At 44.0% G+C, this 288,358-nt stretch overlaps 1 pseudogene; it reads right to left on the bottom strand.

The window, feature by feature from the left end:
- Nucleotides 1–139,941: 139,941 nt before the first annotated feature.
- Nucleotides 139,942–148,488, bottom strand: LOC115099584 (annotated as a pseudogene).
- Nucleotides 148,489–288,358: the final 139,870 nt, after the last annotated feature.

The following is a 288,358-nucleotide window of genomic DNA, read 5'->3' as shown; positions in this document are numbered from 1 at the left end:
GTTGATTCAACCTACAGGGAGGGTCCTGTAGGACCTCACTGACAGCTGGTGGACCTAGATGAAGGCGAGACAGGTCACGAGCTTCACTTATACCAGTCCCTTTCCACTTGGGTTGAGCCCTTGGGTTCCTTGGGTCAACAGGTCTTAGGTGAGACTCTTGGGGAAAGGCTAAAGTGAAGGTCCGGAGTCAGGCTTGGGTCAGAGGCAGGCAGCAGGCAACAGTGGTCGATGTTCAGAATGAGGTTGGAGGTAGGTGGAAGGCAAGAATGGTCAAAGTCCAGGTTGAAGTCAGAGGGAGGTAGAACGCAAGAGTTGTCAGAGTCCAAGCTGAGATCAAGTCCAGAAGTCAGTCTGAGGGTAGGCAAAAAGGATGAGGAGAAAGACTGACAGGGACTGGAGGATGGGCTGGAGAGATGAGGTGGGCAAGGCTGGAGAGACAAGGCAGGCAAGGCTGGTGGGACAAAGCAAGCAAGGCTGGAAAAATGCAGGAGCAGCAACTCATACTATAAGAATGCAGGAAATCCATTGCTGAGGTAAAGAGCAGAGGTCCTGAAGGGCTCTTTATAGGGCTTTCGAGGTGACATCATGAGAGGGCACTGCGAGTGGTTTCCTGCCATGGGCCCTTTATGTTGCATGCGGTCTGGCATGCGTGTGCCTAGGGGGGGCTTCCAGGAGGAATGGGAATGGCGGCATTCCATCACGACGAGAGAGGCTGGAGTCAGGAAAGTGGCATGGCTCGCGGGGCCTACCTGCGAGCCATGAAATGTAACAGTATATAAAGTATCTACAAGGAACACTTAGATGAACTCTGGTTAGGGTCTGTTGGGTGTTAATAACTCTGGGGCCACTGCTGGAAACAGGATGCTGGGCTACATGGACCACTGGTCTGACTGGTGTGGTGCCACTCTTTTCCTTTACTATTCTCCTTCTGGGCATTGGATAGATGTTCAATCCTGCTTCCAAACCTTATATAGGTGACTGAATTTCTCAGAAGGAAAGGTTCAAATGGAAACACTAAAATAAGACCTATCCTCTAACTTGAAAAGAGAAAGAAAGTCAAGATGAAAATGTCCTTCAACTGGATCCCAAAAATGGAAAATAAATCCCTCAGAATCAGAAGGTCAAGAAACAGGAACTAAAAAGAAATGGTCTTTCTCTTTCCAGAACCAAACCAAAAGTTGTTCATATGTTTTTATATAAAACCTGTGTGGCTTGTTTTATTAGAAGATATTTTTTTAAGTGTAAAGTCTAAGAGCTTTGAAGCATGTCTTCCCTCTGCCAGAGAGACTCATGGGGTGCATGCCCAAAATCTGCCACATTGATGGTCTCTACCACCTCCACTACCAGGCCACTCCAAGTCTGGCCATCTCCAACCCTGCCTCCCATGAGGCCAATAACTAGGCCAATGCCCTGGCTCCCTTCCATATCCTATTATTGTAATTCTCTTTATTAATTTCAAAATAATACATTCAAGATAACCTTGATTTAGGAAAATACACAACTGTTCTGACAATAAATGAAAACAATAGGATGCAACCAGGAAAATAACAACCAGCAGTAACCTACTTTTCAAATAAGTCCACATTAAGAGAAGAGATTACAAGACATATGCATAATATCAAAAGAAACCAAGCTGTTAATTACTTGAGGGCAAAAGAATAGAAAAGCTTACGTGACAGCATTTGAATTAGCAAGAGCAGTGTGAGAATCCATTGCAGAGTCCTCCTCTAACCTGCAGGTGGTGCTGTAAGCCACTGGAACTGTCTGTCTAGTCTTCCCATCTTCGTTCTCACCTCCCTCTCGACAGCTCTCTTGTTTCCTGTATAGGCCTGTACTTATACTGAGGCAGTCTCAGCAGTCAGTTGCCAGAGCTTGGTCCTATCTTCCAGTTCTCATACTCTGGCTCTGCTTCTGTGTGCCGAAGATTTCAATGTGCTCAGCTTCTACATTCAGATTCCTCACTCAGCACTCCTGTTGTGCTCCTTTCTGGCCTCCTGGATGTCCAGTTAGTTCCTGCTCCTTATCCTCTGTGCAGCCTCTTCCTTCTTGACTGTAATGGAGGTACCCCCATTTCTCATGCCTTGATGGCCACCAGCACTGGATGGCTCAGCCCAAAGGGAAAGTGGCTGGTCTAGTTGGAAGTCCATCTACCGATGGTGGCTAGGATTCGACTTTCCTGGGACTAGGCTGCTCACTTCTGGGGCAACCCACAGACTACAAATGCTACAGTCAGACTTATTTTGTAGGAAACTTTCCAATTGGATGGGATCAAAAAAATGTAGGTAGTACCTTGAAATCTGATAACTTATTTGCAAGGAAATCATAGCACCAAGAGCCAAAACCCTCTGCTTTTTAACCAAAAACAATTTCCTGTGAATCTCCTTAACTAAATCTGGAAAAAAAAGGGAGATTCTCTAAAACAAAAAAAGGTCTTAATGTCTATTGTTTATCAGATTCCCAAGCATAATTAACATGAATTAGATTTTTGAAGAAATGCAGAAAGATCAAAAGAAACATCTTTAACATCTGCCTCTGGCAACTTAGAAGGAGCTGACTTAGCATCTGGTAAATAATTCAGTATATCTTAGTGACATCTGGAATAACCTCCTTAGAGACTTTAAGAAAGCCTAAATACAATTTTCTATACTTCTCCATAGGAGACACCAGATCACACCAAGAAAAAATATTTTAAAAAGTAAATTAAATCTTTCAACATGATTGCCCAAGTTTTCTACCTTCCTATATAACAAGGCAAAATTAGTTTCAGAATTATTGCAGCCTTGCCCTTTACAACCATCAGTTGTTTAGACTGCTTAGAAATTTATAAAGAATACTCACAAACCCCAAACAGAATCTGTTTTACAAGATAAAGCCAGCTCTAGGTTAGTTACAGCTGTCCATAAAGACTCCATAGTAATTATGGCGGATTTAATTATTGGAAAAACACTTAGGCCTGCATTCTCCATTCTCACAAAGTGTCAGCTCAATACTGTAAAGTGCGGCCGCGGTTACCCTGCTCCTAACCTGCTTTCTACTCACTTTCCGGCCGCGTTAGCCCTTCCTGCGATACACTATCCCCTTTAACCCATCCTTACCGCCTCTTTAAATCCCCGGGTAACCCCTTCCGCACGCGGCATGTATATCAGATGTAAACGAGCGAATTAGCTATTCCCTCCCATACAGTAACGCGCGCCCCGACTATCGCTATTTTACCCTGCCATTTTGCCCCGCGTTTAACCTGCTAAATTACCGCCTACCCCTACCCCTGCGTAAGAGGCAAGGGTTAAGGGTAGATGGCAAACTTTCCCACAAAAGAAAACCTAAAAATGGGTATAAATACCTTGGATGTCACTTTCCGAATCCCCCATCTCCACGCGGGCGGGCGGGTGTGCGGTCATCGAGGCGGGAGCAGGCGGGCGGGCATGCTGTCATCGAGCCGGCGGGCGCGCATTCATCCGGCGGGCTGCCATCGAGGCAGGAGCCGGCGGGCGGGTGGGCACGCGTTCATCCAGGTGGCGGCGGGAGCCGGCGGGCGCGCGTTTATCCAGGCGGCGGCGGTGGGAGCCGGCGGCAGCGCGTTTGTCCAGGCGGTGGCGGTGGGAGCAGACGGGCGCGCGTTTGTCCAGGCGGCGGCGGTGGGAGCTGGCGGGCGCGTGTTTGTCCAGGCCGCGGCGGTGGGAGCCGGTGGGCGCGCGTTCATCCAGGCGGCAGCGGCAGCGGGAGCCGGTGGGTGGGTGGGCGCGCATTCATCCAGGCTGCGGCGGCGGGAGCCGGCGGGCGGGCAGGCGCGCGTTCATCCAGGCTGCAGCAGCGGGAGCCGGCGGGCGGGCGTGCGTTCATCCAGGTGTAGGGAGCCGGCGGCGAAAGCGGCCTCCAGCAACCCCCGCCGGCAGTGAATGAATGCATGCCTGTGTACGCGCGTGCAATTTTGGCGCTCAAGGCAGGGCATTAGAGGATGCCAACGTCACATGCTGTGACGTCAAACGTCGTGACGTCACACCTTGAGCGCCGAAATTGCACGGGCGTACACCAGGCGAGCATTCATTCACTGCCGGCGGGGGTTGCTGGAGGCCGCATTCGCCGCCGGCTCCCTCCGCCTGGATGAACGCACGCCCGCCCGCCGGCTCCCGCTGCTGCAGCTTGGATGAACGCGCGCCTGCCCGCCCGCCGGCTCCCGCCGCCGTCTGGATGAACGCGTGCCCGCCGGTTCCCACCGCCGCCGCCTGGACAAACGCGCGCCCGCCGGCTCCCACTGCCGCCGCCTGGATAAACGCGCGCCCGCCGGCTCCCGCCGCCGCCTGGATGAACGCGCGCCCGCCGGTTCCCGCTGCACCTGGATGAACGCACGCCCACCCGCCCGCCGGCTCCTGCCTCGATGAACTCGCTCCCGCCTCGAACGCGCACCCGCCGGCTCCCGCCAGTAAGTTTACTTTTTTTACACTTTTGTTTTAATTTTCGCCTGCGCCTTGCTTCGGGAGGGGGGAACCATCCACTTCCTGGTACCTGTCATTTCAAATGTCAGTTGAAATGACATTTGAAATGACAGGTACCAGCGCACCCAGGATACTGTATAGGCGCTGTATTAAGCGCCTATACAGTAAAATGGGTTGCACGGGCCTAACCCTTCGCAGACGCGGCTTGCATTTGCAAGCAATTTAGAGTATCGAGTGGTATGTGAGCAGGACTGTGCGTGCGGGGAACGAGGGTGCGCCCGGCACTGCCGAACTCTTTCTAACGCGGCCTTACTGTATCGACCTGACAGAATGGTGAATCCAGTGGTAATGGGGGGCGGGGGCGGGCCTGCGAAAGCCAGCAGCCATCGCACCACCGTGGTGTTATTGCTGCCGACTTTTGCACCCAATAGCGCCACCGTGAAAGGTGGCGCTATTGGGCATGCTACTGGCAGCGATAACGTGGCTTCACTGTCAGTGAAGACAGCGCCGCGTCCGCCTCCTCGCCGCCCCGACTCCTCCCCTTGCCGCCCCGAATCCGCTCCCCCCGCTTGCTATCGCACGCTACAAGCCTTACAAAATAACCCCCTTAGTGGGATAAGATGTTATTACTGCATCCACTTCTCAAGCTCTCCCATCTGGGGGGAGAAGGAAAGGAAATACCTGCAGTTCAATTTACCTCACTGCTGACTTGACTGAACTAAATTTGAAGCCAGCGCAGCCAGTGGTGTTGGAACTTCGGGGCTGAAAGCCTCTTGTGGACTGGAGCTCAACGCTGCTTGTTTCAGCAGAGCCCAAAACTTGCCTTGAAAAACAAAAAGAATCCAAAGTCAATTGTGAAGAAACAGGGGGTACCTGAGGAATGGAAGGGAACATCTTTAAGCTTCCTTTCCTTTTCTTCCCCCATCTTGAACTTCAGATCCCTAAGAACCAAGAAGGGATCCCTGCAAGTTGGACAAAGGGCCATGCAGCTTTGGTATGCTGGCTGCGGTGTGCCACAGGCTGACCCTGATTTAAACCCTTCTTGCTCCAGATAATGGTGTCAGGAGGTGGCGTCTGCCACACTACAGGTACCCGGATGTAACGGTAGGACCAATAAGCAGGGCTTTCCATTCAACCTCTCCTTCCTTTATATCCTATTACATTTTGAACGAATCTGTACAGTCACTAAGTCACTAAGATGCTGATCCCGCTTAGCTGGATCCAGACAAAACATTTGCCAACCTGAATGAGTGCTTAGGAAAGACCTCTGATTGGCTGTGCCAAAATAAACTGAGGCTAGAAACAAAAAAGCAGAAATACTGTGGATTGGTAAAAAAAATAACAAAAAACTCAAAAGTGATTCTTCCAGGGATAGCTTCAGCTGCCAAGTCCACAGCCTAGGACTCATATTGAACTCTAAGCTCACAGCTAAAGCTCAAGTTCTAGCAGTTGCTAAATCAAAACTTTTCATTTATGCCTTTTAAAATGCACAACAAGAAATACATGTTTGAAAAGTAATAAGAAAACAGAAATCCCAAACACAAAAAATTACAGAAAAATATAATCCAAAACTTCCATTACTAAAGTCCACCACCTGAGGGGAAAGAGAGAACGCAGAGAAAAAAAAAATGCCAATAAAATATGCAAGTAATAAAGAGCTGGTGCTAGAAGAGACTTGATACAATATCAGAAGGAGAGTAAAACCAAAGGGAATTTAGACCACAGGAACTTCATCTCCTACAGGCATGGAGCTTATAGCTGGTCCAACAGAATGCTTGTCACTCAGAAAGAAGGAAAGTTGTCAAGGCTCAAAAAAACACATATCTCGGACTAAATTTGATCACACATCTGCACAGAAACTTCAATAGAAACGCTGCTGCAATCTGAGTCACTCTCACTTGCAATAACAAAAAACTGCTTCCTCTTCTTTTGTGTGCTTCTAGCCACATCAGGAAACATTCAGACTTTCAATTTCTCATAAACATAAGAAGCTGCCATACTGGGTCAGACCGAGGGTCCATCCAGCCCAGCATCCTGTTTCCCACAGTGGCCAATCCAGGTTACGAGTTACCTGGCAAGTACCCAAACATTAAATAGATCCCATGCTGGTAATAAGCAGTGGCTATTCCCTAAGTCAGCTTGATTAATAGCAGTTTGTGGACTTCTCTTCCAGGAACGTGTCCAAACCTTTTTGGAATCCAGCTACACTAACTGCCTTAATCCCCAAAGTTGCTTCTGGAGCTGCAGTAACTATGTCTACCTGATGAGAAAACGCAAAGAAGAGTTAGGTGCACGCATTTCCTCCTCCCAACACACGGTTCAGGGTTGATCGTTAAAGTGCTTTAAGTGCATAAAACCCTCTAAATCATACAGTGAAAATCAACCCAGGGGCACTGTGTGTAAAAACACACATGGAAACCCAATTTAGCGCAAAATGCTTTCACCCACAGCTGAAGTAGGCATTCTGGGGGAGTTGGGGGCGAGGAAAGGATTTATGTGCATATTTATGTGCATATTTTTTGAAAGTATGCGCGAGAATCCACACGCACCAAGTTGCACCTGTTCGGTAGCCGGCGTAAGCTGGTGCGTGCAGATCCATGGGCGCTCCTGGTGAACCTGCACATTTTCTATGTGGACTTATGTTCACAAAAATCACTAGTGAAGGAGAAGCCATGTTAGCGCGAGGCTGCTGAAGAACAAATTCCTGAGCTCTTTCGCACCTCTTTCCACTGTGCTGTTATGTTGCCTCTTCCTTTGTTCAACATGGACGTCGTGGTTTCATAGAATTAAGATCTCTGTTTGTGCTCTGTTTTAAGAAATAAAATTAGTAATGCAAATCACTCTAATTAGGCTCCTTCAGACGCTCTATGTTTTTAAAAGCTCCTTACCATGAAAGCCAGGAAATGGCTTTCAGGAAAGAGACAAAAAAAAATAAAAGAGAGCGAGAATGAGAGAGAGGTTAAATATCATAGCAAGAAAATCTCTTACCTCTTGGAAAGGGTGCCAAGTGGGACACCAAGGTTTGATTGCTGACTGAGGTTCCCATTTGAGTAATTCAGGATTGCATCATAGCATTCACAGCATATATTTCAAGGCTCTAATATCTTGCTGGAACCTCCAGCATTTTTATCCCATACACGGGTCTCCTGCAAATTCAACCAATCTCCAGTAAAATTCCTGTAAAATCTCCAGCACAGCTGCGAAAATGATATATTATAAAAAGTCATTTAATATGGCAGCATCTCCAACAAAATCTGGAGACCTAAAGCAAGAAAAATCTCCAGCATTATGATGAAGATGGCTACTGATTATGTGATAGACCAATGGTGCTGAAGTCAGTCCTCAGCTGCCGTCCTCCCCTTAGCCAATTGGGTTTTTAAGGTATCCCTACTGAATATGCATGAGATATATTTATAGATATTTATAGATATATTTATATCTCATGCTTATATTAGGAGCTACCACTCAGGAAAAAGATCTAGGTATCATAGTGGATAATACATTGAAATTGTCAACTCAGTGTGCTGCAGCAGTCAAAAAAGAAAACAGAATGTTAGGAATTATTAGGAAGGGAATGGTTAATAAAACGGAAAATGTCATAATGCCTCTGTATCGCTCCATGGTGAGACTGCATCTTGAGTACTGTGTACAATTCTGATCCCTGCATCTCAAAAATAGTTGCACTGGAGAAGGTATAGAGAAGGGCGACCAAAATGATAAAGGGGCTGGAACAGCTCCCCTATGAGGAAAGGCTGAAGAGGTTAGGGCTGTTCAGCTTGGAGAAGAGACGACTGAGGGGGGGGGGGGGGGGGGGGGATATGATAGAGGTCTTTAAAATCATGAGAAATGTAGAATGGGTAGATGTGAATATTTACTCTTTTGGATAATAGAAGGACTAGGGGGCACGCCATGAAGTTAGCATGTGGCACATTTAAAACTAATCAGAGAAAATTCTTTTTCACTCAATGCACAATTAAACTCTGGAATTTGTTGCCAGAGGATGTGGTTAGTGGTTACTGTTAGTGCAGGTAGTGTAGATGGGTTTATAAAAGGTTTGGATAGGTTCTTGGAGGAGAGGTCCATTGACTGCTATTGATCAGGTTACTTGGGGAATAGCCATTGCTATTACTGGCATCAGTAGCATGGAATAGACTTACTTTTTGGGTCCTTGCCAGGTTCTTCTGGCCTGGATTGTCCACTGTTGGAAACAGGATGCTGGGCTTGATGGACCATTGGATTGACTCAGTATGGCAATTTCTTATTTGTAGTCGCTGCCTCCAACTTATGCAAATATATCTCATGTGTATTCTTTATGGATATCCTGAAAACTGATTGCTGCACCGAGAAAGGGAAAGTGTGAGCACCACTGTGAGACAGAGAAAAGGAAAGTAGATGCTGTTCTTATTGGACTGACCTGCCCAATAGAAGCACTCAGTGAACAAAGAGCAATACAGAATGTGGGCCTCTTCTACTTGCCTTGCATCCTGATTTTTTTTTGCTACAGAGCCTGGCTTTTATATGGCAAGGAGCTGATGCAGGAAGCCAAAGAAGTACTGTGAATGGTGCAAATGATGGCATCCTCGAGCTGAATGAATGGTAATGGACTAAGGAGACTGTGGTAGAAGAAAGGAAACTAAACGAACAGCTGGGGTATAACAGACCATGAGGTCATTCCAGGTTACAGAGTTGGGTGCAAAATTGATTGCAGGTATTCAAATAACTGTTTCCCAACACAGTGTTTGGAGGCGTGGATAGAGTTATTAGATAGCTGCAGGTATTTAGGAACAGGCTAAACCAGTGCTGGTTCTGTCCAGTTGCATTTATGGATTTGTAGCTCTTCAAGAAAAGAGGTATTCTTCAGGAGTGGACAATCCTGCCAAAACAAATCTCTGGGCAAGTTGTAGGGGGGTAAATATTTTTTTTACCCCCATCTTATACTGTGTAGTAGCAAATCTGCAGCAGAGCTGTGGTAATGAGTCTGAACCACGGACTGTACAGATGACCTGTACATCTCCTGTGACAGCACAGAATACACAGTATTTGTTGTAACTCTTAGCATGCAGTCTGGCTCGCTATGAAGCCACACCTCAAACACTGACTCTGAGTACTAATGATATTATAGCAGCCCTACCAAGCAGCAAAAAAGAATATCAGAAGTGCTATTCTTTAGATTCTTAGCAGTAGATGGGAAGATGTAATCTGTGAGTAGGGTCCTTCGTTTCAGTTTAAACCTATTTTCACCCATAAATTCCTGGATTTTTCCAAAGGTGACAATTGGTTTAAACCAATATTCCCCCTAATTTACGCTGATTAAAAAGCTGCTCCACAGCTGTAGATGCACTGTTTCAAGGCCTCCAGTCACTGCTGAAAGCCAGTGTGGGCCAAAGCACATGCTGTGTTTCAAGTTCCACCCTCCACCAGTGAAAGCACTCACTCTCCAGTGCCACCAATGCTGTCTTTCAAGCCCTGCCTTCTCACCCCCCAAGCAGCCAAAGTTTCTGGTGTCTGGTGTCGTGAATGTATTTCAAGCAGGTCCTGTCCACCAAAGCATTTCCCAGCAGGTGTTGCGTCCGTCGCTGCTCGACGCCCTCACGCCGCCCTCTTTTCCCTCTGTGGCGACTCCCTCCGGGTCTGATGGACGGTTAGCTGCCGCGGCGTCTTCTTGCCATCTCCCTCCGGTTTCCCCGGACCGGCATGATGCTGCGGATCCGCCATGTTTCTGATGATGTAGGGCGCGCGCGCGCGCGCTCCGATTCCTATACCAGCAAGGGCGCGAACCTCGGTGGTGTCCCCCTGAGATGACGTCATCCGCTTCCAATATAAAAAGTCTCAGTATTCGCTAACGAATCGAGTTAGCAAGGGGATTGCTTCGGCTTTTCTCCCAAGCTTCTCTGCCTCCTCGGACTTACCAGGGGTACCCACTCCTCGGGGGCCTCGCTCTCTTTTCTCTATTTCAGATTGCCGATAGGCACCGGTACTTGCTCCTCGAGGGCCCATGTTCCTGAACACTCTGAAGATTCTCTACTGCCTGGAAGCTATCGCAGATACAGACGTTGTGAGTTACCATTGCTCTCTCAGAGCTTTCCCTGGAACCAGGTACTTGCTCCTCGAGGGCCTAACCCTTTCCAGCTACTGAGCTTCTTTAAGACCTTATCTGAGATCTGTTATCCAGTTCTGGCTATGAACACAGCATACCCTGTCTACTCACTATCTATAGTTTCTCTACAGCTCAGCAACCCTGGGATCACTGTTCCAGTACCTGAGGGACTTCAGCCCTGCCGGGCATATCAGCTCACTACTGCCACCTCTGGTGGCTCTACTAACCTGTCTAATAAAAGAATTATCTGTGTCTGTCTCCGTTCTCAAGCCTAGCCGGTGATCCCTCTCAGGATATCCTCCTGGGGGTGCAGTCATCTGCCATTGGCCCAAGGATCCACCTATCTACATTTCTCTACAGCTGAGTGCCCTCCAAGCACTCCACTGGTAACAGATTGCTACTCCTTCTCCATCAGGAGACTTCAGCAACAGATTCATAACAGATTGCTACTCCGCAGTCTAAACCCTAACAGATTGTTTACTACTCCCTCTACAGGAGCTGAGCATATCAGATTGCTAACTCCTCCTTCCACAGGAGCAGATTCATTACAGATTGCTAACTCCTCCCTTCTTGAGGAGTAGGTCATAACAGTTTGCTAACTCCTCCCTCCACAGGAGCCAACGCATTACAGATTGCTAACTGCTCCCTTCCTCAGGAGCCGATTCATAACAGCAGGCTCCCTGGCCCTGCACAAAAGCAGGTGCAGTTTTGCAGAGCGAGTGAGCCTCAGTAAGTATGCTGCCAAGCGAGAGAGAAGAAACCTGAATGTTGTTGTAGTGTGTGTGGAAGGGAAATGGGGTGGGGGGAAGGGAGGGTGGGAGATTCTCAATGGGGTAGGAGCAGGGGCAGTTCTGTAATGAGGCAGGGTGAGGCAGCCACTTCAGGCAGCAGAATTTTGAAGGGGCCAAAGATGCCTCTTCAAAATTCTGCCCAATGCCCGCCTCACCCTGCCTCCTGTTGCGCCACCGTCTTGACCTCCCCTAAGACTCACAAAAACCCCTGGTGGTCCAGCAGGGGGCCTGGGCTATCGGCTGCCACTAACCAAAATGGTGCCGTGGCCTTTAGTCCCTATCATGTGACAGGGGCTACCGATGCCATTGGCTGGCCCCTGTCACATGGTAGGAGTAATGGGTGGACCTGCCATTTTTTAAATTTTAAAATTGCCCCTATCATGTGATAGGGGCCGACCAATGGCATCGGTAGCCTCTGTCACATGGTAGGGGCTAAAGGCCAGCGGCACCATTTTGTCCGGGAATGGCAGCACGCTCCCAGCCCCCCTCCCCCGCTGGACCACCAGAGGTTTTCGTGAGTCTTTGGGCGGGTGGTAGCATGTGGTCCCTGCCTCAGGCAGCATATTGCCTTGAGCCGCCCCTGGATAGGAGGAGAGAGAGAGAGGGGGGGCATGTTAGGCAGAGGATGAGGGTAGAGATGGGGATGCTGCTGTGTGGGTGGGTGGGAGAATCTGATAATGGCTTCTGTCCACCAAAATAAACTCTTGACATTTACCCAGAAAAATAATGAGCCTATTTTTTTCAACTGATTTTCTCTTGCTTTTGTTCTTATCATAATAAATCCTGATAAATTCCTGAGGAAAGCAAAGAACAACAAAATCCGAAAATGAAGGTCCCTGTCTGTGTGTGTTATTTTCCTTCCCTGAAGCAGAGATGAGGATGAGGAATCTTAAAAGGTGAAAGAGGAAGAATGAAGGTGGAGATGGAGAAAGAGAGGAAGACAGAGGGCTAGAAGCTGGAAGGGAAATGAAAAAGTGTAGAAAGAGATATGGGACGGGAGTGGAAGAATGACAGAGGAGGAGGGGAGAAAAGACTGGGGTGGGGGTCAGAAAGAGAGAAGAATGCCAGAGGACTGAGGAAGGTGCCCATAAAGGAGATTTTTATTTTATATTTTTTAGTCTAATCAAGTTGGAAGTATCATGCCATGTTTGTTATTCTCAGGATGGGGGTGGCGGGAGGGGGGGGGGGGGGGCATGAAAGAAAAGGTTGAAAAAAATCACTGCTCTGTGTTTTTTACACATTACACCAATTGTTTCTTTAGCGGGGGGGGGGGGGGGAGGGGGGGGCCTTAGACATTCTTTATTAATCAAATTTAAAAGAAAAAGATTAATAACCAAACTCATCCTAATGAAAACAAGCTGTATAAAAAGGACACTTCTAGTTTAAGGCAATCAGTAACTTTTCTTTTAACTTGGCAATTTGCATATTGATACATTACATATCATTTGCTTTGCATATCTACTAATTTGCATGCATTAATTACTACCCCCTCCCTCCTCTTTTGAATTCCATCTCATTATAATGCTGCCGGGACTGAGAGTCCAGGACTCTAGAGGGCATATTAATTTATCCAACACATGCTGAGGAGGTTTTATCACTTGCTACACATTGGTCCTGGTACCTTTGAAGTACGTAAAGCCTCCAAGGACATCCTGCTTGTGATTTTGATGAACACAAAATAAAAGCCCTGCAGTACCACAGAGAAGGAGGATGGGCACAAAATGTAAAACCTGCAGTGAAAAAAAGGCAAAACAACAAGAGAAGTCGAGAATAAAATGAAAATAAAGGCTGCACAGTAAATAGAAGGGCCTGAAAAAAAAAAAAGAGGAAAGGAAACATTTGTATCGATAACATCATTCAGGAAAATATTTCTGCATCACTCTACAAAGCCAGGAAAATGAATACAGAAAAAGAAGCCAAGTCTGAAGTCAAATTAAGCCTGTGGTTATTTATGCTCTGGCATGCTGTGGCTAGGTACCACCTAAAAGAAAAATAGTACAGGGAAAGCATCTTGAACTGCTGTACAGTCTTCCTGTAAATCCCTGTCTTTGGATGGACTGTTCAGGTTCATTGCCTTATAGGATAATATCAAATAAAATCTCCAGCCTTTGAGTAGGAGTAAAAAAATGTTTCTGATTATTAGAAAGAAACCGCTGGTATGCCATCTGGTTTCATTCATGGACTGTGTCTTAGCTTGCAAGAGAGACAGGGCAAAATAGCCAGAAAACCCATTAAACAGAAGGAATCAGTGGACAAGCAATTCGAATATTAAACAAACACCAATAAAGACATTAAAAAACAGCACAAATCAAAAAAGAAGCAAAAAAAAATCAAAACCCCCCAAAACAAAACTAACGTCTTAGCAGACACTCATAAATGCCAGTGCTGGGGAGAAGCCGGCTGTCATGGTACCTGTGGCACCAATGACAGAGGAAAGTGTGGGAGGGAGGTTCTGGAAACCAAATTTAGGCTCTTAGGTAGAAAGCTGAAATCCAGAACCTCCAGGGTAGCATTCTCTGAAATGCTCCTTGTTCTACGCGCAGGTCCCCTAGAGCAGAGCTTTCCAAAGTGTGTGTCGCGACACTTTAGTGTGTCGCCTGCACTGTGCCAGTGTGTCGCGCAAGCCCGGTGCACGTGGCATGGTATACCGAGGAGAGGTCAGAGGGAGCCAATGCGGCTGCCGGTGGACCTCATCCCACTGGCGGCTGAGTAGTTACGTATTGCTGTGCTGTGCCGGAGACACACAGCAGGAAGATCGGCAGGGCCATGGTGGAGCTCACGTCACCACGGCCCGAAGAAAAAGGTCATGTCTAAACGTATAGGTGCTCCTCCTCCTTCCTGCCCACGCGGCCCCGGAAGAAAAATGTTGCCGGAGCCGCACGGGCAGGAAGGAGGAGGAGCATCAGCCGCGTGCAGAAGAGGAGCAGCTTTGTTGCAGCGGCTTGAGAAGAGGAGGAGGCCTGGTAGCAGGGCCCCTACCGTGGATCGGCCCGAGAAGATCAGGGCTGCCACCGCAGATCAGCCCGAGAAGATCAGGGTCGCTGCAGAGCCCATCCTGCAGCGACCCGTGAAGAGGAGGCCCAGAGGTAAGAGAGAGGCTGAGGGCCTATAGAGTGTGTGTATGAGATGAGTTGAGAGATTGTGTGCGTGTATGAGATGAGTTGAGAGATTGTGTGTGGGAGTGAGGACCTGAATGTTTGCAGAGACAGCATGTGAAAGCCTGTGTGTATGAGAGAGAGAGACAGCATGTGTCTCTCTCTCTCATAAAGTTCTTATAAAGTTCTCATAAAGTTCTCTCATAAAGTTCCTATTATTTTTTCTCGCTCCTAGTTTTACGCCTCCCTGTTTTATTGTAACTGTAACTTTATTATTGTGTTAGCACCGTTCACTGTTTTCCGTTTATCACCTCACTGTTTATTGTAAACCGGCATGATGTGATACCCTCACGAATGCCGGTATAGAAAAAATTAAAATAAATAAATAAAATAAATGTGACAGTGAGAGTCTCTGTGTATGAATGAATGTATGAGAGAGAGCATGTAAGAGTAAGAGCCTGTGTGTGTGTGTGTGAGAGAGAGAAAGCATGTGAGAATTAGAACCTGACTGTGTGTTTGAGGGAAGAAGATAGATGGAGAGAAAAGAAATAGAAAAAAAGACAATATGAAAGAAATTGGCAAAAAAATAAGAAAGGGGAGGTGGAACAAAAAAGCCTGTGACCAACCTATTAGAAAACTAAGATCAGACAGCAAAGGTAAAAAAAAAAAAAATACTTTCTACTGATTGGCACATTTAATCTTTTGTAATGTGCAAGAGTAGCACTTTCTTTATGCAGATCTCACAAGATGTACGAGATCAACATGGAGGAAGTGGAAACCCACGGGGCCTGCACAGAGAAGGCAGCAGAATGGGCTTCAGTGCCAGTAGCAGCAATCGGCACCTTCCCAATAGCCATGCGGCAGCAGTGACAGTGGCAGCAGAGGAATGAGAGAGGTTCCGAGGTTACTGGCAAAAGAAAGAGAGCGGGTTCTGCCTGTAGTGTGTGCATGTGTATGAATGGGACTCTGCATGGGGGTGTATGTGTGTGAATGCATGGGTGCCTTCCTGGGGGTTTGTATGTGTGAGAATAGGTGCCTGCCTGTGTGTGGTGTATGTGTGTGTGAGAGAATGAATTGGTGCCTGCCTGGGGGTCTGTGTGTGTGAGAATGAATGTGTGCATGCCTGGGGGATGGTGAGGGAGTGGTGTGAAAATGAATGGGAGCCTGCCTGGGGGTCAGTTTCAGTGTATGAGAATGACTGGGAGCTTGCCTGAGTGTGTGTGTGTTTGTGTGAGAATGATTGGGAACTTTCCTGGGTGTGTGTGTTTGTGTGTATGTGAGGGAGCCAGAGAGAGTGAGAGCATGAGTGTGTATGAGAAAATCCAGGGAGTAAGAGTTTATGTGGGGGGTGTGTGTGGAGGGGGAGAGAGTGTCTTAGAGCCTGAGAGTGTGTCAGTGTCTGTGAGAGCGAGAGGTTATGGTGGGTATAAGAGCATGAATGTGTATGTATGTGACAGTGTATGTGTGAGAGTGAATGGACATGTGAGTATGTGTGAGAGAGAGAGGTCCATCCTATTAGTATAAATCTCCCTGCTCTAAACAAAGACCTCTCCATATGTAATTCCCTCCATACCCAGCCTGGAGACTGGGTCCTGACACCTAGACCTTGGCCAAGGGTCGAGCCCAGGCCTTGAAGCGCTCTTCTTCTGTCTACTTTCTTCAGTTCTTGAAGCCAACTGATGCCGTACATCAAAATGTTGCCTTCCACTGGGGTGAATCCTCCAGAGTTAATTAACTCCGGCACAATCCCTGACGATGGCATCAGTTGACTTCAAGAGACAAAGAAAAAAGAATGGAAAAGGAGTGCTCCAATATCTAGGCCTAACCCTGGAGTGAGGCCCAGGTGTCAGGACCCAGCCCCCGGGCCAAGGCCCAGACTTTGGGACTGGCCTCTGGGCTTGGACTGGGCCCGAAGTTCCAAGGTCGGGACCTGGTCTTTGAACTGGGACATGGTGTCAGGCCTAAGTCTTGGCCCTGGCCTAGGCCGAGGTCCCAGCATCAGGACTCGGTTGGACCAGGCTCCAGTTTTAGGACTAGGCCTAGGCCTAGGCCAAGGCACCGTTATCAAGCACAGGCATAGCCATGGCCCCTGCTTTGAGCCTTGGCCTATACCCTAGTCGAGACACTGGCTTCTGGTCTCGGCCTAGGCCCGATGCATTATTTTAAAATTAATATTACAAATAGGGTTTGTTTCATTCAGGGGTGCCCCCCAATTCATTTTGGGGGCCCCTGAATGAAACAAATTGGCCCTATTCATCATGTTTTGCACATTTGTTTTAAATGAATGGACATTCTTAGTCCACAATAGGACATTGGTTCCCATCTCATGACTTTTTAAATTTCCTCAGAAGTCTCTCATGAGCAATAATAAGCTTGAGAACCTGGAAAATAATGCTAGGTATCTGAACTTATGTTATTTGAACTTTTCTGTAACATTACCAATATATCTTTATAAGAATTATTTTTAGAAGATTCTAAAGATACCTACCAGTCAACAAGGATTTTTTTCTTGCCCATGAGAAAGAGATCTGAGACCCAAGTGGATGCCAATCTGTTTCTAAGCAGCTTAGACCTAACCAGACTGAAGGCTCCTCTGCTGAGGAGATGAATGGGACTTCACTTTTAGTGACATTTGTACATTTGTTTTCCCCTAAGACTAAGACAGTATCCAGTGCGTATACTTTCATAATCATCAGGTTCCTTTTTTAGGCAAAAGATTTTTTTTTTCTCAACCTGTGTCAAATTACAGAGGAGTGGTGGAAAACATTTATGGCAAGGTGTCAAGCAGTAGTATCTCTTGGTGCCACCTTCATACTCTGATTTTCTTGCAAATGAATGGTTAAATTATCTGAGGTCTTGTATATATTTTTTGAGCCCTCACAATTGAGGTATTCCTTAGAAGCTAAAAAGAAAATAGTTGTTCAGGGAAAAGTGGGATTCTTGATAGAGTAGTTTCCAATGGTATGTTGATAGATATTAGTTCTGTTGAGTGTTAAATCTGATGAGTTTCCTGTTAGAAAATAGGTTGTGTTTTTTTTCTCCTGAATGTAAATTTGTCTTTTTGCTTTTTTCCCCTATTTCTCCTAACTCAGGGCTTCTTTTCTTGGATCCAGTTAATTGTGGACTTAAGTACCATTATATATATCGGTTGGAATTTCTGGCGCTAGATATTTTCCAATGCGTGTTTGTTTTCTTTATAAAGTGTATTCTTGTGTGTAAAACTGAAATGTAAATTTAAAAGAAAATGAAAAAAAAAAACCAAACCCTGGCTGCTAATGAGCATTAATGACTGGTTTTAATACGGGTATTTTCTCCTGCAAATCACGGATGTTCATTTTTGTAGCAGATAACGTGATGCATTGGTGTTACCCTACCAGTAACAGAAGGCTTGATTTGAGCCGCAATGTTACTTCATCCATCCTGGACTGAAAAAAAAATAAGGTCCCTTTGGGCTGATTCCCCTCATCCTCTACTCCACAGACTGATAAGGAAGGACCCTCCAGGCTACCTAAATCCCTTTCTTTTACTCTCAAAGGACAAAGGACCATGTGAAGTCGGCTGGCACCATATTCTATGCTGGAGCTGGTTGAGCAGGGGGCAGAAGTGCTCTTTTGCCCCTTGAACTATTGCTTAGTTGTAGACTTGGGTAGGCTGAGTTGGTCCTAGCCTTGGGAGGAGGGGTGGGATACAAAGTGGATTTGGACAGCCTGTAGGGGCTTTCCTTTTCAGTATAGTGAAGGGGGAAATGGAAGGAGGAAATTGGTCTGGAGTAGCCTTCTGTTTTGGTCATGGGGAGGCGGTTTAGGGCTATTGCGGCCCACATCTAGCAATGCATAAGCTTAACTACATCTTGGGAAGTTAAAGCTATTTTTGTATAACCAGAGGGTTAACACATTTATATTGCTTAAAACAGGTTGCTTTTTCTCCATTTTTTAATATAAATGAGTTGCTATGCATCCATTTGCATGCAGCACAATATTTTTACCATTACATTTGCATGCAGCACAATATTTTTGTCATTAATACTTTCATCACATTAGTCCCCATAAATGCAGATTATGATTTTATGAAGATCTATCAATTTATTTCTCACCTTATAGCCATAGCACTCCAGATGAGTTATAATAAAATAAACAACATAACATCACATAACGATACAACTTACAATAAATGTAAAAAAATCAAACATTGAATATTCAGTGTAGCCTTAATCCCCTCTGCTAACTTCCATATCACATTGGATTGTTTTATAAATGAACATTTAAGAATGTCTCTATCTGTGTTTACCAAAAACATTATTTTAAATCTTCTTGAACAATAAGACGGTACCTTTCGAATCTACGCGTGGGCGCACATTTCTGCACGTGCGTCAGCCCGTGCCCAGGGACGAGGCTATTTTATTACTTGTGCATGTATATGTGAGAATGTTACAAATAGCCAGGCCACGTGCACGTGTGTACCAAATATTAAGTGGTTGTGCGCATAAGCATGCAAATGCCATTTCTACCGCATAAATCGAAGTGGGGGGCCTCGGCGTGACCCGGGTCACGTAAGAATTTGCGTGCACATCTCTTGTTCACTTCCTGAAATGCTCATGCCCCCGTCCAGACCTCGCCCATGCCCCGCCCCCTTTTTTGAAAACTTCCGCGATGTGCATGCTCCGGGAGATAAGCCTACATCTCGTCAGCTTTTAAAATCCACTCGACGCACGCGAGCCCAACATATTTGCGCATTCCCTAATTAATGCGTGCGTCGGGCTTTTAAAATTCACCTTTAAGTCTGAAGGCTTTTAACGGTATCCAGGCCACCCTCTATGCAATAAACCTCAATGTCTATATGAGGAAAGGAAAGGTACTTTTCAAAAGAAGAGTGCCATGATCTTCTGCAGGGAAAACAGTGCTGTGTTTTTTTAAAAGCAGAAAAAAAGGTCTGCTGAAATGTATCGCTGGAATCTCTCTCCGGACACTTTCATATTTCATGAGAAGGTTCAGAGTCCTAGAGCAGTGGCTCAACCTTTTTTTCTGCCGGGACACACCTGACAGATGATTCTCACATGCGTGACACACTGAACATATGACTGTCATGGGGCTAAATGTAAACATGTACTCTGCATCCACGGGAAACCCTTGCCCAGCTATTCCCCCCCCCCCCCTCCCAACAATGGGTTGAGGGCAGAACTGGGACATTTCCCCGTCCAACTCACCATATAGAAAAGATGTTCAGATTCTGGTGTCATCTCAGTAACAGCAACTTAAATTTCCTCTTCTACCAGGGACACAGTAAAATAATGCAAAACCTGAAAAAAACAAACCTCTCTGCACATGTGTATTAAACCTGCCATACCATAGCAGCACTAATTCCAAGGACTCAAAAAAAGCAATCGCCCTCCCTATGAAAAGGCAGCAGTGTACCAGCAATGAATAACCTGTTGAGAAAACGCAGCCAATAAGAGTGATACAAATCCCTACATGCTAGTAGAATACTTCTCCTTGGTTATAAATACAGAACACAGAGAGATTAACCTTCACCAAATACAGAATAAAAGACCAGAAATTACAAATGTGGAGACAAACTGTAATGGAAACTCCAAGGTGCCCCTCCGCATGCAGTGCAAAACTGGAGAGCTAGAAATAAAATGCATTTCCTCCTACACTAAGCAAAGTTAAAGAGTGAAGAAATGCGCATTCACAAAAATGATATATTGTGGTTTTTGCATGCTGTCACTCCCCCTCCATGCCCCCATCATCCCTCACTTTTTCCAACTACTCACTTTCAGGCATCCCCTCTCATGCTCATATCCCTGCCCAGCAGTCCCGACTCCCATTCTCTGCATCCTTTTCCTCTTGCTCCCTCTCTCCCCTGCTCAACTCTCTTTGCCCCTTCCTCCCTATCTGTTCCTCACTTCTCTCCAATAGCTCCCATAGCCCCTCTATCCCCTCACACCTCCATGCCCAGCAGCCTGCTCAGACCCCCTTTCCACACCTCACTCAAAAATCTCTTGATCCTCCTTCTCTCTCCCACATTTCCCTGCCTAGCAGCACTCGCACCTCTCTCTCCTCCACTCCTCCCTGTCTATCAGTACCCACATTTCCCCCTCCTCCTGACTCCCAGCCAATAGAAAAGCCTTCAGTCCTGTCCAGAGTCTCTCTCCCTCCCTTCCTCCCTCCCTCTTTACTGGTAGTAGATAAGGGCAAGAAACATTGGGGAGAGAAAGAGGAGGCAGCAGCAGCAGCAGCAAAAGTCAGCAGTGGATCAATATGCGTAGAGTACACACCGCTCTCCCTTGTGCTGCTACTGTCACTTCCAGGCCCCGCAGGCGTATAAATCATTAGCAGCCTCAATGCCAGATCTGGCTGGGGAAGAGAAAATTGGCATCCTGCCAGGACCAGAAGAGCAGGAGTTGGCAATATCTCACTCTGATTGGGGTGAAGAAGGAGAGAGCAGCCTCCCACTGAGCCAGGAAGAGGAGAAGGAAGCATGTCCAATAAAGGAGAAGTTGGACAAGTCCACCCTGGGCTACTTCGACAGCGGCTTCCTGCTGACCCCACACGACACACTTCCCAGGGACTCGCAACACACAGCATGTCCCAATAAACCTGCTGAGAACCACTGATCTGGAGACCCTGACCCACTTCCAACTTTTGAGATTTTTAGCTAGAGTAAAAATAAAATAAAATGATCTCATATGATGACATAAAAATTAACAAATGTACATGTGAGGCTTCCTTTGAGGCCCAGGCCAAATGGCCCTCCAGGCCCTTCCTCTGATTGGCCGGAGCCATCCCCTAAAAGGGATGCCCTGAAAGACTCTGCATACATCTTTACAAGAAACTGCTTCTTTAAGACACTATCCAAACAGACTAAGGAAAGTTAAGTTACAGAGAATATGCAGGGAAAGGAAAAGACAGTAGATTTCCCTTGGTTGATAGCAAGCAACCTGTTTGGATTGAAGTTCAGCGGTCAGTAGGAAAGCCGTTCTGCTCTACTGAGTCCAATTACAGTGTTCTGAAATCTGCAAGAGATCTTTCTCTCCTTTGGCTAGGATTAGGAACAAAATGGATGACACAGAGGCTGATGTAGTAAAACAGGAGAAAGATGTACACCATATCTCAGTGCACATTTTCTTAATGTGCTTGCTGAAAAATAGTTAGCTCCCGATGAGCTAAACTGATATTATGAAAGTGCATCAGGACTTTAAAAAAGCACCGGAACCTTAAAAAGTGTGTAAAACTTAAATATCGCATATCAATCATGTTTAATGTGCACAAACCATGGTTTATATTTATAAAGCATGACTTATGTGCACAAACCATGATTTAGAGGCACAAAACATAGTTTCTCCACACAAAGCATATTTTGCATGCATAAATCATGGATAATGAACATAAAACTTGTTTCAGGCGCATTACGATGGTTTATGTTCATCGGGTGCAGAAAACACGATTGCGTGTAAATGTTATACTCCTAAAACCTGTGTATACAAAACATGAGATAAGTTAGGGGCACATGTAGCTCTATCCCAAATGTAGAGACTGCAGGCATCCTTTAATTTCACTGTTCCTTTACTGCTTAACCTCAACTGTTATTCTTTACAATACAGCACAGGATAACACAAGACAGCATTATATTTTGTATTCCTTTAAGTAGGGTGCGTGGAGAGGAATAACATCCAGAGGGAAAAGGGGAACAAGAAAGAGAATCCTGGGTTGAAGCAGGACCCAGCACTGATAACCCTTAAGGCCTTCTGTTTTCTCCACTGAAGAAGGACATCTTCTTTTGCGACGGAGGCTGGTATGACAAAGGACTGCTTCTAGAAGGCACTATGAAGCCTCCTATTAAGAACCCTAGGAGGAAGAGCGAACACATTTAGCTGCTAGGAATAATCATCTGCTGATGGACTCAAAGTTCGATGAGTGAGTACTACCAGGTTTATCAGGGGTTGTAAACCAGAGGTATTTTTGTTGATGTTTATCTAGAGCGGCTGGAGCTCCAAGTATAATGCTCCTATCAAAATTTGGGATCTGTGTACTCAGTGCACTGGAGAGCTGAGCCACGAGCTACAGTACCATGAGATATGCCATGCTGGACCAGATCAAAATCTATCTTCAACTGTGGCCATTTTGGGTCACAAGTTTCCAGAAGATCCCAAAAATTAGTTATATTTCTTGTTACTCACTCTCAGGAACAGAACTGGTTTTCCTTAGTCTACCTATCTAATAATGTTCTATGGATGTTTCCTCCAGGAACTTGTTCAAATTTCTTTTAAACCTTGCTGTGCCAGTCACATGTAACCCCCTCTCTGTTGTGAGACTGAATAAAGGGCTACTGTTTCCCAGGGCTGTAACACAAATATCCCAAATCTCTCTCTCTTCTCTTCCCTTCTTACAGTATGAACCAACAACCCTCTGGGTGGCTGAGGTTCCACTGGCAAGGAGGAGGTATAACCTCCAGGGTCCTCAGTGCAGGAGGGGAATAATACAACATAATCTCCCTCACCAAGATCCTTTCATATAAGTCACTGAATACTCATGGCAGAAGGATAGTAGATAACATCAATGAGGCCAAGAAAAATACTACCAGAGTCTTTTGATGGTTTCAACTTAAACTGGTTTACTGCAGTTTGAAAAATAAAATCCAGGCCAAGAAGAAACTGAAATTGACAACTAGAAGAGCAGCAGTAGTATATTTATCCATAATAACCTTTCTTCCTGCCTTCCTTCTTTCTGCTGAATCAGCCGTTGACCAAATGTGAAGGGTGGGAAGCTCTGATGCTGTTTGGATCATAAGTCACCAAAAATAGATTGAAGAAAAACAACCTCTCTCTCAATATGTCTGGTCTCTACTGATAACTGAGTGAAGAGAATCAAAAGGTCTGGAATGCAGACCCTCCTAGAAGGGGGTGATGTATCAGATTTCAAAAACTTCCAAAACTCTCTCAATGCCCAAGATTACTCCCTTAATTGGCAGATCTTAAGGCCTACCAAATCCAATGATTGTCAAGGTCTGATTCCTACACCTACAAAATCTCCTGATCCCTCTGAAACAACATTACCAACCCCTTTCATAGGAAAGCTAAAACCTATCCCAATTAAGAGTGGACCCAGACTAGGAAAAGGCCCAAAATATGCAAAATCTTCCATAATCTAGAAATCTTGGATGGGAAAGAGGAACAGAGGTGAAGCTGCTGTTATACACATCTTCTGGCAATAGATTCCCCAGCTTGAATGGAGTTGACTAGGCATCATTGGTTTGGCAGTTTGGAGTGTGCACAAACAAGATATCAAGAAGATAAGTATAAATGACAAGTTATTGTTTTATCTGCATAAAAAAATTAAAAAAGAGTTTTATACAAAGGATCAATTGACATTTAAGGTTTGATCTATTATTATGCCTAAGGTGTGTGGTAATATAAGGCGTAAGCCAATCCGATGACGCCTAGTATGATGGTCAATTATATTAACCTAGAAGCATTAGTGGTTAAGATTTTTTGAAAAAAAAAAGATGAATTAAAGTGGGATATATGTTGAATACTGTGTACAATTCTGGTTGCCGCATCTCAAAAAAGATATAATTGCGATGGAGAAGGTACAGAGAAGGGCTACCAAAATGATAAGGGGAATGGAACAGCTCCCCTATGAGGAAAGACTAAAGAGGTTAGGACTTTTCAGCTTGGAGAAGAGACGGCTGAGGGGGGATATGATAGAGATGTTTAAAATCATGAGAGGTCTAGAACGGGTAGATGTGAATCGGTTATTTACTCTTTCAGATAACAGAAAGACTAGGGGGCACTCCATGAAGTTAGCATGTGGCACATTTAAAACTAATCGGAGAAAGTTCTTTTTTACTCAACGCACAATTAAACTCTGGAATTTGTTTCCAGAGGATGTGGTTAGTGCAGTTAATATAGCTGTGTTTAAAAAAGGATTGGATAAGTTCTTGGAGGAGAAGTCCACTACCTGCTATTAATTAAGTTGACTTAGAAAATAGCCACTGCTATTACTAGCAACGGTAACATGGAATAGACTTAGTTTTTGGGTACTTGCCAGGTTCTTATGGCCTGGATTGGCCACTGTTGGAAACAGGATGCTGGGCTTGATGGACCCTTGGTCTGACCCAGTATGGCATGTTCTTATGTTCTTATAATCATATTCATTGCACTGCTGCAGTGACTACCAGAAAGCCCTGCAAAAATGTAAGATAGACATGTTGGATGTGGGCTTGGTCCTCAGAAATCCATGAGTAATCTAAATTACATATCATAACACTATTAACTACTAGCACCCAAACAACAACCCTACCTATGAAAAGGTAACACTTCAAAAATTACACCAAGCCCTAAAACATCACTATAGCTCCTATTAGAGAAACAGAACAAGCTAACCTACTATAGATTAGAGATGTGCATTTGTTTTTGCCGAATTGGACAATTTCAACAAAATTTGGGAAAAATTCATATTTTGGGTTAGTGTGGGGGGAGAGGCACATTTATTAAAAAAAAACCCCCAACCCAGCTCTTCAAATTTACTTAATTACAACCCCCCTATCATCCTGATCCCCCCCAAGATGTACTGAAAGCCCTGGTGGTCCAGCGTGGGTACCGGGAGTGATCTTCCACTCTTGGGCCGTCGAGCCTACCATGAATCAAAATGGCACCAGTGGCTCTTTGCCCTTACCATGTGACAGGGGCTACTGGTGCCATTGGTTGGCCCCTGTCACATGGAAGGAGTAATGGATGGCCCGTAGAAAATGGCGTGGGCTATCCATTACTCCTTCCATGCGACAGGGGACGACCAATGGCACCGGTAGCCCCTGTCACATGGTAAGGGCAAAGGGCTACGGCACCATTTTGATTAGTGGCAGCCAATGGCCCGAGAGGGAGAGATCGCTCCCGGGACCCCACTGGACCACCAGGGCTTTTAGTAAGTCTTGGGGGGGGGGGGGGATCTGGATGGTGGGGGGTTGTAATTAAGTAAATTTGAAGGGTTGGGTTGGGGTTTTTTTTTTCGGTCCATTTTGCTGAAAAAAAAAATTCAATGTAGGAAAATGAAGTTTTCCATGAAGCATCCGACCTGATAGCTAAAAACGAAGCACATCCCTACTATATTCAGCAGTGTGACCACATCGCTGAATATATCTGGCTATCTTACCCCTTGATTCATCAAAATGCTATAAATTTCACATGAATAATGCCTGATAAAAAAGGGGTGGGGTAATTTCTGAAATGATATTTTAGTGCTTTATAGATTTTTTACTGCAATGTGTGTTAAATTTATGAGAGAGAGAGAGAGAGAGAGAGAGAGAGAGAGAGAGAGAGAGAGAGAGAGAGAGAGAGAGAGAGAGAGCACCTCTGTAGAAAACAATATGTCAATTTACTATTTATAGGACTGTAAAAGGGGGCACTTTTAACTTGGTGTGGTGTTTGGGGTAGGTTTGGGGGTGGTTTTGCATACACAGTAGGAGATATGAACAGCATACTGTTTGAATCGATGAAAGGTTCAAGAGAAGTTGATTTGTACAATGCACTCTCTATCTAGCTTGTTTGAAGCTTGGTAGAGATTGCATTATACCTTTCATCGATTCAACAGCAGAAAATGTTCAATGATGTCAACTTTGCTGTCCATACCTCTGACTGTGTATGTTAAAAACGCCCCCCCCCAAACCGAATTAAAAGTGCCCCTCTTAAATTGGTATAAATAGGAAAGTGACATATTGTTCTCTACAGAGTCTCTCTCTCAAAACCTTTTCGATTCCTCTACATTTTTATCGCACTAATGGATGTACACAGCATTGTACAATGGTGAAAATTATTCCTGTACAATAAGTCTCAGCTCTAATCTAAAGGGGTGCCTGAGGCAATGGGAGGTAAAATAACTCGCCCAGGGTGTGCTAATGGGGGGGAGCAGGATTTGAACACTGGTTTCCCTAAGTCTTAATCCACTGAGCTAACCACCAGGCCACTCATCCTTCCATAGTTAACTTGCCAATACTTATCGTCTTACCTGTTTTGTTCATTTTAGTTTGCTTTTCATTTTTGAAAGATACCCTTTTGGCTTTAACTTCCTCTTTCACTTCACCATTAAACCATGCTGGCAGTTATTTGGTCTTCCTTCAACCTTTTTTATTACATGGAATACATTTTATCAGGGCTAATAAGACGGTATTTTCAAACTATGTCCATGCCTCATGCAAACATTTAACCTTTGCAACTGCTCCTTGTAGTTTTTTTTTCTACTTTCCTCATTTTATCATAGTCTCCTATTTTAAAGTAACATGCTTCTGCACCAGGCCTACTTAATCTGATCTCTGCAGAAACCCCAAACTCCAGTACACAGTACTGTTTGCTTGGCAGGCAGAAAGTTAATGAGATGTCTTGTTCTACAGCTCCATGACCTGCTATGAAAAGAACCCATATGCCCTTGTTTATACTAAATCTGGGCTCCTTTTAGGAAATTATTCAAACAGTACAGGCCTTGTATCCACTCAATTTTATGATATTCTTTTGCAATCTATGACTTTTTCAAAGGGAGAATGTAACTGAAAGCAATACAATATTTGACTTGTTTTTCAACCCCTGTGCTGTGTCCTCCTTCCTTTATATGACCTCTGAGCAAGTGAACAATACCTCCCTTTCCATCCAAGAATAATTTATTAGATTATCCATTTCATATTTCTCTTCCCAAACCAAAAACACGGGAAATGTACATTTCCTCTAGCACATAGCAGTGACTCGTTTGTCACATAACGTATTAATTATCCTTGCACACAGACACAAAGAGAAAGGGAGATGGAGAAGCATTTTTGGAACAAGTGCCAATTTCATATTCCAAACTAAACAGTAATGAATCTTGACTCAAACATCTTTTCTCAGAATAAAATGGGTAATTAATTCATCAGTAAAGTTGCTTCTAATTGCTTTTTTTTTCTCTGTCTCTCATTATCTGTTTACAATAAACATTAGCATGTGTGTGAGGACTGGAATGTGTTTGACAATTTATTATATAATTATGTCTTTTTTTTCTTTTCGATTTTTTTTTTTTGTTTGTCCATTTTTCTAATTTTTTCCATTTCGTTCTTTGCTTTTCTTTTCCTCTCCCCATTGCCTTTTCTTGTCATTTTCACATTCCTCTTCTCTTTTTAACACTTCTGATTCCACAATTTTTTCCTTTGTTTGCTTTCTTCACATGTTCTTTTATTTCTCATATTGCCTTTAAGTTCACGTGATCTTTCCCTTTTATTCTTCACAGTTCCTGCCCTTTTTTCTATCGTCTTCTTCTCCCTTTTATTTCCTTGTTTAACAATTTCTGCCTTGTCTTGTTCGTTTGTCACTATGACCTTTGGGTTTCAGACAGCTTCCTACTCTTCTTCTCCCCTTCCCTTTCAAATTGAACCTCACCCACTGCAGGGAGGACTATCTCTTGCTTTGAATCTGCAAGCTGCTTGACTGCAAACGTCCCGCCGGACTTTCATTCTGTCATGGGAATCCCACCGGGAGGGAAGAAACACAAGGTTTAAAAGCCATAGCCACAGAACCTGCATCACAGGCCTAAAAAAAGGGACGCAGCCTGTGCTTAGGGAGATGCCTGATTGATTTCCATGTGGCAGGAGTGCAGATGAAGCAAGAAATATAGTCTTTCCTGACTCTTGTGGCACCTGAAAGGAAAGAGGTTCATAAAAACAAAAGGTCCCAAAGCTGCTGGTCTCTTCCAGAGCTTCTGCTGCACCAGATGGAATGAGGGAATTGGAAAGCAGATACAACATTCACCATTCAAACCAAGTTTATGAAAATAACTCTCTTTATTGTTGAATATTCATTCTGTCAGCTTGACAGTTTCTCTGGTCTACTGGTTCCCCTTTCAGTCTTTCCCCCATATCTTTTTTCCTTTCTGAGCTGCTAGACGTATTTTACTGCACATCTCTCTCTGTATATTGTGTCACCTTTGTGTGCTGGTCACTCTGACAGTCATGTTCCAAAAAACGTATGCACTGACTTTTCGGGACATTTACCGATTGATTTTTTTTTTCCCCTTATGGTTTTTTTCTGTCAGCGTCCCACCAAACATTATCTCTTAATAATCTTAAGTGAATGAGAAATATAATAAAAAATGATTTTCTTTATGGAACACACAAAGATGACAATTTCCTGTACATCTCACACAGGGAACAATGTGTTTCTGCACTTAAAACAGACTTTTGAGCATTGCCTAGCCTCAGGGTGTGTAAAAGGATGTGCACCGTGCAACAGTGTGCGCACTTTTATCTACTGAGTGAAGTGCATGCACTGCCTCACAGCACGTGCATGGCTATCTGCTGGGAAAAATGTACACGTGCACTTTCAATTGCTGAGAAAGTGGAGTTCCCTGAGCAGGGAGAGGTCAAGGAGTGAATGTACATGTTAAGGTATTTTTTCATAGAATTCCATCTGGCCTTTATACTAATGTTAGTACTAAAAGGTTTGCACCTTGTTATCAAGGCCAGACTCCTTGAGGTAGGTATTCAAACCCTGGTTGGCTAAGTTACAAGGATATTCAGCGGCATGGCTATGCCTCTGAATATCTGTAGCCAAGGCACTACTAAGTAGGATAAGTTACCGGTAAATCTTGCTAAGTTAAGGCAGTGCAGGCTTGTCCTACACTGCCGATGTTAATGAGGGTAAAGCATGCAAGGGGTTAAGTCGCCGGGGGGGGGGGGGGGGGGGGGGGGGAGGTGCAGAGGAGAGCAGTCAACGGCCGGGGACGGCAGCGATTTGAATCGCTCCTTTGTCATTGGCTGTTGCAACACGGCGGGAGAGGTGCTGCTGAGTTCCCTGCCAGACGGACCCGGGCAGCAGCGGAGCGGACAAGCATGCACTGGTTTCCCCCTCTCCCTCCCTCCCTCCCAGTTGTGGTACAGGAGACGGGCAAGGGCTATTCGGTTTATTGTTTTTTTAATCATTGTCGCAGTAGGAGGCGGAAACCCGAGCCCAAGTTATTTGTCAGTACTGCATTGTTGAAGGGGCATTGGGGGGGGGGGGGGGGGAGGGGGATCTCGTGTAATTGGGGGGGGGGGGGCTGCTACACGAGATGCCCAACGAGCAGGGGGCTGATGCTCAAGGCTGCGGATTACCCTCGCTGGGATGAGGTGGGGTAAGAGATAAGGGGGAGGGATCACTTAGCTTTACCACTGGGGCGTGGTGGTAGAGGCTATGGATGCAGGGGGGGGAGGTGTGTGTGTGTGTAATGTTACAGTTGTAAACTCAAGTTGTCCGGGATCGGGTTCTATAATAGAATAAACTGCGGCTTTATGTAAAGCCATAAATGGTCTGGAGTTTTATTGAGCGAGGGAGAACATGGAAAGTGAAGCGCAGGTTTTGCCTCCCTACGTTAGTTAGATCCGATTAACTTAACTGGATAGGAATGAGTATCGCTACTTCTCTGGTTAGGTTAACTGGATATGTAGCGCCACCCAGATCCGTCCACTGCCCGTCCACAAATTGGCCAGCTAAAAAAATAACTGGATAAGTGACTTAGTCCTACTCATTTGGCTGTCGAGCGTTGGTTGCACTTTGAATCTTGACCTCCTTGTTCTTTTTAACTCCTGCCTTAAGGCCGCTCTACAGGCGTTCATGTTGTATTTGTGCTTTTCTTGTATCAGGCACGGCTTGCCCGACATTCTGACGGTCAGCACAATATTGCACATTTACTTAAATGACAGGTATGGCAAAGTAGGAGGACCTCTTGAGACCAGTATTTCTACCAGAATTAAGTAAGAATGAGAAAGGGGATCCTAATATGTTTCAACAGTAAAATGAATTATTTTTTTTAAAAATTTGTTCACTAGTTCTACTGCAAATGTGTCCCTTTGGTGAGGAAAAATCTTAAGAAATGACATGTTTGGGTTGTGTATGTGTTTTTGTTCCATAGCTACAAGGTCACATTTGCATAGATGGTTTGAAATCAGAATAATTTTTACTTGTACATTTCACAGGAAAACGTCAGACGATGCATAGCTAAAGGTGTTTTTTTTTTTCAGAATCTTTGCTAAAGATCTGATGCATCTTTTTTATGAAGACTTAATTATATTAGATGGTTTCTCAGATGCTATAAATGGTGAGGTGCTCACATGGGATTTATTTACTAATAGGCAGAGTATTCAAGTGCCTATGGGCGGCAGCCACCCTGTTGTGTTTTACATCATCAGCTGTGGCCCTGTGCCATCTTGTGGGAGGTGGGTAGCTGACTGTCCACATGCCTAAAAGCAGCCAGGGGTAGAAAATTCTTCCTTGGGTGTGCAGCAAAAAATATAATCCAAACTCACAGATTCTAAAAATAATTTAAAAAAATGTGCAGGAGACTTGACAGATGGGTGTGTGTGTGTGTGTGTGTGTGTGTGTGTGTGTGTTGGGGGAGGGGCAGCTCTGTGTGCAGGGAGTCAGGACTGAGTGTATAAACTGAGCAGATACCATGCATTTCATGAACTATAAAAGCATCTGACCAATCAGTAGTTTGTGTTTTTACAAAATTTTATCACCATAAGATCACTTAAAGGAGAGATAAAATAGGCTCCAGATATCAGTTTGATGTTATGGGTGATTTGAATGTCAGTTATGTTTTATTGAAGTATAAAAGTACCCTAGGTGAAACGTTTTGCTGTGGAAGAAAGAGTCCCAGTTATGGCAACATCTAATGGCAGGATTTACGACCCGAGATTAAAGGGCCCTGCAAGGATTCCTAGTGCATGGATCCCAGTCATATTCTTTTGCTGCAACCTCTGAGCTAGGTGATTTGGAGAAGTGAATGAAAACAGGGTAAAATTATCCCTGGGATATTTGCAAATGAAGGGTCCTCACCCTAAGTTATGATTGAATGAGAAACCCAAGCAGCAGGAGAAAACTGCTGATCCCACCCTCCCCCCAGAACGCAAGAATATAAAAATTCCAAGAATAACAAAGGCAGGATTGCGGTGCTTCTGCTTCCCTTTCAATTACCACAGAATGGCCATGTAACTGGTTTTACTGCTGCCTTTCCCCTGGAAGAAATTCACCTGCGGCTGGGCATTTATCTCTTTCAGCACTCAGCTGATTCCTTGGTTCTTTTTTTAAACATGACCACAGACTCCACAGTTTCAAAAGATTTCTATTCATTGCTATAAATTGAAAATGAACTAGTAAAGGAAATAACAACTGAGTTGGTCTGATGACTTTCTCTCCTCTACAGCAGCATGTAGACAGCACACAGGATGAAGTTTGTTTTTTTTTTCCCCGGTAATCTCATATTTTTGTAAAGCCAGCTAGGCTTTGCTATTCCTTAGCAATGCAATGTTCCAGTAATGGGAGGTCCTCAGGTTCAGTGTGGTCACTCAACAATTTACAATGCAGTTCCATTCCCTAAAGCGGGTCATCAGGCTACCATTTGAACGGTGACTCAGTGAGTCACTGGAAGAAGTTGAAAGCTGAGAAAGAGAAAAGTTGGAAACATAGTAGGGAAATAGTAGCCAAGTCCCAACTTCAGACTGGCAGCCCTGGTGCTGCCTTGGAGGAAGAAGGTCTCATGATTAGAGAGCATCAACCTGGTGGAGCAGGAAAGGATCCTGTAGCAAAGACCTGCTCTCCAGGAGGTGCATTGTCCTCTCGCACCGAAGATATGTCTCCCAGGGCTATTGCCCAGGACAGAAGGGTTAGGTCGGCTGTCATAATTATTAGAAATGTAGACAGATGGGTGGCTGGGTGGCTGGTGGGCAAGAGGATCGCCTGGTAACATGCCTACCTGGTGCGAAGGTAGCGGACCTCATGATGGTGGCGGACCTCAGTTAGGATTTTAGATGGTGCTGGGGAGGAGCCGGCTGTCGTGGTACATGTGGGCACCAACTACATAAGGTAATGTGGGAGGGAGGTTCTGGAAGCCAAATTTAGGCAGATAGGAAGCTGAAACCCAGATCCTCCAGGGTAACATTCTCTGAAATGCTCCCTGTTCCACGTGCAGGTCCACAGAGGCAGGCAGAGCTCCTGAATCTCAATGGGTGGATGAGATGATGGTGCAAGGAAGAGGGATTTAGTTTTGTAAGGAACTGGGGAACCTTTTGGGGAAGAGGGAGTCTTTTCTGAAGGGATGGGCTCCATCTTAACCAGAGTGGAACCAGGCTGCTGGCGCTAACCTTTTAAAAGGAGATAGAGAAGCTTTTAAACTAAAACAAAGGGGAAAGCCAACAGTCACTCAGCAGTGCATGGTTGGAGGGAGGTATCTTCAAAGGATACTAATGATGCATTAGAATTAGGGCATCCCGACAGGTTCCAATAATAAGAAAAGTAGTTCAAGTGCCTGTAATTAAAAACTCACCTGAGCTAAAAGATTCCAATTTATCCCTATAAATTAAAAAGCAGAATGAAAATACAAACAAAAAACAGACTTTGAAATGTTTGCATGCTAATGCTAGAAGTCTAAGAAGTAAGATGGGTGAGCTAGAATGTATAGCAGTGAATGATGACATGAACTTAATTGCCATTTCAGAGAGATGGTGGAAGGAGGATAACCAATGGGACAGTGCTATACCGGGGTACAAATTATATCGCAATGACAGAGAGGAGTATCTGGGATAGCATAGAGTCCAACAGGATAAAGATCCTGCATGAGACTAAATGCACAATCAAATCTTTATGGGTAGAAATCCCATGTGTGTTGGGGAAGAGTATAGTGATAGGAGTGTACTATCATCCACCTGGCCAAGATGGTGGGATGGACAGTTAAATGCTAAGAGAAATTAGGGAAGCTAACCAAATTGTTAGTGCAGTGTTATGATTCTGCCCTGTCCGGGCAGTCTTTGCACCTTCCTTTTATTTCTTTAGCAGCCCGGGGGCTGTCGCTGTTCTCAATTTGCAGCTGGAGCTGCGCTGCCATCTCCCAAGCGGCCCGGAGGCTGCTGACATGTTTTTTATTTTTAGCGGCAGGAGCCATGTCGTCCCGCTTTGGCGGCAGGAGCCGCGCTATTTTTATCTTCAGCGGCTGGGGGCCACCGGTGTTGTCACAGCACAGTAGGAGCCGTGCTGCAATACCCAGCGTGGTCCGGAGCCGTGTCGCAGCATTCTTATGTGGCCTGAAGGCCACCATCTTACCTGGGGCCTTCCAGGGAAAGAGGGCCTGAAGCCCCGGACTCTCCTGCAGCGGGCAGCCGCCCTTTCTCCATCTTCAGCAGCAAGGGAGCCGCTTCTGGCATCAAGGCCTGCCCTGAGGCCTTTCTTCAGTTGTGTTCAGTGCTCAGGTGTAGCAGGGCCACTGTCCAGGGTCCTGCACAGCTTCCTGCTTCCTCCTAGGGGGCGAAGCCATCTTCTCTCTCCCTATTTAAAGGAACAGCATAGGAGTGGTGCACCGCTGATGTCATCAATGGATCCGCCTCTTCTGCAGTATAAAAGGCTTCAAGTTTCATTCTTTCCTTGCCTTCGCAAGGAGCTAGTCCTCTTTAGGATTCTCATCTTCCAGCTTATCATCGTGGATGAGTTTGTGTATTAGGCACAGTGCTTTGAACTGTATTCTTTGTTCAATGGGAAGCCAATGTAGGGTGGCTAGCGTATCTGTTATGTGATCTCTTTTGTTTTTTCCAGTGAGGATTCTTGCAGCAGCATTTTGTAAAATCTGTAGAGGTCTTACTGTAGTGTTAGGTAGGCCTAGTAACAGGGCATTACAATAGTCTGTGCTGGTGAAAATCAGCGATTGAAGCACAGTACGGAAATGTGGTAATGATAGTAATGGTTTGAGTTTTCTGAGTATCATGAGTTTAGCAAATCCTTCCTTAACCTTTATTGATATGTGTTGTTTGAGGCTTAGTTCGTTGTCAATTATTACTCCGAGATTGCGAACTTTCTTTGCTAAGTCAATTTGTTGGTTGTTATTGAGAAATATTGGGGTTTGTGAAATGTTCATGCTTTTCCTTTCTAAGTGTATAAATTCGGTTTTATCAATGTTGATTATTAGCTCCATTTGGTTTAGAAGTTGTTTTATTATTTCGAGATACATCATGGCTAGACCTAATGTTTTTTCAATAGTTTCGATTGGTAAGATTAACTGGATGTCATCAGCGTAGATGTAGTGTATGATTCCAAGCCCAGCGAGGAGATGGCATAGTGGCAGAAGATATATGTTAAACAGCGTAGCAGATAGTGCTGACCCTTGTGGGACTCCAGTTTTCAAGGTAATCTTGTCGGATAGTGTGTTTTTAATTTGAACTTGAAATGTTCTGTTATTTAGATATGATTTAAACCATTTGATTGTTTTGTCTTGCAGACCTATTTCTTCGATTAGTATTGTGTGATTCACTGTGTCAAAAGCAGCAGATAAATCTAATAAAATCAAAATATAATGTTTACCGTTGTCGAACCCTCTTAGTATATTATCTGTTAGGGCGAGTAGGAGTGTTTCTGTACTATAGTGCTTACGGAAACCGTGCTGGGATGGGTAAAGGATATTGTTATTATCTAAGTGCTCAGATAACTGCGTTTGTACTGTTTTTTCGATTAATTTAGCCATTAGAGGTAAGTTTGACACTGGTCTGTAGTTTACTAGTATTTGGGGGTCCATGTCTTTCTTTTTGATTGTTGGTTTGATGATTGCTCCTTTCAGTGTGTCTGGCACGTGTCCTTCTTCTAGGGAGTAGTAATCTTTTTGATTTCTACATTTTCTGACTAATCTTAAATTCTCAGCATGTCATAGAATGGAGAAGGCTGCTGTTCACAGAAAACTTCAGAAGTTATAGTTATAAAAAATAATAGAATATTTTGCCAAAAAAGATTGAATATGACACACTTCCATAGGCAGAGCATAAGAGAGGCACCAGCTTGTGAACATTTTGGGCAGAAATCGGATGCCGCTATCTTGGCTTTAAATGCCTTAGATGGCCAAAATGTTATTCTATTAAGTTCTTTAAAATGTATTCCTTTCAGTGCTACATTGGTAGCAGCCCTCTAAATCAGAACAAGTCAAGCATATATATCTTTGTCAGTAAATCTCACACTGCAAATCTCTTGACCATATGTCAGCTAGAACCTGGAATAGTTTATTTTGAGAGTTATCATGTATAAATGTATACGTTGTTGTCACTGGTGCATGGGTTTTTTTTGCTAGTAGCCCTAATAAATGTTGAAATGGACCATTAGTATAAGTGCCCTTACTCGTGGTGCACTCAGCTGATATATAACTTCATAGATGTAGATATGCAAATCTATCCTTTTCTGGAAAATGTTCAACACAATGTTCCATTGGATGTACTTCTCTTGTACTTTTATTAATAAAAGATTGTGTCTTTAAAGTTTGGAAAATTTTGTACATATCCCCTGGCTCATATTTAGCATTTCCTACCAGAGGAAGACAGTATGACTTTTCCCACGGCAAATTCAAAGAGGTTCATATATGTCTCCACCCTTTCCTGTCTGGCAAGTCATAGACTTTGAAAAATGTATTGGGAGACTATCAGTGCTGGAATGTAAAATATATGGCAAAACTCTCCTCAGCTGTATATGCAAAACTGTTGAAATACCCCATCAACCATTCTTTCAAAATTCCAAAGGCACATGCAATATTGTTCAGTCTAATATTAGAAAATCACAGTCCACCCTCTGACTTGGGAACCATTAGTCTAGTAATTGGCAACCGTGCTTTGCGTGTTTTCCAAAAGACATTAGACCATAACTTATTGATTACTCTGATGTCTTTTTTAAGCAAGAGGAATGGGACCATTTGCAGAATATATAGAAGTTTTAGAATAAGTATCATTTTCACAAGTGCTGTTTGACCTGATATAGATACAGGGAACGACATCCAACTATTCAACTTCTTCCTAAACTCCATTATTAAAGAAAGAATATTACATTAATATCATTCTTTAGGATTGCTATGAACTTTTATTCCTAAATATCTGATAGTCCCCTCCTCCCATTGCAATGGGAAGCCATCCCAAGTTCCTTTTAATTGTCCTCCTATATCTGATGCTTTTGATTTGCTGAAATTTATCTTCAAACTTGAGAAGCTACCATATTTTATAATATTAGCCAATATAACTGGCAGAGTTGTCTTTGCTTGTGTAATTACCATCAGAATATCATCATTGAACAAGATTAATTTAAACTCCTGGCAAGGGATGGATTTAGGATTTTTTCCGCTCCAAGGCATTTTTGGTGTGTTTAACCCCCCACCTCCAGTAAGGGTCTGTTACAGGGTAGCAGAGGGCTATTATCTGTTGAATGAGATCCAGCAGAGCTGGAAGGCAGCAAACCTTAGCCTGCCTGGTATAACCTAAACGTTTGCTGCCCTAGGCACAGGTATAATGGGTGCCTATTGACAAATCCAGGGCTGCTCCTGACTCCTTTAATTACTTGTTCTTGTTTTAGTTTAATAATTAAGGGCTCCAATGTAAGGATAAAAAGCAACAGAGAGAGCAGGCAGCACTCTCTAGTATCTCAGCTGAAAAATATCTGAATAAGAGCCAGTCGTGCAGATGTAGGCTTTTGGATGCATATAAAGTAGTTTAATTGCATCAGCAATAGATCCTGAGAAGCCAAATTTCTCCAATGAAGAAAGTCCCATGACACTCTATCAAAGGCTTTCTTATTTATTTATTTATTTATTTATTTATTTATTTATTTATTTAAAAGTAGTTATAACCTGCCCCTCCTATGTTCGGGGCAGGGTACAGTGAGAACATACACAAAATCAATTATAACAAATCAAATTATGAGACAAAACAAAATCAATACTGAGGCTGAGCAAAATAGAAAATGGGAGTGAAATTATTGGACAGCATCTCTGCATCAAAACTTACTGCCAACGGGTCCTTAGGATCAAGTCTCCCACATGAATCCAAAGCCGTTAGCGGCCCTCTTATATTTGCTGATAATTTTCTTCCAAATACAAAGCCTGTCTGTTCTGGTGAGATTAAAGTGGGCATTATGAATTTAAGTCTGTTTGCAATAAGCTTGGCATATATTTTGCATCCTGATTCAGCAAGGAAATTGGTCTATAAGAGGCAGCCATTGTAAGATCTTTACCTGGTTTCGGCAGCACTATTATTGCAACCACTTTCATAGTTTCTAGCAGCCCTTTTTTATTATTATTGATCCACAGCCCTATATATAATGTATTTATAATGTATTTATAGTTATACTCCATACTGTACATAGTTCATCACAGTTTACTGTCCGCTTCCTTGCCTTTATCTCCTCTGCAGCCTATGCTATGCCCCCTCCCAATACCCCTGTTCATTGTATTTCCTTTCCTCCTTTTTAGTTCCAATGTAAACCGGCATGATGTTTGCATACTAATGCCGGTATATAAAAACCTTAAATAAATAAATAAATAAATAAATATTAATCATCTATTTGAAAAGCTCTCTTAAGGGGGTCTGCTCTGTTCAATCGAATATTTATAGTAAGTGGCTGGAAGTCCATCCAGGCCTGGTGATTTACAATTTAGTAATTTCCAGATAATTTGCACAATTTATTGGATAGTTATTTGCTTATTTACATTCTCTAAAGTCTTTTCAGGTATTTTGGCACTGTAATATCTGAAAAAAAATTGTTCTTTATATTCTATATTACTAGTCTCTGCTGTATATAGTTTATCATAGACACATTTAAAGACTTCCCCAATACCCTCCACAGATGTTACCCAATCGCTTTGCTCGTTTTTAACACCACCTATCAATTTGGATGTTAATTTTTCCTTTGCCAGATTGGCCAACATCTTGCCAGATTTGTTACCAAGCTGAAATAATTTATGCTTGAATGAAAAAAATGTGTGAATCACTCTTTGATGCAACAAATCATTTAATAATTTTTCTGATGCCCAGTATTTCATTCCTCTGTGTAAAAGGTGTTCATTTGTCTTTCATAATGTTCTTGTTGTTTTTCTAAATCTAATATGTTCCGATGCAATTTCTTTTACTTAGTCACTACATAGCTAATATCTCCTTGGAGAACTGCCTTAGAGGTTTCCCAAAACAAAATTGGATCACCTCTATGCTGCTCATTTTCATCTACGGATTGGTTCCATTTCTCTTCCAAGAACAGCTTAAATTGCGGATCATCCTTTAACCATATTGGCATCTTCCAATTACTAAAGTTAGATTTCCCCATCCTTTTTGCAAAAGCCTATAATACAGGACAATGATCTGAGATTACAAGTGTGCCAATAGAGGGGCTTTCAATTTGTGAGAATTAAGAAGTTCTTGCAAATTAAGACATAATCTATTCTTGATTTGGAAGGATATGCTCTTGTATAATGGGTATAATCTCTTTCAGATGGGTGAAGCACTCTTCATATAGCTATTAAACCCAATGTGTTGCAAAAAAAAAGTCACTCCTTTATCTTTTCCCAGTTTCCATATTTTAGCTTCTGTTTTCGTCTAATGTTGAGTCTGCTACACAGTTTAAGTCTCCATCCATGATAGGAGCAGAAGATGGCACCGATGGCCATGTGACAGGGGCTGACCAATGGCACTGGTAGCCCCGGCAGCCGAGGGTGTGAGTGCAGGGGATGGATCCTGGACCCCCCACTGGACCACCAGGGACTTTTGGTAAGTTTTGGGGGGGGGGGGTCATGAGGGTGGGGGTTTGTTTAAATTGGCTCCTTTAGGCGGCCAAATAATTCGGCAAAGATTCGTTGTATTCGTGGGGAATCGCGATACATTTCACTTCCCCAACGAATACAATGCATAGGGCTCTATACGTTGCGGATTCCCAATTCGTAGGGAACGAATGCACACCCCTAACACACATAGCCCATTGATCCCTGTCCCATCTCTCACTTAGAAACCTCAATTTCCACCCCTTACTCCTTCCCTTTCCCCCAACATTCCCACTAATAAATAACTTCCCTCTTCCTAGAGTTCAAGGCACATTAAGATGTGCATGCGTGCTATCCCCCAGATTCCCACCTTAGCATCCATCATCCTAAGCAAATGTATAGCCTCTTATTTTTCAATAATCCACAGCTTTCTGAAAGTTAGGCATATAACACTTTTTTTTTGTTTTCTTCTTTCCCCTCTCCAGTTCCTGCTTTGCAAACCACAGTTTATTTATCTCTTTACAGGTCTACCTTGCTATGTGTTCATCTACTGGAGAAAGAAACAAAGCTTCCATTTTATAATAATCACCAGAACCCAAAGTTCCTGCAGTAGACTTCATTGAATGGTACCCATGTTTCTGCAGGACTACAGGAGAGTCAAGCTTGCTATTAGCATTTCAATATCACTTAAAAATTTCAGTTATTTAGACACTCAATTGTCCAATAGAGTCTATGAGCAAGTTTTTCTTGCAAAATTACAGCTGATAATTCAGAGGTATAAATACAGGAAAACCTCCTGGCAGAATGACTCTTTTGCACTGTCTAGATCTGAAGGTAGATTTTAAAAGAAATGCACGGGTGTCCATGTGCGTGCAGTTCCCGGCACACGCACATGGCCGTGATGATTTTATAACATATGCAACACGTTATAAAATTGGTTACCTACGCACACATGCACGCCCAATTTTATATTGGCGCATGCATGTCCGCGTGAATGCCAGAGATGTTAGCACAAGCACGCTGCGACGGACTGGGCCTTTCCCCAGTTCCCTCCCAGTCCGCTCCAATAAAGGAGTGGACCGGGAGGGAACTTCATAAAACACCTACCTACCCTGCCTGCCTTTCCCCCTATCCTCTCCGACCCTTAAAACCCTTCTAGCTAATTTATTTTGTTTTTATACTAATCTGCTCTCCTGAGCAGTGGTAAGTTGAGCATGCTGGCTGGCTGCCGGCGTGCGCTTCACTGGGACAGTACCACTGCCTACTGGCACTGTTCCGGCCGGCCCCCACCCCACCCCTGCCCTGCCCACGGGCCACACCTTTTTTTTTTTTCCAGCTCTTTGGCGCGTACCTTTAAAAATTCTTGCGGTGCGCGTGCAGCCTAGCCACATGCGTATCTCAATTTTTTGATGTGTGACAGCATTTTTAAATTTACCTCCTAAGGGATTAACACCAGCGCCAAGCGATTCCCCATTGCTACCACAGTATTGACACTGTGGTAGCAATCTGCCCATACGTTTTATGTAACTGTGAAGTAAAATATTTCTAGCATTTTCCTCAATCTTATTTCCAACTCGAAAACAAATTGTCTCTGTCAATTTGAGAATCCATTCAAATCAAATTTTAAAATTTAAATTTTCCCGGGTGTCATCATTCAACCCCTTATAGGTTTGTAAACAGAAACATTCTGACAATGCTGTGATTAATACTCTATGTCTTCTAGGTGACACCATTTTGTTTAGAACAAACTTTAACAAACAGTGATAACATTTCAACTCCTTTCATTTCCTAGATAGTTCTGAAGTTTTCATTGTTGAATGTAAACATTTGTGCTTTGAATTAAACAGGTTCACAACCCCGAAACATTATGGAAGCAAGCCAATGGCCCAATAAATTTCTTAGCCGCCTCTGCTTTGTTGAAAACCTGCATTGCTTCTGCGTGCCAGATTAGCAGACATGCTAGAAATTGCAGAGTAAATTTTACTTGCTTTTCTACCAAAGTGGTACAATTAGGATTAAATTCTTTGCGTTTTGCAGATACTTTAGAAGAGCAATCCTGGAATAGGTGAATCAGCTTCTCCTGATAGTGCACACTTCTCTGTTTGTGATACATCTGCATGATTAACTGCTTATGGGCAAAATTCAAAACTTTGGCGATGACTATACAAGGCAGAGCATCTCTTTCCTTTTTATTACTCAGGCAATGTGCTCTTTCCATCACCAAACTGCCCTGCAGATCTGCCATATTTAAAGCTTCCAGCAATGATGTTTCTAAAAAATTCGCAAAATTTCAGTCTTTTATACTTTCTGGAGGCCATACAAAATGCACGTTACTTCTATGTGACCAATTTTCCAGGTCATCTATTTTAACATCTTGTATTGTGACCCATTTTTCCAGAGCTGCAATCTGCCCTGTAAATGCTGAGGACTCATCTTCCACTGCAGAGAGTCTCCCTTCGACATTATCCAAATGTCGAAGGGAGACTCTCCCTTCAACATTTGGATAATGGGGGTCCAAATTCAGAATAATTTGGACATTTGGATAATTTGGGGGTCCAAATTCAGAAACTGAATATTTGAAGTCTGTTATTTGCTCAGAAATTGAGTTTAATTTATCATCCAAAGCAATGACTACTGCTTCCATTAGTTCAGCTACAGACTCATTGGTTAAAGCAGGCCCAGGCCCATTTTCTTTCACAGAAGCCATCTTGTCTTCTGCTGCCTGCAATTTTTCTTTTTCTTTTTCCTCCACTTTTAAGGGGGTGCTACCCAGTGATTTATTAATATATATGTCGATTGACATATATTCTGCTCACCAGTATAATTTTCAGATGATTTCTGCAAAGAATGGTGGTCATTTTAGAAGAATTGCTGGGAGATGACACCTGGAGCACTGAGACACACATCTGCTTGGGATCACCACATCATGTAACCTTCTAGTAACTTTTTTATTTATAAAATTACAACTCCATAAAAAAATAGGTAACAGTTCTGAGTTCAACATATTGAAATAGATACTTCTGAATATCTCCGTATTCAGTGCCACTTAGCTGGATAAGTTATATCTAGCTAAGTTAGACCTGCTTTATGGTAGGTCTAACTTATTCAATTAACTTAACTGGATAATCCCAAATATTGGCAGTTATCTAGCTAAGGCCTAGAGTCATCAAAATGCTATAAATATAGCAGAAATAGTGTCCGCAATAAAAAAAAATGGTTGTGGTTAGGCAAATTGTAGAGTTACTGCCTTGATAAATATCACAACACATTCTATTTATTTATTTATTTATTTATTTATCTATCTATCGAGTTTTATATACCGTCATTCGGTTTTTGCCATCACAACGGTTTACAAAGTTTCGATGTTTACAGGGTGTTCAAAAGATTCATGCGATTGTCAACATAGTTACTGTAGGCGTTATAAACGTATAGTTATTGTAGGCGTTATAAACATAGTCCGGATGTCAAACTACAGGTTATATTACATGCTTGCATTGGTTTCACATGTTTACATAGGGCCGGTAGGGAGGGAAGTAATAACAGAGAGTCATTGGGTGTTTTGGTAGGCTTTGGTAAACATCCAAGTTTTTAGTTCTTTTTTAAAGGTTTTTAAATTTTGCTGTGTTCTAAGTTCGGTTGGGAGGGAGTTCCAGAGTTTGGGACTTCCTAGGATATGGCTCTCTTCCAAGTTGAGGTAAGTTGTTTGGAACGAGCAGGTGGAATTTTTAATAGACCTTTGTTAGTTGAGCGGAGGTTTTGGTTTGGTGAGTGGAGTTTTATAGATGTTCTTAGCCAGTTTGTTTGTTTTTCGTATATTATTTTGTGTAATATGGATAGTATTTTGTAGTCTATCCTGAATTTTATTGGGAGCCAGTGCAGTGATATAAGTGTTGGAGTAATGTGATCGTGATTTTTAGTTCCTGTGAGTATTCTGGCGGCTGTATTTTGAAGGATTTGGAGTGGTTGGATGGTGGTGAGAGGTAAGTTGAATAGCAGGGAGTTGCAGTAGTCCAGGTTGGAGAAGATGAGTAGTTGAAGGACTGTTCTGAAGTCATTGGGGGAAAGGAGTTAGGAGTTTGTGATATCCGTCCTTGATTTTAGCCGTGATATGGTTCTTGAAGGAGAGTTCATTGTCAATTATGATTCCTAGGTTGCGGGCATGAGTGACAGGGGAGATTGCCGCCTTTTGGTTTATTATGTTGAATGGTGGTAGGTGAGGAGAGTTGTTCTTTCTATCCAGCATGATTATTTCTGTTTTATCAATGTTTAGGATGAGTTTCATGTTGGTTAGTAGTTGCTTTATTATTTGGCACATTATTTGTTTTTAATGTTCATAGGGGTAGATTTTCAAAGGGTTACACATGTAATATAAGCGCGTAACCCTTTAAAAACCCTCCTGCGCCCTTTAAAAACCATCCTGCACGCGCCATGCCTATTTTGCATAGCCTCGGCGGCACGCGCAAGCCCCGGGATGCGCGTATGTCCCGGGGCGGTGGGAAAGGGGTGGGGGCATGGGCATAGCGCACGTCTGGGGTGGTCTGGGGGCGGTCTGGGGGCGGGACCGAGGCCTCCAGCACAGCGGCTGAGCTGGGGGATGGCGCACTGGCAGCTGGCCGGTGCATGCAAGAAACGCCTGCCAAGAGCAGGCGTAAACATTTGAAATAAGGTGGGGATGGGATTTAGGTAGGGCTAGGGGGTGGGTTAGATAAAGGAAGGGAGGGGAAGGTGGGGGGAGCAGAACAAAAGTTCCCTCCGATTTCGGAGTGGCCATGGAGGGAATGGGGAAAGCCATTGGGGCTCCCCTAGGGCTCGGCGTGCACAAGGTGCACAAGTGTGCACCCCCTTCCCTGCGCCGACCCACGGTTTTTAGAACATCTGTGCGGCAGCACGCGCATGTTATAAAATCGTGTGTACATTTGTGCATGCCAGGTAGCGAGCACAAATGTACCCCGCACGCGCTGGTTTAAAAATCTGCCCCATAGTATATTATTGCAGGTCATATTTCAGAGGCAGAGGGAGGGAGGGAGAGAGGGGGAGAGAGAGGGAGGGAGAGAGAGAGAGAGACAGAGAGAGAGACTCAATGTGACATGCTATATATATATACACACCACTGTTAGAGGGTACACTTTTAACTCGGGGTGGTTTTGGGAGAGGGTGCTTTTACATAGTTGCTTACACAATCAGAGGAATTAACTGCAACTTAGATATGACTGATGAATTTCTATCATTTGAATCAATGAAAGGTACCTACAACAGGAGTTGATTTGTACAATGCAGCAGAGACTGCAGAAACAATGCCTACATTTAAAGTAATATGTGAAAAGATATTAGCTGTAGCAGCAAGATCTGCTGTAAAAGTAGAAGGTAAAGGGGCATCAAAATGATCTGTGGGGGATTCCAAGGGGAAGAAAAGTAAGCAGCTAAAGCAGGGCAGCCACTGCTTGGGGCCTAAAATGCCAGTCCCCCTAAAATGCCAATCTTTCAAAAGAAAGAGCTGGGGTTGTCTTGCAAAAACTAAGTACAGCAGAGCAAAGCCACACTGATGGTGCATTCTAAGTGGGTAGCACTGCCAAAATGATCTATGGTGGTGACAAACCATGGTAACACTGGTTTGGAGTGTTCACTGTGGGGTTCAGTGGATCATACATCAAAAAATGAAAGGGTGACTGGTACTCATTTTTTCACCAATACAAATTCAAGAACCTTGTGAACAAAACAAACTGTTTTGTATATCTATATGTAGGACCTCTCAACTTAATGAGTCTATGGAGCATACAGGCTCATACTGGGTGAGTGGGTCCAATTGCTTTATTATTCAAACAATCGATTTAAAATTTTTTGTATTTGTTTTGTTTTTTTAGTTTTTAGACCCGCGTAACTAATGGCCAATAAAATGTTCAAATTGGTGTCTCCCTATATTAAACGACACCAGAGACAATGAGCGCAAAACACTCTGCAAACTTTTGTTAAGCAAACATTAATGGACTCCTTCAATTTGAAAGTACTGTCACAAAAAATACTCATCTATTGTAAATGTCCCGTCTGTTGTGAAAGTCCCGACACGATCGTGTTTCGGACCACACCGGGTCCTGCTTCAGGGGCAACGGCGCATCTGAAGGAAGGGTCTCCAAAACAATTCTTTCACAGTTCCATTTGATTAAGATTCCTTTTTCCAGCGGTCAGCATTCTTGGCCGCAATTTAATGAACAACATGACGGAATCCCCGGTTTAAATACATACATGCTGGAAGTAGAACTGCGGTGGAACAAGTCCTCCATTAGGTCGTCAGCTGATGTGCAGGAACCGCAAGCCTAAGTCCCCCATCAGGTCGTATATTGAAAGGGGGCGGAGAATAATCTCACTACAATTATTGAAGACAACCAAATCAATAAGTATCTATCCCATAGCACAGATAAGATTTGTCAGAACCAATAGTGATCAAACCGAGACTCAAATAAGCAAGTACCAATTTATCTTCTCATTGAGACCCGATGGGTCAACAGAGTTTAGATGGTGAATCCAGTAATGTTCACGTCGATTGAGATGAATCTGAATGTCACCACCACGTGTACCCTTGTGTGCCTGTTCTAAAACCGACCAGCGCAAGTCTGTAAAATTGTGGCCCAATTGTGTGCAATGTTGGACTAATGATGCAGAGAGTTTGCCAGTCTTAATGCAACTTCTGTGCTTGATGAGACGTGTTCTGATCTTCCTTTTTGTGCGACCAATGTACACTTTGTCACAAGGACATTGAATCACATATATCACACACTCTGAGTCGCAGTTGGTCAGCACCGATTGACGTATCACGATCTTCGAATTGGGCAAACTCAATTGTGTCCCCATCATTGCCAAACTACACATGTCACAATGTCCACATTCTTGATGCCCCCCTGTGATGGGGGCAATGCGTGTAGATTGGAAAGAGGAATGTACTACAATGTTCCGAATATTGGATGCTCTAGAAAATGCAAATCTCGGAGTGGAATCAAAAACATTATGGAAAGCAAGTACTTGCCAGTGCGATTTAATGATCCTCACTATCTCTTGACTAAAGGAGGAAAATCTTAATACACATGTGAGGTCCTGGCTAAAAGGTCTTTGCTGATATTGTAATAGCAGATCACGGTTCGCAAACAAAGCGCGTTTAAATGCTTTTTTAATTATAGCATTAGGGTATCCTTTTTGGATAAAACGTTCTTTTAGCTCACCAGCCTGTTTAATGAATTCTTCTTTGTCCGAGCATATTCGACGTAATCTTAGAAATTGGGAAATAGGGAGACCATCTTTTAGTTTTCTAGGGTGATAACTAGAATATTGTAAAAGATGGTTGCAATCCGTTTTTTTTACGGAACAGTGTAGTAATTAGCTTCTGCCCATCTCACTGAATCAATATATCTAAGAATGACACAGTGTTTTGATGGTAGTGGGCAACAAACTGTAAGTGGGGATTACATTGATTCAACCACTGTAAAAAATCCAGCAGATCCTCTTTTGACACCTGCCAAATACACAGGACATCGTCAATATATCGTCTCCATAACAAAATCTTAGAGTTCCATCTTGAAGGATATAAGTTTTGAGTCTCAAAGTGGGTCACATAGAGATTAGCGATATCAGGAGCTACAGTGGCCCCCATCGCTACTCCTTGGATTTGAAGATAGAATGTTTCATCAAACTTAAAAAAGTTCTTAAACAGAACCAATTTCAACAATTCCAGGAGGAAACTGGTGGGAATCCTGTGAGGGTGGGGGCGTGAATGTATAATCCCTTCAACCAGAATCAGGGATTCATCCTGAGGTTGAAGTTATGTCTAAGGTGACCAACCAGCAATTTTCTGGTAATGGTGGTAATTCTGACAATAGACGTAACATATGTGAGATATCCTGCAGGAAGGAAGCAGCCTCCCTTACAAACGGTTTGAGAAAAAAGTCCAGCATATTTGAAAGGGGCTCTAAAATTGAGCCTCTGCCCGACACTATAGGGTGCCCAGGGACGGTAAAGAGTAGATACCGAGCCCCTTAGCCTGAGAGATATCTTTGAGCCCGGGCGCTCCAACGATTCCGGACCCTCCACTGGTGGTAGAAGTTGGAAGCCCTCCTTTCCAAAGGGCAAAAACGGACACATACCAGAAACTCTCTGACTTCCAGAGAGGAGCGGAAGGATTAACCGCTGCCTCGGAGAGCCTGGAGGAATCAGGTTCCAGGAGTCAGGGCAAGGTGGCACGACAATGCCCGGATCAGCGAGGAGAAGGCCTTGATGAGGTAGGAACGGAGAATGGTGATTTCTCAGTTGTATGTTCCACTCCCATCGGTGCACCATCGCTTCAGGAAATAAATATTCTGATCTCTGTGCAAGAGGCTTTAATGAAGGCACAGAAAGTTGAAGAAAAAACGGACAATATGGAGAAGCATTTAAGTATTATGGAAGGAAAAATAAATGGCTTTGAGAAGGTTCAAATAAATTTATTAAAATCTGAAGGAATACATGAAAATAAACTGGAGATAATGGAAAATCAAATGAAGAAGGCAAACCTTAGAATTTTGAACTTTCCAAAAATAAAAATGTCATCTGCTATTGATTTTGTTTAGAAATTACTTGTTGAATGTCTTGAAGTATCCAGAGAAAGTTATACCAGCCATCTCAAAAATATATTATTTACCTCAGCAGATTACTTCAGAACAACTTGTTTCAGAACAAGAAGGTCAGCTGGATACAAACTTGAATTTAACAGACTTTCTAGAGAAATCTCAGGAACTAGATATTAGTTTAAGATCCACTTTGCTTGTCCAGTTTGTGTTTCAGTCAGAGAGAGATACCATTTTAAGATCCTATTTCAGATATCAAAAAGTGAAATATTATGGTTATCCGGTTCAAATATTTCCTGATATAGTTAGAATTACCCAGATAAAATGGAAAAAATTCATAGCAATGAGGGAGGAGGTAACAGCAAGGGGGGCAAAATTCATACTGCGATATCCATGTAAATGCTTTTTCATAATGATTATAGGTATGTTTTTAATGCCTCAGAACAATTACATCTATATTTAGATACGCATTCACCGTTCTAAATATCACATTAAGGAAGTTGGACATGATAATGTCAGATAAACCCAGCATGGCTAGAGTTGTGTATTGTGTTTATTTCTTTAGTTATACTGCTTGATATTTTATTGGTCTCCCCTGATTTCTTAAAAAATAATCAATGTGGAATAGACCAAAATTTAGAAGTATTTTCCTGTTAGTCAAAATAGGAATTATGTGGGAATTTTCCTTGTTTAATTGGTTGTATGATTTTTCTTTCCTGTATAAATCCACATTGTATGATTTTTATTTAATTTTGTTATAAATACAATAAAAATAAAATTAAAAAAAAAGGAAATCAATGGGGTGTGAAGAGCATACCACAATATTTACTGTGGGCCCAGTAAAGCCTCATTTAAACACAAGGCTTGCTAATTTTAGTGCGACCTTGCTGTCATCTTCAGGAGCAACCTTATTCCATAGCATGATAGTAAGGTAGATGTTTAGCAGGCCATTGAGCAGGTAAATTTCCTGGGTAATGTTACGCAGATATTCAAAGGCACTTTATCTGGATAGTTCTGCCTCTAAATTTACCCAGGTAATTTTAGGACAGGTAGTCACTGTGACCAGACTTAGGGCCTCATTTTCCAATATCGCATTGGTAACACATTAGGGGGCGTTTCCAATGCAAATGAGGCTTCTTTCGTGCAGCGGGGAAACATCGCGTGCGGTGATGTTTTCGAAAACATTAGTGCCATTCACGATGTTTTCCTGGTGCGCGAGAAAACACCTGAAGAATGAGAGAGAGAGAGAGAGAGAGAGAGAGAGAGAGAGAGAGAGAGAGAGAGAGAGAGAGAGAGAGAGAACCTTACTATAGTGCCTATGCCCTAGACAGGTATTTGTAACCCTATGGGAGGGCCACCTACTAACTCGGGGTGGGGATTAGGTATGAGCGTCGGGGGTTGGGGACCACTTTCGCATTCCACATGAGACGTACGGAAAGAACAGTGGTCCCTAGTGAAGATTTGCTGGCCGTCGGAGTGAGGACGCTCACTCCAAGAAGAGGTTTGTAACCCTATGGGAGGGCCACCTACTAACTCGGGGTGGGGATTAGGTATGAGCGTCGGGGGTTGGGGGCCACTTTCGCATTCCACATGAGACGTACGGAAAGAACAGTGGTCCCTAGTGAAGATTTGCTGGCTGTCGGAGTGAGGATGCTCACTCCAAGAAGAGGTTGATCTATATAGTATGAATATAACTTTTGTAGACCTTTGTGATCTTCATTTGGAATGATGGTATATAAAATGTCTAAATAAATAAATAAATAAATAAATAAGATTGCAAGGAGACACACATTGCTACCTGTTCTTGTGGCCAGTTATGCTGAAACATTTTAAGTTAACCATATTATAGATTGCTTTCTTGGTGATATTCTTCTGAATTTCTGTTTTGCATGCTTTGAAATCTCTCTCTATTTTTCCAAGTTTTGATATTGTTAGTAGCTGTGTTTATTAATTTAAAAAAGGATGGTATCTACAAGAGAGGTCACACAGAGTTTTGCATTTCAAAAATAGGGACTTTGAGGGGCGTACCTGGAGATAGAACTAGAAGACTGGGAGAAAATGAGAGAGGTGCAACCCAATCATTGATCTCTGCTTCAATGGCAGTGGGAAAAGGGGTAATGGATTCAGACAACAACCAATGAGAGCCCTGACTTATACGGTTTGTGGAACAAATAAACATAGGGGTTAACTTGCCAAGGCAGCTTTTACTATCCTTAATCATTAAGCCTGATTCTTTTCATGCAGCTCCATCGTTGCTCTCTGCTTCCATGGCAGGGGTTAGGGAAAATTGGATTTGGACAGCATCCGAGGGCTCTGACTTTTATGGTCTGGGAAACTGATAAGCATGAGGGTAACCTGCACAGTGCAGCAGATACTGGCATAAGTTTGCTGGGCAGACTGGGTGGATCATTTGGTCCGTCATTTCTATGTTTCTATGTTTCAAGATGTACCCCCTCAGCAGGAGGATATTTTTAAACCTAAAGTTAACCAGACAAGTCTTTAAATATGGACCTCAGTGAGTAAAAAGGCCGTTATTGTGTACAATAAATTTTATTGCATAGGACCCAAAAATAATTATTTCACATTTTTTGTTTCATTAGAGCAATGGATCTGACTGTGATGTTTTGGTTTCCTCCTTTAGAGATATGGATTTGCTTCCAGAGGGCCCAGTCTACTAATTTGCATTAGGCGTAGTATTGCTGATTACTTTCTGTTAAGCACTGAATTACCTCTGATGTGAAAAGGATTTTAGTGCAAAATATATGTGATACATGTGAAATAAAGGAGTGAGTTAATTTTAGCATACTTGGCCAATGATCTGCTTACGGAATTGCTTCCGATGCAGGAAAGTGCATTTGAAATTAGTGCACTTGTTTTACTTCCTGTTTAGCACTGAAACTTTATTTCGACCCCTGAGGTAGAATTTTAACTTTATATTGATCTCATTGGAAGTCAGTGTAAAGTAAATAACTTTTATAAAAAGGAGCAGGTCAGAGCAGGAAATTAAAAAAATATATAGCTAATCAGAGGAGCTAGTCCCTCTCCCTTTCACCCCCCACAGATGTTCAGAAAAATAGCCAGGCTGAGCTAGCAATACCTGCCCCCCCCCCTCCCCCACTCAAATTAAAAAATATAGCAATGGACAGCTCTCAATCTCTCCACCTTTGTAATTCTCTTAATTCCCTCCTACCCCCAAAGCTCCTAAAAGGCTGCAGGAAATTCCAGCTGGAGGCAGAAAGGACCATAGCTCCTCCTATGGGGTTGCTATGAATGCTGGGACAGCTGTCAGGGGTACTGAAGTGGTACCCTGCAGAGATTTTATGATAAATACCTATGAAAGGTATATCCCTAAGTAGTAAAGCACAGAGGAATAATATACATTAAACCACAGTTATCAGTCATTATTCTTAAGTAATGTATTGCATTTTGCATAGTATTACATATAGTATTTGCAAGGCAAAGACAATATGAACAAACATTTTCTAGAAATGGCTAGTAATAAACTAAGCAGCAGGGATGGGGTGGTCTGCAACCAGCTTTGCTTTAAGCTCATTTTACATATTTACATATTAAAGATAAGAACATTTCCATTAGTTACTTGTAGAAATATTATTCATTATCAACCACTTAAAACATGTTTTGCTTATTAAGTAGCTAGTTCATTGGTGTATGAATTAGAGGTGTCAAACTATTTAACCTTATGTATCAGCAAGCGATTCCTGAGAGACTGCTCCTGTTCATCTTGCATGGCAAACTTGTAGCAACTCTCCATAAGATCGTATTTGCTTTTGAATAAAAAAGACTTCTCTTCTAGCTGTTCAGTATTAAGAATTTCTTAGTTTTTTAATAGCCCATATCAGTGTCAGTATTTAATATTAACTTATTCACTTCACTCATCACTGTTTGTTCCCTTCACTTACAGCTGTCAGTGAAAGGACCAATCCCTGTTCAGGAGAATTGGGAATTAAGAGCATTACAAAGTGTAGCTTTTCAATGTGGGGAAATACAGGGCTAACCACTGCATTTTTTTTTAACTTGGATGAGAGGGATCATCAGCTTAGCCTTTTTAGCCAGGCTATTTTTTTGAACTCGATTAGAGGATGGAAAGGAGAGGAATCATCCATTCCAAACATCTATACATTTTCTTTCTTAATGCCAGTTGGGGATGAGAGAGAGAGAGAGAGAGAGAGAGAGAGAGAGAGAGATCAAGCCCCACTACTTTATTTTGCCTGCATATGTGAATTTGTGCTCATAAATCATGTTTCATGCATATAAAACATATTTATGAATGTGAACCTTTTTCCCTATTAAAATGTGTGCTCAGTCTGTGCGTAAGACTATTACACATTTTAATTTGGGTTTCTGTATATACACTTTCTAAACTCTAGATACGTTAGCATTATGTTAGCATACCGCATCAGGAGCTAAAATTCTTTTAGCATATGTGTTAAGAAACTGCACTAAATTTCAGGTCACAAACAAACATATAGCTTTTTATTTTGGCCTCAGAGAAATCATCTCTCTTGAACAGACAGTTCAGTCTTATTTTTACAAATCTCATCCTGTTGCTTATGTAATTGTAAAGTTTGCCATTTATCCATAGACCAACTAAAGAATAGACAATAGCCATGCAAACTTCAATTTCCCATATTTTAGAGTACAGTAATAATAATATTTGTTATTTAAGGAACAACTCCTTTAATGCATCTGTTTGAAAGGTAAGAAGGTATGTCAGACTCCTTTGTGAAAGAATGTCCTGGAGCTACTCCAGCCTCTACCTGTCATTGCAATTACTTTAATATTATGTGGCTTTCTGCTTTGGGTTCATTTATTTTATATGACTCACTAATCTTGATTTTAAAGTCTGTGCAAGTGGCAGACAGATAAACAACTCCTTCTGTGTGTTCATTCTTGCAGAACATTGTTTTCGGTTGGTGCAGCTGTGAAGGTCTTTGCAGTATAGAAAGAAACAGAATCTTGAACTAGATTTCAAAGTCCACCTGGAATGAAGTGTAGATAATAGAATCTGTAAAGAGGAGAATGTGAACTGGAGTCTTTATCAAAGGCAACCATCTTTTAAATATACATTGCATTTTGCCACTGGTCTGGAGTACCTTTGGTATAAAGGAGTGGTTCCTAAACCTGGGTTCTTGGGGACCCCTAGCCACTTGGGGGATTCAGAATATACAAAATAAATATGTATTTATTTATTTATTTAACATTTTTCTATACCGACCTTCATGGTTAAATACCATATCAGGACGGTTTACATCGAACAGGGATAAAAATAATTAGGTAAAGGAAGAGACAAAGTTACATTAAACGAGGACCATGAACTTGGAAGCTTAGGTAGCTGGAAGAAAAGAGATAAAGAGATAAAGTTAAGTAAAGAAAAGAGAAATAACAAATTCCGGACTAGAGATGTACTCAGTATATTTGTATTTATGGCTCATGCAGATCCATTGTGCCTGTTTTGAATATCCAACTGGGTGGGGATTCCTGAGGACAGATTTGGGAAATCCTGCTGTTAAATATGTAGGGCCGGATTTTATAAATTAGCGCGAGCGCGTACTTTTGTTTGCGCACCAGGCGCGAACAAGAGTATGGGGGATTTTAATAGATACGCACGTAGCCACGCGTATCCATTAAAATCCGGGGTCGGCGCGCAAGGCTGCCCAAAATTGGCAGCCTGCGCGCGCCGAGCCGCGCAGCCTGCCTCCGTTCCCTTCCCTTCCCCTACCTAACCCACCCCCCTGGCCCTATCTAAACCCCCCCCTACCTTGTCGGCAAAGTTACGCCTGCTGGAAGCAGGCGAAACTTTGCACGCGCCGGCCGGCTGCCCCGCTCCATGTTCCGGTCCCGGGGGCTGGTCCGGAGGCCACGGCCACACCCCTGGAACGCCCCCGGGCCGAAACCACGCCACGGCGCCGCCCCCAAAACGCCGCGTCACTCCGGGCACGCCCCCGACATGCCCCTCCATGTAAGCCCCGGGACTTACGCGCATCCCGGGCTTGCACACACCGCCGAGTCTATGCAAAATAGGCTCAGCGCGCGCAGGGGGGGTTTGGGGTAGGTTTTCGGGGGTACGCGTGTATCCTACGCGCATACCCCTTTGAAAATCTACCCGACAGTATAGAAACTTATCAACTTTTATTTTTCCATCTTAAATACAAGGCAACCTTCAGTATGGTATAGGGTTGCTCACAGCAACAATTTTTGTTTTGGTTTGTTCATCCATTTCATAGGGCACCTCCAGTTGGTTAATTAGTTTTAATGAACTTTTTACATTTGTTTTATTTATTTATTCATTTACCATTAAATTCTATGTGGGATGCACTGCAGCCTATTCTGTCTCCAAAAGTGGTGTTTTCTTATCAGTTCTAATAAAACTGGTAGGTGGACATCATCAGAAGTGTAAGGGCATATTTAACTCATCAAGACAATATCAAAAGGGCACGGATAGCCTAAAGTACCGTAAACAGGCAAAAAGGGTCCAGCAGTGGTGTCAGGATTTCTCCAAGGCACTGTTGGAGCAGCAAAGAAGCAGCAAGACTGACCAGATCATCCCAAGGCTTCAAAAGAGGGCACCGATAACACTGGCATAACCCTCAAAAGTAGCACGAGAGGCCATGTGGCATCAAAATCCTAAGGCACCATGAAGCAAAAAAAGGGTGCAGGAAAATCTCCAAGGTACTGATAAAGGGACAATGTAGCAGAAAGAGATGCATCAAGACACCATTAGAGATGTAAAGAAGGCAGACCCCCCCCACAGTGGCAAGAATACCACACAGTGTAAAGACTGGGTTATGGCTGCAAGACAGAGTGGTAGAAAGAACCGCAAGGTATAACAGCAAGACAGAGTAGTATGGAAGATGTCTGTCTTCCTGTTGAAGCACTTGCCACTTGTCAGATTTAGGGCAAGAGAATGATCTGTTTCAGTAACATAAACTACTATTATGTTCTCTATGTGAAATTGATCTTGTTGCTAGGGAAATGTTGGGTTTCTTTATTTAATATTCTGCTTTTCTACTCCCAGAGACAACCTCCAGGTTGTCTCTTACCTCCTCCAAGTGCCGGCCTGAGCCCTCCGACGCCGCTGTACCTCGCTCCTTGCGGTCAGGAGACCGCCCTCTGCTGCCCCTTCATGGCGGTCCTTGCCGCTGTGCTTCCCGCAGTAGGATGCCACTGGTCGGGCCCTCTTCACGGCTTGGGAGCCGCCGACGCCGCCATCTGGTTCTGCGGCCCAGAGGCCGGATCCCCAGACTTGCCTACAGTGGGAAGCCGCCTTTAGTTTCTCCTTCGGCAGCAGGAGAGCCGCCTCATGCATCGGGGCCTGTTTCCTCGGCCCAGCCCTGCTCCATCTTCACAGCAGCAGCATGGCCGCTGTCCAGGGTCCTGCCCCTTCCTTCCTAAGGGGCGGGCCTGCGGCTTCTTCACAGATTTAAAGGGCCAGTAGGGAGCGGTCCATCTGGCTCCACCTTGGACTCCTTCCTGGGCATCTTCATTCTTCTGCATATAAATAGGCTGCCTGGCCAGTCAGTCCTTGCTTCGGCAAGGGGCTAGTCCTCCCAAGGACTCCTCGTCTCCAGCTCTTGCCTGGCATCCTTGATCTTCATCCTTGGTTCCAGTCCTGATGTTCTGTTCCAGTCCTAATGTTCCGTTCCAGTCTTGATGTCTGATGTCTCATCCCGGTCCTGATGCTCCAGGTCTTGATCAACCCGTGCCTCCGGAGATTCCTTGTTTTTAATACGAGTTCCAAGTTCCATGTTTTATCTGTTCCTGAATCCAGTCCTGACTCCGGAGGATCCGAGGGGTTGCTTGACTCCTGTGCTATGAGACCTCCAGAGCCTGTCCCGCTCCTCACATGGTCCGCAACCAGCCATCGGGCTGAGTAGGGCGCGTGAAGGATAGTGTGGTCCACGACCAGCCTCTGGGTTGTGTAGGGCACCTGAGGGTCTTGCTCATCCCCTCTGTGTCTATACCCAAGTCTTCAAGGACTTTCCTCGTCTATATCTTCTCCAAGTCTTCACGTCTGCTCCAAGTCGTCACACCTGTTCCAAGTCTTCCTGGACTTTCCTCGCCTGTTCCTGACTTCTAGACTTGGACTGTTCTAACCTCAAGGGCACACACACTCCTTGTCCCATGCTGGAGAACTCCCAGTTGCACTCTATTCCATCGTTGGCACAACAGAATTGCCAAGCCTTGAGCATCCCGAGCTCGAGGCCTACGCAAACTCCAACAGTATCTGAGGCAATGAAGACTAAAGTGACATGCTCAAGATCACAAAGAGTAGCAGTGGGATTTGAACTATGGCTTCCCTTGTTTGCAGGCTTCTTCTCTACTCCCCTTTGTGCAAATTTGCTTTCCAATTGAAACCTTTGTCACAATTAGAACATGATAATGGTTTTTCATTAGTGTGGCTTTCTTGGTAATATGTAAGGTTTGCTTTCTTAAGAAAGTATTTTCCATATTCTGTAGCTCAATACAGTCTTTTCCCTTTGTTGATTTCTCATGTTGCATTAGTTTTCTCTTCCTACTGAAACCTTTAGCACATTCAGAAGATGTAAAAGGTTTCTCCTGTGCTTTTCTCTTATGCTTGCATTTTTTCCTTCTGAGGGCTTTTTGGGGAGAACAGAACCCAGTATAACCAAGAAGAAGAAGGGTGAGAGAACTAGATTGGGATCCTAGAGATGAACAAAAAATAGTAAGGTAGAGAACCAGAAAATAGATGGGTAGGAAGAGAAATTTTCATTTTTTTTCTTTTTCAAATTTGTTTTTACTGAGGACAAAACATCTCAGTATAACCAACAAAGAAACATGGTGAAAGAACTAGGCTGCAATTGTAGAGGGGTACAACAAACCAAAGAATCAGAAAAGAGATGGAGTGGGAGGAGAAACGTGTATTTCTTTTCATTTATCAAGTTTGTTTTTCTGGGGACAAAACTTCCCAGTATAATCAACAAACAAACAGGGTGGAAGAACTAGGCTCAGATCCAAACAGCAAACAATACTGAGACACCAAAACTCCCATGCAGGTTCATAATAGATATGAAAAGAAGGCATATTAACTGCATGACCACCAAAGTGGTACATCAAGGGCAAAGAAGGTAGGCAGAATGGTAGAAGCAAGACCTTTAAGGTAGTACATCTGGGGCATGGCAGGTAGGCAGAGTAGTTGGAAGGCCTCTAAGATAACATACAAGATGAATGGTAGGTAGGAAGAGCAGTAGCACCAAGACCCCTAAGATTGTACAGCTTGGACATGGCAGGAGGGCAGAGTGGCAGCAAGGCCTTCATGGTGCTTTCAGTCCTCTTGCTACTCACATGGAAAATCTGGAAACCAAAGCAAAGACAGATGTCCCCTGTCATTTAGAAGACACAGTCACTGGACATGCTGATTGGTGGTCAGGAAAGATAATGTGGAACCACTTTGGCTAGGTCTGGCTAGACTGCTGACTTGTATGCCCAATATACCAGTGCATCTGTGTCCATGTCCTCAATAAGCTGTGCAAAATAGTATGTCACAGAAATTTGTGCTAAGGTCTTCTTTGGTGGGGTAGGGTGAGGGTCTCTCTTGCCAGCTACTTTAGCTGTGGCCTCTGAATCAATTGATGCAAATACTGCCTTCACTGCCTCAGAAGCAGGAACTACATTGCATTTCTGCTATACCTGCCCTGCGAATTCCAGTCTTGGATAACTTTCCCACCTTTTCTTTCTGTTGCAAAACAGGAATAAGAGGATCAGGCAGTGGTGGCATATGCTCTCTAAATTTCAATTTCTTCTGTGTTGAGCTGCTTTCCTCTACTGCTATTCTGGACCTAAAAAAGTACCTCTTCAATTTAGGTGTATGGCCTATTTTCTTGTTGCCCCTGTCAAAACTGACAACTCTGTCAATCCTGCCAACATTCCCTCCAATCTCTTTTCCTAACATGATAGAATTTTTTGACATATACTGCCTTCTGGGGGTTTTGATATTAAAAATGAATTTATTGATACTGTAACTGTACTCCTAATCATACTACCACAGAGCTGTGTCTCTCTTGCACACACACAGACTCATACACATACATATACTGTGTATGTGTGCTGTTCTCTGTGCACTAGTGCTGACTGACTCTATACACAAAAAAACTGAACATTAACAGTCAGAAAAGACTGGCAGCCTAAGGCTTTTCTATTCAGACTCTGTGCATGCAGGGCCGCCATCAGGAATTTTGAGGCCCCATACAGCCAAAATGTCTGGGCCACAAGCATTCAGTGGATAAAGTATATGCAACAATGTTTATACCTATGTGTAAACTCCACCATAGGTGTAAAAAAATAAAAACAAGTCAACAAACTCAAATCACTTAGATAAATGCACAGTATCTGAGAAATCCAGTGGGTTCTATCCAATAAAGCAGTTCAGTGTGAGTACTGAATTGTGTCCATCTCGACTCATAGTGGAAATAACAGCAAATTCAGGTTTATGAAGCAATCAGTCTTCTTACTTTCTGATTTGCAAAATCTTTAATTAAGTCTTTGTAACTGAGTTGTCTGGCAAGCTCATGCTCAATAGAGAGAATTGCCAGGCCATTTAGACGTTGTTCACTCATTGTAGAACGCAGATAGTTCTTGATTGATGAAAGTTTGCTAAATGCCCTCTCTCCTTCCGCCACTGAAAGTGGGAGGGTGGTGAAAATCCGAAGAGCAATACACACCTCTCCGAATATTCCTTGAAGCTCTAGTTTGTAGATTGAGTTAAGCAAATCTAAGGGACCCATGTCTTCTGGAAATGTAGCTTCGTACACTTTCCGAAGATGTTGCAGCTCACTGAGTAAAGATGATGTAAAATCTTCAGGGTATGCTGAGATCAATTCCTCAGTCGATGCCATCAGATCTTCTTCACTCATTGTTCTCACTTTTAAGATTGGAGAAAATAGCTTGCAGACTTCCTCCATAGACTGGAAGCGTTGATGAAGGTAAAAAATTATTGTGTCCATTGCCACAAGGAAGACATTAGCTTTAAAATGATCTTCAGGATCTATTGCATCATGATGCCTTGACTTTATTTGCCGCAATTGTTGAGGGTTCAGTAGTTCCTTGGGAATCTCCATGCAATCTGCCACAGCTTTAGCTTCAGAAAGTAAAACAGGCCACTTTTCTCGAAGCAGTTTCATCTCTTCAGAGAGAGCTTTAATGTTAGCGACACCAATTTCCATAGAAATAGACCTTGATTGAAGTATTTTGTTTCTCTCCTCGAAGCTGGTAAGCACTTTTACCCAGAATGTTGCTAAAACCACTGCCCGAAAGGATAAAAAATAGTCATATAGACCTTGGGCATCTGAATGCGCATCATTTGTGAGTTTTCTGGATGCAAGAACTTTTTCCAGAGCCTTTAAAATGCTTGGCAGATTCTGCGCAATTGGACGTACAGCCTCTATTCTTGAACTCCACCGAGTGTCACTTAAACCATGCAGGGACCTTCCAACTTCTTCAATCAATGTGTTCCATCTTGCAGGGCTGCTACTGAACAGAACATATAACCTGTGCATGCACTTCCAAAAAAGGTCTTCATTTCAGGGCAGCTTGCGGCTGCATGCACTCCCACAAGGTTTAAAGAATGTGCAGCACAGGGACAAAAAATAGCTGTTGGGTATGTCTCCTGGATTTTGGCTCTTACACCTTTAATTCTGCCAGACATGTTGGCACCATTGTCATATCCCTGTCCTCTGCAGTCTTTAAGGTCAATGGCATGTTCATTCAACCTAAACATGATCATGTCTGCAATTTCTTTTCCAGTCTTCTGAAAAAAATCAAAAAATTCAATGAATCTTTCCCGAATGTTCCATTTTCCGTCTTGGGGCTTTCTGTAAACGTATCGTAAAACGATTGCATTCTGTTCCGTATGTGAAGAATCAGGTGTAGAATCACATATTATTGAAAAGTATATTGCTTCTTTCCTTTCTGACAATATAGAATTCAGGACATGTTTTCCACAAATATTAATGAATTCGTTTTGTGTGGCCCAAGACAGATAATGAGCTGAAAGTTTCTTTCCCTTTTCCTGACTAGCTTTGACTTTTTCCATATGCTCTCTCAGTAAATTATCATATCTTGCCAAGATTTCCAAAGTTCCCAAAAAATTGCCATTATGGATTTCGCCAATTCTTTGAGAACTTCCTCTGAACGCCATGTTTCTTGAAGCCAGATGCAATGTGACATCCAGAAGTCTTTCTAAAAGAGCTATAAACTTATCGGCTTCCTTCGACAAATTTCTTTGAATCTCATAGTCAACACCATGACCACCTATAGAATTTTGAAGTGTTCTCCACCTCCAGTAGTTCCTTCTGTGCTGTGAAGAGTGTTCATGCTCTGGCAACTTTATGTACAACCGATGCCACTTGTGCTTCGATGGATCAAAACCATCCTTCCTACTAAGCATGCTTCCTGTTTTACATATAGAGTCATTAGTAAATGCCATGCAAGTTACACAATACAGTACTTTATTGCTTGGACTCCATCTCAGCCAATCTCTTAAAATCTTCTCACGTCCATTTGATGACTTGGCATATAGAAGAAAATCACTGAAAGAACGAGTGTCAGCATCTTTAGGTAGTGATTGTGCCATATTCTTTAATTGCTCGACATTGAAAAGTCCAGAAAGGACAATCTTCTCTCTTTCTTTGTCTTTGAGGACATCTGGCCATAGTGCTGGGTCTTTCCAGTCAATTTCTTCCTCGTGTGACTGTTCTATTGAAGTTGTGTTTAGGGCAACATCGTCATTCTCAGGGTAGGAACTTGCATTTGTGCAGGAAGGTGTTTCTTCTTCCACCTCTGTACAAACACGGGATGTCACAATTTGGTCTGAAGACGAATCTTCATCTATAATGACAGGTCTTTTCGGTGACGAGGTGCAGGACCGTGTGTCTGCATCGTCTTCTGATACTGCACATGGTGGCATACTACACAATGTTTCAGCCTCTTCTTCTATCACTGAAGAAATGCTCACAGGTGCAGCTACCTGACAGGATGAAGTAGTCGGCTCAACTGTTTCATGAGAGGCTTCTGTTTGCATTTCCTGAACTTCATCTCCCCTGTCACTTTGTGGCTTTTGAAAGTACTGTTGTATGAGTTTTTTTTTCTTCAACTTTTCCTCTTCTTCTTTACGCTCTCTTTTCTGCTTCCGTTTTTGAGAGCCAGATTTGTGATGGTACATTCTTTGGGGTTATCAGAATTTACTAGAGACAAATAATGAACATTTGCTAGTAATCAAGGTCTATGATAAACTGCTTACTATGTATAAGGCCGTGTTCCAACTGTGTTCTATATAACAAAGAAAGTCTGTTGCAAAATCATTTTAGTAGCTGCTGCTTATAATAAAAAAATGCATTTAATCAAGAAAAGAGAAAAAAAGTGCTTCTCGCACATAAAAAACTGTCTTACTATGCTTTGGGCCTTCCCGATCATACACATTATGTGCTTGATTACGGAAGCCGAAAATTCAATGTAAACCCTCCCTCATGTGGCCATTCATTCAGCGGTTGACTTGTTAGGCCTAGTTCACACTAATAAATAGATAATGCACCAGCCCCCCAGTAATAAATAGATAATACACCAGACGTCCCCCCAGTAATAAATAGATAATGCACCAGCTCCCCCCAGTAATAAATAGATAATGCACCAGACGTCCCCCCAGTAATAAATAGATAATGCACCGGCAAAACAAACTTGTTACTTACCCTTTGCGCTCCGGGGACTCCGCGGCTCCTCGGCCTCCAGCTAGCAAGCAGACAGCGACAGTGAACGCTGGCAGGACAGAGCGCGCGGACGAGTCTCTGTCTGCGGTGCTCTGTAAATCAATGCTATGCGTGTCTAAAAGACACGCATAGCATTGATTCTCTCCCTTCTCTGGGGCCCGCACCCAGGGCCGGCTCCAGGTTTCAGTAGGCCCCTGGGCGACAGACTGTCGGAGAGAGCCTCAGTGGGCCTCTTTGCCATGAACTAATACATCCCCCAAGCGCACCTGCCGCCTGGCGGCTGCGGCGGGCCCCCATATGTGGCAGTAGATCCTGGGGCCCCATACTGCAGGCCCAAGAATACTGCCCTGATGGCGGCCCTGTGTGCATGCACTGCTTACCTCACTGGTGTCCAGACAGACAGAGACAAAAAAATCATTAGCCCTGCCATAACTGCAATCTCCACACTGTTTCCTACTCTGACCCTCTCCCAGTAAAGAGAAAAATCAAAATCAACAGCAGTGCACTGACTCTCTTTCTCGCAGAGTAAGTGTGTGAAATTATTGCAGTTCAGAAAACAGGAGAAGCAGCCCTTTATTAGTGTCAAATCCCAAAGTTTGTAAGCTTTTTAAAAATTCTGTGAGAGCTTCTATTAGCCTGTCCTTTGTAAAGAGGAACTACAGAGCTTCATGGACATGCTCAGACTTTACAGTGGTAGTGGGTCACTTGATCCAGAAAGCCAATATAGACTAAATAAAAAGATGCTGCTAATCTTGCTAATCTATTTGGCTGCTTGTCCTCCCTTGATTTTTGACAAGACAATGAAGTCATACAGGCGAAAGCCAGGTGCTAGTTGCCAGTTGTTTTTTCCTCCACAGTAAATAGCCATAGACTTCAATGGCCATTGACATGAATGGGAAATATAAATTAATGGGGCAAAGAATATTTATTTCATTTGTGGGAACCCTCCATTTGTTTTGTGGGGGTCCATGAATGAAATCAATATTGGCACTGTTGTGCACCCCGTCCGTGCTCGGCCCGCGCACAGGCCTGCTCACCTCTTCAACTCGTCTGCAGGTCCTGGGTCGGTCTCTCCAGCAGCAGCCACAAGCTTCTGCAGGCCTCGGCGTCCCGCGGCGGTGGTCACCAGGCCTTCCTCAGCGCACCAGGCCTCACAATGGGGCTCCTCCCGGGTCCTAGCTCCATGGCGTGCCCTGATTGAATGCAGTATTAAAGGAAGTGCCTGCCTGCACTTCCTTGCCTTGGCAATCGGGTCGACACCGTGAGTGTACTAGTTTGCCTTCGGGTCTCATCGCCTATTCCAGTCTTGTTCCAGTCTCGTTCCAGTCTTGCTCCAGTCCTGTTCCAGCGTCCTTCCATTCCAGTGTCCTCCTGTTTCAGCATCCTTCTGTTCCTGCATCCATCTGTTCCTACATTCCCCCAGGTAGTACCTATTGGACTGACTCTCTTGTACTGACCTCTGCCTGTTCTTGACTACGCTGATCGCTGCCTGGATACTGACCTCTGCCTTTTTGTGACTACGCTGCCCGCTGCCCAGATACTGACCTCTGCCTGTCTTCTCGACCACGTCTGACTTCTGGAACCTGACATCTGCTTTGGCTGACTACTCTTGGACTGACCTTTGGAACTTGACCTCTGCTTTGGCTGACCACTCTCAGACTGACCTCTACTATTACTGACCCTGCCTCCTTGATTCTGGCCCTACTCCTAGCCTTGTCTCAGATACTGTTCTGGCCTTCTCTGGTCCTCCAGACCTCCTGCCTTGATGTCGACCGCACACCCTTGATCCTGGTGGGCACACCATTGAACTTCCTTTCTGGAAGACCCTGTGAGGCCCACTTAGGTCCAAGTGGCCTGGGTCCCCAAGGGCTCCATCCGGGGGGACCGCGGGCTTCCAGTGGAGCACCTCCTGTGCTCCGTCTCCTGGTGGCAGGTGTTCCCTTGGTCCGACCAGGGAGCCTATCAGCACTGCTCCAGAACACTCCTCCAGGTGCAACAGACACATTTGTTATGTTTTGTCTATTCATTTCAAACAAACGCACATCTCTAGTATGGGGTATAGAAATAGAAGTAACAGGATTCTGGATTTTCACTAATATAGTAATGTGCAATGCCCTAGTTATTCTTATATAATGCATCAGCAATAAGGAACCTTTTCTAGAAGCTATCTGTATTCAATTCATTTTAATGAGAATTTTACATTGTTTAATTGGAGTTATTATTTACTTGCATTTTGCTTACAAAAGATGGGATGCCCCAAGGCAATACGTAATCAACTTTGAAACTATAAGACTTTAGAGAAATTACTAGAGATTGAATTCAGAATTAACTCCATGGAAAACAATTGATATGCTCATGTGTATGGGGTGGGAAGAAAGGTGATGTGAGATAGGTTAAAAATAAAATGGATTAAATTCCAGGCAGACTTCCACCAGAGAAATGAGATGGGAACATTTTCTTGTGTATGACTCAGAGCCATAAAGACTAGATCCTGTGCAAGGATGCTATCAGTCTGGAAGCCTAAATCAGTGAAAGCAACAATTCCTTGAAATTGTACCATGAAAAATGGGACAAAATCTATTTTGCAAACAGGTTTCCTGTTTTACAAAAAAATAGTGTTTTTTCCCCCCTTCCATTACCGGAACTGAGTGCAGTGATGTGACAGTTTGATTGGTGAGCTGATATTGCAGGCAGTGATAGGGCTAGTTGGTAGTAGTCAGCATTTCAAGGATTGCGATAGCCATTTGGTAGTCTACTTCTTAGAGAGTGCTAGGATCAGTGTAGGGGTCAGGTTTTCAGCATAGAGCAAATGTCAGTGAGTTCAGTATCTTAGAGAACCACAGGGCAGGCGGAAGTAGTGGCAAGACAATAACAATGATCAAGAAAAAAAGAGGCCAGAAATGAACTATGGAAGGCAAGGGCACAAACTGTAGTACCCTAAACATTATACCTAAGAACAGAAATGGTAAAAGGGACAGTTATATAATTTTCATGGGTATAATACCATTTATGAATACCCTGAGTTTAATTTATAGGTAGTAAAATATAAAGTTTTACACATTTTTTTAATTACAAAAAACCCACAAAGTATTCAAAAACAGTTTCATATGATTAAAAAATTATATACTTCATGAAAGCTTCAAAAATTCCAAAATTACTCCTGTTTTTCACTGAAAATTGGAACATCAGAAAAGGGAACATACATGGCCTCAACACATAAGAACTTAAGAATTTGCCACACTGGGTCAGACCGAGGGTCCATCAAGCCCAGTAGCGGCCAATCCAGGTCACAAGTACCTGGCAAGATCCCAAACAGTAAATAGATCCTATGCTGCTATGGCGCAGTGATAAGTAGTGGCTCTTCCTTAAGGAGAAGGTTTTTAAAGGTGTGCACACTCGTCCATGTGTGTGCGCTTCCCGGTGCACACACATGGACGCGCCGATTTTTTAACATGAATATAACATGTGAGCGCTGGTGTGTGGATATTATAAAATCCGTGGGCTGTGCACACATGTGCTCGTGTGTGGGCAGCTCGTGCAAGGGGAGTGACATGCAATTTCTGCATGGCGACACATCCCGGCCTTCCCCAGTTCCCTTCCAGGCCACTCCAATTAAGGAGCGGACTGTGAGGGAACTTTCCTACCCCCAACCTCCCTTCCCCTTCTCCTCCCTACCCCCTAAACCCTTTTTCCTATCTTTTCTTTTTTTTTTTTTGCTTACTGTTCTGTTGGAGTAGAAGCAACTTGCGTGTGCCGGCCAACTGCTGGCGTGTGTATCTCCGGAACAGTGGCGAATGGCCGCGGACCTGGCACTTCTGCATGTAACGGGGGTTATGCACGTGGCTGGGCCCCTTTGAAAATGAGCGCAGTGAGCACAAGGCCCAGCCACATATGTTACACCCATTTTTTACGCATGTGGCCCATTTAAAATTCACGTATCAAAAAGAACAAGGACAATTTCCACAACACCAAATTAAATTCAAAAAGGAAATGTCACATCAGAAAAATTTTATATTGAATCACCGATTCCCAAAATATATCAAAATGTTTTTATTATTTAATTTTGTTTTAGCCGCATCATCAAGCCTGACAGCGTGTTCTCTGTAAAATTCAAAGCGAGAGCCGCCTGGACCTCTAATCATTTGCGGCAATATGCTTTGAATTTACAGAGACATGTGACATTTCCTTTTTGAATTCCATTTAAAATTCAGCCATAAGTCTACTTTGTTAATAACTGACTATAGACTTCTCCTCCAGGAACTTGTCCAAATCTTTTTTAAACCAGTTATGCTAACTTATTTAATCACATCCTCTGGCAATGAATTTCAGAGCTTAATTGTGCCTTGAGTGCAAAAAGAATTTTCTCTAATTTGTTTTATATGTGCTACTTTACTAACTTCATGGAGTGTCCCTTAGTCTTTGTATTATTTAAAGAATAAATAACTGATTTACATTTACCTGTTCCATTCCAGTTATGATTTTATAGACCTCATATCCACCCTCATAGATTTCATATCCCCCCCCTCCGCCATCTCTTCTGCAAGCTGAGAGGGGATTTTGAAGTTCTTCTATTCTATCTGTCACTGTTTGCCTTTTAAAGAGAAGGCACACACAAACAAGAAAAAGGAGGTCCCAGAAATTTCTCCTCAAAGATGTTTTATTAAAAATTTCCACTTTTCCTTTTTCCTGACCCCTGATTAGCCAGCAGATTAGTTCAAACCACTAGCTGATACTGATGCATCTGGCATTATGGATCAAATAAATATCTTATTGACATCCTGATGGGGATTTGATTAGGAAGGCTACATATGTAATATTCTTCTCTTCACCCTTCTTTTTTAGGCTAGAAAGGTGGATAAGCAGGTTGATCCATCACCTCTTGCTTTATTCCAATAAGAGTGTTTGTAATCTGTGATGATCTGAGGAAAGTTGGCATGGACAGTTTCAAGGTTGATCCATCACCTCTTGCTTTTTTCCAATAAGAGGGTTTGTACTCTGTGGTGATCTGAGGAAAGTTGGCATGGACAGTTTCAAGGTGCAGTTTCGGAGTTACCTATGTATATTAGTTTATATGTACTAGGGGTGTGCATTCATTTTGAACTTAAATGGAAAACGCAACTTATTTTTTTTTTTTGACTTAAAAAAAAGATGAGGCGTAAACGATCGGATTTCCAACTTATTCAACATAGCTATGTTGAATACGTTGGAAATCGCGATTGTTGATCTAAATACAAATTTAAACCCCTCACCCTCCTTAATCCCCCCCCCCAAGACTTACCAAAGCTGGCCAAAAGTTCCGTGAGGGTCCGGGAGCGACGCGTGGGGAATCACGTGACGCCGCGTCACTCTGACGTGGCGCCGACGTCACGTGATTCCCCTCGGGTTCGCTCCCGGAACCCTCGTTGGGCTCAAAAGAAACTTTTGGCCAGCTTGGGGGGGCCTCCTGACCCCCCCAAGCTGGCCAAAACTGCCTTTTGGGCCCAACGAGGGTTCCAGGAGCGAACCCGAGGGGAATCACGTGACGCCGCGTCACTCTGACGTGGCGCCGACGTCACGTGATTCCCCTCGGGTTCGCTCCCGGAACCCTCGTTGGGTTCAAAAGAAACTTTTGGCCAGCTTGGGGGGGCCTCCTGACCCCCCCAAGCTGGCCAAAAGTGCCTTTTGGGCCCAACGAGGGTTCTGGGAGCGAACCCGAGGGGAATCACGTGACGCCGCGTCACTCTGACGTGACGCCGACGTCACGTGCTCCTTGCAAAGGAGTTCAGGAATGGCGTCCTGACCCCGCTGGACCACCAGGGAGTTTTGGTAAGTCTTTGGGGGGGGGGGGGATTAATGCGGGTGAGGGGTTTAAATTTTTATTTGCACATATGGACATAGACTCAACTTATGGAATTCTCCATAAGTCCATATTGACCGCAAATGGGACCCCCATTCGACTTATGGACTTATGAACTTAAACTTTTGGTCTGCACATCCCTAATATGTACTATAGCTTTCCATTAATCAGAATCATACAAACATATTAATAAAAGCAAAGCAAAAGCAAAATAGCACATCACAGCATTTTCAGATCATCATTCACCTACTGCCATTATGCACTGATCCAGGGGATTTAAGAGTCCAAAGGGGAAGTGAATGCAGGCCATAATGCTAAGCTACAACAGTCCTCAGTCAAATTCCTCAGGGAATACAGAAGTTATTCATTATTACCAAGAAGGGCTGCGGATTTCTTCAGTAATTTACACACACACACACACACACACACACGCACATCTGTCTATATATCTCCTTATACCTATATCTATATCTAACTATCTATCTATATAACACATATCTCTGTTTGGGTCACTTCCAGCCTGCTCTTCATTGCCATCTTACATCAAAGATGTTGAAGAGGGCAGAGGAGTGAAATGTGCACTAATCTGGTCATGGTCTACTAGAGAAAGGGAGAGCCAGATTGATGGACTGAACGACAGGCTGACAGAGTGAAACAGAGCAAAAGATACAGAGGCAGAATAAGAATGATGTGAAAAGAAAGAAAAGAAAAATTGCAGTAAAATACTTTACTTTCAAAATATCCATGTTCTTGTCTATGTTATAGTGCCTAATGGTATAATTATACAATTCCATTTTCATCTAAAAATAATGCAACACCATTGCATCCCAGCCAACAACAATGGAATAAATGCCACAAAGCAGATGATATATTGTATGTATCAAAACCTATGCTGAAAAATAAGCTACATAATGTCTTCAGCGAGGAGGTAGTTAATTCCATTATAAGGGCTATATTATTAGTATATATATTATATATAGTTTCAGATTGATTGGAATCTGCCTCACCACTATTTCTGCCACAATAACAAGGTAAGTCCAAAACTGAGATATAACTGTATTCATTGTAGATGACTGTTTTTACCCATTAGTTCCAATATTATTTAATATATAGTTAAAGCATCAGCATGACAGTCATCTGTCTCACAGACATAGACTACACTCACATTTTGATCCCAGTTCAAGGGCACAGTAACTATACAGTTTCTTCCTGCCTTCTCAGGGGGCTGTCCAATGTTGCTGTTAACCCTTTGCACTGGTGTGTGGGAAACTGTGTTTAGTTCCTGGCCCTTCTGCTTACTCCTATTCCTGGCTAACCCACACAGCAGGCAGCAGAGCCAGGAACTGAACTCAGGCTTCATTTTAAATAAAAAATGCAGGATAAATCCATAGAGATTAACCTTATGAGGGCAATTTTCAAAAGCCAGTTTTCTGTAAATGGCTATTTATCCAGGTTAAAATGGGCTCTCTGAAAATTTTCCATCTTATATGTGGGTAAAAGTGTACATGGTGATCAATAAAGCCCATACTTTCACCTTAAGAAAAAGGTGGGATCAGACGTGGGCTTAAATTGGGAGAGACAACAAGAAGCATAGTTTTAAGGTCTTGGTAAAGGCCCAAATTACATAGGGAAGAAAGCAGGTGCTGTTTACCTGTAAGGACCCTTAGGTCTAATCAGGCAGCAATATTAATGGATCCTACAATGAGGGAAGTGTGACAGGAACAAGGTAGGGCAAAAACATATTCTATTGCTTCTCCTATACTTTGGAATTCTTTGCCCCTAGCGCTTTGACAGGAAATGAATTATCTTTGTTTCCAAAGGTATGGTTCTTTCCAAATCCATAACTGGCCTTTGCACCAGTGGGATCTTTGTATCTGAGCTTATACATTTTTTGACAGAATTTTAAGGTTTGTTAATGTATAACTTAAACAATAAAAACAAATAAATACATCTTTGAATACGGTTTAACTAATTATAGAGATGGGTAGTGATGGGATTATATGTCTTAAAGAAATGCATGATCATTACTTTTGATTTCAAAGCTGATAAACTTTGGGTAATTTTAATATCTACCTGATGTATTTTTTATTTTACTATATTTGTTGATTGTTAGATAAAATACTTGTTTGTTTTTATGTGCTTGTATTATTTGTTTTAATTTGTACACTGCTTTGAGATGTTCTTCTCAGAATTGAGGAAATAGTATGCAAATGTTTTTAAATAAAGAAAATAAATAGTATTACTTGTTCATTTTCAAGGAATAAGTATCCTCAGAAATAGGAGGTGCAAATCTCTGCGGGTACTTTTTCTATAGGCAATTTCATTTTGAGAATTGGTCAAATTACAACAGGAAAAGTACCAATGAACAAGGGTATCACTAGCCATGGATCTCAAACAGGATACTGGCTTGATGAACCTTTGATCTGACCCAGTATGGCAATCTTATATTCTTATATTGTAATGCAATGCAGGGGTTGTTCGGGGGGGGGGGGGGGTGTTAGTGACAATAGCTATGTTTTATTTTCCATTGGTGGTGGATCAATTTTGGGATGATGAAAGATTTTTATTTTCTGTTCTCTTCTAAAACTGTCTTGAAGTGGTGTATGAGGAACTCCATACTGGGAATTGAATACCTATTAAACCTGGAGAGATTTTCTCTGGGAAATTTCTATTTTGGTTACTGCAGTTTTTGGATAAAAATCAAGGCACAGTCTTTTACGAGACTGCTATTCACCTTGAGGAGTTATTTTATCAGTTGTGTTTCATTGAGAAGCAGCCTAAGATCTGGAGGTTTTTTTTTTTATTCCAATTGGTTGCATGATATGTATTTCTTCCAGTACATTATTTGTTTGCAGCATTATGAGTTTATGAATTTATTATACAGCATTGTGACCTGGTTTGGCCACTGTTGAAAACAGGATACTGGGCTTGATGGACCCTCATGTCCATCAAGCCTTAGGTTCTTAGGAGTTCTAAGTTTAGGAATATCTCTTTAAATATGAGGCCTATCTATTCGGACAAAAAGAACTAGAACTTTGCAATTTTGTAAATGACAAAATGCATGCATAGTATTTCTGCAGGAAAATCACTTGATTAGAGAGAACAATTAACCAATGGGGGGGGTTTGCATCTTATTGCACATAACTCTTGTCTTTGTTGTTGTGCAGTCACATCTTGATCCTGAGGAGTGCTTTGAGGTAGTAGAAGCTACAATATATAGCAAAACCCTGACATCAACATGTACGGCCACAACGGTGAGGAATTTTTCCATTCTGTTCAATATTCTTGGCACTTTTTCAGCTACTAAATTGTTAATGGATGGAGACTGGAATGTTGATTTAAATCCCTCATTAGACAGATCTCATGACACATAGTCACATAGTCACATGCTCATGTACCTGACAATCTTCTCACTGGGATGCATTATTATATTCTCAAGGATGTTTCGAGGGAGAGATTTCCAGCTAGCAGAGACCGTTTTCCCCCCTTTGTCAAAACTCTTTAAGCCGGTGCTAATATCATGAGTTTACGACTGTGACATTATGGCAAACGCTTGGTGAGATCATCACCCTATTTTTATCACTGGATCTTTTTTGGACAAGAAAGGTAGCAGAGTTGCTGCCAATGCCTGTGTTATGGTCCCGGGCTGGGCCCCGGAACCTTCACTTACCTCGCGGCCAGGCAGGGCTGCGGGAACCCGGCTCCGGCCATCCAGGCCTGAAACGTGGCCTCCTCTGGCATTCCCTCTGTGAGGGAGACGCCGTTGACCTTCCGCCGCTGGCCCTGTTCCCTAGGTACGCGCGCATGCACCGGGGCACTAGATTTAAAGGGGCCAGCGCGGTAGATGGAGGACAGCCCCGTCGATGAAGTCAGATGCTGCCGGGTTATTTAAACCCGGCAGCCACAGCTAGACCTCTCCTTGCAACGAGGTTCACTCTTCTGAGTTGATAGTTGCTGCGTTGGATTCCTGTTTGTCTTCGGCTCCTGACGTCTGACCCTGCTTTGTTCACTAACTCTGACTCCGGCTTCTGCTTCCGTTGCTGGTTTCGGCTTCTGACTTCTGACTTCTGGCTCCTGACCTTGCTTCGTTCTCTGACTCTGGCTTTAGCTTCCGTTCCTGACTTTGGATTCTGACTTCTGGCTCCTGACCCTGCTTCGTTCTCTGACTCCGGCTTTAGCTTCCGTTACTGACTTTGGATTCTGACTTCTGGCTCCTGACCCTGCTTCGTTCTCTGACTCCGGCTTCAGCTTCCGTTCCTGGTTTTGGCTTCTGACTTCTGACTTCTGGCTCCGACCCGGCTTCTTCCATTGACTTCAGCTTCAGTCTTCATCTCTTCTGCAGGTAAATGGTTCTTCGTGCCCGGAAGCCTCTCCTAAGTCCCAGCAGCCTGGGTCCTCAAGGGCTCCTCCCGGGGGGACCGCGGGCTTCCAAGAGTGAAGTCTCTTCTTGCCTCCTGGGCTCTTCTGCTCCCGTCAACTACCTCTTCAGCTGCTTCTCTGGTCCTTGGTCACATTGGATCACACCTAAGTCCAAGAGGCCTGGGTCCCTACAGGCTTCTCCTGGGGGGGACCTCGGGTTTCCAGTGGTGAAGTTCTCTTTGGAACACCTCTTCAGCGCCGCCTCCTAGCTGCAACGCCCACTGTGGGACCCCACAGTGCAACTCCATCAGTCTCAGCCGGCCCAAGGGTCCACTCCCCGCAACAGTTTGCAAGGCCATGGACCCGGCTGAAGCCACGGGCATGAAAGTCATTCCCGGTATTGCACAGAGCCTGCAACAGCAACAGATCTGCATTGACTCCCTGATGACGACGGTGCAGAGACTAGCAAATTGAATTGACGGAGCTGCCACACTCAGCCCTCCGGTACCCGTAGCTGCAGCAGACGTTGGACTATCCACGCCCACACAACTACCGGGTCCCACACGGTACTCTGGGGATGCCAAGTTCTGCTGAGGATTTCTCACCAGTGTTTCATATGGTTCAATCTGCTGCCTGCTCAGTTTCCCACAGATCAGATCAAAACCAATTACATCATCACATTGTTGGACGGGAAACCCCTGGCATGGGCCTCATCCCTGTGGGAGCGCCAGGACTCCCGCTAGCTAACCTGGAACAATTTGTCGCAGCCTTCCAGCAGGTTTTTGATGAGCCCTCTCGCAGGCCCACCGCCGCCTCAGAGCTATTTCAGCTCCGTCAGGGCAACCGACCCCTGTTCGAATTCCAGACACTAGCAGCCGAGCTGAATTGGGGAAATGACAGCCTTCATGACATTTTCTTGGAGGGTCTTTTCCCAAGACCCCAAGGCGAGCTGGCGGGCAGGGACATCCCGAATGACCTGAACAACCTCATTGACCTGGCGGGTCTCGTGGACCGACGCATCTAACGCCGCTTCCAGGAGGGGAGGTCGGCTCAGAGGTTCGGGAACTCTGGAACCCCATTTTCCCGGCCAGTACCCTCTTCTTCGGCCCCTCCAGGAAATCCAGACTCTGAACCTATGCAGTTGGGCTGAAGTCCGATCTCTCAGGAAGAGAGAAGAAGATGATGTTGGGCTCAAGGTCTGTGCCTGTATTGTGGAGGCAAGGGTCACTTCCTTGCTCAGTGTGGTGAGTGGCCTGGAAATGCCCGGACCTAGGTAACACCACTTCAGCCTCCCCATGTACTGTTCCAGTGACCATACGTCTTCACGAGGGAGACTTCGAGACCCTAGCCTTGATCGACTCTGGAGCTGGGGGCAATTTCATCCTCAGGGACTTAGACCAACAGCTCCAGATTGGGGTTCAACCCCCAAAGACCCCCCATCCAAGTGTCTTCCATTCATGGAACCCCTCTTCCAGGGACTATCGCTACTTGTACTAAACCCCTCACGCTACGCACGGGCCTCCTGCATGTGGAGGAAATCTTGTTCCTCATCTTAGAAAAATCCATGCACCCAGTCATCTTGGGGCTCCCCTGGTTGCGGAAGCACTCACTGGTAATCTGTTGGGATACTCTCCAGGTAGCGTCCTGGGGGTCCTCGTGCTTCGACTCATGTCAGACTGCTGTTCCACGACCTTCGATACCTCTTCTGCCTGCTCCTTTAGCACTGCCACCTCATTATCAAGACTACCAGGATGTCTTCTCGAAGGAGAAACCTGAGCTCCTGCCAGAGCACCGGCCCTTCAACTGTGCTATCAATCTGATCCTGAGTACCACACCGCCTCGAGGATGGATATACCCGTTGTCACTCCCGGAGAAATGAGCTATGTCCGCCTATATCCAGGAGAACCTGGACCGAGGGTTCATCCGACCGTCCAACTCTCCGGCTGGAGCCAGGTTCTTCTTCATAGCGAAGAAGGATGGGTCCCTCCGACCCTACATAGTGTCACGGTGCACCTCCGCTGTCCTTATTGAAGGGGGTATTCCAGCTGCAAACCTCCTTCGAACGCAGCCCGCCCTGTGCTGGCAGTCTCTGATACGATCCTGGTAGCCTTTAACTGCTAGACTTTGTCCTCTTTTAAGGTTCCTCGAATGTCTCAGTGCTCTGGCCTTACCCAGAAGAACTGGGTGGCTAAATGTACCAGCAAGTTCCCACAGGTATAAACATAGAACAGTTCAATGATATTTCAGGTCAGTCTATAAATTAAAATTCTCAATTATAGTCTCTAGTAGGTTTGAAAAACTCCCCTTCATACAACAGTACTTGACCAGGCCTTAACAGCCCATATAACCACACTGTTTGGGGAGTTTGCAAAACCCTCCCCTACTCCCCTCCGGTTGTGCAACAGGAAGTGGTCTTCCCTTACCAAACCAATCAAAAACAAATTGTAACAATGCTAGAAAAACATTCTTTCTTAACTTTAAATTTTCCCTTCTCTTATCAAAGTCACTCACTCTGTTTCCATGCTTGATAGGGAAGATTCCTCTGTTAGCAGCTCCATGTCCATCCCCTCCTCTGTCTCAGAAGAGCAGCTCTTTTTATTCTCTTTCCCCCACTTGGGCACGCCCTCTTCCTCCACCAGCATTGACTCAGCTGAATCTGATTCATTATCATTCGATTCAGCTGCTGACTCCACTTCCTTCTGGGCCCTGGCTTCCCTTAGCTGCTCAAGGATCCTGGGAGTTGTAGTCTTTATTTTGTACTTGGACACTCCCTGTTGTTCAATCCTGAGGTTACTTTTCTTCTTCTTTGTATATGTCTGCTTTTTATACCTCCGGTCAGGTTGTACCTCCTTATTTTCATTACAATAGATTATCGTGGGCTGAACAGTATTACCCGATGCGACCGCTACCCATTGCCCTTGATTCCGGAACTACTGGACCGTCTACAAGGAGCCAAGGTATTCACAAAGTTGGATCTCCGTTGGGCATATAATCTGGTCAGGATTTGGCCAGGCGATGAGTGGAAGACGGCGTTCAACACAAGGGTTGGCCACTATGAATACCTGGTCATGCCCTTCGGCCTCTGCATCGCCCCTGCGGTTTTTCAGAACCTCATGAACGAGGTGCTAAGAGACATGTTACATACGTCGGTCATTGTCTACTTGGATGAAGTACTGATATTCTCTAAAGATTTGGACACACACTGCCGAGAGGTCCGCAGGGTTCTACAGAAACTTCGGGAAAACTGGCTCTTCGTGAAAATGGAGAAGTGTCAATTTGAGCAAGAGTCCTTACCCTTCCTTGGGTATATCGTGTCCTCCACAGGTTTCCATATGGATCCCAAGAAAGTGTCGGCCATCAAGGATTGGCCTCAACCTGTGGGGGTCAAGGCGCTTCAGCGTTTCCTTGGCTTCGCCAATTTCCTCCGGCAATTTATACCACACTACTCCACGATGATAGCACCGCTTACGGCCCTTACCAAGAAGGGGGCTTACGCCTGGATCTGGCCTGCAACGGCGGTATGGGCGTTCCAAGACCTGAAGATGGCCTTCCTTCAGGACATATGTCTCCACCACCCAGATCCCCAACACCAGTTCATTATGGAAGTGGACACCTCCAACATGGCGGTCGGAGCTGTCCTGAGTCAAATATCCAGTAATGGCAAGTCCCTGCCGTGTTCCTACTTTTCCCAGAAATTCTCACTGGCAGAAAGAAATTATGGCATAGGGGACAAGGAACATCTGGCCATCAAAATGGCTTTCGAAGAATCGCGCCAGTGGCTGGAGGGAGCCCAGCATCCAGTGATCATGCACACAGACCATAAGAATCTAGAATGTTTATGTCGCGCCCAACGACTCAACCTCTAACAGGCTCAGTGGTCCCTCTTCTTTAGCCGCTTCAACTTTCTTCTCCGTTACAGACCAACAGCTAAGAACATCCGGGCGGACGCCCTATCCCATACGGCGGAGACGGAGGACACTCCCAATTCACCACAATACATACTTGACCCAGCCAAGGTGCTTCTCACAGCATCTGACGTGGTTCCTATGGGAAAGACGGTAGTACCAGTCCGTCTCCGGAAAAAGGTACTCTCTTGGGCCCATGACTCCCTGACTGCAGGTCATCTGGGGTAGCTAGAACCCAGCAATTACTCTCGGAGTTCTATTGGTGGCCCCAGTTTAATAAGGACGTACGGCTCTGTCAGCTCCTGCCCGACCTATGCCCAACAGAAGACTCCCACCGGCCGCCCCTGGGGCCTTCTTCAGCCACTGCCTATTCCTACTGAACTGTGGACCCACTTGTCCACGGACTTCATCGTTGACCTACCCGCTTCAGAAGGGAAGACGGTGATCTGGGTTACGATTGACAGGTTCTCCAAGATGGCCCACTTTGTTTCCCTCGCTAAGCTGCCCACAGCACCTGAACTTGCGAACCTGTTCACTCACCACATCTTTCGCCTTCATGGACTTCCCTGACACATTGCCTCGGATAGGGGCTCTCAATTCGCGGCGACATATTGGAGGGTGCTCTGTAAAAGGTTTGGGGTCCAGTTAGACTTCACGATTGCCTTCCACCCCCAAGCTAATGGCCAGGTGGAACATACAAACCAGACATTGAAGACGTTCCTCCGGTCCTTCGTGGAAGATTTGCAGAATGATTGGGTGGCCCTACTCCCATGGACGGAGTTCTCATACAACCACCACAAACACTGCCACTGGCAGTTCTCCCTTCTATACGGTATATAGGAGACACCTTCGACCTCCCTTGCCCTTGCCATTGGAAGTGCCATCCCTAGCCGTACAACTCACGACCCAACAGTTGCGCCAGCTCTGGAGGTCCACCCGGGAGAAACTTCTGCGCACTGCGGTGATTGCGAACAGGTTTGCAGACTGCCTACGACATCCAGCCCTGTCATTCCTCTCCGGGGACAAGATGTGGCTAAGCACCAAACACCTCCGCTTACGGCTTCCTTCAATGCGACTGGCCCCAAGGTACATTGGTCCGTTCTCCATCATGAAGCGGGTAGGGGCAGTTTCCTACCACCTCCGTCTCTCGCCTACGCTCAGGGTACACAATGTCTTCCACATTTCCCTGCTGAAGCCACTGGTCCTCTCCCTCTTCCATAGGAAGACGCCTCTACCGGCCACTCCTGAGGCACACGAGGATATGGTCTATCAAGTCAAGGAAGTACTAGACGTGCGGTTCCGCCTCAGATGCTGGGAGTACCTCTTCTCTTGGGAGGGCTACGGTCCCGAGGAGAATTCCTGGGAGCCAGCCTCCAATATCTTGGACAAAGCCCTCCTCCACCAGTTCCATGTGGATCATCCGACTAAACCCAGGCCTCTAGGAAGGGGGCATAGGAGGGGGGATACTGTTATGGTCCAGGGCTGGGCCCTGGGACCTTCACTTACCTCGCGGCCAGGCGGGCCGCGGGAACTCTGCTCCGGCCGTCCAGGCCTGAAATGTTGCCTCCTGCGGCATTCCCTCTGCGAAGGAACGCCGTCGACCTTCCGTTGCTGGGCCCACCCCCTAAGCGTGCGCGCACGCCGGGGCACTAGATTTAAAGGGGCCAGCGCGGGAGATGGAGGACAGCCCCGTCGATGATGTCAGATGCTGCCAGGTTATTTAAACCCGGCAGCCACAGCTAGACCTCGCCTTGCAATGAGGTTCACTCTTCTGAGTTGATAGTTGCTGCATTGGATTCCTGTTTGTCTTCGGCTCCTGACGTCTGACCCTGTTTTGTTCACCGACTCCAACTTCGGCTTCTGCTACCATTCCTGGTTTTGGCTTCTGACTTCTGGCTCCTGACCCTGCTTCGTTCTCTGACTCCGGCTTCAGCTTCCGTTCCTGGCTTTGGCTTCTGACTTCTGGCTCCTGACCCTGCTTCGTTCTCTGACTCCGGCTTCAGCTTCCATTCCTGGCTTTGGCTTCTGACTACTGACTTCTGGCTCCGACCTGGCTTCGTCCATTGACTTCGGCTTCAGTCTTCATCTCTTCTGCAGGTAAATGGTTCTTCGTGCCTGGAGGCCTCTCCTAAGTCCCAGCGGCCCAGGTCCTCAAGGGCTCCTCCCGGGGGGACCGTGGGCTTCCAAGGGTGAAGTCTCTTCTTGCCTCCTGGGCTCTTCTGCTCCCATTGACTACCTCTTCAGCTGCTTCTCTGGTCCTTGGTCGCATAGGATCACACCTAAGTCCAAGAGGCCTGGGTCCCTACAGGCTTCTCATGGGGGGACCTCGGGTTTCCAGTGGTAAAGTCCTCTTCGGAACACCTCTTCAGCACTGCCTCCCAGCTGCGATGTCTACTGTGGGACCCCACAGTGCAACTACGTCAGTCTCAGCTGGCCCAAGGGTCCACTCCCTGCAACAGCCTTCCTCAGCCAAGTCCCATTATTGTGCTGTCAGGGAGAGAGAAGAGTGCAGAAGGTTTGTACTAGTCCAGATTTTGCTGATATAATGCATGCTATTCCCCTTTGCTTAAGTCAGCTGTCCTTGCATGCAACTACAGCACTAGTTTTACAGGTTTTGGATACCTTCCTACTACATGTAGCCCTAGAGAGCACTTTGTAATTGAGGGATAACATATGCAGCATATGCTTAAAGCCCATATTCTGCTATACCTGCAGGGTCTGGTCATCAATCATTTTCCTGATGCTCCTCATTACTATTTTAGATGCTGCCTGCCTCTTGCTCCTGGTCATTGCTACAGAATTCCACCCCATTTCTTCTATGGTGGGTTGCTGCTTCAGATGCATGGCTAGGATATGCTAGCTTCCCAACTGATGCTGGAAGGAGCCATGGGATTAGCTTGGGGAAAAGTTTTTCCCTTTTCAATTCCTTTCCTCTGGCTTTTACTTGGAGTGGTAGAAGGGGTCCCCAGGCTAGTACTGTAATTATTCTCTGATGCCATTGCTAGTGGGTTCCACTTCTGCAGGTGATGCTGCATACCAGCATTTGTCAGATGCCCAACTTGCTTCTCTTGACTGATATGTTTCCTGCAGTGAATACACTGGGCATAACATGGGTCCTCTCTCACTTTAAAGTGCCTCCAAATTAGGGATTTCTTCCATGATCCCTTCTCTACATCCTTGGAGTCTGATGCTGGCATTGGTGTTGAGATAGATGGTGAACCCTGAGGAAAAATGTCAGAAACATTGCTCGTGACCTCTACCTGCACTGTCTGCCTTATTAGGGGGTGATTCCAACATTGTCAGTATCATCTCTCTTCCCATCATTATATTGGAGGCTAAGACACTACTGACTAAACTTCCCAAATTCAAAGAATCACTGACAAGGTTCTTTCTCAGTCAGTTGGTGCAAATACTGACTTCACTGCCTCAGAAGCAGAAATGAAAGCGGAGTGCACTGCTGGTTTTGGGCATCGCATTTAGGCTACCACTAGATTTTGCTCCCATCTTTTCTCTCTGCTCCAAATCAAGAGGGAGAGGAATGGGCACTGGTGGCACATGCTCTTCATTGAGCTGCTTTCCTCTTCTGCCATTCTGAACCTAAAAAAGGCCTTCTTTAATTTAGGTGCTGGACTGCCTTCTTCATTGTTGACTCTGCCAAAGCTGACAACCTTGCCAAGAACCTCTCCTCTCTTTTTTCCTGACATGCTAGAATTTTCTGAAGTGTATTGCCTACTGAAGGGTTTAGATATAACAAATGAATTGTTGATTCTGTAACTGAACCCCAACAATACCAAAACGCACAGTGTATGTGTGCTGTGCTGTGTGTAGTTGTACTGACTGACTCCACATACAAAAAACTGTTAAACACTAACAGACAAAAAAAGATTGGCAGCCTGACAAAAGGCTTCTCTTCAGTCTCTGAATATTAGGGGTGTGCATTCGTTTTGAACGCATATGTAAAACGCAACTTATATTTTTAAGAGAAAAAAAAGGTTTGAGGAGAAACGCATCGCGAGTTCCAACGTATTCAACATAGCTATGTTGAATACGTTGAACCTAAATAAACACTTAAACCCCCCCACCCTCCTGACCTCCCCAAGACTTACCAAAACTCCCTGGTGGTCCAGCGGGGAGTCAGGAAGTCATCCCTGTATTCCTTTGCGAGGAGCACGTGACATCGGCGTCACGTCCTCCTCCGCGCCTCCGCTCCCGGACCCCCGCTGGACCCAACTGGAACTTTGGCCAGCTTGGGGGGGCCTCCTGACCCCCCCAAGCTGGCCAAAAGTTCCGGTTGGGTCCAGCGGGGGTCCGGGAGCGGAGGTGCGGAGGAGCATGTGACGTCGGCATCATGTCGGAGTCGGAGTCACGTCAGGAGGCCCCCCCAAGCTGGCCAAAAGTTCCGGTTGGGTCCAATGGGGGTCCCGGAGCGACCTCCTGCCACATGACCTACCTGTCACGTGGTAGGAGTACAAGATGGCGCTGGTGACCATGTGACAGGGGCTGACCAATGGCACGGCAGCCCCTGTGACACAGGCTATCGGCACCATGAGGAAATCGCAGACGAGTGCAGGGATGGCTTCCTAACTCCCCGCTGGACCACCAGGGAGTTTTGGTAAGTCTTGGGGGGGATTAAGGAGGGTGAGGGGTTTAAATTTTTATTTAGGGAACCGGTGAACGTATGGACAGACCCTCAACTTATGGAATTCTCCATATGTCCATATTGAACGAAATCGACCCTCAACTTCAACTTATCAACTTATCAATGCAAACGTTTTGTCTGCACATCCCTACTGAATATGCTGTACTCAGCTCACTGTCCAGAGATAAAAAATTGCTAACACTAACACAACTCTAATCTCCATACTGTCTCCAAACCTGACCCTTCCCTAGTGAAGAAACAAATCAAAATCAGCAGCAGTGCACTGGCTTTCTTCCTGGTAGAGTGAGACAATTGCAGCAGTTACTACCCTTAACAGTAGCATGGGGGTAACCTGCATGGAGTGGCAGTTACTACCATAAGAAGCTTGCTGGAAGACTGGATGGACCATTTGATTCTTTGCTGCCATCATTATTACTATGTTACTATGTATGTAGAGGGAAGATTAGAAGCAGCCCTTTACCAGAGCCAAATTCAAAAGTTAAGTATTTTTAAAACTTCCAGAGAGCTTCTCCTAGCATGTCTTTCTCTGAAAACAGCTATAGAGGAAATAAAGACTGCTTCTTGTGCATATTCAAACTTTATAGTGATAGGACATCAGCGTTACTTGATCCAGATAGCAGCTATAGGCTAGTTAAAAAGATGTTGCACTGTGATTTATCCTTTGCCTACTATCCTTGCCAACTTGTCCTGCCTTGGCTCTGTCAAGCAGTGAGATCACACAGGAAAAGAGATGGTTGCTATAGTTAGTTGTTTTTTTTTCTCAGCAATACACAGCCATAGACTTCAATGGGCTACTGAAATGAATGGGAAACAAACGAATGGGATGAAGAATATTTGTTTTACTTGTGGGACCCCTCCATTTGTTTTGGGAGGGCCAGAAATGAAAAAAAAATAGGCACATTTGTTATGTTTTACCCATTTGTTTCAAACAAATGCATATCCCTACTAAATATATATACCTTAGATGAGAGGCAATACAGGGGAAATGTTATAGGGACAATCATATACCTGAGCAGTATTAATAGTGCCCAGGAAGCAAACCTTTTTTAATGGAAATGAAGTTATAGAACAAAGGGATAATGATATCAGGCTCTGAAGAGGTGGACTCAAGAGCAATGTCAGGAAATAATGTTTTCACAGAAACTGTGGTGGATGCTCTCCTGAAAAGGGTTATGGAAACAAAAAAGGTAATAGACTTCAAGAAGGTATGCAATAGGCATAGAGGATAATTAATTGCAAAGAAAATGAAGAGATAAATTAATTAGCAGTTTTGTCTATCTGGCAGGCTGCAAATACAGTAATTACCAAAATGAGAAATCCTAGTGAAATGAAGGCACTTATATAGTTGGGTCTGTCAGTCAAGTTGTGATAACAGAATTTATTAGCAGTTGGGTCTGCATGGCAGGCTGCTAATGCAGTAATAACTAGTGTAGCTCTCCTTTTCCTGTTTCTTTAGGAAGGGGAGTGGTAGTGGTGGTGTTTTGAAGGATCTTTCCCTTTGGGAGGAACATAAATTTCAGGACCCTACTGGTGCATTCTTGGGAAACAAAGATAGTTAGTGTTCAACTGTTATTTATTTTATTTCTACTTATATTTCACCAATGATTTCTTTACTTATCTAAATTTAGTAAAATTTAGCTAAACCTGGGTACCATGTATTCATTTGGGCCTGGATTTATCAAAATGTGGTAAGTATTGCAAGCGATAGCAAAAGGGGCATGGTTTATGCAATTATTACCTATGCAAAGAGCTAAGTTAGTGCAGAGAGAGAGAGAGAGAGAGAGAGAGAGAGAGAGAGAGAGAGAGAGAGAGAGAGAGAGAGAGAGAGAGAGAGAGAGAGAGAGACTAGCTATAATGCTCTCATACTAGGTAGGTATTTATACCTCTGTATGAGGCCCACCTAGTTACTTGAGGTGAGGTTTAGGTAGGACTGTAGGGGTTAGGGGCCACCTTGACTTTCAGGGTGAGACATACAAACAGAACAGTGCTCTCTTGTGAAGTTTTGATGACCTTCGGAGTGAGAAAACTCACCCAAAGATGAAATTTGTGCAGTGTTCTCTCAACCTAGCTTGATGGACTCTCTATCTGGGTAGCATCAAGCTAGGTTGAGAGAACATTGCACAAATCTCATCTTTGGGTGAGTTTCCCCTCTCTCTCTCTCTCTCTCTCTCTCCCTCTCCCCCCCCCCCCCCCCAGTGGTTGTAGGTAGGAATTACAACAATTCTGGCACTTAGTGCAAAAATGTTACTGCAATTTGAGGTAACACCTCTGTGAAGCGCTAAGATAGTGCACTTTGCGATAAACAGCCTATTACCATAAAACACGCCCCTTTTCCTATCACATGTGATATTTAGTGCATTTTGATAAATCCAGGCCTAAGTTAGGTAGCTAATGCTGAAAATGAGTGCTAAGTGCTTTATTTTTTCCCCCACTCTAAATCCACCCCTTCAGTCACCCACTTTTAAAGTGAAAATAGGCCCTTAAATATAACCACTTAGTCCTAGTCAATTTTCAGAGGGCTAATTTAAGTTCCTAATTCCAAAGAGGCACTAACCTATGGGGAATTGCATGGGTTCGTGGAATGTTTAGTATATGCTTGCTATGCTTAATAATGAGCTGGGTAGCAAAATAATAAGTGAAATTTAGGTCCTGGACTGTTCAAAGAAAGAACTATACCTCAATAAGTTGCAGTTAAACCAGCATGTGGAAAAATATTTTTGCATGCTGGTTTTTGCATAATTAAATTGGTTTGTTTTTATTCTTTTTTTAATGGAATAAACCAATAAATACAAACAAAATAAAAGTAAACAAAATAAAAGTAAACAAAATAAAAGCATTTCTTGCATACCCTATTTAGTACACTATTGACTGTTTCTTTGGACTTTCAGAAAACCCCTAAAGACCCTTTACTGAACACCTATGCCAACCTGAGAGGGTTCCTACTGTTCCTCCTCTGGAATCAGGAATTTCTCTCTTGGGGGAGAATAGCTACTGCTTCTGCTCCTCCCTGATTGATACCTCCTCTTCTCTCTTGAAGAATGTTCCACTCAATGCTCATCCAGAATTGGGGGGGGGGGGGGGGGACAGGTGGCTTCTAAAATGGAATGTTTAAATGCAATCCCTACACTAGAAATAGAAACTTTAATGGAGAGCTTATAATATTCCTTCACTAGCTAGAGAAGTCCTAGAGGAAATGCTGGTACTCACATATCCAAATCTGTCTGATAGGCTGTGAAGATAGAATTAATTAGCAGCTGGGTCTACCTGCAGGCTGCTAGTTCCGTAATAGCTAGAAGTTCTACTGCATATACAGGCACACATATAGTCAGGTTTGTCTGGCAGGCTATGTGCTCCTCGTATTGACAGATCAGTGCAGTGAGTTGTTGTTGGTGGGGTGCCGTTGACAAAAGCCATGGGAACCTGGGAGCATGGCTCTTTGGTAGCTGTGCTGATGTTGGTGGCTGTTTGGATTATTGTGGGACCCCTGTGGTTGAACATTGGAAGGGAGGGGTACTGAGGGTTGTTGATAACAAAAGGCCAATCCAAAACCAGACAGTAAAGGGTTATTATTTCCTGGCTGTCTCACCCAATCCCGCATGGAATAGGGAGGGACCGTATTAATTTTAGTCTGCCCTTCCTCCCTGCTTTTGTGCCAGGTCACAAGCACAAGAATCAGGTATAGTTTTCAAAGGCATTTCCTCAGGTAAAGTATTGCTTTATCTGTAGAAATGATCTGCTGTAAAGTTGCTTGCCTGATATGCAGGTAAATTTATGCATGTATATCCTGTTTATACATACGTTTATCCTGAATGAGCAGTGGTGCTCCCAGGGTACAGAGTTAGGGAGGGATTTATACTTATACATATATTGGTGTATTTTCAAAAATATGTATGTAAATATTCTCAAACATTTCCTGGCACACAATTGCAGACGTAATTGTGTGTGGGTAAATTTGGTGGGATAATTTTCTAAGCAAACTTGCACACACAAGCTTGCTTTGAAAACTGGCATAATTTGCCATAACTTGGATTTGCTTGTGAATTTATGTGGGCTGTTTCAAAATTACCTTCATAATATGTATTATTTTCCTTCCCAGTTTCCCAAGTAAAGTTATCTGTGCATGCAATCATAAGAGACTGCTGAGTCTTCACAATGTTTTTCCTGGAGGTATGGGGTCTGCGCTGTACACACTGGTTCCGACCCTGTTTGGATTGGACCACAAGAGAGTGCTACTCTGACAACAAGGGTGAACTAAAAAAAAACGGGATCTTCCATGCTCAGCTATCCCAGAGGGTGAGGTACAATAAAAGAACAAGCTAAAGGATGGTCTTGGATAAAGAATGATATCCTACAGGTGGTCGTGCTTTATGGCTGGCAGCTGACATATCCTTGATATTGTGAGCAGGAATAAATGGGCGGACAGGGATAGTGGGCTGGTTGCTTTCTGCTGCCATCTACTATGCTCCTATGTTCCTATGATATTTTAACATTTTCTAGGTTGTTTTATAGTCTCCAAACATTGAGCCTATTAATCAATCATATTAGTTTTATGCCATTCCCTGAACTGCATTTCAAGAAAATGAAAATGAAATGGAATGGGAACCTAATCGAGTTATCTTGCTCTTTAAGTATCTAATCACTGTAACTAGCAACATTTCTTCTAGAGAAACTAGTAAGTAATAAGATAATGAATTGTTCTTATTAGGTTATTTATGCATCACTGCTAATTATTAAAGTGCCTTCTACTGATCAGCTTGAGCCCATCTTCAAATACTTTTGAAAAATTCCAATTTGAAGAAGATGAAGGAATGAATGACTAGTTCATTATTTGCTTCCCATACATGTTTGTGTGTGTGTGTGTGTGTGTGTAGTTATTAGGAGGGGCCTGGGGCAGTTATTCTTATGCTATTGATTTGTCTGTGTTTACTGAGTTTTCTTGTTTCTCTCCCAAGATGTTTTATTGACTTTGGAGCTTGTAAGCCGCAGAATCAGCAGGAAAATGGTACACTAGTGAATGTTGATTAGGACTTAGGTACATTTGGGAATATGTCTTAACAGGACAAAGCCTGTTTTGTCCACATTTCATGGGTGACCTATTTGTAACCTGAGCTGAGCTGCATTGCTACTTCACAACCGTTAAAGGAGTAATTGAGGGAAAGAAGATGACAGTGTCAGTAGGCCTATCAAATGTCACTAATATTTGAGCAGAGGTCAATCCAGTTTGGATTTTGCCACCTTCAATTATGGACTTGCAGTTTTTTATTCCTTAACCAATAGATTTCTCCTTCTTAACAAACCCATATATTGTGAGGCAGGTTGGCTTACCATGACTGCAGAACCAATGTGGTGAGAAAGCAAGTTTGTTTATTTGTAAATAAGTGTTCCCCATAGACAGTAGGATGAATCAGTCATAACATGTGGGTGACATCATCCAGTGGAATAAATATGGCCCCATCTTTCAGATCTCAGTAAAAGTCTTACTGAGCATGCACGGGACTTCCTGCACATGCGTGCCTCTTTGTGAGCCTCTCGGTCTCTTCCAGAGCTTAAGCTCTGGACTCTCAAGGGAGGCATAATAATATGCTGATTCATCCTGCTGTCTACTGAGATCCCTGTTTATAGGCAAAAAAAAAATTGCTTTCTTTAATGTCAATCAGTCATGAATTAGTCATAATGCCTAGGGAATCCCAAGCTGAGGGTTGCATTGCAGATTAAGTACTGAAAACAGATAACCTGGCCCCCACCAATGGAGATTGGACTACTGGGTGAACAGGCTGTGCAGAATTGTTTTTGCAAAGTAACTGTCTCTTCAAGGCATGTTGTCTAGACACTAGTGGGATATAAAGGTGTGAACTGATGTCCAAATAGTAGCAACTTTGCATAAGTCTTCAATGGAATTGGTACTGAGATGAACCACTGAAATCGCCATGGTTCTTACTTGTTGAGCCTTGACAGAATCCGTAATCTGAAAGCCATTCAGTGTAAAGCAGAGCGTGATAAAGTTTGCTAGCTAATTAGATATTTTGTTTGGTAACTGCCCTTCCCAATCTATTGGGATCAAAGGACATGGATAGCAGAGAAGCTTGATGGTCAGGATGAATCTTCTTTAGTTAGTGTGCCAGGGCCCTTTTACAGTTCAAAGAGTTAAAAGCTATTTCTCCTTCGTGTGCATGCAGTCTCAGAAAGAAAATAGGTAACACAATAGCTGAGTAGATGTGAAAAGTGTATACTGCCTTTTAGGGATGTGAATCGTTTTTTGACGATTTAAAATATCGTCCGATATATTTTAAATCGTCAAAAATCGTTAGGGCTACGATACAAGACCAATTCCCCCGATTTATCGTCAAAAAATCGTAAATCGGGGGAAGAGGGAGGGCAGGAAAACCGGCACACTAAAACACCCTAAAACCCACCCCCGACCCTTTAAATTAAATCCCCCACCCAAATGCCTTAAATTACCTGGGGGTCCAGCGGCGGTCCGGAACGGCCTCCTGCAATTGAATCGTGTTGTCTTCAGCCGGCGCCATTCTGCGCCGCCATTTTGCAAGATGGCGGCGCAAAATGGCGGCGGCCATAGACCAACATGATTCGACTGCAGGAGGTCGTTCCGGACCCCCGCTGGACTTTTGGCAAGTCTTGTGGGGGTCAGAAGGCCCCCCCAAGCTGGCCAAAAGTCCCTGGGGGTCCAGGGGGGGACCGGGAGCGAATTCCTGCCGCGAATCGTTTTCCATACGGAAAATGGCGCCGGCAGGAGATCGACTGCAGGAGGTCATTCAGCGGGGGTTCCGGACCCCGGCTTTAGTGGAAGAGGTGCCAAGGCTGGAAGATGATAGAAATAATAGATATTGATGAAGTCCCTTGGGCCACAGAAGAAAGGATCCAACTATCTGGTCCCATGCATATTTTAAATCTTTTTCATTTGAAATGATAGGATCTTCTGGTTAAAGGCTTCATAGCTTAAATCAGTATGTCCCCCACTAGCATTAGTAAGGAGGAGACTACTATGCATTCAAAATCTATGCTGTGTGGGTCAAAGACAGCAGTTTTGGATGGCAGAACTTGCCATTCTCCTGTGAGATATGAAACAGAACTATCACCAATGGAATTGGAGACTGAACTGATAGATGAATGAAATATAGATACTACCCTATGATCAGGCTGGTGCTATAAGGATTACCTTTGCCTGGTCCTGAAGGACCTTCTGGACAATCCTGTCTAGGAGAGGAATGTAGGCATGCATAGAGTAAACCTGCATTCCAGTCTAGCACAAAAGCATCAGGAGCTGATCTGTAGCTGCTTGAATGTATGAAACGGAGCTCCTTGACTTTCCTGTTGTCCTCTGAGACAAACGGGTCAGTGGCTGTCTAAATGGCTTTTGCATATTGAGCTCATCATGTTTAACTTGTGTAGTATGAGAGATGTTATTATGTATAGGGACTTTCATGATCCTTCAGCTAATTCAGTTACATAATCCAGCTCCTGAGGGAGAGATTTTCCTTATTTTCAGGCCGAAGCAATATCATGCATGTAAAAAACTTGCATCCAAAGTGGACACACTTTTTTTGAACATGCACATTTCCACCTTTCCTGGGCACTCAATGCAATACTCAAATGAGCTGCCGTGCTAAAAAGGGCATGGAATGGATAATTTGTGCATCCCAAGTGCTCTGCATCGGGCACCCAGGAGAAGTGGCTGTGCGTCCACAACAGCCTGTCCAGAGCTCCCTCCCAATCCCCTAGCAATGCTGTACCCGATTGGTTCTTTTCACTGATGTCAGTGAAAGGATCAATCCCCTTTCAGAACAGCCTTCTGAAAGGGGATTGATCCTTTCACTAATATGTGACAATGTATGGACCAATCGGCAGTAAGTGAAGCAGTGAATAAATTATTATTAAGTGCCCTGTGTGTCCAGGTTTCCAAAAGGGAAGCTCAATTTATGATCCTCCGTTTTATCCCGCAGCAGCTAATTTACTAGCACAATACGCACACAGAATATACACAGCTCTGAGCGTATATATTGTGGGTGTATCTTGTGTGCCCCAAAATTTTTGTTTTTATGTCAAGACATTTTTGCATGGTGCTGCTTTCTATGGGTTTTCCTACTTAGTATCGCGATGATACTAAGTAGGAGGAACCACAGAAAAGCAGTATTTTTGTTTTTAAGTTGAGACCTTGACATGCAGGAAGACTTTATGCCTGTTCTGGGCAGGCGTAAAATTTGACAGGTTAAAAAGTGTGCCTCGAGCGCACAGTGATTACATCATGGGGTAATAGCTAATAGCCACATCTACATGCAATTTACATGTGATGAGCGCTATTAGCTATAGGCGGGATTGGATGCGCTGCTCCCCTTATAGCATCGGGGGTTATGGATACACGTCCAAAACGCGCATCCAATCACTCGTTAACCTGTGCGCTGGGCTCACACACAATATTCCATTGGCCTGTATGTAAGATAGAAGCTCTAGGGGGAACTGCAACATGTTGTAAAAAGACATTTTAGAGGGAGACAGTGGAATTTCTGGCCTTCTATTTGGATGTGTTCTACTTCTCACTGTTTCTAGTGGGAAGGTCATTTGTCCTTCCATACATAATGGGCCTCTTCCTTTCTGCTTTCTACTAAAACTATGAGAGTTTCCCTTTTTAGCTAAACAGAAGAAAGTTCAACCCTCTCAGTGTTTGTCTCAAGGAGAGAAAGCTCTTGGACAGATCTTTATTTGTGATCAACGATATCTAGTAGCTTACTAGAAATCCATAGCTAGCTATTTAGCTGCATCCCATTTTTGTGGAGGAAAAGCATTTACTATCTGCACTGAAAGATTTCCAAACCAGGAAACTGAGAGGAGAGTCATCTTTAGAGGCTACAGAGTTTGCAGGTATCAATTTGTGATAGTAACAGAGGAAAATCTTAGAGGCAAGGGAGGTCAAAGAGACTTTTGGAACATTCACTATTTCTGCTGGACTGTATTCCTGAGTTGACTTTAAATTCTGAAAGAAGATTTTGTAATGTAATACCATTGCACCACCAGCTTCAGCAAATTTTTTATTTTATTGGAACAACTCTTTAAGGCATGAAAACCCTTATGAGTGACCGTGATACTGATCCATGGGCCTAGAAGCAGTTGTTATCCCTTTATCTGGAAGAATTACCACAACTGTAGGGAGTTTGATTGTCTCAGTTCCAGAATGTATTCCCCTTCCAGAGTATGTCTAGAAAAAGGATCTACATATACAGGAAGGAAGCCTCTGAATGGAAGGGTGGAATTCCAAGATGGCTCAATAGCAGTTAAAAAAATGTCCTTTACTGGCTCTATGGATGCCTATTACTGGTTGATTCCACCCTAAGAATGCTTTATTCCCTAATTATATATGTATGAGAGCTTTTGGTTTACAGTTAAACCATTTTCAAGGAAGAAAGATACAAAATAAATTTAATTTAATTCCAGCTAGATGCTGTTAATCCCCTTTTGAATCAGTCCAGATGTTCTGTGGCCAGAATTGTAAAATTCAGCCTCATTCCATATCCTTTCAGCACATCCACTCAAATGAGAAAATCTAATCCACAGAACAAAGCAGCCAATCCAGGAGTGCAAGCAAGCGCCTCAGAGCAGTACTGGGGAGGGGATTGTGTTCAGTGAAGTCTCCCCCTGTTCTTCATGAGCTTGATTTGAAAACCTTTTTCTCCTAATGATGCCATGGCTAGGAATCAAAGGCATGAATTTTGCCTGCCAGATAACACAGGGAGAGATCACTGAACATCTGTGTCCTTAACGCACCATTAAACATTTTTTCTCTCTCCTGAATTGTCAGGCAATGGGAAGAGGATGATGTAACTTTGACCTTTTCCCTCCCAAACCCTGAACTGGGCACCTCCCCTGAGTTTCAGGCTTGGAATGTGCACACTGCGAGCAAGACGGCAGATTAAAGGAAACTGTCAATTTGAATGCAAATTAACAGAACGGATGTAATTGCGTTGGCCTTTTACCACTTTTAAACAGAAATGTTAAAAATGGATTTGTGAAATCAAGTGATCTGACTGGTAGATGGTGAGTCATCATGAAAATATGCTAACAATAATTAAATGAGAATGACATCATCACCTGCCTCAACAATTGCAGCCATTGCATGGAAAGGTACTACTTTAGGCACATGTGCTGTTAAAAACATTATTTTGTTAACACGAGCTTCATTTTATAATGAAGGATCTGCTAATAACAGCAATAATAATTTGGGTTGGCGTTGCTACTTTCATCCCAGCAGCATCCCGATACATAATGAATTTCTAGCACTTTAGAAAACACGTGGCTGCATTTGGAGCAGGGTCAGTTTTAAAGGAAGGAAGGAAGGCAGGCAGGCAGGGCAACTGCCTGGGGCCAGATGCACAAAGCCCCCCCCCTTGGCAGAGCTGAGTGATGTCACGGAAACAGAACCTCAGAATGCCTGGCACTAGTTGGGCCCTATCCTTAATTTCTTTCCTGGGCCCCAGTGTTTCTAGCCCTGATTAGGGGGGGTGAACAGTTTGGCTGTTGCGATCCCGGTCGGGGGAACCGCGACCGGGTTCTTACCTTCTCCAAAGACCCCGATGCTCAGCTGGCCTCCCCGACACTGGTACGGGCCTGCACAAGCCTTTCCGCGCTGAGGCGTCTCCATGAGGGAGACGCCGTCGTGTCCTCCGGCTTGGCCCTGCCCATTAGCTACGCACACGCACAAGGAGGCAGCTCTTAAAGCTGCAGGCGCGGGAAACCTTGGCCGGCCCCCGGAGTGACGTCAGATGCCGGCATGGTATTTAAATCCGGGTCCGGCTCCAGAAGATTGCCTTGCAACGAGGTTCACTCCGGCGTGACTATCTAGTTGCTTTTCCGTTCCTGCTCCAGCCTTGATCCTGCTTCCATTCCTGCTCCAGCCTTGAACCAGCTTCCGTTTCTGCTCCAGCCTTGATCCTGCTTCCGTTACTGCTCCAGCCTTGCTCCTGATCCTGTTCCCGCTCCGGTTCCAGTCTCGACTCCTGATCCATTGGCCTGTCTTCCTGGTACTGATCTGGCTCGTCTCCTGGTTATTCTGTCTGTCTCCAGCCCTGACCCTCGGATTGTTCCACCGACGTGCACCATCTTCTCTGCGACATTGGGACTCATCTCCGGGAGACTTCACCTAAGTCCCAGTGGCTTTGGTTCTCACGGGCTTCTCCCGGGGGAGCTTTGAGTCTCCAAGGGTGAAGCTCACTATTGGTCTCCAGGCATCCTCCGCCTCCCGGCCACTCCTCTACTGTGGAGATCTTCCATCCTTCTCTCTCCGCTGGCTGGCCCAAGGGTCCACAGTTCTTAACAGTTTCTAACATTGGCTGCATGTTTCTGCTATCTGAATTAAAAAGTAAGATATGTAAAAATTGTCTGCATTTTCCAGGAAAATTCTTAGAAATATTTTAAGTTTCATGAAACACTTCTGGGTTTTGTAAACATTTATAAAAGATTTATTGTTATTTCAAATGGTAGTGTACAGTACAGAAAGTCAAACTAAGTGATGGAAGTATGGACAAAATAAATAAATAATAAAGAGACTATCAGCTTGCCCTTCTTATCATTTATCATTCCATCTCCTTTGGTCATAGGGGTATTATTCAGTCACTGTGGGATTGCAAAGTTAGGCCTAGATACATTAAGCCATGATTTTTTTTTTTCACAGAGGGGATCCACTATCATAGGGGGATGTATCTACAATAGTAGCCACTCCCCCCATTCCATGAGGCAAAACAATGCCATCTTGCCCTTTACTGTGTGATGGTGGCCCCCAATGCAAGGGACCACCATCACCTTAAATGGCCCAACACCACAAACAAATTGCACCAAAAGTTGTAAAAAGTGTCCAGGGGTCAAACATGACCCCACTCCTCACTCCCATGGCCACCATTCGAGGCAGCCCCGACAAGAAAAGTTTAATAATAGCAGCAGATGATTGCATGATGACGGCCCCCAACCCATTCAACATATATTCAATAAATCGGACAGGTTCCCACACCCCCTATTTCCAGTCATTTTACCCCAAATTATTAAAAAAATGTTGGGTATAGTGGCACCCCCTCTCCCTAGACCCTACAAGTTCATAAAACAATCAATGGGATCTAGTGGGGGCAACCCAGACCTGCTCACCCCATGAACTCCCTCCTATCCCCCATTACCTAAACATCTAAAAATTCTCCAGTGGAAGGGCCCAGGGTACACTCTAGTCCCAGGCCTGGTTGGGGCCATTTTCCAAAATTTCAAACATCCAGGCACCAGACCTCGGCCATGTGGCTGTGGTGATGAAGTGCTTGCAGTGTATTTTAAATGACATGTAGCTAGCTATCTTTCCCACTACATCAATTCTAGCTATTGAGGTATTATGAGATTGATCATGCACATTTGGTTCCTGTGGAGAACATGTGGCATATATTTATTTATTTATTTAATTTATTTTGAATTCTTATATACCGACATTCCTGTTTAGTATATAGATCACACCGGTTTACAGTACAACAGAACCATTGCATGAAGGCGATACAATAAACATTTGAACATTAGAAAAAACAAGGAACAATTACAAACCACAGGGTGCTTCAATACAGGATAAATATAAGACTTCAATACAGATTAAATAGCATATAAATAACATACTGCTTAGATCAGATGGGTCTAAGATGAATAATGACGGGAAACTGAAAGGGGAGAGGCAGGGCATGGGAGGGGGGGCAGGAGAAATAGGAGGGAAAGATTGGAAGCAATTACTAAGGAAGAGAAGCCCAGATAAGGCCTGGGAGGACTGGGTTGAGAGTGCAGCATGCCCATTGTCTGTGAGCCCTAGTCCATGTCCTTGGAACGGCGTCAGTGTGTGTTTGAGTCTCCGGGGAAAGCTTGACTGAAAAGCCAAGTTTTAAGATGTTTCTTGAAAGTCTGAGGGCAGAGTTCTTGACGGAGATCCAGGGGAAGTGTGTTCCATAGAGTGGGCCCTGCTGTTGATAACGCTCGCTTTCTTAGGGAGGTTTTAGCAGGGGAGGCATACAGAGAGCCTTTGTATGCTCTTCTGACCGGTTTGTCTGAAGTGTGCGGACGGAATTGGCTGCTTAGCTTGAGAGGGGAGATATTATGGATGTCCTTGTGGATCATCATGAGAACTTTGAAAGAGATCCTAAATTTGATGGGTAACCAGTGGAGTGAATGAAGGATGGGAGTGATGTGATCTCTTTTATTTGAGTTGGTGAGTATCCTAGCGGCGGCATTCTGGACCATCTGCAGAGGTTTGATAGTGATCGCGGGGAGACCGAGAAGGAGGGAGTTACAATAGTCAATTTTAGAGAGGATGATGGATTGCAGCACCAGGTGGAAGTCTCGGAAATGCAGGAGAGGTTTCAGTTTTTTTAAGTACTTGCAATTTGAAGAAGCATTCTTTAGTGGTATTTTGGACAAATGTTTTAAGATTAAATTGGTTGTCAAGCAGAACCCCTAAATCTCTGATGGAAGGTGAGTGATTGATAGCTGTTTTTGCGAATTGTGAGGAGCTTGGGGAGTTGAGGAGGACGTTGTTTTCGTCCGGCGATATGATGAGGATCTCGGTCTTATTTGTAATGAGGATCAGGTTTAGGCTGGTGAGAAGGCTGTTGATTGATTGCAGACAACTATTCCAGTGGGACCAGGTTTTTTGAAGAGAGTCTGTGATTGGGAGAAGAATCTGGACATCATCTGCGTAGAGGTAATATGTTAATTTTAAGTTAGTGAGTAAATGGCAGAGAGGGAGCAGGTAAATGTTGAAGAGGGTGGGTGAGAGGGATGATCCTTGGGGACACACACATAGCCGTGCGTATCTTATAAAATCTGGGGTCAGCGTGCGCAAGGCTGTGCAAAATTGGCAGCCTGTGCACGCCAAGCCGCACAGTCTGCCTCCGTTCCCACCGAGGCCGCTCCGAAATCTGAGCAGCCTCGGAGGGAACTTTCCTTCCGCGTCCCACAACCTTCCCCTCCCTTCCCCTATTTAACCCACCCCCCAGCCCTACCTAAATCCCCCCCTACCTTTGTTGTGCAAGTTACACCTGCTTGAGACAGGCGTAACTTGCGTGTGCCGCCTCGGCATCCCCCGGCACAGGCCGCAGTGCCGAGGGACTCGGGACCGCCCTCCCGGCCCACCCCGAACCATCGCCACACCCCCGGACCCGCCCTGGACCGCCCCCTGACCCCAAACACGCCCCCGGCCTGCCAACACGCCCCCCGGACACGCCCCTCCTGCCCCTTTTACGAAGCCCCGGGACTTACGCGCGTCCCGGGGCTTTGCACGCACCGGCGGCCTATGCAAAATAGGCGCACCAGTGCGCAAGTGCCCTGCGTACGTAAATCCAGCAGGATTCACGTGCGCAGGGCTTTTAAAATCTACCCCAATACTTTTATTATAATCTTCAATGAAGTGAGAGATAATCTTTAAGGGATCTTAGTAGTGACACCATTTGGTAGTAAAATCTGCAGACAAGGAGGAATGGAGTTCTTATTCAGAATCATTACCAATATTTCTCTGAAGTACTGAGGTAGTTGAATAACACACATTACTATAAGAAGTTTGGTACAGATAGCACAGATAATCTACAGATTATGATTAAAGAGTTAGTTTTTTGACATCGAGGGATTCAAAATTTTTGGTTGTGGAATTTCCTCAGCGCACACCCCTTATAAAATTCCCCCCACTTATGTGACAGATGCAGCATTTGCATGCACGTGCACCCAGATATATGAAATTGAGCATACATGTATGTGCGTAAAGCTGATTTTATAACATACATGCATATGTGCGCGTATTTTATAAAATGGTCGTGTCAATTGTCGCAAGCCAAATATGCGCACATATGTGCATCTACGCGGGTCTTAAAATTCACCTACTGGAGTTTAAATACTGACCATGTGTCTCTCACTTCTTTCTAGTGAATATCCAAAATGGAGAGCAAAACAAATGGATGCTCCAAATTAACTAAAGTAGATTAATGCAGCAAGTTTATGGATCACCGAATGATAGCATTTCCTCTGATACAGATATATTATTAACATCAAAACACAGACCGTGTTGGGAAAAATTATCAGGAAGTCTTTCTGAGTTACTGGTTATAATTTCTTCTTCAAGCAAGATATCCATGATAAGTAGTTGAGCCTTTCATTTTGTTTGACAGTTGACATTATAATTTGCAGCTTCTCTAAGATGTGAGGCATGACATAAGTGATTTTTAAGTGTATAATAATTGTAAAAATTAGTTTTGTAAAAAAGTGGACTTTTGGACTGCTGATTATGACTCTTGTGACCAGTGCAAATTGTGAGTCATATGTTCCTGATGGTCCATAAATAGCAGCAACTATCAGAGTTAGCAATCTCAGTGAATTTAAATAACGTATTCAGAGAGGATTGAGATTTTGTGATACATATGAAGGGGGTGACACTCCCTATTGCTCCCCTCTACTACGACTTTGCAGAGTCACCCTCAATGGCTTGCTGGCCTGAAGGCTCCCCTCCTTCTTTAAGATAGCCAGCTATATTCAAAAGGATTGCTGCACTATTGAATATACCTGCAAAGTTAGCCCCCTTCCATCCTTCCTCCCTCCCTCCCTCCCTCCATCTTTTTATGAACAGGTTATCACCTGGCGGAAATAGTATATACCCAGATGGTTCTTTCTGTTTTTAGGCAGCAGGGGCATAAAAAAAGAGAACAGCCAGGGTACTCTTTTCCTGATAGGGGATGAGAGAGGAAAGGAGAATCCAGTTGAGGGAGGGATTTTTTTTGCAACATTAACAGAATCAGAAAAGAGGGAGTAAAAAGGCATTCGACACCGAAGAGCATATTTTTATTGTTGACTTGGCAGCTGGCTTGGGGAGAGATGAAGAGGGCATCATCCCCCAGAGTGTGTATATTTTACTTTTATATTGTCAGTTGGGTGGAATGGAGGGAGGAAGCGGGCATTGGCTTCTAGAACACATATAGGTTATTTTTGTGTCTGTGGCTAGGCAGTAGGGAGGAAGGAAGAGGTCATTTCTTTCTGTAAAGAAATTGGCTGGTAAGGTTGCTTGGTTAGCTTTAGGCCTTTTGAACAGAACTAACCAGGTAAGTCTGACCAATTTGTCAAGATTTAACCCATTCCCCAGAATACCCCCTCTTGCTACTCTTTTTTTTTTTGACAAATTTTTATGTAACTATGATTTGTCCTCTCAAAATGTAATTGGTTAGGGGAGGAGGCTTATCAATACAGACAGACAAACTTTTTGAATATTGACCTCATTGGGACTTGCTTAAGGTGGCAGAAGAAGGACTTGAACCCAAGTGTGTCCTAGTTACCTGCCCATTACTCTAACCGAAGGATGCACATCTGTGGTTCTTTAGGGCATACATAGATTTTTTTATTTAGGCTAAACTAAATATATAAATGAATCAAAATGATTGCAAGTATATCTTTCATGAATATTCAGTCTAGATATCCTGAAACCCAGACTTGTTTTTTGCCCTTGCAGAGGTGTGCATCCCCTTCTCTGACTACCAGGTCACCAGTATTTTTTCAGTTTTAAGTTATTCTTTCATAACCCTAGTCTTTCTAAAATTATATATTTAACTAAAACACTCTCATTTATTTATCTGTATTTATTCTAAAAGTGTCAATGTTATGGTCAATATATTGTCCTGATGAAGGGACCTTAGCTCTTGAATGCTGCTGACACATGTATTAAGTTAGTTCAATAAAGAAGTATCACCTACTTATTTCTAGCTGGTCTGGTTTGGTTTACTTTTAAATCCAAATCCTAAGTGACAGAATTCTATAATGTGAACCATGCTAAACTACATACCTCATAGATATAGAAATACATATTGTAGTCTGAAAGGTTATGCTAAGCTAATTTAAATTTCAAATCAAAAAGTAAGCAAGCAAGCAAACAAGGTGACAAACAAGGATTCTGAGTATGGCGATGAAAATTAGGTTCCACAGGTAGTTGCATGACAACTGAAGAAGAAAAGATGTAGGTCGTTATCATTTCTTTCAATAGATACCAGAAGCTCCTAACAGCTGAAAGATGGCTGAGAAACATCATATAATGAAAGTTGTCACCACTGTTGCTACTTCTACTGCTGTCCATTTGGATTTCCTGATTCATAAAGAGGAACTGGTTTAGTGTGAAAGATGTCTACAGGTCAACTCCTTCACAAATTTGTAAACTGGAAAGGCTTGTACCAAACTTCGGTATATAAAAACACACAAATAAATAAATAAAAAACAAATAGATGGAGGAACTCAAAGAGGAGGTGGCAATACTGAGCAGCATCCAAAAGAAGGAGTACTACAATGATGGAATGTTTAATGAGGCTTCAAAGATGGAAAACTCAATTAGAGGAGAAGGTGAAACTGGATTACAAGATGACAACTGGTCCCAGGGTAATACAGTCACTAGACTCTACACCCTGACTCTGATTTCCTTTGAGCTGAAGAACTAATATACAACCCTGGAAATAGAAGAGGAGAAACCACCCCAGGATGAGGAGGAACCAAAACTTGCAAATCACTAAGCTATGGGTTCAACAAGTATTCAAGAGGTAGAGGGTAGTGGTGGTTGGTGACTCACTTCGGAAGGGCATAGAGCTAGCCATCTGTTGACCAGATATATTGTTATGGAAAATGCACTCTCTGCTGGCAGAGTAGAGTGACTGATGAAAAATCTGAGACATAGTAGAGTGACTGCTGAAAATCCTCAAGCTTACTATTAGCCAGTGCTGATCATCCATGTTGGCATGAATGATAAGAACATAAGAACATAAGATACTGCTGGGTCCCACACAGAACGTATTAAAAGTGACTTCATGTCAAGGGTAAATCAGATAAATGCACATGTGGTATTCTCCTCTGTCCTCCCAACCAAAGAAAAAGGCCAGGGTAGGGAAGTTTACAATCTGGAGATGAATGAATGGCTGTGTAATTGATGTTGGCGAGAATGATTTGGCTTCCTGAACCAAAGGATGATGTTTCAAGGGCTGTTAAGCAGAGATAGAGTCCACCTGTCAAAAAAAGGGGTGCAATATCTTCCAGAACAGACTTGTAAAACTAGTGAGCAGAGCTTTAACCTAGGATAAGAACAGAAGAACAGAAGAACAGGGATGGATGAACAAAGTCCTAAGATAAGTAAAAAAACTAAAGTAAGTGAATCTTTAAACACTTATAGAGAAATGGGAAAGAAGGGCAACATCTGGAAAGCAATGAACACTAATGCTTATAATATGGGAATAAAGTCCTGGATGCAATCATGGAAGAGGCTGAATTGGATGTAGTAGTGGCTGTCTAAGAGATGTAGTACATGGAAAAACATGATTGGAATATAGTTATACTGGGCTATAATCTGTTCAGGAAGGACAGGATAAGAAGAAAGGGAGGAGGAGTGACAGTATCTATAAAAAAAATGTTAAAGTAACATAACTGCATGACTTTTGAGGTGAGGAGGATGTACTGTGGGTTAATCTGGAAAGAGGAAATGGAACATCTATTTATATAAGAACATAAGAAAATGCCATACTGGGTCAGACCAAGGGTCCATCAAGCCCAGCATCCTGTTTCCAACAGTGGCCAATCCAGGCCATAAGAACCTGGCAAGTACCCAAAAACTAAGTCTATTCCATGTTACCAACATTGCTAATGGCAGTGGCTATTCTCTAAGTGAACTTAATAGCAGGTAATGCACTTCTCCTCCAAGAACTTATCCAATCCTTTTTTAAACACAGCTATACTAACTGCACTAACCACATCCTCCGGCAACAAATTCCAGAGTTTAATTGTGCGTTGAGTAAAAAAGAACTTTCTCTGATTAGTTTTAAATGTGCCACATGCTAATTTCATGGGGTGCCCCCTAGTCTTTCTACTATCCGAAAGAGTAAATAACCGATTCACATCTACCAGTTCTAGACCTCTCATGATTTTAAACACCTCTATCATATCCCCCCTCAGTTGTCTCTTCTCCAAGCTGAAAAGTCCTAACCTCTTTAGTCTTTCCTCATAGGGGAGCTGTTCCATTCCCCTTATCATTTTGGTAGCCCTTCTCTGTACCTTCTCCATCGCAATTATATCTTTTTTGAGATGCGGCGACCAGAATTGTACACAGTTTTCAAGGTGCGGTCTCACCATGGAGCGATACAGAGGCATTATGACATTTTCCGTTTTATTCACCATTCCCTTTCTAATAATTCCCAACATTCTGTTTGCTTTTTTGACTGCCGCAGCACACTGTACCGATGATTTCAATGTGTTATCCACTATGACACCTAGATCTCTTTCTTGGGTTGTAGCACCTAATATGGAACCCAACATTGTGTAATTATAGTATGGGTTATTTTTCCCTATATGCATCACCTTGCACTTATCCACATTAAATTTCATCTGCCATTTGGATGCCCAGTTTTCCAGTCTCACAAGGTCTTCCTGCAATTTATCACAATCTGCTTGTGATTTAACTACTCTGAACAATTTTGTGTCATCTGCAAATTTGATTATCTCACTCATCGTATTTCTTTCCAGATCATTTATAAATATATTGAAAAGTAAGGGTCCCAATACAGATCCCTGAGGCACTCCACTGTCCACTCCCTTCCACTGAGAAAATTGCCCATTTAATCCTACTCTCTGTTTCCTGTCTTTTAGCCTGTCTTTTAGCCTTCCATTGCAGACAGAAGACGTGGATAGAGATTTAATGAAAGATATTCACAAAATTGCTATGAAAGATAAAAGGCTATTGCTAGGAGATTTCAATGAAAGGTGAGAGGCTATTGCTAGGATATTTCAATCTGTCAGATGTTGTCTGGAACATCCTGGCTGCAGTGTCATATAGAAGCAGGGACATCCTGGATTCTCTGCAGGGAGAACTGTTTCATTAACTGGTAATGGAACCCACATGGAAGGGAACAATACTGGACCTGATGCTTACCAATAGAGTGTTTCTGATGTTGTAGTGGACGATTATCTGGGATTCAGTGATTACTGAATGGAGTGGTTCAGTATTAGAACATAGGTGGTGAAGGTTCTTTCGAAGGTGAGGGTCCTAGATTTTAGGACAACTAACTTTGTTTAAATTAGGAAGTACCTCAAAGAGTGAATTGGAAAATCTAAAACTAAAAGGCAATTTTGAAAGGTCAACTAACCTTTTAATTAGGAAAGTAAAGATGAGATAAAAAAGAGGCTGCTATGGTTTTCTACAGAAATAGTTGAAAAGGTAAGGAAACAAGGTTAACATACAAGAGATTGCAGAAAAAGAAAGACAGTCAACAATATCTGAAAAAGCTAAGAGAAGCTGGGAAAGTAGTCAGGAGAGCAAGGATGTAAATGGAAAACAAATTGCAAATACTGCCATTTTTTTTAGATATATTAGTGATAGGAGACAGTACAAAAGTAGCATTTTGAGACTCAGAGAATAGGTGGAATATGTAGAGGCAGACAAAGAGAAATATGTCTGTTCAGCATTCATTGAAGAAGGGCCAAAAGTAGGACCACAGAAAATGAACACAAATAGGATATGAAGTGACATCAACCTCAAACAATTTTCAGAAGACTGTGTTTGTGAGGAACTAGCTAAACTAAAAATAGATAAAGCAAAGGGGCTGGAGAGAATACATCCAAGAGATTTAAGTAAATTTAGAGAGGTTCTGGCATCTTTGATGGCTTTCCTTTACAATATTTCTTTAGAGCCGAGAATAGTTCCATAGGACTGGAGACAGGCATATGTGGTTCTTCTTCATGAAAGTGGAAATAAAGAGGAGGTTAGGAATTACACGCCAATTATTCTGACTTCTGTGATAAGTAAATTAATAGAATTGCTTCTACAGTTTCTTGAATGTACAGTTGTATTCAAAAGTTTAGGTACCCCTGGTCAAATTGTATATTTCAATGAATTTCTAAGAAGTAAAATTTAAGAGCCGCTTGCATGCGCACATGGACATGACAATTTTATAACATATGCGCTAGTGATGTGCAATCTTTTTTGCCGAATTGGAATATTTAAAAGAAATAGTCCAATTCGGCATGGGTCGGAGGATCCAAATCCCGAGACGGATTTTCCCCGAACTTTGGGGAAAATTCATTGTTCGGGTTAGCACGGGGAAGAGGGGCACATTTATTTAAAAAAAAAAAAAAACCCAAACCCACCCCAACCCTTAAAATTTAGTTAATTACAACCCCCCTACCCTTCTGACCCCCTCAAAACTTGCCTAAAGTCCCTCGTGGTCCAGCGGGGGTCTCGGGAGCGATTTCCCGCTCTCAGGCCATCGACTGCCAGTAAACAAAATGGCGCCGGTGGCCCTTTGCCCTTACCATGTGACAGGGGCTACTGGTGCCATTGGTCGGCCCCTGTCATATGGTAGGAGCAATGGATGGCCGGCACCATCTTAGAAAATGCCGCGGGCCATCCATTGCTCCTTCCATGTGACGGAATGACCAATGGCACCATTAGCCCCTGTCACATGGTAAGGGCAAAGGGCCACCGGCGCCATTTTGTTTACTGGCTGCTGACGGCCCGAGAGGGGGAGATCACTCCTGGGACCCCCGTTGGACCACCACAGATTTTAGGCAAGTTTTGGGGGGGGGGTCCAGAGGGTGGGAGGCTTGTAAATAACTACATTTTAAGGGTTGGATGGTTTGGGGTTTTTTTGAGCAAAAATTGCTAAGAAAAAAAAAATGACCCAATGGAAAACGAAGTTTTCTACGGGTTAGCCGACCCATAGCCCGACCCGGGATAAAAAAAACGAAGCACATCTCTATAATACACGCATATATGCACATACATATGTGTGTGCTATAAAATCAGCTATCTGCGTGTACATGCACGCACGATGCTATATTGACGCATGAGAATGCCATCTTGAACATATAAATGGGGGAAATTTTAGTAGGTACACGCTGATGTAAATCTGCTGTTAGACTGCGGAGTTAGCAATCTGATGTATTCTGCTATCTGATGGGAAGAGCAATCAGATAAGAGTTAGCAATCGGTTAGGAAAGCTCTGAGTTAGAGCTGGGAGTAGCAATCTGTAATGAATCTCCGTAAGGAGTTATAATCTGATATAGTTGTGGGTGGATCCTTGGGCTGGTGGCAGATGACCACGCCCCCCGGGAGGATATCCCGAGAGGGACCACCGGCTAGGCTTGAGTATGGAGACAGACACACATTAGTTCTTTTATTAAACAGGTTTTTGAAACCACCAGAGGTGGCAGTAGTGAGCTGATATGCTCAGCAGGGCTGTAGACCCTCAGGTACTGGAACAGCGATCCAGAATGGCTGAGCTGTTGAGAAACTATAGAAAGTGAGTAGGCAAAGTAGGCAGCGTTCATGAACAGAACTAGATGACAAAACTCACATAAGGTCTCACGGAAGCTCAGGTGTTGGAAAGGTTTATGCCCTCGAGGAGCGAGTACCTGGTTCCAGGGAAAGCTCTGAAAGAGCGATGGTAACTCACAATTGTTTGTAGCAGCGATAGCTTCCAAGCAGTAGAGAATCTTCAGAGTGATCAGGAACATGGGCCCTCGAAGAGCGGGTACCGTTTCCTATCTGTAATCTGAAAGTAAAGAAAAGAGCGAGGCCCCCGAGGAGCGGGTACCCCTGGTAAGTCCAAGGAGGCAGAGTAGCTTGGGAGGTGTAGCCGAAGCAAACCCATTCCCTTGCTAACTCAATTAGATAGCGAAATAGAGATCTTTAAATATTGGAAGCGGATGATGTCATCTCAGGGGGACGCCCCTGAGGTTCACGCTCTTGCTGGTACTTCAATCAGAGCGCACGCGCGCGCGTGCCCTAGGTCTTCAGGCAACATGGCAACCTATGACATACTTACTACAATTATCTATATGCATTATACTTTAAGTAACTTTTATCCTTGATTGGTTTTCCTGTCTTTCCTTGCTAAGTCTTACTGTTCCTCTAAATCCCTTGTTAGCCCTCCCCTGTTCAATGTAATTTCCTACTGCTGTTATAATGTAAACCGATATGATGTTGCTATGAATATTGGTATAGAAAGGTTTATAAATAAATAGATAAATAAATAAATAAATAAATCTGCAACGTCGAGCCGGTCCGGGGATGCCGGAAAGAGACGGCATGGAGACGCCGCGGCAGCCAGCCGTCCATCAGACTGGCGGGAGTCGCCACAGAGGTAAAGAGGGCGGAGTGAGGACATCGAGCAGTGACGGTCGCAACACAGGCGGTGATGCAATAGGCCTTTTCCCCAGTTAGTTCCAAGTTCACCCCAGTAAAGGAGAAGACTTCCTAAACCCCTTAGCTAATTTGCCTCCCTTTACCCTATTACTCTCGACCCTTAAAGCTCCGCTAACTAGCGGTTTTTTTTTGTTACGTGACTTACATGCTGTCCATAGCAAAAGTAATGTTTTGCAGTAGGGGACCCTGTTGTACCCTTGTGCATGTAAATATTTACACGCTGGATTCATGCTACAGACCGAGCCTGCCCACATCCCAGCAATGCTCCACCCAGACCAATCCACATCCCTCCCCTTTTGTTGAGAACAATTTTTATGCGCGTACCTATGCTAGTTTTAAAAGCCGCGTGGCACACACCAGACCGAGTCATGTGCATATCTCCTAGCTTTGGAACGTGTAGGGCTTTTAAAATCAACCAGTATGTGAACATAAACTGACAAAGTTAAACATGACATCCTTTTGCAATTTTTAGTGGAAGCATTTGAAGATTTATTTTATAGTCTTCTCCTGCTTTATAAGAGTGAATTAGCTTCATTTCAAAAGCTCAGACAGCTTAGACAGCTGCTGAAAGGTTAGAAGAGTCAGCATATTTGTTCAAGCATGGAATTGTCTTCACCTGGCTAATGGAAGGCCTAACGAGTTAATCACCTTTTAAAAAAAAAGAAGTAATGAATTCACAGAAAGGTTGTCCAAACTCTTGATATATCATAATTATTTTTTAAAATTAGCCAATAAATAATTATTTTGCATTTACAATTGCAGAAAGCAATGTTTAACTTTTAACAATGTAGAGGCTGTGTCATTTTCTGTTCACATAGGAGCCAATATAATAAAACCCATGACAAAAAATGGCACCAAATTTTAGTGCCAGTTATTAATAAGGCCCATTAAAAATTTGTGGCCGTGTACAATACTGTAAATAAACTAATAGTATACAAATCAATAGGGATGTGCATTCGTTTGCAATGAAATAGGAAACAGAGGCGATATTTCCTATTTTGGCGCGTTTCGGGGGGCGACGAAACGATAAGAAAACCCACAAAATTTCATGTGATTTTCTTATCATTTTTTTGGGGGGGAGAAAGGGCACATTAAAAAAAAACCAACCCTAAACCCACCCCAACCCTTCAAATTTAATTAATTGGAACCCCCCACCCTCTTGACCCCCCCAAAACTTGCCAAAATTCCCTGGTGATCTAGTGGGGGTCCCGGGAGTGATCTCCCCCTCTCGGGCCATCGGCTGCCACTAATCAAAATGGCGCTGATGGCCCTTTGCCCTTACAGTGTGACAGGGGCTATCGGTGCCATTGGTCGGCCCCTGTCACATGGTAGGAGCACTGGATGGCCCGCTTTATTTTTTAAGATATAATTCAATTTGAAGGGTGGGGGCGGGTTTCGTGCTTCATTTCGGAGAGGGGGGGGGGCAGCCGAAATAAAATCGGCCTGAACCATGGGAAAACAAAATTTTCCGCGGCGGGCCAATAACGAAGGCCGAAATGAAAGGTTTGGCCGAATCACATCTCTACAAATCAAACCAGCTCTAATATTCCAGAAAAGCACACCAAAACTGGTGTTAAAACTGACATGCAGAAAACCACAATAAAATAAGAGGTAAAATATATATATACTAGTTGGAGAAATGCTGCAGTGTTCCTTATTGGTTAAGAAAAGTGACATGTGGTGTGACTGGTGGTGCACAGATATCCATCTCTTTTCTTGGACACTCCTTCTCACATGGAAATCAAAGAAAGCCTCTTCCAGGGCCATTTTGTCAGTGCTGGGAGGTGTTAGGAGAGCTCTGGACTGGGCATTGGAGGGTTTCTTGGTGTAGGAGTGGTGGCTTTTCTTGGTGCTTTGTGATTGCTGAGTGGTGTCTATTGTGTTGCTTGCTTTTCCTTTGCTGGTTCCCACCCTTTAGTCTTTTATTTGTGTTCCTGAAAGAATCTTTTGAGTGCATCTGATTGTTGGTCTGTGACTATACACTGTTTTGTGTTTAGTTTTCAGAAAAAAAAGAGAGGGTGTTTGTGGCTATGGAGAGAATGGAGCATGATAGAGGGGGTGCAAGTCGGGGATAGGATGCACATGACAGATGGGCGAGTCTTAAAAACAGGCCAGGAGGAGTGTGATGCATGAGTCAGTGGAGTGTAGCCGAAAGGGGACAGGGGGGTGGGAGGAGAGTTGCATGCATGAGTTAGAGGGGGCAGTTTGAGGGTTAAAGGAAACAAAGTGGGTGGAGGGGTCAGAGCAGGGGAATGAAGGAGGATAGCAGGAAGTTGGAGTAGCACTCAGGGAGGTAGGGACCTACCCTGGTCATCACATGGGAGTGATGAGCCAACATAAACTAGAAGCCATCAGCTGGAAGAAAAGTATTTTCAATATGATGTGTGCTTCACTGAGGTAAAGAAGGATCATCTGGTGCAGTGGGTCTGTGAGAGATACAGAGCATTTTTCAGGAAGAAGACATCCTTGAAGCTCAAGATCTGGGAGAGCATTGCCAAGTGGGTCAGCAGCCTGTCAGTGACAGCTAGGACAGTGAACCATTGATGGCGAGACACCAGAGGGGCTACCAAGGCCATGGTGGCACTGATTGAGAGGTCCAAGTGCCAAACAGGAGGCAGCCCACTGTGTGATTTGCAGCTGATGCCGGTGGAGGAGCTGATCTTGGGGACTTTCCAGCAGGACAACTTTGCTGATGTGCATACTGGCGGTATTGACATGGAAGGAGCAGGTGTGTATGGCGAGAAATGTTTCTCTGGGGTGAAGAGGGCTGGCTGTGGGGGAGTGATGGTCAGAAGGATATAATAGTGCTTGATAGGGATGTGAATCGTGTCCTCGATCGTCTTAACGATCGATTTCGGCTGGGAGGGGGAGGGAATCGTATTGTTGCCGTTTGGGGGGGTAAAATATCGTGAAAAATCGTGAAAAATCAAAAAATCGAAAAATCGCAAAACCGGCACATTAAAACCCCCTAAAACCCTCCCCCGACCCTTTAAATTAAATCCCCCACCCTCCCGAACCCCCCCCAAATGACTTAAATAACCTTCGGGTCCAGCGGCGGTCCGGAACGGCAGCGGTCCGGAACGGGCTCCTGCTCCTGAATCTTGTTGTCTTCAGCCGGCGCCATTTTCCAAAATGGCGCCGAAAAATGGCGGCGGCCATAGACGAACACGATTGGACGGCAGGAGGTCCTTCCGGACCCCCGCTGGACTTTTGGCAAGTCTCGTGGGGGTCAGGAGGCCCCCCACAAGCTGGCCAAAAGTTCCTAGAGGTCCAGCGGGGGTCAGGGAGCGATTTCCCGCCGCGAATCGTTTTCGTACGGAAAATGGCACCGGCAGGAGATCGACTGCAGGAGGTCGTTCAGCGAGGGTTCCGGCGCCTCGCTGAACAACCTCCTGCAATCGATCTCCTGCCGGCGCCATTTTCCGTACGAAAACGATTCGCGGCGGGAAATCGCTCCCTGACCCCCGCTGGACCTCCAGGAACTTTTGGCCAGCTTGTGGGGGGCCTCCTGACCCCCACGAGACTTGCCAAAAGTCCAGCGGGGGTCCGGAAGGACCTCCTGCCGTCCAATCGTGTTCGTCTATGGCCGCCGCCATTTTTCGGCGCCATTTTGGAAAATGGCGCCGGCTGAAGACAACAAGATTCAGGAGCAGGAGCCCGTTCCGGACCGCTGCCGTTCCGGACCGCCGCTGGACCCGCAGGTTATTTAAGTCATTTGGGGGGGGGGTTCGGGAGGGTGGGGGATTTAATTTAAAGGGTCGGGGGTGGGTTTTAGGGGGTTTTAGTGTGCCGGCTCACGATTCTAACGATTTATAACGATAAATCGTTAGAATCTCTATTGTATTGTGTTCCATAACGGTTTAAGACGATATTAAAATTATCGGACGATAATTTTAATCGTCCTAAAACGATTCACATCCCTAGTGCTTGATTCTGATATGTATTTTGTTTTTGTAAACCACTTGGGGGGCGTAAACTATCTCTCTATGCAGTCACGTAGGTAGCAGGTGGTTCAGGCTTCATGGTTTTCCTTTCTTTCAAGTTGTTAAGTTATAACAGCTTACATTTTCCCTTAAAGAGATTTCACCATAAAAAAAAAATAATTTAAACACTTCTGTATCAACAAGGTTAAATTTATTAAACTGGCAGTTAGGAATCTTGTCTCAAATTAATACACCAATAAGTTTTTCAGATAACAAATATATTAAAACTCTGGTACCAGGACTTAAATCTTATACAGCTTTCACAATATTATGTTCTTTTTCAGATAAAGTGTATCACTTTAGAATTCAACTCTCAAAATGATCATTGAAACAAATTAACTTCAGATAAGTAAACCTCTCTGGCCAGATCTGGAATTGTTTGTGTGGTATATAAGAAACAATAAATAAAGTATAGTACAATCCTAGTTTCTCTTTTTTTCTCTATAATGTATAAACAGACCCTGAGAAAATCCAAAAAGCAATGAAGGAAATGCCAATCTATGGAATCCCTAGAAAAATACAAATCACTATTAACAAAACTAGCAACTGTACCCGTTCTACTCCCGGGCGGCGAGCCTTTTTATTGGCACATATGCTCTTGTATGGAAGCGTTAGCTGAAAAGGAAAAACTAAATTGTTTTCACCCAGGGCAAGGGACATGAAGGCACATTTGCTAAAGCCAGGGCTGGCAAAGTTTATTTACCAAGCTGTCTCTCGCACTCCCCCACACCCCCTCTCCTCTCTCATACACACATTCTCTCTCACCGGCATCCCCCTCCCCTTATATAGGCTCTCTCTCTCTCTGAAACCCATACTCAAGCATCCCCCTACCCACCCTCTCTTATCTCCCATGCTCTCTCTCACACCCTCCCCAAACCCTCTTACCAACCATGCTCTCTGTCACCCCCCCCCCCCCCTCTCTCATACACACATTCTCTCTCACCGGCATCCCCTCCCATGCTTTCTCTCACACCCTCCTGCTCTCTCTCACCCTCCCCTCCCCGACACACATTCTCTCTCACCAGCATGCCGCGGGACCCGCGCCGTTCGCAGCGAAGATGAAGGCCCGGCGCGCCATTCACGACACATGGGGGCCTTAAATTTTTGCCTTGAGCAGAAAATAGCAGCGGAGACCTCGGCATGCCACGAATGGAGCACATCCCACGGCACACGCTCTGTTTGCGGCGAAGATGAAGGCCCGGGTGCGCCAATTGTGGCACACGGGGGCCTTCCCTTTTCGCCACGAATGGCGCGCCGGCCTTCATCTTCGCCGCAAATGGAGCATGTGCCATGGGACGCAAACGGTCTCCTCTGCTGTTTTCTGCCTGTCCCGCGATGGCCACTGTCCTTCCGGTTTTGAATAGTCTTCCAGCGAGGGAGGAAATCAGCGAGGTGAGGGAGGAAATTTGCAGGAAGGAGGAATTCTGCACAAAATCTGCATTCCGCAGTAGTGCTGAATTCCCCCAGGAGTACCTCTTGTAGCTGGTGTTGTGACATGGCCACTGTATGGCATGTTTGAGCCTCCAAGGCGGCCAGGGAGCCACCTACGCCATCTATCAGTGGGCTGGGGAACATGCGCGAGCATTGATGGACACACTACCAAGCCAGATATATTATAGCACCATCTATCGGTGGGCTGGGGAACCTGCACGAGCACTGACGGACACACTATGAAGCCCGATATTTTATGGATACCATGATCAAATTAATAAAGCAAAAAAAGAATACTACACAAAACAGATTCATGGTGTAATATTTAATTCAAAACTACTCTTTGAAACAGTGAAAAACCTAATCCTGTACCTGGGTCTATTCATACCTCTCCTTCAATAGCATTATTACATACACTACATTGATTGTATTTTTGATGACTTCATGATTTTTTAATAGTTCTGCTGGAAAAATAAGAATGTACAATCCGATCTTATATATTAGGACCTTGCGATGTAGCTGTTCACAGATGATAGTGATTTTGTGGGAATATGAACAGCCATTTTAAATAAGTGTTCCCTTGATTTGATGTTATTGACAGTAAATCGAGTGAAAAAATACACTGTTGAACTTAACCAACATATACAGGAAGTGGTTGATTTAGTTAAATTATCACTGGACTTTGATATAAAGTTGATCGAATTTAAAGCCACCTTGGAACAATTTTGTACTATCATTAAGACTACTAAGCGTGACCAATCCAATTATTCCTCTAATCATGTATATACTTGGATGGATAAAATCCATCAGGATAAGTTTAAAAAACAGGTACGCTTTGATTTTTTGTCGAGTGATAGTTCTAGTGGTTCAGATGAACTGGATAAAATAGAAGAAAATCGAATAGAAGAGAGATCTAAACCGACCAGTTTTTGGAAGGAGATTCTCAATTGTGGGGCCAAAAACGTTTTCAAAGGTGACCACATCAGAGATTCCATCAAGAACAGTTGTATCCACCAGTATGAGTTACTCGTCAACAAACATATAGGAATCATCAGAAGTAATTTGTCTTCCATTGAGTTGAGTCCAGCACAAGTGCAAGTGTTAGGTAATAGCTTATCGTTTGTTCCTACTAATTTTCATAAGCCTTTGATAGTAGAATATCTAATATTTTGAGATAAAATTACATTTGAGACTGTATTTTCATCAGAATTGTCCAATGATGCAGGACATTTCCATAGTTCATCCTCAATCAGTTTGGAATCCACCAGGTCTGACTGATGTTCATATTCTCTCATTTAGACAGTTAGTATTAGAAGATATAGAGGCTATTGAATTAAACGATAAACCTGGTTATCATAACTTGTCTAAAAAACAGAGAATAGCATTGTCTACATTAGCTGAAGACCCTAATTTGGTCATTAAACCTGCAGATAAGGGGGGAGTGATAGTTTTGCAGGACCGTTCCAGATATCAACAGACATTGTTGGAACATCTTAATAATAAAAATTATTATGTTAGTATTCTACGATTTTGTTACAACAACAGATCAAAGAATTAATTGATTCAGCAACTTTTCTTATAGTTAAAGAGAAGAAAATTTTGTTAACAGAGCATCCAATGACGCCTACTATTTATTCAGTCCCTAAAATCCATAAGGATCTTCAGATTCCTCTGATTAGGCCTATTGTGTCATTAAGTGGGACTGTTTTGGAGCCACCGGCTACTTTTGTTGATCAATTTTTGCAACCGTTAGTAATACAGGCTCCATCATACCTTAAGGACACGGTACAATTTTTGAACAATGTATCAGCATTACAATTAGATGAACGTCCTGTTTTGTTGGTCACTATGGACATATAGTCTTTGTATATGCAAATAGCAATACAAGTGGCTTTGAATATTATTGAGACAAATTTAACATGATGTTTGGGCGTTCAACGTATACCTACATCTTTCTTGGTAGAATTGGCTCAAATAGTTCTGTTTAACAACTTTTTTTTATTTTTAATGATCATTTTTAGCACCAATCCCATGGCATTCCTATAGGTTCTTCATTAGCTCCATCAGTAGCCAATCTTTATGTAGCTGATTTTGAGCAAAGTAATATTTATAATTCTCAGTGGTGGCAATACATCTTTAAGTGGTTCCAATTCATCTATGACATATTTATGATATAGACTGCATCTGAGACAGATTTATTAATGTTTATTAAGTGGATTAATTCTTTGGATAAACATCTTCAATTCACAAATCTGTGTGATAAAAGTTCAATAGCATATTTAGATGTATTGGTTCAAATCCAGGGACAAAACATTATTACAACATTTTATCGTAAGCCTACAGATAAAAATAATCTTTTGTGATACCATAGCCATCATGCTACATCTTTTAAAAGAGGACTTCCAGTTAGACAATGTTTTTGGATATGCCGGATTTGTTCTACATTGGATGAGTTTTAGACACAGGCAAAGTTGTTAGCTAGAGATGTGAATCGTGTCCTCGATCATCTTAACGATCGATTTCGGCTGGGAGGGGGAGGGAATCGTATTTTTGCCGTTTGGGTGTGTAAAGTATCGTGAAAATCGTTAAAATCGTGAGCCGGCACACTAAAACCCCCTAAAACCCACCCCGACCCTTTAAATTAAATCCCCCCCCCCAAATGCTTTAAATTACCTGGGGATCCAGCGGCGGTCCAGAACGGTGACGGTCTTATTTCTTGCTCTACTTAATTTTTTCCCTAATATATTTCATTAGCTTAGCTCCAGCTGAGTTTGCCCAAAGGTGGCTAACTGCACTGTTTGTGTAAGACAGGTTTATCCAACTCCCGTGTCCCGCTTCTCTTAAGGAAATCAAAGCTGCATCTGTGCTTTAAATTACCTGGGGATCCAGCGACGGTCCGGAACGGCGGCGGTCCGGAACAGCCTCCTGCAATTGAATCGTGTTGTCTTCAGCTGGCGCCATTTTCCAAAATGGCGGCGCAAAATGGCGGCGGCCATAGACCAACACGATTCGACTGCAGGAGGTCATTCTGGACCCCCACTGGACTTTTGGCAAGTCTTGTGGGGGTCAGGAGGCCCCCCCAAGCTGGCCAAGAGTTCCTGGGGGTCCAGCGGGGGTCCAGGAGCGATTTCCTGCCACGAATCGTTTTCCGTACGGAAAATGGCGCCGGCAGGAGATCGACTGCAGGAGGTCATTCAGCGGGGGTTCCGGACCGCCGCTGAACGACCTCCTGCAGTCGATCTCCTGCCGGTGCCATTTTCCGTACGGAAAACGATTCGCGGCAGGAAATCGCTCCCGGACCCCCGCTGGACCCCCAGGAACTTTTGGCCAGCTTGGGGGGCCTCCTGACCCCCACAAGACTTTCCAAAAGTCCAGCGGGGGTCCGGAACGACCTCCTGCAGTCGAATCGTGTTGGTCTATGGCCACCGCCATTTTGCGCCGCCATTTTGGAAAATGGCGCCTGCTGAAGACAACACAATTCAATTGAGGGGGCCGTTCCGGACCGCCGCCGTTCCGGACCGCTGCAGGATCCCCAGGTAATTTAAAGCATTTGGGGGGGGGGGTTCGGGAGGGTGGGGGATTTAATTTAAAGGGTCGGGGTGGGTTTTAGGGGGTTTTAGTGTGCCGGTTTTCCTGCCCTCCCCCTTCCCCCGATTTACGATTTTTTGACGATAAATCGGGGGAATTGGTATTGTATCGTGGCCCTAACGATTTTTGACGATTTAAAATATATCGGACGATATTTTAAATCATCAAAAAACGATTCACATCCCTATTGTTAGCTGAAAGATATAGGAGCAGGGTGTATTACTACAGAGATATTAGATGAGTATATAAACATGCAAAGTATTCTGAGCAGAGTGAATTGCTAAAATATAAATCTAAAAAGGAAGGCAATCATTTGGTTTGCATACTTCAACAAAGCACAAACACTTCAGCCACATTGGCACATTTTAACTCTTCATGAGATCTTTAAGGAGACCCCTCTAATACCTACATCACGAGGTTCTAATACACGAGATCAGATTGTACAGTCTTATTCTTCCAACAGAAATATTAAACCATCAGGAAGTCATAAAAAATGCAATCACTGTAGTATATGTGGTAATGCTATTGAAGAAGAAATGTGTATAGACCCAGTTACAAGATAATGGATAAAGAGAAAATCTATAACAGATTGTGATTCTACTGATGTGGTTTATATTATTGTTTGTCCTTGCTCCAGAGTAAATGTTGGATGCACTAATCGTCCAGTGTACGTCTGTTTAATTGAACATTGTTCTAGATTAAAAATGTTAACAATGATGGCTCCGATAGTGACACATTGTGTTGAAAAGCAACACACATTTAATCAATTAGGGTGGACGGTCATTGAGAAAATAGAACATACCATTCACGGTGCTATAGAACTAACGTGAACAATACTGGATTTTCACTTTACAGACAGCCATTCCAATGGGCATGAATGATGGATTGGTCATCATTGCTGTGATGTAATTCTCCTTCTCTTTTTCTATTGGCTGTTTTCCAGTCACATGTCAGTATATTTAAACAGAAGCTTTTGTAGGATTTTTCCTCCACCATTTAAACACCGTCCACTATACACTCTTTTAAGAGTCAGTTGAGGAAATAACTTTCTATTGTTGATCCCCTGAGGAGTGAATAGTTCCAAAACCTGGCCATGTTGGGAGTATCAAGATAAGTACTTTTTTGAGACATTTTAAGAACAAGTTTGTTGAATATTTGGGATCATTTATAACAATATACAGCATGAATTTTGGTCCAGACATCATTCTTGGAGAATATTTTTGGAGTGGCGATTAAACAATTAGTGCATCAGTGATTTTTCTGAAGACTTCTCTATAGTCAATTTAAGTGCATTAAACATTTTCTAAAAACATATTTTTTTTGTAATCTTGATTTTGTGGTATTGTAATTATGGAAAAGGTGGTTGGTGGTTTATTAATGATTACAATCTTGAGTCACTAGGTAGCCTGGTTGATACCATAGATTGTGAAAGTATGAAACAACCATCATTTACTATTTTATAAATTGATTGAGGTACAATCAAGCAGTTTTTTTCCACAAGAACATTGATTCATTTAATTTTGAGGTGGGTTATTTTTTCTTTTTTGTGATGTTTACCCACTGAGTGGAGATTTTTACTCAGTGGGCACTTATAGTCTAGCATAAGACTAGCATAGTCAGAATAAGCCCCAGTATGTAATGGGGTAAAACCAGGATTGGATCAACCTGTCCTGAAAATCTGGAGCCAGTTGGCCACCCTAAACTCAGCAGGGGCACCAGGGACCACCACAGCAGCCCAACTGGATGACCCCCCCCTCCCCCCCCCCCCGAGCAGGTAATATTTTTTTTACTTTATTTACATTTTTATTTGCCCAGGTGATCATCAGCCGAGCCTGCCACAGAGGGGCTTGCTACAGAGAACCAGCCAGCATCTCTGGATCCACCTCCTTCTCCTCCTCCAATGGATAACAGTCAGATGGTTGATCTCTGCTTCATATAGTCTGGCACATCCATGTCAGAGATCCCATATGTACCAGCAATATCTGGCACCTCCGTGGGCATTTGTACAGGCACCAATGTGGTCAGCGGTGGGGGTCTACAGCATGACATTCTCCCACCAATAGGCAGAAACTCATTGAGCTCAGTCTATAAATCTGCACCACATCTGTCTCCAGTAACACCAGCAGTGTTGTCCTCAGGTTAAAAATCTGAAGCCTGTGTGCCCTTCTACAAACAGCTTGAGCCAGGACAGCTTTTTCCTCTTGGACCCACCTCTCTTCCTCAGCGATAAAACGTCTTCTTCCTTTCTTTCTTTCCCTTCCCTCTCTCTTCTTTGCTCTAAAGCAGAGGTTTCTAAACCTGTCCTGGATGATCCTCAGCCAGTTAGGTTTTCAAGATATCCACAATGAAAATGCATGAGATAAAATGTGCATGCTATGGAGACAGTGCATGCAAATTTACTGTTCATTGTGCATGTTTGGGAACCACTGCTCTAACGCGTCTGCCACTTTAATTCTTCAGTCCACTCACAAAATGTACCAAAGCCTAAAAACAAAAAATATACGTAATCTCTGTTTCCTACAGAAAAGCTCAGAGAAGCACTTGCACACAGCAGCACCACAATGGACTGTTTTAGTCATTAATTTTTATTCCTGCCATGACCCAGGTGTTAAATTTCTCATGTCAAAAAACATGCACTAAAATGTCTATTTGCTAATGCAGCTCTATGTATTGCCCTGTAATAGCTAATAGCTTCATTTAAATGCAATTTGCTTGCAGCCACACTAAGCACACCATGAGCTTCTTAGTGCAGGTTGTTTAGCACTAAAACCCATATTACATACATGAGTAAGGTTGACGACAAAAAACTTGCGGTATAGTGCAGCTTATTACATCGGCCCCATAGAAATTAACTGCAATATACAATCTGACCAGGGGTGCCTAAACTTTTGCACACAACTGTAAGTCTGTTTGCTAACTGTAAGTCAGATTTGCTAACAAAACTGTAAGTCAGATTTGCTAACAAATCTGTTCAATTTATTTGATAGGGTAACCAGAATCAGATCAGGGGGAAGTGCTAGATGTATAGAGTGCACTTGCTTGAATGGGAGGTGACAAAGGGTAATGGTAAATGGAGTTCACTCCAAGGAGAGGAGTGTTATTAATGGTGTGCTGCAGGGATCAGTCCTTGGATAAGTTCCTTTTAAGGATTTCATAAGTGATACTGTGGATGGATTATTAGGAAAGGATTATCATTTTTGTGGAGGATACCAAACTCTGCAACAGGATAGACACCCAGCATGGTGTGCAGAGGGATTTAGCAAAATGTGAGGAATGGCCTAGAGTCTGGCATCTGTGATTTAAAGCTAAAGAAATGCAGAGCTAAACATTTGGGCTACAAAAACCTAATAGGTGAATTTTCAAAGGAGTCAACGCACATAAATTTGACATACTATCAAAGCAATTTTCAAAAGCCATTTACCCACATTAAGTGCATTTAACGTGGGTAAATCCTATGAATAAGTCAATGGCATATATTATAGTACTTTTCAAAAGACACATAGGGCCTGATTTTAAAAAGCATTTACTCACTTAAAACTGGATTTTACTTGAGTAAATGCACTTTACTCGTATAAGTGGGCTTTTGAAAATTGCTACAATAGCAGTTACATTTACTCGTGTAAATCCTTATGAAAATTACCCCACTATGTGTATAAAGTGCATTTACACATAAAAACCTAGTTTTAATTGTGTAAATGCTTTTGAAAATCAGGTCCTTTTAAGAGAGCAGTACAGCATAGGTGGTTAAATTCTTCTAAGCATGAAACAATAGTAAGATCTTATGGTGATCATATCTGATGGTCTCAAGGTGGCCAAACAGGTGGATAAGATGTCAGCATATACCAGAAAGATACTTGGGTACATAGGAGGAGGAATGATCAGCAGAAAAAAAGTAGGTAATATTGCTCCTAAATAAGTCCCTGATGAGATCTAATGTGGAATACTATGTACAGTTCTGGAAACTGCATCTTCAAAAGGATATAAACCAGAGAGTGGCTAGTAAAATGGACAATGGTCTTTATTCTAAATCATATGGATACAGACTTCAACATAAAAAATGCTTACCCTAAAAGAAAGATGGGATGGGGGAGATATGATAGAGGCATATAAATACCTCCAAGGTATCAATGCACAGGAGGTGGGCTTCTTTCAACCTAAAGGAGACTTTGGAATAAGGAGGGTGAAACTGGATAGAATCATCTAAGAAAATGTTTCTTTACAGAGCGGGTGGTGGATCCATGGAACAGCCTTCTAATGGAGGTGGTGTTGAAAAGGGTAGTATTTGAATTCAAGAAAAGATGGGGCAAGGACAGGAGATCTCATGGAGTAGTAGGGATTGCAGAGCTGAGTACTTGGTGTGGATGGAAAAACTAGATACTTAGATAGACCTTATGGACTTTTTCTGTCATCAAGGTAAGAACTTTGAATGTAGTCAACTCAGAGTTAATGCTTACTCTTTTCAGTTAGTTTTTATCATCTACCTCTATAACATGATGGACTATGCTTCATATATTGCACCCTATTTACAAGCTATACAGTTTCCTCTCCCAAATGCTCATTGAAAAGGTTATAGGGCTGTTTCACAAGTTATATCTACTGTAGCTCCCAATACCAGTGACCTCAATCTAATTTCTGTCACCCAACATCACTTCTGTAGAACTTTCAAATTGCTGGGCTAACAAGAAGAGCCTTATATTGATAATACAGTAATTGAAACTGTGAGAAAGATCACAAATGAATTATAATGTTTCATATGATTCTATTAACGTCTTTTAGTTTAACTTCTACTTTTATTTTATCTTTACATAGGTCTAATTGTATCTTCTATATAGTATTATGACAGAATTCAAATGAGAAAATTCATGTCAGCTGGAGCATAGTGGCAATGACTGGATTCAGGGCTAGGCACTAGTTAACCTCAAGTTGGAATATTTTCTTCCTAAACCTCCAAGATTATGCTTTTCTTTAAAAGTTGACAAGATTTGAAAATGTGGATATAAGGGATTTTTAATATCCACAACTGCAATTTAACTGAACTCCTAACCGAGAATTATGAGAAAAAAAAAATAAAAATTAAGGACATTTGAATTTAAGCAGAGGTAAGTACATTTCAGGATTCAGATAACATCATTAATTATTTTACAACCATAATTTGTATTCCGCCCATTGCCAGAACCTGTTCTAGGTGCATTACTCAAATCTTGGGTTAAATTATGTTGCTGTTCAATGTACCATGCAACTCATGGGCCTCTGTACATTATTCTACAGTATGTGCAGGAGAATACACATTATAAAATCTGAAATGGTGAGCACTCCCTAGTCCTATCTATCATCTACAAACTACAAAAGCTTAGAGGTGGATGGGTGGCTAGGCATGTGTGACGGAAATAATAAAATTCACATTAGCTGGTAATAATTTATCACCACCTTGAAGATGTTCTGGGACAGTAGACATGCACACACATGCACACCCATTGTCATGATAACATTATTACTACACCCAGCATTCCAAGCCTCTGCTAATATGTTATTTGGGACGTCTTTATTTAGGAGAGAGAGAGAACGAGAAAGAAAGAGAAAGAAGAAATACAGATGCCAGGAGACTGAGTGTGTCAGTTAGAGGAAATTTAATTTGCTGCAAACTTTCTTTTCCATATTCCTGGTCATGAAATCATTATTCTTGACTTGTACTTAATTACATTCATTGAAATGTATGGTTTCTTCTTCTTCTATCTTTATATGAAAGGATCGGCCCAATGCTTCTTCTTGCTCTTTTTTCCTCTTCTTTCATTTTTCTTGCTTCCCATCATAATAAAGTAACAGAATCTGCCAGTTTTCTCTAATTCATCAGTCATAGTCTGTTTTTACCAGAGTATGGAGGAAAGACTGAAGACAAATTGTTCATGCATGTAAAATCAGTTTTTGCTTTCCAAAAATACACTAGATGCATTTTAATATAAGAGCTAAAACATTCCTTTTTGTTCTCCAGGTTTTCTCCTTTTTTCTCTTTCTCACACTTTCTCCTTCCCTTTGCTGTGTTTAACTCAGTAATTCAAGTTCTGGGAACCACTGCCACCTCCTCTCTCTCCTGCTGGTCACTGCTTTTTTGACAGTTCTCTTCTATGTCACAGTCAGTAGGATAAACTCATGGGTCTTCAAAGGTATTGCCGGTTTGTTACGTTCCAAATAAAATGAATGGTCGGTGCCACAGAAAATAACAAAAATGTTTTTAATTATTTGGTTAGTTTTCTGCTGTTTGGCACTTCAATACAGATTACATTCAGGTACTGTAGTATTTCCCTACCCCAGTGCGCTCACAATCTAACTGGGTCATTTATTATAATGCATAATGTGTTGTGCATGGTAAATAGTGCAATGAACCAAAAACATTTTTATCTCAAATAGTGGTTCGGGGAGAGGGAGAGAGACTCTGTAGAGACCACTCTGTAAGTTTACTATTTATACCACTGTAAGAGGGACACTTTTATCTGTGGGCACTTTTACCTCAGGGTAAGGTTTAGGGGGTGGGTTAGTTTTGGGGGGCAGTTCTACGTGAACTGTCAGAGGTACGAACAGTAAAGTTGACATCAGTGAAGAGTTTCTGTCATTTGGAATGCAGCTAGGTAGAGAGTGCATCAATACATTGTACAAATCAACTCCTCTTTTACCTTTAATCACTCCAAATGACAGAAACTCTTCACTGATGTCAACTTTGCTGTTCATACTTCTGACTGTGTATGTAAAACTGCCCCCCAAACCTCACCCCACCAAACTTCACCCCATGTTAAAAGTGCCCCCTCTTACAGTGGTAAAATTTGTAATGCAGCACAACCCAAACCCTTGGTAAGCAGCAGAAGGCACTAAAGGGGTTAAAGAGGACTACAACTCCCAGGTTCTTAGCGGTATCACCTGACCCGTGGGCTGATGGAGAGCTGGAACAGGTGCCTGAATTAAGCAGCAGTGATTCAGACACAGATGAATTGATGGTAGGAGGAGGAGGAGGGCCTGCCGGAATGGTGGAGGTGGGAAGAAAAGCCCAGCTCCTCAGAGGAAGAGCAGCAGGACATGGAGGTAGACTCCCGGACGGAGGAATCCTCAGGTTCAGCCATGGAGACTGAAGCGGGGTTGGCTTTACTACCCACGCACTCTAAGCTGAGCCACAAGCCAAGCTGGGGCAGTACAGATCTGGACCAGGGCCTGGGAGTTTACAAGCAGCTGGATGGCATACTTGCAGAAGAGTGACCCGCAGGGAGGTGACCTAGTAGTCGGAGGAGTGGCGGAGCTGTGCAGCGCTGGCTTCGAGCATTTACAAATTAGTAAATTTAAGATTGGTCTCTCCCTCTCTCTCTCTCCCCCCCCCCCCCCCCCCCCACACACACACTCCAAACCACTATTTGCGATAAAAATCTTTTTGGGAACAAGGAAATATTAGCCTAACCATGCCCACTTTTTTTTTTTTTTTTTTTAATCATAGGTGCTATTTCTGCTACATTTATAGCATTTTCATAAATCTAGTTTGTACCTGAGGCAATGGAGGGTAAAGTGACTTGCCCAAGGTCACAAGGAGTGGCAGTGGGATTTGAACTCTGGTTTCCCTGGTTCTTAGCTTGCTGGACTAACCACTAAAATCTATGGCACAAGGAAAACCGCACTTTTCTTTCACTGCAACTTCTCCAGTCTGAATGGGACACAGACAAATCTCAGCCCTTCCAGCCTCCCAGGGTGCTGATTCCACTGTGCTTGCTGTCTTGCTCTGCATCTCTGCTTAGGAGTTTTAATGTCTGTGTTCTTGCTGATACTTTTTTTTTTTTCATACCTTGCAGTTATTCTTTTTATTTTTTAAAAATTCTGTTCTGCTAAATGACCATCACAAGAGCTGAATAGTTTCAAGTAATTTTACAAATATAGTAGATGAGATGTTTTTGGTTGGGCATTAGTAGCTCTAGGATTAAGGTTAAACTCGGGCAATGCTCCCTCCAATTTTTTTCAAGTTGGCATTTGGCTTATGCACTGCAGCGTTCACAAGCACATAACTTTCCAGATGTGCATGGGAAGTGAGGTGGAGTGGTTTTGCTGTTTCTGCCACAGTGCCCTCACCTAATACTGCCACTGCCGGGAACCATGTGGGGGTGGCGCGTGCAGAGGGAGGAATTTTTCGTAAATAAGCGCAGCGATGCAATCGGACCTACCCCGCTGCCTAACCTTCCTCCCTCTTTCCCCTCTCCTCTCCGCCCACTATACCTAACCTAACTACCCCCAAATTCTTTTATTTCAATACTTACTGCTCCTCTGGAGCAGAAGTAATCTGCACGCGCTGGCCAGCTGCCAGTGCACGCTTAACATAAGAACATAAGAACATAAGAAATTGCCATGCTGGGACAGACCAAGGGTCCATCAAGCCCAGCATCCTGTTTCCAACAGAGGCCAAACCAGGCCACAAGAACCTGGCAATTACCCAAACACTAAGAAGAACCCATGCTACTGCTGCAATTAATAGCAGTGGCTATTCCCTAAGTATAATTGATTAATAGCCATTAATGGACATCTCCTCCAAGAACTTATCCAAACCTTTTTTGAACCCAGCTACACTAACTGCACTAACCACATCCTCTGGCAACAAATTCCAGAGCTCTATTGTGCGTTGAGTGAAAAAGAATTTTCTCTGATTAGTCTTAAATGTGCTACTTGCTAACTTCATGGAATGCTCCCTAGTCCTTCTATTATTCGAAAGTGAAAATAACCGAGTCACATCTACTCGTTCAAGACCTCTCATGATCTTAAAGACCTCTATCATATCCCCTCTCATATCCAGATAACTTAGATGAGATATTCAGCAGCATGGCTATACTGCTGAATATCCCTGTAGCAAGTGCTGCTTAGGCGGATAAATCATATCCATCTAAGTTTACACCTGCTACTGAGCAGGCTGAATATCGCTACATAGCTGAATAAAATATCCAGCTAAGCAGAGGTGCCCTGATCAGCTGAGTGCCTGCCTCCAACTTATCTGGCTATGTAGCAGCTGCTGAACATAACTGGATATTCAGCTGCCATTACATTAGTGTTATAATATCAACCCCTATCTATGCAATAGTTTAGATGTAAAATGTAAAAACTTAAATATCAAGGAAACAGTAGCCGATCAACTGGTTTAATTGTCAGCACAGAAACATCAATAATAAATGCCACATTTTATCGCTGAAGCAGATGTCTTTTAAAAATTTGCATCCAGTATTTTCAATGGAGCTACCTATGAACAATATATACTGAGCATTTTTCTCCATTGACTCGAAATGAGAAAATCCTTTGTATATCTTCCCCTGTGCCTGGACAGAGATGTCCACTTCTATTTAGCAGATGAGACAGAACTCCATTCTGAATCTAATATCACATCATAGAAACAGGACTAACCCATGTTCCAATGACAACATACAGACCTTGCTAATAGTAACAATTTGTCAGCTTGTAGTACTCACTGAAATATATATTTTCTTGTAATCCCCTCCAGCAGGACACACGTCTTTAGAAATGATGTTTACCAGTTCATTTTGTTTCTTTGCAGTGGTTACCTTATTATGTCAGAAACCCTGGAGTTACGAAGACATCTTGTTTCTGATAGCTTCCTGGGAGACCAGTAGATCAAACAGAACAATTAATTCATCAAAGAATCCAACCAAGCAATTATCCCACTGTGGATACCAGCATACATCAAAATAAACATCCCTGGCAGTGAAGATAAGTAGTTGAAATACAAGGATCACAGACAAAGGTTAGTGTTCATGCACACTGGGAAACATTAAGGAGAACTTCCCATGCAAATATAAATCATTATCTATATCCACTTTCTCTTTCTCATTTTTCCAAATTTCCATGCGGCATACGTATATATTTTTTTTTATCAGGTTCCATAATCAGAAATGATTAAATTGGAAGCAGTTCTTAATCTGAGGATCTAAACCTACCAGAGTATGTTGGAATAAATGCAAAAATGTCTGATCAAGGCATTCAGCCAGTTAAAGACGAGGACAGCAAAATAGATATTTGTAAATTATTTCAGCCAGAAAGCATTACATTTATGAACTTACAAGCTTCCATTCATCCAAAATATGACTTTTCAATTCTTTAATATGCAATCATGTCATTTTATGATATGCAGACATAGAGGTCGATAGTCAAAAGATTTATGCAGTTAAAATTGACTTATAACTGCATAAATCTAACTGGATAAAAATTACTCTCCCTGTCCAGCTAAAATCTGGCTGGACAAAATTGCTGTGTAAACAGATTTAGTCGGACAGCAGAGTAGTCAGGTGGAGTTGAGCTTGAGACTAGATTTTCAAATTTAGGAGGTCATTTACTACGCTGTGGTATTTTTCTGCAGACGGGAAAAGTACTGCAGGCTGTCGAAAAATATCATGGGGCTTCACAAGCTGTGGCACTAAGTAATACAGCACAATATTTCCCCCCATGGGAAAAAACTACCACAGTGAAAACATGAATAAATTGCATGGTGGCCTGGGGCCGCCATCTTCTTAAAGGGCAATGTTTGACCTGAAAAAGCTGATCCCCCCATAATATTTGAAAGTCCCCTCTGCTGTCTCTAGGAGGCCCACAAATAAAAATAGTAGCCACAAAATGAATTTAGAGTCACATGGTGATGCCCAGCTCCCCTATCCAAACCCCTCCCAGTAGATGGAATCCATCCCCTGAACCCCCAATTCACTCTAGCCCCCCCCCCCCCCCCCAAGAGCATTCCTAGTGGTTCAGTGGGGTCCGGAGTGCCCACTGGACTCTGGGCCAGCTGATTGCTGAATCCAAAATGGCACTGGTCAGCCCTCATACTAGTATACCTCTATCATGCCCAGAGGGGTTTCAAATATTGTGGGGTCAGCTATTTTGGGCTGGCATGGCTCTTTAAGAAGAATGTCAGAGACATCAGGATGTGTACAAGCATCTTGATGCCACTGGGAAAAGTTAGCTACAACTCCTGAGGTATATCTAACTTTTTGGGAAATTATATGGCTTGCGTTTCATGAGGCAAGATGCATTGTTTTAGTTCCATAAAATTATCTATTAAGGAGCTGCTTTGAAAGCAATTGCCCTTACCCAAATCCCTTCCCCTTTTAACAAAAGTTCCCCCACAGTAGAAGCCGGACACCCTCCCTGAACCCCTGACCCACCCTAGTCTACCCCTACCAGGGTATGCCTGGTGGTTTAGTGGAGTCTTGGTAGTCTAGGTTGGCCAGGAGCACCTCCTGGGCTCTGGGTCGACCAGTTGCTGAATCCAAAATGGCACTAGCTGGCTATCTTACTAGGTATACTAAAGTTTGTTGTCCCCTCCTTCTCCCTTCTCTCATCTCCCTTCTCCCTTCCCAAGCCCAGAAATGGCCAAAATGCAATTCTAAAAATTTATCACAATTGTGTTACGGCCATTTCATGCATATCGCACAGCTTAACACCAGGAAAAAAGGTGTAGTTATTTCCGGCATTAAAACCGTGCGACAGCATGTGTTATGCTATCGCATGGTGCGATATTGCCCCTCATTTTCATAAATCTTGCCCAAACTCCTCCCTGATCCCATCCCTTTCCAAAAATTTGCAATCATGCCTTGCACTGGCATTATCACATGCATTATCACGTGCATTAACGCCATAACGCATTTTGATGAATGACCCTATTAGTCGGTTAGAGTGATATTCAGTGCTAGCTGGTTACATTTATCCAACATGTGCAGGTGCACATAAGACTGCTTTAAATCTAAGTGCATAAGTTTTGTGCTGTTAAATTTAACTGATTGTTCAGCTGCAACCTTAGCTGGTTAACTGCAACTAAATATCTGGACAAAAGTTAACTGGTTAACTTTGACATTTTGAAAACATAGGGTCGGATTTTAAGAGGTACGCATGGGCGTACATTTGTGCGTGCAACCCGGCGTGCACAAATGTACGCCTGATTTTATAGCATGCGCGCACAGCCGCGAGATGTTATAAAATCCAGGGTCGGCGCACGCAAGGGGCTGCACAATTGTGCAAATTGCGCGCGCCGAGCCACGCAGCCTTCCTCTGTTCCCTCCAAGGCCGCTCCGAAATCGGAGTGGCCTCCGAAGGAACTTTCCTTCTGCCCCCAGCCCTACCTAAACGCCCCCTTACCTTTATCTTATAAGTTGTGCCTGCCTTTGGGCAGGGGTAGGTTGTGCACACTGGACAACGGCCGGCCCACGATCCTGGGCACAGCAGTAAATGACCACTGTGCCTGGAGGCTCCGGCCCCGCCCCGGGACATACGAGCGTCCTGGGGCTTGCACGCGTCACCGGGCCTATGCAAAATAGGCTCAGCGCGCGCAGGACCGGTTACGCCATAAATCCACCTGGATTTTCGTGCGTAAGCTTTGAAAATCTGCCCCATAGTAAGTTAGTAAAATAGTAAATAATGGCAGGAAAAAAACCAGCGGACCCTCCAGTCTACCCAGGCCCTCGTGAATGGATTTAAATTTGGTAGTTTGTGATTAGTAATGATGAGGATCCACCAGAGCCATTGATAGATAGTTCTAGAGCTCCAGAGCTGGCATTTCCCTCTGAGAGTTGTGCCTACCAAATGGGTGAGGCAAAAGCTGGAGACTAACAAGGCTAAACAAGCAGAGACTTGGAGCTTTGCCATGATTGTTGAGTTTGTCTCAGCAGGCCAAGGGCCACAGAGTTTATCTATTCCCAGAAGATGATTTGGACAAGGAGTAGGGTAACAGGAACAAAATGAACTAAGGTTCATATTGAATGGTGATATGCATCTGCTTCTGAAATATCTGACATGAAGATGTTTGCACTATGTTGAAGCAGCTTGGAAACGTCGGGGCCAAGTCGCGGCATGCGGGGAGGGCCCCCCTTTAACATGGCGCTTGCCGAGGGGAGGGCCCCCCCCCGCCGGTTTTCCTTTCCTCCCCCCCCCCCGCCGGCGCTTACCTGCGGGACTGGGAGGCCGCGCGGCGACGCGAGGGCGGCACGGGCCCGGAGGAGGGGCGCGATGGCAGGCGCGGCGGCAAGTGCGGCCCGGCAAGGCCGCCGCATCGTTGGGCCGGAGGATGGGGGAGGAGCGTGATGACACGCGCGGCACGGCGAGGCCGCCGCGTCATCACGCTGGTGACGTCAGCCTCGCGGATATCGCGAGGCTGAGGCCCCCTTTAAGCTGCAGCGAGCGCTGAGCCCGGTCTTTTTACCGGGACAGCGCTCGCAATTCTTCCGCTCCGGATCGGGGAGAGCAGGGGAGGAAAGAGACCCGGACCGCGGCCTGCGAGCGACCGGCGGAGCTGAGCAGGCCAACGGAGGGTCAGCATTACCCTCGAACAAAAAAAAAAAAAAAAAAAAAGAAGAGCAAGCAGCGAGCAGTTTTTCCCGGCAGACTTGCCGAGGCCCGCAGGGGACCCGGAGGCACACGGCAGTGCGGCGACCACGTGGGAAGGACCGACCACGTGGGGAGAAGGGGCACGAGTCCCCGGCGATCATCGGTGCTGGGAGCACCTTGCTAGCAGGAGCCAGCGTTCCAGGGAGCAGGGAGAGAGATGCTGCAGCCACGGGAGTGAGAGAGGAGAAGGGCAGAGGAGCCACCAGAGCACAACAGCGAAAGTACAGCCTTGGAAGGCACAGAGGGACACCGGGAGCCAAGAGGACAATTGGCAGCCGGCACAAGGACCCGAGATGGAGACACGTGGCCAGCACCTCCCCCCCCTCCCCCCCCCCCCGGGAACTTCAAACAGTGAGTACAACAAATAACAATAATAATAAAGTTAAGGAAGTCTCCCTGCGTGATTAATTGCGAGCATGCCGGGCAGAGGAGCAGCAAGGGCACGGGGGGGAGCAAGGCAGCGGAGGGCGGAGGAGCCACGCGGCACGCAGGCGGACCCTGCCCTTGGTGGAAGGAAGGGCAGAGGGGGAGCCAGGAGGACCCCGAGATCGCAGGTCAAGAGTGGAAAGGGGGCAGGAGCGGCGGAGAAGGCGCGGATGGAGCAAGGAAAAAAGAGCCAAGGCAGGCGGCAGCAGCCAGGGTCAACCCCGCCAGGACAAGTTAACAACAGAGGGCCCACACCGCAGTGGGAAATGGGACAAGGCGGAGGACCACAGTGGGGCTGGCCCATGTGGTCAGCGATGGGGGCAGGGGCCATGCAAGCAATGGGGGCATCAGGCACACCCCCGGATTCAGCGGCCCTAGGCGGACAGGGCGGAAACGCATACGGCTCCCAGCAATGGCAGCAACACATGTACCCCCCATGGTGGCAGATGCCACCGCCGTGGTACGGCCCGGTGGTTGGGGGAACGACGGCTCCTCAGGACAGTGGTTCCGGAGCACAGAAACCGTCCGGGTCATCACAAAAGCGTGGGAGGACAAGCAAGAAAGTGCAGCAACCACAAAAACGCATCGCGGAGCAGGACAAGGACAGAGTTAAAGCGGCGAAAGCGAGGGACACTGGCGAAGGCGTGGCAAGCTCCGACGAGGACGAGATGCGAGTGCCGGAGACACCGTTGACGCCAGCGGCAGAGCCGGAGGCAACCGCCAGAGCGGGCGGTGGAGAGCGGAACACGGATGGAGCAACAAAAGGAAAGGGTAATAAGAGAAGGAGGCTCGATAGCGAATCCTCCACTGGCTCGTCAGAGGACGATGCAGATGAGAGTGAAGCGGAGGAAGGGTCCGCGGTGATGGTTAAGCGGGCGACTACGGGCACAACAGTGGCAACGGCTTTACCCCCGTTAGCCGACCTATGGGAAAGTGTCCCGCGGGATTTGAGAAGCAAAATCAGAAAAAGAGAGTACATTGATATATTCTCTATTTTGGAGGGCAGGAAAGGGGCAGCCGAGAGAAAGAAGAGGGGAAAAAAGGACGAGAAGAAAGGGGGGGAAGTGAAGGTAGCAAAAAATATCATTAACTGGGCTAGAGCCTACCTCAGAATGATTAGCGTCATAGGTAAGGAGGACCCGTCCCAGTTTGCACCCATGCTTAGCTACGCAGATGCGATACTCGAGGCTCACAAGGAGTATCAAGGTTGGTGCTGGCTAAACTACGACGAGCAGTTTAGGGATAAAATGGAAGGAAATAGGAGCTTGTCATGGGGAACACAAGACGTGGGACTCTGGTTACGGCAGTTGACCAGTAAGGTACTAGATATAGGAGGACCTCACACAGCGGGAAAGGTGGGCACTGGGATGGCAACGCCGGGGAGTAATGCAGGGGGCGAAGGCGGGAATAGCAAGGCATGGGGTGAAGGCGGAAATGGGAAAGTGTGTTGGAGATTTAACAAGGCGGGATGTACCTTCCATGAATGCAAATTTAGGCACATATGTTCCCTCTGCGCTGCACCACACCCGGCGAGCAAATGCAATAGGAAGGGTCAATGGCCGGCCGGGAATGGCGGCGGAGGAGGAAAGCAATGAGGTCTCGGAGAAGGCGTTTTCACCAGTAAAATTGGCAATTATGGAAGAATGGCTGGCAGCATACCCCAGGCGGGAGGAGGCTGCCAGGCTTAGGGAGGGTTTTCGTGACGGCTTCAAGATACCGTTCCAGGGACGCATCAGGAGCGCAAGCTTAGGAAATGCCGCTTCGGCAGGGAAACACGCGGATATCGTCCGGATGAAAGTTATGAAAGAAATTGAGATGGGACGAATGGCGGGTCCATTCGTGGACCCGCCTTTCCGGGAAATGATTTTTTCACCCTTGGCGGTGGTCCCTAAGAAAGAACAGGGGGAATTTTGGTTGATCCAGAATCTGTCATATCCCCCAGGCGATTCGGTTAACGATCACCTGCCGGAGGCTGCCTGTAAGGTGCAGTATGCATCTTTCGATGCAGCCATTGCACTGGTAAGGCAATGCGGGCAAGGGGCGTTAATGGCCAAGGCAGACATAAAGTCCGCATTTCGGCTGTTGCCCGTCCATCCCGATAGCTTCCCACTCCTGGGTTTCCACTTTAACGGTAGATATTACTTCGATAAATGTATGCCGATGGGGTGTTCCGTATCTTGTGCATATTTTGAAATGTTCAGCACATTCCTACATTGGGCACTACAAAGACGGGCAGGAAACAACAATGTGGTCCATTACTTGGACGACTTTTTGTTCGTGGGACCGGCCAATAGGAACACTTGTGCGCAATTATTAGCAACATTTCAGGACATGGCCCAGGATTTCGGGGTCCCGTTGGCACAAGAAAAAACGGAGGGTCCAGCGACCACCTTGTCATTCTTGGGCATAGAGATAGATACGCAGACGATGACGTCCAGATTACCAATGGAGAAAGTGCGCAAGCTGCGGAACATGTTGCGGCAGGCATTGGCATCAAAAAAGGTCACCCTGACCACCATGCAATCGATAATAGGAAGTTTGAATTTTGCATCCCGAGTCATACCAATGGGGAGGGCTTTTCTGAGACGGTTGGCAGACGCGACAAAGGGAGTAAAGCGCTCGCATCACCACATTAGAATAACGCAACCAATAAGGGCGGAAATTTCAATGTGGCTTCATTTTTTAGGCAGTTTTAATGGCATATCAATGTGAAAAATATAACTTTCCTGGAGCTTTTCCCCATACTGGTAGCTATCACGGTGTGGGCGCACAAAGGGGTAGATTTTAAAAGAAGCGCGATCAGCCTACTTTTGCTTGCGCATCAGACTCAAGCAAAAGTACGCTGGATTTTAGTAGATACGCGCGGAGCCGCGCGTATCCACTAAAATCCTGGATCGGCGCGCGCAAGGCTATCGATTTTGTATAGCCTGCGCGCGCCGAGCCGCGCTGCCTCCCCCCGTTCCCTCCAAGGCCGCTCCGAAATCGGAGCGGCCTCGGAGGGAACTTTCCTTTGCCCTCCCCTCACCTTACCCTCCCTTCCCCTACCTAACCCACCCACCCAGCCCTGTCTACACCCCCCCCTTACCTTTGTCGGGGGATTTACGCCTCCCGGAGGGAGACGTAAATCCCCGCGCGCCAGCGGGCCTGCTGCGCGCCGGGCCGCGACCTGGGGGCGGGTACGGAGGGCGCGGCCACGCCCCCGGGCCGTAGCCACGCCCCGTACCCGCCCCCAAAACGCTGCCGACACGCCCCCGCAACGCCGCGCGCTCCGGCCCCGCCCCCGACACGCCCCCCTCCGAGAACCCCGGGATGTACGCGAGTCCCGGGGCTCTGCGCGCGCCGGGAGGCCTATGTAAAATAGGCTTCCCGGCGCGCAGGGCCCTGCTCGCGTAAATCCGCCCGGTTTTGGGCGGATTTACGCGAGCAGGGCTCTGAAAATCCGCCCCAAATTGCGCAACAAACGTATAGTTTTTTGGTGCGATAACATGGCAGTGGTGACGGTATTGAACAGGCAGGCAGCGCACTGCGCACGCGTGGCAGAGTTGCTTAGGGAGGTGGTGTTGCAGAGCTTGCATCTGAATTTGACATTAAGGGCGAAACATGTACCCGGAGCCCGGAATCAGGTGGCCGATGCGCTATCGAGGGCTAAGTGGGATCTTTTTCGCCAACAGGTGCCGGAGGCAGAGGCGGAGGGAGTCCCAATACCGGACCACCTATGGCAAATTGGAGCAAGGTCGAGCGGGGATTGCTGAGGGCGTCGGTGGCCCCGGCGACCTGGAAAGCTTACTGCAGGGGTTACGCTAGGGTGCAGGAGTTTCTACAAGGGCAAGGTGGTACGGTAGGGACAGTGAGGGCCGAACAGGTGGTGCGATTCATAGCATGGGCAAAGGAGTCAGGTTGGTCCAGAGGGGCCACAATAAACCACTTGGCGGGTTTCGCCTTCTTTACGAAGGCACAGGGCTTAGGGGACCCGCTCAGTTTCTTCATAGTGAAAAAGTTATTGACAGGCTGGGCGAGGGAGGTGACATGGCAAGGGGATAAAAGGAGACCCATAACGCACGAGGTTTTGGTAAAAATGTGGCATGCGGTTCAGCAGGTGTGCACCGAGCCATTGGAGGCAGCATTGTTTAGGGCGGCCTTTTGTACGGCATTCTTCGCCGCCTTAAGGGTGAGCGAGCTGGTGGCACCATCCAAGAATGATGCTGGTAATAACGGCCTATTATATAGCAACGTACAGGTACACGAACGGTTTATCAGGCTTCGGATACACAAATCCAAGACCGATCAGAAGGCGAGGGGGGTGGATATACAACTGGTGAAGGCGGGGGCGCAGGTAACCTGCCCGGTAAGGAACATAACAAATTACGTGCGTGCCAGGCCTAAGGGGGGGGACCACTTTCTGGTCCATGGGGATGGAGTGCCGCTGACCAAGTATCAGTTTATAGCGGTGTTACGCAGGGTATTGGAACGCATAGGTTTGGATCCAAGGGAATATGGAACTCACTCGTTCCAGATCGGGGTGGCGACTAGCGCGGCGCAAGCAGGGTTGCCGATTGAAACCATTCGGAAAATTGGGCGATGGCAATCCGCAATAGTTAAGAGATACGTGAGGCCGGATTCCGCGCAATCAGTGAACTAATTCTGTTAATTTCACCCGCAGATACATGGAGCCAGTTGAAGGTAGCATGGATAGTAGGACACTCCTTCGTGAGATGGGCAGCCAAGCGGGCACAGGAAAGGACATATGGCATACATTTGGGCCTGGCCCCGAAAGGGGTCAGGCTAAAATGGATGGGGAGGTCAGGGATGAAGTGGGCCCAGCTGTTGACAGAACTGCATCGCAACTTGGGACTGTTGCGTCAACCGGACGCGATAGTCATCCACCTAGGGGGAAACGATATGGGGGCGCATACAGCCAAGCAGTTAATTGACATAATAAAAGGGGATTTAGCAGCGATCAAAGAAATGGCGCCGGGAGCTACCCTCATATGGTCGGACATCATACCACGGATAAAATGGCAGGGCAGCAAGCTATGGGGAAGGGGCAGAAAGAAAATTAATAGACAGGTGGGGTTATGGGCTCAGCAAAACGGTATTCATCCAATTAGGCACGATTGGGCAGATGAGCCATGCGCAGGCTTATATCGGGCAGATCAGATACACCTGTCTGACATTGGCTACAATATTTTTAATAACGCCATACAGGAAGCGTTAGAGCGGGTTCTGGTGTGAGATAGGGGGAGGTTGGGTGGGCCGCAGCAATGGGGGGGGCCCGGGACAAGTTGGCACTGTCCCGGGCTGGTGGCGGGGGTACCCGAGCCGGAAGGTGGAGGGGGACTTCGAGGACAAGGTCGGGGCGGACCGGAAGTCCTCGGGAAAGAAAAGGGGCGTGTGTTGGGCGTGGGCAGCCCGGAGGAATGGCCCCCTGGCTATGGCACGGCGGGGGGCCGAAAGATGGTGGCGGACTGGCTTGACATGGCGGACGCCTGTTTGGAAGCCCGGATTACATGATCGGTGAACACTGACGGCTCGGGTGCCGGAAATTATAATATGTTAATTTGTGTTAATGAAATTAATAAATGCTGCGGCCTTGTTTTCACCAAAACGGAGTTTGTGTAATATATTGGGTGTCCGGTAAAACGGACGGGGGAGGCGGGGGGACAGACACGGAAGTGCAAGCTGCCCATGTTAATGAGTGTAAAGTGCCTGAAAACATTATTTATCATATCTATCTCATTTGTTTAATAAAGTCCTTGGCAACAAAACATCTTTGTTTAGACTTGCATTTTTTTAATTCCTCTCAGAAATAAAATTAGATGTTTTTTTCCCCCTCACGGGAGGACCTAAATCAAAGTTTTGAAAAACGAAGTTCACGTACCCTGGAGTTATTCAGATCCTGCCAGCTTCAAACAAGGCTACTAGCCACTGCCTCAGCTAAAAGAGGGCTGGAGGAGTGAAGATGCATTCGGATAGGAGATAAAATAACAGAAGAAGGGCACAAGAGTAAATGGGGATGTTTTCCCTCGCTCAGACTTCCTAGTTTTTCAACTGGGAAGGAATTAGAAATGGAGTCAGATGGGGAAAAATTTCCCATTATCGAATGACAAAAAAACTGAGGCAAGCCTTATTTATTTAGCTGCCATACCGGATCAGATCAAAGGTTCATCAAACCCAGCATCCTGTCTTTGACAATAGCGCCAGTCCAGGTCACAAGTATTCAACAGGATCCCAAAGAATAAATCCAATCATTCTTATGCATAATTGGGGATAAGCAGTAGCTTAATTGCTCCCGGCTGCTTGAAGTATTGCTCTGACTCTGCTGCTGTCCGAGCAGACCATGTCCCCCACTGCAATTACACTTCTCCCCCCCCTCCCCCCACTCAAACCCTAGCCGGGAGCGTGATACAGTCTTTCCTGCTTCAGGCTGCTTCCAGGGTTAGTTGGATAACCTTGCACCACCTCTTTTTTATATCTGGTTAAGTCTTAGCCGGATGATACATTCTCTGGCTAAAACTTGGCCGGCTGGTGGGGAGATATATTTAAATGCTAGCCTTGTCTGGCTAAGTTTGAGAGCTAGATGGACAAATCATTTTGAATATTGACCTCCCACATATCTTTGCTACCCCTCATAGTATCATCTTATCATTCTCTTCTCCCCTTTCCTGCTTTATTTTCCTTGCTTAATTTTCATTTTTTTTTTCTGTATTCCTACCTTCTTCCTTTTTGTCTACTCCCTTCCTTGCTTAATTTCCCCCTTTCTAATTTTTATCTCTTCCTAGTGCTTGGAGCAGTGGGGCTACAAGCCAGGGCTCAAATCCCACTGCTGCTCCTTGTGACCTTGGACTAGTCACTTCTCCCTCCACTGCCTCGGGTAGAAAACTTAGATAGTGAGCCCTCTGGGGATAGGGAAATACCCTCAGCCCCTGAATGCAATCCGCTTTGAAGTGCCTGAGAGGTGGAATATAAATCTAATTAAATATTTTCCCTTTCTTCTTTCCATCCCCTTTTTCATACCAACCTACTAAGCTACATTAGGAAAGCCAATCTTCCTTAATTCTCTCCTCTTTTTAATGTCCTTCTCTCATCTCCCCTGCCTTCATTTGTTCCTTACAATTCATTCTTCCTTGTCTTCCTTTCTTACTATTTAATTCTTTCCATCTATGTTCCTGATGCCTTATGCTTTCTCCTCCTCATTTTCTCCCTCTGACTTTCTACTTTCCTCCCTCTGCCTCTTTCATTACTCCAAGTGTAGACAAGTTATTTATGAAGTGCTCCATTTTATGATACCTTTTTAATTTCTTTGATAAGGCACAGATAATTTATTTCAAGAGCGAAGACATGATGATTCACAGATGATCCCAGTCAGAAAATTAGCTTCATTAACGTGCTGTAAATTCACTGCCTTGACTTGGTGCTGCCACAAATTCCCAGCCAATGCAAATGTAGTAAAGTGAAACCCTCTGCTAGTCAGCTACTTGTTATAAGGTATTGTCTATTTCAAGGAGCCAGTAGTACATTTCTATGTTACTCTATTCCAATCAGGAATAAAAAATGTCAGATACAGTACAAACTGCAGGGATTGAAGAATACATGTCACTCTAATAGCAATATTTTCCACCTTATTTATTCATCAATGTATTTATTTAAATATCGCTCCCTTTCAATTCAGGGATATCAGATGCTTGTGAAAATGGTAATGATCTACCTGTGTTAGTTTAAAATCCCTTTTTTTTTTGGTGGGAATGAAGGGATAGGAGGAATAAAGAGAGAGACAGGAGCATAAGAAATGTCATGCTGGGTCAGACCAAGGTCCTTTGAGCCCAGCATCCTTTCTCCCACAGAGGCCAGTCCAAGTTGCAAGTATCTGGCAGATCACTATTTTCTGTTATTCACTCCCAGGGATAGGCTAGCAGTAGCTTTCTTTAGGCTCTTTGGCCAATAATGTTTTATGGACTTTCCTCTAGGGATTTGTTCACTATGCTAATTGCCTTGACCAAGTCCTCTGGTAACAGATTCCACACAGCTTGACTGTGCAATTGTTACGCACCCCATCTGCACACGGGCCTGCTCACCTCTCTGGTTCCACGGCAGGTCCTGGATCGGCCTCTCTAGCGGTGGCTGCAAGCTCTTCCAGGCCTCGGCGTCCCGCAGCGGCGGTCGCCGGGCCTTCCACTATACACCAGGCCTCATGCTGGAGCTTGGCGTCCTCAGTGGCGTTAGCCACGCCCCTACGTGCGCGCGCGGACCGCCCGGTCCCTTGTAGGGCCAGAGGCGGGTCCTGATTGATTCCCTGATATAAGGAAGTCCCTGCCTGTATTTCCTTGCCTTGGCAATCGGGTTTGTACTTTGCTAGATTGTCACTGCGTCTGAACCTTGTTCTAGTCTTGTTCCAGTCTCGTTCCAGGATCCTTCTGTTCCAGCCTTGTTCCTGCATCCTAGTATTCCAGCGTCCTTCTGTTCCTGTGTTCGTTTGTCCGTCTCCCCAGGTAGTCCCTCCGGACTGTTTCACTGGTACTGACCTCGGCTTGCTCCTTGACCCGCCTGCCTGCTGCCTGCCTTCTGACCTCAGCCTGCTCCTCGACCCGCCTGCCTGCTGCCTGCCTTCTGACCTCAGCCTGCTCCTCGACCCGTCTGCCTGCTGCCTGCCTTCTGACCTCAGCCTGCTCCTCGACCCTGCTGCCTGCCTTCTGACCTCGGCCTGCCTGTGACCTCGCCTGAACTCCGGAACCTGACCCCTGCCTTGTTGACCACTCCTTGGACTGACCCCAGGATTCTGACCCCTGCCTGCTTGACCTCGTCCAGATTCTGGCTCTGTTCCTAGCCTTGTCATCACCTACGCTGTTCTGGCCCTCCTTGCTCCATCTGACCTCCAGTCTCAAACCTGACTGCGCTCCTCTCCTGTCTGTGGGCACGCCTATCTACCATTTCTCCAGGAGACCCTGCGAGGCCCACCTAAGTCCAAGCGGCACGGGTCCCTACGGGCTCCTCCTGTGGGGACCTCGGGCTCCCAGTGGTGAAGCTCATCCTAGCCTCTGTCTCCTCCAGTGCTCCGCCCCCTGGGGGCAGTTACTTCCTGGTCCCTACCAGGGAGCCTTTCTCCACTGCTCCAGGACAAGGGTCCACCCCTGAGTGCATCAGCAATGCATGATAAAGTACTTTCTATGATTTGTTTTAAATCTGCTGCATATTAATTTCCTTGTTATTTTGATCTGTCTTATTCTGAATATGATAAGATCCAGATGCATTATTTTTAATCCAAGACATACTCTTGAAACTTTAAGTATAATTTTAGTTTTCATCATGAACTGGAAAGTGAATGAAAATTGTGAAGAGATGTATGTATGGCATCCCAAATACATGGCAAGAGAGGCAATATACAGTGATCAGATAAATGCTGGTAACCCAGGGAGAGAGAAAAGGGAGTTCCTATATGGAGCACTGGAAAGGGGGGGGGGGGGGGGAACATGAATTTCAACCCTATCCCTTAGGAGAAAGAGAAATAGTGCATAACTGGAGAGGTAGTAAGATGTGGACTGGGATACAGAGGCATACAGCAAAGAGAACCAGCACAAAGCAAGAAGCAGAGTGCTGAGAGAAAAACCTCCCTTTCCCCACAATCAAAGAAGCAATAAACAGAAATGGGCTAACAGGCTTAGCCTGGCCCTAGTTAGGCAAATCTGAGATAGAGCGTATAGCTAGTGCTCTAAGCGGCAGATTTTCAAAGGCTACGCGTGTAACATATGCGTGTAACCCGAGAAAATCTGCCCCTGCGCACGCTGAGCCTATTTTGCATAGGCTCGGTGGCGCGTGCAAGCCCTGGGACGCGCGTATGTCCCAGGGCTTGCAAAAAGGGGTGGTCCAGGGGCATGGCCAGGGTTGTGGCGGCGGTCTGGGGGCGTAGCGGCGGTCCGGGGGCGTAGCGGCGGTCCGGGGGTGGTCCAGGGGCAGTGTTGAGTGCTCCGGCACAGCGGCCTGTACTGGGGCATGGCGCGCCGGCAGCCTGCCGGCGCACACAAGTTACACCTGCCTTAGGCAGGTGTAACTTTTGGAGTAAAGGTAGGGGGGGGGGAGATTTAGTTAGGGAAGGGAGGGGAAAAAAGTTCCCTCCAAGGCCATTCCGATTTCGGAGCAGCCTTGGAGGGAACGGGGAAAGCCATCTGGGCTCCCCTCAGGCTTGGCGCGTGCAAGGTGCACATGTGTGCACCCCCTTGAATGCACTGAGCCCGGATTTTATAACATGCGTGCGGCAGCGCGCGCATGTTATAAAATCGGGCGTAGATTTTAAGATCTGGCCCTAAGGGAGTTAGGATTATTTTTTGTTTCATCTTGATAGATGTTGATCTTTGATGGGCAGAACAAAGCCTAAAAAGACAAGGAACCTATGCAGCATGACGTCTTTGGGATCCAGCGTTGCCAGGACCAATGCACTGGAATACCACAAGAATCCAATTCACCATCAGATATCCATATCCAAACTGTAGGTATTTGGGAGAGTTTTCAGTTTCTCTAGATAAAGGGGATAGAATGGTTCTCCTATGAGGAAAGGCTAAAGATGTAGGGCACTTGGAGTTTAGAGAAGAGATGCCTGAAAGAAAATAATGATAGAGGTCTGTAGAATCATGAGTAGAGTGAAACAGGTAAATGCAAATCAATTGTTTACTCTTTCAAAAAATAAAAAGACTAGGGCTCACTCCAAGAAGTTTCTAAGTAAAACATTTAAAACAAATTGGAGAAACAATTTTTTTCACTCAATACACAATTAAGCTTTAATTTCAATGCCAGAGGATATCGTAAAGGCAGTTAGCATAACTGAGTTTAAAAAAAGGTTTGGACAAGTTCTTGGAGGAAAAGTCCATAAACTGTAATTAACCAGATAGACTTAAGGAAAGCCACCGATTATCCCTGGGCATTAGCAGGATGGAACCTATCTACTATTTGTAATTCTGCCAGGTACTTGCGACCTGGATTGGCCACTGTTGGAAATAGGAACCTGGCCTTGATGGACGCTTGGCGGTCCATGTGGTCAGGGATTAAAAAAAAGTAACAAGAGCACTGCAGCATCTCAATATTCCGTGAATAGGATTTTGGCTTGTGCTGCCACTCTGTTCGTTTTCTCCCCTTTCTGTTTTAGCAACGGTACAATAGTGCAGAGAGGACAGAAGCCGACAGGAAGGAAGGGAAAAGGACAGAGCTATACAAGGAAGGAAGAAAGGCAGAGCATCATACTGGATAGAGAAGGGTCACAGGCTGGAAGAAGGAAGAGGAGCAGATGCAAGGAGGGAAGAGAGGGTGCAGCAGGGAAAAAGATGGGAAGAGGGCAGGGACGGATATAGGAATTTGTTACTTCTAGGCACTTTTGGTGTTTTCAGACCCCGTCTTCTGTAGGGATCTGATACAGGATAGTAGAGGGCTCTTCTCTGTTGAAAGTGCTTCAATAGAGCTGGAAGGCAACAGCTCTTAACCAGCCTGCTGCTCCAAAATGTTTGCCACTCTAGGCACAAACATAAACGTGCCTATTGCCAAATCCAGGCATTGAAGGTGGGTGGAAGGGAAACATTATTAGAGAAAAGCAGGCCAAAAAAATATTAATGGTTTTGTTTTGTTGAGGGAAGTTTCTGACCAAATTTCATTTTGTTGGGGGCCTTTCTCTCTCTCTCTCTCTCTCTCTTTTTTTTGTGTTGGGAAATAATATGCAATATTTGGAAGAGGTACATGCTATTTGTAAACAGCCCCTTAGATACACTAACCTACGATGTTTTCTCACAGGAGGGGTCCCACTATCACGGGGAGTGTCGCCAACATGATAGTGGGGTCCCTCCCCCAAACGCAGCCGTATGGCGCATTCTTTTGTGTCACAGGAAGACACCATGGCACAAAAGAATGGGGTGAGCAGCCTTCTAATGTGTTGGCAGCTCCAACCCCACACGACTGCTATCGCTTTAAAGGACCGTTCACACAAAAAAAAAAAAATTGTGGCAAACGGAGAGGTTGAACAGGGGTCAGTGCTGACCCCTGTCTCAACCCGGGGCCACGGGTCAAGGCCTGACTCCTCAAAAATGTGAAAAAAAAGTTAAACGTATGCACACGGCGGCAGGCCCCCATCCAACAAAAATTACTTTCAGGCCTCAGAGCACCTTCCCCTACCCACCTCCCACCTCCCAAGTAAATCAATCAATCCCTCCAAACTGCCTCCATGCAATCCCCTGACCCCTCTAAAATCCATAGATGCAAACCCCCCACTCCCAGCCCCCCTGAAGTGCCTCCATTCAAACCTCCCACAGCGCCAGCAACTCTGAAATGCCTAGATACAACCCCCCCAACCCCGGCCTCCAAAGTGCCACCATTGAAACCCCCCCACCCCTGCCCCCTCCCAAAGTGCCTAAATGTAACCCCTCACCCTTCAGCTCCCTTAAGTGCTTCCATTTAAACTCCCCCAGACCTCCAAAGTCTGTAGATTAAAAAACTGCCCCCAAAAAGGTACAGGACTCTCATCCACCATTCCCCCACACCCTCTCCCACCGCTGACCCCCTCCAGTACCCCCTATACCTCAAATTGAATCCTGCATTGAGGCCAGGTGATTCCTTGCACGGTTGGCGACATTTTCCAAAATGGCTGGCTATTTTTAATATGCATGCATATTAGAGATGTGAATCGGAACCGGAATCGGTTCGGATTCCGGTTCCGATTCACATGTGGGTTTTTTTTTTCATCGGGCCCGATCGCGGTTTTGTTTATCGGCTGCGCCCGAGCCGATAAACAAAAAACCAACCCCGACACTTTAAAAATAATCCCTTTGCTTCCCCCACCCTCCCGACCCCCCCCCCAAAAAAAAAACATTTTACAGGTACCTGGTGGTCCAGTGGGGTCCCGGGAGCGATCTCCCGCTCTGCCACTAATAAAAATGGCGCCGATGGCCCTTTGCCCTTACCATGTGACAGGGTATCCATGCCATTAGCCGGCCCCTGTTACATGGAGGGAACACTGAATGGCCGGCACTATCTTTAATGGAGTGGGGTCGGGAGGGTGGGGGAAGCAAAGGGATTAATTTTAAAGGGTCGGGGTGGGTTTAGGGGTTATTTTTGTGTGCCGTTTTTCCCGCCCTACCCCAAAACGATAAGAGAACCCCCACGATCAATATCGTGGGGTTTTCCTATCTTTTCGGGGGAGCCCCCGATTTCTGACGATTTTGAAAATATCGACAATATTTTCAATCATCCGAAGCCCGATTCACATCCCTAATGCATATACACGTGCAAGCTATAAAATCACATCATTCCTGGGTGCAGGCCAATGCACATGGCAAATGCCTGCGTCCACGTGCCCTAGGCAAAACTTCAGCCATGCCGCCCCCCCCCTCGTCTCCGCACACACAATTAACTAACATTGTACATTCATAGGAATAACGAAGTCTGTATTTATAACAACAAATGTATTTGATATGAAAAGGCGAATGATAACGTATAACAACCAGCCTAGCTTCAGGTAGAATACTGTAAATATTCAACAAAATAGAGTGGGAGAATGTAAACCAAGGCTATATTTTTTGTTCAAAAACAACAAAACAATTTACAGTATAGAACAGTCAACAGGATAAAAAGTATAAAATATTCAATCCAAACATAAACAATTTGTGCAACACTTTATACAGGATCTATATTAGAAAGACTGCACATTAGAATTTCACTTTCCTTGCTTTCAGTTTAGCAAATTTAGAAACAAATTTCATCAAGTCAAGGTTTTGTGCAATTTCATTTTCTATTGACAAGGTGGCCAGCCCAACAAGTCCTTGCATCATTGAGGAATGAATATATGTTTTAATCAACTTTAGACTGGAAAAGCTTCGCTCACCACTGGCCACAGAAACAGGAAGGGTTAAGAGATGAGGAGGGCAAGAAATATGTTAGGGAAACTATCTGTCAGTTTATGTCTGCATATAAAGTTCAGTACATCTTGTGGTGATGAGCTCCTTTGAATTTGTCTTGTGATGGCTTCCAATTCACTGCACATATCAGAAGCAACAATATCTTTGGAATCCCCATGTTGTAAAGCTTTCTCCAATTTCAAGCCCTGTTCCAGAATTTCCTTTGATGTACTAATCTGCAAACTGTGAATATTATAGAGGAAGCCAAACATAGAACTAATTTGATGCATCTGTGTGAATCTTTCCTCAACTGATTGCATTGCTGTGTCAAGGACTGCAAAATAAAAGTTCACTTTGAAGTTTTCCTTAACACTCTAGGGTTATCATCTGCTTCTTATGTGAGCTGCTTTTTTTCCCCCCTAATCTGGATTGGATCTGGTTCAAAGCATACTGGTATCTCCAACTCCTCAGCAAGTTCACTTGCATCTAACCAGTGTTTTCGCAAATCCTGCAGCCTAAAAAAGTTTTCTTGGTTCTATTCAGTTGCTAAATGACATTGTGTATGTCAAATTCCTTAATTTGAAGTTGTTTGCTAGTCATATTGATCTAAAAAAGATGTTATGCCTCCAACAAGAGAAACCACAAACTTGAAGCTCGAAATACTTTTTGAAAGAGCTTGTGCCTCTACCCACGAGGTATTGCCAGATGGTCCTGTTAGGGTAGTGTTGACAGCAATTTCAATTAGTGTATCATAGATATCACCTAGTTGATAGCGAAGAGGTTTCAGTGCATGAATTTGACTTTCCAATCTTGTTCCACTCAATGATTTCACTGAAGGGCATGCACATGGCGCATTAGAACTTCCCAATGACGTGCCTAAGCCGATAAATACACACAAACATTTTATACTAGTTTACAGAAAGTCATTGCTTCCAAGCAACATTTAACAGCATTACTAACAACCAAATTCAAAGAATGTGCACTGCAAGGAACAAATAAAGCCCGTGGATTAATATCCAAAATTCATCATTATACACCATTTTCTTTCACTTTCATATTGCTTCCATTATCATAGCCCAGACCACGTAAGTTTTCAATGGGCAATGACATATCTTCTAACTGGCGAAGGATAGTGTCTGTCATTACAGCACCAGTGGTCTCCTGGAGTGGCACAAATCCCAAGAAATGTTCCTTTATGCCTGCAGGTTGAGAATTATCAGGGTCTGAATCAATGTCCACAAAGCGAAGGATCATAGTCATTTGTTCAGCATGGCCTACATCTGATGTACAACCTAAAATGATTGAAAAGTACTTGGCAGCATGAGCAGATATTAGAATTTCCTCTTTGATAGCATTGGATAAAAGCTGAATCAGTTCTTTTTGTACATCTTTGCCAAGGTAGTGGACATGTGTCTCATCGTTTCTTATCTTACAAAGATGCTTATCTATAAGTGAATCAAACAAAGCTAGATAATATATATTCTACAAATTTCAGGAAGTTTCCATTGCCAGGTATGTGCAATCTTGCATGTATTCCCTGGAAGGCCAGATTTTTGCATACCAAGAACTCTCACCAAAGAAATCAGTCATTCCAAGTTTTACTGCCAATACTTTTCTTGTTGTTTAATGAAAAGCAAATTTTCTTCATCAATTGTTTTTCTTGTTTTTCAATTGCAATTCAAGTTCCTTCCACTTTTGAAAGTTCTCCAAGTGTTCACCACTTCTCTCATGCAACGCTAGAATTGCAGATATGTTTCTCCAGTCTTTGGAACCTTTCTTAGCAAGAGACAATGCACCAGTGTTAATGGTAAACAGCATACAACAAAAGCAAAACCCAGAGTCCTTTGACACAGAGTACTGTAGCCATGGACGAGGAATTTTGTCTCCATTGCCAAGTCTCCTTTTGTAAGCAGAGGAAGTATTGGCTTGTGTCTTGGCTGCAGCCTAGATCAGTCTAAGCAGGCAGGCTGGATCTGGTCAGTATTAGAGATGTGCTTCGTTTTTTTCTACCGGGTCGTTTTTCGGTTGGAATACTTCGTGGTATAATTCGGGTCTTCTCGTTTCGTTTTCGGTTCGTTTGCCCGAAAACGAAACGAGAAACCCGAAACCGGACCGAAAAACGAATCGGTAATGAAGCGAAAAAAAAAAACCACCCCAAGCATTTAAAAACATTTTTAAGCATTTTCGTACATATATAACAACCCCCCCCCCATCCCGATCCCTCCCCAAGACTTACGAAGATCCCTGGTGGTCCAGCGGGGTCCCGGGGTCCATTTTCCCTCCGTGCCCTCCGTGCCCGGTGTGCTGTGCTGCAAGCCGTGCGCCTCAAAATGGTGCCAAATAGCCCGAACTACCATGTCACAGGGGCTTTCGGCGCTATTCTTCAGCCCCTGTCACATGGCCATCGGCGCCATCTTGTGCTCCTATCATGTGACAGGAGCTGACCAATGGCGCCAAAAGCCTCTGTGACATAGTATGGGCAAAGGCTATCGGCGCCATTTTGGTTACTGGCAGCTGAAAACGAAATCGCTTTCGGACCCTTGCTGGACCCCCAGGGATTATTGGCAAGCCTTGGGGGGGTCAGGAGGGGGCTCCTGACCCCCCCCAAGGCTTGCCAATAATCCCTGGGGGTCCAGCAAGGGTCCGAAAGCGATTTCGTTTTCGGCTGCCAGTAACCAAAATGGCGCCGATAGCCTTTGCCCATACTATGTCACAGAGGCTTTCGGCGCCATTGGTCAGCTCCTGTCACATGATAGGAGCACAAGATGGCGCCGATGGCCATGTGACAGGGGCTGAAGAATAGCGCCGAAAGCCCCTGTGACATGGTAGTTCGGGCTATTTGGCACCATTTTGAGGCGCACGGCTTGCAGCACAGCACACCGGGCACGGAGGGCACGGAGGGAAAATGGACCCCGGGACCCCGCTGGACCACCAGGGATCTTCGTAAGTCTTGGGGAGGGATCGGGGGGTGGTGTATTATAGTGAATTTAAATGTTTGGGGTGGGTTTTAATAAAAAAAAAAATTTGTGCCCCCTCTCCCCAGGCAAACCCGAAAACGAATTTTCCCCCGAATTGCGGGGAAAATTTCATTTCCGGTTTCGGGGGCTCCGAAATAACGGCGTTTATGTCGTGTTTCGGATACTCCGAAACAGAAACGAAATAGGAAATTTCGTTAAATTTCCTAAATAGGGCGAAAAACGAACCACATCTCTAGTCAGTATGGCACGGACCATGGGGTGGGAAAGGTCCATGGGGTTGGTCAGTCACAAGTCTCTTCTTCTTCTCAGTGCCCTGTTGCGCTGCTCCTGCTCTGCTCCCCTTCAAGTATGCACACAGCAGAAAGCATGAGCTTCCCTGCTGCATCTGCACATTCAATTACAGGTTCAGCCTCAGCCAGCCTTGTTTGCAGAGGGGAGGAGCACTGACTTGCCAACGGTTTCAGACCTGAAGGAGGGCCTGGGAAGCAAGCAATTCATGCGGCGCCATGGAGGGATTGAAATGAAGGTTGAAGTCATCTTTGAGCCGGTAGAGCACGTAGCAATTAGTTGCCGTCAGGTCGGAACTCAGGTGAGGAGGACAGATGGGTCAGTCATGCTGCTCACACTCGTCACTTCCAGTTTACTGAGCCAGAGCCTGTCATGAAATATCCTGCACAGCTGGCAGCTGCTGCTGAGTTGCCACTACTGCTGCCAGCGCCGCAGCAGCGGTTGCCTCTTCTCTGGCAGCATGGCATGATGTCAGTGGCTCTTGCTGTGTGCCGTGGCTGCTGGCCCTGTGCCCCTGGTGCCCTAAACCCCTGCCTAGTTCACCAAGTGCTTCCGGCAGCCCTGCACGTGCCGATTTGAAAGTTATCATTCCTGTTTGACGTGCTGAAGGCCACAAGAAGCAGCAGTGAGATTTGAACCCTGGTATATAAATGAAAAATATATCACTTTTTATTTTATTTCATAACAGACCAACACAATATTTCTATACCAAAATGAAACACATCAAGAAATTATGAACAACCACCCTACAAGAAACCTCAAGATAAGTAACATAGTAAGTCTCTATTCTATTATACTTTTACAATGTTACAAAATATTAAAAAAAAAAAAAAAAACTAATTTGAAAGAAAATGTGAGACCATCTGTGTTTTTTTTGGTTTTTTTTTAATATTAGGCCAAGCAATATATCCATCCACAAAGAATTCTGATAAAGCCAAAAGAAAAAGCAGTGATACCTTCACAAAGAGGGCCCTACACACAGTAGACAAAAATTGTGAAAGCATGTGGCATGATAATTATACTGAAGATAACTGTGATTCAGTTGGGCTAGTAAATAATTGTATATTCAACCCTTTTGAAAATACACCTGTAGAATCTGAACCAATGAGAAGATAGGATCATGAATTAAATAAATGTAATGGTTTACTTCATTCAAAGGAATTTCAGTTTATTAATGTGGAAAGACTAACTTCATTCAGAGATGCTCAAGATATTATATGACAAGGCATACAGCAAGTTCTAGATGAGATAAGTAACAGAGTTTCACCTAGTGATTATGTACAGGTGCATTTACCTGCTACACGTTTTCATAATTCTTTTTATTCAGGAAAGTTAAATCCTGAAGATCTAGATGCTGAGGATTTCTTAGATCAGGTTAGTAAACTCTTGCAGAGTTATAGAGAAATACAGGTCAATGAGACATTCCATGTTGTACTTGTGATAAGGAACAAAGAAGGAGGTACATTTAGGGTTTTAAGGTCTATTCTAATCAGTCAAATTATATGTAAAAAGAAAATGCATTTAATAGACTTGAATAACATAGGTAATAACCCATGCTTCACAGGGAGCCTCACAAGAGAAAGAGAATTGTAAACGAGCAAGGAGATGAATCTAAAACTGTTAAAAGCTGTACAGACCAACAAGGTATTGTATAACTGAAGGTAATCCTTGGTCTCTCACATCACAAAGAGAGACCTATAATATCTTATCTAACTATAAATACTCAATATATGTTATACTACAAAAGGACAAAACAAACACAAAACAAAATTTTTCACAAAAAACACATTCTATTAACGATTAAATAATTTCAATTACGTATTTTAAAAGCATTGCAATAGATAACATTGCAATACATAATGAAACATTTCTCTAAACCAGTTGAAAATGACATTGCAGTAAGGTAACAGCAGAATGTGATTTTGCCATTATGAGGAAATATTGTCAGTTGAAGATGACATTACAGTAAGGTTATTTTCTGAAACAGTTTATGTGAGTTTGTAGAGAAATTGTTGTAAGCAAGCCTAGGGGTGCAGGGACCTGTCTGCTACAGGACACTTTTAGCTGCCCTCCCACCGTACTTCAGATCCTAAGTCAGGAAAAAGACAATATATTCTCCTCAGAAATAGCCTTTTATTTATCAGATTTGGCTGGATTTAGCATATAGAAAATAATAATTCCTGTCTCTAACATCCTGGCCACTAAGCACCAGTTTTCCTTAAATTAAGTTTTGTACCATGGATGGTCACAAACATGCCATAAACCTTAGCCTGCAAAATATTAATACTTATGGCTAATTTACTTATCCCTGGACCCAACTTCAGGCGTTCTCCCCTGTTTACCTCTGAAGCAGACTCTGGCTGGAAAGCTGGAGAATGTGGGCAGGTGAGGAGACTAGACTCTGGGATGGGGTCTGACAGAGCTACCGTCTGTCTGGGCTTGCTTCTGGGTCCTTTCCTCTACTGGCAGAGCTGTCGGGCTGCTCTCAGCTCCATCACCTCAGACTGCTCACCACTGTCTCTTATCAGAGCATCTCCTCTCTCTGGCCTCCTGGCCACTCCTAGTCTTTACCTTCTTTGATAGCAGGGAGTGCTGGTCTGCTTCAGATTCTCCTTTTGCTCTTCCTTAGGGTACGCTTCCAGCCTCCAGGGGGTCTTTCACTTCCAGGGTTACTCCTTTCTCCTTATTTGCTCCCCTCTTATATTTTCCAGCTGATAAATATGCATAAGCTCATCATGTGGTGGGTAGAGGGTCTTTGCTGTATTGCATGTCTTTTCCCCCTCCCCATTTCTTTTGGGGAGGGGGGGGGGAACTGCCATGTCTGTATGCAAAGCTTTGTACCAGAGTGTTTTTCTCTGTCTCAGACTGCCCCCTCTCTTCCAAGGATGGGGGTCTTTTCCAATCTCTGGACTTGCCTTGGCTGGTCCCTGACACCTGGTTGATGAACTTAAGTTGCATTGTCCCTCTGCCTTGCTTTTTATTTACATAGGAGCAAACAGGCAGTTCTAGATAAAGTATCCTTCAGTGTAAAGTTCTCATCAGGGAAAGGTTTCTTCTTTTTTCACTAAGCTATGATAGTGCTTTTGGGGCCTGTCAGTATTTGGCCTGTACATTTCTTGGCTATTATGATTTATATTTGGTGATTCAGTGGTAAAACATGAGATATCTCCCTATATTTCCCCCATCTTAAGTGGAATGAGCCAGCAATGGAGCTTATTTCACTTAAGACCAACTATTGGCTACTAAGCAGGCTTCAGCTGTTTGACATGTATGACTACCAATGATTGTTAAAAAAGGGAAATGCAGACTAACTTCAGTATATGGGTGCCAAAAAATAGTTATATCACATTTGTTAAAGTTTTTCATTTTTTAATTTTTAATTTTCTTTAGAAATTCTTGTTGATGTTAATGCCGCATCAGCAAGCCTGTCGGCGGCATTAACATCAACAAGAATTTCTAAAGAAAATTAAAATTAAAAAATTAAAAACTTTAACAAATGTGATATAACTATTTTTTGGCACCCATATACTGAAGTTAGTCTGCATTTCCTTTTTTTTTACAGTTGTTGTTTTATGTGGGATTGCTTCGGCTCTTTTTTGGATATTTGACTACAAATGACGACGTCATCAACATGAGGTAGGAATAATGCAACAATGATAATAGTCATGATACTTATAAGGAATCATAATAGTAATAATAAAACAGGAGTGATGTAATAATGTAATAGATAGGATAATAGTGAATAAATCATTGTTATAATGAGGAAAGGCAAAAAGTATAATGAAGAAAAATAAATGGGGAATATTAACAGGAAATCTATATGGGTGATAAGAAATAAGGAAATAATATAATTCTCTCGTGGTGCATGCTGTAAAAATATGAGGTAGGGACATCATCTCAGACTTGAGGTAGAGTGTAAGTGTGTGCAGCCCTCCTTCCCTGGTCTGGAAAGTGACAGTGTGATCACTGAGTGTCCGGTGCCTCATACCTGTTCCAGAGATGGGGACTGTGGGAGGTTTCGAAAGCACATAGCTTTACAGGGAGATCTTCCCCATGTGTGTCTCATTAGGGTCCTTACTCTTTTGAAGAGGGTGATTGAGAATAGGATGTGGGCTACAATCACCATGGCTAAGGCAGGTAAGGCATAAGACAGTACATATTCAGTTTGTAAAATATCTTCATCTCTGGAATCATAATTGTAGTCAGCAATTTCTGCTGTGTCTTGGTCTACAGATAGTTCCACAATGAGAGAGTCTTTATAGCCTAAAAGATATAGCAGGTTTTCATTGAAGTTGATTTCATGGCCCTGAAACACATCTAGAATTTCTACCTCTGTGGGAACTGGGTCTGGTTCTAGGTAGTATAATGACACATCCCTTACAGTAACTATTGAGTTTTTTAAGTACTGTGACTAAAGAAACATTACAGTAAGGGAACTTTACTAATAACATTATGCTTGTTAGAAATAGCAAGTTTTTTTCGGAGGGGTGCCAACTAACCAAACATTATTTACAACAGCAACCTTAGTTTCGGTGAATTCATCATACTTTGTCATGGTAATCTTACATTTCTCTCGGACTTTGTCCAAGAACAAAACACACAGAGCTTTTGTAGTATCCTTAAGGAAAGGTTACCAGGACATAACCAATGTATGTCCTTTGTTTGTTAGCATAGGCCTAAATTAGGAACTAAATATTGCTGTGGGTTATAGCTCTGATAGGCTAGAAGGGCAAGGGTGTCTACACACAGACATACATTGGTACCTACATTAATTACTTGTTTCAATTGGTAAACATTCTCAGGTAAAATGAAAGGCAAATTTAAAACATATGCAACCTCCATATTCTCAATGTCCACATGCAGAGGTATAGCATTACCCATATGATAAGCAATCTGGACCTGGACAGACTCGATGTTACTTTGGGTAATTTTAGCGAAGGCATCTGTAATGACATCTGGAGAGACTTAAAAGGTTGGAATCTGTCATTTCATTAAGTTATTCATTCTGTTATTCAGCTCTCTAAACAAGTCATTGGTGAGCACTTGAATGGGCTAGATGAAAGTACAGTCTTTTCTCAGCATGGTTTTAATGATGGTAATATCCTCTCAGTTATGCTCAATTGCTTGAGAATGTTGGTTAACCAAGGTGATAGTATTACTTAGTGTTTTACCTTGAGAAGTTAACTGTTCTTGTTGGTATTGTACCTGTTTAGAGATACTTTTCATATCATCCTGCAACTCTTTAACAGTGTTCTGCAAATTCTTTACGGAAACTGCATTGGCAATGGACATGGATGCACCAAAGAGGGAACCCAGGGCAGAAAAGATAATGGATCCAGCAGTTAGTCCGATAAACCTTTTAGGTCGGTCTAAGTCTTCTAATGGGCTGGATTATAATTTTGTCCAATTGGTTAAGAATGTTCTGAACGTTCTGGGTAGCATATTTGATGATCCTTGAACCAAGCTTTAGTTGCAGGCAAATGCAGGTTAGTGAAGTTAAAATGTTTCTGGATCACATGTTGGGGGTCCAGCAACACAAAGACTTTCTGGGTGACAATCTGCGTGATGAGAAAACCTGGGGTATCTTGTATCACGATGCCAGAGAAAGGACCAGGCTTGACCAGTTTGGCAGCTTCTGCTCCTATCATCAGCAGCACTAGGATGATCACCCTGAGGGACTGGCTCTTGATCTAAAAAACAGTAGAGAACTACTCTTCTGCTTTATTGTTAATGTCGGTGTCACTGGGCACAGCATTTTCATCCACAAATTTACAAGGGTGACAAGGTTTGAGCTGGTTAATATGGACCCATTTAAGGACATCTTCACCATCAGGATTTGTCTTAATTTGAATAAGATACGCGACTGGTGATACTTTATCCACAATTACAAAAGGTCCTTTCTAACTAGACAAAAATTTGCTTTGTTTGGATTTGTTTTTACTGTAATTATAGTAAAAGACCTTGTCTCCAATTTTATACTCTTTAGAGGTAGCTTTCAAATCATAATAGACTTTTCTACCTCTGGCATTTGTCTCCAAATTCTTTTGGTCATAGGAAAAAGTGTTTTGCAAATGTTCCCACAGATGGGTAACATATTCATGTGCAGTTGTAGCACTAGCCAAATTAACATCCTGTGTCCTATAAATTAGGGATATTACCATCATTAAAACCAAATGCATAGGTAAGATCATTTCTTTTCCTGTCATCATCATCTCAAATGGGAAAAACCCCATAGTATAGTGTGGTGGGGCTCAGATAGCCAATAACACTAGGGGTAATTTGATATCCCAGTCCTTACCTGATGTAGACACATACTTCTTTAGAATGCTGATTATGGCTTTCTGTGTTCTCTCAACTTGTCCTGAGAATTGGGGGCGAATTGATATAAGAACATAAGAAAATGCCATACGGTCAGACCAAGGGTCCATCAAGCCCGGCATCCTGTTTCCAACAGTGGCCAATCCAGGCCATAAGAACCTGGCAAGTACCCAAAAACTAAGTCTATTCCATGTTACCATTGCTAATGGCAGTGGCTATTCTCTAAGTGAACTTAATAGCAGGTAATGGACTTCTCCTCCAAGAACTTATCCAATCCTTTTTTAAACACCCCTATACTAACTGCACTAACCACATCCTCTGGCAACAAATTCCAGAGTTTAATTGTGCGCTGAGTAAAAAAGAACTTTCTCCGATTAGTTTTAAATGTGCCCCATGCTAACTTCATGGAGTGTCCCCTAGTCTTTCTACCATCCGAAAGAGTAAATAACCGATTCACATCTACCTGTTCTAGACCTCTTATGATTTTAAACATCTCTATCATATCCCCCCTCAGTCATCTCTTCTCCAAGCTGAAAAGTCCTAACCTCTTTAGTCTTTTCACACCCAATAGTTTCCACATTTGTTTAATTACATGTCCAGTAAAATGGGGCCTTGGTCTGAGTCTACTTTCATAGGCAGAACCAGTGACTGAACACTTGATTCAAGAGTAGGGTGGCTGTGATCTCAGCAGTGTTGTTAGGGGCAGGTATGCTCTCTACTCACTTCATAAACAGGCAGGTCACTATGAGCATATATTTGTTACCTCTAGAGGATCTGTCAACAGGCCTGACCCAATCTACTTGAATATCGGTCCAGGGCATGGTAATACCTCAAGTCCATAAGGATGCTCTGTGTATGGGTGAAGAGGGCTAGAACCTGCAGCAGGTGAGACAACCTCATGTGTTTTGTGAGGTTATAAAGAATAAAATCACAAAACATTTAAATAGACATAATTTGATGGGACACCCAAGGGATATCTTGCCTCACAAATCTACATTTTTTTTGAAGAGGTGAATAAACATGTCAACAAAGGTGAACTGATAGATGTGGTGTATTTGGATTTTCAGAAGGTGTTCGACAAAGTCCCACATGAGATGCTTCTAAGAAAACTAAAAAGTCATAGAACAGATGTTTTTTTTGTACTGCTAAACCTTAGATTCATCAAAATGCTATTAGCGGAAATAGTGCCTGCAATAAAAGGGGGCGTGGTTAGGCTAATTTTCCTGCCATAGGTAAATTTCACAACACACGCTATATTTATCACATCCATGCTATTTTTCACATCGCACACTGAGTAATCCACCGCAAGTGCCTTAACGACTGAAAAGGTTTTTATTGCAAATGGCAGTTCAGGCTGCTGGAAAGAGAGAGAGAGAGAGGGGCCAACATTAAGTTTACTATTCATACCACTGTAAGAGGGCGCACTAGTAACTTGGTGTGCGTTTTGGGGGGTGGGGTAGGTTTTTGGGGTAGTTTTACATACACAATCAGAAGAATGAACAGCAAATTTGACAGCAGTGAAGATTTTCTCTCATTTAGCGTAATGAAAGTTAAAAGAAGAGTAGATTGCAGCTAGGGCGAGAGTGCATCAATCTAGTGTTGGAGTCATTTTTTTTTTGTTACTTTTGCTGCAGATATATATAGAGGTTAGGCCGTTTAGATTCAGAGTTTTCTCCCAGGCACAGACTAGTTTGAAGGCCACAGGCAAGAGTCTGTTTATTTAGTTATTCCACTAGGTCTATGATGGGAAGGCCGGCAACTAAAGCCTGAGAGAGAAAATGAAGGCCACATAGCTGAGCCTGAAATTTGATAAGAAATTAGAGGGATAGAACACCTCTGCTTTCACAAGTATTCTTTAGTGTATAAGGAGAGACAGCAAGAAGAGGGAGAGTGTGCTGGACGTGAGAGCACAGGCTGATCCTTTGGAAACATGTAAGCTTTTTATATTTAGCAGTTGTTATTGTCTACCATGACTTCTTCTGTAGGATCTGATTTTATTTGTTCTATCCTCCTATTGCTCAAATAAACTTACTTTCCTACCTGGAACCATGATGTACTGAACCAAAGTTTGTGTGTGGCTCTTTGTGAAGGTGATAAGATCCTAGGTTCAAGCCCCCAGGTATAATCCCAGTAATTGTTTGTAGCTATTTGTGCAGGGGATAATCTCCTGGGTTCACCCAGTAATTATGTGTGTTTATATGGGATAAGCCCCTCAGGTAGCCCCAGTGTAAACCTCGGTGAGATTAGCCCCCCCTTCCCCAGGTCAGAGCTCCTGGGCAGAATACCAGTGTGCATGGTCTAAACCCATAATAGCTAGGTAGAGTGTACATTGTACAAATCAACTCTTCTTTTACTTTCATCACTCTAAGTGACAGAAAATCTTCACTTATGTCAATTTTGCTGTTTGTTCCTCTGACTGTGTATGAAAAACTGCCCCCTCAAACTCACCCTGAGTTACTAGTGCCCACTCTTATAGTGGTATAAATAATAAATTTACATGTTGGCCTCACTCTCTCTCTTTCTCCCTCTCTTTCATGTCAAAGCCCTAATGATAAATGACCCTCCAAATTTGGAGAAAAAATGCATATTTACAATTTTATCAGCCTACACTTTTGTCAATAAAAATAAGGAATATCCAATTGGCCATCTACAAATCATTTATGACAAATTCAGCCCATTCTTAAACTACTTTGGATTTGTTAAAACCAAAGGGGCGGATTTTAAAAGGCGCGCGAATAGCCTAGTTTTGTTTGCGCTCCAGGCGCAAACAAAAGTATGCTGGATTTTAGTAGATACGCGCGGAGCCGCGCGTATCTGCTAAAAACCTGGATCGGCGCGCGCAAGGCTATCAATTTTGTATAGCTGGCGCGCGCCGAGCCGCGCAGCCTACCCCCGTTCCCTCCAAGGCCGCTCCGAAATCGGAGCGGCCTTGGAGGGAATCCTCTAACGCCCTCCCCTCACCTTCCCCTCCCTTCCTCTACCTAACCCACCCCCCCGGCCCTGTCTACACCCCCCCCTTACCTTTCTCCGGGGATTTACGCCTCCCGGAGGGAGAAGTAAATACCCGCGCGCGAGCGGGCCTCCTGCGCGCCGGGCCGCGACCTGGGGGCGGGTACGGAGGGCGTGGCCCCGCCCCGGGCCACCCCGGGCCGTAGCCACGCCCCCGTACCCACCCCAAAACGCTGCCGACACGCCCCCGAAACGCCGCGACGACCGGGCCCGCCCCCGACACGCCCCCGACACGCCCCCCACGGAGAACCCCGGGACTTACGCGAGTCCCGGGGCTCTGCGCGCGCCGGGAGGCCTATGTAAAATAGGCTTCCCGGCGCGCAGGGCCCTGCTCGCGTAAATCCGCCTGGTTTTGGGCGGATTTACGCCCCAAAGTGTATGCCCCATGAAAGTTTTTCCCAGTGTCACCCGTACATGTGGGTGATAAACTCATTTCTGCTGTGTTGTATATGTGCTGACAACTGGCAGCAGGAAATATGCATCCACACAGATGAGGAGAGAGCCCTCTTAGGAACTTGGTGCACTGTAGAGATGAATATGGCTATTGCAAAAGGGCATACAGTGCCTGAAAAATTTGAAATCTGGCTTTTTGAACACAAATCTGACTGCCTCTTTTCTGAATACATAAAAATGCACCTCTGTCAAGAAAAGAAAGGTTTTCCCCAGTGGTATGCCAATGTAGAAAAACAAAACGATTTCTATAAAAAAGGTGTGGTTTTACATGCAGACCAGGTAAGGATGAACCCTGCAAAGCATTAAATTGCTAAGCTTTTCTTAAATTGCTGTAGGTAAAATTTGACCAAATAACAAATCTACCCAATACAAGTATTGTGAGACATCCTGACAATCTTTATAGTTATTTGTTTTCACCTGAATGTAAGTTTCATCATCTGGATTATTGATGATAAACAGCTTGTGTGTCATTCAAAAGACTGCAGCACACTGCTAGGTAATAAAAACATTTTCTTTGCTTGTTTTACAACATTTAGAGCTGTACAGGCTGCTTGACAGTATGCAAGAATGTTGTTTGTACCATGAGGTGTAAACTAAATTAAAAAAAATTACAAAAAATCCCCAATGAAAAACAGAGTCTGAGATTTTTGCGAGTCAAGAGGCAACTAGATTCCCCCTTTGGGAGATCAGGTGCACTCATGAGTGAGTTACTCAAAGATGAGCATATCACAGAGTTTCAACTGGCTGGGCCTAAAACATATGGCTACATGCTGTCAAGTGGAAAAACTATATGAAAATGAAAGGGATTTTGCTAAATATAGAACACTATAAAAAAAATATCAATTTTACTAGCTTGAAAAATCTACTCTTTGTATATAAACCTGAGTACATGGACACAAGCCAAAAAAATGATACAGGTACCATAAGAAACAAAAAAACCATGGACGATAAAGACTGGTGTGCTTAAGAAAATAGAAACGGTTGTATAGGATAAAAGATGGCTTCAATATGCTGCCCTATGGATACTGAAACTGTGGATATGTGCTGGCAATATCCCCTTTCTTGTATTTTAAGTGGACCATCAAATACCAGCAAAAGCTTCTTATTTATTAGAACACGCAGGTTTTGGTTGACTGATATGCCTAACAATATCATGTAGTTTTACAGTTATTGGCAGTCTTTATACAAGGAAATGCTATGAAAATATCCTTTTATTCCATTTATGGATTCTTTGCTTGATAATTTTAATGATGATAAATTGCTTCCAACTAATAAAGTAAACATGGTTATTGCAGATGATTTGATGGACTCTGATTGTAAAAATGGTGACATCAAGAAGACCTTTACCAAATATGTTCATTACAGAAATGGAATAAGTATATATATTGAACAAAATGTTCTATCAAGGCAAAACAAACCAAGTTATAGCTTTAAATACCTAATATATGGTACTCTTTAAAAACTCTAGATAAGCTACAAAACACAGTTCTAGCCAGTCAGATGTACCCCAGTAAATCAGAATTCTTTTTAGAATTTTTTGAGGATGCCACCAGAAAGCTGTATGGCTATCTTGTCATGGATTTAAATGCTATGATATCAGCAGCTTAGAGACTGAGGACAGATATCTTTCCACCAGACTGAACCATGGTATATTGTGAAAAAGTATATGTCCTCTATAGAAAGAAGTGAATACATATTCTCCTCTCTCACATCTATTTGTGTGTCTCAGACAACATGTCTAGTTGTATAAAGAAGAACCTGATTCTTTTAAAACTTTTAGTTCAAGCCTCTCTGCACTGGAGAAAAACTATTCTTAATATAGCTTTTAATGATTTAATGTGGATCATAGCAGAAATCACACTAAACACTCTGAAAGGTAACATACCTTTATCACAACAACAGATAAGTGTCTTGAAAAGGAAACATTATGCCATAAGGAATCTGGGTGATAAAAGGGTACCCCTCAAAAAAGAAAAAGAAGCTGGTGAAACAATTGGTTTTTTTTTTAATTGGTCCCCTGTTAGGTTTTGCATTGCCACTCATCACGGGCCTTTTGAGCTAAGCACTAGTAAAGTACACAGAAAAAATATATGTGGTGCACATAGTCAACAATTCAATCATTTGGGAACTCCTTCAAGCCTATAGGAACCATTCCTGCTCAGATGAAGAAATGAGAGGTATTCTTCAAAGCTCTAGTATGTCTGAACATGAAAGGGACAAATGCCATTCCAAAGTGCTACAGTGCTATCTGTTGTTTAATAGACATGGCGAAATGTAAAAAGAAAAAAATAAACGTATATCTACCAGTGAAGGATGATACACTGGCAGTGTCTTTTCTAGAAAACATTAGCCCCCCTCCCCAGACCCCATCCTTCTGGAGGTGTTAAACAGCATCAGCATGTACCATAGAAAAAATGCAGATGTACTGCTCAATAAACAACGTTTCATCCTGGGAGGGTAATGAGACTTTTGTATACATGGGAAAGACTATCAGTGATTCTAAGGATTGGGGAGAGCTCATGCAAACCCTGGCAGAACTAAATATGCATGGTCATGGGTCACCTGTCCAACAGGGATCTGCAGGCACAACTCAAGGAGAATCCTTTAGTGACAACTTCTGAAAAGGTCACAAAGACTGTGAAGCCTAAAGAACCCTTTTCCCATAAAACACATTAATTTCTTCATACTGATGGTTTAATATATTATAATATATTTTCAATAAAAATGCTTAAAAAAAGACTATGGGCATTTTTTTCATTCCAAAACCCTCCCACTAGAGGGGATGATTATATTTAGGATTCCCATAACATTTTTGGTAAAGAACACACAATCTGGGGATTATGAAACAGGCTGCAAAATGATCTAGACATGCATTATTTTCTCTGTTCTTTACAAATTGTAAAATTACATAATTTTACATTATGGGGTAGATTTTAAAAGGGTTATGTGCATAAGGTATGCTCGTAACCCTTTAAAATCCCCCTGCGCGCACCAAGCCTATTTTGCATAGGCTCAGCGGCGCGCGCAAGCCCCGGGACACACATAAGTCCCGAGGCTTTGCTAGGGGGGCGTGTCAGGGGCGGCGTGACTTTCAGGGCATTCCGGGGGGGCATGGTTCAGGCCCAGGGGCATTTCGGTGGCATGGCCGTGGCCTCCAAAATTGCTCCCAGGCCGGGGAATCGCGCAGGGGCAGCCAACCGGGGCAAGCTTAACTTTCGAAATAAAGGTAGGGGGGGTGTAGATAGGGTTGGGGGTGGGTTAGGGAGGGGAAGGTGGGGGGAGGCTGAAGGAATGTTCCCTCCGAGGCTGCTCCAATTTCGGATGCGCCTCGGAGGGAACGGGCAGCGCGCGCAGGGCTCGGCGCACGCAAGGTGCACAAATGTGCATTCCCTTGCGCGCGCCGACCCCGTATTTTATAAAATGTTTAAATCTTATAAAATCTGGCATACTTTTCTATGTTTTTAGAGTACAACAAAAATATTTTCAAAAGACATCCCTTTACAGTGCTGATGTAGGAAAAACACAAAATGATAACCACAAGCCATGTATAGTGGAGGCTTCAACTGTCTGTTGTGGTATAAAACAACCTCATAATGGAGTAGATTTTAAAATGTGCGCGTGTGCGGCCATCCATGTGCGAGTGCTTCCCGGTGCACGAACATGGACACGCTGATTTTATAACATGCGTGCACTGGCACGCGCATGTTATAAAATCAGGTGGTCTTGCGCACATGCATGCCGTATTTTATAATCTGCGTGCGCATGTGCGTGCACTTTTGTGAAGTCTGCACGGCGACACAATCGGCGAATCCCCAGTTCCCTCCAAGTCCACTCCAATTAAGGAGCGGACTGGGAGGAAATTTCCCTAACCCTCTGCTAACATTCCTTCCCCTTCCCCTTCCCCTTCCCCTTTCCTCCTCTCCTCCTCTCTCCCCACCCCCTAAACCCATCCTACCTTACCTCTTTTTTTTTTTATTTTGTTACTTGTTGCTCCTCTGGAGCAGAAGTAATTTACGTGCACCAGCCGGCTGCTGGCGCACACTTCCCAGGGACAGCCCCTCCCCACCCCCGGCCCGCCCCCTTTTTAGGCCCTGGCACTTATTCGCATACCGTGGTTTACGTACAATGCCGGGCCCATTTGAAAACTCACCTGGCGCACGTAAGGCCAGGCAACGTGTGTAAACCCTGGGATTTACACGTGCAGGGGTTTTGAAATCTACCCAAATGTTTATTGAAAAAGTTCATAATACTTTTAGGAAAATGTAAACTATCAGGGGATTGTCTGTACGAATTGAAAAATTCTCCTATGCCTTTCTCAGCCACATAGATGGCTAACCAGTGTTCTCCAGGTAAATGATGGGGCTGAGTATCTATCACCAAACTTGTGGATTTTCTTGATATTTGTATATCTGGTAGCCAGTCACTTGGAAGGACATCTAAAAAGGATTTTGCAACATGCAGGTTCTCCTTTAAAATACAAAAGATCTGTATGGTGTTCATTATCACAGAAAAGAAAAAAAGAACATTCCTTCCATGATTAATTTCTATCATATTGTTAAAGAAACTGTGTACAAGCATATTCACTGTGTGGCAAAATGGATTTCAACTCAAAGATTACCAGTTGTAGTCAAGTAATGGTCCATGCACTCTTTTTTGGGCAATAGATCAAAGGCCAGTAAGGTGTACATTTTGTAATACTTAAGATAATTGATCAGCAGCACATTGTCTTTCAAATATTTATCCATTACTTGAACCAATTACATGTATTCTTTCACAGAGTATCTATTTTCAAAATCAGGTTGGAGAGATTTTCTGGGGACTTATTCTCCATCCACATACAGAACACCAACATTAATATCATAATGTTTAAAATTTAAGGGGTTTTTCGTGTAATTACCCTGAAAACATTGTTAATTACCCTTAAAACATTGATAAAGAGCGGTGAGAGACTTCTCTTTATCAATTGCAGGACCCAGATTATGGAACCTATTACCAACAGAATTAAGGCTACAACAAGACAGAACGAGATTCAGGAAGGAACTAAAAACATTTTTGTTCTGCCAGGCATATGAGAGTGAGGCCAAATAAGGGAAACGTTAAACCTTTTATTATTGATAGAAATGATTGTTTTTAGTTGTATTTTTAAATTTTTTATTACTGTTGTATTGTCATAATTAATAATGCAAGCTTAATTTTAAGGTGTTTGTACTAACTTGTGTTTTAAATCTTGTGAACCTTAGTGATGGAATATTACTGTGCAACGGTATATAAATAAATAAAATAAATAATAAACCCCAGCATTATAATTTTGGGTAACTGCCTCCAGAACATTTTCCTGGTTAGTCGCATGGGCTATCGCAGGTATACTAAAGACTTTCAGCCCCACACATTCTACCACTTACTTGGTGTTAGCTTTCAGCAGAGGTTTTGCATGCCCCAAATGCACTCTCGGGGACAATTTTACATTTTTTATAATGAGGGATACTAATAGGATAAGGAGTTTGTAATACTCATCAGTATCACCGCATATTAAACAGAATGTATCTTTGTTCCGCAATACTTTTTCACATCCACACCATTTATGAGCAGTTTAAAAAAAAAAAAAAACATAAAAAAACAAACAGATTACCATTGGGTAGATCTTAAAAGGGCCGCGCATGCACCCATAAACACGCTATTTTATATAGTATAGACGCTATTTTATAAAGTATACGCTTAGGGCCAGATTTTAAAACAGGCATAGGAGTAGATTTGTCCGTGCAACCTGGCGCGCACAAATCTATGCCCAATTTTATAACATGCGTGCGCAGCCACACGCATGTTATAAAATCTGGGGTCGGCGCACGCAAGGGGGTGCACATGTGCACCTTGCGCGTGCCGAGCCCTAGGGAAGCCCCAATGGCTTTCCCTGTTCCCTCCAAGGCCGCTCTGAAATCGGAGCGGTCTCAGAGGGAACTTTATTTCCGCCACCCCCCACCTTTCCCTCCCTTCCCCTACCTAACCCGCCCCCCAGCACTATCTAAACCCCCTCTTACCTTTGTTCGCGAAGTCGCACCTGCCTCCGGGCAGGCATAAGTTATGTGTGCCGGCGATGGCCAGCCCGCGATTCAAGGGCACAACGGCAAATGGCCGCTGTGCCTGGAGGTTCCGGCCATGCCCCTGCCCCCTTTTTCAAACCCCGGGACATACGCGCATCCCGGGGCTTGCACGCGCAGGAGGCTTTTAAAATCCGCCCCATAGGTCTTACAATGCTCTTTACATGCATATGTCTGCATGCATATCTTATGCGCTGGTGGGCGGGGGGGGGGGGGAGAGAGTGAGAGAGCCTCTTTATAGGGCTTAGCCTGATACTTAGGGGTAGATATTAAAACATTATGCATGCGCGTCCAAGTGTGCACACTACCCGGTGCGCACACATGGATGCACAATTTTATAACATGCGTGGGCTGGCGCGTGCACGTTATAAAATGCCAGGTCAATGCGTGCAAGCGGGGGACAACTTTCACAAATACATGGGGCGACGCATCGGGGCCTTTCCCAGTTCCCTCCCAGTCCGCTCCAGTTAAGAAGCAGACTGGGAGGGAACTTCCCAACCCCCTAGCCTAACCTCCCTTCCTCTCCCCCTATCCCTATCCTTATCCTAAATGTCCCCAAATTCTTTAACTTACCTTTTGCTCCTGCTTCCGAGCAGGAGCAATTTGTGTGCGCTATCACCCTGCTCGGTCCGCGTAAGGCCTGGCCATATGCGTAAACTCCCGGGTTTTTCGCACGTAAGTTTTCAAAATCCAGCCGTTAATATATGCACCATTATAAGAGGGCATTTTAATTCGGGATGAGTTTTCGGGAGATGGTTTGGGGTGGTATTATAGAAATATTCATAGGTATTCATTGTAAAATTGACATTGTTAAAGAATTTTAGTCCTTATAAGCATGAAAATGAGTTGATTTGTACAATGCAGCTAGCAGAGAATTTTCATTGCTTATATGTTCGATGGAATCCTACCCCTACTGAGGAGCTGTAGCAAAGTTATGCCTGTAACTGGCTGAGGAAAATTAGGGGTTATGCACATCAGTGCGGGCCCCGCCTTTGGAATGCCCAAGCCCTGCCCCTTTTCCACCTAATTTTTCTGGACGCGTGTCCCGGACTTTAAAAATTTGCGTAGCTCCTACATGGCCCACTTACACGCATATGTGGTTGTTTTTGTGCGAGCTAGCCTCTTAAAATTTAACTTATTATAAATGTTCCAGCAGCTCCACCTTTTGGCTAGATGCTGTAAAATAATACCTTTCTGTAAAGCCAAAGTTGTGGGGTTCTGCCTCTCTCACTTCATGGTTTCTGGTTGTGTCTTTATAAAACAGGGCACTTGTAAACAACTGTGTTTTGAGAGATCCTTCACTATAATTGGGAAGGATCTCTATGAGGGCTTTGTAATGTAGTAGTTGTTGATCAGATTAATGAGCTGATCTCCAAGAATGACATCCAGTTGGCTAAAAATAGAAGCCACTGGATAGTTCACGAGTGCTACTTTGGCCCTCATGTCGAGGTCTGAGCCATCTTCTTTTACAATTTTAGAGGTCAGGTACAGCAGTGTGTTGTTTAAATCCAAGTAAACCTCACCATATCTGGCTATAATAAAATCTAAAGAGGCCATTTTTGACAAGGCAGATAATGGTGAAATTTCTATGTAAATACATTTTTCGATGCTGGTTTGGATGGGGGTTAGTTGAAAAGGATCCTGTTTTGATTTTAAGCATTCTTCAGACCAAGGTGCTTTAGAGTATCTCATGCTTCTTGGTGGAGAGGGTTTTTTTTCCTTAGACTTGTGGTTTGGTTTCTGAGACTTGCCTCATCAGGGCTATAAACATTTTATCCTTCCTGCAGCCTTCCTTACAAAGAGAGTTAAAGTGTTCCCAGGAGTGTATTTGAGGTATGCAGAAGCTTTACTGAAAGCTAAAACCAAGTAAGCTGTGGAACACATGGACAGACTTCTGGGTGAAACATAGGTGTGGCCTAAATCAGAAGTGAATGCTGATTGGCTAACATCATCATCTCAGTTTGATGAATGGGAACCCATTCTACTACAAACACATATATAAATTGATCAGTAGTGGATATCCTAAAAATAAAAGATGCTAAAAACACAATGTAAAACAAACAATAAACTACCCTAAGATGAAACACAAACTGGTCAGCAGTCAACATCACAAAGTAAGACAACATAAAATGCCAATATAGAAAGTCCATAAAAGACCAACTCATTTCTCAAAGACTTATTTATTTAAAACTATTTGTTTACTGTACACGCCAATGTACACTCCAATATTAAAACATACATTACAATACATAAAAAAGATAAAATAAACAACACAATAAACCACCTTTTTTTATAAAGCTGTTTTAACTATTGTTAAAAAATGAAATAATCATCTTCCTGACTAGCTTCACTCCATCCAGTACAACTCTCTATTTTCTTCCTGAGAGATAAAAACAAAACCACTGAATGCTAATGCCACCCCCAACCTTAACCGAGTTCACAGTATTTTATAAGATAGGTTATGTTTAGTATCAAAGGCAGCTGAAAGGTCTAATAAAATCAATAAAGTAGATCTAGCTTCTGGTGTAGGTCATCCACTAATTTATTTAAAATTTTATATTCTGCTTTTCACCTTTTTTTCAGTACTTCAAAGCAGATTACATTCAGGTAATGTAGGTATTTCCCTATTCCCAGATGGGTTACAATCTGAGGCCTAGATTCATCAAAAGGCAGTAAATATTGCATGTGATATAAAAAGGGGTGTGTTTTATGGTAACAGTCTATTTATTGATATATGGGTTATCTTAGCACAGGTACTACTGCAAAGTGTGTGTACTTTTCAGTAATACCTACATGATTGCATTTTTGTACCTGCAAAGTGCTCATTTGAGTGTGAGAGGCTATCTACAAGGCCCTTGTAGTAGTTAGCTATTTAGCTACTATAGGAGGCCCACCTAATAACTTGAGGTGAGATTTAGGTAGTAGTGTAGGGGTTAGGGGCCACTTTTACATGCAGAGTGAGACGAACAAACAGAACAGTACACTCTTGTGAAGATTTGATGTCGTTCGGAGTAAAAAAACTCACACAAAGATGAGATTTTTACAATGTTCCCTCAACCTAGCTTGATGGACTCTCTACCTGGGTAACTTCAAGCTAGGTTGAGAGAACATTGTACAAATCTCATCATTGTGTGAGTTTCCTCACTCCAAGGGACATCAAATCTTCACAAGAGTGTATTGTTCTGTTCGTGCGTCTCACTCTGCATGTAAAAGTGGCCCCTAACCCCTACACTAATACCTAAACCTCACCTCGAGTTCCTAGGTGGGCCTCCTATAGTAGCATAAATAGCTGCTTACTAGGGTAACATCCCCAAGAGGCCATCTCTCTCTCATCCCCAGGCTAAAAATGCCCAACATGGAATTTGTGAAAAAAATTGTATTAGGGTCATATTGCACAGCTTAATGCTATTGAAAAAAGTGTAGTTATTTTCGGCATTAAAACTGACTAATATGATGCGTTATGGCTTTTTGAAACCAGCCTACATTTACAAAATTCCCACCCTTCCCCTTTTAAAAATTAGCATCACACCATGCATTATGGTGCTTTTCACATGCAAAAACACCATAATACAAATTGATAAATGACACTGTAAGTTTGCACCATAGGGTTAGGTGACTTGTCCAAGATCATAAGGAACAACAATGGGACTTGAACACTGGTCTCCTGGCTTGTAGCTAACTGCTCTAACCATTAGGCTACTCCTCCACTCCAAAAGGTATCTTGGTACTATGCCCTGCTCTGAAACCTGATTAAAAGTAATCTCAATATCTCTAATGATTTAAACATTCTTGACCCTGCGGAGTAACTACTCATTCTGTAAATTTATCTTGAAAAGGTAAATTTGACACTGGTCTGAAATGTTAATGATTATTCAGGTCCAGTGAGGGTTTCTTCAGGATGGGAAGGACCACTACCTTTTCAAAACTATAGGCATAACTCCTTTGCTATGGGAAACATTAACTATAGATGTAATACATTTAGAAATCCCTCTAACTAGTCAAGAAGGACAGGGGTCATTAAGGCAAGCAGTTGCCCTCATTTCTGTTAGATCCCTCACATTATCCTACTAATAGGGATGTGCATTCGTTTCATTCGTTTAATTCATTTCATATGTTTCCCATTACATGCCAATTAGATGTGCATTCATTTCATATGTTTCATACGTTTCATATTACATGCTTGTATAGGAAACGGATGAAACAAATGCATATCCCTACTAACCAACCAATTTCAAACATCTCATTTTAGCATTGCCTTCTGATATGTGGGATATACAGGATTAGATGATTCACCCACTCTAACATTCAGTAATTCACTATGAGTTGGGGTAATTTTAACAGTTATAAAAACAATAAAAGTTGCTCACATTCTAATTTTGAGTAAGTGATGCTCATTTGCCAGGGTGTTTGTTAGAGTGGGATCTTAACAATTTGGAATAGTTTCCTAGAGCTATTTTCTGCTGAAATAATTGAATAAGAGAAATGTCTTTAGTGAACTCAACCAGTCTTCTGTGATTTAACATTAGCTGCACGTTGGGCCTTATCTGAATCATTTTTAGAAAAGTGGATTTTTGAGATTTTAATTCTTCATTCCGGAAATTAGATTGTGGTGTCTCTCAAGGGTCTGTTTTGTCCCTCTTTGATTTATGAATGAAACCATTAGCTGATTTTTTGAATATTCATGATTTTAACTTTTATATTTATAGAGATGACATCCAACATTTTATTGAGTCAGGGCTGAATGAGCAAGAACTGACCCATTGTTGAATGTCACAAAATGTTTCTTTTAAACCCTGAGAAAACAGAAGTTCTTAAGTTAATATGGTGGGAAGAAAACTGAACTCTCTTTGAAATGAAATGGTATATTACTTCCTTGTCAAATATATGTGAAGTGCTTAGGAGTGATTTGATGAGGATTTATCAATGCTTACCCATGTTTCCAAGATCTGTAAAAGGTTTCATTTAACCATAGCTCTTTGGAAAATGTGCATGTTTTGATTCAAATCTGCTGTGGAATCAGCTGTGTATGTGTTGATCATGCCTAGAATCGACTACTGTAACAGTGTCCTAGTACTGTAGATTTACCGAAGAAGCTGTGTTATAAAATTCAGTTGATTCAAAACACAGCTGCTGGGGTGATTAGAGGAGTTAGGAAATGCTCACACATCTCTCCAATTTTAAAGGTCTTACATTGGTTGCCTGTTTTGATGAGAATTTGATTTATGATACTAATTTTAGTATTTCACACTCTACACAATCTTGCTCCTAAATATTTAAGTTCATAGATGATGAGATGTGCCAAATCATCCTTTACGATTAGAGTCTTGTAGTACTCTCTGTAAAAAGGCCCACTTGAGTCAGACAAGAAAAAGTTCTATCTTTTTTAGGAGGCTTTGTGGAATGTGCTTCCCAGGAAATTATGGTTTGTTTCCTGTCTTATTCAGCTTAAGCAATAGTTGAAAACTTGAATGTTTTTACAAACCTTTTCAGTCTAGTTTTATTATGATTAATATATTGATGCTAAATATAAAACATGGGAAATTTATTTGGGGGGGGGGGCGATGGAGTTGAATATATTTTATGTATTTGGTCTGGTTTTTAGAATAGGGATTTTATGTTTATTCTTATGATGTTTATTCTTATAGATTAATATATATTGTTTTTTAGGGGTGAAAATTTGTACAGTTTTATTAAAAAACAATTACTTGTAAGTCAACTTGGGTGTGATTCATGGTAAGGATATTGATGAATAAAAATTGATGATGATAATGATGATGATGAATTCAAAGTTGTTTCATACCAGCACCTCTCAAGCATCAGCCAGATTTATTCATTAATCGCTATTCCTCCAAGAGCCAAGCAGTGGATTTTGAAAAATGCACTTATACGAGTCCTAACAAGAGCAATTATATCTATTCTAATGCACTTCTCAATTCCCCATTCCATTATTAATCAAAATGTCAACCAGTTGTTCACTAACTGAGGTGGTAGTGGTGTCTGTGTGTGTGTGTGTGTGGGGGGGGGGGATTTCCTACTTTCTCTGCAAAAATAGTAGGTGTTGCATCCCCAGGTTTCCTCTAATTTTGTATTGGGAGATGGCAATGCACTTTGTTGCACATACAACTGTGTAAGCATCTTGGGGGGGGGGGGGGGGGAGATTAGAGTTAGGGTTATTAACTTACATGCCTGTGTCATATCAGTCTTTGGCAGCTCCCCCATGTAGCAGTGACTTTTCACTGGCAAACCTGAGTAGGTCTGATAGCCATGATACATCGGTTGGGAAACAGTGGTTTAGAGCACAGTTTATAAGATGGTGGTTAGAGCAAAAGACAGGATTCACTGTCATTCCTGAACTAAAACAGCTGAATTATTATCATGTGGACAAAACACCAAATCTAAAATATAAGAACATAAGAACATTCCATACTGGGTCAGACTAAGGGTCCATCAAGCCCAGCATCCTGTTTCCAAAGTGGCCAATCCAGGCCATAAGAACCTGGCAAGTACCCAAAAACTAAGTCTATTCCATGTTACCGTTGCTAGTAATAGCAGCGGCTATTTTCTAAGTCAACTTAATAGCAGGTAATGGACTTCTCCTCCTTTTTTAAACACAGCTATACTAACTGCACTAACCACATCCTCTGGCAACAAATTCCAGAGTTTAATTGTGCGTTGAATACAAAAGAACTTTCTCCAATTAGTTTTAAATGTGCCACTTGCTAATTTCATGGAGTGCCCCATAGTCTTTCTATTATCTGAAATAACCAATTCACATCTACCCGTTCTAGACCTCTCATGATTTTAAACACCTCTATCATATCCCCCCTCAGCTGTCTCTTCTCCAAGCTGAAAAGTCCTAACCTCTTAGTCTTTCCTCATAGGGGAGCTGTTCAATTCCCCTTATCATTTTCGTTGCACTTCTCTGTACCTTCTCCATCGCAATTATATCTTTTTTTATATGCGGTGACCAGAATTGTATACAGTATTCAAGGTGCGGTCTCACCATGGAGCGATACAGTGGCATTATGACATTTTCCGTTTTATTCACCATTCCCTTTCTAATAATTCCCAACAGTCTGTTTGCTTTTTTGACTGCCGCAGCACACTGAACCGATGATTTCAATGTGTTATCCACTAGGACGCCTAGATCTCTTTCTTGGGTGGAGGCACATAATATGGAACCTAACATTGTGTAACTATAGCATGGGTTATTTTTCCCTATATGTATCACCATGCACTTATCCACATTAAATTTAACCTGCCATTTTGATGCCCAATTTTCCAGTCTCACAAGGTCTTCCTGCAATTTATCACAATCTGCTTGTTGCGATCCCCCCTGCTGCTGCGCTACAGGAGGTCTCTTACCTTCCTCCGGAGGCCGCTCTGAAGCCTGGGCCTCGCCTGTGTTCCATCCGGGACTTGCTCCAGGGCCTGAGAGGCCTAGCTGTGCCTGTGGCTTGCTTGCCAGCGTTTGGACTTCTTGTTTGGCGACGCCCTTCTCCTAGGGGCTGGCCCGCAGCTCTCCACCTGACTTATAGGCCCAGCGGTGGGCGGTCCTGGCAAGCTCCTCCCAGGGAGTTGCCTTCTACCTCCTGTACTTAAGGACTTTCTGTTCACTTGCAAAGGGCCTTTGGATCAGGTCCTACAGTCGTCTGTATCCTTGCTGATCCAGGTCTTCCGTGATCATCATTTGCCTTGATGGATCCCTGTCCAGTGTCTCTGCCTAGATGTTTGTTCCTGTGCCTGCCAGCTGTAAGGACTTCGGATGTGAGTATCCCAGCATCGGAGTTCCTGTTCGCCTGGAGTTTCCCTGCACCCTCCTTCTCAGCGTGGTCCGCGACCAGCCTTCCTGGGCTGTGTAGGGCGCGTCTGGGACAGGGTGGTCCGCGACTCAGTCCCACGGGTGGGCTGAGTAGGGCGCCCTGATGGACAGCGCAATGTTTCCGTCCAGCCTTGTCTACAGTGTCTGCTTCAGCCCTTGCCCGGATGTCTTCCTGTCTCTGCCTTGACCTACGTCCTCATCTGGTTCCTGAGCCTTCTGTCCTGTTGGGCCCTGGAGTGGCCAACAGGAGGGATTCGTCCCACGGGCTCTTGAGCTTCTGCCAGCCGAGGGGGCTTCGGATGTGAGTATCCCAGCATCGGAGTTCCTGCTCGCCTGGATCTTTCCTGTGTCTCGCTTCAGCCTTTGTCCTGATGTCTCCGTCTTGCTTCAGCCTGCTTCTGCCCCGTCTGATGTCTTCTGTTTAAGGACTCTGTCTGCCCTCGCCTCTGTCCGGCCTGCTGCCCATTGCCGTTCCCTGCGGCAGGTCCGAAAGGGCCGGGAACAGTCGGAGGACCGTTCATTAGTCAACTTCCCCGTGTTGGCTACCATGGGCATGCAGGTCCGGCTGAGGGTCGGACTCCCTGCTTCTGATTCTGCCTGCCTGGCTCACCATGCCTGCTCAGCTCACCTCCCACGGTGTGGCTTGGGGCTCCTCCTTGAGTCCTGCCGTGGCCCAAGGGCTCACCACCACCCGCTTACGACGACCGCGCCCTCGCGCGCTCGTAACACTGCTTGTGATTTAACTACTCTGAACAATTTTGTATCATCTGCAAATTTGATTACCTCACTCGTATTTCTTTACAGATCATTTATAAATATATTGAAAAATAAGGGTCCCAATACAGATCCCTGAGGCACTCCACTGCCCACTTCCTTCGACTGAGAAAATTGTCCATTTAATCCTACTCTCTGTTTCCTGTATTGTAGCCAGTTTGTAATCCACGAAAGACATCGCCACCTATCCCATGACTTTTTACTTTTCCTAGAAGTCTCTCATGAGGAACTTTGTCAAACGTCTTCTGAAAATCCAAGTACACTACATCTACCGGTTCACCTTTATCTACATGTTTATTAACTCCTTCAAAAAAGTGAAGCAGATTTGTGAGGCAAGACTTGCCTTGGTTAAAGCCATGCTGACTTTGTTCCATTAAACCATGTATTTTTATATGTTCTGTGATTTTGATGTTTAGAACACTTTCCACTATTTTCCTGGCACTGAAGTCAGGCTAACCGGTCTGTAGTTTCCCGGATCGCCCCTGGAGCCCTTTTTAAATAATGGGGTTACATTAGCTATCCTCCAGTCTTCAGGTACAATGGATGATTTTAATGATAGGTTACTAATTTTTACTAATAGGTCTGAAAATTCATTTTTTAATTCCTTCAGAACTCTGGGGTATATACCATCTGGTCCAGGTGATTTACTACTCTTCAGTTTGTCAATCAGGCCTATCACATCTTCTAGGTTCACCGTGGTTTGGTTCAGTCCATCTTAATCATTACCCATGAAAACCTTCTCTGATACGGGTATCTCCCCAACATCCTCTTCAGTAAACACCAAAGCAAAGAAATCATTTAATCTTTCTGCGATGGCCTTATCTTCTCTAAGTGCCCCTTTAACCCCTCGATCATCTAACAGTCCAACTGACTCCCTCATAGGCTTTCTGCTTCGGATATATTTAAAAAAGGTTTTACTGTGAGTTTTTTGCCTCTACGGCCAACTTCTTTTCAAATTCTCTCTTAGCCTGTCTTATCCATGTCTTACTTTTAACTTGCCAACGCTTATGCATTATCCTATTTTCTTCTGTTGGATCCTTCTTCCAATTTTTGAATGAAGATCTTTTGGCTAAAATAGCTTTTTTCACCTCCCCTTTTAACCATGCTGGTAATCGTTTTGCCTTCTTTCCACCTTTTTTAATGTGTGGAATACATCTGGACTGTGCTTCTAATATGGTATTTTTTAACAATGACCACGCCTCTTGCACACTTTTTACCTTTGTAGCTGCTCCTTTCAGTTTTTTTCTAACAATTTTTCTCATTTTCTCAGTTTCCCTTTTGAAAGTTTAGCATGAGAGCCGTGGATTTGCTTACTCTCCCCCTTCCTCTCATTAATTCAAATTTGATCATATTATGATCACTATTGCCAAGAGGCCCCACCACCGTTACCTCTCTCACCAAATCCTGTGCTCCACTGAGAATTAGATCTAAAATTGCTCTCTCTCGTCGGTTCCTGAACCAATTGCTCCATAAAAATGTAATTTATTCCATCCAGGAACTTTATATCTCTAGCATGTACCAATGATACATTTACCCAGTCAATATTGGGGTAATTGAAGTCTCCCATTATTACCGCACTACCAATTTGGTTAGCTTCCCTAATTTCTCTTAGCATTTCACTGTCAGTCTCACCATCTTGACCAGGTGGACGGTAGTATATGCCTATCATTATAGTCTTCCCCAATACACAAGGGATTTCTATCCATAAAGATTCAATTATGCATTTAGTCTCATGCAGGATGTTTATCCTGTTGGACTCTATGCCATCCCGGACAAAAAGCGCCACACCGCCTCCCGGGTGCTCCTCTCTGTCATTGAGATATAATTTGTACCCCAGTATAGCACTGTCCCATTGGTTGTCCTCCTTCCACCATGTCTCTGAGATGCCAATTAAATCTATGTCATCATTCACTGCTATACATTCTAATTCTCCCATCTTACTTCTTAGACTTCTGGCATTAGCATACAAACATTTCAAAGTGTGTTTTTTGTTTGTATTTTCATTCTGCTTTTTATTTTTTTTTTATTTAAGGTTTTTGAAGAATGACCATGGTACAACACAATTGTACAGTACCTGTAAAAACACAAATAAGTGTTCAATAGAAGCTGGAATAACTAGTACAGCAAAAATAAGTTAAATCAGAAACATACATGTGTAGCCACAGGTGGTTGTTCTAGCTTGGGGCATTTGCTACAGGTTGGTGTAATTCGGGAGTTTGACAACATGATGACTCAATATGGCTTACCTTCCACTGATCACTACCTCTATTTGCAAATTAAACACTATATGGCACAACATTCAATTAAAAGGGATCTGTTACGAGGTAAATTGTTGTTCGAATGGTTTTGTGAAAAGGCTGAGTCCCTGAGCAAGGTTATTTCCAAAATATATATGTTGCTTAATGGTGATCCTCTGGAGCCTCCTGACCACATTAAAAGATGGGAGAAGGATATTCCAGAATTAAGTGCCCACCAATTATGGCGAGAAGGCTTCTTGAGCATCAAGCAGTGCTCTGTCTCTGCTTCTTTGGTAGAACAGGGTTACAAAGTCTCATATCGTTGGCATATTACCCCTTCTAAACTAAATAAATTCTCCGATAAATGGGACAGTTGTTGCTGGCGGAAATGTGGTGCCATAGGCACATACTTTCATATGTAGTGGTCCTGTCCCAAAATCGTAGCCTTTTGGGAGGACATTGCAAATTTAATTATTGCTTTTTAATTGATAGGAATAAGTTAGAATTTTTTAGGTCAGGAGAGATTTTAGTTACAGGCAATTGGACTACTTTTCTTATTGGAACCTCACTGTCGGGATGCCCTATGTCCAACTTTATTGGTTATATTAGAGATGGCCTGCGAAAAACCCCAAACTGAGGCCTAGATTTATGAAAATGCTCTAAATATCACATGCAATAGAAAAAGGGGTGTGTTTTATGGTAATAGGCAGTTTATCGCAATTTGTGCTAATACCTATGCGATGTGCTAAGTTAATGCAAATTGCGATAACTTTTTCACACTTTGAGATAAGTGCCAGAATTGTCGTATTTCCTACATACAACCACTGAGGAGAGAGAGAGTGAGATCTGAGTCTTAGGGGGTCATTTATCAAAGTGCTATATGGCATTTTTGCATGCGAAAAGCACCTTTTACGCATGTGAAAACACCATAACACATGGCGCGATGCAAATTAGGAAAGGGGAGGAGTTTGGGGTGGGATTTCTGGCCAAGTCGGCTGGTTTTGCAATGCCATATTGCACAGCTTTAATGCGGATTTTAACAACACCTTTGTGCAATATGGCTTTATCGCACTTTGCGATGTTTTCGCAAATAGCATTTTAAGCTGCTAGGAGAAAGAGAGAGAGAGAGTGAGACTCTCTCTCATGGAGAATACTGCACAAATCTCATCTTTGGGTGAGTTTCCTCACTCCGAAGGTCATCAAATCTTCACAAGAGTGCACTGTTCTGTTCGTACGTCCCACTCTGCATGTCAAAGTGGCCCCTAACCCCTACACTAATACCTAAACCTCACCTCGAGTAGCTGGGTGGGCCTCCTATAGAGGTATAAATAAATACCTAGTATGATGGCCTTATAGCTAGTCTCTGTCTCACTCACTCTCTCTTACTCTCTCTTTCTCTCCCCAGTGCTTGTAGGTAGGAATTGCAACAATTGTGGTACCATAAAGTGGAAAAAGGTTATTGCAGTCTGCGGTAATACCTATGCAAAGCACTAAGGGCTGGATTTTCCAATGACGCAGAGCTCTCTGAATTGCAGGAGTGGGTCTGCAAAAGCCAGCAGCAATTGCACCACCACAGTGTTATCGCTGCCGGCATTTGTACCCAATAGCGCAACTGTGAAAGGTGGTGCTACTGGCAGCAATAAAGTGGCTTACCTTATCACCGCCAGCAGTTTCCGTAGCCTCTGCCCCTATTTAGCTATCACACGTGAAAAGTCCTTTCGCATGACCCCCTAAGATAGCACACTTTGTGATAAACAGCCTATTACCATAAAACATGCCCCTTTTTCTATCACATGCGATATTTTGTGCATTTTGATAAATCCAGGCCTTAGTTTGTAGACCAGTTGAGCACCTGAAGTGAGCAGAAATGACAAGAGAGGTCTGGCTCAAAGAGCTCTGGAAGCCACACCCCTAACCGACAGGGATTGGCTGGGGCTCAGCTAAGAGGGGTTTCTGGGAAACAGGAAACCTTTTCCAGCAACCCAAAGGCTGACATGCCTTTTGCTATAGAACCTACTACTTTTGGAAGTGCATCTTACTCGTAAGTCAAGCTTCTTTTCAAAGCCTGCTTCATTGCAAACTTGCTACTGGCTCCAGCTTTTGGCCTGTAAGTCTGTTTCTGACTCAAGATTCTGGCCTACAAAGCCAGTTTCCGAGTTAAGCCTGCTTCTGTGTGAACTGTTTCTGATTCCAATTCTTGGCTGGCACTGCAGCTTGCTACTCAAGCCCATTATTATTTGTGTGTGCAACCTGCCAGACTCCTGACAGTCTCCAGCTTATCCTAAGCTTGTTGAGCTCCCCTTAGCCCTGATCTGTATCTGTGAGTGTCCATAGGGAAGGGAACCTGACACTTGGTTTGGAATACAAAAGATTAAAGGAAAATACCTTTTATTAATATAATAGATTTCCATCAAACTTTCCTTTTCTAGAATATTGTATTTTAATCGATTTCCTTGCAGGTTTATTTCTATATTTGCAGGCATTTTAGCAGGATTGTGCCATACTACTTTATGTAAAACCCTATATAGTTCTCACTTGATATGATGCAGATGTGTATACATGAAATTGCATATCAATGTAAATTCATAAAAGAATCACCATAATACCAAGACTTAGATAGGCTCTCAGTTGGTTTAAATCGTTCTTATCAAACAGGTTCTTCAAGGTCAGAATAAATAACAAGGAATCTGAACCCATCCTATCAGACCAAGGCATACCACAAGGCTCATCTCTCTCACCCACCCTGTTCAACATTTACCTCCTCCCCCTCTGCCATCTGCTAGCAAAACTCAAGCTTACACACTACCTCTATGCAGATGACATCCAGATCATCATACCTATCACAGAATCCATTCAAAAAACCTTCTCCTTCTGGGAAGACTGTTTACTACCAATTAAACAACTCCTCTCCAACCTTAACTTGATTTTAAACTCTAGCAAAACAGAGATGCTACTTATCTCTCAAGACCCACGTACCCACTCACCCAGCCTTTTGCAATCCTCCTCATTAAAAATTGATCTCTCCTCAGACGTCAGGGATCTAGGAGCATGGCTTGACAATCAACTTAACTTAAAAAAATTTATAAATACCACCACCAAGGACCTCTTCTATAAACTTCAAGTCCTCAAAAAGTTAAAACCACTCCTTCACTTCAATGACTTTCGCCTCGTCCTTCAATCCATTATATTTTCAAAACTCGACTACTGCAACGCAATTCTACTTGGACTCCCCAACAACAGTATCAAGCCTCTACAGATGGTACAAAACGCCGCTGCCAGAATCCTAACAAACACCAATAAAAAAGATCATATTTCCCCCATTCTAAGCAACCTCCACTGGCTACCCATCAAACAGAGAATCCTTTTTAAAACCCTCACCATTATTCATAAATCAATACATAACATCGCACCTATATCACTCCAAATCCAACTTCGTCCTCGCCTATCCTCCAGACCCATCAGAAGCGCCTACAGAGGTACATTGTTCGCCCCTCCAGCAACATCACTACTAAGAAAGAGAGCACTCTCAACTGCAGGACCACACCATTGGAACGCCCTCCCCCCAGACCTACGCCTCGAACCCAGTCTACCAGAGTTCAAAAAAAAGTTAAAAACCTGGCTCTTCAGGCAAGCGTTCCAATCTCCAGAATGTAACTAAGCGCCCTACTCTGATTGAACTTGGAATATTTTGTTTTACAGTTAATAATATGCAACATATATCCTGCTAATCATCTTCATTTTAATTCAATTTATGATTAATTCAAGTTTAACCTGCAAATTGTTAATGGTTCATTGTTATTTATTGATATTTATTGTTATTGTTATTGTTTAATGTTCTCTGTAAAAAAACCTCGGTCCTAACTCCCAGACCTGGGCAATTCTGTTTGTTTCATGTAAACCGGATTGATTTGTATTGTATACAGGAATTCCGGTATATAAAAATTAAAAATAAATAAATAAAATAAATCATGCTATGTTGCAATTTTGCCCATATCAAGTACTTATTTTTTTAATCATCAGTCATTCTTAGATAAGTGAGGGACCTCCTCTCACTGTAGGGTTTTGAATATAAGTATTCTTTCACTTTGGGGTTTTATTGTTTAGAGTATTTGCAATACTTTATGTCTCATCAGCAATTTCTCTGACTTTTTCTGATGTCATACCATCGCAAAGATTCCCTGCTGCTCATTGGCTCTGTGAAACCGAACAAGTATGAAACAAATTTACATATATTCTAACAGTTAAATTTGACTCAATTGGTTAATTTTTTTTTCAAATTTCTAGGTAGCAATTAAATTAAATCACCTGCTTTTACCAATGAGAAACTGTTTGCTGCTGGAAATTTACTGTAAAGTCTTTCTTGCAAACTTGACTGGTTAAAGAAGACTGGAAAGGATGCTGCTGCTGCTGCTATAGGTCACCTACTTTTGCTTTGATAATCTAACAGAGTACTGCTCTTGCATTCTAGTTGATTTACCATGTGACAAGCTGATAAATGTTCATTTTTGTCAGTAGGGCCATCCTTAGGTTGGAACCTAGAGCAGTAATGAAATGTGGGGGGTTTTCATTGTCTCCGTGCTCCCTGACAGCTTGCTGTCACCCATCCTTTCCTGGCAACCAGGCCCAAGGATGGCATCAGCAGCTTCCCCTGCTTTGGGAGACAACTGGAGCCTGCATGCCAAACACAGATATTTCCTCCTGCCATAGGCCCATACTAGGCCGCTCCAGCTGCAGGATATGATGGATTTGCACATGACTAGAAATGGACTTGAATGTTAGGGTAGATAGTTAAGTATTGCTATGACCAGCTGTGAACCATTTCAAAGTTGAAGGTTGAGTTTAATTTTCCAGTCCCCAAGTCTGTCCTCATAAGGTTTTCTCCAGGTCCTCATTCTTCACTATTCATAACTGGATAAGCCTTTTTATAACATCCTTCTTCATCTGTTTTTTTTTTTAATCTTACATCTGGGTTTCCAGAAATCTGTTATTCTCTAATTTATTTGTGTCCAGTAACTTCTGTAAGGTGCCCTAATAATGTGAAAGTTTGCCGTCTGCTTTAGCAAACTGTGTACTATGAGTAGACAAATTACATACTAAGAATTTCATCTAAAGACTTAATTTTATCCAGCTTTTCTTCCAAAACAGCTGTTATGTGCAGAGATTCTTGACAAATAATTTCTTCAGCAGAGGAAATGCCCCCAGGCATCTGGCTTGCCACCATTTTAACAATTGCACATGCTCATTTGTTTTCTTCTTTTTTTTTAGTTTCTTGAAATGTATAATAATTTCCATGCAATGATAAAGATAATAGGAAGCATTTGCTTACCAATATTGAGGGTAATTTTGTAAGATCATGGGCAACTTACCGTATGTGGCAGCTACTGTATGCGTAAGTTAAGTTCCATCAATTTTCAAAACAGATTAATATATATATAGGTTCGGTTTGAAAATTATAGTATCATAGTGATGATGGCAGAGAAGGACCAAATAGGCCATCCAGTCTGCCTAGCAAGTTTCCTAAGGTAGTAACTGCCACTCCATGCAGTTATCCCCTAGCCTTTTGATAACCCATAAAAACTGCAGCTAGCAACATTTTGTACTGGGTGATGAGTTTTCTTGAAAATTCAGACAGTGCTGCTTGACATGCGTTGCTTATGGACTTGGCCGTAGAAGCAGTTCTGGGCTTTTTCCCTTATGCTTGTGTGGGAATTATAAGCTTTGCCAGCAAGCCATTTCATCAGGGTTTAAACATTAACTTCCCTTCTCCCTGACCTTTGCCTGAATAAAAGCATCACTTGTGCTTAAGTCTCTGCCTGGGAAAGGATATCTGACTATCATGTATTTCTCTGGCTTGTGCTTAGCCCTGAATTCCTGGGGGAGGGGCTGGGTGTTCCCTAGTCAGAGGCAGGACAAAGTCAGGAGGTATAGATTTCAGCAGCCAATGAGATGATCCGTGCACACCCCCTGAGCCAAAGCCAATAGTGTAGGGACTCGTCTGTTGCTATGGGGAAAGTAGCCAATCATGTAATGACACATCATCTGCCTTTGTATGAATGTACAATAAAGGAGAGCGCTAAATTGTGCTCAAGTCCTTTTTACCTGCCTGCCATGAAAGCTGCCTGAAGTGTCTTCTTTGCCTCCATATTCAACATGCTTGCATATCAGTACCCCGGACCGTAGAAGTCAGGGCTCTCTCGGTTGTTGTCCGAATCTAATTCCCCTTTCCCCCCTGCTGTTGAATTAGGGAGCAAGGTTACAGTTGCATTAAAGGCATCAAGGATTAACAGTTAAAATTAGCATTCTCCACACCTTCTGCTAAGGATAGTAACTGCTGCTGCACCAGCAAGTTACCCCCATGCACGCTTTCTTCTTTTGCTTATGGACTTGGCCATAGAAGCAATCCTGTGCTTTTTCCCTTATGTCTGCACATCAGTATCCCAGACCATGGAAGTTGGGGCCCTCGGTTGTCACCTGAATCCAGTTCCAAACAGCGAGCAATGCTGCAGTTGCATTAAAGGATATAGGTTAAGGATAGTATTCTCCATGCCTTTTGCTAAGGGTAGTAACTGCTGTACTAACAAATTACACCCCATGCACTCTTTTCTTCATTTCCAAGCTCTAGCCTTTAGAGATCCACAGTGTTTATCCCATGCTCCTTTGAATTTAACTGTTTTCATCTTCATTACCTCTTCCGGAAGGGTAATCAAAAATTGTTGGTGAAACTTTGTTTTAAAGATTTTAAATTACAAGAGACAAGAAATAAAGCATTCTCTATAGCTGATCTGACTTTGTGGAATTCATTAGAGAGCCGGCTTAGGGAGGAAGCTAATTATTTGCATTTTAGAAAGAAGCTGAAAGTGAAACTTTTTAGTCAGACCTAGAGCTAATAGGATTTTTATGTTTTTGAATTTGTTTAGTTTTAATGAGTTAAATTGATGTAAATGTCTGTCATATAGATGTATATACTATGATCCACAATGAGCACTCTTGTACTGGAATATGTGGACTATAATATTGATTAAATGAATTATGAGTTTGAGCATAAAATGTCTTGTTATAAAGTTGCTCAGGGTTTGTGCATGTAAAAGTATGCATAAAACCCAATCTCATGCATATTTTTACACACAAAGAAGAGGCATTCTTGGGGAATGGAGATAAGGTGTAGTTTGAATTTACAAGCATACTTTTGCTTTTAAAAAGCATGCATGTAAATTCAGATGCACAAATTAAATGCTGCAAAGAACAGATGTAATTTGGCATGAGTGTGTTTCTGTGTGTACTTTCATATAAAGCAGATAAGATGATGAGGCCAAATGAGATATATCTGAGGGTTTGGAGGGAACTTAAAGAGGTACTTGCAGCTCCGCTGGCTGACCTATTCAATGCTTCTTTAGAGTCAGGAATACTTCTGGAGGACTAGCGATGGGCAGATGTGGTTCCTATTCATAAAGGCGGAAGTAAGGAGGAGGCTGGGAACTTCAGGCTCGTTAGTCTGTGGTGAGCAAATTAATGGAATCACTGCTAAAACAGAAGACAGAGCTGTTTCTGGAATCCAATGGATTGCATGATCTGAGGCAGCATGATTTTACTAGAAGCAAATCTTGTTAGACAAATCTGATCAATTTCTTTGATTGGGTGACTAGAGAGTTGGATCAAGGGAGAGCGCTAGACGTAGTTTCCTTGGATTTCAGTAAAGCCTTTGACATAGTTCCACACATAAATAGAGTACCCTTGCTTTGGAACCTAGAGTGACTGACTGGGTTTAGAAACTGGCTAGGTGGGGGGCATCAAAGGGTAGTGGTAAATGGAGTTTACTCTGAGGAGAAGGGAGTTACTAGGGATCAATCCTGGATCCGCTTTTTTTTTTTTTTTTCAACATTTTCATGACAAACATAGTGGAAGGATTGTCGAGAAAGGTTTGTCTTTTTGCTGATGATACCAAAATTTGCAATACTTATCTGGCTAAGTTATGATGTATGTTCGGCGGCATGGCAAAGCTGCTGAATATATGCGTATATGTGCACATTTCGCCAGGTAGACTAAGCTTAGACCAGCTCTATGGGGCATCTAAACTTAAATGTAAACTTATAAGCCTAAAATCGGTAGTTATGCCTATAAGTTATGGGCCGGATTTTAAAAAGGTTACGCATGTAAATCCGGAAGATTTACAGTCTTACGTATGCCGGGCTTATTTTAAAAAGGCCTGGCGACGCGCGTAAAGCCCCGGGACGCGTGTAAGTCCCGGGGTTTTACTAAAGGGGCAGTCCGAGGTGGGGCAGGGGTGGGGCCAGAGGTCTGCAACACAGCGGCCATTGCCATTGCCATTGCCGCTGTGTCGAAGGACCGTGTGTTGGCAGCCTGCCGGTGTGCGGTGCAAAAGGTAAAATAAATATTTTGGGGGGGATTAGAGTAGGGCCTAGGGGGAGGAAAGGTTAGGGGAAGGGGTGGGAAGGTCAGGTTAGGGGGAAGGCAGTGCGGCTCGGTGCACGTAAATTGCACAATTGTGCACCCCCTTGCGCGCGCCGACCCCTGATTTTATAACTTGCGCGCGCAAGTTATAAAATCTGGTATACATGTGCGCGCACCGGGCAGCGTGCTCACATGTATGCCCGAGCGCACCTTTTAAAAATCTACCCCTATATGTCTAACTCACTCCACCCCCGATTCATCTAATGTATGCCTACTTTTTGTGTATACATTTTATCCGTATATGGGACTTGTAGAGCTATTGTGCCCATGGCCGCTGTTCATGGGCACATATTCAACAGCTTTTTCTTAGCCGCAGATGTCTCGCTTATCTGGCTAAATAGCGCTGAACACACTTTGAATATTGACCTCATTGTGATTGTACTAGGAGCAAGGTAAGAGGGCATTACACACAGCATTCAGCTTTTAGCTGTGCACCACTAGCACTTTGGAAACAGTTTATGTATGAGATCTGGATGAAGGACAATTTTTTTTCCAATTTCAGAAAGGGACTAAAAGTTGATTATATGATCAAGCATTTGACCCCGCATAATAATTGTCAATGTAGATTCTGTTTATGGATTAGCTCTGTGCTGCTATGTATCAAGAATTATTGGGTTGGAGTAGGGATCACGGTGGGGGGGTGGTCTTGCTTTGCGTTACATGTCTGCTTTGCAATGTATTTTGACATTGTAATCCACATTAAGAATTAATGAAAGGCACAAAAATATTGGTAAATAAATAAAATAAAGTGGAAGTTGGGAAAATAGAACCATATTTTCTAGCAGCTGCAGCAGGACATATTGCTGTCCCTTCATCTATGCACATATTTTTGCCTGGTATGCATGGATTTACTGCAACACACTTCTGTAAGTTAGTTGTGTGTTTATGATTGCTGATTCCGGGAACACCAAGAGCCAGGAAGACAAATGTACACTGTTGGAAGGCCCACCTCCTGGCATAGTCAATTCTGGAGCAGGATAGCTGCCTCTTCCCTATCCTTGGCATGAAGAGGAATTAGGGAAGGATTAGCTGGGCCTGGCAGACCCTCCTGCAGCACTACAACTGCCAGGCCTCTTGCTTCCAATGAGATCGAAAAGCTTAAAATGGCCAGCAGCAGCTCTCTGTCTACATGGAACAGGCAAGAGGTAAGTACACACAAGTCATATTTGTTTCTCCTATGTCCAGCTTTTATGCTATGGCAACTACTGGCCATCAGTGCTTCCCAAGTCTGTGGAGGCTGTCTCTCTAGGTCTCACTGCAGGCATGGTATACAGTGCTGACACCATGGGTGAATTTATGTTTTTTACTGTAGGCACTATGTAAACTATTGTTTAATGTTTGTGGTCTTCTATTTAAAACTATGTATGCTTTGTTACATACGTTCAAGCACTTCTAGGTCAGTTGACCAAGTTGCTTAATAATTACCATAGCCACTAAGGTTTGGGAGGCAGTGACCCAACAGTGTTCCCACCCCATGTCCCTTCAAATTTGCCATCTTTTCATCCTCTGTCTCTGTTACGCCCGTCGGTCGCAGACGGCTGCAACCTCTGTTGCTCACCTCCTTTTTTGCTGCCTTGACTCTGTGGGGCAGACTTGCGGCCTCCGCCAGCTAACACCGGCCTGCCCATCGTTCCCAGGCCTCCCTGGATGCTGCCGACCGCCATCTTGCCCTTGGAATCCTGAAGACACGCACGAGCCAGTATTAAGCACATCTTGGCAGGAACCTCGAGGGCGTCCCCTCCGGATGACGTCAGCCTTCCAGGATATTTAAGCCAGCTGGCCCTGCCTACCGACGACTTGGTAACAAGTTCCCTCATTGCTGAATCCGCTTCACTTGCTACGGACCTCCTGTTCCAGTTCCTGCTCCTTTGGCGTGAGACGGTCTGGGTATCCGCTCCTCTGGGGCCCTTCCTCGTCTCTGGCTATCCGCTCCTCGGAGGGCCTATTGCCTTAGACTATTTTGTACTTCATTGCCCGGGACTTCCCCTGGAACCTCTACTTCTGTGAGTACCTCTGCTCTACGGACCACTACCGTACCATCCATGTGTGGAACCCTCATCGGTGTACCCTGCACTATGGACCACTACCATGACATCTCTAGTGAAGAACCTTCACCGGTGTACCCCGTGCTGCGGACCACTACTGTGGCATCTCTACAGAGGAGCCTCATCGGTGTACCCCGCGCTGCAGACCACTACCATAACATCTCTTGAGAGAAACCCTCATCGGTGTACCCTGCACTATGGACCACTACCATGACATCTCTAGTGAAGAACCTTCACCGGTGTACCCCGTGCTGCGGACCACTACTGTGGCATCTCTACAGAGGAGCCTCATCGGTGTACCCCGCGCTGCAGACCACTACCATAACATCTCTTGAGAGAAACCCTCATCGGTGTACCCTGCGCTGTGGACCACTACAGTGACACCTCTAGTGAGGAGTCTCACCAGTGTACCCCACTCTGTGGATCATTACCGTATCTTCTTCAGAGGTATTCCCCTTGGGTATACCCCACCGCACAGACTCTGTCCTGCTCTCCCTACTTCATGGGCAGTGCCTCTCTATTCTCTAATAAAGACTTTATTCCACAGCTGTGACTGACGTTTGCTGAGACCTCGCCTCCCAACAGTGAGGCTCACAGAGCTCCTCCCTGTGTGCGGTAGCATCTCTCACCTCAGCCCAGGGTCCACATACCTACTAGTCCTAACAGACTCTGACACTCTTCTCCACTGAATTATCTGAAGGAGATTATCCGAGTGGGATTGCCATTGAGTCTTGGAAATCTCCTTCACAAACCATATCTTAAAGAAAAGTTCCCATACCCACTAAACAGTGAACTGGTCTAGTAACAACTATCAGTCCAATGCATTGCTTCTGTGGTCATGAATCGTAAGCATTAGCATACAAATATTCACTTGCCCTGCCTGAACTCAGCTAAGTCTAATCACATGAATATCGCAAGCCTTGAACCACATTACCAAGGAAACCCACCCAACTCACCAATCTCCAAACAAACTCTTCTGCCAATCCTACTTCCACCTGACAAACCCATCCTCTCCAAACTTCCCATCCTCTATTAATATCATTAATCATAATTAAAATTAAAATGTAAAGAATAATTGAGTCCAAAAGAGAAAAAAATTAAAATGGGCCCTCTAGTTTCACTAAGAGCTTCCCTAATTGTAGACTGTGTGTCATGAAAAGGCCCAAGTTGAACTCCACCACAGCCAACACCTATGTTCAGATGACTTGCCAGTGCAATTTCCATTCATATTAGGAATATGCATTCATTTGACCCAAATGGGTAAAATGGGATGAATGAGGCCATTTTTATATTCATTCTGAATGGAACAAACTGAAAATGGTCTCTTCGAAAATACCTGAACATAAGAACATTCCATACTGGGTCAGAACAAGGGTCCATCAAGCCCAGCATCCTGTTTCCAACAGTGGCCAATACAGGCCATAAGAACCTGGCAATTACCCAAAAAACTAAGTCTATTCCATGTTACCGTTGCTAGTAATAGCAGTGACTATTTTCTAAGTCAACTTAATTAATAGCAGGTAATGGACTTCTCCTCCAAGAATTTATCCAATCCTTTTTTAAACACAGCTATACTAATTGCACTAACCACATCCTCTGGCAACAAATTCCAGAGTTTAAGTGTGTGTTGAGTGAAAAAGAACTTTCTCCAATTAGTTTTAAATGTGCCACATGCTAAATTCATGGATTGCCCCCTAGTCTTTCTATTTGTTATTAAGAAGAACATAAGAAAATGCCATACTGGGTCAGACCAAGGGTCCATCAAGCCCAGCATCCTGTTTCCAACAGTGGCCAATCCAGGCCATAAGAACCTGGCAAGTATTGATCTGATGCCTAATGGGAGGAGCAATCAGATAGTAGTTAGCAATTTGTTGTTATATATGAGAGGTGAGGGTGGATCCTTGGACCAGTGGCAGATGACCACGCCCCCGGGGGAATGATCCCGAGAGGGACCACTGGTCAGGCTCAGAGTTAGGAGACAAACACACACTAGTTCTTTATTAGACAGTATACTGAACCAACAGAGATGGCAGTAGTGAGCTGGTAAGCCCAGCTGGGCTGTAGTCCCTCAGATACTGGAACAGCGATCCCTGGAGGCTGAGCTGAAGAGAGACTGATATATAGTGAGTAGTCAGGGTATGCAGATGGTAACACTCACACAATGTCCCAATGAAGCCCAGGAGCTGGAAGATATAGGCCCTCGAGGAGCGAGTACCTGGTTCCAGGGAAAGCTCAGACAGAATGATGGTATCTCACTGATGTAGCTGATATAGTTGGTAGTGAAGACTTCCAGCAAAAGAGTATACAAAGTGAGTCTGGAATCAGGGCCCCCTAGGAGCGAGTACCGGTTCTAGACTGTCACCTGAAAAACAAAGAGAGAGCGAGGCCCCCGAGGAGCGGGTACCTCTGGTAAGTCCGAGGAGGCAGAGTTGCTTAGGTAGCGAAACCCCTGCTAACTCCATGTGTTAGCAAATTCTAAGACCTTAAATATCCGTCGCGGGTGATGTCATCTTCGGGGGACACCCCCGAGGTTTGCGCCAATGCTGGTACTTCAATCGGGGCTGCGCCGCGCACACACCCCCTAGGCCTCCAGGAAACATGGCAATTACAGCATCGAGCTGGTCCAGGAATGCCTGAGGACAAGTGGCAGGAGAACATCGCGGTAGTCAGTTTTCCGCAGACGGAGAGGGAGGTGCCAGAGATGTAAGGAGGGCGGAGAGAGGGTGTCGGGCACCGACGGACACACTATTATCCAAAAGAGTAAATAACTGATTCACATTTACCTGTTCTAGACCTCTCATGATTTTAAACACCTCTATCATATTCCCCCTCAGCCGTCTCTTCTCCAAGCTGAAAAGTCCTAACCTCTTTAGTCTTTCCTCATAGGGGAGCTGTTCCATTCCCCTTATCATTTTGGTAGCCTTTCTCTGTACCTTCTCCATCGCAATTATATCTTTTTTGAGATGCGGCAACCAGAATTGTACACAGTATTCAAGGTGTGGTCTCACCATGGAGCGATTCAGAGGCATTATGATATTTTCCGTTTTATTCACCATTCACTTTCTAATAATTCCCAGCATTCTGTTAGCTTTTTTGACTGCTGCAGCACACTGAACCGACGATTTCAATGTGTTATCCACTATGACGCCTAGATCTATTTCTTGGCTATTAGCACCTAATATGGAACCTAACATTATGTAACTATAGCATGGGTTATTTTTCCCTATATGCATCACCTTGCACTTATCCACATTAAATTTCATCTGCCATTTTGATGTCCAATTTTCCAGTCTCACAAGGTCTTCCTGAAATTGATCACAATCTGTTTGTGATTTAACTACTCTGAACAATTTTGTATCATCTGCAAATTTGATTACCTCACTTGTCGTATTTCTTTCCAGATCATTTATAAATATATAGAAAAGTAAGGGTCCCAATACAGATCCCTGAGGCACTCCACTGCCCACTCCCTTTCACTGAGAAAATTGTCCATTTAATCCTACTCTCTGTTTCCTGTATTGTAGCCAGTTTGTAATCCACGAAAGGACATCGCCACCTATCCCAAGACTTTTTAATTTTCCTAGAAACCTCTCATGCGGAACTTTGTCAAACACCTTCTGAAAATCCAAGTACACTATATCTACCAGTTCACCTTTATCCACGTGTTTATTAACTCCTTCAAAAAAGTGAAGCAGATTTGTGAGGCAAGATTTGCCTTGGGTAAAGCCATGCTGACTTTGTTCCATTAAACCATGTCTTTCTTTATGTTCTGTGATTTTGATGTTTAGAACACTTTCCACTATTTTTCCTGGCACTGAAGTCAGGCTAACCGATCTGTTAAGATTTTTCATTTTGTGGAGGGGGGGAGGAGGGAATTAAAAAAAAAGGCCTACTTGAGGCCTTCCAAACATCCCAGCCTTAACAGAAGGCACGGGGCTCAGGCAAGCTCAGCCAAGGACCCCCAGGCCCCTCCAACATCCCTCCCTCACTCCATCTTGCAAAATAGGACCTGATCTAGATCTATCTGGCTGGGCCTAAACTGGGTCTAACCAGGGCCTGGCAATCCCTGTTTCTTAAAACAAATGGTGGGACTGATGACCTCCTTAGCACCCACTTACCTGTTCCTTGTGTTCTAGTGGTTTGTAAGGACAGGAGCAATGCCCAATCACTCCTGCCCCATCTGGAGCTCTTTCACAATGGCATTGCTGGTTCTCTGAAAATTAACCCCCCCTGAAATGAAAAAATAAACTGAAACAAAATATTTTTGGCTGCACATCACTAATTTATATGTCTCAATCAAACGTTCTCAATAAGAAGCAATGAAAAAAACATTCCAAAACAAACAATCCTGAAAACAGAAATCAATGTCACTCACTTCCTGAGGTATCAAAATCTAGACTATATATCGACCCGTTTGTATTTACCCAATAAAGGGAGTATAACTCTTAAAAGTATTAAATCAATCCAATAAAAATGTATCACTTACAAATTGTTTGTTGAATTGCTTCTAATATATAAGTGGACTAGTTCAGTAACCATACTACTTTCTTTGCAAATAAGGATTCCATGTATATCTCTTTAGCTGAAGACCTGTGCGAGCTGGGTGGCTTGGCAGCCCAGCAGCTCAAGGCTGCTGGGACCCAGTGCTAAACAAGGCCTTAAGTAAACAGCATCAATGGGAAAGGAAATATCCCCAAACCTCTAGAATTTGACCTTTAACCATGATTATGTCAAATGTTGCCTGTATGGGTTTCTTTAAGATTTTTGTTTGTACCTAGTTGTCACTTTTGTTCATTTTAGCTTTCTGGAAAATGTCTACAGCATTCTGATTTTACAGAATCTTGCATAACAAGCAAGAATGGAACCACATAAGCTTCTATCAACTACCTTTTGATCAGAGTTTTTTCTTATTGCCTGTAACAAAATCCCTTTTAATTATGAGGTATTTCACCTCTGTTGTCCTGGCTGTTTCCACGAATTCAGATCAAGCTGAATCAGAACAGAGTTAAAGTTTCTTATTGTCAGTTGCAAAATCTCTGTCAGAATTTACTTTTGAGCTAATAAACAGGGTAATTCATCAAAATGTGATAGGGCAATATCATGGGCATCAGGACCCTAATGCCCGCAATAACGCCATAATGCATGTGTTATTTTTTGCATTTCATGATGTGTATGCAAATTTAGAAAGATTTAGTCAAAGGGGAGGAGTTTGGGTGGGATTTATGAAAATGAGGGGTGATTAATGTTGCGTGCAATAGAGTAATGCACATTTTAACACTGAAAATAACTACACCTTTGTTCCTTGTGTTAAGCTGTGCGATATGCCCAAAATGGGATTTGTGATAAATATCCCCTTTCAGGGAGAGGGAGATGGAGAGAGATGGCACACATAGTAATCATCTATTTATACCACTATAGGAGGGACAACTAGTAACTTGATGCATCAAGTTAAGGCGAAAGAACACTATAGAAATCTTATCTTTGTGTATCTTTCCTCATTCAAAATCACATCAAATATTCAGTGATGTTTACTGTGCTGTTCGGATGTTGCCTATGCATGTAAAACTGGCCCTAAAACCCTAGACCACCACCAAAACCTCACCTCAAGTTACTAGTTGACCCTCCTATAGTGGTATAAATAGTTGACTACTATGTGTACTCCCCTAGAGGTGTGTGTTCTCTCTCTCTCTCTCTCTCTCTCCCTCTCTCCTTGGAATTTCATTTTTAGAACATTACTTGTCCACTGATTTTTCTTCTGTGTGTTATATTAAAGTGATTAGTCCACTGACATCTTATAGCTTTGAAATTCCCAGACAAAATAAAATAAAAACTGAAAACAACAAATATCAGAAATTGTAAATGTATATGAATTAATATGCCAATATATGCAAATGTGATGCAGAACTGCTTCATAATTTCAGAATATTTTCAGAACTTTCTTTTTATGTTAACAATAATTCATTTTTATGCTTTAATGTGGATGTTTATGCTGTAACTTGAATTCTCCCCTACATCTCCTTATATCTACCCTTGAGTTCCCAAAGTAGCACACCATGCAGTTCCAACTATTAGGAAAAGGCTCAGTTGTCACATCTCCATTATAACACTAAAGAAAAACAATTTCAAAATGCCCATTATCATTATTTTCTCTTACAGTTATTGTTTTCATGATTGGTGTTTTTGCTCGTATTTATTGCTTACAGAAAACACAGATTGTTAGAAAACTTGGCACATCTTTCTCTGGTAACAAATATGCTGTCACAATTGCCTACAAGAGAATTGCAAATTTTAAAGGAATACCTCCACTACAGTTCCTTCCCTTGCCATGTAAAGCTGGTTCAACATTATCCACGATAGTTTGAGACAGTTTACTTTGTATTCTTGATATCATCATCTACTAGGATTTCCAGATAAATGGTGGAATTAGCCCAAATGTGAAATTGCATCCAATGTCTTGCTAAGGCTTCAGACTGTGTTATTGTACGTTAATTCACCTGTCACAGTGTTCATAAACATTCATATGTTCATTCATGGTTCATAAAGTATAAGTCTTTCATATACCCATGTTTGGATTGCACAACACGAACAGGGAAAGAAGGCAGGAATTTACGGTAAGACCTGTCAAAGTTCAGAATCTTATCTTTGTTTTACTGAGGGAAAGTTAAATTTCAAAAGGGCTTCTGGAAAAATACATGCACAGGCAATAGACGCACGGTCACACAAACAATATAAAAGGGTTGAATCTGACAGTAGTGTCAATTGTCAAGGCTTCAAGGGAGGGGAGGCTGGAGGGGATAGCAATAGTTGCATTCTGAGAGGAACATGTGGATGCAGATAAAAGTGCAAAGCTTAGGGAAAAGGGTCTATGCCAGAGAGGAATCATCATCCTAGGTGAACCCTTCTGAATATATATTAAAGGAGTTTAAACTAGAGGTGGAGGATGGAAAATGATTGAATTGGGCTGTTAACCTGAATAAGGTTAGTGAAGGAAAACACAAGGACAGATACCTCACAAACCTAAGAGCAAACATGGAGGGCCAGGAAGAAGGTACAAGGTTATACAGCAGGACGGCAAGGAAAACAGAAATGTCTGGAAGTCCTTGAGCAGAAATACTCATAATCTAAGCAATAACATTTCTAAACCTTCAAGCCCTAATGGTAGAGCTGTTACAGAGACATGGTTAACTAGGTCCTGTGACTGGCATACAGCCATGTTAGGCTGTAATCTGTTCAGGAAGGCAAAGCAGGCCAAAAACAGGGAAAAATATGAAAGAAACTATAATAGGGCAACAAAATTACAGGGAGTGTGGGGAAAGGAGGGGGTACTATGGGTTATCTTGGAACGGGAAAAAGCACTTCATCTACACTAGGGACATACTTTCATTTTATGTTGTTCTGAAAATGAAATGAAAAGCAGAAATGGAATTTTGCTCGTTTTTCATTTCATTAAAAATAAAAATCATTGGCAGACACAGCCAGCTCCATTTTGCTTCTCCCGGGCTTCCCCCGCCACCTATTAAAAGCCCAGTCCCAGCTCAGCACCATCCTCCATATATCCATTTTGCTGTATGGCAGAATTTTTCTGTACTGTAAAGTGGCATCAACCTTGGGTTGGCTGGTGCTATTTTGAAAACAGCAGTGGTGGGACAGAAATGACTGATACTCAGTTTTACTCTTTGTTTCTGGTTATGCCACCATGGTGTCACTCCTGAACCACCAGAGCATATTTTATCTTCAAGACCTGGGTTCAGAAAATCCCTGGTACTCCCCACTGGAATCCTCTGGACTCTGCCTGCTACTCTGGGATCCAAGGTCTATCTCCTACCAGTTATGTCTCCTCATATGGTTTGATAGTCCCTGACACCTAGTTTTCGAACCAGGTGCTAAGATCATTAGTGCCTATTGGTTATTCCGTGGATGCTAAATAAGTTCTAAATGAGTCATTAGGGAGCAAGGATGGATGAATTAATAAAATCAATCATGAAAATGGCCCAACTTAAAACCCAGGAATGGGTAAATTTAGCTTATTTTTTGGTGAACATCAATTCATCAGCAGACCGGCAAGCAGAAGAGAACATAGCTTTTACATATCCCTAATTGGGAGGGTAATTTTCAGATATTTTTGCATGGTTTGAAAATTGCCCAGAGTGGATAAAGGTGCATGCAGTATTCACAGCAGGTGCATACGCTGCAGGTATAAAGTACTTGGAGACTTGTGCAGGCCAAGGTTTTCAAAGGAAAATTCTATATGGACCACGCAATAACTTAAAACTGAAAATTACAATCATAGGATTCTTGGCAGATTCTGAAACCTTTTACTGGATCAGAATACAAATTATCAAAAAAATATTGTACATGAGCATTTGAAACCATAGAGTTGCCTTCTTCAGATGTCACATCAAAGACATTATTCAATCCAAATAAGGGACTTATGTGGTCCCAACAGTTCACATATGATATTTTTGGATAACACATACATTGATCTAATAAAAGTAATTTGTTCCCCCATCACTCTCCTGTTATCTGGCTCCCTTCTCCTCCAACAGCCACCCAGTCTCTGCTCTCACGATGCCCCATCATCCCCAAATTGAGTTTCTTAATCCCTCTCAACCTCACCTCCTTTCATGTTCTCTCATCCCTTATTTTAATGTCGGTATAGAAAAACTGTTAAATAAATAAATAAATCCCTTCCAGTTTGTATCTCTCACTCTATTAACTCTGATCTGATTGCTTCATCCCTAATTATCTTCTCTCTGATTCACTCTCATCCCCCATCATCCCCCTTCTTTTCCCCCTTTCTCACTATCCTTTCTGGCTGTCTATCATACTGTTGTAAACTGTGAGGATGGGGGGGACCCTTGGACACTGTGGCAGCAGACCATGCCCACGGGGGAGAAGTCCCATGAAGGGCCACAGGTCAGGCTCAGCTCAGGACACACAACCACAGAGATTGATCTTTTATTAGACTGTGTAAGGAAACCACCAGAGGTGGCAGCAGTGAGCAGCTGGAATAGCCCGGCAGGGCTGGTATCCCTCAGGCGCTGGAACAGCGACTCCTCCGGTAGCAGTGCTATAGTGGAAAGAACTGAGAGAATGAGTACAGTGGAGAATATACAAGACCCCATTAAGGAGATCCCCAGGGTAGGGAGAGCAGACCCTCGAGGAGCAAGTATCTGAACCCTGAGAGCTGGGAGGCTTACAGATGATGTACTCATGTAGCGGTTCCATGGAGATGGCACTGGGGCTGGAACGGAGGCAGGCCCTCGAGGAGCAAGTGCCTGGTTCCAGGGAACAGCTCTGAGGTGAAGATGGTAGTACTCACTGATGATGAAGATTAGCGAAGCCTTCCAGGCAGAAGAGAAGGAAGGAGTAGGCAGCGAGTCAGGGAATATGGGCCCTCGAGGAGTGAGTACCGGTTTCCTGATAGTGACCTGGAAAGCAAGTGAGGCCCCCGAGGAGTGGGGACCCCGTTAGCGTTAGAGAGTCCAATAGAGATTGGAGAGGCAGAGTAGCTGGGTACGGAGAGCGAATTCCATCCGTAGGATTCCCATAGGATTACCCTTGCTAACTCAAAGGCTAGCAAACATTGTAGGCTTTAAATATCCGGGCATCATGACGTCATCATGGGGGGATGCCCTGGAGGTTTGCGCCAAGTAGGAAATAAAAAGAAGGACTGTGCGGCATCCGCACCCTATGGTGCAAGCGGAGCATGGCGGGAGGTGGCACCTAAGCTGGTCTGCGGATGCTGGAGAGGACGGCAGGCAGACACCGCGGTAGCCAGGTGTCCATCCGCAGCATGAGGAGGAGCAAACAAAGAGAGGTAGGTGGAGTTAAGCCATCGGAAAGGGACGGTTGCAACACATACGTGCTTTTCATCACACTTTCTGGCTGGTGAATACAAACCCTTCCATCACTCTGTCTTTTCTCTCTCTCAAAACCTCTCTTCCCAATCACTACCTCTAGCTCTTTCTCATTCCTCCTATTCTTCTCACATCTCTGGATCTTTTGTTACTACTAGCCGACCACCACCACCACATCACCTCTAGCTCTCCTTCCCCCAACCCCATCTCTAGCTCTCTGTCTCCATCACCCTCTTTAGTATCTCTCTTTCTATCACCTTTCCTCATGCTTCACCTTTGGCTCTCTTGCACACACAATCTCCCTCAACTCCACTGCCCTAACCCCATCCCAACACCAACTCTGGTTCTCATCACCCCCATTATCACCTCTGGCTATCCTCCCCATCCAGCTCTCCTTCTCACACATTACCCTCAGTTCTTTTGCACTCCCTCCCTAGGTATCGTGCCCCTGCAATCTCCCACACACAACTAGAGATGTGAATCGTGTGATCGATCGTCTTAACGATCGATTTCGGCTGGGAGGGGGAGGGAATCGGATCGTCGCCGTTTGGGTTTTTAAAATATCGTGAAAATCGAAAACCGGCACACTAAAACATCCCTAAACCCACCCCGACCCTTTAAAATAAATCCCCCACCCTCCCGAACCCCCCCAAAATGCCTTAAATTACCTGGGGTCCAGTGGGGGGGGGGAGGGCGGGAAAACCGGCACACTAAAACAACCCTAAAACCCACCCCGACCCTTTAAAATAAATCCCCCACCCTCCCGAACCCCCCCCAAATGCCTTAAATTACCTGGGGTCGAAAGGAAGGGTCCCGCTGTGATCTTCCACTCTCGGACCTCCGGTGCTTGTAGAAATGGCGCCGGCCATACGGTGTATGGCCGGCGCCATTTCCGTACGGAAAAACCAAAGGTAGCGCCGGCGCCATTTCTACAAGCACCGGAGGTCCGAGAGTGGAAGATCACAGCGGGACCCTTCCTTTGGACCCCAGGTAATTTAAGGCATTTTGGGGGGGGTTCGGGAGGGTGGGGGATTTATTTTAAAGGGTCGGGGTGGGTTTTAGGGTTGTTTTAGTGTGCCGGTTTTCCCGCCCTCCCCTTTCCCCTCCCCCTTCCCCCGATTTACGATTTTTTGACGATAAATCGGGGGAATTGTTATTGTATCGCGGCTCTAACGATTTTTCACGATTTAAAATATATTGGACGATATTTTAAATCGTCAAAAAACGATTCACATCCCTACACACAACCCCTCCTCTTATATTGTTCTCAAATACCCCACACCCTAGCTCTCTCTTATCACCTCAGACAACCCAAGTTTGTGTTGCTGCTTTCAGGCACCTCTTCTCATGATCCATCCGGTATTCACCCTCCTCTTCATCTCCTCCAGCATTAACTCCCTCTCACACCATCCCCCTCACAGCACCAGCATTCACTCCCTCTTCACTTTATTCCCTTTCGGTATGTACCTCCTCTCCCTTCCATCAATCATTTATAGCTGCCTGACTGTACTCTATCATGCCTCCTTACTCCCAGGGGCAGCAGAACACCTTTTTGGGTGTAGAGGCTAACCAAGCTTTGCCTCCAGCTCTGCGCCCATTTCCTATTACAAATGTATTGCTTTACTTATATTGTTAATGTAATTTTTTCTTACATACTGTGCATTCTTCACCTAGTTCATAGAGTATTATCATTCATTCCCAGACCAACCAATAGAAAGTTTGATGCAAGAAAACCAAATATAGTGGTAAAGGAGAAAACAACAAAATCAGAATTACTAATTAAAGTGTCAGCACTAAGGAACTATGCTGTATTATGTATGGAGTGAGAGAAGATCGTCAAGAACCAAGAGATGTCAGAGACCAAGATAATGTGCTCTAAAGATACAGAAGCAGATCTAACTTTTTTGGTTACCGCTCACCTCATTAAAAAAACATCCAAGCGCACCTTGGTATATACTAGAGATGTGAATCGTGTGATCGATCGTCTTAACGATCGATTTCGGCTGGGAGGGAGAGGGAATCGGATCGTCGCAGTTTGGGTTTTTTAAATATCGTGTAAATCGAAAACCGGCACACTAAAACATCCCTAAAACCCACCCCGACCCTTTAAAATAAATCCCCCACCCTCCCGAACCCCCCCCCAAAATGCCTTAAATTACCTGGGGTCCAGTGGGGGGGGGAGGGCGGGAAAACCGGCACACTAAAACAACCCTAAAACCCACCCCGACCCTTTAAAATAAATCCCCCACCCTCCCGAACCCCCCCCAAAATGCCTTAAATTACCTGGGGTCCAGAGAAAGGGTCCCGGTGTGATCTTTTACTCTCGGACCTCCGTCAAAGGTAGCGCCGGCGCCATTTCTACAACGCACGGAGGTCCGAGAGTAAAAGATCACACCGGGACCCTTCCTCTGGACCCCAGGTAATTTAAGGCATTTTGGGGGGGTTCGGGAGGGTGGGGGATTTATTTTAAAGGGTCGGGTGGGTTTTAGGGTTGTTTTAGTGTGCCGGTTTTCCCGCCCTCCCCCTTCCCCCGATTTACGATTTTTTTGACGATAAATCGGGGGAATTGTTATTGTATCGCGGCTCTAACGATTTTTGACGATTTAAAATATATCGGACGATATTTTAAATCGTCAAAAAAACGATTCACATCCCTAGTATATACAGGATACGGAGCTCGATGGACCTTTGGTTTCACACAGTATGGAAAGTCGTATGTTCTTATGTTCTTATTGCCTGTAATATTACATTGTATCTTTGGCACAATGCAAGTATTAAGAAGTGTACTAGCAGTAAATCTGAGACATTGAAATCATACTCAACATACCCTGGCTTAAGAGTGATATGCAAGACAAACCTAATATAAATCCTGTACTTCCAGTTCTGTAAATATATATTCTATATCCACAGAAACTCCCCCCCTCCCCCACGCACACACCTCGAACAAGTGGCAGAGCAGGATATTTTTTCCATACACAATATAAAAAAAACATTCAAATTCTGATATCCTCTAACATAAACTCCCTCCTTTCCCAGACACATTGTGAAACAATGTAAAATTCTACAAAAAAAAAAAAGAAAAAACCCAAGACTTATGTAGCAAGCCTACCATACCCTAGCAGTACTAATTCATGAGACTTCGACAGCAACAAAGGCTACCAATGAAAAGACAGAATTGCAAATATTACTCCAAGCCCTACAACACCAATACACCTCCTGTTGGGAAAATGCTGAGGTCCATATTCAAAAGCATGTAGCTGGATAACTCAGAAGTTATCCAACTAAATGAAGATTTGAGCACTAATCTGGCTAAATTCTAGCCAAATAATAAATTATCTGACTAGAATTTAACCAAATGTTAGGGGAGCTCCAGGGGTGTAACTAGGAGGAGCTGAGTTAGCCAGGTAAGTTTTCCGGCTAATCAATATTCAGAGTTAGCCAGATAACTTATCTGACTAATTTTGATCAGCCCTTAGTCCTCTCCTAAAGTTAGCCAGATAAGCTTATCTGGCTAACTTTAAGATAGCTGGATATATTCAGTGGCACAGCCAAGCCACTGAATATATAGGCTAAGTTAGCTGACAACGTTTTTCTGGCTAACTACTAGCCACACAGGGGCTGAATATGAGCCTCGTAATGAATAAGACTGCTACAGATCCTTACACACTAGTAGAATACCTCAGTTCTGTCACACTTGCAGAACACAGAAAGGCCTTCAGCAAAGGCAGAATAACTGACCACAAATTACAAATGTGCAGACAAAGACTGAAATGGAAACCCCAAGAAGCCAGAGTCTGTATGCAGTAGAAACCTGTAAAACTAGAAACAAAAATACACGTCTTCCTATCTTATCATTATTCTTGAAGGAGTGGAGGGTGTGATACTGGAGCTGCCGAGTTCCTGTCATTGATCTTGGGGAGAATGGGGGAGGGAGGGGCGTGTTTTGTTATATAACAATCACCCCTGCTATCCACAAGAACAACAGGTGCTTGGTGGCCCCAGCATCCCCCATCCCCTCCACCCTTGTGGTACTTTGCATCCCCAGCCCCAGTACCTTTACTCAGCACCTGTATCCCGACTCCCTCTCTCTCCCCTGTGCACAGCAGCCAGCCTCCGGTTCTGACCTCCTCCCACAGCCAGTCAGCCTTAACCTACCCCACAGCCTCCCACAGCCAGACTGCCCCACTTTCCTAGCAGCCTTCAGCTTCAGATCCCCCCTTCTCCCGGCCAACCTCCAGGCTTAGGACCCCCTCCCCCACCCCCAGCAAGCTCCAGGCTCAGACCACCCCCCACTAAGATCTCCAAGCTCAAACTGAGCTCCCCCCCCCCTCCCCAGAAGGAAAGCTCCAAGTTCCAATCCCTGATCCAAAGCAAGGTTCCAGGCTCAGACACCCATCTCCCCTAGTCTTACCTGACTACATTCTACCTTCTTCTCTGTCTTGGAGAGCTGCCAGAGCAGCACCACACGGTTCACTGCATGTCTTGCAGCAGGACTCATGAGACATGCAGGTCAGCGTGATCCATTGCCTCAGGAACAAACTTTAGATTGTGAGCTCTCTGGGTGCAGGAAATACCGACAGTGCCTGAATGCAATCCACTTGAAGTTTCTGAAAGGTGGAATATAAATCAAATCAAATTTAATATTTTTAAAAATTCTGAAGGACTTGCTGGGTCTCTGGGCTAACACCCAAAAGCTCTGGGTGCTCCTCCTCCTCCTCTTTCCTGCTCTCACGGCCCCAGAAGAAAAAGATGCTAGAGCTGCGTGGGCAGGAGGGAGGAGGAGCATCAGCCCATGTGAAGAAGAGGGACAGTGTCTGACCTGTGGCCACATAAGTGGCCCTGTAGCAGGGCTGCCGTGAATTCCATCTTGCTGCATCCTGAGAAGAGGAGGAGGCTTGGCAGCAGGGATACCACAGACCTCATCCTGTGGTGGCCCAAGAAGAGGAGGCTCATAGGTGAAAGGGAGGCCGAGTCCCCCGATAGAGTGTGTGTGTGTATAAAAGAATGCTTGTGTGTGTGTGTGTGTGTGTGTAGGTTGTGTGACAATGAGAGGGCATGTGAGAGTGAGTTGAAAGCCTGTGTGTAATGACCCTGGCTGCTGTGTTGTGTGGCCCTCCTGCCTGCAGGAGACCTCAGTGAGCTGCAGTCTGAGCTGCACAGGCTTGCCTCAAAGGCACATGAGGCAGCTTGCCATGCCTTAAAAGCCTGCCTCTCACACAGCCCACTGCCTCTTCATCAAGTCTCTCTTGCTCCTTGCTGTGGCCATCCTTGCACTTTATTCTGCCTTGTCCTTGTTCCTGTTTGCTGTGTGGCCTATTAGAGGCCTTCTTGCCCTGGTTACCTTGCCTTCTCTAGATTCCCGACCTGCCTGTTCTTTCTACCTGCCTTGCTCTCTGACCCTGCTTTGTTCCGGTTCCTGTCTTCCGTGTGGCCTTCCAGTGGCCCTCTTGCCTGATCCTTTTCCTGTGGGGCCTTCCAGTGGCCCTCTTGCCTGATCCTTTTCCTGTGGGGGCCTTCCAGTGGTCCTCTTGCCTGATCCTTTTCCTGTGGGGCCTTCCAGTGGCCCTCTTGCCTGATCCTTTTCCTGTGGGGGCCTTCCAGTGGCCCTCTTGCCTGATCCTTTTCCTGTGGGGCCTTCCAGTGGCCCTCTTGCCTGTTTTCTGTCCTTGTTTGTCTGATCCCTATCTTGCCCTACAATCTGTTTCTGTTTTGCCCTACAATGGTCCTGTCCTGTGCCTTTTTAGCCCTGTCCCTGTCCTGGTCTTGGTTTCTTGCTTGTCCTGCCTTTGTTTTGCATTTTTCCTGTCTTGTCTATCTGGTCCCTGCTTTGCCTTGCACCCTGTTTCAGTTTTGCCTTGCCTTTGTTCTGTGCATAATTTTCCTGTTCCTGCCTCCTTGTCTGTCTTTGTTTTTGCCTGATCTGCTGTTCCTCCACCTTGGACTGACTTCCCATTCCTGACCTGTCCTGACCATCAACACTGCTTTGTTTGCTGCCTGTTCTGACCTCAGCCTGCCTCGTCTCTGCTTGTACCTTGTCCCAAGGACACTGCCAATGAAGTCTTGCTAGCCAGCAGGCTCAATGCTAGCAGGAGAAGGCCAGTCAGGCAGAAAACACTGTACTACCCAGATCTTGTGTCCTGTGCAACTCCTGCCAGGGAATTACTTTTAACTGGCCTGCATGGCCAGCATATGAAAACGAGAGCCTGTGTATGTGTGTGAGAGAGAGACAGCATTTGAGCCTGTGTGTGTGTGTGTATGTGTGTGTGTGTGAGAGAGAGAGACAGCATGTGAGAGCGTGTGTGTTTGTGTGTGTGTATGTGTGTGAGAGAGAGATAGCATGTGAGAGTGAGAGCCTGTGTATGTGTGTGAGAGAGAGACAGCATTTGAGCCTGTGTGTGTGTATGTGTGTGTGTGAGAGAGAGATAGCATGTGAGAGTGAGAGCCTGTGTATGTGTGTGAGAGACAGCATTTGAGCCTGTGTGTGTGTGTGTGTGTGAGAGAGAGACAGCATGTGAGAGCGTGTGTGTGTGTGTATGTGTGTGAGAGAGAGAGCATTTGAGCCTGTGTATGTGTGTGTGTGTGTGTGTGTGTGTGTGTGAGAGAGAGAGAGAGACAGCATGTGAGAGTGTGTGTTTGTGTGTGTGTATGTGTGTGAGAGAGAGATAGCATGTGAGAGTGAGAGCCTGTTTGTGTGTTTGAGGAAGGAAGGAAGGAAGGGAAGAAGACAGGTGAAGAGAGAAAAATAGAAAAGAAAAAGATATAATTAGGAAAAGACTGAAAAGGGGAACTTAGGTGGAAAAGGCTGAGATCAACTGATTAGAAAATTAAGATCAGACAGCAAAGGTAAAAAAAAAAATCTGTTTTGAGTTTTTAGTGATTGGCATACTCTACCTTTGAGAATGTGCATTATACATTTGTATTTTGCTTTTTCTTCAGTATTCCACTGTTCAGAGTCTGGTTTCTCAGGCTTTTCATTTTATTTTAGTCTGCATGTTTCTGTTTCTAATTTGTAGTCACTTATTCTGTATTAGGTAAGGGTCTGTGTTCTACATGAATAACTGAGCTGCAGTATTTCTGCTAGCATTTCATTTCTCTAGGGATTTGTAGCAGACTGGCTTGTTCTGTTTCCCCAGTTGGTGGTGTATTAGTACTGTAGGGCATGGTATAATATTTGCATTACTGCCTTTTCATAGATAAGGTTGCTGCTGTACAGCAAGGGTTTAGGTGTTTTGTTTTGTTTTTTTTTGCTGGGATTTGTGTTACCTCACAAAGACAGTAACTTTCAAACTAGCGCATGGGCGCACATGTGAGCACGTTCGTCAGCCCATGCCTAGGGACGCGGCTATGTTATAACTTGTGCGCATAGATGCACACAGTATAAAATAGCATGGTCACGCATCCATGCGTGCCAGATGTTAAGTGGGCATGCACAAGTGCGCACAAATGCCGCTTCTACTAGGTAAATCGGGAGATATTAAAAGTGGAATGTGCTGCCATTTCCAGTTTTACCAGTTCATCCCCAGTTTGCCCAGTTAAGAGAGAGATCTTCTGAACCCCCTGGTTTAATAGCCTTCACCACCTTAGTTATCCCTGATCCTTAAAACCCCCACAGATCTGCCTATTTATCTTTATTTTATTTCTTACCTGACATCCATTGCAGAAGTAAAGTTACGTGGCAGGGGGCCTTGGTACACACCAGATCACATAAATATTTATGTGCACATCTCAGCTTCATGCCCCAAAATATCAAAAAACCACCTAGACTACACCCACACCCCACCCTTTTTGAAAACTTCCAGGATGTGCACGCTATGTCATTTTAGCACGTATCCAGGTGGATTTAAAATCCTCTTGGTGCGCGTGAGACCAACATATTCGTGCATCCCCTAATTAATGCTCTTGTTGGGCTTTTAAAATGCACCTTAAAATGTGTTCGATTTGCTATTACTGAGATGAGAATGTGTGTGGAAGAACAGGAGAATTGAGTGAGTGTGCATGTGCGTGAGAGTTTGGGGTGAATGAGAGGAATAAGAATGAGCATATATGTGCGTGAAAGAGTGTAAGTGTGAACATGCAAGTGTGTTAGTGTATGTGTAGGTGAGAAAGTTTGTGTATATGCTGCTACTGGTGCACATGTGCACACATGCCTCCGCCATGCTGCTGTTGGTACATATGCACACATGGCCCCCTCCAATCCGCAACGATCTCAGGGTGAATGGAAATCATCAAATCAAAGGTTCCCAGGTATGATCTGCATGTCTGTGAGTCATGCAGTGAACCATGGTAGTAGAACTTACTGGATGGTAGGCCAATATGGGTGGGGCTAGGGCTCAGGTGACCCACCTAGTTCTGACACCTATGCTTCCTCTTCCCCCTCTCTGCTGAATCTGGAATCCTGGGAATTTAGGCTGAAGCCCTGGTTGTGTGTGTATATCTAGTCCAGCCCCTCCCCTCCTGTTTCAAAAAGGGGACAGGGTAAGATGGGATGAAACCAGAGCAGAAAATAATTGCTTTGTTCCCCTGTCCTATCAAATTACAAGGAACCCATATGGTGAATATGATCTGCAATAGAGTGGAAACACCTGAAGAAGTAGAGAGAATGAAAAGTGATTTAAGAAAGTTGGAAGAATGGTCGAAGATTTGGCAGCTGGGATTCATTGCCAAGAAGTGCAGAGTCATGCATCTAAGATGTGGTAATCCAAAAGAGCCATATGTGATGAGGGATGTAAGAATGATGTGCATGCACCAAGAGATGGACCTTGGGGTGATAGTGTCTGGTGATCTGAAGATGGCGAAACAATGTGACAAGGTGATAGCTAAAGCCAGAAGAATGCTGGGCTGCATAGAGAGAGGAATAACCAGTAAGAAAAAGGAGGTGATAATCCCCTTGTACAGGTGCTTAGTGAGGCCCCATCTGGAGTACTGTGTTCAGTTCTGAAGTCCGTATCTGAAGGGGGATAAAGACAGGATGGAGACGGTCCAGAGAAGAGCGACCAAAATGATGTGGAGTCTGTATCAGAAGACCTATGAGGAGAGACTGAAGGATCTGAATATGTATTCCCTGGAAGAGAGGAGATACCTGAAAGGTTTTAATAATGCACAATCATCAATCCTTTTCAGCTGGAAAGAAATCAGTAGAACTAGGTGTCACAAAATGAAACTCCAGGGAGGACGACTCAGAACCAATGTCAGGAAATATTTCTTCACAGAGAGGGTGGTGAATGCCTGGAATGCCCTTCCAGAGGAGGTGGTGAAGATGAAAACAGTGAAAAAATTAAATGGGGCATGGGATAAACACTTTGGATCCCTAAAACTAGAGGATGGAAATGAAGAAAAGAGTGCATGGAGGTAACTTGCTGGTGTGGCGGTTACTACCCTTAACCAATAAACCTACATACCGTTAATGCAACTCCATCAGTGCTCTGTGCCTCAACGGCAGGGGAAGAGGGGAATTGGATTCAGATAACAACCAACTAGGGGCCAATGTTTACAGTCTGGGGAAACAAACATGGCGGTAACTTGCTGGTGCGGTGGTTACTGCCCTTAACCAATAAGCCTACATACTGTCAGTGCAACTCCATCATTGCTCTCTGCTTCAACAGCAAGGAGTTACAGGGAATTGGATTCAGACTGTAACCAACAAGGGCCCTGACTTTTACGGTTTGGGAAACTAATAAGCATGGGGTTAACCTGCACAGTCCGGCAGATACTACCATAAGCTTGCTGGGCAGACTGGATGGACCATTTGGTCCTTTTCTGCCATCATTTCTATGTTTTCTATGTCTATGATCAATACCATGCACTGGAAATTCGCCTGATGTCAATCACTGAGCCAACTACAGCAAAACATATCATCTGCTACAAATAGCATGACCTCATATATAAGAAGACACCGACTGCACTCATTTGTCAGAGTGATGAAAAGTCTTATATAAGCTCATCAAAATTTATAATCATAGGTCTGAAACATCTTCTTTTTTTTTTTTAAATTGCAGATAACATCACTTTTCTTTCAAATATGGATGCCAATAATTCTTCAACAACAGCCCCAACGTAACAGTGAATCGAAATTCAAGCAGAGTGAATCGGACATTTGTCAGCATCCGGGTCCCCACTGCCCAGCATCTATCCGCCTAGGCGGACATGCAAATGTCTTATTGTTTGCGGTATATAAATATTTTTAAATAAATAAATAAATAAATAAATAAATATTTTCCCTCCTACCACCTGCAGTCACTGCTCCCGTCTCACTCCTCCCCTCCTGTGGGGAAAGGGAGAGGGAGGAGGTGAGGGTGTGGAACAGACAGACACCTGTGGAAAAGAGTTGTTGGACTCCCTTATCCAGTCCCTGTTCCCTGCAGGCTGCCTGCAAGGGAGGGGCTGCAACAGTAACCAGAATTGCTGGCCAGTACATTCGGAGGTCCTGTGCTCATGGCTAGTGATACTTCTGTGCTCTATAATCCAACTGTACCACACAGCACAAAACAAACATGAGAGATGATACGAAATTTCACATTTTGGAGCATGTTCTAAGATAGTTTGATTTCTTTAATGGCAGGATACTTTTTCTAATGTTAAATCTATTTATATTCTGCTTTTCTTTTTTTTTTTTTTTTTTTGACACTTCAAAGCAGATTACATTCAGGTACTGTAGGCCTTTCCCTATCCCAGATGGCTTACAATCTAAATTTGTACCTGTTATTGTTATGTTCTCTCAGAAAAATCTTTGTATATAGCATGGGTGAAAGTAAATCACATGACCCGGGTTATTGATCAGGTCATGAGGGAGCTGTAGTGGGTATACTTTAATTGATTAAAACTGGAGCCCAAACTGTTATCAAAACAAATGATTTTTATTACATTATATGCTTCTTAACATGTCCTCTGTGAAAAAAAAAAGAAAGTAAAACAAATAGAAGCACTGCTGTTTAAATACGGAAACGTATGCCATTTTGCAAACGCTAGAGAGCTAGTTAATAAGCCAGGACCCTTTCATGTCTTCCTTGCAGGAGGATCTGGATTTCTGACAGCACACTCTATACATTCTTATGCTTTCTTCGTAATCATGTTATGGATGGAAATAAAATATTTAATGGAAGCTGTTGTTCTGTCAAGCTGTAAGAAGAAATAAGAACATGAGTTTCATAAAAAGGCAGTAACTTGCCCCTGAGTTCTTCTTGGAGCCTGAGGCTTGGAATATGATACCTCCAAGCACAGGGGTACTTAGTGGATTCCCATAGCTGGTACACTGCCCAGCCCGTCAGTCTGTAAAGCAATAGAGAGGACGCAGTCAGTATTGTACAGTGAGCGACCACTGCTTCCCTTCCAAACCCGCTGACAGGATCTGATATTCTGCAGCTAGCTTCATTCTCCCTTCTCTTCTGGTGACATTGAGTAATGTGTCATTGCAGCTAGCGCTGGAGGATTCAAAACTGAAACGGAATTGCACTGCGGGCAGATGAAGTGATTTCTGCTTCCAGGACCCGATCCTGTCTGATTCTGTAAGGGAAGGGACCGGTCCAAGGCACGGCCTCATCTTTTGGACCTTATGTTCCTGTTTCCTGTCACACTCCACAAGCTTCCTTCTTACAAAATCAAATTTAATTAGAGATCGGAGAGAGAGAGAGAGAGAGAGAAGTATCCTCAGCCTTTCAGCTCCGGAAAACATGCAGACAAATAAATTAAAGATGGGAGAAGTGGAACTAACCCAATAATGCGTGAAAAGCTAATTTCCCTTTCCACTGTGGCTGACGCCAGCCGGCCCCCCCGTTTCCCACCATTACTACTACCTCTCTTTCCTGATCTCCAGTTCAGGGGCAGTGGTTGGAGAAATTGGTTAACAAGATCAGCAGATTTAATTACTGTTCACCCTTCCCTCCCTCTGATAAATTGGATGTCACACTTTCCTTGTTGCCTGGTTTTAAATTGCGCTGGAACTGATGTTCACATAATTTCATTTCTGCAATTTTCTCCCTCTTCCTAATTTTTCCACCCCCCGCCTCCCGTTCTTTTTCAACAGCTCATCTTTGTTCTCATTCTTCCTGATTGCATAAACGCACAATGTTTGATAGGGCTGCCGGATTTCTTAGCTGAGTGATTCAATTTGTCCTTGTCTCGAGGGGCATCGTCGCTGGAACGTGTGGCCCCCTCTTCCCCCACATCGCTCGCCTCAATAGACTTCACTTTCATAAATAATTACAATTTCTCCACTGTGTCCATTGAGCATTTAAATCTTCTTCAAATGTTGAATAAATAGGTTGAAAGGTAGAAAACATGGTGAGTTGTTTCATTCTCACTAGAGCAGGTTAGTCTGACATGATTATTATTTTTTCAACCTATCTGCAGGCAGTGGCAATAGAAACCTAATCCAGGCCATACCAAACTGCCCTTTTAATCCCACAGCCAGCTGGGTTTTTAGGGTATTCTCATTGAATAAGCATGGCATAAATTTTGTGAATTCCAGATCTCCAGTTTATGCAAATTTATTTCATGCATACTCATTGTTGATATCCTAGAGACTCAACTGGCTGCTTGGTTACCAGGACAGTTTTGTGAAGTCCTGCATGTAGCCCAAAATATTTGGGGTTAGGGTTGCTATAATTTACAAATGATTATGTAACCTGGTCTCTGTTTATTATGAGAGGGGTTACTGTGATTTTCTCCATGAGAGAAGCTATACTTCAAGACTCCATTGGTAGGAAATAGTACAATGGCCCTTCTTACTATATCTGAATAATTCACAGCAACACATGTTGCTTTTTCACAAAGAGACTTCCATGGGTAAGTAAGTGCTTACTTGTGGGGGAAAACCACTTTGCAGATTGCTCACCCCATGAGGGGAATAAAGGTGAGTCAGGGTGATGTTAGGGTAGGGCTGATGAAGTTTCCCTTTCAAAACTGGCTTGCAGGCCCATAAGCATAAATTACTCACAGGCCTAAAATTGTTCTCCAAAGTCCATTTACGAGGTGCTCTTGGATGGAAACTCTTTATCTCCCAAATTTTTACTAGTGTAGTGCAAAGTTGGCAGAATGACCATTTGGCACTGCCTCCTGCAGTCCTTGACACTTCATTTTGAGGATCATGTAAGATAGTTGGATAAGTCTGAAAAAAAAGTGGTACCTAGTTGGATAAATCTTAAAATGCTACTTATTTGGTAAAATCAGATAGCTGGATAAGTCTAAAAAGTGCTACATACCTGGCTAAATAAGATAGTCGGATAAGTAGAGCTTTTAGTGCTGTTTTTTTTTTTCAATCTCTGACATAGGATAGATTCAAACTACTGGCAAAGGTTGGAAAATTGTTTATTCAAAGTTTGGTGAAGATTTCTGTATTAGCTGGACACAGTCAAGGGTCTGGGGCAGGCAGTATATATCCTTTTCTTACAGCCCTGCAGTCACCGAGGTAAATAAGGCATTTTACTGGAAAAATGGAAAGGGAGGAGTTTGTAGAGGCATGTAATATAGGCTCAAAATCTCTCTCATAAAAATTATCTGCATGGGGGGGGGGGGGGGGGAGGGCACTAGAGTTGCTTTGAGCAGAGCAGATGCAGATTCCCTGAGCTCTCACAACTGCACTCCATATATTCTTTAAATGTATCTTTTTCTGGTATTCAACTTGCCCTTCCCAAGTCTAAAGAAGCTACCGAAAGACCCTTGCCTGAATTGTGGGCATATCAAGCCAGCCAGCCTAAGCATGGTGAGAAGAAAGGCCAGTTAGAAAAGAAACCCTTCCAGGACATGCAGGCCTCAGATGAGGAAGAAGACAGTCTGGACCTTAACATTTCTGTTGAGCAAATTGACGCTATATGGGAGTGGGTGGGGGAGAAGGGGTTATGGACAATTTGGCCAGCAAAATAAATACCTCGATGGATTCCCAGCTGGAGATAGTTGTTGAAAAGGTTGCACAATTGGTTTCCTCCACTTGAGTTGATGCTGTGGAAGAGCATGTGGAGATGCTGGAAATGTCTCTAACTAAGGCCCGGAGGAAGCTTGATACCCCCTGGAACACAACAATAAGTTTCTGTTAGAAAAAAAATGATGACTTAGAGAAGTTGTAGAAACAATATCAGCATCATTGGCCTCCTGGAGAAATTGGAGGGCCCCTACCCGATAAGCTTCTTTTCCAAGTAGTTTCCTGATCTTCTTGACATAGCAGCAGGGCCTGCTGGCCTAAAAATAGGTCACATGCATTGAGTGGAGGGATCCGGACAGGGAGCATGGGCAAGGCCACGTGCGATTATCCTCTGCATGCAAAATTTACAGGGTAAACCTAAAATAATGGAGGCAGCTTACAGGCTGGAGAGTTTAAACATCAAAATGCCAGGACTTTTGACATTCAAGACTTTTCCTCTGAACTTCAGAGGGAAGGCCAGGCATTTTCAGATGTGAAGAGAGTACTGCAAGTCCTAATGATCACCTATGCTTTGCTCTATCCCACTAAGGCTATGCATTTGCCATGAAGGTGCTAATGTATCTTTGCTACAGTACAGGATGCGGAATGGCTTGAGGAGTCGATCTGAGCCCTTAAGAAACTGTGTTTTCTGAGCATGGCATGGATTAGCCCCATGTGGGAGTTCTTGTGCGCAGTATGGAACTCTGCTGATAATTTTTTTTTTTTGGGGGGCTGGAAATTTGCCTTTTCACTTCCTTAGGGGATTGAACTCTGATATTTTTCAACATTTTCACCCAGTGTTTTACTTATAGAAACATATAGAAACATAGAAATGACGGCAGAAGAAGACCAAATGGCCCATCTAGTCTGCCCAGCAAGCTTCACACATATTTTCTCTCATACTTATCTGTTTCTCTTAGCTCTTGGTTCTATTTCCCTTCCATCCCCACCTTTAATGTAGAGAGCAGTGATGGAGCTGCATCCAAGTGAAATATCTAGCTTGATTAGTTTGATACTTGAGCGACTGTGGGAGGCGGGAAGGACACTGACTGGAGCAGGTGCTGTGGTTTTAACGCCCTTTTCTGGGATGGTGTCTCCCTTTCCACTCCCGTCACTTACCTTTGCTCATTGTCATCTTTTATTGTTTCATGCGTTTTTTAATTATGTCTTGCATCTCGTATGGCCAAGTATCACTAGTGCCGCATAGCAGACTTCATGCAGCCTGTCTGTCTGGCATCAAGAAGGGAGATCCTTCAGCAAGCATTGAGTGGGATTTGCCGGGTGACTCAGGCAATAGTCTGACAGCTTTCTGCCTCTCCCTCAGTTTTCTCAGTCTTCCAAGCAACTCAGCAGGTGCTCTTGCCTTTCTTTGCTGAGCGGCTGACTGATTTGTTCTTATTGCATCGTACATGGACATCCTTTGGTGGTGACTTTATGGATGTTTATTTTTCATATTTTTCTTGCAATGTATTTTTCTTCTTTTGGGGAAGGGGATGGTGGGAAGGAGGGTGCTGGGGATTTGGAATTGGGGGGGGTGGTTTGACCGGTTGGGATTTTGTTCAGCGGGGGTGACAGAGCTCAGTAAAGGTGTGGGGAGTTTGATTCAGGGTTGTTTACGGGCTGCGAAGGCAAATAGTTGGAACTTCCTGTACGGAATGGGCATTTAAAAGGGTCCTCTGAGTCTCAACAGGTGTTCCACTCGGAACTGATTCAGTTGATAAATATTCTTGGGGAGTTGGGGGATGCCAGTAGCTTGCAGTTTTAATGCTGGAAAATCCAATTTTCACAAGGCAGTTGATGTTTCTGAGTTTATTTGTTTTGTTTTACATGTGCTTTGAGAGTATGGGGGTTTGTTTTTTGGTTAAGTAAGGTTGATGGGCGGGAGGATGGAGGGGTGGGTATGTTAAAAGTTGATGGCACCACACTGGAATGTTTTTCCTTCATTTCTCATACTGTTAATGACATGTGTGGTCCTGAGAGTGTGTGTAGCTTTTTCTCTTTGGTGAGCTTCTTCACTACATTTTTGGTTCCTTAAACATTATGCTAGGACAAGTTAGAGTGTTTCTCTCACTATCAGAGAGATTTCTAATCCAATCAAGAGGAAAGATCTGCTTCAGTTCCTTAAATCACTTAGCACCCAGATAGTGTTTCTACAAAAGATTCATCTCACAAGGGTGGAACATGATAAACGAAAAAGGGACTGAGTTGGGCAGGTTTGGGCAGCATTGTACACCTTGCACAGCAGAAGAGTGTGTGCACTGGTGCATAAAAATTTCCCTTTACAGATTTTAGAAGTAAAGAGCGACTCAAAGGGTCACAATGGTTTTCTATATTGTCTCTTCTCTCAGGACCAAATCCAAGTCAATGCATAATGAAGCTCTGGAATTCATTGCCAGAGGATGTGGTGAAAGCTATTAATGTAACTGGGTTTAAAAAAGTTTTGGACAAGTTCCTGGAGGAAAAGTACATAAATCATTATTAAGGTGGAGTTGCAGATATCCACTGCTTATTTTTGGGATAAGCAGCTTGGAATCTATCTACCCATTGGAATCCTGCTAAGTACTTGTAACCTGGATTGGCCTTGGTTGACCCAATATGACCCAATAAGCCAGATCCTTTGAAAAAGTTTCTTTCAGGGATTTTCTCTGACTTCTCCCTGCCTAGGGCTTTGTATCAATTTGTTTGTGTACTTTGCCCCTTATTTAGAGCCTTGGGTGCCTGCTTTGCACCTCTCATGATGCTTTGGGGGTTTTCATGTCAGTCTTTCAGTTGCTTGCACAGTTTATCACTTCCTCATCTTGTGAAATCCTTGGGAGATTTTCTTCCTCATCTTGTGCTTTTTTTTCCCATTTCATGGTGCCTTCATCTATTCATGCCATAATTTGTCACAATTTGCCTTCTCATACAACTTTGGGGGATTCATGCCACTGTTATTGGTACCCTCTTTTGAAGCCTTGGGGTGTTTACCTTGCTTCTTTTTTGGTTATACTGTGGTAGGGATGTGAATCGTTTTAGGACGATTAAAATTATCGTCCGATAATTTTAATATCGTCTTAAACCGTTATGGAACACAATACAATAGAGATTCTAACGATTTATCATTATAAATCGTTAGAATCGTGAGCCGGCACACTAAAACCCCCTAAAACCCACCCCCGACCCTTTAAATTAAATCCCCCACCCTCCCGAACCCCCCCCCCCAAATGACTTAAATAACCTGCGGGTCCAGCAGCGGTCCGGAATGGCAGCGGTCCGGAACGGGCTCCTGCTACTGAATCTTGTTGTCTTCGGCCGGCGCCATTTTCCAAAATGGCGCCGAAAAATGGCGGCGGCCATAGACGAACACGATTGGACGGCAGGAGGTCCTTCCGGACCCCCGCTGGACTTTTGGCAAGTCTTGTGGGGGTCAGGAGGCCCCCCCCAAGCTGGCCAAAAGTTCCTGGAGGTCCAGCGGGGGTCAGGGAGCGATTTCCCGCCGCAAATCGTTTTCGTACGGAAAATGGTGCCGGCAGGAGATCGACTGCAGGAGGTCGTTCAGCGAGGGTTCCGGCGCCTCGCTGAACGACCTCCTGCAGTCGATCTCCTGCCGGCGCCATTTTCCGTACGAAAACGATTCGCGGCGGGAAATCGCTCCCTGACCCCCGCTGGACCTCCAGGAACTTTTGGCCAGCTTGGGGGGGGCCTCCTGACCCCCACAAGACTTGCCAAAAGTCCAGCGGGGGGCCGGAAGGACCTCCTGCCGTCCAATCGTGTTCGTCTATGGCCGCCGCCATTTTTCGGCGCCATTTTGGAAAATGGCGCCGGCCGAAGACAACAAGATTCAGTAGCAGGAGCCCGTTCCGGACCGCTGCCGTTCCGGACCGCCGCTGGACCCGCAGGTTATTTAAGTCATTTGGGGGGGGGGGTTCGGGAGGGTGGGGGATTTAATTTAAAGGGTCAGGGGTGGGTTTTAATGTGCCGGTTTTGTGATTTTACGTTTTTTCGATTTTTTACGATTTTTCACGATTTTTCACGATATTTTACCCCCCCAAACGGCAACAATACGATTCCCTCCCCCTCCCAGCCGAAATCGATCGTTAAGACGATCGAGGACACGATTCACATCTCTATACTGTGGTGTCTTTTCCCGCAAAAAAAAGTATTCAAAATGAAAAAATACAACTTTCTCCTCCCAATCCATCTGCTTCATGGATCTTTGTTTTGTCCTAATCCTCCACAATTCCAGCTTAGTTCTCTCACCCTGTTTGTTTGATGGTTGTACTGGGGTGTTTTGGACACAAAAACTGTCAGTCACAAGTAAGAAATACAGACAGAACAGAAAAAATGCAGAGCAGATACCATTTACATGTTTCAAATTTGGTAAAGGTTTCAGAAGGAAGAGAGCTCCTGCAAAAGAAGAAAATCATGAAATTGAAGAGCCTGAGTTTAGCTACAGAATAACAGAAAATCTTTCTTAGTAAAGCAAATCACAAATACTAGGAAAGTCACACTAAGGAGAGACCATTTTTATGTTCTGATTGTTTCTAAAGTTTCATTTGGAAAGCAAATTTCACAAGAAGTAGATGTTACATGAGTTATTTATTTACATGTGTAAAGGGATTTTATAACATGCTTGCAGCAGTTATCTAACCAGTTTTACAAATTAGTCTACCAGTTTGCCCAGTCCATCTGCAGCTCATGAAGACCCTCCTGGCTCTTCATACTGAATTTCCCCCATTTCATACAGACACCTGACCCAGTTATTTTTTACATTCAAGATGTTAATGATGATTTATTTTAGATATTGAACAGGAGTAAAAATATGTGAATAAGATGTCAAATTTACATGTGTATATTGCTTATAAAATAGCAACTTAGTCATGTAAATGTTCCTTCCCCAGAACATCCCCGGTCCACCCCTTTTTACACATTCAAATGTCTCACAGACCCTGATTTATGCATGTATGTTGAGTTTCTAAAATACCATATACTCATATGTATGCTAATTTACATGCTTAAGTGCTATTTTTGATGCATACAACTTTTGAAAACCTTTAAATGTAACATTTACCTCATTATATAGGGCTAGGGTAAGTTTATTACAATTTAGCCACTCCACGTTAGATGCAGGTGCACTATTACAAATGCTTGTTTTAATAAAATTGCTCATTCCTGCAGCTAGGGCCCCTGCTTGGGGTTCATAGTTGTTACAACCAGCTGCAAAAGCCAGAGGAAGAGTATCAGGTAGAGATGTGAATCGGAACCGGAATCGGTTCTGTTCCGGTTCCGATTCAAATCGTGCATTTTTTGTGTCCAACCCGATTGTTTTTTTTTTTATCGGCTGTGCCCAATCCGATAAACAAAAAACCCACCTCGACCCTTTAAAACCTCTCCCTTAGCCTCCACCACCCTCCCGACCCCCTCCTCCCCAAAACGTTTTAAAATTACCTGGTGGTCCAGTGGGCCCTGGGAGCGATCTCCCGATCTTGGGCTGTCGGCTGCTACTAATAAAAATGGCGCCAATGGCCCTTTGCGCTTACCATGTGACAGAGTAACCGTGCCATTGGCCGGCCCCTGTCACATGGTAGGAGCACTGCTCGGCCGGTGCCATTACCTGGACCACCAGGTAATTTTAAAATGTTTTTGGGGGGGTTGGGAGGGTGGTGGAGGCTAAGGGAGTGGTTTTAAAGGGTCAGGGTGGGTTTTTAGGTTGTGTCCTAACTCCCGTTAGTGAGCACTAACCCGATTAATGATTTTTTCATGATAAATCGGTGCAATTTCTATTGTATCGCACTCTTTAACGATTAATGACGATTTAAAAAATATCGTACAATATTTTAAATCGTCAAAAAACGATTCACATCCCTAGTATCAGGTACCCAACAAAGCTATCAAGTTCTGAGCCTCTGCTATCAGGCCGATACAGTACAGTGTGCTCCGACGGAGCGCACTGTTAACCCATGTTTGGACGCGCATTTTTTGACATGCTAGCTTTACCCCTTATTCAGTAAGGTTACTAAGAGCCAAGAGTAACAGAAGTATGAGAGAGAAAAAAAAAAGTGCATAGCTTGCTGGGCAGACTGGATGGGCCGTTTGGTCTTCTTCTGCCGTCATTTCTATGTTCTATGTTTCTATGTAAGGGGTAATAGCGTGTTGAAAACGCACATCCAACCCCCCTGAAACTAATACCACCTGAAACATGCAAATGCATGTTGATGGCCCTATTAGTTATTCCCGCGCGATTCACTAAGTAAAATGTGCAGCCAAACCGCACTTTTTACTTTCAGAAATTAGCGCCTACCCAAAGGTAGGTGTTAATTTCTTCCAGTACCGGGAAAGAGCACAGAAAAGCACTTAATATCATGGCGATATTAAGTCAGAGGTCCCAAAAGTTAAACATAATCAAAAATAAAACAAAAAAAATTTAAAATCGGTCTGCAGCTCGCGGGTTGAAAACCAGACGCTCAATTTTGCCGGCGTCTGGTTTCCGAACCCGTGGCTGTCAGCGGGTTTGAGAACCGATGCCGGCAAAATTGAGTGTCGGCTGTCAAACCCACTGACAGCCGCTGCTCCTGTCGAAAAAGAGGCGCTAGGGATGCGCTAGTGTCCCTAGCGCCTCTTTTTACCGTGGGCCCTAATTTACATATTTTGTTTTAGTGAATCGCGCGCACAGGAGAGTGGGCGCTCGCCTGCTCTCCCGTGAACTTTACTGTATCGGCCTGTATATCTTTCAGGGTTTCAAACTTGGCTTTCTTTAAAATGATAACCTAACAAGCACAATAATATCCTGGTTTGTATAGAGCAGGTTCCAGCATAAAGTACAGGCACTCCCTGAGCTTCTGCTCATCTAGTGTACATTTTCCTTATATACAAGTCCAATTTACTTCCCAGAACTCATAAATTTACAGAGGTTTCACCTACAAGTATCTATGTGCAGAACTGAGATGTACAGTCATTTCATTCTTTTCATTTGCTATGCATGCATAAGTTTACAGCACACATAAAATTGTACTTATGCGCGTAAAATACAACTTTATGCACATAAAATTGAAGATACATGTGTGAAGTAACACAACAAATGGAAATTAAATTAAAAAATGCAACAAAAAGAAAGGAATAAGGCAACTGGAATGACCCAAATAAAATGTAGCCCATGCACACCCCCTAATGCAGAATCACTTCACTGAACTCATAACCATATCCATTCTAAGGTCAGGATATCCATGTATTCTCAATACTCACAAACAATTGCAAGTAATTCTCTTCAGCATCTACATCAGCTTCCGTTCTCGTGGATCTCTTGCATCTGAGTTCTGCAGCATAGCTCAGCAGCCCTGCAGTTGCTGGGAACAGCTTCCTTGTTCCCAGTGACCAGTCGGGTTCCACAGAGGCAGGATCATTTGTCCCAGCCTTAGGCTTAGCTGAAGCTCTGGTGTACCTGAACCTGAAATTACCAGCATCATCCAGTGGCTCAGAGGCAGACCACCGGCCTTTCATTTAAGTAGGCCTCTGCCCCTTAGAGCCTTGCCCTTACAAGAGGACAAGAAACAATGCCATGTAATTAGCAGCAGGAGAGATTTAGGTTAGACTTTAGGAAGAACTTTCTTGGGGTAAGGGCAGTTAAGCCCTGAAACAAGAGGTCAGAGAATGCCATCCTGGGAAGCTTTTATGGGCAGATTGCATCTATCTGGGATGGTTATTGCACAATGGATTCTGCCTGAATGCAAGAGTGTAAATCAGGTGTCTTTGGATAATTAGGTTCAAACTTGAATGACCTACTATTTTAGAAAACTCCGAGCCACTCACGGCTTAAATCTATTCCCCATGTTTATCAAATCCAAACGTTGTTGATTCGGTTCAGTGTTAGTAGCAGACTCACACTTATATCCAAAGAACTTCAGAATTCACACTACATTCAAATGCTTCAGTTATTTCTAAAGTTTGAAAATTCACATACGGCTGAAGCAATCTGGGTAAATTCAGTTTTTTGAAAACTACTACAGCCAAATTTGAACCAGGCAGAAGCTGATTCTGATTATCTGATTAAATATTAGAAGAAAAATGATCAAGACCCCAAAGTAGGTCAAAGAAGACAGGTCCATTCCTAACCTTGAATCCTAATCCCTGTTACTGTGTTACTGTGCCTGTGTGTTCTGTGTATATCCATGCGCATGCTGGTGTGAGTCTAAATGAAACTGAAAATGGAAAACAGACAGCCGCCGTGTGGAAAAAAAAAACCCAATGGAAGGTCTGTGCTTTTAGCAGCTTGTTCACTGCTCTGAGGTTGCCAGGGGGATTATTGCCTGCTTTGCGCTTCTTTTCTTTACAGTCACAGAGATTAAAGTTACTGTCTCCCAATCTCCACTCTAAAGGAACGATGTACACCGGGGATCTCAGATATGGTGGGTGACCTTGAAATACATCAATTGGTGGGATTTATTGCGGCTGAGGTGAAAGAGTGTATGTGGGTGTTGGGGGGGGGGGGGGGGGAGTCACTCTCTAGCTTTTCATGGTTTTGTTTTCCTTTGTTTTCTGCCAGAAAAGGAAGCCAGTGAATGTTAGAAGGTCCACACAAAGTGGCTAGAATGGGTCTGCGGCAATTACGGGAGCAGACTACACTATTTTTATCATCACAGCCATAGCTGCTGCATTGTATTTAAAGTAACCAAGTGACCTACTTTCCTCAAAATAAAAATATCAATTTACCTTTATCTTGCCTCTGTTCCTCTCTCTGCTGGCCTTGTGTTAGCTTCAATTTAGGTAGAAATTGTATTTCAGATACTGTTGTCTTTCTTGGAATGAAAGTGATATATCTTTGTTATTCTAACTGCTATTCTAACTATTCTCCCTTCAGTCACAACTAACTATACAAATTAAGAATGAACATTTCTCCTCTAATGGAGAAGAGAACCCTCGAAAGCTAGTCACAGATGTCTTAAATTAATCCAGTTAAAAAGTATCACCTACAACCTCTTTATTGGTCCCTAATTGTTCCCCTCCATTTTGAAATTCTCATTCACTTTGCATCTGCACATTCTGCAGTCTTACTTTGGGTTTGTCAGCATGATATCAGCACACATTTCTGATAATGAATGGGACAGTCACATCCTAGTTTATGTGGATTCATAACACTGGGATTAGATAAATGCAAGGACCTTTCACAAAACACTTATTTTGTTTAAAAGGAATATCTGGCCATAGTGAGATTTGCAAAAGATAGGCAGAAAAAAACAATGCTCTTCAATTTTTGGAAACATTCAATATTTTTGTTGTTATTCTTATCCTGCTTTGTTATTTGCTACATTTTTCAACAGTTTTCATGCAAATCAAAGTTTACCTTGGAATCCCCTATTATTTTGGCCTCTTGACATCACAAACTCTTATTCTGATTAGTCCATTTTGGTCATGATCTTGTAAATAGCTTTACCCTTACTGTTTGGATCAATTAGAAACGAAAATGTCTTCAATTAACTGAAAACAAGTGAGAGGCAGGCAAGCTCAGTCTCGGCTTCCACAGTTAACAGGGTTCCAACCCTGGCTCAGCCTCCACCCTTCATGACCCAGGACTGAGTGGGAGGAGGTTGGGTGGAAGAAGGGAGAAAGCATTCCCTTCCTCCCTAAGGAACTGGGCATAACTAAAGATAGGTGGCTGCTGTGAATTGGCAGTGAGTCCTTAGGAGTAATGGAAATAATAACAGAAGAACAGAAGAAATTGCCATGCTGCGTCAGACCAAGGGTCATCAAGGTCAGCATCCTGTTTCCAACGGAGGCCAAACCAGGCCAAAAGAACCTGGCAATTACCCAAACACCAAGAAGATCCCATGCTACTGATGCAATTAATACCAGTGGCTATTCCATAAGTAAACGTGATTAATACCAGTTAATGGACTTCTCCTCCAAGAACTTATCCAAACCTTTTTTGAACTCAGCTACACTAACTGCACTAACCACATCCTCTGGCAGCAAATTCCAGAGCTTAATTGTGCGTTGAGTGAAAAAGAATTTTCTCCGATTAGTCTTAAATGTGCTACCTCCTAACTTCATGGAATGCCCCTTAGTCCTCCTATTATCCAAAAGTGAAAATAACCGATTCACATCTACTCGATCAAGACCTTAAAGACCTCTATCATATCCCCCCTCAGCTGTCTCTTCTCCAGGCTGAACAGCCCTAACCTCTTCAGCCTTTCCTCATAGGGGAGCTGTTCCATCCCCTTTATCGTTTTGGTTGCCTTTCTCTGTACCTTCTCCATCGTAACTATATCTTTTTTGAGATGCGGCGACCAGAATTGTATACAGTATTCAAGGTGCAGTCTCACTATGGAGCAATACAGAGACATTATGACATTTTCCATTTTATTAACCATTCCCTTCCTAATAATTCTTAACATTCTGTTTGCTTTTTTGACTGCTGCAGCACACTGAGCCGACAATTTTAAAGCATTATCTACTATGATGCCTAGAACATTTTCCTGGGTGGTAGCTCCTAATATGGAACTTAACATCGTGTAACTACAGCAAGGGTTATTTTTCTCTATATGCAACACCTTGCACTTGTCCACATTAAATTTTATTTGCCATTTAAATGCTCAATCTTCCAGTCTTGCAAGGTCCTCCTGTAATGTATCACAATCCGCTTGTGATTTAACTACGCTGAATAATTCTGTATCAATCTCAAATTTGATAACCTCACTCAATCGTATTCCTTTCCAGATCATTTATATATATATATTGAAAAGCACTGGTCCAAGAACTGATCCCTGAGGCACTCCACTGTTTACCCTTTCCACTGAGAAAATTGACCATTTAATCCTACTCTCTGTTTCCTGTCTTTGAACTAGTTTGTAATCCACGAAAGGACATCGCCTCCTATCCCATGACTTTTTAGTTTTCTTAGAATCCTCTCATGAGGGACTTTGTCAGTACCCTAGGATGCATACCATCTGGTCCAGGTGATTTGCTACTCTTTAGTTTGTCAATCTGGCCTACTACATTTTCCAGGTTCACAGTGATTTCGTTCAGTTCATCTGACTCATCACCCCTGAAAACCATCTCTGCAACTGGTTTCTCTCCAACATCGTCATTAGTAAACACGGAAGCAAAGAATTAATTTAGTCTTTCTGCAATGGCCTTACCTTACCTTTAACCCCCCTCGTTCATATAATGGTCCAACCGTCTCCCTCACAGGTCTCTTGCTTCAGATATATTTTAAAACGTTTTTATTATGAGTTTTTGCATCTATGGCCAACTTCATTTCAAATTCTCTCTTCGCCTGTCTTATCAATGTTTTACACTTAATTTGACAATTTTTATGTTTTATCCTGTTTTCTTCAGATGGATCCTTCTTCCAATTTTTGAAAGGTTTTTTTTGGCTAAAATAGCCACTTTCACCTCACCTTTTAACCATGATAGTAATTGTTTTGCCTTACTTCCACCTTTCTTAATGCATGGAATACATCTGGACTGCACCTCTAGGATTGTATTTTTAAACAATGTCCATGCTTGTTGAACACTTTTAACCTTTGCAGCTGTACCTTTCAATTTTGTTTCTATTTTCCTCATTTTATCAAAGTTTAGTGTTAGAGCTGTAGATTTAGTTATTGTCCCCTTCCAGTTATTAGTTTAAACTGGATCATGTTATGACCACTATTGCCAAGTGGCCCCACCACTGTTACCTCTCTCACCAAATTGAAATCTCTCATTATTATTGCACTGCCAAATGGGTTAGCTTCCCTGATTTCTCTTAGCATTTCATCATCTGTCTGAGCATTTTTTCCCAGGTGGATGGTAGTATATTCCTATCTCTATACTCTTACCCAACACATATGGGATTTCTACCCATACAGATTCTACTGAGAATTTACTTATTTATTCATTCATTTATTTATTTAAGTGTTTTTTATATACCATTGTTTGGAGCTGGCCTTCACAACAGTTTACAAGGGCAACAACAGTACATGGAACAGCTAACAGGTACAATGAAATGAACGTAAATAGGATACAATTTGTGATTGAACATAAATAGGATATAAATTGTGAGTAAAAACAATAGTATACATGTCAGATGCATTGTGGGATTACAAAGTTTGGAAGAAGTAATAGGGAACCATAACATATTTAGAGAAGTATCTTGTGTGATCTTTATCCTGTTGGACTCTATACGCCCCCCACCCCAGACATAAAGTGCCACACCCCCACCAAGTTGATCCTCCCTATCATTGTGATATAATTTGTACCCTGATATAGCACTGTCCCATTGGTTTTCTTCCTTCCACCAAGTTCTGTGATGCCAATTATGTCAATCTCATAATTTACTGCTATACACTCTTAACTCTCCCATCTTACTTCTTAGACTTCTGGCATTGGCATACAGACATTTCAAAGTGTGTTTTTTGTTTGTAGTAACAATCTGCTTTTCAGTTGTTTGGGATAATTTGGAAATCATTAGCTTCGGTGATTTTTTACATATAGGCACATGAACTACGTTTGCTTTTATTGGAACCTTTCTGTTGGGATGCCCTAACTCTCCTGTTTCATTAGTATCCTTCAAGGATACATTTCTCCGAACCATGCACTGCTGAGTGACTGTCAGCTTTCCCCCTTGTTCTAGTTTAAAAGCTGCTCTATCTCCTTTTTGAAAGTTAGTGCCAACAGCTTGGTTCTACTCTGGTTAAGGTGGAGCCCATCCTTTCGGAAAAGTCTCCTCCTTCTCCAAAGGTTTCCCCAGTTCCTTACAAAACTGAATCCCTCTTCCCTGCACCATCGTCTCATCCATGCATTGAAACTGTGGAGCTCTGCCTGCTTCTGGGGACTTGCACTTGGAACAGGAAGCATTTCAGAGAATGCAACCCTGGAGGTTCTGGATTTCAGTTTTCTACCTAAAATCCTAAATTTAGCTTCCAGAACCTCTCTCCCACATTTTCCTATGTTGTTGGTGCCCACATATGCCATGACAGCAGGCTCCTCCCCAGCACTGTCTATAATCCTATCTAGGTGAAGCATGAGGTCTGCCACCTTCACACCAGGCAGGCAAGTTACCAGGCGGTCCTCATGTCCACCAGCCACCCTGGTATCTACATTTCTAATAATTGAACCACCAACTATGATGGCGGGCCTAACCCTTCCCTCCGGGGCAGTAGCCCTGGGAGACTTGTCCTCAGTGCGAGAGGACAATACATCACATGGAGAGCAGGTTCTTGCTACACCAGGTTGATGTTCTCCTACTGGGAGACCTTTCTGATCCAAGGCAGCACTGGGGCTGCCAGACTGGATTTGGGACTTGACTACTATGTCCCTGAAGGTCTCATCAATGTGTACTCTCTGTCTGCCTTAGCTCCTCCAAGTCTGCTACTCTTGCCTCCAGAGATCGAACTCATTCCCTGAGAGCCAGGAGCTCTTTGCACCAAGTACACACATACAATTTCTCACTGGGGTGGTACCTTCTGGTTATAAGAGAAGGTTGGCATGAAGTCACCCTCTCTTTGCCTTGTTCAACAAACATAAGGCAAGTAGTCTTATCAGATGGGATGGTGAGCCATCTTGGGCGTTGGTCATGGATGGCCATGGGAGTGAACTTTGTAGTTTTCAAATGACTGAGTCAGACATTGAGGCCTGACCAGTTTATGGCTGCAGTTATCACTCTAAGCCTGGACTTCTAATGGCCTGGTGGGGTGGAAGAGAAGATCTGCTGCCTGTGCAGGCCAGTGGGAGCCCTGTGCACAGGAAGGAGAGTTTATTTTTAAGAAATTAAACAATAAATCAAAGAAAAGGATGCATTGCTTTTTACTGCTAGGAGTTTTTTTGAGTGTGTGTTCTGTCAACTGAATTATTCAAAAAAAATTATGGCAGTGATACTTTATAACAGGTGGCTGATATGTTCTATTCAATCACAGTGGAAAACTTCCTCTTTCTTTTTGCAAGTTTAGAATTTGAAGGTTTTCTCTGATTCATGATGAATTCTTAAGCATCTCATAGTCTCAGAGTGGCAATTGAAATGCACTAATCATTTTAATATAAATATGTGTTCAGAATGTAACTAATGCTTTTTCTCTTTTGTCAGTAGTGCTGTTTGTCAAAGCAACAAAGCAAATCCCATACTGTTCTTGTGTCAGTCTCAGGTAATGCAACATTGGTATATGCCCAAATAATGCCAGACTGGAGGGTGCCAAATCCAGAACACTTGTCTTAAAAATACAGTATTAACATACTATAGGTTGCAACATCTAGGGTATTACCATAGAAATACTTTACTGCAGAAATACCTAGCTATCAGAAACAATTAACTAAGATTCATAGGAAGAATTGTAGCATGGAGGCGTTAGATTGTTTTGTTTGTCTGCTGAAACCACATTAAAATACTAGTCAGTAAAGTAATGATATGCAGAGGACATAATTGCTTTAAAAATGTGCCAAATATTTTTAACATGAACACTTAATACTTACCATGCATGTTAGTGGGAAATGAATGATTACAAATTAATATATCTGCTTGCAATACTATTTACAACATGTGTATGCCCTCTCTCCAAAATCATAGAGAAATGCGGCAAGCATCTGTCATTATCAGTGCTGCCTGCAGACAGGGGAGAGCAACTGGGCCCAGACATAGAGGATTATTTTGAGGAGAAAAAGATGATTGTTGAAGAGCTTGGGCACTTTATGTAATAAAGTGAATTTACAAAGGGGTTCCACACATAAAATTGGCATATTTTAAGAAGCACGTACACATGTATATCCTATTTTATAAACATTGAGGGCTGGATTTTCAAAAGGTTACGCCTCTGGCAGGCGTAACTTCCAAAACAAATGTACGGGGGAAGGGTTCTCTAGGGCTGGGGGCAGGTCAGGGAGGGGAAGGTGTGGGGGAGGGAACGGGGAAAACCAGCAGGGCTTCCCGAGGGCTCGGTGCACGCAATTTGCACTAGTGTGCACCCCCTTGCATGCGCTGACCCCTGATTTTATAATATGCGCGCGGCTGGGCGCGCATGTTATAAAATCGGGCGTACATTTGTGCGCGCCGGGTTGCGCGCACAAATGTAAGCCCGCGCGTATGTTTTAAAATCTGCCCCTGACAGTATTTGCATATTTTTGGTTTCATATGTACATTTTACCAGGGGAAAAAAGGGTCAGCCTAGGGCTGTTCCAGGCCTGGGTTCAAAAGTATGTGTGGTAGTTGCTATTTTATAAGAAAGATACACATATACATTACCAAAGTTATTTGTATGCTTTTTGCAACTTCTAATTGACTTATGTAAGTGAAATCAGACTAGTTTGTGGTCTGCAATTTTTGGATGGGAGTTCTTAGTAAACTGGTAAGAGTTCAGGGTAAAGTACTAGAGAGTCTAGCTGTACTAAAGAAGGACTGGGTGAATTGCTGGAAGAACTGGCAAACAGATGATTCCAAGTACCCATGCAAATAAGTATTTTCAAATAAATGTATGTGCATACTTTATAAAATACCTGCCAGGGAGGATAACTTTCAAAGCTGTGCGTGCATTGTCCATATACACATATATATGGGTATGCACAAAGTTGCTACAGTATTTTATAACCTGCATGCAAATGGTATGCACAGGTTATAAAATAGGGGTACATATATGTGCTTGCATGCTTACATATGTAAAAACCATACACTGCACAAGCTCGAACTTATCTGGATAAGTTTTGATTAATCAGTCTGAAAAGCACTATTTGTCTGTGTAAGTAGCAATTTTCAGACTTGTCATACTAACTAACGGACTTATCCAGTTGTGTAAGATAGCCAGGTAAGTATTAAAAAAAAGCACTACTTAGATGTCTAAATCTTCAAACGCTACTTATCTGGCTAAATCAGATAGCCTGTTAAGTTTAAAAGTGTATGTCCCAAAAATTGTAATAATCTCACCTTGTTTTTTTGTTCTTGTGAACTAACAACGTGATTACAAATAATTGAAAAATAATTGAAAGCGGGATGTGGTAAGTTTCATATAGTTAGACGCATGCCTCCACGGCCTTGCCCATGCGTCTAAGTATATGAAACTTACCACATCCCGCTTTCAATTATTTTTCAATTATTTGTAATCACGTTGTTAGTTCACAAGAACAAAAAAACAAGGTGAGATTATTACAATTTTTGGGACATACAGATTGAATAAATTTTTGGTCTCATCTTTAGTGGAGATTGATAGAAGTTTAAAAGTGTTACATATCTGGGTAAATCAGCTATCTGACTTAGCCAGATAAGTAGCATTTTAAGATTTCTCTATCTAAGTAGTGCTTTTTAAAGATTTATCTAGCTATCATACACAACAGGATAAGTCTGAAAAGTGCTACTTAGATGGACAAGTAGGGCTTTTCAGATTTATCTGACAAAGTAGCACCTGCTGCTACTTAGCCGGATAACTTGGAACTTGTCTGGATAAGTGCTGCTACATATCTGAATTTGCCTGTTTTAAATAGGACAAAGGCAGTTTTCACCTTGGAAATAGGTAAACAGTGGAGTGCCTCAGGGATCTGTACTTGGAGTGGTGCTTTTCAATATATTTGTAAATGATCTGGAAAGGGGTATGACGAGTGAGGAGATCAAATTTGAGGATGACACAAAATTATGCAGGGTAGTTAAATCTCAAGTGGATTGTGATAAATTGCTGGAAGACCTTGCTAGACTGGAAGATTGGGCTTCCAAATGGCAGATGAAATTTAACGTGGACAAGTGCAAAGTGATGCACATAGGGAAAAATAACCCTTGCTGTAGTTACAAATGTTAGGTTCTGTCTTAGGAGTTACCACCCAGGTAAGAGATCTAGGCATCATAGTGGATAATACATTGAAATCATCAGCCCAGTGTGCTATGGCAATTAAAAAAGCAATCAGAATGTTAGGAATTATTAGGAAGGGAATGGAAAATAAAATGGAGGATGTCATAATGCCTCTGTATCGCTCCATGGTGAGACCGCACCTTGAATACTGTGTGCAGTTCTGGTCACCGCATCTCAAAAAGAATATTGCTGCACCGGAGAAAATGCAGAGAAGGGTGACCAAAATGATAAGGGGCATGGAAGGACTGCCCTATGAGGAAAAGCTAAAGAAGTTAGGGCTGTTCAGTTTGGAGAAGAGATGACTGAGGGGGATATGATAGAAGTCTACAAAATCATGAAAGGACTTGAACAAGTTAATATAAATTGGTTATTTACTCTCACAGATAACAGAAGGACCAGGGGGACCTCCATGAAGCTAGCAAGTTGTTGCACTTCCCAGCTGCGTTGGCACCGCGGCCAGGCCTGCTCAACTTGCGCTTCCTTCAACCAGCTCCGGGCACTCCTCACTTGCGACTGCAGCCAGTTCATGGTGTCCTCGAGCCCCCTGCTCACCATCTTCCTCACAGGCCTCACAGCGGAGCTCCTGTTGGGGCTCTGCATCATTGGTGTCTTCGGCCACGCCCCTCGGTGCGCATGTGGCCAACGTGTACCCCTTTAAAGGGCCCAAGGGGGAAAAAGGGGGCGTCTCCCGATGATATCGGTTCACTACTTAAGGTGAGGCCCTGTCCCCAGGACCATGGCTTGGCAATTGGGTCAACACCATTGGTGTGTTAGTTTTCCTTGTTCCAGAGTCTCCTGTTCCAGTGTCTCCTGTTCTAGCGTCTCCTGTTCCAGCGTCTCCATGTTCCTGTGTCTTCCTTTCCCAGTGGCTCCATGTGTTCCCGTATCCTTTAGGTAGTACCTCTCCGGATTGACCTTTGGTACAGACCTTTGCCTGCCTGACCACTCTTTTGTCTGCCGCCTGGAACTGACCATTGCCTGCCTGACCATTCTCTTGCCTGCCGCCTGGAACTGACCATTGCCTGCTGCCTGGAACTGACCACTGCCTGTCTGACCATTCTCTTATTTGCCGCCTGGAACCGACCCCTGCGTTGGCTGACCCCTCTTGAACTGATACTCTTGCTCTGACCCTTGCGCGTCACTCGGACACTCTCTTCTGGCCTACTGTGACCATTGGACCAACCTGCTTGGAACCCAACGACGGCCTCCACATGACTAGACCCACAGGCGCTGCCTGTCTTGCCTGGAGAACTTTCCTGAACTGTTGCATCCCTGAGGTCTCCGGAGTTTCCAGCTCAGGCCTAGTCCATCCTCTCTGCATTAGCCGTGCAGCCTTGCTTGTGGTGGGCACACCCCTCCACTACCTCGCTGGGCAGGGGCGGATTGGCCTATTGGGGGATTGAGCTTCCCTCGGTGGGCCAGTCTAGCTGGTCACGTGGTCTCGACCGCATGGCTCTTCCTCAGCCCAGCCTCAGCAGCTCCCAGCCAGCCCCTGTCGGAGAAATAAAAATCAAGGTTGGCGGGGGCCGAAGAAATGAAGATGGGAGCCTCCCAGCCAGCCCCCGCCGGGGACCGAATAAATTAAAATCGAGGCCGGCGGCGGCGGAGGCAGAAGAAAAGAAGATGGGCGCCGCCCAGCCAGCCCTCACTTGAGGCTGGGCAGTTAGCAGCACCAGTGTTCACCTCTTCAGCCCCCGCCGAACTCGATTTTAATTTCTTCGGCCCCCCGGCTTGGTCTCCGGCGGGGGCCAAGGAAGTGAACACTGGTGCAGTGCTGCTAACCGCCGCCGGAGACCAGCTGTTCAGCTGGGGGCCTTAGATCGGAAGGGTGCTTCTGTGTGTATGTGAGAAAGAATGGTGCTTGTGTGTGTGTGTGTGTGTGTGTGTGTGAGAAAGGAATGGAATGGTGCTTGTGTGTGTGTGTATATGTGATGTATGAGAAAGGAATGGTGCTTCTGTGTGTGTGTTTGTGTGTTATGTATGTGAGAAAGGATTGGAATCTGCCAGTTTAAAAAAAAAAAGAAATGTGATAATACTTATACCTCAACTTTTGTGCTGCTAGCCCAACTTTTGAAAAGTTGGATGAAAGATGAAATTACTCAATTTTAAGCATCCCTCTTCTGGAAAATAAAATTTAGCAAAGTGGGTAGAAACAAATACTAAAGCAAAAAAAATAAATTAAAAAAATTAAAATATTTAAAATTTTCATCTCAGCAAAATCACAAATTTAAGATACTGATGCCAGGGTGGGGTTTGGTTTTTTGTGGTTTTTTTTGAAGCATAATTTAAGCATGAAGACTAGAATAGTTCCAATCTGAAATGGTTTTGCTATTTTTTTTAAGCCTTTAGAAAATGTATATTATTAAATGACTAAGACTGGAATCTTCCCATTTAAAAGGGAAGTTGACTAAGGATGTCTTTCGGTTCCATATCTCCCACATGAATAATCATATGACTGATAGTTTGAAGAAAGACATTTGCTTTATTGACTGAATGCGTAAAACAAGAGAAGCTGTATGGTGTGGGTTGCTGTCCCTTGGGAGGACAGAACCTGAAGGAAGGGTGTCATTTCGCCTTCTGATAGGAATGTGGTTTTCTTATTTAATGGTTGGGATCATCACTTTCACTTTTAGTAAAAGTGAAAAATGCTGCAAGTCTGAAAGCAAGGTGCTTCTGTGAGAGTGTAATGTGAATGAGACAGGGAGGGTGCTTCTGTATGTGTGTGGTGTATATGTGAATCAGGGAGGGTGCTTGTGTGTGTCAATGTATGTGTGCAAGAGAGATGGAGCATTTTTTGGCTGGCTTGTGGCTGTGAGAGAGGGCATGTGTGTGACTGAGCCTGTTTGTAAGTGAGATAGAACATGTGTGTGATTGAGAGCTTGTGTGTAAGTGAAATAGAGAGAGCATGTGTGTGATTGAAATCATGTGTGTAAGAGGGAGCGAGAGCATTGTGTGATTGAGAGAGACTGGCCAGAGAGGTGACGTGTGTATGTGTGAGACTGATCAGGGAGATGACTGGTATGTATGTGCTTGTGTGTGTGTGTGTGTGTGTGAGAGAGAGAGAGAGAGAGAGAGAGAGAGACTGGTTGGGGAGATGATTGGTATGTGAGAGACAGAAACTGATCTTGAGGGTATGACTGGTGTGTGTGTGTGAGAGAGAGAGAAGAGACTGGTTGTGGTCCCTAAGGAAGAGGACCGTGAGGACAGCTTCAGCAGCTACTGCTGTTTCTGGTGTGGCTTGCAAGGGAAAGGAGTAGGAGAACTGGAGAGGGTAAGTAAAGGTGGCTTTTTAAGTTCATGTTTCTTGATTGACCACCATTTTAATTATTGGGTAGTATGTGATGTGTCTGCTGTTTGAAATATTTTATTGGTGTTTGGTAAAGGTTTCAAATTTTGCTTGAGTCTTTAATTATTGGATATTCTATTCATCAGCTGTTTTGAAATTATTTTATTAGTATGATTTTATAATTATGATTCATGATTTATATATCTTGATTTTATTGATTGTTTCATGAGGAATGGTGACATTTTTGTTTTTCCATTGTTGCACTGTATAGAGTCTGGCGTGATACGTTTTACAGTTTAGTTTTTGTCTGCACATTTCTGTTTATACTTTATGTGGCTTTATTCTGTATTTGGTGAGAGTTTGTGTTCTGCATGCAAAGACTGAGATGAAGCATTCTTTTAGCATGTGGTTTCTCTGTAGGGATCTGTAGTAGCTTGGCCTGTTCTGTTTTCCTGATAGGAGGTGTATTGATATTTTAGATTCTGGTGTAATATTTGTGGTATTCTTTTGCATAGGTGGGGTTGTTATTCTTTGAGTTTTGGCAAATAGTACTGTGTTGATATGGGAGGACCATGCTGAAATATAGGGGTGTGTACATATATATGTAAATTATTTACGTAAATTATATTGTATATATTGTAATTGGGTACCCATGGGCCAGTATGGAGAAAAATCCCCCAGGCCACTATTTTCCCACAATCCGCCCCTGTCTCTTGGAGACCACTAGAAGCCCACTTAAGTCCAGGCGATCCGGGTACCCAAGGGCTCAACCTGCGGAAACCTCGGACTGTTATTGGTGAAGCTCCAGTTTGTCTCCTTGTGTGCTCCACCTCCTGGTGGCAGGTGCTCTCTGGGTCTGACCAGAGGGCCATACCAATCCTGCATCAGGCACCTCCAGCGGAACAGAAATAGCTCATATAAAAGAAATCGAAGAAATTTTTTTTCATTGCCAGAGGATATGGTTACAGCAGTTAGTGTAACTGGGTTTGTAAAAGATTTGGCTAAGTTCCTAGAGGAAAAATACATAAACTGCTATTACAATAATTAATAAGCAATGGTAGCTTGTGATTTATCTAATGTTTGGGTACTTGCTAGGGACTTGTGACTTGGATTGGCCATTGTTGGAAACAGGATATGTTGGAGCTTGCATTGGCCTCAAGCTCGGGATGCTCAAGACTTGGCAATCCTGTTGCACTGATGATGGGACAGAGCACAACCTAGGGCTCTCCAGGATGAAACAAGGAGAATGTGTGCCCTTGCTGTAAAGACAGTCCAAGTCTCGAATCCTCCGCTGACCTGCATGACCATGAGACCACCAACGGAATGGTGGTCTCTGAATGGTCCTCTGACCATTCTAAGCCCTTTCGGATCTGCTATAGGGTGTAGCAGAGGCTGCAGGCCGGACAGAGGTCATGGTGGAAGAAGGACGTAAGCATTGGAGCTTGAAGTGAAGACTGGAACTTGAAATGAAGACTGGAACTTAGAATGAAGACCGGAACTTGGAGTGAAGACTCTGATGTGGAGCTTGGGACGAAGACAGGAAACAAGAAGGATGAGCAAGACCTCAGGCGTCCTACACAGCATGTGGGGCTGGTCGCAGATGTTACGGCTGTGGCTGCTGTGCAACCGCCTCACCACTAGGGGTCCCTCTAGAGCTGGCTTTCCTGACAGGCCCAGTCCATCTCCTCTGTCCACTCTATGCTCTGGGTGTGCCCTTATAACCCTGCCTGACAGTTGCCTCGGTGCTTCGGCATCGAGCTCACCTGGGCTCCCTGTTCTAGCCTGCCTTGCGTGGCCTTCGGGCCTTCTACCTTTCCTTGCCTTGCCCTGCCTTCGGGCCTTCTGTCTTGCCTTGCCTTGCGCGGCCCTCGGGCCTTCTGTCTTGTCCTGCCTTGCCTTGCGCGGCCTCCGGGCCTTCTGTCTTGTCCTGCCTTGCCTTGCGCGGCCTCCGGGCCTTCTGTCTTGCCTTGCCTTGTGTGGCCTTTGGGCCTTCTGTCTTGCCTTGCCTTGCGCGGCCTTTGGGCCTTCTGTCTTGTCCTGCCTTGCCTTGCGTGGCCTCCGGGCCTTCTGTCTTGCCTTGCCTTGCGCGGCCCTCGGGCCTTCTGCCTTGCCTTGCGTGGCCTTGGGGCCTTCTGTCTTGCCTTGCCTTGCGTGGCCTTTGGGCCTTCTGTCTTGCCTTGCCTTGCGCGGCCTTCGGGCCTTCTGTCTTGCCTTGCCTTGCGCGGCCTTCGGGCCTTCTGTCTTGCCTTGCCTTGCGCGGCCTTCGGGCCTTCTGTCTTGCCTTGCCTTGCGCGGCCTTCGGGCCTTCTGTCTTGCCTTGCCTTGCGCGGCCTTCGGGCCTTCTGTCTTGCCTTGCCTTGCGTGGCCTTCGGGCCTTCTGTCTTGCCTTGCCTTGCGTGGCCTTCGGGCCTTCTGTCTTGCCTTGTCTAGCCTAGTCTTGGTGGCCTTCGGGCCTTCGGTCTTGCCTTGCCTTGCCTTGCGCGGCCTTCGGGCCTTCTACCTTGTCTTGCCTTGCCTTGCGCGGCCTTCGGGCCTTCTACCTTGTGCTGTGTATGGTCTTCGGACCTTCTGCCCTGCCCTGCCTTGCTTACTGTGCCTGCGCTCCTACGGGCCCTCTGCTCTATTGTCTGTGTGTGTTTGGCCTACGGGCTCTCTGCCCTGCTTACTGTGTGTGGCCTACGGGCCTTCTGTGTGTGTGTGGCCTACGGGCCTACTGACCTGCCTTGCCCCGCTTACGGTGTGTGGCCTACGGGCCTTCTGTGTGTGTGTGTGGCCTACGGGCCTTCTGACCTGCCTTGCCCCGCTTACAGGTGTGTGGCCTACGGGCCTTCTGTGTGGGTGTGGCCTACGGGCCTTCTGGCCTGCCTTGCCCCGCTCACGGTGTGTGGCCTACGGGCCTTCTGACCTGCCTTGCCCCGCTTACGGTGTTTGGCCTACGGGCTGTCTGTGTGTGTGTGGCCTACGGGCCTTCTGACCTGCCTTGCTCTGCCGCCTGCCCTGACCCAGCCTAGACCCAGACACTGCTTCTTGCTGTCTGCCCTGACCCAGCCACGGTTTCCAGTCATCCCTGTCTCTCTCCACCTGGAGCCACCCCTTTGGGTGGTGTTCACTACCCCTGAACTCAGCCCAAGCGTAACAGTATGCCGAAGCCATAAATTTCCAGGGGAAGAGATAGCTCTGTGTGCTAAACCGGTGAGTCAACCTTTTTTTTTTTTCCCTATTACAAGATGCCTCCTTCAAAGTTTTATACCTGCAATTCCTGTCAGACCTTGAATTACCTAAGCTATCAGAACTGTCTAGCCTGTCAACTTGCTGGTCAGGAACACTGGTTGTGCAGTAACTGCAATAAGAGAAATGTCTCTGTTTATCAAGAGTGTTTAAAACTGTTCTACTCCACAGCCAGGATGGTGGAAATGTTCCTGTCTTCCGTGCCTTTTGCCTCCAGGCGAACCCTGCCCCCGCTGCAAAGCTAACGGGCCATCTGTTTCTCCCAAAAGCTCAGCTAGTTCTACTACCGGGCGTTCAGCTTCTGGCCCAGTTAGCAACATTATTTCATGTAGCAGTTTGTGGATTAAGCATTCTAGCACTTCATCTCTGGACACTTTTGAAAAAACTTGCTACCAGGAAACAAGTATTAATTCTGAAAATCTTAGAACTCACCAGGTTAAGAAGCCTTCTATAACTTCCACGCTAGAGCCTCAGAAACGAAAGCTGAGAGAAGTAATTAACTCTAGCAGAGCTCTGCTTCCCACAGCTGCACTTAAGACACTAACGAGCACCTTCCCTAGACGTCCTAGAACTGCCTGTGCCCTCTCTAAGCAGCTCCTCCAGAAACAAAAGCAGGAGCTTCTGGCTCAAAGTATCAAGCCCACGGCAGTACAATCTTTGTCCTCCCTGCGCCTTAATTCTAACCTTGTTGCTCTGCCTTCCAAGCGTGCTGCATTACCCCATGAGAGGCCTGAACCTGTTTCATCACCCCAAGAGGGGTCCAAGTCTGCTGCATCTCCCCGCAAGGGGTCCAAGCCTGTTTCATCATCCCGAGAGGGGCCGGAACCTGTTTCATCACCCCAAGAGGGGTCCAACTCTGCTGCATCTCCCCACAAGGGGTCCAAGCCTGTTTCATCATCCCGAGAGGGGCCGGAACCTGTTTCATCACCCCAAGAGGGGTCCAACTCTGCTGCATCTCCCCGCAAGGGGTCCAAGCCTGTTTCATCACCCCGCGAGGGGTCTGAACCTGTTTCATCACCCCGAGAAGGCGCCGAGCCTGCTTCATCGCCCCGAGAAGGCGCCGAGCCTGCTTCATCGCCCCGAGAAGGCGCCGAGCCTGCTTCATCGCCCCGAGAAGGCGCCGAGCCTGCTTCATCGCCCCGAGAGGGGTCCGAACCTGCTACAACGCCCGGAGAGGTGTTCGAGCCTGCTTCATCGCCTCGAGTGGAGTCCGAGCCCGCTGCTTCACCCCCGGAGGGGTCTGAACCGGTCCTGCTTCCGCCCCCGGAGGGGCTCGAACCGGCCTTGCTGCCGTCCTCGGAGGGGTCCGAACCGGTTTTGCTGCTGCCCCTGGAGGGGTCTGAACCGGTCCTGCTTCCGCCCCCGGAGGGGCTCGAACCGGCCCTGTTGCAGTCCCCGGAGGGGTCCGAACCGGTCCTACTGACAGACTTTCTGACTCAGCCATCCGAGCCTACTGAACTGGCCCTGTTGCAGTCCCCGGAGGGGTCCAAACCGGCCCTGTTGCAGTCCCCGGAGGGGTCCGAACCGGTCCTGCCAACAGACTTTTTGATTCAGCCATCTGAGCCTACTGAACCGGTCCTGCTGCCGTCCCCGGAGGGGTCCGAACCGGTCCTACTGACAGACTTTCTGACTCAGCCATCCGAGCCTACTGAACCGGCCCTGTTGCAGTCCCCGGAGGGGTCCAAACCGGCCCTGTTGCAGTCCCCGGAGGGGTCCGAACCGGTCCTGCCAACAGACTTTGTTGTTCAACCATCTGAGCCTGCTGTACCGATCCAGCTGCCGACTCGGGAGGAGTCTGTGCCGGCCCTGATGCCGACCCTGGAAGGGTCCGGACCGTCCCTGCTGTCGTCACAGGAGGGGTTAGCACCTGCCTTGTCGTCTCAAGAGGGGTTATGGACTATTTCACTGCCCCAGGTGGGGTTTGTGTTCCCCTTGTCACCCCAGAAGGGGTTATGGACTGTTTTGTTGCCTCAGGAAGGAATGGAACCTGCCACCTTGCCCCAGAAGAGGTCTAACTCTGCCGCCTTGTCCCAGGAGGGGTTATGGATGATTTTGCTGCCCCAGGTTGGGGTTGTGTCTGCCTTATCACCCCAGGAGGGGTTATGGACTGCCTTGCTGCCTCAGAAAGGAGTTGAACCTGCTGCATCGCCCCCGGAGGGGTCTGACTTTATTATTGAGTACCCCCTGCAAAAATGGGACCCTGGAGGAGGGGGAGGCCTTGAGGGGGGGGTACTGTTACGGCTGTGGCTGCTGTGCAACCGCCTCACCACTAGGGGTCCCTCTAGAGCTGGCTTTCCTGACAGGCCCAGTCCATCTCCTCTGTCCACTCTATGCTCTGGGTGTGCCCTTATAACCCTGCCTGACAGTTGCCTCGGTGCTTCGGCATCGAGCTCACCTGGGCTCCCTGTTCTAGCCTGCCTTGCGTGGCCTTCGGGCCTTCTACCTTTCCTTGCCTTGCCCTGCCTTCGGGCCTTCTGTCTTGCCTTGCCTTGCGCGGCCCTCGGGCCTTCTGTCTTGTCCTGCCTTGCCTTGCGCGGCCTCCGGGCCTTCTGTCTTGCCTTGCCTTGTGTGGCCTTTGGGCCTTCTGTCTTGCCTTGCCTTGCGCGGCCTTTGGGCCTTCTGTCTTGTCCTGCCTTGCCTTGCGTGGCCTCCGGGCCTTCTGTCTTGCCTTGCCTTGCGCGGCCTTCGGGCCTTCTGCCTTGCCTTGCGTGGCCTTTGGGCCTTCTGTCTTGCCTTGCCTTGCGTGGCCTTTGGGCCTTCTGTCTTGCCTTGCCTTGCGCGGCCTTCGGGCCTTCTGTCTTGCCTTGCCTTGCGCGGCCTTCGGGCCTTCTGTCTTGCCTTGCCTTGCGCGGCCTTCGGGCCTTCTGTCTTGCCTTGCCTTGCGCGGCCTTCGGGCCTTCTGTCTTGCCTTGCCTTGCGTGGCCTTCGGGCCTTCTGTCTTGCCTTGCCTTGCGCGGCCTTCGGGCCTTCTACCTTGTCTTGTCTAGCCTAGTCTTGGTGGCCTTCGGGCCTTCGGTCTTGCCTTGCCTTGCCTTGCGCGGCCTTCGGGCCTTCTACCTTGTCTTGCCTTGCCTTGCGCGGCCTTCGGGCCTTCTACCTTGTGCTGTGTATGGTCTTCGGACCTTCTGCCCTGCCCTGCCTTGCTTACTGTGCCTGCGCTCCTACGGGCCCTCTGCTCTATTGTCTGTGTGTGTTTGGCCTACGGGCTCTCTGCCCTGCTTACTGTGTGTGGCCTACGGGCCTTCTGTGTGTGTGTGGCCTACGGGCCTACTGACCTGCCTTGCCCCGCTTACGGTGTGTGGCCTACGGGCCTTCTGTGTGTGTGTGTGGCCTACGGGCCTTCTGACCTGCCTTGCCCCGCTTACAGGTGTGTGGCCTACGGGCCTTCTGTGTGGGTGTGGCCTACGGGCCTTCTGGCCTGCCTTGCCCCGCTCACGGTGTGTGGCCTACGGGCCTTCTGACCTGCCTTGCCCCGCTTACGGTGTTTGGCCTACGGGCTGTCTGTGTGTGTGTGGCCTACGGGCCTTCTGACCTGCCTTGCTCTGCCGCCTGCCCTGACCCAGCCTAGACCCAGACACTGCTTCTTGCTGTCTGCCCTGACCCAGCCACGGTTTCCAGTCATCCCTGTCTCTCTCCACCTGGAGCCACCCCTTTGGGTGGTGTTCACTACCCCTGAACTCAGCCCAAGCGTAACAGTAGACCATACTATCCCCTTCGCGCCTTACACAGCCGGTTGGCTGGTAGCAGACCACGAGGAGATCAGGTAAGGCTCAGGCAGTCTCATAGCGCAGGTTAGTGGAAACCCCTTGGATCCTCTGGAGTTGTAAACAGGGAACCAGATAAAAGCTTGAAGTATGGAAACTCAGAGTAAAAGCAGGAAATCTCCGGAGGCATGGGTCCCACCTCCTGGTGCATTAGGACCGGGAACATGACGGAACTTGGGACATCAGGACATCAAGGAACATCAGGACATCAAGGATACGAACATACAGGATACAGAAGTCCAAGGATGAAATCAGGATGCCAGGAAGGAGCTGGAACAAGGAGTCCTTGGAAGAAGTAGCCCAGGAGGGCTAGCTCCTTGCCGAAGCAAGGATTGACTGACGGTGAAGCCCTTTTATAGGGCAGGAAGCAGGCAACTCCCTGGGAGGAGTTCGTGGGCCACACCTGGCTGGCCCTTTAAATCCAGCAGGAAGCTGCGGGCCCACCGCTTAGGAAGGAAGGGGCAAGACCCTGGACAGCGGCTATGCTTGCCGCTGTGTGGAGAGGAGACGAAGCAGAGAGCTGGGCCTCAGGGCAAGCCCCGATGTCATCATCGGCAAGAGCCGCACAGAGGAGGCAGAGGAGCGGCACAGCCGAGGCAGGTCCCAGCTTCAGCGGCCGCCAGGCCGTGCTGGAGAGGCTCGGCATGGCTCCAGCCAAGCCGGCAAAATGGCGGCTGGGCCGTGAAGAAGCAAGGCGTCGGCGGCTTCAGCCGCAAAGGTCCGAGGCTTCTGTGGCCTCCAGGCCACGGAACGGCGGTGGCTCCTGCCGCCAGGAAAGTCCGGGGATGTGGCCTACTGCGCTGCGAAGGTAAGAGATCTCCCGTGGCTCCAGCCATGGGAGGGATCGCAACAGGATACTGGGCTTGATGGACCCTTGGTCTTACCCAGTATACCCCATTCTTATGCTTTTATGAGCACAACATTTGAAAATTGACCTTATAGTATATAAATCTTGGTTATTATATTATATTTTTTTAGTGGCAAAAATATGCCTTTGCATGTTTATAAAATAGGTAATGTATGTATTTACTTGCTTTGGAAATATTCACACATACTTAAGCATACAAACATACTGAAGCTTCTGCTTCAGTTTATAAAATACTAGCATTGATCTCTGTGAATCCATTTATGCATACAATGCTGTACTGTGGATAGTTTGAAAGTTGGGTTCTAAACTTCTTATTTCCTTTACTGTTTTATGTATTTTATTGTATTTTATCTATTAATTAAATTGAAATGCTCCAAGTGTAATACACATGTTATACCTGGTTTGGAGCAGGTATAACACTATGCAAGGCAATTTGTACATGACTGCACAAACTCATCCAATTGCTCAAAGAATTTCAAAGTGAACTTACCAAGTAACATATAAATGATGGCAGAAAAAGATCCAAGTGGTCCATCCAGTCTGCCCAGCAAGCTTTAGTTATTCTTTCAATTTATTTATTTTGTTAATGTGGAAACTGCCTTTCCATGCAGATTATCCCCATGCCCTCTGTCAAGGGCATCAACTGCTGTTTCGTGCAGGTTTCCCCTTATTTTCACTTTGAAATACTCACTAAAGTCTGCGTGTATAATATTCTCGCAGACTGTACTGCTATGTGGGCTGTTATAAAATCATGTTCCCTATGGTTGCTCATCCACTTGCTAAAGTGTTAGCAGGTACCTTACTGCACACTTTAAGTCTTTAGTGATGAAACACTATTTACCATGCATGCTAAACAATTAAGCATGCAGGATAAATTTTAGCAACCTTTAGTTTCAGGCCCATATTGTGCGAAATCAGGAGTGCAGGATTACCATGAAAATACCACATTAAAACCTAAATCTATGGAACTGTCAGAAAACCAGCAATATCAACCTTTGTAATAGATATAAAATATCATAGTACTTTTAAAAATAAGCCTAAACAATAGAATTTAGCAATAAACAAAGAATTTGATAAATATATATATATATATATATATATATATATATATATATATATATATATATATATATATATATATATATGTGTGTGTGTGTGTGTGTGTGTATGTGTCTGTGTGTGTGTGTGTGTGTATGGTCCTTGTGGCCTCCTACAGAAAATATTTAAATTGAGTTTCTAAATCAGAGAGGGTACATTCTTTACTTTAAAATATGTGTGCATTTTAGTATATACTGGCAGGAGGTATAAGGAGGTCTCTTGAGAGAGAGAAAGAGAGAGAGAGAGAGGGATGAGTAAGGAATGCCTCCAGGATTTGCCTGGTATGCGTGAGGCAAAGAAAAGCTTAACCAACTTTCCTCAGAAGGGGTTCTTAGGTTAAGCATCTCTAATTTATTCCATTGTAACAATTGTGGAAACCTACCTGCCAGTGGGCAGAATAAATCCCACTGAATTCTAGCTTTTGGGAGTAGTCTATTAGTATTTGAAGTGGAATTCAAACACTGATCCAAGAGCACACACCATGAACTGCATCCAGATGTTCTGTCTTTTGATTCAAATCATTGCTGACAAGAAGTGGAAGAGCAAGTTACATCACTAGAATTCATGTTAAGTAAAAATTACCTTCTAGGACTAAAAATGGTGATTCTATTATTTTATTATGAAAACAGCCACACTGGCCAGAACTAATTTAATTCTGCTTTGAAACCCCTAAAAGATATTTCATTTGAAGATTATACATACAGTGATAAAGTATGGATGGTACCACATCTGTATATATCTACTGCAAAATAATTGTCTTTGAGTTAATTTTAGAGTAAAGAAGACCTTGAGAATAAGCAGTTTTGTTGATATATTCATTTGCATGCAGAGCTTTGAGGCAAAATATGTCCACCATTAGAGTTTTGGAGCAAAAACTCCTGCCCTATGAAAAGATCCATCAATCTTTAAGGAATAAATTTAGCTTTTTCAGAACCAAAATCTGTCCCATAAAGAAAATCTTGAACAGAATTTTATCACATTTACAAATGGTGTTAAGGCTTTCTTATCACTGAAACAGATAATCTGCTGTATACTTTAAAAAAAACTCATTTTCTAATTTTAAAGGCCTAGCATATCTGAAGCTACTGAGCTTGTTAATGCACCAATCAGCCTTTTTTGTGTATTTTTTTCCTCTATTTTTTATTGCACCAAAAATCTCTTTCAATTTTTTAAAAACGGGGACCCATGCTTTTCAATATATTTATAAATGATCCGGAAAGGAATATGACAAGTGAGGTAATCAAATTTGCAGATGACACAAAATTATTCAGTGTAGTTAAATCACAAGCGGATTGTGATAAATTGCAGGAAGACCTTGCGAGACTGGAAAATTGGGCATCCAAATGGCAGATGAAATTTAATGTGGATAAGTGCAAGATGATACATATAGTGAAAAATAACCCATGCTATAGTTATTCAATGTTAGGTTCCTTATTAGGAGCTACCACCAAAGAAAGAGATCTAGGATAACATATTGAAATTGTCGGTTCAGTATGCTGCGGCAGTCAAAAAAGCAAATAGAATGTTGAGAATTATTAGAAAGGGAATGGTGAATAAAATGGAAAGTGTCATAATGCATCTGATCACTCTATGGTGAGACTGCACCTTGAACACTGTGTACAATTCTGGTCGCTGCATCTCAAAAAAGATATAGCTGCTAGAGATGTGCTTTGGGTTGATATATCGTGACGGGCTTCGTTTCAGGGCCCCCCCACGGAAATTTTGTTTTTCCCACGGTTCCGGGTTTTTTTTTTTCAGGGGTTAGTACGCACTAACCCGAAAATGAATATTTTCAAAATTTCAGAAAATATTCAATCATTTTTCAGTTCTCCCGAACCATTCTGAATTAGGCAATTTCATTGAAATTGTCTAATTTGGGAAAAATTATTGCACATCCCTAATAGTTGCGATGGAGAAGGTACAGAGAAGGGCGACCAAAATGATAAAGAGGATGGAACAGCTCCCCTATGAGGAAAGACTAAAGAGGTTAGGACTGTTCAGCTTGGAGAAGAGATGGCTGAGGGAGTATATGATAGAGGGCGTTTAAATCATGAGAGGTCTAGAATGGGTAAATGTGAATTGGTTTTGGATAATAGAAGGACTAGGGGGCACTTCATGAAGTTAGTATGTGGCACATTTAAAACTAATCGGAGAAAGTTCTTTTTCACTCAATGCACAATAAAGCTCTGGAATTTGTTGCCAGAGGATGTGGTTAGTGCAATTAGTGTAGCTGGGTTTAAAAAAGGATTGGATATGTTCTTGGAGGAGAAGTCCATTATCTGCTATTAATTAAGTTGACTTAGAAAATAGCCACTGCTATTACTAGCAATAGTAGCATGGGATAGACTTAGTTTTTGGGTACTTGCCAGGTTCTTATGGCCTGGATTGGCCACTGTTGGAAACAGGATGCTGGGCTTGATGGACCCTTGGTCTGACTCAGTATGGCAAGTTCTTATGTTCTTAACCAAGGAAAATGATCTTCCCAACAGGTAATATTACAGGTTCTCCATGGCCAATTTGACCACTAAGTATTCCTTCTCTATGGTCACATAGTGCTTCTCTTGTCTTTTAATTGACGATTAAGATACAGGAGAGGTGCTCTTCATCTCCTACCCTCTGAGACAGGATTGCCCCCAACTCAAAGTCTGAGGCATTGGTCTTTAAAATAAATGGAAGCTTAAAATCTACACTATGTAGAATGGGATGTTCGCATAATTTCCTTTTTATTTCCTCAAAGACATTTTCTGTGGCCGAATCCCACTGGGCTTGATTAGGTTGGTCCTTTTTCAACATGTTGGTCAAGTCCTTACCATAATTCATAAAACCATACACAATCTCTCCCATATTGATCTTACCATCCATCTTCGTCCTCACACTTCCGTCAGACCAATCGGAAAAGCCTATCAAGGCACATTATATGCCCCTGCAGCAAAAACATCCCTAAGGAAACGAGCCCTATCTACAGCAGGCCCGCCTCAATAGAACGCCCTCCCATCGGATCTCCGTCAAGACCCCTGCCCGATATCTTTAAAAAAAAACCTCAAAACGTGGCTTTTTAGAGCAGCATTTCCAGACTGAAGACTCCAGTTCATAATCGCTCGCTAGCACGACCAATTCACGCTAGCATGCCTTTACCTCATGACCATCTATGCTCCCACCTATGATCTACTTTCAATCGATCCTACCTAATTTCTTATGCCAATGTTTCCTACCTATCATCTAATTTTAATCGAATCTCTACTTTGAGTGTAATGCTCCATTGTATGTCAAGTTCCCCAGTGCGGGACCCAGTCCCTGTCCTAAGTCTCAGATCACCTTCAGATAAGCACTTCTATTTATGTTCCTTGGCCATGCCTTCAAAGTTTTTTCTACACCCTTCTGCCAGAATGATATTACTCCCCCAGCTCATCAACTAACCTTATTGGGCTTATTAATTATTTTAAGTTTTTCATGTTTTCAAGTTTTGACTAAGTATCCATCAACCATTTGGAGAAAATCACATAGCTCTACAGATTACTTCAAGCCCACATACTATCTAGTTACTTGTTTTTCCCTTGTTTTATTTTTAATGTCTCCCTCTTATTTTCAACATTACGCACTTTTGCGAGGTTTGTTGTTTAAAGTTCACGCATTGACATCTGTTCTATGTAACGCTCTCATGCGACGTTATTGTTTTCATTGTAAACCGGTGTGATTTGTATGCTATACAGGAATGTCGGTATATAAAAGTTAAAAATAAATAAATAAATAAATAAGGGGCCAGTAAGATCAGCAAAATTCAGAATAAATCTTCAATAGTATCCAGCTAATCCTAAGAACACCCTTACTTGTTTTTTTGTTTTTTTTTTAGGTTTTGGAGTTTTTTGCACTGCCTCTATTTTTTTGGAAGGGTCTTATGGTCCCATGCCCTACAATGTGCCTTAAATATAGTACCTCCATCTGCGCCAATGCACACTTCTTTGGGTTTGAGGCCAAACCTGCTTGACATAGGAATTGGAGTACCCCATTTAGATGTTTAATGTGCTCCTGCCAGGTCCTTGAGAAAATTATTATATCATCCACATACGCACCTGTGTCCGCCTGGTGGGGTCTCAAAACTAGGGTGATTGCATGCTGGAAACTCTGTTTTCTCCCTAGATCTCTAGTCTAAGGGAATTTGCCAATATCCCTTAGTTGATAGATAGGGTCCCCCCACCCACCAATTGCTCCAGCAGGTCCTCAATTCTTGGCATTGGGTATGAGTCAAAGTGGGAGATGGCATTTATCTAATGTAAATCTATACAGAAATGGGTAGATCCATCAGATTTAGGGACCGATACCACGGGGCTTGCCCATTCACTAAGTGATTCCTCTTTTACCACTAGTTTCACCATTTCCTCTAATTATTTTTCAATTTCATTTCATTTTGCTTCAGGAATCCTATAAGGCTTCTCCTTAAAATCTTTACTGGCTCGGTATATATCCTATACTGAATTATTAAGATTTTCACTGGTAAATTGGAAAACACATCAGGAAATTGCTCTATTAGGGTCCTGACTTCTTCTTGTTGGCTTAGTGTCAGGCCAGTACCTATTTGTATCATACCCTTTTCTGCCCCATGGCCAAAGTCTACTTCCTCATCTCTGGGGTTGTCAGTTCCCAGTGCATCTCTCTCAACCCAGGGTTTCAGAAAATTGACATGAAAGACCTGGGGCCTATTTCTCCCTTGCATTACCTCATAATCCTTGTGAACCTAGTAGGTCCCTCTCCAATGGGCTAATATTCGGTAAGGGAAGTGTGTACTAACACTAGTACTTTATCCCTAACTTGAAACTCTCTCTCTCGGGCCCCTTTATCATAATAGGTCTATCATTCCTGTACTTTTTGCAAATTCTCTTGGGCTTTATTGTGTCTTATGCAACCTGTCTCTCAGCTATACTACATAACTGACAATGTTTGTGTCTGAAGGGGTTCGACCTTCTCAAAATTCTCCCACAGCATGTAACACCCCCAGAGGTTGTCTTCCAAAGAGTAGCAGAAATGTTGAGCTCTGAGGCACCCCTCTGACTGCAAACAAGAGGAATGGGATAAGTTGGTCTTAGGTGCACATGTCCCCTTGGATGCACTTATGTAACATCTCCTTTAGGGTCCAGTTAAACCAATCCACCAACTGGTCTGGGGATGATAGGCGGCCATCTTAATGCATTGGATGCCAAATGAAGCCCATACCTGTTTTAGTAATTGGGACATCTGTTAGGATCACCTGGAGAAACCCCACTTGGCAGAAAATTCGTATCAACTCCCCCGCTATGACTTTGGCTAAAGTGGTGCATAGCGGAACAACCCTCAGGAACCAGGTGGCATAATCAATCAACACCAAGATATATTTATGGCCCCTCCCACTCCTCTCTATAGAGCCTGTAATGTCCACTGCCACCCATTCTAAGGGTTCCGCGACTGCATGGAGGGGAACCAATGGATTTGGCTATGGTAGTGGTACTTTGGCAAATGGGGCAGGAGGCACAATAGTCCTTGACAGCCCGGGCTACAATGGGCCAGTAAAAGTGCTCCATTAATCTATCCAGGGTGGCTTTGCTTCCCAAATGCCCTGCCATAGGGAGGGGGGTCATGGGCAAGGGAAAGCATTGTTCCCTGAAAGACCCTTGACACTAGCAACTGCTTCCTCCCCAGTCTTTGACTAGTTTCTGGAATGATCCAACACACTAATTCCCCAATCATCTCACAACATGGGTAGGTTTTTCCTTCTTTATTAAAGCCTCTCTCTTCTTCCATATTTCTCCTTACCTCCTGAATTACAGAGTCCGTGTCTTGTTCATCCCTAAAGTGAGGTAGTTTCTCTAGGATCTTGGGCTTCAACCCTATTATTCCCTTGCTGTATTTTGGGTTTTGCCTGCCTATCTATTCTTGTCTCCTGCCTCTAGTTGGGGATCCCCCCTACCTTTGGCCTTTTGGTTCCCTATCGCTTTTTAAGTCTAAAAAATGAAAAACTTCCCCCAGCTTATTGGACTCTTCTGTCTACTCACACTTACTATTGTCACAAGAAGTGTGTTATGCCTGTTGGTCGCAGATGGCTGTGACCTCTCATGCTCAACTCTTTTTTCCACTCTCCATCAAGTCTGGGAAGAATGGTGGTCTCTGACAGTCCCCGCCGACCTCGCCGGCATTCCCGAGACAGCGTGGGTGCTGCCAGCCACCATCTTGGACCCGGAGTTACCTAGATGCGGGCCTCATTTGAGCACATCATGGCGGGAACCTCGGGAGCGTCCCCGCCCAATGACATCAACCTGCTAGTGTATTTAACCGAGCCTGACCTTTCCTTCCTCGAGTTAGCAAGGAGTTCTGTCTTGCTGATCTCTCCACTCTCAAGGATATCCTGTTCCTGATTCGGTCTTGGCATCTGGATGCTCTGAGTACCCGCTCCTCGGGGGCTCCCTTGCATTCCTGGCTATCCGCTCCTCGGAGGGCCTTCCTGCCTGACTGCTACTTGATCTGTTCCTCAGATCTCTACTCGCTCCAGGAACCATCTACTACCTCTACAGACTTCTACTACAAAGACTGCCTTTGTGATTCCATGTGGTGCACCCCGACCCTCGGGCCACTACCGCGTTTCTTCAGTGGAAGTCATTCAGCTTTCCTGCTCTACAGAATACCTCAACATCATCTAAAGGAGCCACTTCCGGGTGCAGGTATTGCTGTCAGTTCTTCAACATCTACAGTATGGACATCCTCGGCATACCCTGCTCCGCGGGCCACTACTGGATCCATATTACTGAAGGTATCTATACGCATCAGAGGGGATCCATGGCATACTCTTCTCTGTGGGTCACTACCAGATCTTCTCAGTGGTGACTCTCTCTGGGTAATTCCCATTGCCTAGTACTGTACTCCCTTATCTGCTTTCTGTGGACATTATTTTTCTCTCCAATATAATAAAGTCTCCACTTCTAGCTGTGTCCTATGCCACTGAGACTGCGCCTGCTGATGGTGGGGCTCACAGGGCTCCTCTCTGTGGGCGGTAACAACTCTCATCTCAGCCCAGGGTTCACATCCTTCCTTAAATAAAACAAAGTGAAGGAGTTGCAAGACCCACCCAACTCCTCATAGGTGAGGGTAATATATTTAGGCACTGCTCAAGTACAAAGGATTCTACCATCTCATCAGTACTTCACACCTCCGGGCGCAGCCACCGGTTTGCTAGATCCTTTAATTTCTGCACAGTTACTCAGGATATTTCTCCTTTTCCTATCTTCAAACCCTTAAAATTCCTCTGATAAGCTTATGGAGCGATCCCCAGGCAATGACAATGGCTGATTTTACTTCATTATAGTCCAGGGCCCTATAAGCTACCTGGGCCTCACCTGTCAGGAGGAGCGCTACCCTAACAGCCCACTGCTCCCAGGGCCACCCAGCTATCTCTATCACCCTTTCACATGTGACAAGAAAGGCTTCAGAATCATCCTCAGGTCCCAATTTAATCAAAGTGAGTCCTTTATGCATGCCACCCAGTCCTCACGCAATGTCTCTGAAAGTAGTGACCAGTGCTGCTGTTGTTGGATCAAAGTTCAAGTATCCTTGGCCTGTTCTTCTAACAGTCTTAGGAGGGGCTGGTGTTGAAGGACTGCCTGCACCAGTCAGCTTGTATTCTCTTGCTATTTTTTCAGTTGCTTGACCAACCATGTCAGAACCTTCTCAGTCTACATTCCTGACTTGGGCTCCTCCTACAAACAAACAAGCAAAAGAAAGACCCAAGTGCGGACCTTTACAAGAAATATGGGAGGGGTTTCTAGATGGATGACCCAGTCTTCTTTCTTCTCCCCAAGCTCTCCTCCTTTCCAGAGACTGTCAAGCTCGCATGATACCCTCTGAGTAGCAGCTCCCCCATCCCTGGCTAGAGGGGTCCCTGGCTATCCTTCACCTCAAGGCGTGGGTATTCTTACCTCCCAATTTCTTGAGTGAAGGCCTTGTCAGGGTCTGTGGGATCCTTGCTGCTTCCTCTTCTCTCCATGTGGTCTTGAGAGATCCCACTGCTGCCACCACTTTGTAAGGCTCAATCTCTTTTTACCTTGGTTCACTCCTCAGCTGGACTTCCAAAGGCAGATTTGCACTTCAGTATCCTAGGGCACACAACTGCACCACCGGAGTGCTAGTCCACAAACACTGCTCCGTTGCACCACCAGAGCCCATGAAACATTTGCTAGAACCACTGATGCCAGATACAGTTCATCAGTAGTGCAATAAACTACATACAAGCATAAAAGTCACTTGTACATTGAAAATAGGCATTAAACCCTCTTAGATGAGCAGAAAATATGAACGCAAAAAGCGTTTTTTTTTTTCAATTTGTTCACTTATTGATAAAGTGTGTCTGCTCTATTCGTTTAATCACGGGGTTTATTAACACTCTATACAAGCATGATGAGCCACTTTTCCCCTTATTTTTAAGTATATTTCTCAAAAAATATTTTAATGCTACATTGAGCAATATAAGTCTTTTTTTTCCTTTTTTCCTTTCTTTGTTAAACACATATGTATTGCTCCAACACCAAACAAAGCTTAGAAAGACAATTATCATTTTGTGTAGCGTAAAACAACAGCTCTGCGACGCCCGACACCACGGGTGTTTCGGTATCTTCGTCAGGGGCTATTGATATCAGTGTCTTAGCTGGAGATTGATTATGTGGTATTGGCATTTTAGCAAAGATTTGCCATTTTGAAGACTACATTTATACAGCATCCTTAGATCATGAACTGACCAATCAGAGATAATTTTGAATACATGGTAGCCAATCAAAATGGAAGGAAAGTCCTTTTAAATTAATGATGAACATTCTATGTTATCATTCATCCCTTGAGGAAACTCAGTGGACAATTTAAAAATCCATCTTTGCTCTTTATCTCCTGAAAAAGAAATGGTGCCTTGTTCATCCGTAAACCGCATGGAATCATTTGCTGGCGGAGATACTGGATCATTGTAGCCGAATGTAATTCCGATCTGATATACTTTTTGTGTAATTCAATATATTGTAACTCCAAATCTGGTTGTGTCTGAAAATAATCTTTGAGCTGTTTTACGCTCTTGCGCTACACAAAACGATAAGTGTAAATCCTAAATCAACTAGCGAACATCGGAATAACAGGCTCTGCACTTGCCTGGTTCAAATCATTCTTGGGAAACAGAGGATACAAAGTCAAAATACATAACAAAGAATCACAGTTTTATCCTTCCACGCTAGGAGTCCCACAGGGCTCCTCCCTTTCCCCCACGCTCTTTAACATTTACCTCCTCCCCCTATGTCAACTATTAACCAATCTGAACCTCAAATACTTTCTATACGCAGATGACGTCCAGATTGTCATCCCTATCAAAGAATCCCTCACAAAAACTATTAAAATCTGGGAAAACTGCCTTCAAAAAATTGACAACCTCCTCTCCAGTCTAAATCTAATCCTAAATTCTTCAAAAACCAAACTCCTCATAATTTCCCCCGAAAACAGTAACCTCGCCTCAAATCCACCAACCGGCTTTCAAACATCACAAGTAAGAGACCTAGGAGCCATCATTGATAATCGGATAAATCTAAAATCTTTTATTAATCAAACCACTAAGGACTGCTTTCATAAACTGCACGTCTTAAAAAGAATTAAACCACTTTTCCACTTCCACGACTACAGAACAGTCTTGCAATCAATAATCTTCTCTAAGTTAGATTATTGCAATTCCATTCTATTAGGTCTCCCGTCTTCCCACACTAAACCCCTTCAGATGGTTCAGAACACGGCGGCCAGAATTTTGACAAACACAAGAAGAGGAGACCACATATCTCCGATTCTCAAAGACTTACATTGGCTGCCAGTTCACTATAGAATCTTATATAAGTCCATTACCACCATCTACAAAGCTTTCCATCAACTCTCTCCGCTTAACCTCCAAATCCCATTTAAAAAACATACCTCCGCCAGACCAATCAGAGAGTCCTACAGAGATTCACTACAGGTTCCTCCTGCCAAAACCTTTCACCATATGACTCTCAGAGACAGGGCATTCTCCACAGCAGGACCTACTTTGTGGAACTCCATCCCACCAGAACTGAGACAGGAACCCTGCCTTCCAACATTTAGAAAAAGACTTAAAACCTGGTTATTTATGAAAGCCTTTCCAGACACCAATTGAACCTAATTTCAATTTAATTAACTCTGACCACCATACAGGGTAATCAACAACTTTGACAACTCCTTAATATTACAATCTCTTTTAAATTGGCAGGTTTTACTTATCTATTTTTATTCTTTATTTTTCACTGTTAATTTACTATCACCTTCTCACCATTCCAAGTTGTATTATGTCCCTGTTTTATTGTAACTGCTATTTTTTTCTTTTAGCACTTGTTAATGTTCTTACTATTTTCCTTTTGTCACACCTTGTTAATTGTAAACCTGCATGATGCGATTCCCATCGCGAATGCCGGTATAGAAAAAATTCAAATAAATAAATAAATAAAGTGTGTTTCTAAGCTTTGTTTGGTGTTGGAGCAATACATATGTGCTTAACAAAGAAAGGAAAAATGGAAAAAAAAAGACTTATATGTGCTCAATGTAGCATTAAAATATTTTTTGAGAAATATACTTAAAAATAAGGGAAAAAGTGGCTCATCATGCTTGTATAGAGTGTTAATAAACCCCGTGATTAAACAAATAGAGCAGACACTATTGTTACACTTTATCAATAAGTGAACAAATTGAAAACAACGCTTTTTGCGTTCATATTTTCTGCTCATCTATGAGGGTTTAACACCTATTTTCATTGTACAAGTGGCTTTTATGCTTGTATGTGGTTTGTTGCACTACTATAGATTAATTTACCACATAGTATCGTGCCTTATATTGTCAAAAGATACAGTTCATCAGCAAAGGTTATAGCTCTCCACAGTCGCAGCATGACACAAGGTTCACACCTGAATTTACAGGGCCTTGCTGTCCTTTCACCCCAGGACAACTGCTGCAACATACAGTTCAGAAAGGGGGGTTTATTCCTCCAGGGCCCCCAAACACTACATAAGGCTCTGGGCTCAGTTATTTGGACCTTGCTCTCCTTTCCCCCAACAGAGTGGCTGCTACACACAGTTCAACAGGGGTTTTATTTCTCCAGGTCCCAAAACATTACTGTCACACTCTAAGCTCAGTTTATAGGGCCTTGCTGTCCTCTCCCCAGAAAAGCTGCATGCATGGGTGGACTGTCACTATGCACTTGCAGGATAATTAGGCAGAAAGCTTCCACTGAGTTTACTTGCCCACTGCAGTGAAGGATTTCCTGCACCTCCCTCGACAGTCCTATGTTCTCCCTTGTTTCAGAGGGCAATGGCTCCACAGAAGCCTCTTACCTTTGGAAGGGGAGCTGCCTTGCTCAGGTCTTCTCACTTCCCTCCATCATTTGCTCTTCCAAGCCTTTTCTTTCTTGTGGCTCCTCCTTCCTGATTAGGTTAGCACCTGAGTTGAGGTTCTTGTGACTTTCTGTTGTGTTGCTTGCCTGGTTTCTCTGAGCATTGTCGTAGACCCCCTCCCTCCCCCAGCCCTGGATACACCTGACCCTTTTAGAGCCTTCCTCCAGTCTGGCTTAGAGAATGGGACATACTTCCCATTACAATATATACTCAAAGGCATGCTCCACACACATATATACACAGACACAGACATGCTCTCACACGTATACATGCACTCACACAAACAGACATGCTCTCACACACAGACATGCTCTCATACACATATGAACATGCTCTCACATGTACACACACATACCCGCATAAACTCACAGACATGCTCTCACACACAGACATGCTCAATTACACCTCCCTCCCCATCAGACACATTCACTTCCTCCCATCAGAAGCAGAAATCCAGTGGGCAGCTGATGCATTAAGGAGTGGACTGGAAGGGAACTTCCCTACCCACCTACCTAAATTCCCTCCCTCTTCCCCTCTCCTCCTCACCCCTAAACCCTACCTTTTTTTTTTTGTTTTACAACTTACTTCAGCTCCCAAGCTGAAGTAAGTTGTGCGTGCCGGCCAGCTGCTGGTGCACAAGTCTTTGGGACAGCTATCAATGGCGCTGTCCCGGCTCACCCCTTCGAAGAGGCCCGGCACTTATGCATGGACCAGGGTTTATGCGTGTGGCCAGGCCCCTCTGAAAATTCACCCGGCTCGTGCAAGGCCCGGCCACGCATGTTACGCACTTGGGCCTTTTAAAATTTACCCGTAATTTTTCCCTTTCTGTTTTTGATTAAAGGTAATGTGAATAAATGAAGATACATTTTTAATTATCCTGTCTGTTGGGGGTGGTGCCCCTTAGATGCCCCTTGATGGGTGTTGACCTGAATGATGGCATGGCCCTGGTGCACTGTAGCTAGCGGAGGTAGATAATTGGTTTCCATAGAGTGCAAAATCCTGCTGCTTGGGAATTAGGTTGCCCTAATGTTTTCTTGTCTGTGGCAGTCCAATGGAAAGGGGTCAGAAGCAGCAGCCGAGGCAGGGGATTTGGATCAGTGGTGAGTAGCACACTGCCGATCTGATCCCACTGCAGAAGATTATTGAGGGACATTTCTGGGATATAAGCTCTTGAGTAGCAGCTCTTGAGCATACCAGTAAACCCCAGAAATAAGTTGGGTCATGGCTCTGCTCAAACTGGAAATGCAGGAGAGGGCTGGCACATGAAGAGAGGCAGAGCAAGAAGTGGGAGCATTCAAGAAAACTTCGGGTAGCGTCTAGTGCCACATCAATTCTGGTTTGGGATGGAAACTAAGCCTGAGACTGAAGGTTCCTCTGCTGGGTGAAGGGGCGGGGTGGGCAGGTTGTATTCACTGGGGCAATTTTCCAGCATGAGCAGCACTGAGGGGAGAACATGAGCTGACTTGAGGACAGCGGCTCACTCTTGAATTGAAAAGTGGCAGTTTGTGAGACAACCATTGGAGATCCAAGAGGAATGAGGCAGTTCCAGGCAGCTGCTGCACTTTTGCTTAAGATTTATTTTTATAGGAAGAAATTGTTCATGTTTGTTAAGCAATGGTCCATAAAACAGAAAAGGAAAGAACCAGGGAGCTGTCCTTGGTCCTGAATTACAGTTAAAGTTATTGAATGAAGTAATAAATACATTTTACCCCTTTTGAAATGTTGTCACAAAATTAAAGAAAAATTACTCTAAAAAAATATCTTCAGGAAAAGGTAAGAGAACCAAAGTTTCAGAAGAATGAAAACTAGTTAATTTTAAAATTGAGCATTTGCCTGGGAATTTAATTACTACTGCTCCTGTTAAATTAAAATTCTGGTGTGCAGAGCGCTGTAGTCTAATAGCTGAACTGAAAAACTCTTCTGAACAGATGAGCTTCCACTGAATCCTTCCAAGCAGCAATTCTGAAAGCATATCTCCCAGTCTGATAGTTTTTATTTTGATTCCATCCAGAATTCTACTCTGCCAACCTTAAGGCAAACCTGCAATGACATGCAAGGACTATGGGACTACCTCCTCTTTCACTGATCTTCAACTCTTTTGGTTCCTTCAATCTCAGGATCCTTCTTAGACCCCGCAAGAAATCTCCTTGCCTCCTGGAAGGCCGAGGGTTCCAACCTTGAGCCTCAGCTACCTTCTCAGGATGAAAGACTGGATGAAAGAGAACATGAATTAAAGTGGGCTCATGAGTTATGTTAAACACACTGGGGCGGATTTTAAAAGGCGCGCGAATAGCCTACTTTTGTTTGCGCTCCAGGCGTAAACAAAAGTACGCTGGATTTTAGTAGATACGCGCGGAGCCGCGCGTATCTGCTAAAAACCTGGATCGGCGCACGCAAGGCTATCGATTTTGTATAGCCGGCGCGCGCCGAGCCGCGCAGCCTACCCCCGTTCCCTCCAAGGCCGCTCCGAAATCAGAGCAGCCTCGGAGGGAACTTTCCTTTGCCCTCCCCTCACCTTCCCTTCCCTTCCCCTACCTAACCCACCCACCCGGCCCTGTCTAAACCCCCCCCTTACCTTTGTCGGGGGATTTACATCTGTACATAGTTTTCCCTCCATTCTTATTTAATTTGTTTTTTACTTCATCCTCCTTCTACCTTGTCCCCTTCCCCTTCTCATCCCCTCATATTGTTAACTGTTATTGTTACTTATTATTATTATTATTAATATTGTTACTGTTATACTGTATTTTCCACCTGAGTTCATTGTAAACCGGCATGATGTGCTTCACGAATGTCGGTAAATAAAAGTTAATAAATAAATAAATAAATAAATATATGCTAGGGAATTTGCAAAATTAAATAACTCTAAAGGTTTTATTAGTGTTACAGTATCAGGTTCATGCTGGAGGATAGCAAGTATCTACCTGGGTGAAAGAGAGAGGACACTTGCCAAGGTTCACTATCAAAATCTAATGGGGATGTGATACAAAATTAAAGAGGAAAATGTGTCGAGAGTCTTGATTAAGAGGCATACATTCAGTATCCATACATCTTCACTCCTCAGGCAGTCCTATCATATTTTCAGAGACTAGTATAAGGACCTGTGAAAACTGATGGGGGAAAAAACAGCATTTATGTGCATAGGTGTCAACCCCGACATTCTCTGCCCCTGAGGATGCCATTTTCTCAGTCATGGGAAAACAGCCCATGCAGGTTTTCATCAGGGAAGGGTACATGCATTGTTACACTTCATGCATACGTTTACCCACCAAAGAATGGGAAATGTTCAGAAGCTCTTTTTCCACAAATAAACAAGTGCATTTTAATTTTATTTTGTGTTCAGTTAAGTTTGGTGGAATATCAAGAGTAGACCATAAGGAAATGAAATAAATCATTTAAACCTTCCAAAAGGCAGTACAAATACGATTTTTGGTACTTCACTGAGAGCCAAACACACAAGCATAGCAAATTAGGGAGGAAAATTTCAAAGGGATTGTATATACTGCTAAATGAAAGATGAATTTTAAAAGCTGGGCACGTGCTGAAATTGGGAAATGGGCACGCGCATCTGGCACTTGCAGGTGTCCACCCGAATTTATAAGGCTGGCAGATACATGCACAAGTGCTGATGCATGAATATCTTGCATTGTCCAAATAAGGGGCATAGTGTGGGTGGGGCATGGACGTTTTGGGGTGAGGCCAAGAGATATGAGTGCAAGTACCTACGTGCCTGGGTGTGCACCGAGGTCCAGTGCTGCTTAACTTTATTTCTGCTATGGAGGAGATTTAAATATATGTATATAAAAAGGTTACAGGCATCTGTGAGGTGCTTGAGGTGGTCTGGGGTAACTGGTAGGGATGTGAATCGTTTTTTGACGATTTAAAATATCGTCCGATATATTTTAAATCGTCAAAAATCGTTAGGGCCACGATACAATACCAATTCCCCCGATTTATCGTCAAAAAATCGTAAATCGGGGGAAGGGGGAGGGCAGGAAAACCGGCACACTAAAACCCCCTAAAACCCACCCCCGACCCTTTAAATTAAATCCCCCACCCTCCCGAACCCCCCCAAATGCCTTAAATTACCTGGGGGTCCGTAGCGGCGGTCCGTAGCTTAAATTACCTCCGTAGCCTTAAATTACCTCCGTAGCGGCGGTCCGTAGCTAAATCGGGGGAAGGGGGAGAGCAGGAAAACCGGCACACCAAATCGTGTAGTCTTCAGCCGGCGCCATTTTGCAAAATGGCCGCCGCAAAATGGCGGCGGCCATAGACCAAAACGATTCGACGCAGGAGGTCGTTCCGGACCCCCGCAGGACTTTTGGCAAGTCTTGTGGGGGCCAGGAGGCCCCCCCAAGCTGGCCAAAAGTTCCTGGGGGTCCAGCGGGGGTCCGGGAGCGATTTCCTGCCGCGAATCGTTTTCCGTACGGAAAATGGCGCCGGCAGGAGATCGACTGCAGGAGGTTGTTCAGCGAGGGTTCCGGACCCCTGCTGAACGACCTCCTGCAGTCGATCTCCTGCCGGCGCCATTTTCCGTACGGAAAACGATTCGCGGCAGGAAATCGCTCCCGGACCCCCGCTGGACCCCCAGGAACTTTTGGCCAGCTTGGGGGGGCCTCCTGACCCCCACAAGACTTGCCAAAAGTCCAGCGGGGGTCCGGAACGACCTCCTGCGTCGAATCGTTTTGGTCTATGGCCGCCGCCATTTTGCGGTGGCCATTTTGCAAAATGGCACCGGCTGAAGACTACACGATTTGGTGTGCCGGTTTTCCTGCTCTCCCCCTTCCCCCGATTTAGCTACGGACCGCCGCTACGGAGATAATTTAAGGCTACGGAGGTAATTTAAGCTACGGACCGCCGCTACGGACCCCCAGGTAATTTAAGGCATTTGAAGGGGGGGGTTCGGGAGGGTGGGGGATTTAATTTAAAGGGTCGGGGTGGGTTTTAGGGGGTTTTAGTGTGCCGCTGGACCCCCAGGTAATTTAAGGCATTTGGGGGGGGGGGGGTTCAGGAGGGTGGGGGATTTAATTTAAAGGGTCGGGGGTGGGTTTTAGGGGGTTTTAGTGTGCCGGCTCACAATTTTAACGATTTTCACGATACTTTACACACCCAAACGGCAACAATACGATTCCCTCCCCCTCCCAGCCGAAATTGATCGTTAAGACGATCGAGGACACGATTCACATCTCTAGTAACTGGGGGAGTGCACACTAAAGAAACAGGGGGGTTGATAGGACCTAGAAGAACACTGGAAAAAATGGTGGACAAACTGGTGAAACTGGTCCTCAGCTGGACGTGTGTCTGTTATAAAATACAGGCAGCTGCACATCTATAAGCCGACTTACACTGCTGGGTGAGCACAAGCTACATGAAAATATGAAACTTTCACCCTATTCCTAAATTGTTTTTTTCATACAATTTTTAGATGTGGGATAAAAGCCTTCTAAAAAAAATAAGGTGTAGGCTCAAAATTCATAGTAGAATATAAAAAAAAGTTCCTACGAAAGAGATGATAATGTTTAAATGTTTAATTAAAAATTCACAGTGATTGAACAGCATTGTTCCACGTTTTGATTAGTTTATAACTTCTCAGTTAGCCGACTAAATGCTTTTGAATATGAATCTCATGGGATCTATCTACTGTTTGGGATCCTGCCAGATAATTGTGACTTGGATTGGAAACAGTATCCTCGGCTTAATGTACCCTCGGTCTGACCCGGTATGGCAATTCTTATGTTTGTATGTTCTAACATCACTGCAGCCCTTTCTGCCACATAATTTTCATAAGGAAACTGGCTTGCAGTCCAGCAGATAAAAAGCACCTGTGGTTCTGCAAGCACAGCAGATAAGCATGAGAATTGTCATCTCTATGGAAAGTGATTGCAGGAAACAAGGTTACTAAACTAAATGTGCCATCTGCACAAGGTGACCGCTAAGTTGGGGTGCACCAGAAAATTGCTACTGTTATATGGTTCAGAAACCTCTTTCTTGCTTCCCCTTTGCCCACCAAACAATTAACCTAGCCTGGCTCCTCTAATCCCCTTTCTCCCCAACACAACAAGCCTGCCATACCCTCATCTCATCCCTGCCAGAATAACAAGGCAACCTAGACCTGATTAACCCCCCACCCCTCATCACAATAAACCCACTCATATCCTGACATATGATATCCTTCCCCTACTCCAATCCTATTATATGGTCTAGAAAATGCACATAACATATCTGCAGAGAATCAAGTTCACTCCTTGAGAAAGATAGCTACTGGAAATAGCAAAGTAGAAATAAAATATGTTCTCCACTTTTGTTTCTTCAAAGTTTTTTCCTGTAGTCCTTGTTTCATCTCTCTTCTCAGCTTTCCTCTTGGCTCTCTTCTCCTGACTCATTATCCAGGTTTTCCTTTCCATTTTCCTTTTCTTCTCTTTTTCCCTGTCTTGGTTACTCCCTCCCTACCATTTGTCTTTGACATCAATCTTTCTAGCCAGGTCCCTGGAGATAGGAGATGGTGCAGACATCTCAGAGTCTGCTGGAAGAATGGGAGACCTGAGCTGTCTGTAGTTGGTGGTATACATGCACGTCTGTGTACTATTGTTGGTTAGGAGTTTGCTGCCAAGAAAAGTCAGTTCAGCTTGTTTTCATTTTGATGAATTTTTGCAACTGTTGTTCCAAATGTCCATTTGTTTCTATTCATTTTTGGAAGCTATGTGCACAAATGTCATTTTATGATCATACAATTGAATAAGTTGTACTTATGCACATAAAATCCAATTTAATGCATGTAAAAGATTTGTATGTATACATTTTCAAAACTGAATTGAACAAATGCATATCCCTACTGATACTATGCCCTAGAAATGTATCCACTGGGATCCTTTTAACAGGTGAACTTTTGAGGTAACTTCTTTAGAGCAGGAGGGATCTCAAATACTGCAGTGTTGCTGTATATGGAAGAAATATGTTTAAGCAAATTTTTATATATCAAAATTATGTATACCAAAACCCATTTCCCATTATAAACTTGGTGCATTCCCAAGTGCATCCAAGTAGGTACATTTATAATGCTCCTATATAATAAAAAGTGCATCCCATAGGATATACATTTATTTAGAACACAATTTTCAGTTCTTTTTATCACTTTTGACTCTTTTTGCTACTTTTCATGTTGTTTGTTCATTTTCTCCATTGTGTAAATTAAATTTAGATCCCAAAAAGTAAATTCCATTAAAGCTAAATTCCTTTAATTATAATGGATTGGTGTACTTCAATATACTGCTATCAAGTGAACCTAGTCTTCTTTTCTTTAGTCATGACAGAAACTATAAAAATAAAACTTGATTCCATCTATGATAATATTCAGTCCTAATTATCAGAAACCTGAAACTTCAAAATGAAAAATAGATGAATTAGTATAACTGGGATAAAGTTTTTGAAAAACAAGGGTAGATTTTAAAACCCCTGCGTGCGTAAATCCTCCTGGATTTACGCGCGCAGGGCACTTGTGCGCCGGCGGCCTATTTTGCATTGGCCGCCGGCGCACGCAAAGCCCTGGGATGCATGTAACTCCTGGGGCTTCATAAAAAAGGCGGGAGGGGAGTGTCCGGGGGCATGTCCGGGGCATGTCCAGAGCAGGGGGCGGTCCGGGCCGGGTCCGGGGGCGTGGTGACGGTTCGGGGGCGGGGCGGGAGGGCGGTCCCAAGTCCCCTGGCACTGCGGCCTGTGCTGGGGGATGCCAGGGCGGCGCGCACAAGTTACGCCTGCTTTAAGCAGGCGTAACTTCCCCAACAAAGGTAAGGGGGGGGATTTAGGTAGGGCTGGGGGGTGGGGTAGATAGGGGAAGGGAGGGGAAGGTGGGGGGATGTGGAAGGAAAGTTCCCTCCGAGGCCGCTCCGAAATCGGAGCGGCCTCAGAGGAACGGAGGCAGGCTGCGCGGCTTGGCACGCGCAGGCTGCTGATTTTGCGCAGCCTTCTGCGCGCCGACCCCGGATTTTATAAGATACGCCGGCTATGCGCGTATCTTATAAAATCTGGTGTACTTTTGTTCGCGCCACCGGCGCGAACAAAAGTACACACATGCGTATGTTTTTAAAATCTACCTTAAAGGGGAAGATTTTAAAAGGTACACACACGGCGTACACTTGTACACTCTACCTGGCACGCACAAATGTATGTCGATTTCATAACGTGTGTGCAGCCACACACATGTTATAAAATCAGGGGTCAGAGAGGGCAAGGGGGTGCACACTAGTGCTCCTTGTGTGTGCCGAGCCCTCGGGGAGACCAGCTGGCTTTCCCCGTTCCCTCCCCTCCCACTTCCCCTCTCTTCCCTTACATGTCCCACCCCCCAGCCCGAAACCCCCCCATACCTTTATCTCACAAATTACGCCTGCCAGAGGCAGGCGTAACTTGCATGCGCCGGCCAACTGCCGGCGTGTGATCCCCCAGCCCAGCGGCCATGGAAAGGCCTCTGGCCATGCCCCCACCCCGCCCCTGGACCGCCCATTTTTTTCAAGACCTGTGACTTACACGCGTCCCGGGGCTTTACGTGCGCCGCCGGGCCTTTTGAAAATTGGCCCGGCACACATAACCCCCCTATGCACGTAAATCCTCCTGGATTTACACGCGTGACCCTTTGAAAATCTGCCCCAAAGCTTCCTATCTCTAAAGTATTACTCTCAGCTGATGGTAGAGTTGATCCTAAACTGAACTGAATTCTTAAATACATTAATAGAATTAGTGTGTATTTTAAAAGTGTAAAAGTCTTTCTTTTTCTGGTGTATTCTTCTTATTCATTCTGTCATTCTACAGCCACGTTAAGGATGCGCAAAAAAAAGCATTATATAGTTCATGCAAATAGGTACAGCAGTGCAGGAGTTAACAAGATAAGTCAGCAGGCTATATAATAAATTCTGAATGTATGGAGACAACATAACAATGTTAAAATGTTAAACAACAATGCTTGATTCTTTTGGTTTCCTGTGTTTTTCCCATCTATGGCGAATGGTGATGCCATTAAGTGATGTGCAGTCAGAGTGGGATACAAATAAATGGCCGACAATCTTGCCAAGAAAGGATTCTTCCTAGTTCTTGCTTGTTTCTTCTCTACACAATAAATCCTTTGTAAATTATCCTAGTTTTTGTTTTATTTGTGAATAAATAATCATCTATACAGAGGACAGATCAGTTGCTCTCACTAATGTGATGCTTTAAGTGAGCTTGTTCCTTTCTCTTGGTCCAGCTGAGATAGATAGTTGGCAGACTTTTAAAGACAATTTGTCTCTCCCTGTACATTCCTCCCTCTGACACTCTCTGTAGGACGGTGCTTTACTCTATTTCTTGGATCTTCACTTCAGTTTTAAAGTTGTGATTAGGAGAGTGCAGTCAGGGAAGATTATACTTCCCATCTGATCTAGGCTGAACTTGACAGGATTACTTTTTTCAAACTGCTTTTCACTGCACTTGGCAACTACAGGTCTTGTATTTTTAAAAATCCCAGAATGCAGTATTATTGGGATTTAAAGAAATATGAGCTGGATCGCTTATTAAGACTGACCTTGGTTAAGAGGTAACACTTACATAAAAATATTAAGAAGGCAGCAGCAGTCTTGACTTACGTGTGCTGAACTAAGGTTTGCATCACTGGCCAAGAAAGTCAGTATTGTTTGGTATCTACTACAGAGGAAGAGCATATGGATATAGCCTGAAGGTTGCCAGTTTTATGCTGAAGAAGCATCTACTGTTGTGTTCCTTTGGAAAAATGTGAAGTCTCAGGGGAGATTCAGTTTGCACTTAAAAGGCCGGATTTTAAAAGGGTTATGCGCGTAAATCTGAAGGATGTACACGCGTAACTGGGTCTACGCGCGCCGGTCCTATTTTCAAAAGGCCTGGCGACGTGTGTAAAGCCCCAGGACGAGTGTAAGTCCTGGGGCTTGCAAAAAGGGGTGGGGAATGGGTGGGGCTTGCAAAAAGGGGCAGGGCATGGGCAGGGGTATGGGAGGGGTGGGGCATGGGTGGGGCCAGAGGCCTCCAACAGAGTGGCCATTGCTACTCTGTTGGAGGATTGCCTGCCAGCAGGCTGACAGCATGCACAACTTGCGCCTGCCCAAAAGGTAAGATAAATATTTTGGGGGAGTAAGAGTAGGGCTGGGGGGGGGGGGGAAAGGTTAGGGGAAGAGGTGGGAGGGAATGGGGGAATTGTGCTCCCCCTTGCGCATGCTGACCCTTGATTTTATAACTTGTGCGCGCCTGCACGTGCAAGTCATAAAATCGGGTGTACACGTGCGCGCACGGGTAGCGTGCGCACATGTACGCCTGCGCGCAGCTTTTTAAAATCTACCCCAAAGTGCATTTAAGAACATAAGAAATATCATACTGGGTCAAACAAGGTTCCTCGAGCCCAGCATCCTGTCTCCAACAGTAACCAGGTCACAAGTACCTTGTAGATTCCAAAAAGTAGATATGTTTCTTATTGCTCACTCCCAGGCATAAGCAATGGCTTTTCCAAGTCTTTCTGGCTAATAATATGTTATGGACTTTTCCTTCAGGAACTTGCCCAAACCTCTTATAATTTCTGCTCTACTAATTGCCTTAATCACATCCTCTGACAACAAATTCTATAGATTGATTGTGTTTTGACTGAAAAAATACTTTCTATGATTTGTTTAAATTCTGCTGGTTCTAGTTTCATGGAGTGCCCCCTTGTTTTACTATAATTTGGAAGGAAAAATAACTGTCTCCTATTTACCCAGTCTATCTGACTCATGATTTTTTTTAAATTTATTAATATTTTCAAATAAGAATACAAAGGAAAACAAGCATCTTTGTACAGCAATTGTTAGAGATCTTTACCAAGAAATTCTTATACAAAGAATATAACTCAAACATCTCTATAATGAGAACCCATTCCTTTTTCCAAGGGGAATTTCCAATTATGAGGAGATTTATTCATTTTTTCCAAAATACATATTAAAGAAAATAGTGGTTAACTACTCCCATAAATGTTTCATTTTCCCTATAAAACTCCGGTGTTATCATTTTTAACTTTGAGGACCTTTTTGTTTTTTTTAAGAAATTACACAGCTGGTCTGAGTTGAAGAAAATAAAAGTATTATTCTCTTTTTTTATCACACATCTACATGAGTAATGTAATATGAATGTTGCACCACACTCCAAAACGTTTTTCATATTTAAGAAAGCCTTTCGACGATCTTGGGTAGCTTTAGCAAAATCAAGGTACATCCTAACTTGACCACCATAGAAGGAAGTATTGAAGTTTTGGAAATAATGCTTCATTACAAAATTTAAATCTTGAAAAGAACAAAATGTCAACAGAAGAGTTGCTCTTTCAAGAACTTCTTCAGTTGAGGCTTCTAAAAAGGCAGTCAGATTTTCTAAATCCGGTGAATTAGCAGGAATTGTCATAGAGCCCTGTTTCTTTTGAAATGGAAGGAATATACTTTTACTTAACAAAGGTATTTTTTCCAAAGGTATTTTTAAATTTTCCACAAAATGTTTCCTCACTATGATAGAAATAGGTGATCCTAAAACTTTAGGAAAATTTATAATCCTTAAATGTAATCGACGAGAATGGTTCTCTAATGATTCTATTCTCCTCAATGTATTCAAACACTCTCAAATAATCAAGGCATTGACTGACTGCAAATTTTTTATATCAGAACCCATACTTTCCATAGTGAGGGAATGTTCAGAAAGAATTTTTTGGTGGTCTCTAGTCACTACATCCAACTTTGTTGAAACAACCTCTAACCACTGGGATTGATCCTTGAAAACCTTCATTAGTCCCACAGTCAAGCCCCAAAGAGAATCTAAAGTCACTACTGCTGGTCTCTCCATAATCTGAGGAGGGTCTGAGATATTTGTAGTCCTAGGAGTTACACTTTCTGAATGATGTTCTTCCTCTGCAAGAGAGACTGGTAAAGGTAATTGCAATGGTGAAGTCAGGTCGTGGAAGAAAAATGAGAAGATAGCCGTTTTTGAGCTGTTTGAACGTTTGTCATTGCGTGAAGATTAAAGAGAAGATTCCCCCTGAGGCAGAACTTTTTAGTTCGAAACATGATCATGTCGGGGTTGGACTAATGCTAGCTACACAGAGATGAGTATTCACTTACTTAAAATGAGCATTGTTACCGGAGTTCGTCAGCATATTGAGAGATATCATTGAAATGATTTTTAGGAAAATAAAAAATTGATGAAAATAAAGTAAAGTGACCTAGCACTAATTTGGGTTTGATTGATATACAAACTCCTGAAGTGTGGGTTCTACATAAATAATATAAAACAACTAAAGATTATGAAAATATATATGTTCATGTAATAAATGTGGCTATATGGGATACAAACATTTTTTTTTGAAGAATATACCAGTAGACATATTGAGTTGTGCAAATGTAATTCCTCTACATTGCCTTCATTCATCAAAGATATTATTTGTGAATTACTCCCATCAGACCCTCCCTCCTGGTTTGATTCTCTGCCTCCTTCTGCCGGGGGATTAGCAGAATTATTTGCTCTCCCCCCAAGCAGTAGAGTCATTACCAGGGCATGTAAGCAGTGGTGTCCTAGGGTCTGGCAGCGTAAGTGAAACTTCCCCCGGCGAAAAAGATGCTCCTCCTTTACTTATTTCACCAATGAGACTTACCCACGAAGGATCCAGAGTAGAGACAACAAAGTCAGTAATAACTCGTTGGCCTATTGGTAGTGAAGATTCTGAAGGAAAAATCCTCACTTTACCTTTCCTTTTATGAGGCATTACTATTTAAAAAATAAACAAGGAAGTCCAGGAAAATAGACCGAAGACTTGGCTGTATTAAATCACTTATTTACCTTGCCCTTGTGGGGACCGAAGTGATAGAAGAGTCTAGAGAGGTCTTTTCCAAGTAATCCAACTTCTTCACAAATTCTTTACAAAGCCGCATGCCCCTTTGGCACACACAGCTTCGGCAGCATGCTGGTGGTGACTACGCGCCGCTGCGGGCCCGATTTTAAGGGCTCCTCCCGGCATCAGGCGGAAGTGACGTCACGGCACCTCCGTTCCTGCACCTGGGTCTTTGAGTCTGTTGACAGCACTCAATTCAAGCAGAGTGATATTCCCCTCAGCACAGGACCTCTCCTACCTCCTCCAAAAAGGTCGGTCCCCCTGACTCATGATTTTATAAAATTCTATCATATTTATTTATTTAAATGTTTTAAATGCCATCATTCCATGTGAGAAGTACTAGCTCATAACAGTTTACACCAATCTCTTGTCCAAGTAGATCCCCAACAGGTGCAGCCTCTCTTCAGACAGTGAGGCTACCAGAAAAGAACAGCCCTATGTAGTGTGATTCGGCCTTTGACCTGCCTCCTATGGGCTCATTTGTTTATATATATTCATTATAAAGTGAGTGCTCCCTCAGTCGGGCTCCTCTGTATATAGAGGGGTAGATTTTCAGACGAGCGCGAACAGCCTACTTTTGTTTGCGCTCCAGGCGCAAACAAAAGTACGCTGGATTTTAGTAGATACGCGCGTAGTCGCGCGTATCGGCTAAAATCCTGGATCGGAGCGCGCAAGGCTATCGATTTCGTATAGCCTGCGCGCGCCGAGCCGCACAGCCTACCCCTGTTCCCTCCTAGGCCGCTCCGAAATCGGAGCGGCCTAGAAGGGAACTTTCCTTTGCCCTCCCCTCACCTTCCCCTCCCTTCCCCTACCTAACCCACCCGCCCGGCCCTGTCTAAACCCCCATCCTACCTTTGTCGGGGGATTTACGCCTCCCGGAGGGAGGCGTAAATCCCCGCGCGCCAGCGGGCCTCCTGCGCGCCGGGCCGCGACCTGGGGGCGGGTACGGAGGGCGCGGCCACGCCCCCGGGTCGTAGCCACGCCCCCGTGCCCGCCCCCAAAACGCTGCCGACACGCCCCCGCAACGCCGCGCGCTCCGGCCCCGCCCCCCGACATGCCCACTCCGAAAACCCCGGGACTTACGCGAGTCCCGGGGTTCTGCGCGCGCCGGTGAGCCTATGTAAAATAGGCTCACCGGCGCGCAGGGCCCTGCTCGCGTAAATCCGCCCGGTTTTGGGCGGATTTACGCGAGCAGGGCTCTGAAAATCCGCCCCAGAAGATTTTGCCTTTGGAGGTTGTGAAGGGATGCCACAAGTATCAATATGTGACAAATTAAGAAGAATACTCTGATATTATTAAAAATAAGTTCATAAATCCAGTTCAGTTTCCTTTCCTCAAAGACTGTAACCGATCCAGACAGGCACTAAAAACTACTTGAGGTTCTCAGTCTCATAGCAGGGATCCTGTACTTGTTCATTCCAGAAAGAAGTCTGAATTAGGCAGTAGTTTGTTCCCAGCCAGCGTGCCTATATATTTCAGAATATTCTCTGCTCGGAAACTATATCTAAGTGGTCAGAGGACTCTAGTTCAAGCAGGCAGGCAGGATGGGACTGAATGTTCCTGCCAGGTGAGTATAGGAGCCTCCTTCTGGTGGTGGTATCCGGTCTATCAGAAGGGAACAGATTCTAACAACATGATTTCTTTTTCTGAGTGATTTCTTGGGATTTAGCTGGGACTGTCACCAGGAAAGGAGACATTGGGCATGAGATTTGTAGCTACGTTGCACTGAATGTAAAGGTGGTCACATATGGAACGAGTTTGCTTGCCTCAGTGCAATAGCATTCTATTATTCTTTTGCTGACATCTGAAACTAATTTAAAGGCAGTAGAAAAGGACAAAAGAAGAAAAATGGAACCTAATAAATGTATTTTTTTCTTTGCTCCCAGCTTAATATCTTTAGATATTAAACCACAAGAACATCTTAAATATGCAATGAGAAAGAAAATCAAAACCATTTGTTATTCAGCATGTTCCCTGCTTTAATCTCATATTTTGTAAGGGATGTTTTCTGAGCCTTGGCTCAGTAAGGGGTCGATTTTAAAAGGAGTGCATGTGCGTCCATGTGCGCATGGTTACCGGCGCATACACATGGATGTGCCGATTTTATAACATGCGCGCGCTGGCACGCGCATGTTATAAAATCCGATGGTTGTGTGCACATACATGCCGGATTTTAAAATCCATGCGCACATCTGTGGGCGGTCCACGACTCACGGGCCCAGTGGAGGGAATTTTTACAAAGCAACATAAGGCGACGCAATCAGGCCTCCCCCAGATCCCTCCCAGTCCGCTCTAATTAAGGAGTGGACTGAGAGGGAACTTTCCTACACCTAACTCTATCCTTTCTCACTCTTCCCCTCTCCTCCCCACCCCCTAAACCTACCCTAACTATCACAAATTTTTTTATTTTAATACTTACTGCTCCTCTGAAGCAGAAGTAATCTGCATGCGCCAGCCAGCTGCTGGCGCGCACTTCCCCAGGACAGCAACTAATGGCGCTGTCCTGTCCCGCCTCTGCCCCGCCCAGATCATGCCCCCCCCCCCGGCTACCCCTTTTCCCTCGGTCAGCATTTTTGCATGTACCAGTTTTTACGTGCATGGCTGGGCCCATTGTAAAATGCATGCGGCACACGCAAGACCCGGATACAGACGAAAACCCCAAAATTTATGCATGTTGCCCTTTGAAAATTTACTTGTGAGTAACACAACATGAAGAGGAACTACTGAGGTATCCAAAAGGAGACCTAACCCACAAAATAAACCTTCCATCAAATTTTGCACACTAGTCTAATTAAGATAATAATATTAAAAACAAAATATGTTATTTTTAGAGCAAAGTTAAATATTTAAACTGCTTCTCCATAGGGCTGTTCAGCTTGGAGAAAAAACAACTGAGGGTGGGATATGATGGAGGTCTATAAAATCATGAGAGGACGAGAATGGGTGAATATGAATCATATGTTTACTCTTTCAGTTTATATGAGGACTAGAGGGCATGCCATGAAGTTAGCAAGTAGCACATTTAAAACAAATAAAAAAATGTCTTTTTCTCTCAATGCACAATTAAGTTCTAGAATTTGTGCCAGATAATGTAATTAAGGCAGTTAGTGAAACTTGGTTTAAAAAAGATTTGGACAAGTTTCTGGAGGAAAAGTCCATAAACTGATATTAGTCAAGCTGATTTAGGGAATAGTCATTGCTTATTATTAGCATTAGTAGCATGGGATCTATTTAATATTTGGGCACTTGCCAGGTACTTGTCCCCTGGATTGACAACTGTTAGAAACAGGATGTAAGGCTTGATGGGCCCTTGATCTAACCCAGTATGACAACTTTCTAACTACCGTATATAGTGCAATTTACTAAGAGGTTTATATAATAATGTGTTCAATTTTACTAGAATGACTATCCACATTTATTACATGCACTAAATCGGCCATTAGTATGCTATGAACCAAGCTAATGCTATGCATATCATGGGCACAGTAAGTTTTCTGGGGTAAACGTACTGTGATTGCAATATTTATCTATTTATATTACACTTATTCTATTATTATGTGCAATTTTCAATTTCTGTTAGCAAACCTGGTATTTTGACCTTGCCTGGCCGTCTAAAGCTGTTAAAGTGTTTGCTAAAAAAAAGTGTGGGGGGGGGGGGGGGGGACGGACAGGAAAGAGGATGAGGAGGGAGAAGGAGAGCTGGAAGAGACAGGAGGAAAGGAAAAGTGACATCTGAGGCAGTGCAGGGACGCTGCTACTCAGACCCCAAATCTGAAACATCTTTTTAGCACCAGTGCAAGCTCCTAGAATAATAGCTGCCACTCCCCAGAATAAAATCCAGCAAAAGGTCCATGTTGGCAAAGAAAGGAAGAGAGTCAAATAGAAGAATGCAACTTCAGAGGGCTCAAACCAGGATGTGTTTCCCTAGTTTCTGAGCCACTGGCAAAGCCAGGATCCGGAGACCTCACCTGGCAAATCATGACCGATGAGAGCAGAGCGGTCCTGAGAAGGGCGTGCTGTCAGACAGAAGGAGTGCCTGGAAGCTAAGAGGCTTCTGTAGAACTCTAGCCCTGTTAGTAATCTTCCGTGTTCTTGCCATGGAACCTTCCTACAGCTTTCCAGCACATTTCCAGAGATTTTAATATCTTCAGCGTGCCTTCTATTAGAAGCCTGGAGTTAAGAAGCAGTGCATGTTTGCATATTTAGAGAATTTGGCTGTGCTGCTCTGAATAAATATGATTGGTAATCTGGCAGTATGGTTGCCATCTGTTTGAAGGTGTGCTCCTGCATATGGCAGAGCATTAGTACTGGAAGTACAGGCACTGCAAGTAACTACTCTGGGGGAAGATTGCAGATACAGGGCATCAATTCATGGCCGATGAAGGAGACCATGTTCCTTCTAGCCCTGGGCCATCATGGAAAAGCGGAAGACAGTTCTGAACCAGAAGAGGTGGAAACAATACTGGAACGGTGTTTCTTAACCCTTTGTGTGTGCCAGGAACCACTAGCTAGCTACTTTCCTTAAATCCATGGACCAGTTGTTGCAGTACTGCTGTGCAGGGGAAAGATTCCGCCAGAAAATTCAACAGCCCTGCAGCTGGTCTATGTCATTTAAGAAGGTGACTAGTCAGTTTAAGAAAATTGTTTTCTAAAAAATATTGCTGTTATTTAAAAAAAAAAAAAAAAAAAAAAAAAAAAAGAGGAAAATGCCCTCTCTCTCTCTCTCTCACCTCCTTCTCTCTCCCAGCCAGCCACCAATTCATCACTGAAATCAATATTCCACCCTTTTCCTTTCCTCCCCAAATCAGCCATCAGTAGGTCATTAAAAAAAACAAACATCCCTTTCTTACCCTCTCCCATAAGTCAGTCACTATCTCGTTAAAAAAAGAAATTATAAGAAATTCTTCCGTCTCTCTCCCTCCCCCCCCCCCCCCCAAATCAGCCACTAACACTGCTATGATTAATAACCCCACTCGGTAGACTCTCTTTCTCCAGTTGGCTCTGATTCCAAGGCGCAATCTCTGGGAGGGGAGCAACTGCAGCTGAATGTCATGAAGCCATTGTGAGAGCGAGTCAGCATCTTCTCTGTTCTCCGGCTCCTCCTGGCTTCTGTACGGGAATTCATTGAATCAGTTTTACTCTGGCTCATTAACATTCAGCTGCAGCTCCTCCCTGCCCAGATCTGGGGTCTCAGGGCTCGCCCCCAACTGGAAAAAAAAGTTTCTGCAGGGCAGGGGGGAAGGTTAGAAAAGTCACTGCTCTATTATAAATCGGTTGATGGAGAGGTGACTGAGTAGAGGTAAATGGAACCTAACTCTGAGGAGAGAGTGGAGCGCCTCAAGGATTGGTTCTGGAGCTGGTTCTGTTCAATATTGTTGTGAGCGATATTGCAGAAGGGTTTAGAAGGAAAAATGTGGATGGCACTAAGATCTTCAAAAAAAGTAGACCCATCTGAAGGACTAGGGAGAAAGAGAAGTGATTTGAGAAAACTCGAGAAGTGGCCAAAGGTTTGTCAGCTAAGATTCAGTGCCAAGAGGTACAGAATCATGCACTTGGGGAACAGAAATCCAAAGGAGCTGTATGAGATGAGGATAAAAAGAAAACAAAACTGATGCGCATGGACAAGGAGATGGACCTTGGGATGATAGTGTCTGACAATCTGAAGGAAGTGAATCAATGTGACAAGGCGATGGCTAAGGCCAGAATGATGCTGGGTTGCATAGAGAGAGGAATTATCAGCAGGAAAAATGAACTGATAATGCCCTAGTACAGGTCTTTGGTGGGGCATCACCTGGAGCACTGCATTCGGTTCTGGAGACTGTATCTCAAAACAGGATGGAAGTGGTCTAGAGAAAGGCAACCAAAATGGTCTGGGATCTGCTTTAAAAGCCATAGGAGGTGAGCGTTAAGGACGTGAATATGTATTCACTGGAGGAAAGGAGAGACAGGGGAAAGAAATACCTGCAAAGAATTGATGGTGTGAGAATCAAACCTTTTCCAATTGGTGGGGGTGGGGGTGGGGGGGGGTAGATTTGGGAACAATATCAGGGAATATTTCTTCATGGAAGCTGTGGTGGATGCATGGAAGGCCCTCCCGGAAGAGGCAGTGAAGACAAGAATATTAATGTAATTCAAAAGAACATGGGATAAACAGAAGATCCCTAGTGGCTAAAGGATGGAAAGAAGAAAAGGGGTAATCTATATTAACTGGGGTAACGTACATGGAACAGCAATTACTACCCTAAACAATCAAACAGGAAAAAAAACCCCACAACTCACCGGGCAGGCTGGATGGACCACTAGGGTCTTTTTCTGCTGACATTTACTATGTTACATCTACTATGGTGCAGGGTGCAGTGGAGTGTGTGCAGCTTCAGGACAGTTGCTGCTTCCTCCGTCTCTCCATGGATTGGCAAAAATGCTGCCAGGGACTGGTGGTTGAGAAACACTGTAACAGAGTGACTCGCCCTTCGGGTGCCAAGGCCGGGAGATGACATGCAGAAGTCGGGCCATTGCGCACTGCGTGGATTTTTAAAAGCGTGTGAGTACGCACATATCTCCCGGTTTGCACACAAAAGTTGTTTTGAAAAAATGGGGCAGGGCCTGACGTTCCTAGATTTCTCAGTGAAATCTGCGCGTAAATATTTACGTGCACAAACGCGTGCCAGGGTCCCCTACCGCATAACTTTACTTCTGCTATGGATGTCGTGTAAGTCCAGGAACAAATAAATCCTAGGCTAGTCAGCAGGGTTTTAAAGGTAGGAGCTAACAGGGTAAAAGGGAGGCCAATTAACTAGGGGGTTAGGAAATTCTATCCTTTACTTGGTTGACCTGGGAACGAACTGGGGAAACTGGTAATTGCATCTGCACGAGTCTACTAAAATCTCCCCACTTATGCAACAGAGGCAGCATTTGTGTGCACATGTGCACAGATACAGCCTATTTTATAGCATGTGTGCATATACATGCAGATGTTATAATATGGCTGAGTCCTTTGGCGAGAGCTGGCATACGTGCGGACATGTGCACCCGCGCGGCTGTATCAAAGTTAACATCCCTGTGTGTGTGCTGCCTGGATGCCTGGTCTTGTCTGCAGTGGTGTCTACAGGGGGCTGTTCCTCGGTTTCCTTATTTTATTCTCTCTTCCTTTGCTTCTCTTATGTTTCATTATCATATCCATGACCAGATCTGAATACACGGTTTAGTCCAAAGTTTTGGAATTAAGGCCCTAAAGTGTCCTTTTTGAAAACTGACTAGGGTCGAGTAACCTAAATAAAGGCTTCTAGTTTCATTAGACTCCTAAATTTAGAGGCTTAAAAATTGGGTTGCTACAGGGACAGAGTTAGGGCGGGAAAACAAAGTTAGGAGCTTAGCACTGATTTTCATAACTAGCCATCTAATTTTGGACCCTATATCTAGGCAAATAAATAGCAGGCCTAAATTTATGGACCCAACTTTTAGGATGCTAAATTTATGTGAATTTTCAGCTGAAAATTTAGGAACCTAATTTAGAGGTTGGGTTTTTTTTTAAATATCAGTCACAATGTGGCTATGTTAGCACTATTTAGGACCTGATTCACTAAGGCTTTTCTCCCGAGCCGTATCTATGGGATAAAAAGGCTTAGTGAATCAGGAATTTAAATGCATTTTTTTGGCTACATTAAAGGGTTACTACAAAATATGGGCCTCATTTTCTAAAGTATCGCAAGCCTGCGATACTTTAGAAGGTGAGGGGCGGGGGGCCGAAACGGGGGGCGGGCCTGCGCTAGCCGGCAGCGATCGCACCATCGCTGCCGGTTTCGCACCCAATATCACCACCATAGGAGGTGTAGCTATTGGGAGCGAAATAGGCAGCGAAAAGGCACTTACCTTTTCGCTGTGCGCGCCAGCATTGCGGAGTCGGCCCCGGTGATGCCCCGACTCCTCCTCTTCCGGGGCCGACTCCGCCCCCATTTTGGTATCGCACGCGAAAAGGGACATTTCGCGGGCGAAACGTCCCTTACCACGTGCGATACGCTTGGAAAATAAGGCCCTATGTTCTTTAGCATGTGTGCTAAAAACATGCAAGGTAGTACACAGGCTCCTAAATGAGGGGTAATGAAGAAATGTTCTCTTATTTCCCTATCTAGTGTCTCTCTCTGTCCTCTGCTGGATCTTTTCATACTCTCTTATCTGCTCATTGAAAGGTAAAGGGCAGAATCCAACTAGGAAGAGAGAAATTGGAATGATGGCTAAACATGACAGATGAACAGTAATTACTGTGATGTATTAAAGTTAATTCTTTCATAAGCATGTATGGTTCCTTGAGCTACACCGTGGCTGACCAATTCCAATGAATTTTTCTAAAACAATCTTCTATTTTAAAATGTTAGTTTGAGACGTAATCAGATTACAAATTATCAGTAGTTTGCAAACAATTAATTTACCAACCCTGAGAAATTGTTACATAAACTTTTAATCTCCCACTGGGTGACAGACAGAGCTGCCAAATAATTCCAAGAATTACAGAAGCAAGGGGACACTTTGAACTTGTTATATTATTGCTAAATTAACTCAGATGGCAAAGGAGCACACTATAGTTAACTATGTAGCTTCTTTGGGCAGGCTTAAAAGATATGTCACTTAAGTATTTTTTTTTTAATTTGAAAATTGGAAATATCTCTGACGAGCAATAAATAGCAATTAATGAAATGAGCTGACTCAGAGTCCTTGGATTTTAGAATTCTTTAAAAGTTAATGCAGAACATTTCCGCACAAAACAAATTTGTTATCTCTTATAAATCCAAAGGAATACCTGCTTTCATTAGAGATGGGCAAACAAATTGCAAGCTGTGAACCTGATCATACGCCCCATGCATAATCAGGTATTCATCTGTTGGTGGGGTTTATTAGAATGCAGTGATGCAGTCACGATAATTAGAAGTCAGAAACCAGGCTATAAATGACAAAGTCCCAGATGCCATCTCTATATTGTTTATTTTATTTTATTTTTTGTTGGCCTGGCATTGTCCTCCTGCTCTTTTGGGCTTCCAGCTCTAATATTGACTTAGAGTGGCAGGATTCTTCTTTTACAAATACCTGTTTTACAGCTCACTTAACCCAATCATTCTAGTAATAGGTCTTCCACCTCAGGCCAGACACCAGGGTCCCTTTCAGATTTCTGCAATGCTAGGCTTGAAGTCCAGCCACTAGTTGTCATTGTTGCGTGATGTCTGGCATTCTCCCCACCTCAGGAGCAATGAATGTTGCCGCCACTACATGCTTAGTTTTGGTTGGCCCAGGAACCAGAAGCATGTCCAGGGAACTGACCCGAGGTCCTCTGCACGGCAGCATTTCACATTTCATAAATGCCTACTCAGATCCAAAATAAACACAGAGAGAAAAAAAGGGAAAACCTACATTGTATTAATATGTATCTCATCTGGTATATATATATATATATCTAATATTGACTCCATTTTCACTCATGATGAGGCCCCTAGGCATTATGGAATGAATGCATAATTAATTTTAATCAATCATTTTTTCTTTAAACATCCATCCAGTAATGCCCAGGGACCTCATCATCATTAGTATAAAATAGTGGCCAATTTTAGGGGTATTTATGCAGACTAACACCTATTATTGTAATGTGAGGTTCTCTCTTTCTCCTGAGTTTTGGTCTGAAATATTCTGAAAGTTAGGCATATATGAAAGGTAAAATGAGGTGCTTTTTCATGTTTTTTGATGGTTCACGTAAAAGTTGTTGCACTAAAATTTAGGAAAAGATCTTTCAGGAAATTGAACATTTTTGAGTTTTCAAAAAATACGTTTGTTGGCTACTCTTGTCCGCTCTACAGTCATTTAGACTATTGCTCTTCTCTTTATCAGGTTTAATTAAAATGGCTTCAAATTGTGCCAAACACGGTGGCAAGTCTATTGACTAAGAAACTGATACTAGTAATCTGTAATCTACCATTTAAAACAGCCACAATACATGAAAGTAATGCTGATTTTTAAAAAGGGCTTCAGCAGTGATCCAGGAAGCGACTAGTGAACCTGATGTCAGTGCTGGGCAAAACAGTAGAAGCTGTGCTTACAAACAAAATTACTAGTCATATATATAGTAATGGCTTAAAGGTGAAGATTCAACATGGTTTTAGCGAAGAGAAGTCTTGCCTTACAAATCATATTTTTTGAAGGTGTAAAAGCAAGCAGATAAAGGTGGACCAGTTGATACAGCATATTTGGATTTTCAGAAAGCATTTGACAGACTCCTCAGGAAACTGAAAAGTCATGGGACAGGAGGCAGTGTCCTAATGTGGATTGGGAACTGGTTAAATGATAGGGGTGTGCATTCGGATTGACCGCATTAGTAAAACGCTACTCATATTTTTTTTTAACTTAAAAAATTGATTCGACATAAACGATCGGATTTCCCACATATCCAACATAGATATGTTGGATATGTGGGAAATCGCGATTGTTGAGCCAAAATAAAAATATAAAAGAACTTTTGGCCAGCTTGGGGGGGGAGGCCCCCCCAAGCTGGCCAAAAGTTCTTTTTGGGCCGAACGAGCCGTCCGGCGCGAACGAGCCGGGAATCACGTGACGCCGGCGTCACTCGACATGCCGCCGACGTCACATGCTTCTCGCCAAGGATTGCAGAAATGACATCCTCACTCCTCGCTCCATCACCAGGGAGTTGTGGTAAGTCTGGGGGGGGGATTAAGGAGGGTGAGGGGGTTTAAATTTTTTTTTTGCACATATGTACATATACCCAACTCATTGGATTTTTTTTATGTCCATATTGGCCGCAAGTGGGACCCCCTTTCGGACATAAGAAATATGAACATAAAATTTTGCTCTGCACATCCCTGTTAAATGACAGAAAATAGAGGGGGTCCATTTTCAAAGGCCTTTAGCTGAATAACTGTCAAAGCATCATTGAAAGTGGCTAGGGTCATGCTACAAGCACCGTGATTCTGGCAGAAGGATGGGATATCTGAAGATACCAGGTGGGTGGGAAAGAAGGGAGAGGGAGGGAGAGGAAGGAGAAGGGGGGAGGGGCGGCTTACTGCTGCTAACTTCTGAACTGAGAAAGGGAGGGAGGAAGAGTGGGTGCTGCTCAGCGAACATTTCTTTATGAAGTGCTTTGGAGCAGTTTGGGAGGTGGAGGGTGCTTGGCCTGTCAGGGCCCGTTTTAAAAATATTGGTTGGGGGTCAGGGAATCAGGGCACAGGCCCATGGTTAACTTTTTTTTTTTTTTAAATACTGTGCCACCTAACTGACTATGTTCTTTTGCTGGATAACTATAATATTAACCGGCAATATTCATAAGGTGGCCAGTAAGGTTTAAAGTTATGTGGCTAAAGTTAGCCAGATAACTATGGGGGTCATTTTCTAAGCCTATCGCATGTGAAAAGTCCCTTTTTGCGTGTGATAGCTTGCCGGGGGCGGAGTTGGGGAAGGGAGGGGAGGAGTTGGGGCGGCAAGGAGGCAGACGCAGCAGTATCTTTGCACCCAATAGCACCACCTTTCACGGTGGCGCTATTGGGTGTGAAAGCCGGCAGCGATATAACACCACGGTAGTGCGATGGCTGCCGGCTTTCGCAGGCCCGCCCCCCCTTTGCCCTCCCACTCCCCGTTACTGCTGGATTCACCATTCTGTGTGAGAATGGAGAATCCAGGCCTATATTTGGAGAAATTCAGCGGGATGTTTATCTTACTGAATATCCGGGATAACATATCCGTGTAACTTGCGCGCGCCGGCCGACTGCCAGCGCGCGATTCTCCAGCACGGCCGCCGTGCTGGAGGCCTTGGTCCTGCCCCCGGACTGGCGCCCCACCCGCGCCCCACTCCCTTCCCACCCCTTTTTCAAATCCCTGGGACATACGCGCGTCCCGGGGCTTGCACGTGTCGTCAAGCCTATGCAAAATAGGCTCGGCGTGCGCAGGGGCACTTTCTCAAGGTTATGCGTGTAAGTTACGCGTGTAACCATTTGAAAATCTGCCCCTATGAGAGTATTGCAATTCACTATGAGATAGAGATGTGAATCGTGTGATCGATCGTCTTAACGATCGATTTCGGCTGGGGGGGGGAGGGAATCTTATCGTCGCGGTTTTGTTTTTTAAAATGTCGTGTAAATCGTAAATCGGGGGAGGGCGGGAAAACCGGCACACTAAAACATCCCTAAAACCCACCCTGACCCTTTAAAATAAATCCCCCACCCTCCCGAACCCCCCCGAACCCCCCCAAAATGCCTTAAATTACCTGGGGTCCAGAGGGAGGGTCCCGGTGTGATCTTTTACTCTCGGACCTCCGGTGCATTGTAGAAATGGCGCCGGCGCTACCTTTGCCCTGTCATATGACAGCAGGGCAAAGGTAGCGCCGGCGCCATTTTGTTTTTTTGTCCCCCGACGTCATGAGCGTAGGAGATCGCTCCCGGACCCCCGCTGGACCCCCAGGGACTTTTGGCCAGCTTGGGGGGGCCTCCTGACCCCCACAAGACTTGCCAAAAGTCCAGCGGGGGTCCGGGAACGACCTCCTAAACTTGAATCGTTTTGCCGTACAGCAAAATGGTGCCGACCATGCCGTACGGTCGGCGCCATTTTGCTGTACGGCAAAACGATTCGAGTTTAGGAGGTTGTTCCTGGACTCCCGCTGGACTTTTGGCAAGTCTTGTGGGGGTCAGGAGGCCCCCCCAAGCTGGCCCAAAAGTCCCTGGGGGTCCAGCGGGGGTCCAGGAGCGATCTCCTGGACTCGTGACGTCGGGAGCTAGGAATCAAAATGGCGCCGGCGCTACCTTTGCCCTGTCACATGATAAGGGCAAAGGGCCACCGGCGCCATTTCTCTTCACAGCAGCCATGGGCAGAGAGCGGGACATCGCGCCGGGATCATCGCGCCGGGACCCCAGGTCATTTAAAACATTTTGGGGGGGTTCGGGAGGGTGGGGTTTTGTTTTAAAGTTTCGGGGTGGGTGTTAGGGTTTTTTTGGTGTGCCGGTTTTCCCACCCCCTATTTAACAATACAATACAAATGCCCCTGACGATAAATCGTGGGCATTTGTATTGTATCGTGCACTCTAACGATTTTGGACGATTTTAAAATTATCTGACGATAATTTTAATCGTTCAAAAACGATTCACATCCCTACTATGAGGCGCAAATGAATCTCAAGATATATATATAGCTAAATAAAGTAAGAGACATTTTATACATCTTCACAGATGATTGCAGAAAAATATATGAAAACAAGGAAAATAACATTACTTTTTAGTGCAAAAAGTATATTAATAAATTATATAGCTACTTATCTACAGTAAAAGATAATTACGGATATTATTTTAATTACATGAAATTGGCATGTCAGTATAAGCTGGAGGGATAGCTGGGGTGACTGTCCTCAGACCATCTTTATGAACCTATTGTTCAGATTTTGACATGGTTGACTCAATCATTCATCCTTCTGAATTATGCAAGATGAATACTAGTTGTAATTGTGTACCTAGTCTGCAAAGTACTAAACAAATACAATATTATTTTATAGAAAATACCTAGCAACTTCCATCTTGCTATTTCGTGACTCTGCTTACCTTTGCAATGCTGCTGTAACATTCAATTGCATGGTTTGCCACAGTTAAATCCACTCCTGATTATTGCCCTGTATCTGCTGTGCAGTACTGGTCGATTTATATGATGTGGGAACAGCACAAATATCACTTCAAATATAACAAGAAGAAGAGGGAAAAAAACCGCATTCTTTCCAGTAGCAAATTTTACAAAGTTAATAGAAGGTCATCTATGAACTTCTCACTTTCAAAACAGCCAGAGGATCATAATCGCTTGATCTTCCTTGGTATGATACCTGTATATGACCTAAAGACTGCAATCTTGAGACAGTAAAGAGAATGGCTTAAGTTTATAGCTTTTCCTTTCTTGCTACAGTCACTGTCATTAGAAGGCATCGATCTAAGGCCACTTTCCTTACCATTTCAGTAAAAACAATGGTGAGGCATCAGAACCTCTTTTGAACCTGATTTACTGCCCTTTTCCCCCCATAGATTCAGAGGGGGCAATTTTGTAACATTGTGCTTAAATTAGCTGGAAAATACGCGCATTTGGTGCACTAATTTTCAAAGTGGACTTACATAGATAGACAATTCACAAAGCAGACTTCACTGCCCTGGACAATATTATACATCTGCATAAACCATCACGTACAACAAGATCTACATATAAAATTCAGCTGGATGTCCCTTCATTACCACAAGCCAAACTTTCCTCCACCAGAAATAGAGCCATTTCTATAGTCGGCCCAAAATTATGGAACTCTTTACCTCTACACCTCAATTCACAAGAAAATCTTAAATCCTTTAAAAAGGAACTTAAAGAATGGCTACTCTCACAGTCTTACAATGACTGTTCACCCAATGATAACAGAGCATAAATCCTTTTTCATATCCACCTCTCGCCCCCTTTGTATTCCAACAATCCTTCTGACTCTCGCCCGACTTGCAGAAACCTTCTTTCTCTTTAACGGCTTCAACCGTCAACTTCAAGAACTGCATACATTCTTATCTATTGTTCAATGTACTTATTAACTTTTACTAAGTTAATACTCTGTTTCTATCTGTTTTAATGTTATGAATTTAAATGTAACTGGTTCGTTGTAATGTAAACCGGAGTGAAGGCATTGTCAGCTGTACCTCGGTATATATACAAATGCTAAATAAAAAATAAATAAAAAATACATGCATAAGTCCTCTTTATAAATATGACAGTAAAATGTACATGCCCCCATTTATAGGCACTGTTTGGTATGCAGAGTTTTGCAAAGAGTATTTATAGCCATGTTTTTTAAAATCAAAAAGTATGTACACAAGTCCCAACCCCTCCCAGACTCCATCCCTGAAATGCCTCTCCCTGTGCGCACAGAAGTTGTGTATATGCCTACAGTGTGCGCATGCAGAATTTCATGCATGTGTCAGTAGCACAGTTTTCTAAAGGGCCATTTCTGCGGATAAGACACTACTTTACTGACAGATGTCCCTTTGAAAATGACCCTCAGAATGGGAAAGAGCCTTATACATCAAGCTTTTTGTGAGGCAATGAATACTGATATTCCTGCATATATTCAATTAACTTTCCATTAGAAAACTACCTTGAATAGTGGGCCCTACCGTCCGAAGCTGGGACTGCCCATATCCTCTTGGCACTTAAATACACAAAATAGTTCAAACAGCAAAAGTTCATATTTTTATCCTTGTGTGCCATCTTGCACTAATTTTTAAGGAAATGCAATATGACAATATTCTTCATCCAAGAATATGTGATTTGCAACTTTCTCAAATCCTTTGAATGGCAAAGCTGATTTGGATCCTGTATATAAACAATAAACTATGATTAACATAGTGCACAGAAGCTTGCTTTATGCACATAAATTACACTTTGAAAATCAACGTGAGGGCTCTGTAGGTAAAAGTATGCACAATATCTGATTTCGCATGCACATTTACCTGCATTAGAAGCAGACATCCCAGGAGTAGAACTGGGGCTGGGAAAAGATTTCCATGCATGCTTTTCATTGTGTGCATTATATCCTAGGGATGTGAATCGTTTTAGGACGATTAAAATTATCGTCCGATAATTTTAATATCGTCTTAAACCGTTATGGAACACAATACAATAGAGATTCTAACGATTTATCGTTATAAATCGTTAGAATCGTGAGCCGGCACACTAAAACCCCCTAAAACCCACCCCCGACCCTTTAAATTAAATCCCCCACCCTCCCGAACCCCCCCCCCAAATGACTTAAATAACCTGCGGGTCCAGCGGCGGTGCGGAACGGCAGCAGTCCGGAACGGGCTCCTGCTACTGAATCTTGTTGTCTTCAGCCGGCGCCATTTTCCAAAATGGCGCCGAAAAATGGCGGCGGCCATAGACGAACACGATTGGACGGCAGGAGGTCCTTCCGGACCCCCGCTGGACTTTTGGCAAGTCTTGTGGGGGTCAGGAGGCCCCCCCCAAGCTGGGCAAAAGTTCCTGGAGGTCCAGCGGGGGTCAGGGAGCGATTTCCCGCCGCGAATCGTTTTCGTACGGAAAATGGCGCCGGCAGATCGACTGCAGGAGGTCGTTCAGCGAGGGTTCCGGCGCCTCGCTGAACGACCTCCTGCAGTCGATCTCCTGCCGGCGCCATTTTCCGTACGAAAACGATTCGCGGCGGGAAATCGCTCCCTGACCCCCGCTGGACCTCCAGGAACTTTTGGCCAGCTTGGGGGGGGCCTCCTGACCCCCACAAGACTTGCCAAAAGTCCAGCGGGGGTCCGGAAGGACCTCCTGCAGTCCAATCGTGTTCATCTATGGCCGCCGCCATTTTTCGGCGCCATTTTGGAAAATGGCGCCGGCTGAAGACAACAAGATTCAGTAGCAGGAGCCCGTTCCGGACCGCTGCCGTTCCGGACCGCCGCTGGACCCGCAGGTTATTTAAGTCATTTGGGGGGGGGGGTTCGGGAGGGTGGGGGATTTAATTTAAAGGGTCGGGGGTGGGTTTTAGGGGGTTTTAATGTGCCGGTTTTGCAATTTACGTTTTTTCGATTTTTCACGATTTTTCACGATTTTTCACGATATTTTACCCCCCCAAACGGCAACAATACGATTCCCTCCCCCTCCCAGCCGAAATCGATCGTTAAGACGATCGAGGACACGATTCACATCTCTATTATATCCACTGAAAATTTGGCTTTAGTCTGTAGGGATGTGCTGTCGTTCCGGGAGCGACCTCCTACACGCGGGCCGTATTGCCAATATTCAAAATGGCGCCGGCGCTACTTTTGCCCTCACTATGTCGACATGCGCCTGCCTACTTTTGCCCTCACTATGTCAAAATGGCGCCGGCACCATTTTGACTTTTGCCCTCACTATGTCGACATAGTGAGGGCAAAAGTAGCGCCGGCGCCATTTTGAATATTGGCAATACGGCCCGCGTGCAGGAGGTCGCTCCCGGACCCCTGCTGGACTTTTGGCAAGTCTTGTGGGGGTCAGGAGGCCCCCCCAAGCTGGCCAAAAGTCCCTGGGGGTCCAGCAGGGGTCCGGGAGCGATCTCCTGCATTCGTGACATCGGGTGACAGGAACCAAAATGGCGCCGGAGCTACCTTTGTCCTGTCATATGGTAAGGGCAAAGGGCCACCGGCACAATTTCTTTTAACGCAGCCGTGGCCCGAGAGTGGGAGATCACACTGGGACCCCCCACTGGACCCCAGGTAATTTAAAACATTTTGGGGGGCTTCGGGAGGGTGGGGGATTTATTTTAAAGGGTCGGGTGGGTTTTAGGGTGCCGGTTTTCCTGCCCTCCCCCGATTTACGATTTTTTACGATTTAAAAAAAACAAAAACCATGACGATCAGATTTCCCTCCCCCCCCCAGCCAAAATCGATCATTAAGACGATCGATCACCCGATTCACATCCCTAGTCCACACCCTGCCCCATTTCAAAACTTTTCGCTTGTGCGCATAGCGGGAGATGTGCGTGTACATTGGCGGCTTTTAAAATTTACTCAGCGTGCGCTGGCCTGACTTGTGCATGTATCTTCTGGTTTTGGCGCACGCAGGGCTTTTAAAATTCACCTTTTAGTGTACAATATGCTAATTTTGTGGATGCTAAATGACCTTACTGTGCATGCTAATCTTTAGTGTATAGGGATTTGAATGTTTTTACATTTGTGCATTGGAACCATGATAGGACGGTGAAAGGAAAAAGCTCTTATTTTGACCGTTACAAATAATTAAAATTAATATGGATATGGCAACAATGTTTGCATTCAAAATAAAATGAGAAACATGAATGAATTTTCATTTTGACCCTTTATATAGTTTTTTTTCCACATGAACACAAAATGGGGCAAACCCATTAGTATATCAGGCTCCATGTTTTCATCATGACTGAGCTAAGATAACACCAGCAATCTTAATTGTTAGTCCTCACTGGCAATGTTTGACTACTGACTATAAGCATGAATGGCCATGCAAATTAAAATATTATTATAAAAATTACCACTGATATGATCTCTTGTTACAAGAACATTCTATCTGTACGAACATGTTTTGAATGCTCACAATCCTTGCACAGAATTAATTCTAATGATAAGAATACTGCTTACAAGAACAATGACATTTTTATAGATAACAAAAGTTATAAGAATAATAATGATTTTCCTCAATGTGAAAGAAAATGATAAAATCATAAATACAATCATGAGATGGAAAGTCAGGCTAATGCTGATGCTTAATCCACAATGGAGCTGCCAGCGCAGAGAGAAAGAAGATATTTAATAGGGCAATTTTCAAAGGTCCAAAGTAGGATAAAGCCCCCACACACATACATTTTAACCATGTGCTTTGTGCCAATTCCGAAAGTGAAAGTACACAAGTACTTTTGCTTAGAAAATTGCTGCAGATAAAAAGTACACGTAGTCACTTGCATTTGCCTTCTGTGAGGGTACAACGTTGCTTGAATGTACACACTCAAAGGTGAATTTTTAAAGGATCTCCATGTGTTAAAATGGCATATTGTTATGGGCATGGATCCTTGGACCGAGGTGGAGTTGGCACAGGATGGAGCCCTGTAGGACCCCACCATTGGCTGGTGGGGACAGGAGAAGCAGAGGGCCCAACTGGAGCTTTTCCTATACCAGCCCGCATTCCCTTAAGGTTGAGCCCTCAGGTGCTGGGGACGGCAGATCTTAGGTGGGGCTCCTGCTGACAAGGAGAAGATCAGTGGGTGATGTCAGAAATGCAGGAGAAGTCGAAGGCCGACTTGGGTTAGGGCAGGTGGCGTTCAAGAGAAGTCCAGTGGTCAGGCAGTGGAGAATGGTGGGCGGCAGTGATGTGGAGTCCAGGAAACAATCCAAGATCAACTCCAGGTATCCGTCCAAGGGAAGGCGGATGGATAGGCAGGGCAGGGAGATGAGGAGCAACACAGGAGGCAAGGTACACCGAAGAACTGAAGAAGAGAAGCCTAGCCACGAGACTGAAGAACAAGACTGAAGGACACTGAAGAAGAACTAACCACAAGGACTGAAGAACAATGACAGAAGCTGGAACTGAAGGACAGATGAGCTGGAAATGAAAAACAGCAAAGTCTGAGAACAGGATGCTGGCAACTCACACTGCTAACAGGCAGAAAGACCTGTTTCCCAGGTGTCTTGCTGCTGGAGAATTGCCCTTTTGTAGGGCAACATTGCTGATGTCATCTAAAGGGGCCATGAGGCTTTCCTGCCACAGTCCCTTTAAACATAGAAAGGAAGCACTCGCAAGCACCTAAGGAGGACGCGCCGCCCCGGACCTGTCGGTGGTGTTGCTGCTGCATATGCCAGCCAGCTGCATCATGCCGGAACGGAGTTGAGAGCGGCAGTCTGTGGGAGCAGCCCGCATGTAAGTACCATATTCGCGCATAAATGCTATTTTATGAACATCGAGAATGCGCATGGATTTTCAGCGATCCAGGGAAGCTCCAGGGCAGGTTTCAAAAGTATGTGTGGTAGTTGCTCTTTTGTAACAGATTTACGTATGCACATTGCAAAGCTTATTTGCACCCTTTTATACCTACGAATTTACTCATGTAAGGGAAATCATACTTGTCTATAGTCTGCAGTTTTTGGGTGGGAGGTGTGTGTGAACTGGAAGGAGTTCAGGGTAAAGTACTAAAGGGGCTAGTTGGGGAAGGACTGAGGAAAGTGGTGGAGGTATAAACAAACTGATTATTCCAAGAATACGTGCAAGTAAGTGTTTTCAAAATGGCTTTATAAAATACCTGCCTCCGTGTTCAATTCTGGGTGTTTATTCGTGCAGTGTCATGATTATTTCACGCATAAAATATTTGCATGCCTGTTTATAAAACAGGTAGAGAAATTATGTGTTTTCTTGCATTGGTCATTTATACACACATATTGAAACACATATGCTTGTTTTTGGAGCAGAAATACTACTCTTTATTTTCTAACTTGGGCAGCTCCTGCTGCCAGGTTTATAAAGTCCATGTATCCACCCATGCACACAAATGCTGTACCACAGATAGATTTGAAAGCTGGGCTCCAAGCAAAGTCGGCCCCTGACCAAAACATGATCCAAGAAACAAAATGCAGACTTTTAGTCTCATGGAGAATGGGCATTTTCAGACAGAAAATATGTGCAGGTAAGATTTTTTTTTTTTTTTAACTTTTGGAAAGAGCTTTGAAACTTGCTCTTCCTATTTATAACTATGTTAGTTTACCTAAGTTCATTTGAGTAAATGTAAGCATAGGGAGATAATACTACTTGCCTTAAATCTAAGTGTCAGTGGGAGAGAGCAAGACACGTGTGCTTCAAATGTTTTCTTAAGTCTCACAGGATTAAATTTAAGAATCGGGGAAAGCTAGTGCAAAAAAAAAAAAAATACAATAAGCCTACGAATCAGTGTGCTTGCAGAGTTATGAAACAGAATAACTTTTTTGCCCAAGGCTTTGCTTTGCTGCAGCTTCTGGAAGGGAACATTTTCCACAGAAAAAAGAAATGTGCCAATTATGCAGTACTTCATGTAGCTCGCATTGCTTTAATTTTAGGAATGCTTGTTGTTGACCATAGTTTTGTCACACACTCACCACAATGATACCACAAACAAAATATTATCAAGCCTTGGTTCTTCAGGGTATCCTGTTTCGTAGTCTGTGCTGTTTTGTTCTTTGTATGGAAACATTTTTCATCTGAAACCAGATCCATTTGCTTTCATCCTAGAAAACAGTAGCTCTGCTGAAGCAAAATTTGCTATAGCAGCATCGATGACAGTTCATTTGTTCCTTTTTTTTTTATGCCTCACCCACTAAAGAGTACTCATAACTTGTCTTCCCTCTTTGGCTTGAGTGTGGGATAAGAGCACACTAACATGTATAAGCAGTTATAAACTGCCATCTTCTGCTTTCTATGATTTTACTATAGATTGCTGCCACAACCTACGATGAGTTCTACGGAAGTCAACAGATCTACAGCAGGTTTTGGAAGTAACTCCTAGCATATCCACATTATAATCTTGTATATCATTGCATTTTCATACTGTATATTTGCAGACTCACTCAGGCTATATCAGCATTTATTAGGCTCTATGAGTCAACAGAAAGTACAAAGGAATCATATCCACAATTGGGATTTACTGGAGAAATTAATATGTCTCACATGATACAAAACCCAATAGCCTTCAACTACAAGATTCACAATCTATTCTGCTTTAATAAAAGGATAACCTCTATCTGGTGACAATAATACTTTTTCTGATATTCCAAGGTAGATACAAAAAGGGTCTATAATAGTACTACAATTTCAAAATCTTGTTTTTCTATTCCTCAGATATTAGAGAATCACAACTTGAGAAAGTCATTAGGTGACTAAACATAGTTACTTGTTACTGGATTATTTAATATTATAATAATACTTCAAACAAGCGAAGTCCACTTCAGGCAGGAGACTGCATGTGCTGCAACATGAGCACTGTAGCCAGATGACTACCCACTCTCTGTCTTATCCTATCAACAGCTTACTCTTTAATTTGAAGTCCATGTTGGTCGTCCTCACTATAGGCCACTCTCCTAAACTGAGAAACCTGTCGCTCAGATCTCACCACATCAGAAAAATGGGGCTCATTCTGCAAATATATTCCAACAAAAAACTTTTATTTTCTGGTGTTACCAGCAGTCAAGAGCATATAACCATAAAGTGAGAGAAAACACCAATTACATCAGAGTACATAGGTTTGCACAGCTAGGCTGGGGAGGTTACAAACAAGATAGAAAGGTCAACATACTAAATCCTTAGTAATTATATACATCTTCCTAGTATTATGATAGCTTCTTACAAATACTTTTTCCTTTTCTCTATCCAATATTTCAAAGTACACTCAGCAAAAACAATTTCCGTACACTACATCTACTGTTTCTCCTCTTCCTTGATGACTGTGCTTCTCACAGTCTTAATGTAAATTTTTCCCACCTTAAGTGCTTCAGTGCTTATTCACTGGACACTTAGTAATTCTTTCCATTCTCCATAGAAACTCTGTAACCCTTCAGAAATGTCTTCTTCCTCTCTCCAAGTAGTTGCAAGGGACTTTCCCCGGAGTCCCTGTCTCCCACCTTCTTCGCTCAAGGAGCCTCCCCATGGACCGTGGGAACTCCAACACTCCTCCGCCTGTGGGTCTCAGGAGAAGTCCCCGGGCTCTCTCTCCCCTGGAGGAAAAACACTTATGCCTCCTCGGACTTTTTCCCCTAGAGGTGGAAAGCCGCTACAGGACTCTCTCCAGAGAGAAGCCACCCTGGGTGAACCTAGGCCCTGGCTGGGCTCTCTCCAGTTCCTCCTGCCAAATCCTCAAGCAGCCCTTTTATACTGGATGAACCCTTCCTCTATGGGACCTTGCACACCCAGTCCCTTCTGAAAGGGAAACATTTCCACATAGACCACTAATCACTCTTTCACCAGGACACAGTGCAAATGCATCGTGTAAATTTACCAGAAAAATTGCCGAGTGGCTGTTCATGATACTGCGCTCACCATGCAGAGCATTGGCAGTAACAGACAGCTTCTGCTCACCTGCAGTATTTCCACACTCCCCAAAAATTTCCATAACGGCAAATCTGCTATATCAGATTGCCTCCCCAACTCAGAATCCACTCTATGGGTCTCTTTTTGATGAAAAAGGGCTCCTTGTTGAGAGAACCGTCACATAACCCTTCTAACTTGGGCTTATTCCCTTGCTGCAGGTAAAATAGTTAGGGTTCTTTAAGATGAAAACTGGCTGGGATTTCTGCACGGAAGCACAGTCTTACAATTCTCCAATCATTCCTGTACAAATGCTGCTTTTAAGCAATGATCATCAGACATTTTGAATGATCACTGACAAAAAAGGACTCAGCAAAGGCCTAGATTTCTGATCACATTATGAGACAAAATAATACTGCCTTTCACCTTCTGATCTTCCATCAATCCCCCTCCCCTTCCCCCTATCACTGGAATGCCTTTTATGATTCACTTATGACACTGCTTTATATTTCAAAAAAAAAAATAAAAAATAGCATATTACTTATTGCACATGTTATATGGTGATAACAGTCTCCCAGTTTATTTGTTCCAAATTATATACTCCTTGTTCTATGTAATAGCATTCTTACATGCATGTTAATGTTAATATGTATAACAGTCTCCCAGTTTATTTGTTCCAAGTTATATACTACTTGTTCTATGTAATTGCATTCTTACATGCATGTTAATGTTAAAATGTAAACCGAATTGATTTGTAACTCTGCTACATGAACTTCGGTATATAAAAATGCTAAATAAATAAATAAATAAATAATAAGCCTATTACATATAACTTGACAGTCTTAGTTAGAGCTCCTGAGTTCCTGCAGTACATTGTTAGGGTTAGTTACTATGTGGGCCCTGGGCTGAGGTGAGAGATTGTATCGCCCACAGGGAGGAGCCCCGTAAGTTTCACTGTTGGGAGGCGAGGTCTCAGCTGACATCAGACACAGAATCAGTCTAGAGTCTTTATTAAAAAGAGAAGAGTGGCACTACCCACGGAGCGGGGATGCCAGAGAGGAGGTCTCACAGACCCAGAGACACAGGGTCGGTGAAATGGGGATACCCAGAGAGGATACCTCCATAGAGTTGGTAAAGGTCCGCAGAGCGTGATACACTGATGAGGTCTTCAATAGAGATGGTAGTGGTCCATGGAGCGGAGTATACTGAAGAGGTCTTCGGTAAAGATGGTAGTGGCCAACGAAGCGGGGTACACCAAAGAAGGTCCTCAGTAGAGACAGTAGTGGTCCGCAGAGTGGGGTACACCGGAGAGGGTCCTCACTAGAGATGATAGCGGTCCACAGAGCGGGGTACGCCAATGAGGTTCTTAGTAGAGATGGTAATGGTCCACGAAGCGGGGTACACCAGAGAGGGTCCTCACTAGAGATGATAGTAGTCCACAGAGTGGGGTATGCCAATGAGGTCCTTAGTAGAGATGGTAATGGTCTGCAGAGCGGGGCACACCGGTGAGGGTCCTCAGTAGAGATGATAACAGTCCACAGAGCAGGGAACACCAATGAGGTCCTCAATAGAGTTGGTAAAGGCCCGCAGAGTGGGATATGCTCGAAGGAGTCCTCAGTAGAGATGGTAATGGTCCACAAAGTGGGGTACACCAGAGAGGTCCTCGGTAGAACAGGAAGCAGTCCACAGAGTGGGGTACTTACGAAAAGAGTAGCAATGGCTCCAGAGAAACCCCTGGGAATGGAGCAGGCAGAAGTCCAAAGCAGGCCCTCTGAGGAGTGGATAGCCAAGACGAGGAGAGGGCCCCCGAGGAGAGGGTACCCAAGACGTCTTATGCCAAGAAGCAGGAACTGGAACGCAGGGCGGAAGCAGGAACTGGAAAGTGAGGCGGATTCAGCAAGAAGGGATCTCTTTGGCAAGTCATCGGTAGGCAGGGCCAGCAGGTTTAAATGTCCTGGAGGGATGACGTCATCCGGAGGGGATGCCCCCGAGGTTCCTGCCATGACATGCTTAAGACTGGCCCGTGCGCGCCTAAGTGATTCCGATGGCAAGATGGTGGTCGGTGGCGTCCGTGCTGCCCCAAGAGGCCTGGAAGTGGTAGGCAGGCCGTCGGCAGCTGGCGGAGGCTGACAGTGTACCCCACAGAGTCAGGGAAGTGAAGAAAGAGGTGAGCAGCAGCAGTCGCAGCCATCTGCAACCGACGGGCGTAACACACATTTTTCAAGATTCTTCAGCAAGAGTTAATAAATACTATGGCAGATTTACCAAAATTCTGTGGAAATTCTGTGGCAAATATGCATAATTTTGCATAACATTTCTACCTCTGACTAATCAAATATAAGGTCCATTTTTTTTTATTGAAAACCATTCACATTGTTTTTAAACAATATTTAAGCTATATATATGTAAAGAATTTATCAAGTACAAAAATCATCTTTTTATCAAGTTAAGACCTATAAGTTACAAACTTTTAACTGTGAAATATTAGTTTTGTGCAACTATGCTTTTTATATTTTCTTGAGAAAGTCCGTGATGTTTTTCTGAGTATATTAACTTATATATGTTAAAAATGCCCTCATTAGCAGTTTGGCATGCTTTTAATTACCCAGAAAGATATGTTTGCATATATTGGACACATGGTAACAGACACAAAAAGAAGTTGAATTAACACAACCTTTTAATTTGTCAGCAGTAGTGCCAGTAATCAAGACTTCTATGAACTGAAACGAATGCCCTCTTTGTCAGCTGTGAGACTTCCAAAAACCTAGCCAGGTCTTTGGAAATGGTGTATGATTGACCACATATACAGGTGCAAGAAACTTTATTAGAGAATAAGGTGAGACTTTTAATCTGTTCTAGCCTCAGCATCAACCCCCCACCCCCACCCCACTCCCATTCTCTGCAGACTGTTTATGAGGGGAGGAGCTGGAGCTGGAGCAGAAGCAGAGAAACTTGAAACTGAAGGCAGACACTGTAGCTTTCTTCAACAGATTAAAATAAGAGGTGGGAAAGCTTCAGGAATGTTGATTCTGTTGCAGGTTGCCAATTGTGAAAACAAGTTAATTAAGCAGTTTCTCCCTCAGCCACATAATTGTGGGAAGTTAGGCACTGATTTTTGTCCTTTTAGAGTGATCAAGTATTATTAATGCAAAGACCACTACACTTAGCACTAGTTAACAATAACTAGGGAGGCCAAACACTGAAAAAACATTCAGGCCGATACAGTAAAACCCATGGGAGAGCGCAAATAGCGCCTCTTTTTTGACAGGATCTTACAGCCGATGCTCAATTTTGCCGGCGTCGGTTCTCAAACCCACTGACAGGCATGGGTTCAGAAAATGGACACTGGCATAATTGAGTGTCCGTCTTCCGACCCATGGGGCGCGGGCTGATTTAAAAAAAATTTTTTTTAATTTTTAACTTTTTTTAAATTTTGGAGCCTCTGACTTAATATCGCTATGATATTATGTCGGAGGGTGTACAGGAAAGCAATTTTTTCTGCTTTTCTGTACACTTCCCCGGAGCCGGCAGAAATTAACACCCGCCTTTGGGCAGGCGTTAATTTCTGAAAGTAAAATGTGCGGCTTGGCTGCACATTTTACTTTCTGTATCGCACGGGACTAATAGGTTCATCAATATGCATTTGCATGTTGCGGGCGCTATTAGTTTTGGGGTGGTGGCCGCTCGTTTTCAATGTGCTATTACCCCTTACTGTATACGGGGTAAAGCTAGCGCATTGAAAACACGCGGCCAAACCCGGGCTAACAGTGCGCTCCACCAGAGCGCACTGTACTGTATCGGCCCGATTGTGATTGAACTTCTTTTCACCTCTAGACATATTTGTGAGAGACATTAGTTGGAAAGGGTGAGCAAGGCCTGCATTATCACTACTTGTAACTGGATAAATGAAGCATGTTATTTTCTAATGCTATCAGTTTGACTTCATATAAAGAGTAAATGCTTAATTATATAATTTATTTATTTTATCTGATTTTTATTTTCCACTTTTCAGCACTTCAAAGCGGATTACATTCAGATAATGTAGGTATTTCCCTATCCCCAGATTTTCTCACCTGTGCTGGAGGTTTGATCATGACACTGATAGGCTAATTTCAAAAAGTTTAGGAATCTGATTTTGGGAGTCAGCATTCTAAATTGGCCACTTTGAAAATTGACTAGGGCTGAATTCCTAAATTTAGGTTCCCAGTTTCACTAAGAGCGTAAATTTTGGAGCCTAAAAAGTGGGCATCTATGGAGGCAAATTTAGGTAGGGGAAAAAAGTTAGGGACTTAACACTGATTGTCAACATTAGGCAGCTAGGACCCTAAATCTACACAAATGATTTACATGTATCACCATGCGTTATCACGGAGTTTTAATTATGCATGACCTATTTTACATGGATTTGCAAAATTCATACATGTAAATGCCATGCAAAGCAGCTAATTGTATTAGAGGAGGGTTTCAGACCGAAATATCATGCAATATCACATATATAGCGTGATATAGCCGCAATATGGCTATTATAGCATTCAATATACAGCATTTAGCAAGTGTTAAATACTTTTTAAAACATGTTGTAGCCATATCATGCTTTAGTAAATGTAGGCCTTAGTTAGGTACCTAAGGTTGAAACTTTGTTTCCCCCTCCTTAACTCTGTCCCTGTAGCCATCCACGTTTCAGGAGGATAATTTTAGTGGTCTAGTGAAACTAGGATCCTAAATTTTGGAACTTGGCCCTAGTAAATTTTCAAAAGGATCAACTTAGTATCCTTTGAAAACTGGCCTCTTAGATTTCTAAGCTTGGCTGAAAATAGTTATCTAACTCAGTCACCTTAGGTGTCTAAATTTAAGAGACCAGCTTTTGTTGACCATTGACCTCCTACTGTTTGAACTCTGAACCAAATTCATTTTACTCTGTAAATGGAAAGCATTTCTCAGAATCTAATATTTTCCTGTGAAGTATGCCCTATGCTAGGTAGGTAGGATTGATTTATCTCACTGGTGGGCTAAGAGTTAATCAATAAAATAACAGTTTCCTCCTTATTACAAGGAAAGAGCTGATTAGACACTTGATGAATGGGGTAATTTTTCATAGCTATAATTAACACACTGCATGGCTTCCCGTATAATTGATATTTAATGCTTTCATAGTAAGCTAGTTAAGATATTGGAGGGAAAAAAATCTGATTTATACTGAAAATTGCTCACGTCTGAGGCTTGATGAGTTTTGCTGATGACGCTGGAGAGGCACAGCTGGTTGAGAATGGGTGCTGGGTTAGTGATGAAACTGAGTAGACCTGGATACAAACTACAAATTTAAGTTCATTACAACGCCAATCAGCCTTCATGATAGCTGGAAATATGAGAGAGAGAGAGAGAGAGAAAGCGAGAGAGAAGCCTTTTGCACTGTACATTTCCATATTAAATTAGAAGCCTGTGAGCATGACTCACACATTGTGTTATGAGGACTACCATCTGTATTGAATGCACAAAAACTAAGGTAATGTTAACAATATGATCCAAGTCAACGAAAAAATGTGCTTCATAGATAAGGCAGCAATCCCTAGGCACCAGGAGCATATTAAGGAAAGTCAGTTAGGGATGTTTGTCTTGTTTCTAAGCATTGTTGCCATAATTAGGAATTGCATTTCTTTTGTTGACTTAAATCATGCTTTTAACATTACTTATTTACAAAGTTGGTTTGATTGAAAGAAGATCAAAGGTCTATCATGTTTTTGTTTTAATTGAACACAGATGATAGCCCTCACATCATTCTCATAGATTTCTGGATTTAGAAAGAGCAAAGGCAGTTCAAAAGAGGGCTACAAAAATGGTACAGTCTGCCCCATAAGATGAGACAAGGACCTACTATGGATTCCCTGTTATAGAAACAGATGAGGATAAAATAGAAATATTCAAATGCATTAAAAGAGTAAATAGTACAAAGAGGCAAGCATTTTCCAGTGCAAAGGAAGTTCTAGAACAAAGGTTTAAAGTATGAGCCTCAGAGTCACATGAAAATATTACTTCACAGAAAAGGTAGTGATACATGAAACAACCTCACAAAGGAAGTGCTAGAGGCAAAACCAGTACTGGAAATCAAGAAAGCATGCAATAATCACAAAGTATTCCTAGCGGTGGAGAAGCAACTGTAAAACTGAAGATTAGTTTGGTTCAGTGATATGACAACAGAAAGAGAATATGGGTGGAATAGATGGGCCTTGTGGTATTTAATTACTATCATATTCTATGCTTCTAAAATATACAATGAACATCTTCCACCAGCACAGGTAGATAGTCAGCCCAACCTGACATGCAACTAATTCAGATTCATTCCCACTCAGCCCAGAGACATACTCAACAAAACCCTTACCAGATTCCTGACCCACCAATGCTCCCCACACCCCCATAACTCCAGCGTGCAGTTTTCACCCAACTAGGCACAGGCAAATCTGACTCTTCCCCACATATGCCCAACTAGATTATCCCCTTGAAGCAAACTGAAACCGTATCCTTTCTTCATTTGATTCGAGGGTCTTCATTCTCACAAGCTGATAGTCATTCCAGTTGCACTTCATCCATCTTTGGAGGTCACAGGCTTGACTCTAGGTCCCGCTGGCAACATGGAGACTTTTTTTTTCCACCCAGCTTCAGCAGTAGCACTTCTCCTACTATACTTGTTGGAGAGGTTGAGACAATTCCCTTACGCTTGGCCTCCAAAAGTATACATTTTGGGAATGGGATATATTGCAAATTGTAGTAGTTCCAGATGTTGCTGTTCCGGAGCTGACTTCTTTGTTAGCGGTAGCTCAAATTGTGATTAATCCTGGTTAACTCTGCAATTGCTGGAAGTTCCAGCAGGAACAGAAGTGTTGAAGTCAGGTTTCCTTCAGTTCTGGCAGTGCCACTATGCCAGATGCTGCCTGAATCTGCACGTTATCCTCCTCCAGAGTTAGTAGCCTCTGAGGTTTATTGTCTGACCCTTTTCTTCCATAACATGTTTTTTGCGTGGTCCAGCAGTTTCTTTCTACTTCTTTGGGCTTTTAGCTCAATTGGAACTGAGGCTTAATTCCAGCACCTGCCCAGTTTCAATTTTTTTTTTAGGAGCTTCTTTGGCAACCATCCAGGAAAAGTTCCCCCATTGTATATCACCTCCCACCTCACTTTTTCTAATCATTGAAATGACAGTTCTGGGCCAGGGGCTATGCACCGGGGTTCCTTCTCCTAATGCAGCCACGTGGTGTTACTGTTGCATGACTGCTGGGAATCCCTCTCCCCAGGGGACTGTGAATGCTGGCCCCCACAGGCCCCAGCTAGCCTGAGAAGTGGAAGGCCTGAACTTGAAATCAAAACCCAGTTGCTCCACATGAGGACTGAGCCATTGGACCAATCCTCCCATGATAATCTTTTATGAGCTGGAAGGGCTGCCCTATTCTTTCTTATGGTGTACTGTGCCAGTTCATGCTTTGCAATGTCTGTCTTGTGGTCCCTGAAACCACTTCAAAGCCAACTAGCATATAATAAACACAGAATAGTGATCCATTGCACAATTCAATCATTTCATTTAAAATGTTTTCTTTGGAGGTTCAAATGATAAATTATTGTACATTGGTACAAGCCACAGATATTTGTTTTCAGGACAGTCCATCAGAATATACTGCCCCTAATTACTTTACACATCTCGGCAGCCAGATTCATTAATCATGTCAATGTTATGGAGATGAGTCTAGTCTGCCTCAGAGCTGCAACCATTTAAAATAGAATAACAACAGCCTCAGCGGCAATATAATTGGTGAAAGGTTAGGTTATTTTTCTCTCTCTCCAAGATTTGTAGCTTATTCTGCTGTCCAGATATGGAACAGTGATTACTGTCCTTGTTTTTTCAACTATTAGCAACTACAAACTCTAGTTTATTTATATGTGGGAGGGATTCCTTCTTTTAAAGAGCTTAATATATGGAGTATACTGCATGTAAGAGTGGCATTTATTGCTATGGTAAAAGCTCTGATTCCTTAACAATAGGGCTTCTATGGAAGTGCATGTCTTTTACATTTTTTTATCTTATTTATGTTGCGCTGGGAGGTGGACCCTTGGCCTAGTCCAGGATTGGTAGGCTCCCTGGTTGGACACAGAGAGCGCCTGCCACCAGGAGGTGGATCACAAGAGGAGACAGAGGCTCGCTGGAGCTTCACCAATAGCAACCCTAGGTACCTCCGGGTTGAGCCCTTGGGTACCCGGGCCGCCTGGTCTTAGGTGGGCCTCGCAGGATCTCCTTGAAAGGAAGTTCATGGGTGTGCCCACCA

Source organism: Rhinatrema bivittatum, chromosome 9 (assembly GCF_901001135.1).
Source record: "Rhinatrema bivittatum chromosome 9, aRhiBiv1.1, whole genome shotgun sequence".
NCBI classification, from domain to species: Eukaryota; Metazoa; Chordata; class Amphibia; order Gymnophiona; family Rhinatrematidae; genus Rhinatrema; species Rhinatrema bivittatum.
This window is presented reverse-complemented; position numbering and strand designations above follow the sequence as displayed.